The 256,168-nt window shown below is 47.5% G+C and overlaps 3 protein-coding genes across 8 annotated transcripts; 1 reads left to right on the top strand and 2 right to left on the bottom strand.

Moving 5' to 3' along the window:
* Positions 1 to 31,402: 31,402 nt before the first annotated feature.
* On the bottom strand, positions 31,403 to 47,831 carry DIRAS3 (DIRAS family GTPase 3). 3 transcript variants are annotated; one of them, XM_063939120.1, is made up of 2 exons: positions 47,611 to 47,831; positions 31,403 to 32,781 (listed from the first exon to the last, which is right to left on the bottom strand). In XM_063939120.1, the coding sequence occupies exon 2, from the start codon at positions 32,683 to 32,685 to the stop codon at positions 32,089 to 32,091; it is 597 nt and encodes a 198-aa protein (XP_063795190.1). In that variant the 5' UTR covers positions 32,686 to 32,781; positions 47,611 to 47,831; the 3' UTR covers positions 31,403 to 32,088. The 3 variants fall into 3 exon arrangements, with proteins under 3 accessions (XP_063795190.1, XP_063795191.1, XP_063795192.1); XM_063939121.1 differs by lacking the exon at positions 47,611 to 47,831 and adding an exon at positions 47,394 to 47,558; XM_063939122.1 differs by lacking the exon at positions 47,611 to 47,831 and adding an exon at positions 33,077 to 33,100.
* A 75,198-nt stretch (positions 47,832 to 123,029) lies between these two features.
* On the bottom strand, positions 123,030 to 204,104 carry WLS (Wnt ligand secretion mediator). Of its 3 annotated transcripts, none has more exons than XM_063939119.1 (12): positions 203,953 to 204,104; positions 163,105 to 163,377; positions 162,122 to 162,246; positions 161,636 to 161,797; positions 159,847 to 159,983; positions 159,356 to 159,524; positions 159,022 to 159,119; positions 155,319 to 155,382; positions 144,722 to 144,865; positions 137,657 to 137,740; positions 135,800 to 135,953; positions 123,030 to 123,594 (listed from the first exon to the last, which is right to left on the bottom strand). In XM_063939119.1, exons 1-12 carry the CDS (start codon positions 203,972 to 203,974, stop codon positions 123,485 to 123,487), a joined length of 1,542 nt encoding a protein of 513 aa, XP_063795189.1. In that variant the 5' UTR covers positions 203,975 to 204,104; the 3' UTR covers positions 123,030 to 123,484. The 3 variants fall into 3 exon arrangements, with proteins under 3 accessions (XP_063795189.1, XP_063795188.1, XP_063795187.1); XM_063939118.1 differs by lacking the exon at positions 203,953 to 204,104 and adding an exon at positions 203,735 to 203,887; XM_063939117.1 differs by lacking the exon at positions 203,953 to 204,104 and adding an exon at positions 185,046 to 185,265.
* Positions 203,715 to 255,886, top strand: LOC134957318 (methylcrotonoyl-CoA carboxylase beta chain, mitochondrial-like). 2 transcript variants are annotated; one of them, XM_063939116.1, is made up of 12 exons: positions 203,715 to 203,801; positions 224,916 to 225,112; positions 225,374 to 225,552; positions 225,632 to 225,712; positions 240,307 to 240,485; positions 242,863 to 243,055; positions 243,266 to 243,357; positions 244,778 to 244,934; positions 245,160 to 245,282; positions 246,443 to 246,585; positions 253,777 to 253,858; positions 255,535 to 255,886. In XM_063939116.1, the coding sequence occupies exons 2-12, from the start codon at positions 225,019 to 225,021 to the stop codon at positions 255,619 to 255,621; spliced, it is 1,410 nt and encodes a 469-aa protein (XP_063795186.1). In that variant the 5' UTR covers positions 203,715 to 203,801; positions 224,916 to 225,018; the 3' UTR covers positions 255,622 to 255,886. The 2 variants fall into 2 exon arrangements, with proteins under 2 accessions (XP_063795186.1, XP_063795185.1); XM_063939115.1 differs by lacking the exon at positions 203,715 to 203,801 and adding an exon at positions 221,408 to 221,861.
* Positions 255,887 to 256,168: the final 282 nt, after the last annotated feature.

The following is a 256,168-nucleotide window of genomic DNA, read 5'->3' as shown; positions in this document are numbered from 1 at the left end:
GAACCTTGCACAACGTTGAAATCATTCTCCACTGCGCTTGAGACAGGTGCATTCCACCTCCTATATCGTGCTCAGTTGTATAGGCTTGAATGGCCTTTTGCTGCTCCTCCAACCTCTGAAGCATATAGAGGGTTGAATTCCACCTCGTTACCACTTCTTGCTTCAGATGATGGCAGGGCAGGTTCAGGCGTTTTTGGTGGTGCTCCAGTCTTCTGTACGTGGTGCCTGTACGCCGAAAGTGTCCCGCAATTCTTCTGGCCACCGACAGCATCTCTTGCACGCCCTCTCGTTTTTTAAATAATTCTGCACCACCAAATTCAAGGTATGTGCAAAACATGGGACGTGCTGGAATTTGCCCATATTTAATGCACACACAATATTGCTGGCGTTGTCCGATGCCACAAATCCACAGGAGAGTCCAATTGGGGTAAGCCATTCTGCGATGATCTTCCTCAGTTGCCGTAAGAGGTTTTTAGCTGTGTGCGTATTCTGGAAAGCGGTGATACAAAGCGTAGCCTGCCTAGGAAAGAGTTGGCGTTTGCGAGATGCTGCTACTGGTGCCGCCGCTGCTGTTCTTGCGGCGGGAGTCCATACATCTACCCAGTGGGCTGTCACAGTCATATAGTCCTGAGCCTGCCCTGCTCCACTTGTCCACATGTCCGTGTTTAAGTGGACATTGGGCACAACTGCATTTTTTAGGACACTGGTGAGTCTTTTTCTGAGGTCTGTGTACATTTTCGGTATCGCCTGCCTAGAGAAATGGAACCTAGATGGTATTTGGTACCGGGGACACAGTACCTCCAACAAGTCTCTAGTTGCCTCTGCAGTAATGATGGATACCGGAACCACGTTTCTCACCGCCCAGGATGCCAAGGCCTCAGTTATCCGCTTTGCAGCAGGATGACTGCTGTGATATTTCATCTTCCTCGCAAAGGACTGTTGGACAGTCAATTGCTTGGTGGAAGTAGTAAAAGTGGTCTTATGAGTACGACTTCCCCTCTGGGATGACCATCGACTCCCAGCAGCAACAACAGCAGCGCCAGCAGCAGTAGGCGTTACACGCAAGGATGCATCGGAGGAATCCCAGGCAGGAGAGGACTCGTCAGAATTGCCAGTGGCAGTGACATGGCCTGCAGGACTATTGGCATTCCTGGGGAAGGAGGAAATTGACACTGAGGGAGTTGGTGGGGTGGTTTGCGTGAGCTTGGTTACAAGAGGAAGGGATTTACTGGTCAGTGGACTGCTTCCGCTGTCGCCCAAAGTTTTTGAACTTGTCACTGACTTATGATGAATGCGCTGCAGGTGACGTATAAGGGAGGATGTTCCGAGGTGGTTAACGTCCTTACCCCTACTTATTACAGCTTGACAAAGGCAACACACGGCTTGACAAATGTTGTCCGCATTTCTGTTGAAATACTTCCACACCGAAGAGCTGATTTTTTTGGTATTTTCACCAGGCATGTCAATGGCCCTATTCCTCCCATGGACAACAGGTGTCTCCCCGGGTGCTTGACTTAAACAAACCACCTCACCATCAGAATCCTCCTGGTCAATTTCCTCCCCAGCGCCAGCAACACCCATATCCTTCTCATCCTGGTGTACTTCAACACTGACATCTTCAATCTGACTATCAGGAACTGGACTGCGGGTGCTCCTTCCAGCACTTGCATGGGGCGTGCAAATGGTGGAAGGCGCATGCTCTTCACGTCCAGTGTTGGGAAGGTCAGGCATCGCAAACGACACAATTGGACTCTCCTTGTGGATTTGTAATTTCGAAGAACGCACAGTTCTTTGCTGTGCTTTTGCCAGCTTGAGTCTTTTCATTTTTCTAGCGAGAGGCTGAGTGCTTCCATCCTCATGTGAAGCTGAACCACTAGCCATGAACATAGGCCAGGGCCTCAGCCGTTCCTTGCCACTCCGTGTGGTAAATGGCATATTGGCAAGTTTACGCTTCTCCTCTGACAATTTTATTTTAGATTTTTGAGTCCTTTTTTTACTGATATTTGGTGTTTTGGATTTTACATGCTCTGTACTATGACATTGGGCATCGGCCTTGGCAGACGACGTTGCTGGCATTTCATCGTCTCGGCCATGACTAGTGGCAGCAGCTTCAGCACGAGGTGGAAGTCGATCTTGATCTTTCCCTATTTTTGGAACCTCAACATTTTTGTTCTCCATATTTTAATAGGCACAACTAAAAGGCACCTCAGGTAAACAATGGAGATGGATGGATACTAGTATACTTATGGATGGACGAGCGACTGCCGACACAGAGGTAGCTACAGCCGTGGACTACCGTACTGCGTCTGCTGCTAATATAGACTGGATGATAATGATATAAAAAATATATATATATATCACTACTGCAGCCGGACAGGTATATATTATATAATGACGGACCTGCTGGACACTGTCAGCAGCACTGCAGACTCCTAAAGTAAGCTACTAGTAGTATCAAGAAGATAGAAAAAAAAAAAAAACACCACAGGTAGGTGGTATACAATTATGGATGGACGAGCGACTGCCGACACAGAGGTAGCTACAGCCGTGGACTACCGTACTGCGTCTGCTGCTAATATAGACTGGATGATAATGATATAAAAAATATATATATATATCACTACTGCAGCCGGACAGGTATATATTATATAATGACGGACCTTCTGGACACTGTCAGCAGCACTGCAGACTCCTAAAGTAAGCTACTAGTAGTATCAAGAAGATAGAAAAAAAAAAACACCACAGGTAGGTGGTATACAATTATGGATGGACGAGCGACTGCCGACACAGAGGTAGCTACAGCCGTGGACTACCGTACTGCGTCTGCTGCTAATATAGACTGGATGATAATGATATAAAAAATATATATATATCACTACTGCAGCCGGACAGGTATATATTATATAATTAATGACGGACCTGCTGGACACTGTCAGCAGCACTGCAGACTCCTAAAGTAAGCTACTAGTAGTATCAAGAAGATAGAAAAAAAAAAAAAACACCACAGGTAGGTGGTATACAATTATGGATGGACGAGCGACTGCCGACACAGAGGTAGCTACAGCCGTGGACTACCGTACTGCGTCTGCTGCTAATATAGACTGGATGATAATGATATAAAAAATATATATATATCACTACTGCAGCCGGACAGGTATATATTATATAATTAATGACGGACCTGCTGGACACTGTCAGCAGAATGCGTTTATAGAATAAAAACACCACACGACGAGTGTTTAACTTTTTCAGGCAGACAATCACAATATACTGGTGGTCAGACAGTGGTCACTGGTCAGTCACACTGGCAGTGGCACTCTGGCAGCAAAAGTGTGCACTGTTAAATAATATGTACTCCTGCTACTGCTCCTCAGTCTCCCCCACAATTAAGCTGTGTGAGCACTGAGCACTCAGCACAGTCAGATATACATAGATGATGCAGCACACTGAGGCTGAGCACAGATATGGTATACTGTTACTGTGTCACTGTGTATCGTTTTTTTTCAGGCAGAGAACGGATTATATTAAATAATAATAAAACTGCACTGGTGGTCACTGGTCAGTCACTAGTAAACTCTGCACTCTCTGAGTACTCCTAAGCTCCAGTAAATCAAGTGTCTCACTCTCACTCTCTCTCTTCTAATCTAAATGGAGAGGACGCCAGCCACGTCCTCTCCCTATGAATCTCAATGCACGTGTGAAAATGGCGGCGACGCGCGGCTCCTTATATAGAATCCGAGTCTCGCGATAGAATACGAGCCTCGCGAGAATCCGACAGCGGGATGATGACGTTCGGGCGCGCTCGGGTTAGCCGAGCAAGGCGGGAAGATCCGAGTCTGCCTCGGATCCGTGTAAAAAGGCTGAAGTTCGGGGAGGTTCGGATTCCGAGGAACCAAACCCGCTCATCACTACTTACAAGTGCCACCAGGAAGACAGCAGGCTGCAGAGGACACTAGACAGCCATTAATAATACTCATGCAGCAAAAAAAAAAAACTTTTTTTTTGGGTGGAGGGGGGTTTGTGGGTGCTCGGAAACCCCCCCTGGGTGCGCCACTGAACATTTAGTAAATCATCTGCTTTTCAACGCGGAATGGCCACTTTTTGTGATTATCCCCATAGGGCAGAGGGTTCCCAAAGGTTGCAGGAAGTTATTAGCCAATAACGCGGCAGCACGCAGGTCTGTTATACAGACATGGGGCCTAATTCAGACCTGATCGCAGCAGAGAATTTGTTAGCAGTTGGCAAAACCATGTGCACTGCAGGAAGGGGGGGGGGGCAGATGTAATATGTGCAGAGAGAGTTAGATTTGGGTGGGGTGTGTTCACTTCAAACTGAAATCTAAATTGCAATGTAAAAATAAAGCAGCCCGTATTTACCCTGCACAGAAACAAAATAACCCACCCAAATCTAACTCTCTCTGCACATGTTACATCTGCCCCACCTGCAGTGCACATGGTTTTGCCCAGCGACTAACAAATTTGCTGCTGCGATCATCTTTGAATTACCCCCCATGGATCCTTCCTCATCCACTTTCTCTAACTCTTTCTACTGGGAAATTGCATAACCTCTTTCAGATGGATCGGTTTGATACTTGGGAGAGCTACAGTATATGATTAACATCCCAGTAGATTTTCAAAGGGGAATAATAGACTCCCTCAGACACAAGGCATGGTATGACACTAGGGCCGGCATGTAATGAAGTCCGAGTTCGGCGGCCGCGCGGGATGCCGGACGAACTCAGACAATTAGGGCAATCGTGTACAATGCTAAACCATGTCTTGTAAATGATTGCCCCTTTAAAAAAAATTCAGCGTTCAGCTGGCATCCCACGCGGCGCCGAGCGCAGACTTCATTACGTCCCACTTAAGTTGCTGTCGGACTTTCTGGGACACTACAGATTCTGAGTTCCTCTAATTCATGTAAGAGGGAATCTCATGACTATTGTCCGGACCATACGTTGGTTTCAATGTATGTTTGTGATACGCACACTGGGAATGCGGCAATTTATGTTTATTTGTACTGCTGTCTGCTGTAGTCCATTGTGAATGGAAGTTTGTTTTTATATATGCACTGTTCTACTTAAAATCATTATCATTGATGTGTATGATATATTTTATTAAAAAGGTTAATTTACCCATCACTACGGTGGCCAATCCAAGGAATCGGGATTGAAAAATGATGCACACCAAGACTCTGACTTCACGTCATGCTGCGCAGTGCGGGGGGAGCTCAGCAGGGGGAGCAGGGCAGCGTCTTAGCCTCCTGGCAGCTCAACACTGCCAATCCTGGGATTGAATCCCGGCCAATTTTTGGCCAAAATCCTGGGATCCCGCTGATCGCGGGATTGGCCACCATACCCATCACCCTACCCATCACCCAGTGCAACTTTCCACCCTTTAACGAAGGCTGCCATCTTCCTATGTAAACCTACTGTAAGTGCTTCGGCGGGAACCTAGACAGATTGCGCAAATTGAGGAACGCAGTGCTTCCAAAAAGAATTATAAACTGCGCCTTTGCTGTATTAAGTATTATATATGACCTCCAGGCTCCGCAGTACTCACATTGGGAGGGATTGCCCGCTGCAGGATCCCCAGGCTGATCACAATCAGGAGACACCAAATGTGTGGGTGTCTGGTAGTCACATCATTATCAAGGCTTCCGAGTCAGAGCCTTATCTGCTCTGCATTCCGCTCATCCCTCCCGCTATGTTCTTTCTACAGAACAGGTGTCCGGAGGAGATTACATTCTCTGTCACTGATTCAGTTACACATGGGCGCTGTGTCACAAATAAAGACAATATTTCTATTTGGGACATTTACATGGCTAATAGAATTCAGTGTGTTACATTGTATCTGAAGGACAGGTTGCTATGGTTACCTGCTTTATAAAGGCTCTTGTCCATGAAGATTTATGTCTGATGAAAACTTCATCTGAGCAGGGATTAACACCTTTCCTATAATAGAATATCAGCATTTTGTAGCGCTTACTAATATCAATTTAAAATTGCACCGGAAATCACAGCTGAAAGTGAGCATAAGAGAGGCTTAAATCACCACAGGTCTAATTTCATTGGCTTGCAGTCTTCTATGCATTGTACAGACTGGTGGGTCTACACAGGCAGTCAAGGCCGTACAGCAGCTTCATGAGAAACTATGTATTGCCCCTGGTGCTGCTGTTTTTACTCCTCTATCTCTCTGGGGCCTATTTATCATTGAATGTTTGGGGCTTAATCCCTGAAAACACCCGTGTTCCGGGGGTTAACCGCAAATATTTAGCATCCCCTGCAATCCCTCCATTCCCACTGGCAGCCGCAACCTCTTCGATTTTCCAATGTCAAATTCGGGAGATTGGCGCCACAGATTACACCTGAAGATGGCGGTAGCCTGCTGTAGCCAATGGGCTTACACATCACAGACTCAAAAGGTTCCCCCAGATGCCTCACTGACATTGGCGGACGCGCGTGTGCAGTCAGCAGGATCGCGCATAAGTCCCGCAGTACCACACTGAGCACATTGCAGGGACGGGTTCCTTTCTGTGCCTCTGTCCCTGCGAGTAACTCTAATACATTCACCCGGTATAATCACATATTGTAATGCAATTCTGAGCACTAATATCACACACAAATCACATTGCAAATATGATTATTAATAAATGGGCCCCTGTCTCTCTCTTTCCTCCTGACCTCCTCTTCTTCTCTTCAGCAACCCCCTTACTCTAACTCCCCCTTTTACTCCATCTCCCTCTTCCCTCTCATCTATGTCTCTTGTCTGCACATGACTTTATTGTATAAATGTTCCTTAGCATAACTTTTATTTATTTTCATCTTTCCTATTATACTCTTTGGGACTTACGCAATTTTTTCTCCTCTACAGGTAACCCCTGATGAAGTCCTATAGACAACATCTCTTTGTCAGAGATGAAACGCGTTGGTTGATATCCTGATCCAGTGTATGGTGGTTATGAGGAACTTGGGGGCTTATTTACAAAGCATTGAGTTGTAAAACCAGACGCTTCTGGTTCTGATTGTGTTTATGCCTAGAATTTTCCAACCTGGCACCCATTTACAGCAATGGGAGAGCGGGAGGTTGGGGGACAGGGCGAACGCAGTCTCCGGTGCTGTCTGCCTTGCTGTGCGGACAGCAGAGGTGCCGGGGTGAGGGTGAACTGCACAGAGATGAAGGCTGGTGGCAGCCCAGTAGCTGCCATAGTGCTGGGATTGCCCCCAGCGTGACATAGGCGCCCAGGGGGTCCCGATCTGTGGATTTCCCGGCACTTGGAGATGATGATGATGATGATGGCATTTGGAGACGATGGCCTTAAAGACACTGCACCCATATGCAGAGTGAATGGTGCCGACCTGGGAATATCTCAGGTCGACACCATGGTGTAAATGGGGTAAATCCCAGGTCTGACCCGGATTGGAACCATGTTACAAATCCCGTGTGAGATCTGGGATTTTGGTATACAAGTGGTAACTCTCCATTGAAGTCTGTGTTAGTGCTTTCTCCTTCTTAGCACTTTCTTTCAACTACTGTATACATTACTTGGGTAGCATATAATTTGCACACTTCCACTTAAACTGCCTGATTCTGGGTTGTCCGCAAAAGTGCATGCACGTCTGCGGCATTTGCACCTCTGCGGCTTTAATTATGGAAATGGCCTACAAGCCCCTTCCTGGTGTACATCTGTGTGGCTGAATTTTTAGCATCCGTGCATGCTGTAATACAGACTAGTGCGTCCATGTACTTCTTTCCTGAATAAAGAAGCGATGAAATTAGGATGAATTCACGTCAACCTGTCCCGGACAAGCCAGGATTTACCGTCTGCTACAGAGACCAGACAAATGATAGGATACCTATATACTGGACATATGCCAAGACAGCACAATCAGGCCCAAAAACACATTCGATAAAAATAAATACAGGTCTCTCTTCTTTCTTTTCTATTAGTCTTTTCTCTTTATTTACCAGTTTATTTGGTAGTTAAACAAATTTTAGAGACGGGAAAAGTTTTCAGCCTTTCAGTGGTTTGTGTTCCAGAACTATATTTGTCACTCTAGCAGTGACTCCAGGCACTATCCACATTTTATTAGTAAAAACCAATGTAATGCCTAGCAACTATCGATGGTTTGCCTCTGCTGGTCGACGGTTTTGCCATCGATGACAGAGGTCTGATGGTGACACGGCAAATGTTCCTCCCAACGCACAGCACTTAGCCTCGTCCCCATCTTTCAGTGCTTAGCCCGGTACCCTTCTCTGATTGTGAAATGGGTATTACGATATCTCCCTACGCACTCTTACAGCTACCAACAAAGGGTCCCAGCACCACACACACCTAACAATTTATAAGCAAACAATTTTGGATCAAACCCTATTGTGGCGCTCGTATTTAGGAAGTCCTCTATCCGTTACCCTATGGGTCAGAGTTCATCAACTTCACAGGGAGCAATCCATGTGGATATTCAGTCTCAATGGTCGATATGTAAAAAAAAAAAAAAGTATATATACAAATGTTCAGTTTTTATCTTCCACCCGGGACGTGAGAATTTAATCCATATAGGTTCACCCAGGTGCCAGCGATGAAATATTGCTTACATGTGTGCTTACATTCGTACACACTGGATCACACCTATAAAGGTTTCTTTTCCTCACACGGGAAACTTTTCAGCAGAAAATATCATATATCACCATACGTTCATATAATTTGATGCTCACATGAGTGCGTACTTCATATGGCGCAGTACTTTCACGTAGCGGTTTCTTTGTAGATTACTCTGTGTTCTCAATAATCCCAGTAGTTTGTTTAGGCTGGAAGGTGGGAGAACGGGGATGTCAGAGCTGAGTGATAATATCCGGCCTTCTCGGATTGGCTTGCCCCAGCTAGGGATGCCCAACGATAGTTTAAACCATCAATAGTTTTACGTCCAATGATTTTCCACCATCAATGTAAAGTACTGATGGCACCATCAATGGTTCTGTTTGTCAGCTAACTGACATGTTCCACCCCATTCTAGCCAACCTGATTTCTGGCTTCCAGCCATGAGATTGCTGTTGTACCACTGCACAAAGGTCCTAAATCAAGGGTGATTGCAAAACAATATTTTACTCTAATGGGCAAAACCATGTGCACTGCAGGTGGGGCAGAAGTAACATGTGCAGAGAGAGTTAGATTTGGGTTGTTTATATTGTTTCTGTGCAGGGTAAATACTGGCTGCTTTATTTTTACATTGCAACTTAGATTTCAGTTTGAACACACCCCACCCAAATCTAACTCTCTCTGCGCATGTTACATCTGCCCCCACCTGCAGTGCACATGGTTTTGCCCATTAGAGGAAGATGTTGTTTTGCAATCAACCTTGAATTAGTCCTAAAGCCTACTGTTTACTTAAAGGTCTCTAAAGTAAGTGCCACATCTTACAGCCTGTATTTTAGGTTTAAGCATAGATGCTTCAACATGGCCCCTTGTTAAACACTAAGCTATTTCTGAATCAGACGCAGGACATCCGTGTCTCCATCTGTTGCTGGTCACGTGTCCGGTGTACGGCTGTGCGTCTGACTATGCAAGGACTGAGAAGCCCACTTTGAGCACCTGCTACTGTAGGTGAAGAATCTCCGTTAGAGTTTGGGCTCCTATGCGAACAGTTGAATGTATGATTTGGCAACCGCTATAGTGAGGCTCCTGTGGCACACCCGTATCATGCGCCATAGGATGGACCATCAATGTGAGTCTAATTAGCTACCTCCCAGGAACACCCAGCACATATCTGATACCATGCATCTCCATCGAAACTGCAGCTAAGTGCACGGGGACGCTGGATGCATGTGCAGTGCAATTTAGGTGCATGCAAAATGAACAAAAAACGCTCAACTGCGTTTGACATCGGCAGAGCATCTGACTGAGAATGACTGCTCCTGACCTGACTGCTGCAGTTACCTGTGCTGAATTCATTGATGGGAAGGGTTTTGTTAAACATCAATCGATTATCTGCAACGGAGACAGCAGCTGTGCGAGAATGTGCACAAGCCGCAGGAGGCGTCTTGTGCAAAAAGACGCCCAGCTTCTATGATCTGCAGCATCGAATCAACTGTGTGAATATCGTCGGGCCATCGAACATCTGAGTAACCCACAGGAGACTGAGGATATCCAGCCAAACTAGTCTGGGAATGCAGCCACTGGCATTGGCACTTCCAGAATATGGAACTGACACCCCCATTTTCTGCAAAACACCCCCTCCCGCCCCCAAACGGCTGCAGACTGTCATTCACAACGTCACCAGATCTGCAGATGCGCTGTGCCTGGGGGGGCTAGCCAGATGCGTGTGTGTCGCGGTCAGCGACTGCATCTGAAGACACAGTTGCACTGACCCTGGCAACCACATCCAGACGGAGATTCTGCACCACCATAGGGCTGCAATCTTCAATGGCGCAACCGGTGGTGCGTCCAATGGTGTGCCATACTATATGTACAGTGACGGACTAACACCGCAGCCAGTGGACATCTCAGTGACGTCAGCATAAAGACGCAGTAAAAGCTGCATCCGCCTCTCAGTACCGACCTTACAGCTGTGCACCTTTACGTGGATGCTGGTGTTCCTATATAGCCTACTAACGGCAAGGAAAAACGTCCAATAAAGACAATGACTAATTATCTGCGTTGTAAAAGTGTAACATATAAAGAAAGTACACAACATAGTGTTACTAACAGTCACCACATTCACCAGTAATAGACAGTCCTGAGGATAAAAGTGTAACATATAAAGAAAGTACACAACATAGTGTTACTAACAGTCACCACATTCACCAGTAATAGACAGCCCTGAGGATAAAAGTGTAACATATAAAGGAAGTACACAACATATTGTTACTAACAGTCACCACATTCACCAGTAATAGACAGCCCTGAGGATAAAAGTGTAACATATAAAGAAAGTACACAACATATTGTTACTAACAGTCACCACATTCACCAGTAATAGACAGCCCTGAGGATAAAAGTGTAACATATAAAGAAAGCACACAACATAGTGTTACTAACAGTCACCACATTCACCAGTAATAGACAGTCCTGAGGATAAAAGTGTAACATATAAAGGAAGTACACAACATAGTGTTACTAACAGTCACCACATTCACCAGTAATAGACAGTCCTGAGGATAAAAGTGTAACATATAAAGGAAGTACACAACATAGTGTTACTAACAGTCACCACATTCACCAGTAATAGACAGCCCTGAGGATAAAAGTGTAACATATAAAGGAAGTACACAACATAGTGTTACTAACAGTCACCACATTCACCAGTAATAGACAGTCCTGAGGATAAAAGTGTAACATATAAAGAAAGTACACAACATAGTGTTACTAACAGTCACCACATTCACCAGTAAAAGACAGCCCTGAGGATAAAAGTGTAACATATAAAGGAAGTACACAACATATTGTTACTAACAGTCACCACATTCAACCAGTAATAGACAGCCCTGAGGATAAAAGTGTAACATATAAAGAAAGCACACAACATATTGTTACTAACAGTCACCACATTCACCAGTAATAGACAGCCCTGAGGATAAAAGTGTAACATATAAAGAAAGCACACAACATATTGTTACTAACAGTCACCACATTCACCAGTAATAGACAGCCCTGAGGATAAAAGTGTAACATATAAAGAAAGTACACAACATAGTGTTACTAACAGTCACCACATTCAACCAGTATTAGACAGCTCTGAGGATAAAAGTGTAACATATAAAGAAAGTACACAACATATTGGCCCTCATTCCAAGTTGTACGCTAAGCCGCCGCCTACTGGGAGTGAATCTTAGCTTCTTAAAATTGCGAACGAAAGATTCTCAAAATTGCGATTACACACCTCTTAGCAGTTTCAGAGTAGCTCGAGACTTACTCGGCATCTGCGATCAGTTCAGTGCTTGTCGTTACTGGTTTGACGTCACAAACACACCCAGCGTTCGCCCAGACACTCCTACGTTTCTCCAGCCACTTCCGCGTTTTTCCCAGAAACTGTAGCGTTTTTTCCCACACGCCCATAAAACGGCCTGATTCCGCCCAGAAATACCCACTTCCTGTCAATCACACTACGATCGCCTGAACGAAGAAAAAGCCGTGAGTAAAATACCTAACTGCATAGCAAATTTACTTGGCGCAGTTGCAGTGCGAACATTGCGCATGCGCACTAAGCGGAAAATCGCTGCGATGCGAAGAAATTTACCGAGCGAACAACTCGGAATGACCCCCATTGTTACTAACAGTCACCACATTCACCAGTAATAGACAGCCCTGAGAATAAAAGTGTAACATATAAAGAAAGTAGACAACATAGTGTTACTAACAGTCACCACATTCACCAGTAATAGACAGCCCTGAGAATAAAAGTGTAACATATAAAGAAAGTACACAACATATTGTTACTAACAGTCACCACATTCACCAGTAATAGACAGCCCTGAGGATAAAAGTGTAACATATAAAGAAAGTACACAACATATTGTTACTAACAGTCACCACATTCACCAGTAATAGACAGCCCTGAGGATAAAAGTGTAACATATAAAGAAAGTACACAACATATTGTTACTAACAGTCACCACATTCACCAGTAATAGACAGCCCTGAGGATAAAAGTGTAACATATAAAGAAAGTACACAACATATTGTTACTAACAGTCACCACATTCACCAGTAATAGACAGCCCTGAGAATAAAAGTGTAACATATAAAGAAAGTACACAACATATTGTTACTAACAGTCACCACATTCACCAGTAATAGACAGCCCTGAGGATAAAAGTGTAACATATAAAGAAAGTACACAACATATTGTTACTAACAGTCACCACATTCACCAGTAATAGACAGCCCTGAGGATAAAAGTGTAACATATAAAGGAAGTACACAACATAGTGTTACTAACAGTCACCACATTCACCAGTAATAGACAGTCCTGAGGATAAAAGTGTAACATATAAAGGAAGTACACAACATAGTGTTACTAACAGTCACCACATTCAACCAGTAATAGACAGTCCTGAGGATAAAAGTGTAACATATAAAGGAAGCACACAACATATTGTTACTAACAGTCACCACATTCACCAGTAATAGACAGCCCTGAGGATAAAAGTGTAACATATAAAGGAAGTACACAACATATTGTTACTAACAGTCACCACATTCACCAGTAATAGACAGCCCTGAGGATAAAAGTGTAACATATAAAGGAAGCACACAACATAGTGTTACTAACAGTCACCACATTCACCAGTAATAGACAGTCCTGAGGATAAAAGTGTAACATATAAAGGAAGCACACAACATATTTTTACTAACAGTCACCACATTCACCAGTAATAGACAGTCCTGAGGATAAAAGTGTAACATATAAAGGAAGTACACAACATAGTGTTACTAACAGTCACCACATTCAACCAGTAATAGACAGTCCTGAGGATAAAAGTGTAACATATAAAGGAAGCACACAACATATTGTTACTAACAGTCACCACATTCACCAGTAATGGACAGCCCTGAGGATAAAAGTGTAACATATAAAGGAAGCACACAACATATTGTTACTAACAGTCACCACATTCAACAGTAATAGACAGCCCTGAGGATAAAAGTGTAACATATAAAGAAAGTACACAACATATTGTTACTAACAGTCACCACATTCACCAGTAATGGACAGCCCTGAGGATAAAAGTGTAACATATAAAGGAAGTACACAACATATTGTTACTAACAGTCACCACATTCACCAGTAATGGACAGCCCTGAGGATAAAAGTGTAACATATAAAGGAAGTACACAACATATTGTTACTAACAGTCACCACATTCACCAGTAATAGACAGCCCTGAGGATAAAAGTGTAACATATAAAGAAAGTACACAACATATTGTTACTAACAGTCACCACATTCACCAGTAATGGACAGCCCTGAGGATAAAAGTGTAACATATAAAGGAAGTACACAACATATTGTTACTAACAGTCACCACATTCACCAGTAATGGACAGTCCTGAGGATAAAAGTGTAACATATAAAGAAAGTACACAACATATTGTTACTAACAGTCACCACATTCACCAGTAATAGACAGCCCTGAGGATAAAAGTGTAACATATAAAGGAAGTACACAACATATTGTTACTAACAGTCACCACATTCACCAGTAATGGACAGCCCTGAGGATAAAAGTGTAACATATAAAGAAAGCACACAACATAGTGCTACTAACAGTCACCACATTTACCAGTAATGGACAGCCCTGAGGATAAAAGTGTAACATATAAAGGAAGTACACAACATATTGTTACTAACAGTCACCACATTCACCAGTAATGGACAGCCCTGAGGATAAAAGTGTAACATATAAAGGAAGTACACAACATATTGTTACTAACAGTCACCACATTCACCAGTAATAGACAGCCCTGAGGATAAAAGTGTAACATACAAAGGAAGCACACAACATAGTGTTACGAACAGTCACCACATTTACCAGTAATGGACAGCCCTGAGGATAAAAGTGTAACATATAAAGGAAGCACACAACATATTGTTACTAACAGTTACCACATTCACCAGTAATAGACAGCCCTGAGGATAAAAGTGTAACATATAAAGAAAGCACACAACATAGTGTTACTAACAGTCACCACATTCACCAGTAATGGACAGTCCTGAGGATAGAAGTGTAACATATAAAGAAAGCACACAACATAGTGTTACTAACAGTCACCACATTCACCAGTAATAGACAGTCCTGAGGATAAAAGTGTAACATATAAAGAAAGCACACAACATAGTGTTACTAACAGTCACCACATTCAACCAGTAATAGACAGTCCTGAGGATAAAAGTGTAACATATAAAGAAAGTACACAACATAGTGTTACTAACAGTCACCACATTCACCAGTAATGGACAGTCCTGAGGATAAAAGTGTAACATATAAAGAAAGTACACAACATATTGTTACTAACAGTCACCACATTCACCAGTAATGGACAGCCCTGAGGATAAAAGTGTAACATATAAAGAAAGTACACAACATAGTGTTACTAACAGTCACCACATTCACCAGTAATAGACAGCCCTGAGGATAAAAGTGTAACATATAAAGAAAGTACACAACATATTGTTACTAACAGTCACCACATTCAACCAGTAATAGACAGCCCTGAGGATAAAAGTGTAACATATAAAGAAAGTACACAACATAGTGTTACTAACAGTCACCACATTCACCAGTAATAGACAGCCCTGAGGATAAAAGTGTAACATATAAAGGAAGCACACAACATATTGTTACTAACAGTCACCACATTCACCAGTAATAGACAGTCCTGAGGATAAAAGTGTAACATATAAAGAAAGCACACAACATAGTGTTACTAACAGTCACCACATTCACCAGTAATAGACAGCCCTGAGGATAAAAGTGTAACATATAAAGAAAGTACACAACATAGTGTTACTAACAATCACCACATTCACCAGTAATAGACAGCCCTGAGGATAAAAGTGTAACATATAAAGAAAGTACACAACATATTGTTACTAACAGTCACCACATTCACCAGTAATAGACAGCCCTGAGGATAAAAGTGTAACATATAAAGGAAGTACACAACATAGTGTTACTAACAGTCACCACATTCACCAGTAATAGACAGCCCTGAGGATAAAAGTGTAACATATAAAGAAAGCACACAACATATTGTTACTAACAGTCACCACATTCACCAGTAATAGACAGTCCTGAGGATAAAAGTGTAACATATAAAGGAAGTACACAACATAGTGTTACTAACAGTCACCACATTCACCAGTAATAGACAGTCCTGAGGATAAAAGTGTAACATATAAAGAAAGTACACAACATAGTGTTACTAACAGTCACCACATTCACCAGTAATAGACAGTCCTGAGGATAAAAGTGTAACATATAAAGGAAGCACACAACATAGTGTTACTAACAGTCACCACATTCACCAGTAATAGACAGCCCTGAGGATACAAGTGTAACATATAAAGAAAGTACACAACATAGTGTTACTAACAGTCACCACATTCAACCAGTAATAGACAGTCCTGAGGATAAAAGTGTAACATATAAAGAAAGTACACAACATATTGTTACTAGCAGTCACCACATTCACCAGTAATAGACAGCCCTGAGGATACAAGTGTAACATATAAAGAAAGCACACAACATAGTGTTACTAACAGTTACCACATTCACCAGTAATAGACAACCCTGAGGATAAAAGTGTAACATATAAAGGAAGCACACAACATAGTGTTGCTAACAGTCACCACATTCACCAGTAATGGACAGTCCTGAGGATAGAAGTGTAACATATAAAGAAAGCACACAACATAGTGTTACTAACAGTCACCACATTCACCAGTAATAGACAGTCCTGAGGATAAAAGTGTAACATATAAAGAAAGCACACAACATAGTGTTACTAACAGTCACCACATTCAACCAGTAATAGACAGTCCTGAGGATAAAAGTGTAACATATAAAGAAAGTACACAACATAGTGTTACTAACAGTCACCACATTCACCAGTAATGGACAGTCCTGAGGATAAAAGTGTAACATATAAAGAAAGTACACAACATATTGTTACTAACAGTCACCACATTCACCAGTAATGGACAGCCCTGAGGATAAAAGTGTAACATATAAAGAAAGTACACAACATAGTGTTACTAACAGTCACCACATTCACCAGTAATAGACAGCCCTGAGGATAAAAGTGTAACATATAAAGAAAGTACACAACATATTGTTACTAACAGTCACCACATTCAACCAGTAATAGACAGCCCTGAGGATAAAAGTGTAACATATAAAGAAAGTACACAACATAGTGTTACTAACAGTCACCACATTCACCAGTAATAGACAGCCCTGAGGATAAAAGTGTAACATATAAAGGAAGCACACAACATATTGTTACTAACAGTCACCACATTCACCAGTAATAGACAGTCCTGAGGATAAAAGTGTAACATATAAAGAAAGCACACAACATAGTGTTACTAACAGTCACCACATTCACCAGTAATAGACAGCCCTGAGGATAAAAGTGTAACATATAAAGAAAGTACACAACATAGTGTTACTAACAATCACCACATTCACCAGTAATAGACAGCCCTGAGGATAAAAGTGTAACATATAAAGAAAGTACACAACATATTGTTACTAACAGTCACCACATTCACCAGTAATAGACAGCCCTGAGGATAAAAGTGTAACATATAAAGGAAGTACACAACATAGTGTTACTAACAGTCACCACATTCACCAGTAATAGACAGCCCTGAGGATAAAAGTGTAACATATAAAGAAAGCACACAACATATTGTTACTAACAGTCACCACATTCACCAGTAATAGACAGTCCTGAGGATAAAAGTGTAACATATAAAGGAAGTACACAACATAGTGTTACTAACAGTCACCACATTCACCAGTAATAGACAGTCCTGAGGATAAAAGTGTAACATATAAAGAAAGTACACAACATAGTGTTACTAACAGTCACCACATTCACCAGTAATAGACAGTCCTGAGGATAAAAGTGTAACATATAAAGGAAGCACACAACATAGTGTTACTAACAGTCACCACATTCACCAGTAATAGACAGCCCTGAGGATACAAGTGTAACATATAAAGAAAGTACACAACATAGTGTTACTAACAGTCACCACATTCAACCAGTAATAGACAGTCCTGAGGATAAAAGTGTAACATATAAAGAAAGTACACAACATATTGTTACTAGCAGTCACCACATTCACCAGTAATAGACAGCCCTGAGGATACAAGTGTAACATATAAAGAAAGCACACAACATAGTGTTACTAACAGTTACCACATTCACCAGTAATAGACAACCCTGAGGATAAAAGTGTAACATATAAAGGAAGCACACAACATAGTGTTGCTAACAGTCACCACATTCACCAGTAATAGACAGTCCTGAGGATAAAAGTGTAACATATAAAGAAAGTACACAACATATTGTTACTAACAGTCACCACATTCAACCAGTAATAGACAGCCCTGAGGATAAAAGTGTAACATATAAAGAAAGTACACAACATAGTGTTACTAACAGTCACCACATTCACCAGTAATAGACAGCCCTGAGGATAAAAGTGTAACATATAAAGGAAGCACACAACATAGTGTTACTAACAGTCACCACATTCACCAGTAATGGACAGCCCTGAGGGTGTGAAGAGAACGATAACTGAACTATGCCGGAATTCTCACTGTCCATAGTTGCAGAGGCATAAGAGGATACATTAATATAATACTGTGTACCCTGCTCTATAACATATGTAAACATTGGGGTGTAGGTTCCTCTGCGTCACTCATGTGGCTGCATCTCTCTGTACTCCAGCAGCAGCAGAAGATGTTGGCGCTTTGTTACTAATGATAATAATTAGGATGTGATGCCTCCCATTCATGACTCAGCTACTGCTAAACGTATTACTCTAACACGACTATTACCTCCATCCACGCTCCGCCTGCACCCGTCCCTCCCCCCCCGGGGGTTACAGGCTCGTTTTGTCATTGGGAATTTCACATGTGTTCAGTAAGATAATTGCCTAGACCTGGGGAAGTGGTGACAAGGACATTGAGATATCACACACAAAGGTTGGAGGGGTCTGAGTCACTAGTGGTGGGAAGGGAATGCGTTCGTATCAGCGCGAGCTAAGGGGGTCTTTATAAGAGGGTACAATCGGTGAGTGACGGTGATTCAACAGTGTTATACAAGGCATGGCGTGGGAGCTGGGAAAGGCCAGTGAGAAGGACACTGATAATACATCTGATTAACTTTTACATGACGATCATCTGCTGTACAAAATAACATCTCTCCCCTCTTCACACTCGGAGTAAAAGTTTTAAGGTTAACCCAGATTTATCAAGCCTTGGAGAGTGATAAATTGCACGGTGATAAAGTTCCATCCAATCGGCTCCTAACTGTCATTTTTCAGATCCAGCCTGTAACATGACAGTTGGGAGCTGATTGGCTGGTGCGTTATCACCTTCCACTTTATCACTTCTCCAGGCTTAATACATCTGCCCCACTGAATGCCTGAAAACAATAACCATTCAGATATTTCTCAGCTCTATTTCTGCTGGTAGAGAACAGACTTGGAACAATTATAAAATCCAGCTGCATGCAAAGGTGTCACTACTGTCATGGCAGCTCCTGGGCGCGCTCCGGGTCCCGGCAGGCGGCAGCACAGGGGACCCTGTCCCACAGGGCCAAATGTACTGTGCTGTGCAAACTTAGTAGGGCTGCATGTAAAGCGTATCCAGGCAATGGTATTATATGGGCAAAGGTGCAGATAAAATGGCTGTGTATATCATTCAGACCGACGCGCCAGATTGGTATTCACCATTAAACTGATGATTTTTCCATTCAAACCCGTTCATAACATTGTTTTTTTTTTATTATTATTTTTATTTAATATAGTTTATAAGTTTTTTTTATATATATTGTGACAAGAACACTGGGATAGTGTTTGAGGGCAGGTATATTTGTCCCAGGTTCTTGTCTTACATGTTTTAGAAAATGTTAACTTCTAGGAAAAATGCTTTTTGTTTTGTCTGAACCTTTTCAGTTTGCTGTAAAAGCTGGGAAAAGGCTCTGAGAGAGAGATAAGGCGAGTTCTAGACATTGGGCCCAGTTCGGGTCTTTGGCCTCACAGAGGGCTAATCAGGGTTTCAGCTGTGTAAGAGTGATATAGTGCTTCTAACCTGATTAGTATGGGCAGACTGCCTGGGATGGCTGCAGGATCTGTGTGTGAGAGACACGCTTTCTGATGCAAGTAAGCTATACAGTATGTACTGAAGAACTCTGTGTTTTGTTTAGTGACAGTTAGGAACATCTTATGTTTAGTTAGTGCCGGACAGGCAAGGTATTTTTATTTTGGGGTTTGTTTTATTTTCTGTTTCAATAAAACTGTCCGGGGTCAGTTGTACCAGAAACTGGACTTGTGTTGTTCCTCAGCTGCTGCGGGCTGCCATATTCCCCAGGAAAAGGCACCTTGCACCCCTACAGTGTTACAACTTGGTGGAGAATGCGAGCAAGCCGTTCTGCGCATAAGTGAAAGCAGCAGCTTTGTGAGGCCTGCAGAAAACGGTGGTTTATGCAGATACAGCCCAGTGTGAAGTTACTGAGACTCACCCCTGAGGGTTTGATATATGTCCTGGGTGAAAGCAGCTGCAAAGCCGCCTGAAAAATCTGTTGACATGGAGGATCTGCTTAAAGCCTTGCTGCAAGCTACAGCGGCTCAGCAGGAGGCCAACCGACAGCAGCAGGTGGCAATGGAGGAAAATTGGAGACTACAGCAGGTGGCAATGGAGGAAAATAAGAGACAACAGCAGGCAGTTGTTGATGAACTTTACAGGCAACAGCGTCAGGATAGAGAGGCCTTAACAGAAGTGGTGCAGAGACTTGCAGCTCGGGTTGGAGATGTGGCCGTCAGTGCTCCAACCAGCTCTAGTTCTATACGAGCCAGTCACTTCCTGCAGAAAATGACAGAGGCTGATGATGTGGAGGCCTATCTGACCACGTTTGAAAGGACTGCCGAGCGTGAGAACTGGCCGAAAGCACAGTGGGCCAGTCTGCTGGCACCTTTCCTGTCAGGTGAGCCCCAAAAAGCTTACTTTGATTTAAGCCCTGCTGAGGCTCGGGACTATGATAAACTAAAGACTGAGATCCTGACCCGCCTGGGAGTCACGCTGTCAGTACGAGCACAACGGGTGCACCGTTGGCTGTACGCCATGGAGAAGCCTCCGCGCTCCCAGATGCACGACCTTATTCAGCTAACAAAAAAATGGCTGCAGCCAGAGACATTAACTGGTCCCCAGATGGTGGAAAGAGTCGTCATGGACCGCTACTTGAGATCTTTGCCCATGGTCCTGCGCAAGTGGGTGAGCCATGGAAACCCGGGTACTGCTGACCAATTAGTGGACATGGTAGAGAGGTATTTGGCAGCAGAGGAACTACTGATGACCACCCAGCAACCCATAGGTCCTCGACAGCGCCCTTCAGTAAAGACTGGTAAGACTGTTCCGTGGGAAAACGTTGCTGGGCGGTTAAGAGAACGCAAGGCTGGAGAGACTGTAAACACTGGCCCTGGAAACAGGCCAATGGGGCTAGAACGGTCTATGCTGCCCAAATGGGTTGATAATCGTGTGGTTAAATGTTTTAGGTGTGGTATGCCAGGTCATGTTATTGCCAATTGCCCAGTCACGCAAGAACCCATGCAATGTGATGCTGCCTTTGAATGTCGCAGAATGTCTTTCTTTGCTAGGTTAGCCTGTACTGTGGTACCTTCACCTGAGCTGGAAAAACAAATGTGTGATGTGTTCTTAGAAGGTAACCGGGTAGAGGCCTTGCTAGATTCAGGAAGTTTAGTTACCCTCGTGAAAGCTGGGTTAGTGAACCCCTTAAAGGTCCAGCAAATACCTATTGGGGTAACTTGCATACACGGGGATACCCAATATTATGCCACTGCTGAGGTGAATATAGAAACTTGTTGTGGGTCAGCAAGGGTTAAAGTGGGACTGGTCCCTACCTTGGTGCATGAGGCCATAATAGGGAGGGATTTTCCTCATTTTTGGAAACTGTGGGAATCACGGTTATCAACCGATGTGAGAAGTAAAAACCCAGTTGATAATACCGGTGATTTTATGGATGTACGTGGGTCTTCGGAACTTTCTGTCCCTTTGCCTTTTGCTAGTTTGGCTGGGGAAGTGACAGATGGGGAGTCCAGTGAGGACCCTCTTGCCGGGAACAGAGACATAGTAGTTAGAACTGAAAGCGTGCCTGACCTGGAGGTAAAGAAGGATCTGTTTGCGTCTGAACAGTTAAAGGATCCTACCTTAATAAAGGCTAGAGAGAATGTTAAGATTGTTAATGGGGAACCTGTGGTACCAGGTGACAGGGTTACGTATCCCCACATGGCCATCTGTAATGAGCTCTTGAACCACATTGTCAAAAGGGGTGAGGATGTGGTGGAACAGCTGGTAGTTCCCCAGCCTTATCGGAGAACGGTACTAGATTTAGCTCATAGTCACGTTACCGCAGGACATTTAGGGGCAGAAAAAACCACTGAAAGAGTTTTACAAAGGTTCTTTTGGCCAGGGGTTTATAAAGAAGTGTCTGAATATTGTTCTTCCTGTCCTGAATGCCAGTATCATGCCCCTAGACCCCATTTCAGGAGCCCACTAGTTCCCATGCCTATTATAGAGGTCCCGTTTGACAGAATAGCCATGGATCTCGTGGGGCCCTTGTTAAAGTCTGCTCGGGGCCATCAGTATATCCTGGTAATTATGGACTATGCCACTCGATATCCTGAGGCTGTCCCTTTACGCACTATCACAACCAAGGCGATAGCTAGGGAGCTGGTGCAGGTATTTAGTAGAGTGGGAATACCAAAAGAAATTTTGACTGACCAAGGTACTCCATTTATGTCAAGGATCATGAAAGAATTGTGCAAGTTATTTAAGGTCACTCACCTCAGGACGTCCATCTACCATCCCCAAACTGACGGGTTGGTGGAAAGGTTTAATAAAACATTAAAAAGTATGTTAAAAAAGGTTGTTGAGAGAGATGGGAAAAACTGGGATTGTTTGTTGCCCTACTTGTTAATGGCCATCAGAGAAGTCCCTCAGTCCTCTACGGGGTTTTCTCCATTTGATTTGTTGTATGGTAGACACCCCAGAGGGCTGTTGGATATTGCCAAAGAGACGTGGGAAGGACAGCCCACTCCTTATAGAAGCGTTATTGAGCATGTAACACAAATGCAGGATAGGATTGCAGCCGTGGTACCTGTTGTCAGAGAGCACATGGAACAGGCCCAAAGTGCTCAACAGAGGGTCTATAACCGGAGTGCCAAGATACGGGAATTTGCTCCTGGAGATAGAGTTCTTGTTTTGGTACCCACTGTGGAAAGCAAATTCCTAGCTAAATGGCAGGGTCCATTTGAGATTAGGGAAAAAGTGAATGAGGTTAATTACAAAGTATACCAGCCGGGAAAGAGAAAACCCGAACAGATCTACCATGTTAACTTAATCAAACCCTGGAAAGATAGGTTGTCTCTGTCAGCGGAGCCTTGCCCTTCGGTGTCTTCACCCCGGTTGCTTCCCGCAGTGAAGGTGTCAGAGACATTATCAGCTGATCAGAACAATCAGGTTAAAGAATTTCTCATCCAAAATAGGGAGGTATTTTCAGAGCTGCCTGGCCGAACGACCATAATAAAACATGACATTGTCACAGAACCAGGGGTCAGGGTTCATTTAAAGCCATATAGGATTCCTGAAGCTCAGCGAGAAGCTATTTCTAAGGAAGTTAAAACCATGTTAGAACTTGGAGTCATAGAGGAGTCTAACAGTGAGTGGTCCAGTCCCATAGTGCTCATCCCGAAGCCCGACGGTAGCATACGCTTCTGTAATGACTTTCGTAAGTTAAATGAGGTGTCCAAGTTTGACGCATACCCCATGCCCCGTGTGGATGAGCTTGTAGAAAGGCTGGGAACAGCCAGGTTTCTCACCACATTGGACCTGACCAAAGGTTACTGGCAAATACCTTTATCTGATAGCGCCAAAGAAAAAACAGCCTTTTCGGTTCCGGAGGGGCTGTACCAGTATAAGATGTTACCCTTTGGGTTGCATGGGGCTCCAGCAACCTTTCAACGGGCGATGGATAAAATTTTGAGGCCCCATAGAAAATATGCAGCTGCCTATTTGGATGATGTGGTAATTCACAGTACAGACTGGGGGTCCCATTTGGTTAAAGTACAAGCAGTACTGGACTCAATCAGAGAGGCAGGGTTAACTGCTAACCCAAAGAAGTGCTGCCTCGCAATGGAGGAGGTCAAATACTTGGGCTTCACCATAGGCAGAGGTCTGATTAGGCCCCAATTGAATAAAGTTGATGCTATTCAAAACTGGCCTCGTCCAGTGAATAAAAAACAGGTAAGGGCTTTTTTGGGAATTACTGGGTACTATAGACGGTTTATTCCTAATTTTGCGACCACAGCGGTGCCGTTGTCAGACCTTACCAAAGGGAAGCAGTCAAATGTGGTGAAATGGAACCCTGATGCAGAAAAGGCGTTCCAAGCATTAAAAGTGGCTTTGTGTTCACAACCGGTGTTGATAACACCAGATTTTTCAAAAGAATTTGTGGTACAGACAGATGCCTCAGAGGTAGGGATAGGTGCTGTGCTGTCCCAAACCAGAGATGGGGACGAACACCCTATCATTTATTTGAGTAGGAAACTCAATGAGCATGAAAAAAGGTATGCCATTGTGGAAAAGGAGGCTTTGGCCATTAAGTGGGCACTAGATACCTTGAGATATTACCTCTTGGGTAGACAATTCAGACTAGTGACAGACCATGCCCCTTTAAAATGGATGTATGTAAATAGAGGCAAGAATGCTCGTGTAACTAGATGGTTTCTAGCGTTGCAGGACTTTAAGTTTACTGTCGAACATAGACCGGGAACACAATTGGCCAACGCAGATGCATTGTCTCGCATCTTCTGTTTGGGGGCTACAAGTGTTCCGGCCCCTAGGTCGAAACAGGGGAGGGGGATATGTGACAAGAACACTGGGATAGTGTTTGAGGGCAGGTATATTTGTCCCAGGTTCTTGTCTTACATGTTTTAGAAAATGTTAACTTCTAGGAAAAATGCTTTTTGTTTTGTCTGAACCTTTTCAGTTTGCTGTAAAAGCTGGGAAAAGGCTCTGAGAGAGAGATAAGGCGAGTTCTAGACATTGGGCCCAGTTCGGGTCTTTGGCCTCACAGAGGGCTAATCAGGGTTTCAGCTGTGTAAGAGTGATATAGTGCTTCTAACCTGATTAGTATGGGCAGACTGCCTGGGATGGCTGCAGGATCTGTGTGTGAGAGACACGCTTTCTGATGCAAGTAAGCTATACAGTATGTACTGAAGAACTCTGTGTTTTGTTTAGTGACAGTTAGGAACATCTTATGTTTAGTTAGTGCCGGACAGGCAAGGTATTTTTATTTTGGGGTTTGTTTTATTTTCTGTTTCAATAAAACTGTCCGGGGTCAGTTGTACCAGAAACTGGACTTGTGTTGTTCCTCAGCTGCTGCGGGCTGCCATATTCCCCAGGAAAAGGCACCTTGCACCCCTACAGTGTTACAACTTATATTTAAATATTATATTATGCACATCTGCAGAACGGATCTCCTCGTCAAAACTTGGGTGACTCAGTAGAGCGGCGTGGCCACGTGTCATCTGACCATGCCAGTTAAGTGGTTTAAAGAGGTTAGTACTTAACCCTTCCTTGTTGGCCATTGATTGAGAATGAATCAGATCTTATGACAAGAATGACATTAGGACAGTTCATAGGTGGTCATTCCGAGTTGTTCGCTAATGCCGATTTTCGCTATGCTGCGATTTGTTGCTAAATGCGAATGGTACGCAGCGCGCATGCGCTTAGTTATTTAACTAAAAACGTAGCAGTTTTGCTGTTGTTCGTGCAGCGCTTTTCAGTCGCTCTGCTGATCGGTGAGTGATTGACAAGAAAGGGGCGTTTCTGGGTGATAACTGAGCGTTTTCCGTGAGTGTGCTAAAAAATGCAGGCGTGTCAAGGAAAAACGCGGGAGTGTCTGGAGAAATGGGGGAGTGGCTGGCCGAACGCAGGGCGTGTTTGTGACGTCAAACCAGGAACTAAACGGACTGAGCTGATCGCAATCTAGGAGTAGGTCTGGAGCTACTCAGAAACTGCATGAAAATATTTAGTAGCAGTTCTGCTAATCTTTCGACTCTATTCTGCTAAACTATAATACACACCCAGAGGGCGGCGGCCTAGCGTGTGCATTGCTGCTAAAAGCAGCTAGCGAGCTAACAACTCGGAATGAGGGCCATAGCTACTAACTTATACTATGGAGCCCAGACATATAGGGTTAGGACCCTTCCTGCCATGATGCATTTGCGCAGAGACAGAGGGAGAGAGAGAGAGAGAGAGAGAGAGAGAGAATCACTAGAAATATTTAACCCCTTCATTCCCAGCAAGTTTGCAGATTGATGGGGATTTTGCATGCTAGAAAAATGGGGGTTGGGCAAAAAACAGAACGGTCTGGACCCCGGAACGAAGGGTCAGACCAGCTCCCTGCAACAAACTGTGCCATTCTGGAGCTTGTAGTGCACATCCTGTCCCTGTCCATGGGGCTTACTTGCCTACCCTCCTGGAAATGACGGGAGGCTTCCGAAAATCGGGTGGCCCTGCCGGGCCCCCAGAAAGGTGGACAAGTGTCCCACTTTTTCTGGCAGCCCCCGCACTCCCCCTCGGCCGCCCACAGCAGAGAACAAGTGGGCGGTCCGAGGGAATACGATGATGCAATTCGCATCATCATAGCTCTGCCCCCCACTGTACAGTGCCTGTTTTCTCGGCACTGTCTAGCGGGGGCAGGGCTACGATGACGCAACTATGGTGCCACACCCCCGGACCATTCACTGTCCCCGTCGGCCATGCCACCGGACCGCCCACATTGCCGCCAGACACCCCCCCATTATCCTACCACGCTGCAGCCTCCCGGAGTATGGTGCAGCAAGGTAGGCAACTATGCCATGGGGTATCCCGTCCAGGGAGGTGTTGCTCAATATGTCTGCACGATGTCTGCATCTGCGAGTTCCCGGATAGTTTAACTGATGTTTTAAAGCAGAGGTTCTCAAACTCGGTCCTCGGGGGCACACACAGTGCATGTTTTGCAGGTAACCCAGCAGGTGCACAGGTGTATTAAATATTAATTACTCACTGACACATTTTAAAAGGTCCACAGGTGGAGCTAATTATTTCACTTGCGATTCTGTGAGGAGACCTGCAAAACATGCACTGTGTGTGCCCCCGAGGACCGAGTTTGAGAACCTCTGTTTTAAAGGGTCAATCATTTGAAAGGCAATACCGGGAATGTTGCATTTAAAATGATTGCCCCTTTAAAACATCGGGCAGACTCGCAAGACACTCACCGAGTGCAGGTTATTTCATTTACTCCAAAGTCATCAAAACTGATCCTTATAATTTAAGTCTCATATTTTTAGATATTTTGGGCAGTCCCAGCAATTGAGTTGCATGTGCCTTTTCAGGCAGTAAACTACAACTCCCATCATCCACTGCAACTTTGCAAGCATTAAAGCAGCGCCTCACTGTAGGGGCCTCATCAAGAGTTAGAACATACTTAGAAATATTTGAATATGCTGCGGAGGGGAGACGGAGGGGGCCAGTGCCAAGAGGCAGGGTGGACATATCACATAATTATGACCTTCTTCCTATACAAGTAGATAGATGGATGCTGGAGGGTGCTATACTCTTCCAGAAGGGAGTGGATATACCAAGCATTTGAGAGTGCCCCGAACCTTCTGTGAGAGTTGGCAGCTATGAGTTAGTAGCAAATCCAGTTAAAGGGTGCACCTATGTATGTACCTGGCCAAATATTGCTGCGATGCAGAGGGGTCTTTTTATGTAGTGAATTTACGGACTTCTGCTGTATGCTTCAGCACAGCACGGTTTTGCAAAGTGCAAAATTGCAACTTCTTGTTGGATTTACACTTACTGAATGAGGCCATACAAGGCGGAGTTACACATCTGTCTTTTTAGCCTAAAAACACAAATTGGTACTGTCATCAAAGAAGCATATTCTTGTGTCCATTTGCAGAGCTGATTGCATCTAACACTAGCATCTCACTACAGCTGGAAAAGAGGGTCCGGGTGGCAACGTAATCAGTGTACAGTAAGGTATTTGTTCACATCTCTGCGATCAGATGCAGCTGAGATCAGAGATGTACGAGTAATCACCTGTCAGAAGCCATATTACACCCAGGTAGAGCCCATTACATACATTGCGCCAGGTAGAGCCCCTTATACACATTGAGCCAGGTCGCCCCTTATACACATTGTGCCAGGTCTCCCCTTATACACATTGCGCCAGGTCTCCCCTTATACACATTGCACCAGGTAGAGCTCCTTACACACATTACGCCAGGTAGCCCATTACACACGTTATGCCAGGTACAGCCTCTTACACACATTGCGCCAGGTAGCCTATTACACACATTATGCCAGTTAGAGCTCCTTACACATGTTGTGCCAGGTCACCCCTTATACACATTGCACCAGGTAGAGGTCCTTATACACATTGCGCCAGGTAGAGCTCCTTATACACATTGCGCCAGGTAGAGGCTCTTATACACATTGAGCCAGGTCGCCCCTTCTACACGCTGCACCAGGTAGAGCTCCTTATACACACTGCGCCAAGTAGAGCCTCCTATACACATTGCGCCAGGTAGAGCCTCTTACACACATTATGCGGGTAAAGCCCCTTACACATGTTATGCCAGGTAGAGCCCCTTACACACGTTGCGCCAGGTAGCCCCTTATACACACTGCGCCAGGTAGAGCTGAGAGACAGAGACAGTGTGTGTATGTTTTTGTGTGTGTATGTTTTTATATGTGTGTGTGTGTGTCATCCACCCCACTGCCTGTGTCCCTGTCACTCACCAGCCGGCGCTGGCTCCTCCTGTCAAGTAGGTTTCCCCGCTCCATGCTCTTACCTCACTATACGCTGGGCAGACGTGAGTAGCAGAGGGGAGGGCGGCAGGGTGTGGGCAGCAGGGGGCAGCCAGGGGGGGCCATGGGGGCGCTGGCGGGATGGCTGCGGCCGCGCCCTCAGGGTGCAGCACGCTGGGTGCCCGCCCTGCCTTTCCGCACCTAATACCGCTACTGACTGGTGCACAAATACTCTGACCAAGATTTTCGCCAGTACTAGCTTAGCTAACCACTTCTGATTGGCTGATTGCAGATTTACCTATGGTGCTTTTACCTGTATTGTAAAATTCGGTTAGTGAATTTTCATCTTGAAGTTTTAGTTTCTTTAACTCGTACACAAAAATATAGATTGTAAGCTTGCAAGCAGGGCCTTCCTACCTCTGACTGTTTTGTTTATTACCTAGTTTTGTTGTATCATTGTGTCCAATTGTAAAGCGCAACGGAATTTGCTGCGCTATAGAAGAAACTTTTACTAAATAAATAAAAAAAAGAAGACTATACCTGCTGTTTTAGAAAAGCTTTGTTGTTGTTTATCAAGTAGTCTTTCTCCAAACCCTTCCACTACAATTGTTACTGAATATTTAGTGTCTGGACACTAGTCTTTTTCTTCCTGAGTATTGCAAGTACTGTATAAAGTATTCCATACGGTAAGAGAAACACAATCATAAACCGCAGGAGGTTAGTACTACAAAAACCCATCTGTAACATCATCAATCAATATGGCAAGTCTTCTCAGAGAATGGAATATTAATTACGTATTGATTACTTTGCCCTTAAAATAGATCAAGGCAGCCATTTTGTGGTCTGAACTAACATGCATGATAATATGACCTATCCATTCACTAGTAACCAGTAACCGTCCCTGACTGAGCCCACTAATTGGGGGCCTCCAATAGCCCTTATTTATAAAGCATAAAAGAAGGTTCAAGATTTAGGGGGGCATATACTAAGCAGTGATAAAAGTGGAGAAGTGAGCCAGTGGTGAAGTTGCCCCATCAACCAACCAGCAGCTCTGTATACTTTTATAGTATGCAAATTATAAATGTTACATCAATGCTGATTGGTTGCCATGGTCAACTTCTCCACTTTTATCACTGCTTTGTACATATCCCCCATAGGGTAAAACTCTTCTTTACTGCCTATGTACATGGCTCTGCAGGACAAGATGGCAGCCTTTGCAGCGGCCAATGGGAGTAGCTGAACAGACTGAGGACAGTCACTGCTTGAGCAGATATACAAAGTGAGGATATTGAATTGAGATAAAAGGTGACAGCTGCCATTTCCACCCAATAAAAGAACTTCATTTCAGGATCAGCTCAAACCTGCAGGGTATCCAGCCTTTCTATTCATTTTTACACTTTGACAGAAACACGTTTGAAATGTACATTATATCTTCAGAGACACAATTGTGTGACATGTAATATACTGTCTGTGTTGCCTCGACCCTATGAGAAAAACAAAAGGTACTGTATGTTATTCCCAGTGGGGCTGATTCTCAAATGGGAGTAACTGTGCCCCTGGGTAACACCATGCTGAGCTGCAGGTGGGGGAGATGTAAGATGTGCAGAGAGGTTAATATTTGGGAGGGGCGTGTCCAACTCAGATCTAAATTGCAGCGTAAAAATAAAGCTGTCCAGCATTTGTGGGCTACATGCAAAAACAGCCAGTATTTACTCTGCATGCAAAATAATAAATGTTCGGGCTTCCCTTGTATGGCAACATGGTTTGTTCCACGTGCAAAGTTACTTCTGTTTTTGCTTAACTCCCAATTCAAAATCAGCTCCAGTGTCTGTTATATTCTCCCCTGAAGATGAGAATCTCTTTACTGTCCAACGTTTAGTGCGGTTTCTTCCTATCTCTGACGCAGTGGGTGGAGTTTGAATATATATATATATATATATATATATATATATATTTATTTAGGGGTCTATGTACTAATTCTTAGAGATAGATAAAATGGAGAGAAATAACGTAGCAGCCAATTACCTCTTAACTGTCATATTACAGACAAAATGTCAGGGGCTGGCTGGTTGGTACTTTATCTCTCTCCAAGCCTTAATAAACAGACCACTTAGTACATAGACCCCATAGTCTTTAATAAATATCAGCGTATAAAGCTGAACCGAGCTTCTAGAAGGCACAAAATAGAATTTTTTTATTGTGCAGCTGTTTCATATTGAAAAATTGGGACATTTCCAGGGACAAATATCTAAAATGTTAGCCCGATAGTTGTCAAATGCATATGGGGCATATGTGCTAAGCTTTAGAGTGATAAAGTGGAGAGAGATGAAGTACCACTCAATCAGCTTCTAACTGCCATGTTACAGTCTTTGGGGTCTAAGGGGTCTATTTACTAAGCCTTGGAGAGAGAGAGATAAAACTGACGGACATAAAGAACCAGCCAACCAGCTCTTGTCATTTTTCAAACTCAGCCTGTAACATGACAGTTAGGAGCTGATTGGCTGATACTTTATCTCTCTCCACTTTACCACTATCCAAGGCTTTCTGATAAGTAAAATGGGAATGATGGGAGGGAGATACCCTGTGGGATTATTTCAGCATTTACATATGCACCTAGTTAACAATGACAATCTCAAATATAACATATCTCTTCTAACAACTGATAACCTTTACCACTTAGTTCGGAGCAGGATTTATCAAATTATGGTTTGAGAACAATATAGGGGCTACATCCCCAACTATAAGCCTGACAAAGGGACATCTCCTCCCACAAATGTCCACTCAATAAGCACAGGGAATATTCTTTATTTCCAGTAAAATCCGCTCTAACACAATGTACAGCTGAAATCGCTATACCAACCGTTGCCAGAATTTACAGGTATCGCACATAGAATGAGTGTCTGAAATATTTCATTATCCTCAATTTCATATTAAAAAGGATGACGTACAAAAACAGGGTCCACTTACATAGCACAAGAGGTTTCAAAAAGAAAAGAAATTAAAGCAGTACAAAGGAAAACCAAACACAAACATAAAAAAAGGTGACCACATATATACGTTTAAATTAAAGCAGCAATTCATTTCCTAAATTCCAAACGTCCCGGCACGCGAATGTTACACAACCCCTTAAGAGCTGTGCAATCTGCAGTCAAAGGCGTTCCAACAAAATTTCATATACAGGAATGGTCCAAAACCGGTCCCTTCCGTGTTGGCGCTAGCTTTGAGACGCACAAATGTTTTAAGTAAGATGACCAACTGCTAAATGACGTTGCACGGACATGCGTATACTGCAGCTTGTCTTCTAAACTTACAGGATGGCTGGATATGGTTGCTATAGTAACCATAATACCACGAAAACCTGGCGCTGTTTCCAGCAAAGTATTCTGACCTAAAAGTTAATGCCTTCTATTATAAATGTCTGAGAAAGTCTGGATTGCTTCATGCCGTAATGCCAGTCCGCTAGTCTGAGGTCATCCTACATTATAGAGCATTTTCCTTTCAGCTTTTCTTTCTTTTTCTGCTGCTTGGACTTTTTCCCGGCCACCTGGAGGCTAACAGTTCTCCTCTTCTCCAAATGTAAAAGCTCCTGGAACAGTTCCTGTACATTGTAGTTAAGTTTGGCAGATGTCTCCATGAATGAGCACTTCCACTTGTTGGCCAAACTATCTCCTTCGCTGGTCTGGACCTCCCTCATGGACTCATCACTCTTATTGCCTACCAGCATGATGGGAATGTTGTGTGTGTCTCCTTTAATCTGACAGATCTGCTCATGTATTGGATGAAGCTCCTCCATGGACTGTCTACTCGTCACTGAGTAGACCAAGATGAAAGCGTGGCCCTTGGAGATGGACAACCTTTGCATGGCAGGGAACTGGTGACTTCCAGTGGTGTCGGTGATCTGTAAGGTGCAAACGTTCTTATCACAGCTGATGACCTGTCTGTAGGTATCTTCTATAGTAGGGATATAGGTTTCCCTAAAAGTTCCCCGTACAAATCGAAGAACCAGGGAACTTTTCCCAACTCCTGCAGCACCGAACACCACCACCTGGTAATGATTGCTTTGCTCTGGCATATTGCTGTCGGGGAAGTGGACCCTTAAAAGGTTTAGAAGGCTTCCGTCTTGAAGGCAGGTATCAGCTGCAGTTACATACCGAGAGGATTCGGACACCTGTTGAGTACAGACATCAGTTAAAGCAATGCAGAGTGACCAAACTCTTACGCAAAGACTTAAAACAGAGATTATTAATAACATAACTGCAACATAATTATTTTTTGAGCACAGTCCTATGATACTTGTGTGCGTTCAGGAGCCTTACGCTGATGATAGTATGCTGCAAAGTAATGAGAAGTGCTGGGGCAGGGATTACCAGCTAACATGTTTTGGTCAGAGCTCAAGATGCTACCCTCATCAACATCTGCATCCTGGAAGGACATGTATAGATAAACGCGATCAGAGAACCTACCTTGCCTGTGCGCACTCTCTTCTCCCAACGCTTCCTGTGGTCTGGAGGAGGTTTAATTGCCACAGCTCTTACAGACAGCTCAGCCGGATGAAATAAAGAGCCCCCTCCCATTTCTCTGGTTTTTTTTTCCCTCTTCCATTATTGGTTTTGTATGACATCGGCAAGATCAGATTATTTCTGCCATCTAGTGGATATCTAAAACTTTCTCTGCTTATTCCTCTGCTTTAGTGAACTGGTTTTTGGAAGAAACCGTTTTACAGGTGTTTGTCTTTGACCCCTAACCACTGGGGAGCCCACAGGACCAGGCTTCCCCCCCCACTTCTAGTGTGTTATATTATTACGTACAAGGTTTTTACTTCTAACTGGAAAGATTAGGCCTGGTATTGTGGAAAGGCACATAGGTTTGGATCTACAGTGAGATTCTTGTCACTTCCAACATAATTTTTTCTATGGGTTTCTCCTTTTCTATATTGAAAATTGTATTATTTATGTGTGTAAAATATGAAAACGTTGGCATAGTGTTTACTAAATAATATCCAGGTAATTATTTTTACAGATGAAAGATTTGTAGCAGTATGTTTTTGTGGTGCGTGGGGAAGCTGGAGCACCTCACGCAAATACATGGGGGAGGGGCACATACAAACTCCACACATAGTGCCTTGGTCAGGAATTAAACTCTTGACACCAGGGTTGAGAAGCTGCAATGCTATCCACGATGGCAACTGAAAGTCACGGTCACACCGTGGTTAAGTAGGGATCCCTAGTTCCGAAGGCAGACGCTTTTTCCACGGATATATACATACAGTGTGTGTTGAACCATTATCCCGTTAACATACAGTATATATAAATGTATAGGCTACTTTTACATAGCATTAAGCAAGGTTTCTTCTGCCAACAAAATATGGCGAGCGATTTAGACAGACCCAGTAATAAAAGAGGATAATTTAAATAAAGGAAGACAAATCAAATATTATACTGTAAATGAGGTTGACCATTGTTATGACAAAACCGAATAAGACAGGTTTATAGGATGACCCTCCTATCTGGGCCGTTAAAGGGTCTTACAATCCTTTACAATTGGAAATGAAAATAGTATTGAACCAAAATTTGGTTGGTTAATATGAAGATTTTCCTTACTAGTTGTCTGAACCACTGCGGATGGTTCACTCTCTTCGAATCACCTACATCCCCCAATTAATATTATGATGACTTGCAGATAATGTTCATTTTTAATTTGCCTTATGGCTAAATAAAATAAATAGCTTGTACACACAGACAGTAAAAACAACAACGATTGTACAAATAAGCAAAACCTTGTACTTTTCTCCTGGCTTTAAATAGAAAGATCATGGTGTGTTCTCAAAGCTTCGCTGCGGCATGACAATACCTCTCTATAGTAACCCATTGTGAAGGAATTGTCCCAATTCATAGATCCTGAAAGGGGCAGATAGTCACCCTAAATGGGTCGTTTCTGGGCTGATAGGTACAGAGTTTGCGTGGATCCAGGGAAGGGATCACTTTATCATGATTTCATGTGTCCATATGTTGGGACTTGGGAGGTCTGTATAATGTACTATGAATTTAATAACCACATCAGTACAGCTTCATTCTTTGCTAGTTCCTGGCTCTAGGAAGACAGTGACTACAGGCACTGTGCTAGCTCCTGGCTCTAGGAAGATAGTGACTTCAGGCACTGTGCCAGCTCCTGGCTCTAGGAAGATCGTGACTACAGGCACTGTGCCAGCTCCTGGCTCTAGGAAGATCGTGACTACAGGCACTGTGCCAGCTCCTGGCTCTAGGAAGATCGTGACTACAGGCACTGTGCTAGCTCCTGGCTCTAGGAAGATAGTGACTACAGGCACTGTGCCAGCTCCTGGCTCTAGGAAGATAGTGACTACAGGCACTGTGCCAGTTCCTGGCTCTAGGAAGACAGTGACTACAGGCACTGTGCCAGTTCCTGGCTCTAGGAAGACAGTGACTACAGGCACTGTGCCAGCTCCTGGCTCTAGGAAGACAGTGACTACAGGCACTGTGCCAGTTCCTGGCTCTAGGAAGACAGTGACTACAGGCACTGTGCCAGTTCCTGGCTCTAGGAAGATAGTGACTACAGGCACTGTGCCAGCTCCTGGCTCTAGGAAGATAGTGACTACAGGCACTGTGCCAGCTCCTGGCTCTAGGAAGATAGTGACTACAGTGCGCTGGCTCTAGGAAGATAGTGACTACAGGCACTGTGCCAGCTCCTGGCTCTAGGAAGATAGTGACTACAGGCACTGTGCCAGCTCCTGGCTCTAGGAAGATAGTGACTACAGGCACTGTGCCAGCTCCTGGCTCTAGGAAGATAGTGACTACAGGCACTGTGCCAGCTCTTAGCTCTAGGAAGATAGTGACTACAGGCACTGTGCTAGCTCCTGGCTCTAGGAAGTTAGTGACTAGTTGAAGTTGGTGAACCTATTCGGGATGCCGGTGTCAGCATTCCAAATAGTGTCGGAATTCCGGCGTTGGTATTCTAACTGGCGGGATTTCGACAGCCGGAATCCTGAACGGATCCCCTGTGCTAGTTCCTGGCTGTGGGCAGTTGGTGATTACAGGCACTGTGCTAGTTCCTGGCTCTGGGCAGACGGTGATTACAGGCACTGTGCTAGTTCCTGGCTCTGGGCAGACGGTGATTACAGGCACTGTGCTAGTTCCTGACTATGGGCGGTAGGTGATTACAGGCACTGTGCTAGTCCTGGCTCTGAGCAGTCAGTGATTACAGTGCTAGTTCCTGGCTCTGGGCAGTGGGTGATTGTAGGCACTGTGCTAGTTCCTGGCTCTGGGCAGTTGGTGATTACAGGCACTGTGCTAGTTCCTGGCTCTGGGCAGTGGGTGATTACATGCACTGTGCTAGTTCCTGGCTCTGGGCAGTTGGTGATTACAGGCACTGTGCTAGTTCCTGGCTCTGGGCAGTGGGTGATTACATGCACTGTGCTAGTTCCTGGCTCTGGGCAGTGGGTGATTACAGGCACTGTGCTAGTTCCTGGCTCTGGGCAGTGGATGATTACAGGCACTGTGCTAGTTCCTGGCTCTGGGCAGTGAGTGATTACAGGCACTGTGCTAGTTCCTGGCTCTGGGCAGTCGGTGATTACAGGCACTGTGCTAGTTCCTGGCTCTGGGCAGTCGGTGATTACAGGCACTGTGCTAGTTCCTGGCTCTGGGCAGTCGGTGATTACAGGCACTGTGCTAGTTCCTGGCTCTGGGCAGTGGGTGACTACAGGCACTGTGCTAGTTCCTGGCTCTAGGAAGATAGTGACTACAGGCACTGTGCTAGCTCCTGGCTCTAGGAAGATAGTGACTACAGGCACTGTGCCAGCTCCTGGCTCTAGGAAGATAGTGACTACAGGCACTGTGCCAGCTCCTGGCTCTAGGAAGATAGTGACTACAGGCACTGTGCCAGCTCTTAGCTCTAGGAAGATAGTGACTACAGGCACTGTGCCAGCTCCTGGCTCTAGGAAGATAGTGACTACAGGCACTGTGCTAGCTCCTGGCTCTAGGAAGATAGTGACTACAGGCACTGTGCCAGCTCCTGGCTCTAGGAAGATAGTGACTACAGGCACTGTGCCAGCTCCTGGCTCTAGGAAGATAGTGACTACATGCACTGTGCCAGCTCCTGGCTCTAGGAAGATAGTGACTACATGCACTGTGCCAGCTCCTGGCTCTAGGAAGATAGTGACTACAGGCACTGTGCTAGCTCCTGGCTCTAGGAAGTTAGTGACTACTTGAAGTTAGTGAACCTATTCGGGATGCCGGTGTCAGCATTCCAAATAGTGTCGGAATTCCGGCGTTGGTATTCTGACTGGCGGGATTTCGACAGCCGGAATCCTGAACGGATCCCCTGTGCTAGTTCCTGGCTGTGGGCAGTGGGTGATTACAGGCACTGTGCTAGTTCCTAGCTGTGGGCAGTGGGTGATTACAGGCACTGTGCTAGTTCCTGGCTGTGGGCAGTGGGTGATTACAGGCACTGTGCTAGTTCCTGGCTCTGGGTGATTACAGGCACTGTGCTAGTTCCTGGCTCTGGGCAGTGGGTGATTACAGGCACTGTGCTAGTTCCTGGCTCTGGGCAGTGGGTGATTACAGGCACTGTGCTAGTTCCTGGCTCTGGGCAGTGGGTGATTACAGGCACTGTGCTAGTTCCTGGCTCTGGGCAGTGGGTGATTACAGGCACTGTGCTAGTTCCTGGCTCTGGGCAGTGGGTGATTACAGGCACTGTGCTAGTTCCTGGCTCTGGGCAGTGGGTGATTACAGGCACTGTGCTAGTTCCTGGCTCTGGGCAGTGGGTGATTACAGGCACTGTGCTAGTTCCTGGCTCTGGGCAGTGGGTGATTACAGGCACTGTGCTAGTTCCTGGCTCTGGGCAGTGGGTGATTACAGGCACTGTGCTAGTTCCTGGCTGTGGGCAGTGGGTGATTATAGACACTGTGCTAGTTCCTGGCTCTGGGCAGTCGGTGATTACAGACGCTGTGCTAGTTCCCGGCTCTGGGCAGGTGGTGATTACAGGTGCTGTGCTAGTTCCAGGATCTGAGCAGTTGGTGATTTCAGGCACTGTGCTAGTTCCCGGCTCTGGGCAGTCGGTGATTACAGGCACTGTGCTAGTTCCCGGCTCTGGGCAGGTGGTGATTACAGGTGCTGTGCTAGTTCCTGACTCTGGGCAGTGAGTGATTACAGGCACTGTGCTAGTTCCTGACTCTATGCAGACGGTGATTACAGGCACTGTGCTAGTTCCTGACTCTGGGCAGTCAGTGACTACAGGTACAGAATCAAAATAAAAAATGCTTGCCACTAGGATTCTCTTGTAGTGAACAGGTGAACTTGTTATATGTCAGCTGAAATCTCCAGCGGAGAAATTGACGAGTTAAGGTGGTTACACACTAGTAGATATATCTGCAGATCAATTGATCTGCAGATAAATCTATGGACGGATCGGGCAGTGTGTTGAGCATACACACTGCCCGATCCGTCGGGGACTGACTTCATGAACTGGGCGGGGGCGTGTACACACGCCCGCTCAGTTCAGCTGTCAATCACCGCCGGCCGGCGCAGCATGTGTACGGGCGGTCGGCCGACCGCCGTACACATACAGCGACGCGCCAATATATCGGTAGATATATTGGGCGTCGGCTGTGCAGCGGGGCCGACGCGATACGTCTGTGAACGACGGAGTTCACAGACGTATCGACCGTACACACTGGCCGACGGACCCGTGATATATCGGCCGTTCAAGAGAACGGCCGATATATTGGCCAGTGTGTACGGGCCTTTAGAAATTCATGTTAGAGACAACATAAATAAATATTGACAGATCCGCTTTTAAGCAGCAAATAACATTGAAAAGGAAGAAGACAAGTCAAATGCATTTCCCGCGAGGCCACGTCCCTTGTCCCCGCAAGGCCACGTCCCTTTGTTCGGAAACACAAAATTCCTGATCGAGACTTTCAATAGGTTGGGAGGTTGGGGGTATTTATTAAAGTGATTTTGCAGGTAATCCTTGCAATATGTAAGCATCCCCAGGATACAGTAACAGCCCCCCTACATCTCTATATTGTGAGATTTGCCAAACTTGGTAAATTGGCCGGCCTCGTTAGCTAATGCATCGCAATTTACAAGCTAAACACTCGCATATGCATGATGACTGCGCTGGGGCAATAGCACGCCTGGTTCCTGAACCAGCAATGAAAGTTATCGCATCCTTTTACACGTCGCAGGGAGGGGCTCGTATGGAAGCGTGTGATTCTTGTTACATACCGGTGATACATAATTTCTTATTGCTACAATAACTGTCAATAAGAAATAATTATCGTGACCAAGTCCTGATAATCTATAAATAGGTCTCTAAATATATTTAGAAACATATCTAAGCCGTAGAGAAAATAAATCTACGCACCAAATGGAAGAACAACAACAAAGGCAATATAATGCAGGACAGAGGCCCAACCAAATGAACAGCAACCAGGGTCGGATTAACAGTCGGAAGGTATAGCTGCAGCTCCAGGGGGTATGGGTCGTAGGGTTGACTCAACTTAGGTCGACAGTCATTAGGTCGACAGGTGAAAAGGTCGACATGAGTTTTGGGACTTTTTTGGGTGTCATTTTCTTCGTAAAAAGTGACGGGGAACCCAATTAGTGCACCGTGTCCGCTCACCATGATTTGGGCGAGGTTACCGTTCCCAATTGTAGTCCTCGTGGATCGTAAAGTATGAAAAAGTCCCCAATTTTTTTTAAATGTGTCTGTCGACCTAAGTTGTGTCGACCTAACGACCGTATACCCGCTCCAGGCCCCCCATGAAAATCGGACCGCAGCCCACAGGATCCATTGGAGACAGGATTTACTTACGTTTTACTCGGTGTGCATAATATTAAATTATATTAGATGATAGAAATTTCACTCCAACTTAACTCACAGTGACAACAAATTGCGCAGTGATAAAATGCCAACCAATCAGCTCCTGTCATGTTACAGGCTGCGTTTGAAAAATGACAGTTAGCAGCTGATTGGTTGGCACTTTATCACTGTGCAATTTATCACTCTCCAAATCGTGATAAATCTGGGCTATACATTTGTTAAGAGGGAAACAGGTGAAGGACGTACTTAACACCTCTCTGATTTCCGACAGAAATACGATTTTCTTTTAAATCCCCCGACTATTGCCGGTGACCCCTTTATCGCTGAAGACTGATCTAGTCACTCATAAATAATACAATCTCCATCTTTACTGACAAAGCAAGAGTCACTCGCGCCCATGGTTGTGCAAGGAATCTTTAGCAGAACTCACCGAGTGGCCGCTGGGAAACAACCCATCTCGCTGCACTACAGAAATTCTCACCCCTCCAAAGTCCAGCACCGGCATCCGCAGAGCTATTAGAACACAGTGAAAATGGCTCAGCGGCCATTTTCATGGAGTTCTGCGCACGCGCAGTAGAGTAATCTCAGGGAAAATGGCCATCGCGCCATTTTCCCGGAGATCTGCGCATGCGCAGTAGAGTCTGAGCCCTCTAGTGCTCAGACTCTACAGCGCTCCGGGCAGAGAGGAAGGGGCCCGAACGGAGGAGGCTGAACACGGGCCTCTACCTCTCTTAAAACGCCCCTGACTGTATGAGCACTTATACAGACACCAATCTGCATCTAATACCACTTTCACACCGCACAAATAACCCGGTATATCGACCCGGCATATTGCATATAGCAGTGTGCGATAACATCATCTTCAAACCGTCCACCTTTACCATTGTTGCTGACATTCTGGCTGCCTCCTACGGTGGGAGACAGCCAGGTCGGTTTAGCAGGGAGCGTGGCGCAGCACAGGGGCGCGTGATGGGGAGGAGCAGTGGGCGTGGTGCATCACAGGGAGGCATGATGGGGAGGAGCAAGCGGTGTGGCCATGAGTTTGCATCATTGTGGCCCCGCCCCCTCTACACTATGCCGAGATTACCTGCATAGTGGAGCAGGGCGCAGCGTCACAATGGCGCAAATTGCGTCATCAGCACCCCCGCTGCAAGGGCTCTATGAGCATTTTACCTAAGGGTGCGGGAATTTGGCTGTCGGCCGGGAGACTTGCAGACCTTTCCGGGTGGCCGGGAGCCAGTGGTGCAAGTAGGAAAAATGTGTTACGGGTACTGTGTGCGCGCGGCGAAGGCGTGAGCGCAAAAAAATGGGTGTGACCAAATTCCACATGGGGCGTGGCCAATGAAAATGGGGGCGTGATACACATATGGGGGGAGGGGCAGATACACGTATGACCCCAATAGTGCCAGATACACGTTGCCCCACAGTGCCAGATATACAAATGTCCCCAGAGTGCCAGATACACAAATGCCCCCATAGTGCCAGATATGCCCCCAGTGCCAGATATGCCCCCAGTGCCAGATATGCCCCCCAGTGCCAGGTACACAAGCCCCCCAGTGCCAGATATCCCAGGTGCCAGGTATACATGCCCCCCCCCCCAGTGCCAGATATCCCCCAGTGCCAGGTATACATGCCCCCCCCCCCAATGCCAGATATCCCCCAGTGCCAGGTATACATGCCCCCCCCCCCCCCGAGCCAGATATCCCCCAGTGTCAAGTATACATGCCCCCCCTCCCCCCTGCTTACCGCTGCCATCCTGTCTGTGTGAGGGAAGGAGAGCGCATTCTGCGGTGCGAGCTCTGATTGGCTCACGGATCGGCGCTGAATTAAACTGAGACACCCGCCGGAGACTGAGGGGAAGGAGAGGCGCAGGCTGCGCTCTCCTTCCCTCACATCAGCGGCGGGTGAGGAGCGGCGGCCCGTCGGTGTAGGTACGGTGTACCCACTGCTAAATTCTTACGGGTACGCCGTACCCACCTGTACCCACACACTTGCACCACTGCCGGGAGCACCACCCAGGCGCCTCCCTGACATTCAGGAAGAGTAAGCAAGTATGACCTTTAATGACTTCACACTAGATTTGCAGGCAGACATTGGTGCAGTGTGAAAGGCGATGATCTGGGAATTATCCGGGTCCAATGTGCAGTGAGAGGGGTATGAGAGGGGTATGAACAGATGTAACACGGGTGGAAAACATATTTATTAACCTGGCACAGACCCGGGATTTTGGTCTGAAAATGGTATAGGATTCTTCACTTTCCCAGCAAAGTCTAACTGTCCCCGTTATCAGTAAATACCATATTAATTAAAGGGGTAATATGAATGAACTGATGAGAGATTATATGAGAGGAGGATATTTCCACCGGGTCTGGGACTGAGGGTCGACAGCACAAAGGTCGACACACCTTAGGTCGACGCCAATTGGTGGACACACCTTAGGTCGACATGGACAACAGGTCGACAGGAACAAGGTCGACATGGAAAAAGGTCGACATGAGTTTTTAATGTTTTTTTGGTGTCGTTTTCTTCGTAGAGCGACCAGGAACCCCAATTAGTGCACCGCTTCGCTCGCCATGCTTCGGGCATGGTGCCTTCGCTCCACTACCGCTTCGCTCGGCACACTTTACCGTTCCAATCGTAGTCCACGTGGATCGTTAAGTATGAAAAGGTTCAAAAAAAGAAAAAAATCGTGAAAAACCCGTGTCGACCTTTTTCCATGTCGACCTTGTTCCTGTCGACCTTTTGTCCATGTCGACCTAAGGTGTGTCGACCAATTGGCATCGACCTAAGGTGTGTCGACCTGGAGTCCGGATACCATTTCCACCATATCTGCATGAAGCTGCAGTATGTGTGATGTAATACAATGTGCGAGCAGATGGCGCTGCGCTTATGGAACCAAATATTGGGGGTCATTCTGACCCGATTGCATGCTGCAGTTTATCGCAGCGGTGCGATCGGGTCAGAACTGTGCATGCTCCGCAGTGCGCCGGGGCATGCCAGACGGCCGAAGGCTGTCTGACTGCTACGATCGCCTCTGCCTGATTGACAGGCAGAGGCGGTCGCTGGGCAGGGGGACGGGGCCGGAACGGCGACATTTGGCTGCCGTTTCGTGGGCGCGGTCCGGCCAACGCAAGTGTGGCCGGACCGTTGGGGGGGCGGGGCACTGTGACTGCGTGACGTCATACGCAGTCGCTGCTGGCCGGGGAGCGAGGAGTAGCTCCCGGCCAGCACGCTAAAGCTGCGCTGATCGGGAGCTACTCTTGAAGTGCAAAGGCATAGCCGCTGTGTGATGCCTTTGCACTTCTGTGGGGGGGGGGGGGGGGGCGGACTGACATGCGGGCAGACTAGCCCTGTGCTAGGCGTCCCCCCGCATGTCAGTGTGAATGATCGTAGCTGTGCTAAATTTAGCACAGCTACGATCAACTCGGAATGACCCCCCATTGTGCGCAGGCAATGCTAGCATCCACATTTGGAAAATGGAAATACATAATTGCAGTAGGTTACAGTAGTTCAGAAGGGAGAAGATGAGGGTTTTTTATTTTTTTATTTTAAAGGATCACAGTTATTTTTCTTTGATTTAAATCAGAGTGTAAGCTCTTGGGCATATGAGAAACTATGAGCTGCTCAGAATGAGTCCTTGTGGTGCACAGAAGATTGAGCAAGTTCTTATTACACACTTAATGTGGGCAAGCCAATTGCGGGTGATGTCTATTGGAATGGCGGCACTTCGGGGCCACCAACGTTGACAATTTTACCTCGCATTCCACAGAGGTGCACAGGACAATCAGCGATGTCAGAGTACCCTGCGAACATTGCAAGGAAATGTGTATAATTGTGTCTGTTCCTATATCTCCCAGAAGTGGAGACATAAGAGTCACTTTCTGTAATTAACAGTAATTGAAGCTAGGTACACTCTGTGCAATTATCAGGCCGATCAGATAATTCTCTGCCGGTCGGTCCGATTATAGCACAGTATTTACACAGCACCCGGAACGACGGTCGTTTACAAACCAGCCGGACATCGGGAGTGTGACGCAGCGTTCATTGATCCTGATGGACTGATAACTTGCGTCATATGCAGCGTGTACACGATCGGCCCAACAAAGGGCATGTAAAAACATCACCTCAACAACATTCATCATTCAGGTAGGAGCGGTAACTGCGCTACGCGTGTACAGGACATCGGATGGCCATAGCATCGTTCCTCTTATCTGTCTGGTGTGTACCTCCTGCAGCTTACTTCTCCTGCCTGCTCTCCTCACAGTGGGTCTGTCGGCATTTAGAAGACGTACATTTGACATTGATGGGGCAGATGTACTAAGCTTTGGGGAGTGATAAAGTGGAGAGAGATAGGCTGACCATATTATCCCTTTTTCGTGGGACACTCATGAATTACACAGGCTCTGTGGCTGCTTAAAACCAGGTGAAATGCAGGCTTGTAGTCAGCTAGCCACAGAACCTGCGTAATTTATGAGTGTCCCAGGTAAAAGGGATAATATGGTCAGCCGGCTTACGGTCATTAGGTCGACAGGCATTGGGTCAACCACTATTGGTCGACATGCATTAGGCCGACGTGGTTACTAGGCCAACATGGAAAAAGGTCGACATGAGTTTTTAATGTTTTTTTGGTGTCGTTTTCTTCGTAGAGCGACCAGGAACCCCAATTAGTGCACCGCTTCGCTCGCCATGCTTCGGGCATGGTGCCTTCGCTCCACTACCGCTTCGCTCGGCACACTTTACCGTTCCAATCGTAGTCCACGTGGATCGTTAAGTATGAAAAGGTTCAAAAAAAGAAAAAAATCGTGAAAAACCCGTGTCGACCTTTTTCCATGTCGACCTTGTTCCTGTCGACCTTTTGTCCATGTCGACCTAAGGTGTGTCGACCAATTGGCATCGACCTAAGGTGTGTCGACCTGGAGTCCGGATACCATTTCCACCATATCTGCATGAAGCTGCAGTATGTGTGATGTAATACAATGTGCGAGCAGATGGCGCTGCGCTTATGGAACCAAATATTGGGGGTCATTCTGACCCGATTGCATGCTGCAGTTTATCGCAGCGGTGCGATCGGGTCAGAACTGTGCATGCTCCGCAGTGCGCCGGGGCATGCCAGACGGCCGAAGGCTGTCTGACTGCTACGATCGCCTCTGCCTGATTGACAGGCAGAGGCGGTCGCTGGGCAGGGGGACGGGGCCGGAACGGCAACATTTGGCTGCCGTTTCGTGGGCGCGGTCCGGCCAACGCAAGTGTGGCCGGACCGTTGGGGGGGCGGGGCACTGTGACTGCGTGACGTCATACGCAGTCGCTGCTGGCCGGGGAGCGAGGAGTAGCTCCCGGCCAGCACGCTAAAGCTGCGCTGATCGGGAGCTACTCTTGAAGTGCAAAGGCATAGCCGCTGTGTGATGCCTTTGCACTTCTGTGGGGGGGGGGGGGGGGGCGGACTGACATGCGGGCAGACTAGCCCTGTGCTAGGCGTCCCCCCGCATGTCAGTGTGAATGATCGTAGCTGTGCTAAATTTAGCACAGCTACGATCAACTCGGAATGACCCCCCATTGTGCGCAGGCAATGCTAGCATCCACATTTGGAAAATGGAAATACATAATTGCAGTAGGTTACAGTAGTTCAGAAGGGAGAAGATGAGGGTTTTTTATTTTTTTATTTTAAAGGATCACAGTTATTTTTCTTTGATTTAAATCAGAGTGTAAGCTCTTGGGCATATGAGAAACTATGAGCTGCTCAGAATGAGTCCTTGTGGTGCACAGAAGATTGAGCAAGTTCTTATTACACACTTAATGTGGGCAAGCCAATTGCGGGTGATGTCTATTGGAATGGCGGCACTTCGGGGCCACCAACGTTGACAATTTTACCTCGCATTCCACAGAGGTGCACAGGACAATCAGCGATGTCAGAGTACCCTGCGAACATTGCAAGGAAATGTGTATAATTGTGTCTGTTCCTATATCTCCCAGAAGTGGAGACATAAGAGTCACTTTCTGTAATTAACAGTAATTGAAGCTAGGTACACTCTGTGCAATTATCAGGCCGATCAGATAATTCTCTGCCGGTCGGTCCGATTATAGCACAGTATTTACACAGCACCCGGAACGACGGTCGTTTACAAACCAGCCGGACATCGGGAGTGTGACGCAGCGTTCATTGATCCTGATGGACTGATAACTTGCGTCATATGCAGCGTGTACACGATCGGCCCAACAAAGGGCATGTAAAAACATCACCTCAACAACATTCATCATTCAGGTAGGAGCGGTAACTGCGCTACGCGTGTACAGGACATTGGATGGCCATAGCATCGTTCCTCTTATCTGTCTGGTGTGTACCTCCTGCAGCTTACTTCTCCTGCCTGCTCTCCTCACAGTGGGTCTGTCGGCATTTAGAAGACGTACATTTGACATTGATGGGGCAGATGTACTAAGCTTTGGGGAGTGATAAAGTGGAGAGAGATAGGCTGACACTCATGAATTACACAGGCTCTGTGGCTGCTTAAAACCAGGTGAAATGCAGGCTTGTAGTCAGCTAGCCACAGAACCTGCGTAATTTATGAGTGTCCCAGGTAAAAGGGATAATATGGTCAGCCGGCTTACGGTCATTAGGTCGACAGGCATTGGGTCAACCACTATTGGTCGACATGCATTAGGCCGACGTGGTTACTAGGCCAACATGGAAAAAGGTTGACATGAGTTTTTCACTTTTTTTTTTTTTTACTTTTTCATACTTCACGATCCACATGGACTACGATTGGGAACGGTAATCTGTGCCGAACGCAGCGGTAGCGGAGCGAGGCACCATACCCGAAGCTTGCAAGCCATGCGAGGGGACATGGTGCAATAATTGGGGTTCCCCGTTAATTTATGCAGAAAACGACACCAAAAAAGTAAAAAAACTAATGTCAGCCTAGTACATGTTGACCTAATTACCTCGTCGACCTAGTGACCCATACCCGGTCAGCCTAAGAGAGATAAAGTACCAACCAAGCAGCTCCTACCTGTCACATCTGCCCCAGAGTTTTTTTTTTATGTTTTTTTAAACAGAGCATAATGTATCATAAGCAAATGAGACGCTGGCTCTAACATCACACCCACGCTGCGCCCTCCTATGTCACATCCAGCGGGAGAGCTGTAGGATAAAGCGCATGGGATGAGCATGACCCAAACTTTGGCAATATGGGGGAGAACGTCATTTGTTTTCTCTGTAAAGCACATACTCTGTTGCATAAGGATTTATGTAAAACATACATCACTCATCTGACTCCTGAGTATCTGAGGCTGAAGCTGTGTACACACCGTGAGATATTTACTTGCGATTCTGACTATATAGCCAAAATCGCACATAGCCAGTATCGCAAGCACAGTCATCTAGCCTCGCGATACCGACCTAGTCCCTATCGCATAATGAGAATCAGGTATAGCCCGAATCTCACCGTGTGTACACACCTTTAGTCCACTTGTGACTCTCCCTTTGACGCAGAACTACATGCTGAGACTGATAGTTCCACAGCAGCTGACGAGGAACTGGTTGCCTACTTGTATAGCAACCAATCGGCTTTTAAACAACATTTGTCAGACGCATTCTATAAAATTATATGTAGCAGCTGATTGGCTGCCATGGGCAACTTCTCCACTCTTTTCACTGCTTCATGAATAGACCCCTATGTACGAAGACTTGGAGAGAGAAAACGTGGACGGAGATAAACTACCAACCAACCAGCTCCTAACTGTCAATTTTCAAACACAGCCTGTAACATGGCAACTAGGAGCTGATTGGCTGGTACTTTATCTCTTTCCAAGGCTTAGTAAATAGACCCCATATAGTCCCACAACAGCTGCAGTGCAGGAAACCACATCCACTCTACACACATACAGCACAGTCAGGGTTATACACAGAGAAGTGTATGAGCAGTATTTGCAGTTACATTATAATACCTGAATGCATTACTAATAAATGCATGACTTCCAGCAGTGTGACATGATCCACCCTGGAGAGAGGACAGGGACTGTGTGTAGTGAGGAGACACCGCCTGCAGCTCACATCTGGGAAGATGCCTCTGTCTCAGGGACTGTCAGTGCCCGGCCCATGTGAATACCCCAGCCTGCAAAGCTGTCCACATCCCCATGTGCATTCAATGCGGTAGCAACTTACCTGGACAGGTCGGTGGGACTGGAAACTACAAACTGCAGGGTTGTAGCTCACCCTGCAAAATCCAAGGGCAGGGCCATTCCATTATGCATCTCTTGTAGAGGGGTCACCGGTGTAAGGAACCCAGCAGCATCACATAAACGCCCTTTAATTCCCTCTGCAGGTGAGCCAGTGCACCTGTTCCCCCTCAGCTCGCTATTGTTACAACAAGTGCCAATGTCACCGCACCTGAGAAACCCCAGCATTAGGTGGGTGTTAGGGACCGGACACCCCCCCACGGTTCATTCATGTTTTGCAGAAGTGGAACATCCCATTCATGCAGCTGCTGCAGAGGGAGAGTGGTTAACTCCTTGCGCGCTGGAGAGATCTTCAGCCCATGGCGAGGCGCTGGTTGCATGGAGCTTGCATCATTCAGGGGGTTAATGGTGTTCGTGTAAAACCTGGAGTCTGTTACAGAGGCTGCTTATTATTCATGTGTCATTACCAACGTGTTCATGGCAGGAGGGGGGCAGATTTGGGCACCTTATCTTTGGCTCAGGCCCCCTCACACCTGCACAAACCCTGCATTCATCTTTCCATGACCAATGTGCAACCCAAATGTGACCTTTGCCAGTAAAAGATCTGTGATGCTGCCACACAATACAGTCATCAGATGAATCAGATCAGTGATGAGTGAGAGGTCACTCATGCAGTAATTACAGAGGTCACTCTGCAGTAATTACAGGGGGGCTTTGCAGGCTGGCTGGGTGACTGGTCCCCTTCACTGCTCTGCCTTGTGGTTACATTGGCATCAGCTGTATGCATTTACTCGTGCGTAATGTCAGATGTTCTGTGTGTAACACACGTCTGCTGTGACGCAATCAACATGCAAGGTGCTTCTATATATAGCTGCATTGTATCAGCTTCTAATCTCTACTGTAGGAAACAATCGCGTGGTTGCTCAGTACATAAATACATAATAACTCAATTTCCAGCATGATAAGGCAGCACCGCACCGACAAAACTGGATATTTAATGTGATAAAATGTAATGTACAGAGACATTCACCAGGGAGGTGGAAAAATGGGGGATACTAAGAAAAAGGAAAAAAAAAGTTGAGAAAGAACAGCCTTGGAGAGAGATAAGTTGCATGGTGATAAAGTTCCAACCAATCAGCTCCTATGTGTCATTTTTCAAGCACAGCCTGTACAGTAGCGGATCTTGCCACGGGCAAGCAAGCAGGACTTTTGCCTGGGGCGCCGGCTTCCGGAGGGCGCCGGCACGTCTAGTTTCCCTTCGTGGAGGGGACCTTTGCTGAGCGGTGCGCGATGACATCATCGCGCACCGCACAGCATTGTGGCACAGACGCTAGGGGTCATAATTGACCTCTAGTGTCTATGCTGATCCGAGGAGAGGAGCGGCGCCGGCGGCTGTCTGCAGCAGTCTGGAATCAGGAGCGGGGATGGTAAGTATACATTTTTTTTTGTCTCTTCCAGCGGCTCTACAGGGGGCACAAATGGGGGCGTAACTGACCACGCCCCGTATGAAGCCATGCCCCTATCGTTTTGCCCAGGGCTCCACAAGGGCAAGAACCGGCCCTGAGCCTGTAACATGGCCGCTAGGAGCTGGTTGGTTGGTACTTTATCACCGTGATAATTATCACTCTCCAAGGCTTGATAAATCTGGGCCTATGTTTGTCTGCCTGTGAATGTATCCAGGCAATGTAGGCGTGGATGTGGGAAACCGAGGTGGTAACCATCGATGTTTCCAATTCAGTGAAATGGCTTTTCCATTCGATATTGGGTTTGCGATAGTTGCCACTATCACATGTTGGTTCCCAGCTATCTGATGATTCAGCCTGTCCATTCAGCTGCGGACACCCAGAAGTGGTGACCTCAGCACTGTTCCATGGTGAATGCACGAAATTCCGCAATCTATGCACTATATAACGATCGATGGCTGGGCGTGATTGTGGCGTTGCCACCACTGTTCGATGTCTATGAAGGACATGAAAGCTTGTTATTGTTCAATGGGCTATAATACAAATAAAGGCAACCCCAAGCCGCCTTTGTAACCTCATGCCTAGTATTCAGTGCAGAGCCACTTCAAGCAACTGATATTGTTACTAACCACAAGTCACGGAATGTAGTAATAAAATTCAGAATGATGTTTATTAAGGGAAAATACAATAGCCGGGGAGTGCAGGTAAGCTTGATAATGCAGATATACTGAAAAAAAACCAGGGAACTGGAAACTGCAGGCAAGGCAAATAAACTTGGCAATGCAGATAAACTTTGCAGTGTCGGTAAACTTGGCAAGGCAGATGTACTGGACAATGCAGAAAAATTTGGCGATGGCGATGCAGATACATTTCACCAGGCAGTCAAAATTGGCAAGGCAGATCACAGAAGCTCATAGGAACATAAGTCCAACATATAAAACAATTTCAGCAACATTGGTGAATGGCACAAACATTAATGAACCAGCACTTAATGCTGGCATCAGACAGGCTAAATAACAAGGTCTCGGGTGTGATCCATGCTGATGTTAAGTCATCAATTACCTTACACCTGTGCAGTCAGAAAGCATCACCTTGTGGTAAGGACCAGTACTGCAGCTCACATAACAAAATGTCTGGCAACCCCTAGTGGCATGGAATAAATACTACCAGGTACCATGACAGAACAGAGTCCTAAATGATATACATTACAGTTTCTGGTGAAACTGCTAAATGACTCTAGTGACCACTGTACAGCACAAACCCAGGAGTGTACTATATCATGCAAACCTTGTTCTTGTGACCCCTATTAACTCTAACTACCAAAATACAAACCACCTCAATCCCTCTGCCCCTTACCAGTTCAAGTAGTCATCTTTGTGACACCTACCGGTTCTGGAGTCCTACTCTGTCATGTGATCAAGAGGAATGTAATTTCAAGAACTGATCTATAGACAGTCCTCTCACAAAAATTTGTAGATTGCATTAGTGTCAGCCAGCACTGGCGGTTGGCTTTACACTAGTTAATGAAACCATCTCTGGTATAATCCCCAGACAACCCGAACATGTGCGGCATGTGGCTGTGAAACTGCAAATGTCACAACTGTCCCTATTTAGGCAAGACAGTCCTTATTTTAGGTGATTATTCCAAAGTCCTGATTTGGGCACATTGGGGTGGAATATCAATGAACATTGAAGAAGTGTGCTTAGGGGAGGGGTGAGTGAGTTGGCGTGGGCTACCACTTTGGAATCGACATGCACCCAAACTGGATGCAGCCATGTCCCAATTTAGATTTTCGTAATTTTCTGACATGTGAATTCTTTAAGAACACAAAGACATAACATTATTAAATGTCACAATGCTTAATGAATAAAAACTGCAGCAACTAACATCTTGACATCTTGAAATAAAGCAGAAACAGAAAAAAATGAGTATAGGATATACATACGGACAACATATCATTGACGTAATTATCCTTGTTAGTCTATAATAATATCTCTATCATCTCATTGCCACGCTCGGTGTAAGTTGGGGTTCCGACAACCGAGTTTTGACTGAAGGGACAGCTACCTGTGAGGAGAGTAAAGAGGTGGCTGAATGTAATTCCTCCTCATGGGGTGGAGACCAAACTTAGTGTTAACGTTGGCCGGAGGGCGTAAAGAAAAGGAGGACGTAGGAAGATAACTGTAGTTTTAATGAATAACAGGCTGTACACGAATATTGGAGAAATTGAAGAAACTGGAAGAATTAGAGTCTATGGTTAAATGACTTGAAGAGTGAAGCTGAAGAACTCTGGTAAAGAAGAACTGAATACTGTTTTATGATTAAAAGACGAGGCTGAAGAACTTGGACTTTGAAGAAATTAAGACGTGGTTTGTGATTGAAAGACGAGGCTGAAGAACTTGGACTTGGAAGAAATGAAGACTGTGGTTTGTGATTGAAAGACGAGGCTGAAGAACTTGGACTTGGAAGAAATGAAGACTGTGGTGTGTGATTGAAAGACGAGGCTGAAGAACTTGGACTTTGAAGAAATGAAGACTGTGGTTTGTGATTGAAAGACGAGGCTGAAGAACTTGGACTTTGAAGAAATGAGGACTGTGATTGTGATTGAAAGATGAGGCTGAAGAACTTGGACTTTGTAGAAATGAGGACTGTGATTGTGATTGAAAGACGAGGCTGAAGAACTTGGACTTTTAAGAAATGAGGACTGTGATTGTGATTGAAAGACGAGGCTGAAGAACTTGGGCTTGGAAGAAATGAAGACTGTGGTTTGTGATTGAAAGACGAGGCTGAAGAACTTGGACTTGGAAGAAATGAAGACATCTGCGAGAACCGCCGTTAGCACCTGGAGCTCCTCTACGACCTGAGACCCCGTGAGCGCTTCCACGAGTAGCAACGGACTAAGACAGAGGACTGCAGCAGCGTTTAGGTAACCGATAGATGAGAGCAACCTGGACCAAGGTAACTTGAAGTACTGGCACTGTCCCTCTGAGCCAGCCAACTTTTGTAAGGGGAGAACACTCAGGATTGACTGGACACAGAATGGGAACTTCATTGGTAATACTCTGGTCTCAAACATGGCTGCCCCCAGCACAGGAGACATACTCAACTGTTAGCACACAGCTTTAGCCAGCTTCTGTCTCTCACACACTATACTGTGTCACCACTAGAGGACCTTACTGCAGCTATCCCCGCTGCAGCCCCCGGCCCTCGGCAGCCGTACATCCGTCCGAGAGGACCCGCCGCCAGCAGCTCCCTGCCGCCGTAGCCGCGCCAACCAGCGGGACAGCAACCCCCGGGAGCACCCGCTGGAGGTAAGGCTCCGGAACATGACACTCTTAAAGTATCAATACCATGAAAAATAATAATGATAATATAAATAATAAGATTTTACTCACCGGTAAATCTATTTCTCGTAGTCCGTAGTGGATGCTGGGGACTCCGTAAGGACAATGGGCAGGAGACTGGGCACTCTAAAGAAAGATTTAGTACTACCTGGTGTGCACTGGCTCCTCCCTCTATGCCCCTCCTCCAGACCTCAGTTAAGGAAACTGTGCCCGGAAGAGCTGACATTACAAGGAAAGGATTTTGGAATCCAGGGTAAGACTCATACCAGCCACACCAATCACACCGTATAACTCGTGATAAACTAACCCAGTTAACAATATGAACAACAACAGAGCATGAAACAACAGATGCCAACATAACATAACCCTTTATTAAGCAATAACTATATACACGTATTGCAGAAAGTCCGCACTTGGGACGGGCGCCCAGCATCCACTACGGACTACGAGAAATAGATTTACCGGTGAGTAAAATCTTATTTTCTCTAACGTCCTAGTGGATGCTGGGGACTCCGTAAGGACCATGGGGATTATACCAAAGCTCCCAAACGGGCGGGAGAGTGCGGATGACTCTGCAGCACCGAATGGGCAAACACAAGGTCCTCCTCAGCCAGGGTATCAAACTTGTAGAACTTAGCAAATGTGTTTGAACCCGATCAAGTAGCTGCTTGGCAAAGCTGTAATGCCGCGACCCCTCGGGCTTCCGCCCAAGAAGAGCCCACTTTCCTTGTGGAATGGGCTTTCACTGATTTTGGATGCGGCAATCCAGCCGCAGAATGAGCCTGCTGAATCGTGCTACAGATCCAGCGAGCAATAGTTTGCTTTGAAGCAGGAGCACCCAGCTTGTTGGATGCATACAGGATAAACAGCGAGTCCGTTTTCCTGACTCCAGCCGTCCTGGCTACATAGATCTTCAAAGCCCTGACTACATCAAGCAACTTGGAATCCCCCAAGTCACGAGTAGCCGCAGGCACCACAATAGGTTGGTTCAAATGAAAAGATGAAACCACTTTCGGCAGAAATTGCGGACGAGTCCGTAATTCTGCCCTGCCCATATGGAAAACCAGATAGGGGCTTTTACAAGACAAAGCTGCCAATTCTGACACACGCCTAGCCGAAGCTAAGGCCAATAACATGACCACCTTCCACGTGAGATACTTTAGTTCCACGGTCTTAAGTGGCTCAAACCAGTGGGATTTCAGGAAACCCAACACCACATTGAGATCCCAAGGTGCCACTGGTGGCACAAAAGGGGGCTGAATATGCAGCACTCCCTTAACAAACGTCTGAACTTCAGGAAGAGAAGCCAGTTCCTTTTGAAAGAAAATGGATAGGGCCGAAATCTGGACCTTTATGGACCCCAACTTCAGGCCCATAGTCACTCCTGACTGTAGGAAGTGCAGGAACCGGCCCAGCTGGAATTCCTCTGTAAGGGCCTTCCTGGCCTCACACCAGGCAACATATTTTCGCCATATACGGTGATAGTGTTTTGCTGTCACGTCCTTCCTAGCCTTTATCAGCGTAGGAATAACATCATCCGGAATGCCTTTTTCCGCTAGGATCCTGCGTTCAACCGCCATGCCGTCAAACGCAGCAGCGGTAAGTCTTGGAATAGACAGGGCCCCTGTTGCAACAGGTCCTGTCTGAGAGGCAGAGGCCATGGGTCCTCTGTGAGCATTTCTTGCAGTTCCGGGTACCAAGTCCTTCTTGGCCAATCTGGAACAATGAGTATTGTTCTCACTCCTCTTTTTCTTACGATTCTCAGCACCTTGGGTATGAGAGGAAGAGGAGGAAACACATAGACCGACTGGAACACCCATGGTGTTACCAGGGCGTCCACAGCTATCGCCTGAGGGTCTCTTGACCTGGCGCAATACCTTTGTAGCTTTTTGTTGAGACGGGACGCCATCATGTCCACCTGTGGCAGTTCCCATCGATTTGTAATCTGAGTGAAGACTTCGTGATGAAGTCCCCACTCTCCCGGGTGGAGGTCGTGCCTGCTGAGGAAGTCTGCTTCCCAGTTGTCCACTCCCGGAATGAACACTGCTGACAGTGCTTGCACGTGATTCTCCGCCCAACGAAGAATCCTGGTGGCTTCTGCCATCGCCACTCTGCTTCTTGTGCCGCCCTGGCGGTTTACATGAGCCACTGCGGTGATGTTGTCTGACTGAATCAGCACCGGTTGGTTGCGAAGCAGAGGCTCCGCTTGACTCAGGGCGTTGTATATGGCCCTTAGTTCCAGGATATTTATGTGCAGACAAGCCTCCTGACTTGTCCACAACCCTTGGAAGTTTCTTCCCTGAGTGACTGCCCCCCATCCTCGGAGGCTCGCATCCGTGGTCACCAGGACCCAGTCCTGTATTCCGAACCTGCGGCCCTCGAGAAGGTGAGCACTCTGCAGCCACCACAGAAGAGACACCCTGGCCCTCGGGGACAGGGTGATCAGCCGATGCATCTGAAGATGCGATCCGGACCACTTGTCCAACAGATCCCGCTGAAAGATCCTCGCATGGAACCTGCCGAAGGGAATGGGCTTCGTATGATGCCACCATCTTTCCCAGGACTCACGTGCAGCGATGCACCGACACCTGTTTCGGTTTTAAGAGGTCTCTGACTAGAGTCACGAGCTCTTGAGCCTTCTCCGCCGGGAGAAACACCTTCTTCTGGTCCGTGTCCAGAATCATGCCCAGAAAAGGCAGACGCATAGCAGGAATCAGCTGCGACTTTGCAATATTCAGAATCCAGCCGTGCTGTTGCAACACCTCTTGAGAGTGTGCTACGCTGATTAGCAATTGCTCTCTGGACCTCGCCTTTATGAGGAGATTGTCCAAGTATGGGATAATTGTGACTCCTTGCTTTCGAAGGAGCACCATCATTTCTGCCATTACCTTGGTAAATATTCTCGGTGCCGTAGAGAGCCCAAACGGCAACGTCTGGAATTGGTAATGACAGTCCTGTACCACAAATCTGAGGTACTCCTGATGAGGTGGATAAATTGGGACATGCAAGTAAGCATCCTTGATGTCCAGAGACACCATAAAATCCCCCTCTACCAGGCTTGCAATGACCGCTCTGAGCGATTCCATTTTGAACTTGAATCTTTTCAGATAAATGTTCAGGGATTTTAAATTCAATATGGGTCTGACCGAACCGTCCGGTTTCGGTACCACAAACATTGTGGAATAGTATCCTCTTCCTTGTTGAAGGAGGAGAACCTTCACCACCACCTGCTGGAGATATAACTTGTGAATTGCCTCTAACACTACCTCCCTTTCTATGGGGGAAGCTGGCAGGGCCGATTTTAGGTAACGGCGAGGGGGCATCACTTCGAATTCCAGCTTGTATCCCTGAGACACAATCTGTATAGCCCAGGGATCCACCTGTGAGCGAACCCACTGGTGGCTGAAATTTCGGAGATGCGCCCCCACCGCTCCTGGCTCCACCTGTGGAGCCCCAGCGTCATGCGGTGGATTTAGTGGAAGCCGGGGAGGACTTCTGTTCCTGGGAACTAGCTGTATGGTGCAACTTCTTTCCTCTACCCCTGCCTCTGTCAAGAAAGGACGCACCTCTGACCTTCTTGCTTCTCTGTGATCGAAAGGACTGCATTTGGTAATACGGTGCTTTCTTAGGCTGTGAGGGAATATATGGCAAAAAGTTTGACTTCCCAGCCGTAGCTGTGGAAACTAGGTCCGAGAGACCGTCCCCAAGCAATTCCTCACCCTTGTAAGGTACCACCTCCATGTGCTTTTTGGAGTCAGCATCACCTGTCCATTGCCGAGTCCACAGGACCCTTCTGGCAGAAATTGACATTGCATTTATTCTAGAGCCCAGTAGGCAAATGTCCCTCTGGGCATCCCTCATATATAGGACAGTGTCTTTTATATGCCCCAGGGTCAGTAAAATGGTATCCTTGTCTAAGGTATTAATTTCCTCAGACAGATTATCTGTCCATGCTGCTACAGCACTACACATCCAGGCCGACGCAATTGCCGGCCTCAGTATAGTACCTGAGTGTGCATAAACAGACTTCAGGATACTTTCCTGCTTCCTATCTGCAGGATCCTTTAGGGCGGCCCTATCCTGTGACGGCAGGGCCACCTTTTTAGATAAGCGTGTCAGAGCCTTATCTACCCTAGGGGAGGATTCCCAGCGCATCCTGTCCGTTGGCGGGAAAGGGTACGCCATAAGTAACCTTTTGGAAATCAGCACTTTCTTATCGGGGGAATCCCACGCTTTTTCACATAATTCATTTAATTCATGTGAATGGGGAAAAGTCACCTCTTGCTTTTTCTCCCCATACATATACACCCTCTTGTCAGGGACAGGGTTTACCTCTGATATGTGCAATACATCCTTCATTGCTATAATCATGTAGCGGATGGCTTTAGCCATTTTAGGCTGCAATTTTGCATCATCGTCATCGACACTGGAGTCAGAATCCGTGTCGATATCTGTGTCAACCATTTTGGATAGTGGGCGCTTCTGAGACCCTGACGGCCTCTGCACTGTAGGATCAGGCATGGGCTGAGACCCTGACTGTCCCAAGGCATCAGCTTTATCCAACCTTTTATGTAAGGAGTTTACATTATCATTTAACACCTTCCACATATCCATCCAATCAGGTGTCGGCGCCGTCGGCGGAGACACGTCATTCATCTGTACTTGCTCTGCCTCCACATAGCCCTCTTCGTCAAACATGTCGACACACGCGTACCGACACACCACACACACAGGGGATGCTCTATATGAGGACAGGACCCCCACAAGGCCTTTTGGAGAGACAGAGAGAGAGTATGCCAGCACACACCCCAGCGCTATGACCCAGGAATCACACAGTAACTTAGTGTTTACCCAGTAGCTGCTGTATATATGATTAATGCGCTAAATTTATGTGCCCCCCCTCTCTTTTTACCCTTTCTACCGTGAGTCTGCAGGGGAGAGCCTGGGGAGCCTCCTCTCAGCGGAGCTGTGGAGAGAAAATGGCGCTGGTGAGTGCTGAGGAAGAAGGCCCCGCCCCCTCAGCGGCGGGCTTCTGTCCCGCGATTTTGTGTAAAATTAATGGCGGGGGCTCATGCATATAACAGTGTCCAACTGTATATATGCTGCTTTCGCCAGGAGGTATCTAATTGCTGCCCAGGGCGCCCCCCCCCTGCAGCCTACAGTGACCGGAGTGTGTGGGTTAGTGTGGGCGCAATGGCGCACAGCTGCAGTGCTGTGCGCTACCTCATATGAAAACAGGAGTCTTCTGCCGCCGATTTCGAAGTCTTCTTTCTTCAACCCGCCGGCTTCTGACTTCTGGCTCTGCGAGGGGGACGGCGGCGCGGCTCCGGGAACGGACGACAAGGTCAGGTCCTGTGTTCGATCCCTCTGGAGCTAATGGTGTCCAGTAGCCTAAGAAGCGCAACCTAGCCACAGTTAGTAGGTTTGCTTCTCTCCCCTCAGTCCCTCGTAGCAGAGAGTCTGTTGCCAGCAGAAGCTCTCTGAAAATAAAAAACCTAACTAAAATACTTTCTTATTAGCAAGCTCAGGAGAGCCCACTAAAAGCACCCAGCTCTGGCCGGGCACAGATTCTAACTGAGGTCTGGAGGAGGGGCATAGAGGGAGGAGCCAGTGCACACCAGGTAGTACTAAATCTTTCTTTAGAGTGCCCAGTCTCCTGCGGAGCCCGTCTATTCCCCATGGTCCTTACGGAGTCCCCAGCATCCACTAGGACGTTAGAGAAAAATACATTTACATCCCTTGCTTCAACATTCTCTGGCCACATGGACAGACGGCAATAGAATGGACAACTTATCACCTTCTCGCCACATGTCCTTTGGGTGACCTAAAGTAGGTTTTCCACTCCTAAAATATCTACTGAAGTCTGGGTTCCTTTAACTAGAATTTCTCCCTATGATAGAACATAACTTAAATTTGTGCAGCATGATGGTAAATGACGCAGGTATCATCACTCCAAAAATAGGATTTTGGTACTTACCAGGTAAATCCTTTTCTTTGAATCCATAGGGGGCACTGGAGTACTCTTGGGGATATGGACGGCTTCCGCAGGAAACAGGGCACTGAATATTTAAATTTAGAACTCCTCCATATCCCAGAGTACCTCAGTGTTTTTTACTGAGCCGAACAGGAGCTATAGAGAGGTTGACAATGGAGAATTACATATAACATAACGGACAACAATAAAGTTGACACATAACGTTACTGACAACTAAACAGTTGACACCATAACCGATAGAACTTGATAATTTGAACCAGTCGGTGAGAGTGTGTTACCATAAGATCCCCTGAACTTACCACAAACCAGGTAAAACTGCTCTGGGTGGGCGTCCAGTGCCCCCTATGGATTCAAAGAAAAGGATTTACCTGGTAAGTACCAAAATCCTATTTTCTTTTTCATCCACAAGGGGTCACTGGAGTACTCTTGGGACGTACCAAAGCTTCCCCCGTGGGCGGGAGAGCTGTTTGGCACCTGTAACACTAGGCGGCCAAAGCTAGATGCTGATGATGCAAACGTATGAAACTGTTAAAAGCGCACAAACGTGTGCACTGAAGACCATGTAGCCGCACGGCAAAGCTGCGTCGTAGAAGCTCCACGACCAGCTGCCCATGAAGTTCCCACAGAACGTGTGGAATGAGCTGTTACTGATGTAGGCGGCTGTAACCTAGCATGAAGGTAAGCCTGACGTATGGTCAGTTTTATCCATCCGTATAAGGTCTGCTTAGAAGCTGGCCAACCTATCTTGGCAGCATCATAGAGAACAAACAACGTATCCGTTTTACGAACTGTAGACGTTCGGAATACATAAACGCGTAAAGCGCGTACCACATCCAGAGTTCCAGAATGTGCTGTCAACACAGGAACTACTATTGGTTGATTGATGTGAAAAGATGACACTACCTTTGGTAAGAAAGCGGGATTCGGCTGAAGTTCCGCTCTGTCATCATGAAACCCCAAATACGGTGGCTTGCATGACAAGGCACCCAAAACTGAAACACGCCTTGCCGAAGCTAAGGCTAGGAGAAAAATTGTTTTACAAGTGAGAAACTTTATATCCACTTGCTGTAAGGGTTCAAAATATGAAGACTGTAAGAAATCTAAAACCAGATTCAAGTCCCATGGCGCAGTAGGTGGAATGAATGGAGGCTGTACTCTGAGGACACCTTGCAGAAAAGTGTGTACAGACGGCAATAGAGCCAATCTTCTTTGAAAGTAAATTGACAAAGCAGAGACCTGCACCTTTAGTGTAGATAAACGCAGTCCTCCATCTAACCCCGTCTGGAGAAATAACAAAAGACGGGATAACTTGAAAGATGATGTCGGAAACTTCCGAGCTTCACACCAACCTATATAGGCACGCCAAATTCTGTAATAATGAGCTGCCGTAACTGGCTTCCTAGCTCGTAACATGGTTGGTATAACAGATTCCGGAATGCCCTCTCTTCTTAAGAGGGCGGTCTCAACAGCCACCCTGTCAAACGCAGCCGCGCTAAATCAGGGTAAAGGAACGGACCCTGTTGTAACAAGTCCGGACGTAGTGGGAGCGGCCAAGGATCGTCTGCGAGTAGTCCGCGGAGATCCGAGAACCAAGCTCTCCGAGGCCAATGAGGCGCCACTAGTATGACTGTGACGGACTCTCTTTTGATCCGTTTTAGCAACCGAGGGAGCAGCGGAAACGGTGGAAGCAGATACACGAGGCTGTACGGCCACGCGATTGTGAGAGCATCCACCGCCACTGCCTTTGGATCTCTCGTTCTGGACACATACTGGGGCATTTGGTGATTGTGGCGAGATGCCATCAGGTCCACCTGAGGGTAACCCCCACCTCTCGACCAACATGTGAAACACTTCTGGATTTAATGCCCATTCTCCTGGATGAAAATCCCGACGGCTGAGATAATCCGCCTCCCAGTTGTCCACTCCCGGAATGAACACTGCCGACAATATCACCTGGTGGTATTCTGACCAATTGAGGATTCGAGCTACTTCCCGCATTGTCATGTGGCTTCTCGTTCCTCCTTGTTTGTTGATGTATGCGACTGCCGTCGCATTGTCTGACTGCACTTGGACAGTCTGAGAGCGAAGCATGTGTACTGCTTGTCGTAGTGCATTGTAAATTGCGCGGAGTTCCAGGACATTTATAGACAGCAATCTGTTGTGATCCGCCCAGAGACCCTGGAGCTGACAATTTTGAACTACAGCTCCCCAACCTCTGAAACTCGCGTCCGTCGTTAGAATTATCCAATTCCAGCCGCCGCCTGCGGTTAAATTGTGTACCTTGAGCCATCAGAGTAGAGACACCCTTGCCCTTGGCGACAACCTCACCCTGTGGTGAATCTGCAGATGCGAGGCCGACCACTGTGCGAGCACATCCATTTGAAATGGACGTTAGTGAAATCTTCCGAACTGAAGCGCTTCGAAAGCCGCCACCATTGTTCCTAATAGGCGAATACACAAATGTAACGAGACTGTGCGTGGCTTGAGCACTAATTGTACCAGATAGCGAATAATCTGTACTTTCTGTTGTGATAGGTAAATTCTTTGATTTACCGTATCGAGAATCATACCTAGGAATTGAAGTCGTTGAGACGGAATTAAATGTGATTTCTTGAAGTTGACAATCCAACCGTGGTGATTCAGTACATTGTACGTTAGCAGCGCCTGTTGGAGGAGCATCTGTTGAGACGGAGCTTTTATGAGCAGATCGTCTAAGTACGGAACGATTGTCACTCCCAGGGATCTGAGATGAGCTATCATCACAGACATCACTTTGGTGAATACCCGAGGCGCTGACGAGAGGCCAAACGGTAGAGGCTGAAACTGGTAATGGTTGTGGCGTATTGCAAAACGCAAGAATCTCCGATGAGGTGACCAAATAGGAATGTGTAAGTACGCATCCTTGAGATCTAGCGCAAGCATGCATTCTTGTGGCTCTAAATCTGCAATTACTGACCGCAGAGATTCCATCTTTAATCTGTAGTAAGTGACTTACTGATTGAGACTCTGACGGAGCCATCCGGCTTCGGTACCACAAACAGACTGGAATAATAACCCTGCCCTTGTTGGTGTACCAGGCCTGGAATTAAAACTGCTGAATCCAGCAGAGACTGAATGGCAATTTGCCGAACCGCCTTCTTGTTGTCAGACAGAGGCAGGTCTGTCTTGAAAAAGCGCAGTGGCGGGAGACAGCCTTCTTTTAACACTAAATTGCGGATACATCCATCAGTGGATGTCTGGAATCCCGGCAACTGTAACGTCTGAAGGCGCGCTCCCACTATTGGAAATCCGAGATGACCTGGGAGCCCGTCAAGCCACTGGCTTGTCGGTGACCTTAGCGCCCTGACGTTACAAGGCGTGGCTGTTTCTCTACCACAGCCTTGAAAGGACTGAAGTCTAAAGGATTTGAACGCCGGGCCAGAGTATTTCCGTCTCTGTATCAGTGGAGGCAATGGCAGGAAAATAGACTCCCCCCCCCCCCCCCCCTTCCCCGTGGCCTGAGAAATTCATTTGTCCAATTTAGGACCAAACAACTTCTGGCCACTGTATTCGGCAGCAGAAGCTGTACATAGATACTCAGCAGCTTCTCAGATTTGATTAGTGATAAGTATAACGTGATCGTCATGTAGAGCAGACTTGATTTCCGTTATCCATACAAATAGCGCCTTAGTGACCCAAATGCCCTTCTATCTTACGTCTGAAGGGTCTTTATAAGGTTTGACACAGACGAATCCACCAATGGCGGATTCTCCAATGTAGATGTCACTGTGTGGAAACGGGTAAGTAGACTTAAATCTGTGAGGTATAGAACCGGTTATTCGGTTCTTTCGTGTTTCTACTAACATCTTATTAAGATATTCCTAAATAAGAAGCCCATTGGAGATCTCTGTCGTTTAGGAAATACGACTTTATTATATGTCAGAGGCTCCTTAGTCTCTGTAAACCTCAGAGACTGACGCACTGGCCTGATGAGATTATCAATGTCTGGGCTGTCAAAAACCGCACTATCTGACTGCTGGTGTAATTTGCCCTCCTCACCCTTATTTAGCGCCGTGAGGTTTGGCATAGAATTGTTAGACTGCAACATAGCAGAAACGGGTAAATTATAAGACAAATTAAATTTATCCCTTGTACCCAAAGTGAAGTTGGACCTTTGCAAATGCTGAGACTCCTCCGTTAGATCTGGCGGTCTCACCCGAGACTCCGATCTTGCCGCTCGTGTCGAGCGGCGGCCAATTCTAATTGCAACCCAGCCATTACATTTGCTTAACATAGGATCTGGGAATGAAACCGGCTTCCGGAGTGGAAACCTACAAAACATACTGTACATGTGTCTAGACATTGCAGTAAAACTTCTTTTTAGTCTTTGCTGGTGCCTTACTCATTATGCAGACAGACAACACAATAGACAAAGACAGACACTTGCACGACTCAGTAAAATTGTTACTTAAGGTGTGTAGTGTAATATATATATATATATATATATTAGAGATGAGCGCCTGAAATTTTTCGGGTTTTGTGTTTTGGTTTTGGGTTCGGTTCCGCGGCCGTGTTTTGGGTTCGACCGCGTTTTGGCAAAACCTCACCGTATTTTTTTTGTCGGATTCGGGTGTGTTTTGGATTCGGGTGTTTTTTTTCAAAAAACCCTAAAAAACAGCTTAAATCATAGAATTTGGGGGTCATTTTGATCCCAAAGTATTATTAACCTCAAAAAACATAATTTCCACTCATTTTCAGTCTATTCTGAATACCTCACACCTCACAATATTATTTTTAGTCCTAAAATTTGCACCTAGGTCGCTGGATGACTAAGCTAAGCGACCCTAGTGGCCGACACAAACACCGTGCCCATCTAGGAGTGGCACTGCAGTGTCACGCAGGATGGCCCTTCCAAAAAACCCTCCCCAAACAGCACATGACGCAAAGAAAAAAAGAGGCGCAATGAGGTAGCTGTGTGAGTAAGATAAGCGACCCTAGTGGCCGACACAAACACCGTGCCCATCTAGGAGTGGCACTGCAGTGTCACGCAGGATGGCCCTTCCAAAAAACCCTCCCCAAACAGCACATGACGCAAAGAAAAAAAGAGGCGCAATGAGGTAGCTGTGTGAGTAAGATAAGCGACCCTAGTGGCCGACACAAACACCGGGCCCATCTAGGAGTGGCACTGCAGTGTCACGCAGGATGTCCCTTCCAAAAAACCCTCCCCAAACAGCACATGACGCAAAGAAAAAAAGAGGCGCAATGAGGTAGCTGACTGTGTGAGTAAGATAAGCGACCCTAGTGGCCGACACAAACACCGGGCCCATCTAGGAGTGGCACTGCAGTGTCACGCAGGATGTCCCTTCCAAAAAACCCTCCCCAAACAGCACATGACGCAAAGAAAAAAAGAGGCGCAATGAGGTAGCTGACTGTGTGAGTAAGATAAGCGACCCTAGTGGCCGACACAAACACCGGGCCCATCTAGGAGTGGCACTGCAGTGTCACGCAGGATGTCCCTTCCAAAAAACCCTCCCCAAACAGCACATGACGCAAAGAAAAAAGAGGCGCAATGAGGTAGCTGACTGTGTGAGTAAGATAAGCGACACTAGTGGCCGACACAAACACCGGGCCCATCTAGGAGTGGCACTGCAGTGTCACGCAGGATGTCCCTTCCAAAAAACCCTCCCCAAACAGCACATGACGCAAAGAAAAAAAGAGGCGCAATGAGGTAGCTGACTGTGTGAGTAAGATAAGCGACCCTAGTGGCCGACACAAACACCGGGCCCATCTAGGAGTGGCACTGCAGTGTCATGCAGGATGGCCCTTCCAAAAAACCCTCCCCAAACAGCACATGACGCAAAGAAAAAGAAAAGAAAAAAGAGGTGCAAGATGGAATTGTCCTTGGGCCCTCCCACCCACCCTTATGTTGTATAAACAGGACATGCACACTTTAACCAACCCATCATTTCAGTGACAGGGTCTGCCACACGACTGTGACTGATATGACGGGTTGGTTTGGACCCCCCCCAAAAAAGAAGCAATTAATCTCTCCTTGCACAAACTGGCTCTACAGAGGCAAGATGTCCACCTCATCATCATCCTCCGATATATCACCGTGTACATCCCCCTCCTCACAGATTATCAATTCGTCCCCACTGGAATCCACCATCTCAGCTCCCTGTGTACTTTGTGGAGGCAATTGCTGCTGGTCAATGTCTCCACGGAGGAATTGATTATAATTCATTTTAATGAACATCATCTTCTCCACATTTTCTGGATGTAACCTCGTACGCCGATTGCTGACAAGGTGAGCGGCGGCACTAAACACTCTTTCGGAGTACACACTTGTGGGAGGGCAACTTAGGTAGAATAAAGCCAGTTTGTGCAAGGGCCTCCAAATTTCCTCTTTTTCCTGCCAGTATAAGTACGGACTGTGTGACGTGCCTACTTGGATGCGGTCACTCATATAATCCTCCACCATTCTTTCAATGGTGAGAGAATCATATGCAGTGACAGTAGACGACATGTCCGTAATCGTTGTCAGGTCCTTCAGTCCGGACCAGATGTCAGCATCAGCAGTCGCTCCAGACTGCCCTGCATCACCGCCAGCGGGTGGGCTCGGAATTCTGAGCCTTTTCCTCGCACCCCCAGTTGCGGGAGAATGTGAAGGAGGAGATGTTGTTGACAGGTCGCGTTCCGCTTGACTTGACAATTTTCTCACCAGCAGGTCTTTCAACCCCAGCAGACTTGTGTCTGCCGGAAAGAGAGATCCAAGGTAGGCTTTAAATCTAGGATCGAGCACGGTGGCCAAAATGTAGTGCTCTGATTTCAACAGATTGACCACCCGTGAATCCTTGTTAAGCGAATTAAGGGCTCCATCCACAAGTCCCACATGCCTAGCGGAATCGCTCCGTGTTAGCTCCTCCTTCAATGTCTCCAGCTTCTTCTGCAAAAGCCTGATGAGGGGAATGACCTGACTCAGGCTGGCAGTGTCTGAACTGACTTCACGTGTGGCAAGTTCAAAGGGCATCAGAACCTTGCACAACGTTGAAATCATTCTCCACTGCGCTTGAGACAGGTGCATTCCACCTCCTATATCGTGCTCAATTGTATAGGCTTGAATGGCCTTTTGCTGCTCCTCCAACCTCTGAAGCATATAGAGGGTTGAATTCCACCTCGTTACCACTTCTTGCTTCAGATGATGGCAGGGCAGGTTCAGTAGTTTTTGGTGGTGCTCCAGTTTTCTGTACGTGGTGCCTGTACGCCGAAAGTGTCCCGCAATTCTTCTGGCCACCGACAGCATCTCTTGCACGCCCCTGTCGTTTTTTAAAAAATTCTGCACCACCAAATTCAAGGTATGTGCAAAACATGGGACGTGCTGGAATTTGCCCAGATTTAATGCACACACAATATTGCTGGCGTTGTCCGATGCCACAAATCCACAGGAGAGTCTAATTGGGGTAAGCCATTCCGCGATGATCTTCCTCAGTTGCCGTAAGAGGTTTTCAGCTGTGTGCGTATTCTGGAAACCGGTGATACAAAGCGTAGCCTGCCTAGGAAAGAGTTGGCGTTTGCGAGATGCTGCTACTGGTGCCGCCGCTGCTGTTCTTGCGGCGGGAGTCCATACATCTACCCAGTGGGCTGTCACAGTCATATAGTCCTGACCCTGCCCTGCTCCACTTGTCCACATGTCCGTGGTTAAGTGGACATTGGGTACAGCTGCATTTTTTAGGACACTGGTGACTCTTTTTCTGAGGTCTGTGTACATTTTCGGTATCGCCTGCCTAGAGAAATGGAACCTAGATGGTATTTGGTACCGGGGACACAGTACCTCCAACAAGTCTCTAGTTGGCTCTGCAGTAATGATGGATACCGGAACCACGTTTCTCACCACCCAGGATGTCAAGGCCTCAGTTATCCGCTTTGCAGTAGGATGACTGCTGTGATATTTCATCTTCCTCGCAAAGGACTGTTGGACAGTCAATTGCTTGGTGGAAGTAGTACAAGTGGTCTTACGACTTCCCCTCTGGGATGACCATCGACTCCCAGCAGCAACAACAGCAGCGCCAGCAGCAGTAGGCGTTACACGCAAGGATGCATCGGAGGAATCCCAGGCAGGAGAGGAATCATCAGAATTGCCAGTGACATGGCCTGCAGGACTATTGGCATTCCTGGGGAAGGAGGAAATTGACACTGAGGGAGTTGGTGGGGTGGTTTGCGTGAGCTTGGTTACAAGAGGAAGGGATTTACTGGTCAGTGGACTGCTTCCGCTGTCGGCCCAAGTTTTTGAACTTGTCACTGACTTATTATGAATGCGCTGCAGGTGACGTATAAGGGAGGATGTTCCGAGGTGGTTAACGTCCTTACCCCTACTTATTACAGCTTGACAAAGGGAACACACGGCTTGACACCTGTTGTCCGCATTTCTGGTGAAATACTTCCACACCGAAGAGCTGATTTTTTTTGTATTTTCACCAGGCATGTCAACGGCCATATTCCTCCCACGGACAACAGGTGTCTCCCCGGGTGCCTGACTTAAACAAATAACCTCACCATCAGAATCCTCCTGGTCAATTTCCTCCCCAGCGCCAGCAACACCCATATCCTCCTCATCCTGGTGTACTTCAACACTGACATCTTCAATCTGACTATCAGGAACTGGACTGCGGGTGCTCCTTCCATCACTTGCAGGGGGCGTGCAAATGGTGGAAGGCGCATGCTCTTCACGTCCAGTGTTGGGAAGGTCAGGCATCGCAACCGACACAATTGGAGTCGGACTCTCCTTGTGGATTTGGGATTTCGAAGAACGCACAGTTCTTTGCGGTGCTACTGCTTTTGCCAGCTTGAGTCTTTTCATTTTTCTAGCGAGAGGCTGAGTGCTTCCATCCTCATGTGAAGCTGAACCACTAGCCATGAACATAGGCCAGGGCCTCAGCCGTTCCTTGCCACTCCGTGTGGTAAATGGCATATTGGCAAGTTTACGCTTCTCCTCCGACAATTTTATTTTAGGTTTTGGAGTCCTTTTTTTACTGATATTTGGTGTTTTGGATTTGACATGCTCTGTACTATGACATTGGGCATCGGCCTTGGCAGACGACGTTGCTGGCATTTCATCGTCTCGGCCATGACTAGTGGCAGCAGCTTCAGCACGAGGTGGAAGTGGATCTTGATCTTTCCCTAATTTTGGAACCTCAACATTTTTGTTCTCCATATTTTAATAGGCACAACTAAAAGGCACCTCAGGTAAACAATGGAGATGGATGGATACTAGTATACAATTATGGATGGACTGCCGAGTGCCGACACAGAGGTAGCTACAGCCGTGGACTACTGTACTGTGTCTGCTGCTAATATAGACTGGTTAATAAAGAGATGTAGTATGTATGTATAAAGAAGAAAGAAAAAAAAACCACGGGTAGGTGGTATACAATTATGGAAGGACTGCCGAGTGCCGACACAGAGGTAGCTACAGCCGTGGACTACTGTACTGTGTCTGCTGCTAATATAAACTGGTTGATAAAGAGATGTAGTTTGTATGTATAAAGAAGAAAGAACAAAAAACCACGGGTAGGTGGTATACAATTATGGATGGACTGCCGAGTGCCGACACAGAGGTAGCTACAGCCGTGGACTACTGTACTGTGTCTGCTGCTAATATAGACTGGTTGATAAAGAGATGTAGTATGTATGTATAAAGAAGAAAGAAAAAAAAACCACGGGTAGGTGGTATACAATTATGGACGGACTGCCGAGTGCCGACACAGAGGTAGCTACAGCCGTGGACTACTGTACTGTGTCTGCTGCTAATATAGACTGGTTGATAAAGAGATGTAGTATGTATGTATAAAGAAGAAAGAAAAAAAAACCACGGGTAGGTGGTATACAATTATGGATGGACTGCCGAGTGCCGACACAGAGGTAGCTACAGCCGTGGACTACTGTACTGTGTCTGCTGCTAATATAGACTGGTTGATAAAGAGATGTAGTATGTATGTATAAAGAAGAAAGAAAAAAAAACCACGGGTAGGTGGTATACAATTATGGACGGACTGCCGAGTGCCGACACAGAGGTAGCTACAGCCGTGGACTACCGTACTGTACTGTGTCTGCTGCTAATATAGACTGGTTGATAATGAGATGTAGTATGTATGTATAAAGAAGAAAGAAAAAAAAACCACGGGTAGGTGGTATACAATTATGGATGGACTGCCGAGTGCCGACACAGAGGTAGCTACAGCTGTGGACTACTGTACTGTGTCTGCTGCTAATATAGACTGGTTGATAAAGAGATGTAGTATGTATGTATAAAGAAGAAAGAAAAAAAAAACCACGGGTAGGTGGTATACAATTATGGACGGACTGCCGAGTGCCGACACAGAGGTAGCTACAGCCGTGGACTACTGTACTGTGTCTGCTGCTAATATAGACTGGTTGATAATGAGATGTAGTATGTATGTATAAAGAAGAAAGAAAAAAAAACCACGGGTAGGTGGTATACAATTATGGATGGACTGCCGAGTGCCGACACAGAGGTAGCTACAGCCGTGAACTACCGTACTGTGTCTGCTGCGACTGGATGATAAATAATGATATAAAAAATATATATATATCACTACTGCAGCCGGACAGGTATATATTATATAATGACGGACCTGCTGGACACTGTCTGTCAGCAGAATGAGTTTTTTATAGAATAAAAAAAAAAACACCACACAAGTCACACGACGAGTGTTTAACTTTTTCAGGCAATCACAATATAGTATACTACTAACTATACTGGTGGTCAGTGTGGTCAGGTCACTGGTCAGTCACACTGGCAGTGGCACTCCTGCAGCAAAAGTGTGCACTGTTTAATTTTAATAATATGTACTCCTGGCTCCTGCTATAACCTATAACTGGCACTGCTCCCCAGTCTCCCCCACAATTATAAGCTGTGTGAGCACAGTCAGATATATACATAGATGATGCAGCACACTGGGCTGAGCAGTGCACACAGATATGGTATGTGACTGAGTCACTGTGTATCGTTTTTTTCAGGCAGAGAACGGATTATATTAAATAAAACTGCACTGTCTGGTGGTCACTGTGGTCAGTCACTACTAAACTCTGCACTCTCTACAGTACTCCTAAGCTCCAGTAAATCAAGTGTCTCTGTTTAAAATCAATCTCACTCTCTCTCTTCTAATCTAAATGGAGAGGACGCCAGCCACGTCCTCTCCCTATGAATCTCAATGCACGTGTGAAAATGGCGGCGACGCGCGGCTCCTTATATAGAATCCGAGTCTCGCGATAGAATCCGAGCCTCGCGAGAATCCGACAGCGTCATGATGACGTTCGGGCGCGCTCGGGTTAACCGAGCAAGGCGGGAAGATCCGAGTCGCTCGGACCCGTGAAAAAAAACATGAAGTTCGGGCGGGTTCGGATTCCGAGGAACCGAACCCGCTCATCTCTAATATATATAAGGCCGAAGTGCAGTTCACATGGCCAGCCTATATGAAACCTGAACCAAAAATTCCCACTAACACCCCTGCGCCTCCGGTGGAGTAGAGATGTAGGACAGGAACGTTCTGGAATTACAAACAGGAAGAAACAGGAAGCATGGTTAAAATGCCCCCCATGCCATGCTTACACTGATAATCACAGGACAGGTTACAATACATGCCTCCTGACTGCAGTTTAATATAGGCTCAATAGTCTATTAATACAACCTATGGTGCATATGGCAGCCTGTCATACAGCCTATTCTTCCCATATAAGTTTTTCTTGCAGCAGCGCTGTGATCAGACTTGTCCCCCCCCCCCCTTCCCTGTGCTCCCTGTAGCGCTGTGTCTCAGCGGGGAGCGTTGCCGGGGAGCTGACCTTGTCATTGCAGGGAGGCGGGGGACGCTTGTGAGGAGAGCGGCCGAGTGAACATTATGCAGACAGCGGAGTTCGGCTGGCTGGAGTTGCGCGTAGCGTCTTCCGGCGGCGCTAGTGTGAGCGCTGAGCTGCGGCGGTTCTCCCCCTCTTAGCGCTGGTACTTTGATGTACGTACAGCGCGGACGGAGCGGCTGGGCCGGCGGACGGAGCGGCTGGGACAGCGGCTGGGGCGGGCGGCAGCGGCTGGCGGGCTGTATCAGCGGCGGGTGCGGGCGGCGTTATAACACGGACCCCACACAGCGGGGCGGCAGCGTGCGCTGACCGCCCCGTTCCCCCGCTGCATACCTTGTCTCCTGGTAGGGAGGGCTGCGACGGGGCTTCTTTCTGTAAGCTCCGTCCAGCTCTTGCAGCAGTTCAGTGAGCTGCGTGTGGCTGTTAGGGTGCTCTTTGTGAGGACCAACACGCCATGCGCTGCTTCGTGCAGCGGCACTATCCCGGACCCATGTTTTTAGTAGAAACTGGGAAGGGATGTGTTTAAGTAGTAATAAAAAAGGTAAAAATTAAAAACAAAATAAAAAAATATTCAAAGAAAAGTGTGGATCCCCACACAAGCCTCTGTTAGTGCATGAGCACAGAAAAAACACTGAGGTACTCTGGGATATGGAGGGGTTGTGACAGGACGGTACCGTACGAAAGCACTTGCCGCTTTCGCGTCCCGTTGACTGCGCACAGATTGGAAGGTCAAGCCGCACGAGGCCTGACCACATAGGGGATTCCCGCTTACCGTCAGTAACCGCCTGTTACTGACTCCACCCACTGCGCTGTGGGCGGGTTCTCGCTGCCACCACCAAACTCCTAACCTGCCGTGGCGTTTGGAACCACGGTTCTGCTCTGTATGTGCCGACGCACTGCTTTACCACACCTGTGTGGTGTCGACGAATCCCCACTAGCCACTTGCTAGGCCTCTACCGGTAGCTGGCGGAAGGCGGAGCTTGGAGACGCTAGGTACTTCCCTGGACAGCCGGAGGACGGGGCTAGGTTTGGCCTAACCCTGTTGGTCACAAGATGAAGCAGTCTTCTTGAGGCAAAGATGTTTATTTGCTTAATAGTTCTAAAGAGAACCCTTCCCTATTGCTAGGGGCAACAGCATACAATCAGATGTTTCAGCAGAATAAAGATGGTACAACTACTCCTATGGGCCAACTGCCCTCCTTTTATCCCTCTCCAAGACCCCTTACCACAGGGGGTAAGCCCACCCTGTGGTGTACAACCAATCAATGTTTACCCATGAGCTGTGCATGCTCTGGTCTCATGCACACCTTTACATTGTTCCCTATGGACAGTGGGGAGTGGTCGGTCTCCTTTGACCCTCCTATCTTGGAGATTCAGGATACTCCCACGGTGCCGTTCAGTCTGGCTGGGGGGAAGTTTTTCCCTCCTAAACTGACTTCCAGAAACCTGCCCGGGACCCCTCTCACTGCCTGCAGCCTGGATTTGGGCTCCAGAGCTGGACAGCCTGGCTCCCCGGCCCAGGTTTCTTGGCACTACGGCTGATCTCCATGGAGCTCCAAGAAACCACTCAGCTTGTTTCATAGCTAAGCTGCTTCTCTTTCTCCCTGTACCTCTTGGAAATGTGAGGCTGGATGGGAAAACATTCCGTTTTTGGGGAAAAGGTCTGGGAGAATCCATCAGCCTGCACAGCTATGGATTCCCCCCTCCTGGGACACACAATCAAGTAAGTGCACTTTATCTTTAAATACATTACATTTAAATCACACTGTACATTTCCCTGTAAATATACACTGAGCCTGTGCCCTGCACAGACTCTACATACTCAGGCACTGCAGTACCTTACAACACACTGTAGGTCATTATTTAACTGCTGTGCCCAGCGCTCAGCGCTGGGCTTCCCTAGCCCTGCAGCCTGGCTGCTAGGGCTCTCTCTCAGTGCTGGAGGTATGGGGCTGGCTTCCCCCATCCTCCAGCCTGCCTTCCTGCCTCTGGGGTTCCAGGGAGCTGGCTCTCCCTGTCCCCCCAGTGTGGCACTAACCAGTGGCCTCGCCGCACGCAGCGGCGCATCCCCCTGTACCGAAGTCTGGCGGCCCGGGACACTTGTCCTGGCCGCCGTGACCCTGGCTTGTTTCAGCGCTGAGGCGCCGGGAGCGTAGCTCCCGGACCCCAGCGCTCACCATCCTGCTGGGCAGCCTAATTTCACCCACGCCGCTAGGGAGCCGGCTAGCCCGGTCCCCCATGAGCGGCGCCTGTCTGGTAGCCTCGCTGCAGCGTCCGGCGGGGAGCCGGGCTGCAGCGCACCCCCCTCGCCGGCTAGCAGCCCGGGACGTCCGTCCCGGCTGCTGCGGCTGGCCACCCGTGCTGGGCTGAGGCGCCGGGAGCAGAGCTCCCAGCCCCCATCGGCGGCTCTCACAGAGAGCACTGCAGCGGGAGCCGAGCTCCCAGCCGCAGCGCTCACCCTTCTCCCCGGCGCGCACACTCCAGTGCGCCCGGGGCTACACTGACCGCTGCCGGGAGCGGAGCTCCCGGACTCCGGCGGTCAGCGGCTGCCTTCTCTCCCCCGGCGCGCACACACTGCTGAGCGCGCCGGGGGCTGTCCTCCCTGCCGTGGTCTCCGGAGGGGTCCGGGACCACGGCACAGTTTAAAATACAGGATTTTAACATTTTTACACATTTTAGAAACACGGCGCCTAGCGCCCATTACTTTTTAAATATGGCGCCAAGCGCCCATTGTCCTGTAGAATGGCGCCGGGCACTAGGGGTTAACCCCTTCAGTGCCGCCGGCGGCCATTCTCCTCGTGGCTGGGGTCCCTCCGGCCACACTCCTCCCCCCCCATCCAAGCGGGTCAACCAGGGACCCATGTCCCAACGATTTGGGTCCTGGTCCCGCAGCCAGAGGGGGTGAAGGGGACGCTACCTGGGGGTTGTAGGCTCTGGCCGAGACAGTTCATCCATAGTGTAGTGGGCCTCTCTTCGTGGGTGCACAATGTTCAAATAGTCCACCTGAAGTCCAAGTTCAAGGCTCCACCACAAAAGTCTGTCCAATTCCCCCAAGGTAGGTTGCAGCCACCTAACAGGTAGGTGGTAAGTCACCACGGTGGGGGGCCGGTTACAAACAAGTGCCACCCACGGTGTCCCAACTGTGGCATACCCCACCTCCCACAATAGCAGTATACTGCTCAACCAGGCCACAGGGTGCTCCTGCCCATATGGCTCTTTCTGGCTCGGTACTGCTCCCAGTCCGTGCAGTGGCACAATAGTTCGTAACACACAGTCCTGGTCAAGAATGTGCGCCATCAGCACGGGAGCGGGTACCCGAGCCTCCTTCAATGACTGGAATGCCAACTCGCAAGCGGGTGCAAAGTCCACTGACTTGGGAATGCCCTTCCTAGCCATCTCTGTCAAGGGGTTCACTACAGGACTAAAGTCAATGACAACATGTCCGTCGGGCCTTACAGGTTCTAAGGTCAGTACCAATCTGGGTGATGTGGGTCGGGGACAGCCTCTGGTTGCCTCCACCCCCTCTGGGTTGGGCCTACCCCTGTCTCCTCCCACATGGTGCCCCAGGCACTGCACCTCCGTCATACCTATCTGGCAACTGTCTGCCCTAACTGTCAGACCTGCCCTCCAATCCTCCTCCGTCGACCTATGACTCGGGAAACCTACCGTCACCTAGGCCTACTCCTTCCTCCTCGTCCGCTACCTGTGCCACAGGGATGGCGGCCAGACCACCAGCCTCTGGATCCTGTGTGGCATCCACTACAGGGAGGCTGCGTGTCTTCCCCGATCTACTGCGCACAGGCAGGGGACCTGCTGTGTCCACAGCAACTTGCTGCAAGGGTTCTCCTATGGGCAGAGGCTCAGAGACAACACAACCGCTGGAGTGCCCCGGCTGCCAACGCATGGCACCAGCCTTACAGTTGGTCTGGGCGTCATCCGACATTCCAGACCAGGGTAAGCTCTGTGTCAGGCACTTCAGGGTACGGTCTATCTCCGGGTTACTGTCCAAAGGGGTTTCGCTGGCAACCGACACCGGTTGCACAGGAAAGTTCCCTGGGGGGACCAGTTGGACACATTCCCTATCTGGTCTATCCCCTCCCACTTTCCTGGCTACCCTGTACCTTAACCCTTCCCGCCAGGTCAAACTTCCTGCCCCAACCCTGTCAAGGCCGCTGCCAGAGTGGCGCCTCATGCCTTTCGGGGATGGGTCGGAGAGTTGAACCTCCCTAAACTCCTGCCTGTGGCCCTCAATCTCTCCTAAATTGGGACACTCTACAGGGGGATCTAGGTGGGGACTACTAGGGTCAGTCTGGTAGGGGTCAGTCATGGAAAAGTCAGTGTGGTTTCTCATACTCACCGCGGGAGTTGGCAAACCACTTGGGTCAGGAGCATCATTGGACACCCCCACAGGATCACACGAGCTGGAACCGACATCCTCTGCGTTGCTAGGGGACGTAGGCATACCAGAGGCAAAAGGCATGCGGGGTCGATGTACTGATCTAGCCGCTGTGATCTTTTCCTCTGGGCTGGTTGATGCTGTGGTTGGCTGTGCTGGCAGTTGTCTAGCAGCTGTAGTCTTTTTCTCTGGGCTGGGTTGTGCTGGAGTAGCTGATGTCAACGGTGGGTTTGGAACTTGACTCCGGGGAATGGCGCCAACAAACATAGTGACGATCCCACCACCCAGATCATTTCCTAGGACCACATCAGTTGGGAGACCATCCATGACGGCAACTTCTCGCAACTCTGGTCCAGCTCCCCAGTCCAGGTAGACTCTTGCCATGGGAACCGCTTTTTCTGTTCCTTCTGCCAGGGTGATCGTGGCAGTGCGACCCTGCAATACTGCAGCAGGATCTATAAGGTGGGGGCTCACCACAGTGATTGAGGCCCCAGAGTCTCTTAGGCCTTCTCCCTGCAGGGGTCCCACGTGGACTGGCTGCAGGTGCCTCCACATGTTGTGTAGGGGCTGTTTGGCCATGCAGGTGACCCTCTCCGCAGAGTGCACCTGTCTCTCGCCACACTCCATCGGACTGACTGGAGGGGGAACAGTCTCTGTAGGCTCATCTCCTCTCGTCAAACAAGCGAGCCGGGCTCCAGCACTCGGATTTGGGGCACGAGTCTGGGGTGCTTGGGATGCAGGACAGTTCATCCTCAGATGTCCGATTTTCCCACAGCCGTAGCACTTCTTCTCCAGTCGTGGCACCGATGATCTCTGATCAGTTGCAGGGACGCTGCGGTGCGGTTGCTGGCCAAGAGCACCCGGGTTGGAAGATGCTTGTCTTTGGGGTTGATGAGCTGAAGAGGGGGGTCCCCTTGGTGGTACAGTCTGTTGGAGCTGGCTGCTGGCGGGGCGCTCCTGCCCCCGTGGCCGAATTGCCACATATTTGTCGGCTAATTGGGCAGCCATTTTTAAGCTGGGTGGCTCCCGATCTAGCACCCACTCCTTCACTTCTTGGGCGCACCTGCGGTAGAACTGCTCCCTGCAGATCAGGTCGATCAGTGCGTCCCATGTAGTGGCTTCCGAATCCTTCACCCACTTCACCACGTACTGCCGCAGCTGGGTGGCGAAATGCTCATGGGTGCTGCTAGGATTCTTGGGCAAGTCTCTGAACTTCTTCCTGTAAGACTCTGGAGTGATGAAGAATCGCTGGAGGAGGGCCTTCGCGACTTCGTCGTAGTTCCCACAGTCCTCCGTCGCCACTCCTCGATAGGCCTCCAAGGCCTCTCCATGCAGAGTGGGCACAAGGTGTCTCACCCACTCCGACTTGGGTAGATCGTGTAGTTTGCAAGTCCTTTCAAAAACTTGTAAATGTCCATCAATATCCCCATCACTGTCTGCAAACTTGGCAAACTGAATGCGTCCCGATCTGTGTACAACAGCTGACAACGGCTCCCGGGGTACCACGGCCTGTGGTGCCCGCTCATCACGCCACATCTGGATGATGATCAAGCGCTCTTGCTCCGTTGCCCTTTCCCCCAATTCCGCTAGCCGATCTGCTAGGCTATCCGTACTGCCCCCGCTGGGACGTTGGGATCCTGGCCCTGCTAGGGATTGCTGGGAAACATTGCTGCTGTGAGAGAGGGCGGGGCTTGTGGTTCTCACCGGTTCTGTACGAAGGTCCACTGGTGGGCCGTCCTCTGCGATGCTGACGCCGTCAGTGCTTTTCACCTCCGCCCGATGAGACTCCTCCCAGCTCCTGAGCGCCGCCTGCATGACGCTCCTGGACGCGTTGGAAGGGATATCCACACCCTTCCCCTGGCATACGATCTCCAGATCCTCCTTGGACATTCCGCTGAATTCCGCCATCTTGTGCGTTCCCCTGCGCTGCAGTTACTCCTCTCCTGAGTAACTCGGCTTCTCCAATCAGGTGATGAAAAGCCGCCTGGGATTATCCCACCACTATGCCACCAATTTCTGTGACAGGACGGTACCGTACGAAAGCACTTGCCGCTTTCGCGTCCCGTTGACTGCGCACAGATTGGAAGGTCAAGCCGCACGAGGCCTGACCACATAGGGGATTCCCGCTTACCGTCAGTAACCGCCTGTTACTGACTCCACCCACTGCGCTGTGGGCGGGTTCTCGCTGCCACCACCAAACTCCTAACCTGCCGTGGCGTTTGGAACCACGGTTCTGCTCTGTATGTGCCGACGCACTGCTTTACCACACCTGTGTGGTGTCGACGAATCCCCACTAGCCACTTGCTAGGCCTCTACCGGTAACTGGCGGAAGGCGGAGCTTGGAGACGCTAGGTACTTCCCTGGACAGCCGGAGGACGGGGCTAGGTTTGGCCTAACCCTGTTGGTCACAAGATGAAGCAGTCTTCTTGAGGCAAAGATGTTTATTTGCTTAATAGTTCTAAAGAGAACCCTTCCCTATTGCTAGGGGCAACAGCATACAATCAGATGTTTCAGCAGAATAAAGATGGTACAACTACTCCTATGGGCCAACTGCCCTCCTTTTATCCCTCTCCAAGACCCCTTACCACAGGGGGTAAGCCCACCCTGTGGTGTACAACCAATCAATGTTTACCCATGAGCTGTGCATGCTCTGGTCTCATGCACACCTTTACATTGTTCCCTATGGACAGTGGGGAGTGGTCGGTCTCCTTTGACCCTCCTATCTTGGAGATTCAGGATACTCCCACGGTGCCGTTCAGTCTGGCTGGGGGGAAGTTTTTCCCTCCTAAACTGACTTCCAGAAACCTGCCCGGGACCCCTCTCACTGCCTGCAGCCTGGATTTGGGCTCCAGAGCTGGACAGCCTGGCTCCCCGGCCCAGGTTTCTTGGCACTACGGCTGATCTCCATGGAGCTCCAAGAAACCACTCAGCTTGTTTCATAGCTAAGCTGCTTCTCTTTCTCCCTGTACCTCTTGGAAATGTGAGGCTGGATGGGAAAACATTCCGTTTTTGGGGAAAAGGTCTGGGAGAATCCATCAGCCTGCACAGCTATGGATTCCCCCCTCCTGGGACACACAATCAAGTAAGTGCACTTTATCTTTAAATACATTACATTTAAATCACACTGTACATTTCCCTGTAAATATACACTGAGCCTGTGCCCTGCACAGACTCTACATACTCAGGCACTGCAGTGCCTTACAACATACTGTAGGTCATTATTTAACTGCTGTGCCCAGCGCTCAGCGCTGGGCTTCCCTAGCCCTGCAGCCTGGCTGCTAGGGCTCTCTCTCAGTGCTGGAGGTATGGGGCTGGCTTCCCCCATCCTCCAGCCTGCCTTCCTGCCTCTGGGGTTCCAGGGAGCTGGCTCTCCCTGTCCCCCCAGTGTGGCACTAACCAGTGGCCTCGCCGCACGCAGCGGCGCACCCCCCTGTACCGAAGTCCGGCGGCCCGGGACACTTGTCCTGGCCGCCGTGACCCTGGCTTGTTTCAGCGCTGAGGCGCCGGGAGCGTAGCTCCCGGACCCCAGCGCTCACCATCCTGCTGGGCAGCCTAATTTCACCCACACCGCTAGGGAGCCGGCTAGCCCGGTCCCCCATGAGCGGCGCCTGTCTGGTAGCCTCGCTGCAGCGTCCGGCGGGGAGCCGGGCTGCAGCGCACCCCCCTCGCCGGCTAGCAGCCCGGGACGTCCGTCCCGGCTGCTGCGGCTGGCCACCCGTGCTGGGCTGAGGCGCCGGGAGCAGAGCTCCCAGCGGCGGCTCTCACAGAGAGCACTGCAGCGGGAGCCGAGCTCCCAGCCGCAGCGCTCACCCTTCTCCCCGGCGCGCACACTCCAGTGCGCCCGGGGCTACACTGACCGCTGCCGGGAGCGGAGCTCCCGGACTCCGGCGGTCAGCGGCTGCCTTCTCTCCCCCGGCGCGCACACACTGCTGAGCGCGCCGGGGGCTGTCCTCCCTGCCGTGGTCTCCGGAGGGGTCCGGGACCACGGCACAGTTTAAAATACGGGATTTTAACATTTTTACACATTTTAGAAACACGGCGCCTAGCGCCCATTACTTTTTAAATATGGCGCCAAGCGCCCATTGTCCTGTAGAATGGCGCCGGGCACTAGGGGTTAACCCCTTCAGTGCCGCCGGCGGCCATTCTCCTCGTGGCTGGGGTCCCTCCGGCCACAGGGGTGGAGAGTTCTACATTTAAATATTCAGTGCCCTGTTTCCTGCGGACGCCGTCCATATCCCCAAGAGTACTCCAGTGACCCCTAGTGGATGAAAAAGAAAACCAAGTTGCTTTAAGGTTCTAGATCATAGGTTCTTAAACTCGGTACTCAGGACCCCAAACAATTCAAGTTTTCCAGGTCTCCTCACAGAATCACTTATGAAATAATTAGAACCACCTGTGGATCTTTTTAAATGTGTCAGAGAGTAACAAACACACCCTGTGCACCCGCTGGGTGACCTGCAAAATGTGAAATGTTTGGGGTCCCGAGTTTGAAAACCACTATTCTAGTTGACCATCTCTGTTTATCTGCTGGACCCATTGAACCTAACTGTGTGGGGCATACTAGATGTCCAACAGAGGTTGCCTATGCGGTATGGCAGGCATAGTGGTTAGCATGGCTTCCTCGCAGTACTGGGGAGGAAGCATGATTTTAATTCCTAAAAATAATAAAGTCACATTTTCCTTACCAGATGGGTAAATCTGGACCAAATGGTTCTCCCTATTCTCTCAGTTACCCACCTCAACCAACCCACGTCTCTCCCGTAATTTCACCATGCAGCTGCTAAATTTACCTTATCTATTTAATCCAGTCAACTTCACCACACTTCTCCCCAATCTTCCTCTCCCTCCAGCATCTTATATCTCCATCTCTCACCTTTATTTCCCCTCACTGCTTCCCTTCTCTCTTATCTGCAACAATGAGCTGTTCCGTGTCCTGCACTGACCTTACCTAACTGCACATGGAATAATATTCTTCTGCTCCTTGCTGTCTTCTCTCTTGCCCCACTCCTTCTCATGGCTGTCTCACCCCAATATCTGCTAACACTCTAACATTCCATCCATCTTGTCCCAATACCTCTCACCGTATCCACAGCTCTCTTCTGACCTCCAACTAATTTTCCTGTGTACTCTTTAATGTGAGATATGTCTGAAACAAACTCACATCCATCCTTGATATATTCATTTAAAAATCCCACATCCGCCTTCCCATTACAGAAACTTTGATTTATCTCCTATGAGACTGTATCCACTTCCGTTCTCTACTATGGAGACTCTCAATCAGCCACACTCCCAGACCTGGAGAAAGACAAGGTGATAGAGGAGCCATCCTACTTTTCCCATCATGCATCTTCCAAAATATAACCTAAGCATTCTCCCTAACCTTTTTATTTAAAGTCCAAACTATCATGTTGAGCAAGTCCACCAAGGTCCAGTTTCTCCACTCATGGATATCCCTACTGCCTAACTCACATATTCCCTGTGCTCACTATTATCTTTGGTATGATGACTTGATACTTTTGAGTGTTCAGGTGGTGAAGGCTATCCAATTACAAGTGCTTGGTAAGCCTATAACTGTATAGTATAATTATTATGGTGCATGATCTTTAGTTCAATTTAGGACTTTTATGTTTGGACTCTCCCACTTCTGCCGCATATTACCCAATTATGGAGTGATAAGTGACAATGGTTTAGAGGGCAGTCAGCTCTCCCATTACCGTGAAACCATTTTGCTGAACGAAGGAACTCTTTTCTTTCTAGAAAACACTCTTCTATTTTTTATCTCAGGGGAAGCTATATTTTAAAGAATATAATTAAACGTTATGTTTTAAGTATTTAATTTTTTCTATTTTGAGTGCGCCACAAAAGGGTTTTTTCTTCTCTCGTTATATATATGCTAACAGTAAGCAATTACTGAACCCTTGGTGCACCCCCAACAGTCATTATCAAGGACAGACAGGTGTCTTATTGAACATACGAATGTTGGCATTTGATTCTTATAGTGATTTGTGACTAGTGCGAAGAATCACCTCTTTTGGAATACATCCATACAGTGAATATCAACACTCTGATTGGTGGATAGCTCCAGCCATTCACTGTCTAGCTACAGGCTGGGAGGCAGGTAGAGAACGCTGCCTCACCGTTCTGAAAGTGTGACCACCACATGCCCTTGCATGGAGGCCCCTAGAATTGTGGAGCCCTGGGCAATTGCCCAGTGTGCCTATATATTACAATGGCCCTGAGTCCGTCTTATGGATGTGTTATGGTGTCATTGGTGTGTAGCTAAGTGTTTGCGTACACAGACCCTTCATCATTCACCTTGCACATTCATACACACGGGAAAGAGCTGTGTAGCAGCATTTGCATAACGCCACAGACGGGCAACCGCCAAAATACACAGCAGCGACCACGTCTGTGTCCACCTCTATCAAGCCCAGTTTCTCCAACTTCCTTAATACAGCCTCAGCCTACTCAAATCCTACCTATTCTCCTCACACTGATAGATCCTCACTACGGTCCTAAACCTCATCCTGAGTCACAGATGTATTTATGTTTGTTAAATGATTATGGGGTCTATTCGTGAAGCAGTGAAAAGTGTGGAGAAGCGAGCCTGGGGAGCAGTTGCCCATGGCAACCAAACAGCATTGAAGTAACATTTATAATTTGCATACTATACAATTGTATGGAGCAGCTGATTGGTTGCCATGGGCAACTTCTCCACAGGCTCACTTCTCCACTCTTTACACTGCTTCATGAATAGACCCCCAAGTATATAACTTTTTTCTATTAACATACATCAAAGGCTATGTATTACTGAGCTGACAAGTACATGAAACATCTGGTGTATTTATACATTATAAATATGTTGCCTACAAGATTTGGCCACTCCCCCTCATATACCCGACACTCTAGGCCACTCACAACCCCCCGGAAGACTCCTCTGCATTCTTGCTCCAACCAATAGACAACTTCTCAACAGTCAAAAGTCCTGATTGCATTGAGTGTCATAAGGATTATGTTGGCATGACCAAGCGAAACTTCAGGGACCGCATGGCCAACCATAGATCATCGATAAGAGCGGCCCTAGATTCTGGAGTGTCGGATAAACCAGTAGCAAGACACTGTTTTTAGGCTTCACATTCAATAGCCAGCATCAGATGTATGCTAATCGATCACATCCCGATTGACATCAGGGGTGGTGATCGGTTGAAGAAATTGAGAGAATGTGAAGCACGCTGGATTTACACACTCGATACTGTTCAGCCACGTGGACTTAATGAACATAATCCTTATAACACTCTGTTTTAATTACTAGAAACTTGGACGAGCTTTGCTCCTTCCCTGTTTAGTTTTTTCCCCTTTTTTGAATTTTCCTTTCCCCCTTTTTTAGAGCGACAGAGGTGACCATTAGTGTTATATGACTTCTTATATATGTTTGTTTGTCTATTGTTGTATTGATATCATGATCGGGTGTTATGTCACCTGGACCATTACCATATTCACTCTGATGCATTTTTTTACATCAACAATGTTCTAATATACTAAGCAATTTATTGAAGTTTTTTAATACATTGGTATAGATGTGTTGTTTACTTACAATACAATATATATTGCTGGTCTGAACGATTATATGTTAAGTGTGGCATTTGCTTTTATTTTAGCTTCGTTAGTAACTGAGCTATTATCATTTCCTGTAATTGCGTTCCACCACGAGTGGAACGCATAGTACTTCCGGTTACGTAATTTCCGCCTTCGGCGGTGCATTACTATCGTTGCTGGCGTGCGTTCCACAGCTCAATGGAACGCATGGTACTTCCTGTTCCCGCTATGAGAGCGGGCATCAATTAACATTTTACTGTTAAGTCACACCCTGTACAGTCAATTTAGCGTGCCACACTATACTTTATTGTTTAAGTTATGTTTGATTGGTTTGTCAGCATAGTCTATACAGTTTATGCCTTATTTGTGTTTTATGTCCCATGGTGCATTATTGCTGCACAGAGTATTCATGGGTAATGCTCCAGTGTTTAAATACCCTCATGTTATGGAACACAGTTCATTCTGCTTTTTGCTGAGCTGCTTCAAGGATGTTCTATTGCCTGTCCTGATGATGGTCCTTAGTGGACCGAAACGTTGACTTTGCACATATGCACTTTCTGCTATGTAGTTTTTTGTGAGTATTTTGCCTATCAATAAAGAACTTTTTATTCATCAATGGTGAGTGCGCAATTCAAATTTTTTTTATATTTGGACCTATAGTATTTCTATTGGAGCACCCCGCTGTTGGACCCTCTTTTGTAAGGAGTGCGGACATTACACTTCAGATATATAGTGTTTCACAGGATAATAGGATTTTGGTACTTACCACGTAAATCCTTTTCTTTGAATCCATACGGGGCACTGGAGTACTCTTGGGATATGGACGGCTTTAGCAGGAACAGGGCACTGAATATTTAAATTTAGAACTCTCCTCCCCTCCATATCCCAGAGTACCTCAGTGTTTTTTTCTGAGCTGAACAGGAGCTATAGAGAGGTTGACAATGGAGAATTACATATAACAAAACGGACAACAATAAAGTTGACACATAACGTTACTGACAACTAAACAGTTGACACTATATGGATTCAAAGAAAAGGATTTACCTGGTAAGTATCAAAATCCTATTTTCTTTTTCATCCACTAGGGGTCACTGGAGTACTCTTGGGACGTACCAAAGCTTCCCCCGTGGGCGGGAGAGCTGTTTGGCCCCTGTAACACTAGGCGGCCAAAGCTAGATGCTGATGCCGCAAACGTATCAAACTTGTAAAAGCGCACAAACGTGTGCACTGATGACCATGTAGCCGCACGGCAAAGCTGCGTCATAGAAGCCCCACGACCAGCTGCTCATGAAGTTCCCACAGAACGTGTGGAATGAGCTGTTACTGATGTAGGCGGCTGTAACCTAGCATGAAGGTAAGCCTGACGTATGGTCAGTTTAATCCATCTGGATAAGGTCTGCTTAGAAGCTGGCCAACCCATCTTGGCAGCATCATAGAGAACAAACAACGTATCCGTCTTACGAACTGTAGACGTTCAGGATACATAAACGTGCAATGCGCGTACCACAGCCAAAGTTCCAGAATTTCCTGTTAACACATGAACTACTATTGGTTGATTGATGTAAAAAGATGACACTACCTTTGGTAAAAAAGCTTGCATGACAAGGCACCCAAATCTGAAACACGCCTTGCCGAAGCTAAGGCTAGTAGAAAAATTGTTTTCCAAGTGAGAAACTTAATATCCACTTGTTGTAAGGGTTCAAAATATGAAGACTGTAAAAAATCTAAAACCAGATTCAAGTCCCATGGCGCTGTAGGTGGAATGAATGGAGGCTGTACTCGGAGGACACCTTGCAGAAAGGTGTGTACAGACGGCAATAGAGCCAATCGTCTTTGAAAGTAAATTGACAAAGCAGATACCTGCACCTTTAGTGTAGATAAATGCAGTCCTCCATCTAACCCCATCTGTAGAAATAACAAAAGACGGGATAACTTGAAAGATGATGTCGGAAACTTCAGAGCTTCACACCAACCTATATAGGCACGCCAAATTCTGTAATAATGAACTGCCGTAACTGGCTTCCTAGCACGTAACATGGTTGGTATAACCGATTCTGGAATGCCCTCTCTTCTTAAGAGGGCGGTTTCAACAGCCACCCCGTCAAACGCAGCCGCGCTGAATCGGGGTAAAGGAACGGACCCTGTTGTAACAGGTCCGGACGTAGTGGGAGCGGCCAAGGATCGTCTGCGAGTAGTCCGCGGAGATCCGAGAACCAAGCTCTCCGAGGCCAATTAAGCGCTACTAGTATGACTGTGGCGGACTCTCTTTTGATCCGTTTTAGCAACAGAGGGAGCAGCGGAAACGGTGGAAACAGATACACGAGGCTGTACGGCCACGTGATTGTGAGAGCATCCACCGCCACTGCCTTTGGTTCTTGCGTTCTGGACACATACTGGGTCGTTTGGTGATTGTGGCGAGATGCCATCAGGTCCACTTGAGGGTAACCCCACCTCTGGACCAACATGTGAAACACTTCTGGATTTAATGTCCATTCTCCTGGATGAAAATCCCGACGTCTGAGATAATCCGCCTCCCAGTTATCCACTCCCGGAATGAACACTGCCGACAATATCACTTGGTGATGCTCGGCCCAATTGAGGATTCAAGCTACTTCCCGCATTGCCATGCGGCTTCTCGTTCCTCCTTGTTTGTTGATGTACGCGACCGCCGTCGCGTTGTCTGACTGCACCTGGACAGTCTGAGACCGGAAAAAGGTACCAGTACGTGCAACCAGGCGCATCACAGGGGGAACTTCTTGGAGTCAAAAGCTTGCTGAACTCAAAGGTCCGTTCCCGCAGGGTTTGAATATTATCCCAAAACAAAAAAATATGAAAGGTGCATATAGTGAAGCACAGCTAAGAAATGTAAAATGTTCATATACTAGGAAAACATTTATTACAATACAATCACAACAAATTCTCAAGGTTCTCCCTGTGGTCCTGGAATGGCTATATCCATTCCAGGACCACAGGGAGAACCTTGATTGTACACCGGACGAGAAGGGGAGAAGGCGCTGCGGTTGCCGCGGGATATTTCCACCCAAACGCTCATGAGAACCTTCCTCCGGTAATTACTTAGATTGGACTCCCTGTATGGACAGATCCTTTGTGGTCACACATTGCCATTTGGGTTTATACACCCATTGCCTATACTTTCCATTGGGGATGTACATGTGACCATTGCCATTTGCTGCTATTGTGAATCTACCTCATGTTTTTATTCAGAGGCTGCTATTTTTTATAGAATTTGTTGTGATTGTATTGTAATAAATGTTTTCCTAGTATATGAACATTTTACATTTCTTAGCTGTGCTTCACTATATACACCTTTCATATTTTTTTGTTTTGGGATAATATTCAAACCCTGTGGGAACGGACCTTTGAGTTCAGCAAGCTTTTGACTCCAAGAAGTTCCCCCTGTGATGCGCCTGGTTGCACGTACTGGTACCTTTTTTCTTTTGCATTGATTCTATCTAATAGGGTGGAGGTTTTCTTTAGGGAGTTACCTCTGAGTCACCATTGTACGTAACTAAGCTGCTCTGCTAGTGCGCACCTGCCGGAGGATCTACACTCCTATTTCTCACGTAAGTCTGAGACCGGAGCATGTGCACTGCTTGTCGTAGCGCATTGTAAATTGGCCGGAGTTCCAGGACATTTATAGACAGCAATCTTTCATGATCCGCCCAGAGACCCTGGAGCTGACAATTTTGAACTACAGCTCCCCAACCTCTGAGACTCGCGTCCGTCGTTAGAATTATCCAATTCCAGGCGCCGAACCATTTCCCTGCGGTTAGATTGTGTACTTTGAGCCACCAGAGTAGAGATACTCTGGCCCGTGGCGACAACCTCACCCTGTGGTGAATCTGCAGATGCGAGCCTGACCACTGTGCGAGCACATCCAGTTGAAAAGGACGTGAGTGAAATCTTCCGAACTGAAGCGCTTCGAAAGCCGCCACTATTGTGCCTAAGAGGCGAATGTACAAATGTACCGAGACTGTGCGTTGCTTGAGCACAAATTGTACCAGATGACGAATAATCTGTACTTTCTGTTCTGGTAGGTAAATTCTTTGATTTACCGTATCGAGAATCATACCTAGGAATTGAAGTTATTGAGACGGAATTAGATGTGATTTCTTGAAGTTGACAATCCAACGGTGCTGAACTAGTACATTGTACGTTAGCAATGCATGTTGGAGGAGCATCTGATGAGACGGAGCTTTGATGAGCAGATCGTCAAAGTACGGAACTATTATCACTCCCAGGGATCTGAGATGAGCTATCATCACAGACATCACTTTGGTGAATACCCGAGGAGCTGACGAGAGGCCAAACGGTAGAGCCTGAAACTGGTAATGGTTCTGCCGGATTGCAAACCGCAAGAACCTCTGATGAGGTGGCCAAATCGGAATGTGTAAATACGCATCTTTGAGATCCAGCGCAATCATGAATTCCTGTGGCTCTAAACCTGCAATTACTGACCAAAGGTATTCCATCTTGAATCTGTAGTAAGTGACGTACTGATTGAGACCCTGTAGGTTCAATATCGGTCTGACCGAGCCATCCGGCTTTGGTAGCACAAAAACACTGGAATAATAACCCTGACCTTGTTGGTGAACAGGGACCGGAATCAAAACTGCTGAATCTAGCAGAGACTGAATCGCAATCTGCAGAACCGCCTTCTTGTCTTCCGACAGAGGCAGTCCTGTTGAAAAACATCACTGGTGGGAGACAGTCGTGCGGATCCACCCATCTGTGGATGTCTGGAACCACGCCGACTGGAACGTCTGAAGGCGTGCCCCCACAACTGAAAATCCGAGATGGGCTGGGAGCCCGTCATGCCACTGGCGTGTCGGCGACCTTAGCGTCCTGACGACTGGTGTTCCTCTACCACGTCTACCAGGCGTGGTTGTACCTCTACCACGGCCTCGAAAGGGCTGAGGTCTAAAGGATTTGAACGCTGGTCCAGAGTATTTCCTTCTAGGTATCATTGGAGGCAATGGTAGGAAGACAGACTTTCCCCCCGTGGCCTCAGAAATCCATTTGTCCAATGGAGGACAAAACAACTTCTCGCCAGCGAAGGGTAACGCTTCTATCCCTCTCTTGACCTCTGCCTGCCAAGAACGCAGCCAGAGTGCCCGTCGTGCTGTAACTAGTGACGATGAAATGCGAGAACTGACCTGACAGACGTCCGTAGAAGCTGTACATAGATAATCAGCAGCTTTACAAATTTGATCTGCGAGAAGGATAGGTGGTCGTCTTGTAAGGCGGACCTGAGTTCTGTTATCCATACAACCAGCGCCTTAGTTACCCAAATTCCAACCAAACCAGGTCTAAGCAGCACCCCTGCTGCTGTATACATGGACTTTAGCATAGCTTCTAGCTTACGCTCTGACGGATCTTGAAGCGTAGTAGCGGCTGGTACTGGAAGGGTTAATTTTTTTGAAAGTTTTGACACAGATGAATCTACCATTGGAGGATTCTCCCATGTAGATGTGACAGACTCTGGAAACGGGTAACTAGTCTTAAACCGGCGAGGTATAGAAAACCGTTTATCCGGATTCTTCTATTAGCATCTTATGAAGAGATTCCGAAAAAGGAAAAAACACACTTGACATCTCTGTAGTTTAGTAAATACTACCTCATCATTTGTTAGAGGTTCTTCTGTCTCCGTAAACTTCAGAGACTGACGCACCGCCCTGATGAGATTATCAATGCCCGGGCTGTCAAAATCCTCACTATCTGACTGCTGGTCCAACTCGCCTTCCTCACCCACATCTTGCGCAGTGAGGTCTGGCATAGAATAGTCAGAACACAACATAGCAGAAACTGGTAAATTATAAGACAAATGAAAATCATCCTTTTTTTCCCGAAGTGGACATGGACCTTGGCAAAGGCTGAGACCCTTCTAGTAACTCTGGCAGCCGCACACGAGATTCAGATCTTGCCGCCTCCCGCGAGCGGCGGCCAATTCTGATTGCAACTCAGCCATTACATCCGCTAATATTGCCCATTGCGGATCCGGGGATGAAACTGGAGTAGAAATCGTATTTGTAGCTGAATTTACAAAACATACTGTGCATGTGGTAGATCCATCTGGCAACACACTATTACAGACATTGCAGTGAAAGTGCTTTTTTGTTTTTGCTGGTGCCTTACTCATTATGCAGACAGACAACACAAACCGACAAATATAGACAGCTCGCACGACTCATTAAAATGGTTACTAAGTTGTGTCTATATATATATATATATATATATATATATGGCCGAAGTGCAGTGCACGTGGCTAGTACTATATGAAATCTGATCCAAAATTCCCACTAACACCCCTGCGCCTCCGGTGGAGTAGAGATGTAGGGCAGGATCTTCTGAAACTGAAAGAGAAACAGGATTGAACAGGAAGCATGGTTAAAATGGCCCCCATGCCATGCTTTCACTTATAATCACAGTTCAGGTTATAACACATGTCTAAAGTGTATAACCTGAAACTAACTTCGTTAAAAAAACATCCTGTTAATATAGGCTTAACAGCCTATGTAATTAGATCACAACCCATGCAGCCTTTCTATGGTAATACATACATCTCCCCCCCCCCCTTGCAGCTGCGCTGCTGTGAGGAGACTCGTTCCCCCCCCCCCCCCCCTGTGCTCCGTGTACCGTCTGCAGTGAACCGGAGATCTGGCACAGGGAGCCGGGGAGCGCGCTGTCTAGTGGCGGGACGCGGCAGTGCGGTCTCTAGCGGGGAGCGGGTGCCGAGAGCCGGATCTGTGCAGCCGGCGCTGTGTGTGGGCTCTGAGCGGCGGTTTGAGCGGCTCTGGTGGGCGCATTACACAAGGCAGCGGCGCGGACGGGAGTATGAGGGAGCAGAGTACTGGCGGCGGCTGTACTTACACAAAGCAGCGGCGGCGGGCGGCAGTTAACAGGAGCACTGGCGCGCAAAACAATGTTCCCCACACAGCGAGGCAGCAGCGTGAGCTGACCGCCCCGTCCCCCAACATACCTGGACGCCTGTGGTGAGGGGCTATGACGGGGCTTCTTCTGCAAGCTCCGTCCAGCCTTTCCTGCAGGTTGTCTGCACTTGGCTGTGAGGGTGCTCTGTAGTGAGGACCGACACGCCACAGCTGCTTGTAGCAGCTTCCACTATCCCGGACCCACGCCTTTTGGAAGGGGGGAAGGGATGTGGATAAAGTTTAGTAAAAATAAAAATTAAAAAGAAAATATTCAAATAAGTGTGGGTGCTCCACACAAGCCTTGTTGCTACTTCGAGCACAGAAAAAACACTGAGGTACTCTGGGATATGGAGGGGAGGAGAGTTCTAAATTTAAATATTTAGTGCCCTGTTCCTGCTAAAGCCGTCCATATCCCAAGAGTACTCCAGTGACCCCTAGTGGATGAAAAAGAAATACTGTTTGGTATTCTTCTCTGTGTATTTCAGTCACTTTATACCACTTAAATCCTCTGTTTGTGATCTGCATTGCAATCACACTCCACAGGTTTTTTTTGTCAGGTACTGTGTCTGGCTATATTGTACTGTTACGCCCTAGAGCTACATTCTCCAATAATGTCTGCATCACAGGGCGGGAGATCCGTGGCTGATCCTGCGTCATGCAGTGCTAACTCCACAGATTTATCTGAGGAAAATATTCCAGCTGAGGGTCCAGGTATTGGGGTTTTTGTACCCCTCGGTCAGCCTGCAGCACCGGTGGCACACCAAGACCCACCTTGGTCTGCTTTTTCTAATTTACTGACTATGCTAGTAACGAGACTTGCGCCCCCTGTGGGACCTCCTGTGCCTGTACAATCACATATTGTCCCTGTAGTAATCCACCATGGGTGGATTCTCTGTCGACTCAGTTACAGCAGTTAAATCAGTCTTTGGTTAAACAAAAGCCTGACCCTCGCCCCCCAGGACCTAGGTGTCATCTAAGCGGGCCATTTCTCCCTCACAATCCACGCATGTTTCGGATACTTCATCTGATGAAGATGGCGTATATACTGACCCATCAGTCACTGATGCAGATGCTTCTGATGGGGAATCTACAACACAGGTGGATGTTCCTGACCTCTTGGAGGCTATCAAACTGATTCTTCAGATCGATGATGAAACTGACCCTCCAGATGCGACCAAGAAACCTGATAAGTTCAAGCGTCAGAAGGTTACCAAATTAGTTTTGCCACATTCTGACCATTTAGTTGACATATGTCAGGGATCCTGGGAGTCTCCAGGAAAGAAATTCTCCCTGTCTAAAAAGATGCTAGCTCGTTATCCCTTCACTGCAGAGTTAAGTAAAAATTGGGAAACGCCGCCGCCGGTGGACTCACGTCACACGTCTGGTGGTGTCATCTACTCTGTCTGTCACTACCGTCACCTCTCTGAAGGAACCGATGGATAAGCACGTGGAGGGTTGCTTGAAGTCTATTTACACTCTTGCGAGTGCTGTACATAGACCTACTATAGCAGCTTCTTGGGCTGCAAAAGGTATTGAAGCCTGGGGTCAAGAAGTTGAAGCGGAGCTACCTTTTAATTTTTCTGATAATGCTAAACAGTGTCTTTCATATATTACCACAGCCTCTCATTACATTCAGGAGGCGGCCTCTGATGCCGGTGTCCTGGCAGCCAAAGCGTCTACTACGTCCATTCTGGCTCACCGGATTCTGTGGTTGCGGTCCTAGTCTGTGGATCTGGACTCTTAAAAGACCTCGGTGGTGATCCCTTTTAAGGGAAACAGCCTTTTTTGGGGAAGATCTGAACAAGATTGTTGCTGATTTAGCATCTGCTAAAACTGCATGTCTACCAAGTACTAATCCTTCGGCTCCGAAGTCTAAAAGTACCACCTTTCGTTCCTTTCGGCCTCCAAGTAAAGCAAAAGGGTCAGGCGTACCCAAAACAGGTTCGCACTTCCAAAACCTCGAAGCCCAAACCTAAACGTTCTTGGGCTGCCCGTCAGCCTGCTTCCAAACCAGACAAGCCTGCTGCATGACGGGGTGGGCCTCCCCCTGGGGGACCCCAGGGTGGGAGGCCGACTTCTGCGGTTCGCCCAGGTATGGTTACAGACCACTACAGACACCTGGGTGAGGGAAGTCGTCACTCACGTATACGCCATCTCTTTCAAGAAACGTCCCCCTCGCCAGTTTTGCTAAACAAATCTCCCTTTGGATCCATTGAAAGCAAAAACTCTGCATTTGGTGGAACAATCCCTCCTGGACACCGGATTGGTAGTGCCGGTGTCTCTGGCTCAGAGAGGCAGGGGGTACTATTCAACGTTGTCCCTAGTTCCAAAACCGAATGGTTCCTCCCGGCCCATTCTCAACCTCAAGTCTTTGAACAAATTAGTGAAGGTCTCCAAATTCTGTATGAAAACTCTTCGATCTATCGTTCTGGCCTTGGAGACCAAGGACTATATGGTATCCCTGGACATACAGGATGCTTACCTACATATACCTATTGCCATGTCGCATCAGCAATATCTGCGGTTTGCTATTGGTAACCTACATTATCAATTCCAGGCCTTGCCTTTTGGATGACCATGGCTCCGTGAATCTTCACCAAGGTCATGGCAGTCATGACTGCCCTTCTCCGCCATTAGGGTATCAGGATCCTGCTTGTTGATGACTTGTTGATCCTGGCAAACTCCCCAGAGGTTCTCCTCCGTCATCTGGAACTGACGGCTCAATTCCTGCAAGCCCACGGGTGGCTCATCAACTGGAAGAAATCTTCACTGGTCCCTGCTCAGAGAATGGTGCACCGGGGGGCATTATTGGACACACACAACCAACGGTTGTTCTTGTCTCCGGAGAAGGTCCTGAAACTTCAGGACAGGATAAGATGCTTCCTATCTCGCCCACGTATGTCGATACACTCAGCGATGCAAGTACTAGGCTTCATGGTGTCGGCTTTCGACAGGGTAGAGTACGCTCAATTTCATTCTCGCCCTCTGCAGCGGTTAATCCTTTCCAAGTGGTACGGCCTGCCTCACCGGATCAGGTCTCACATGATTTCCTTGACTCCGGAAGATCGTCTGTCTCTGGGCTGGTGGCTCCAGGACCAACGATTGAGCAGGGGTCGTCCCTTCTGGATCTCCAACTGGGTCCTCCTAATGACGGATGCCAGTCTGCGGGGTTGGGGCGCGGTGTTGGAGCAACACTCTCTTCAGGGTCGGTGGACCAGGGAGGAATCTCTCCTTCCGATAAACATTCTGGAGTTGCGAGCAGTGTTCAATGCTCTGAAACTGGCCCTGCCTCTAGTACAGAACAGGCCTGTTCAAGTACAGTCGGATTACTCTTAATAAATAAATAATAAATGTATGAAGCCTGAGACCTGGTGCTAAGGATGGAATTTACCGGCCCTCGCACGCTCTCCTTTTTCCCTCTCCGAGTACTAAGTGCACTGCTTTCTGCCAGCGAGTCCCATAACCAACAGCTATAAGCCTGGACCTCGGCTGCCCTTATATGCAGAGCTGGATTAAGGCTTTGGGCGCCCGGGGTACTTACCCCAGGGCCCCCCCTTAATCCGGCTCTGCTCATATGCCTCATGTATATTTCCCCCTTTTTGCTTCTCTCATGTTGTCCTTCATAGTTACTCCCTATATTTACCCCCACCTTTTTGTATGCATCCCAAAAGCCCTTCACCCCTTTTTTCCTGTCAACAGCGTGGCCAGCACTGTTAGTATAAAAGCTTCCCAGATTGTGGGTTCTCCCGAGAGCACTATGTAATTATATTATTCCCAAATTCACATTCCATTTTTATACTTATTATAATGGTGTCCTTAATTACTCGCGCCTTCTCCTTGGCAGCATGCCCAGGTGCTAGTGGCAGGAACACGTTGCTAGAATTGGGCGGGTCATAGACACTGTTGGGCACTGGGCAGCTACCCCTATTCCCAATGATTACATAAGATAAATTCATTAATACACTTTGGGCCTGATTCTGAGGTGAGAGTGGGGTTGGTCATCAACCATCAATGGTTACAAACCATTGATGGTTTAATGCCAGTATTAGTTTTGCCATCGATGCAGAAAAACCAATGGTTATCCACCATCGTAGGTAGAGGTTCACCCGATAGTCCTCCACCCCCTTCCCAGTTGATGCCGGGACACAGAGCCTAGCTCTTCACGCGATGGCCCTATGAAACCCCATCCCCAAGTTCTGATTGTCCCATTCAGTGAAAGAGCAGAGATAACCAATAGATGGGTGAAACCATCGATGGTCCTCCATTACATAGTTTGTTACCATCGATGGTAAGTGCACTGATGGCCATCCCTAGATGGGAGTAAAGCAAAAAAAAAGAGCAGGTAACTTTGTACCTTTGTAAATCCATGTCCCACTGCAGGTAGTTGCAGATGTATAATGTGCAGAGAAAGTTAGCTTTGGGAGGGGCATGTTCTAACTAGAGATGAGCGGGTTCGGTTTCTCTGAATCCGAACCCGCACGAACTTCATGTTTTTTTTCATGGGTCCGAGCGACTCGGATCTTCCCGCCTTGCTCGGCTAACCCGAGCGCGCCCGAACGTCATCATGACGCTGTCGGATTCTCGCGAGACTCGGATTCTATATAAGGAGCCGCGCGTCGCCGCCATTTTCACACGTGCATTGAGATTGATAGGGAGAGGACGTGGCTGGCGTCCTCTCCGTTATAGTAGAAAAGAGTAAAGACTGAGTGACTTAGTTATAATTGTGGGGAGGATTGGGGACGGGGAGCAGCTGTTAGGGAGTACAGTGATTTAGATTAGGAGAGAGAGAGAGATTGACCTGATTTACTGGAGCTTAGGAGTACTGTAGAAGAGAGTGCAGAGTTTACTAGTTACTGACCACAGTGACCACCAGACAGTGCAGTTTTATTTAATATATCCGTTCTCTGCCTGAAAAAAACGATACACACAGTGACTCAGTCACATACCATATCTGTGTGCACTGCTCAGCCCAGTGTGCTGCATCATCTATGTATATATTATATATCTGACTGTGCTCAGCTCACACAGCTTATAATTGTGGGGGAGACTGGGGAGCACTGCAGTGCCAGTTATAGGTTATAGCAGGAGCCAGGAGTACAAGACAGTCACATACCATATCTGTGTGCACTGCTCAGCCCAGTGTGCTGCATCATCTATGTATATATTATATATCTGACTGTGCTCAGCTCACACAGCTTATAATTGTGGGGGAGACTGGGGAGCACTGCAGTGCCAGTTATAGGTTATAGCAGGAGCCAGGAGTACATATTATATTAAAATTAAACAGTGCACACTTTTGCTGCAGGAGTGCCACTGCCAGTGTGACTGACCAGTGACCTGACCACACTGACCACCAGTATAGTTAGTAGTATACTATATTGTGATTGCCTGAAAAAGTTAAACACTCGTCGTGTGACTTCACTTGTGTGGTGTTTTTTTTTTTATTCTATAAAAAACTCATTCTGCTGACAGACAGTGTCCAGCAGGTCCGTCATTATATAATATATATACCTGTCCGGCTGCAGTAGTGATATATATATATTTTTTATATCATTATTTATCATCCAGTCGCAGCAGACACAGTACGGTAGTTCACGGCTGTAGCTACCTCTGTGTCGGCACTCGGCAGTCCGTCCCTAATTGTATACCACCTAACCGTGGTTTTTTTTTCTTTCTTCTTTATACATACATGCTACGACATCTCTTTATCAACCAGTCTATATTAGCAGCAGACACAGTACAGTACGGTAGTTCACGGCTGTGGCTACCTCTGTGTCGGCACTCGGCAGTCCGTCCATAATTGTATACCACCTAACCGTGGTTTTTTTTTCTTTCTTCTTTATACATACATACTACGACATCTCTTTATCAACCAGTCTAAATTAGCAGCAGACACAGTACAGTACGGTAGTTCACGGCTGTGGCTACCTCTGTGTCGGCACTCGGCAGTCCGTCCATAATTGTATACCACCTAACCGTGTTTTTTTTTTCTTTCTTCTTTATACGTACATACTACGACATCTCTTTATCAACCAGTCTATATTAGCAGCAGACACAGTACAGTACGGTAGTTCACGGCTGTGGCTACCTCTGTGTCGGCACTCGGCAGTCCGTCCATAATTGTATACCACCTAACCGTGGTTTTTTTTTTTCTTTCTTCTTTATACATACATACTACGACATCTCTTTATCAACCAGTCTATATTAGCAGCAGACACAGTACAGTACGGTAGTTCACGGCTGTGGCTACCTCTGTGTCGGCACTCGGCAGTCCGTCCATAATTGTATACCACCTAACCGTGGTTTTTTTTTCTTTCTTCTTTATACGTACATACTACGACATCTCTTTATCAACCAGTCTATATTAGCAGCAGACACAGTACAGTACGGTAGTTCACGGCTGTGGCTACCTCTGTGTCGGCACTCGGCAGTCCGTCCATAATTGTATACCACCTAACCGTGGTTTTTTTTTCTTTCTTCTTTATACATACATACTACGACATCTCTTTATCAACCAGTCTATATTAGCAGCAGACACAGTACAGTACGGTAGTTCACGGCTGTGGCTACCTCTGTGTCGGCACTCGGCAGTCCGTCCATAATTGTATACCACCTAACCGTGGTTTTTTTTTCTTTCTTCTTTATACGTACATACTACGACATCTCTTTATCAACCAGTCTATATTAGCAGCAGACACAGTACAGTACGGTAGTTCACGGCTGTGGCTACCTCTGTGTCGGCACTCGGCAGTCCGTCCATAATTGTATACCACCTAACCGTGGTTTTTTTTTCTTTCTTCTTTATACATACATACTACGAGATCTCTTTATCAACCAGTCTATATTAGCAGCAGACACAGTACAGTACGGTAGTTCACGGCTGTGGCTACCTCTGTGTCGGCACTCGGCAGTCCGTCCATAATTGTATACTAGTATCCATCCATCTCCATTGTTTACCTGAGGTGCCTTTTAGTTGTGCCTATTAAAATATGGAGAACAAAAATGTTGAGGTTCCAAAATTAGGGAAAGATCAAGATCCACTTCCACCTCGTGCTGAAGCTGCTGCCACTAGTCATGGCCGAGACGATGAAATGCCAGCAACGTCGTCTGCCAAGGCCGATGCCCAATGTCATAGTACAGAGCATGTCAAATCCAAAACACCAAATATCAGTAAAAAAAGGACTCCAAAACCTAAAATAAAATTGTCGGAGGAGAAGCGTAAACTTGCCAATATGCCATTTACCACACGGAGTGGCAAGGAACGGCTGAGGCCCTGGCCTATGTTCATGGCTAGTGGTTCAGCTTCACATGAGGATGGAAGCACTCAGCCTCTCGCTAGAAAACTGAAAAGACTCAAGCTGGCAAAAGCACCGCAAAGAACTGTGCGTTCTTCGAAATCCCAAATCCACAAGGAGAGTCCAATTGTGTCGGTTGCGATGCCTGACCTTCCCAACACTGGACGTGAAGAGCATGCGCCTTCCACCATTTGCACGCCCCCTGCAAGTGCTGGAAGGAGCACCCGCAGTCCAGTTCCTGATAGTCAGATTGAAGATGTCAGTGTTGAAGTACACCAGGATGAGGAGGATATGGGTGTTGCTGGCGCTGGGGAGGAAATTGACCAGGAGGATTCTGATGGTGAGGTGGTTTGTTTAAGTCAGGCACCCGGGGAGACACCTGTTGTCCGTGGGAGGAATATGGCCGTTGACATGCCTGGTGAAAATACCAAAAAAATCAGCTCTTCGGTGTGGAACTATTTCAACAGAAATGCGGACAACAGGTGTCAAGCCGTGTGTTCCCTTTGTCAAGCTGTAATAAGTAGGGGTAAGGACGTTAACCACCTCGGAACATCCTCCCTTATACGTCACCTGCAGCGCATTCATAATAAGTCAGTGACAAGTTCAAAAACTTTGGGTGACAGGAGGAAGCAGTCCACTGACCAGTAAATCCCTTCCTCTTGTAACCAAGCTCACGCAAACCACCCCACCAACTCCCTCAGTGTCAATTTCCTCCTTCCCCAGGAATGCCAATAGTCCTGCAGGCCATGTCACTGGCAATTCTGACGAGTCCTCTCCTGCCTGGGATTCCTCCGATGCATCCTTGCGTGTAACGCCTACTGCTGCTGGCGCTGCTGTTGTTGCTGCTGGGAGTCGATGGTCATCCCAGAGGGGAAGTCGTAAGCCCACTTGTACTACTTCCAGTAAGCAATTGACTGTTCAACAGTCCTTTGCGAGGAAGATGAAATATCACAGCAGTCATCCTGCTGCAAAGCGGATAACTGAGGCCTTGACAACTATGTTGGTGTTAGACGTGCGTCCGGTATCCGCCGTTAGTTCACAGGGAACTAGACAATTTATTGAGGCAGTGTGCCCCCGTTACCAAATACCATCTAGGTTCCACTTCTCTAGGCAGGCGATACCGAAAATGTACACGGACCTCAGAAAAAGACTCACCAGTGTCCTAAAAAATGCAGCTGGACCCAATGTCCACTTAACCACGGACATGTGGACAAGTGGAGCAGGGCAGGGTCAGGACTATATGACTGTGACAGCCCACTGGGTAGATGTATGGACTCCCGCCGCAAGAACAGCAGCGGCGGCACCAGTAGCAGCATCTCGCAAACGCCAACTCTTTCCTAGGCAGGCTACGCTTTGTATCACCGCTTTCCAGAATACGCACACAGCTGAAAACCTCTTACGGCAACTGAGGAAGATCATCGCGGAATGGCTTACCCCAATTGGACTCTCCTGTGGATTTGTGGCATCGGACAACGCCAGCAATATTGTGTGTGCATTAAATATGGGCAAATTCCAGCACGTCCCATGTTTTGCACATACCTTGAATTTGGTGGTGCAGAATTATTTAAAAAACGACAGGGGCGTGCAAGAGATGCTGTCGGTGGCCAGAAGAATTGCGGGACACTTTCGGCGTACAGGCACCACGTACAGAAGACTGGAGCACCACCAAAAACTACTGAACCTGCCCTGCCATCATCTGAAGCAAGAAGTGGTAACGAGGTGGAATTCAACCCTCTATATGCTTCAGAGGTTGGAGGAGCAGCAAAAGGCCATTCAAGCCTATACAATTGAGCACGATATAGGAGGTGGAATGCACCTGTCTCAAGCGCAGTGGAGAATGATTTCAACGTTGTGCAAGGTTCTGATGCCCTTTGAACTTGCCACACGTGAAGTCAGTTCAGACACTGCCAGCCTGAGTCAGGTCATTCCCCTCATCAGGCTTTTGCAGAAGAAGCTGGAGACATTGAAGGAGGAGCTAACACGGAGCGATTCCGCTAGGCATGTGGGACTTGTGGATGGAGCCCTTAATTCGCTTAACAAGGATTCACGGGTGGTCAATCTGTTGAAATCAGAGCACTACATTTTGGCCACCGTGCTCGATCCTAGATTTAAAGCCTACCTTGGATCTCTCTTTCCGGCAGACACAAGTCTGCTGGGGTTGAAAGACCTGCTGGTGAGAAAATTGTCAAGTCAAGCGGAACGCGACCTGTCAACATCTCCTCCTTCACATTCTCCCGCAACTGGGGGTGCGAGGAAAAGGCTCAGAATTCCGAGCCCACCCGCTGGCGGTGATGCAGGGCAGTCTGGAGCGACTGCTGATGCTGACATCTGGTCCGGACTGAAGGACCTGACAACGATTACGGATACGGACATGTCGTCTACTGGCACTGCATATGATTCTCTCCCCATTGAAAGAATGGTGGAGGATTATATGAGTGACCGCATCCAAGTGGGCACGTCACACAGTCCGTACTTATACTGGCAGGAAAAAGAGGCAATTTGGAGGCCCTTGCACAAACTGGCTTTATTCTACCTAAGTTGCCCTCCCACAAGTGTGTACTCCGAAAGAGTGTTTAGTGCCGCCGCTCACCTTGTCAGCAATCGGCGTACGAGGTTACATCCAGAAAATGTGGAGAAGATGATGTTCATTAAAATGAATTATAATCAATTCCTCCGCGGAGACATTGACCAGCAGCAATTGCCTCCACAAAGTACACAGGGAGCTGAGATGGTGGATTCCAGTGGGGACGAATTGATAATCTGTGAGGAGGGGGATGTACACGGTGATATATCGGAGGATGATGATGAGGTGGACATCTTGCCTCTGTAGAGCCAGTTTGTGCAAGGAGAGATTAATTGCTTCTTTTTTGGTGGGGGTCCAAACCATCCCGTCATTTCAGTCACAGTCGTGTGGCAGACCCTGTCACTGAAATGATGGGTTGGTTAAAGTGTGCATGTCCTGTTTATACAACATAAGGGTGGGTGGGAGGGCCCAAGGACAATTCCATCTTGCACCTCTTTTTTCTTTTATTTTTCTTTGCGTCATGTGCTGTTTGGGGAGGGTTTTTTGGAAGGGACATCCTGCGTGACACTGCAGTGCCACTCCTAAATGGGCCCGGTGTTTGTGTCGGCCACTAGGGTCGCTAATCTTACTCACACAGCTACCTCATTGCGCCTCTTTTTTTCTTTGCGTCATGTGCTGATTGGGGAGGGTTTTTTGGAAGGGACATCCTGCGTGACACTGCAGTGCCACTCCTAAATGGGCCCGGTGTTTGTGTCGGCCACTAGGGTCGCTAATCTTACTCACACAGCTACCTCATTGCGCCTCTTTTTTTCTTTGCGTCATGTGCTGATTGGGGAGGGTTTTTTGGAAGGGACATCCTGCGTGACACTGCAGTGCCACTCCTAAATGGGCCCGGTGTTTGTGTCGGCCACTAGGGTCGCTAATCTTACTCACACAGCTACCTCATTGCGCCTCTTTTTTTCTTTGCGTCATGTGCTGATTGGGGAGGGTTTTTTGGAAGGGACATCCTGCGTGACACTGCAGTGCCACTCCTAAATGGGCCCGGTGTTTGTGTCGGCCACTAGGGTCGCTAATCTTACTCACACAGCTATCTCATTGCGCCTCTTTTTTTCTTTGCGTCATGTGCTGATTGGGGAGGGTTTTTTGGAAGGGACATCCTGCGTGACACTGCAGTGCCACTCCTAAATGGGCCCGGTGTTTGTGTCGGCCACTAGGGTCGCTTATCTTACTCACACAGTCAGCTACCTCATTGCGCCTCTTTTTTTCTTTGCGTCATGTGCTGTTTGGGGAGGGTTTTTTGGAAGGGACATCCTGCGTGACACTGCAGTGCCACTCCTAAATGGGCCCGGTGTTTGTGTCGGCCACTAGGGTCGCTTATCTTACTCACACAGTCAGCTACCTCATTGCGCCTCTTTTTTTCTTTGCGTCATGTGCTGTTTGGGGAGGGTTTTTTGGAAGGGACATCCTGCGTGACACTGCAGTGCCACTCCTAAATGGGCCCGGTGTTTGTGTCGGCCACTATGGTCGCTTATCTTACTCACACAGTCAGCTACCTCATTGCGCCTCTTTTTTTCTTTGCGTCATGTGCTGTTTGGGGAGGGTTTTTTGGAAGGGACATCCTGCGTGACACTGCAGTGCCACTCCTAAATGGGCCCGGTGTTTGTGTCGGCCACTAGGGTCGCTTATCTTACTCACACAGTCAGCTACCTCATTGCGCCTCTTTTTTTCTTTGCGTCATGTGCTGTTTGGGGAGGGTTTTTTGGAAGGGACATCCTGCGTGACACTGCAGTGCCACTCCTAGATGGGCCAGGTGTTTGTGTCGGCCACTAGGGTCGCTTAGCTTAGTCATCCAGCGACCTCGGTGCAAATTTTAGGACTAAAAATAATATTGTGAGGTGTGAGGTATTCAGAATAGACTGAAAATGAGTGGAAATTATGGTTTTTGAGGTTAATAATAATATGGGATCAAAATGACCCCCAAATTCTATGATTTAAGCTGTTTTTTAGGGTTTTTTGAAAAAAACACCCGAATCCAAAACACACCCGAATCCGACAAAAAAAATTCGGTGAGGTTTTGCCAAAACGCGGTCGAACCCAAAACCAAAACACAAAACCCGAAAAATTTCAGGCGCTCATCTCTAGTTCTAACTCAGATCTAAATTGTTGTGTAAAAATAATTTGTAGGCTACATGCAAAAGCAGCCGGTATTTATACTTCATGCAAAAATATAAAATAAATATATTTGCACCCCATGGTTTGTTCCAGGTGCAAAGTTACTTGCTTTACTCCCATCTATTAAATTTGGGCGGTTCTTTTTCTTGCTTTACACCCTTTGAAATACAGTGCTGAGTTTACTCCTGTACACTTTGCAGATCTTACAGGATTACTGCTTGTTCTATTATTGTGCAGTAAACTGTTGCAGTATATCCTTCTCTGTTTAAGCATCAAACATGCAGGGAACACTGTAGGATACCTCATTTTACTGTGACCAATACATGTGGACTTAAAAAGATTAAATGGAATGTAACCAAACAAGATTTTTGAAAGACAGTATACTGCAACAACAAAGATTGAACTACAATGACCACTTAAGACTACATATCACCGGTCACTCCAGTGTATCCTCCCAAGTAATGCCCAGGCCCTATGGGAGGAGAGAGATAAAGTAGAGATGTTGCCTATAGCAACCAATCAATTTCTAGCTATTATTTATCACAGTCTATAATAGGAATAGGCAACCTGTCTCTCTCCACCTTCTGTGGAACTACATATCCCAACATGCCCAACTTGTGACAGGTGAGATAGCTCAGGAAACATGTTCATTGCACTCTCCGGCCAATCAGAAGGGGCACAACACATTTATTACGCAAGCAATCACTACACACTGCATAATGTGCCGCGGATTTCAGATGTGGGAAGCGGACAGAGACGCTGCCGATTGTAACATATTATACAGTAAATTCTTTTATAATGGGTATTACTATGACACATGATTTAAGCCAAGTCACTGCGTTTATTAATAGTGTTCATACTACAATGCAATGAAATCTTCTGCAGCTTCGGAGGATGTCTCATTTACACAGCGAGGTGGATGGCGCAGTCACAGTGTTTAAACCGGCTTTATTAAGATTCTTTCAAGCAAGAAGTTCTGAGATTGGCTGCTCCCCCTGTTGATTTGTAAGCAGATCAGGTTCCCTGCAAGCTGCAGAGATGGACGGCGATTTTGTGACAAAACATACAGAGAAACGCAGAGATCCTCATTCTGATAGCGAGAGCAGACAATATTCGTCCAGACGCCGACGATACCGACACGAGGAGTCCCCTTAAATATTATATTGCACTAAACACTTCTCACACGGATATATACTGACAAAACAAAGAATTTAAGCAAAGTGCATATATTATACTAGTTACGTAGATGAATATTTGTCTACACTACCATAGAATAGTTGTGGCAGCTACATTCCAGGATTTATTGTTACAGTATGATACAGCTATATTACTGGAAGGTTGTTGGGTCAACGGAGCGTTCTTGCCTGTCCCCCCCCCCCCCCCCACATCCTGTTAGACATGCAGTGACGCTGGTGTTTAATGCAACACCAGCAATATTAATATTTCTCAATCATTTCAAAATGTATATATTATGGGTGTGACATAAAATAGTTATAGAGTCCAGTCTTTGCAAATCTTATACAGTGGGTGCATTGAGCTTGATCTTAGCATTTACTTTTAGCTAATGCAGGCCACATAACTGCCCAAATTGCTGGCCAAATTGCATGTTGGAAATGTGTGCAGGTATGGATATTGCAGAGTTATACAGGCACACACTAGTGGACGACTTACACTATGGGGTCATTCCGAGTTGTTCGCTCGTTGCCGATTTTCGCAACGGAGCGATTAAGGCAAAAATGCGCATGCTACGCAGCGCGCATGCGCTAAGTATTTTAGCACAAAACTTAGTAGATGTACTCACGTCCGAACGAAGAATTTTCATAGTTGAAGTGATCGGAGTGTGATTGACAGGAAGTGGGTGTTTCTGGGCGGAAACTGACCGTTTTCTGGGAGTGTGCAGAAAAACGCAGGCGTGCAAGAATAAAACGCAGGAGTGTCTGGAGAAACGGGGGAGTGGCTGGCCGAACGCAGGGCGTGTTTGTGACGTCAAACCAGGAACGAAACGGGCTGAGCTGATCGCAGTGTAGGAGTAAGTCTCGAGCTACTCAGAAACTGCTAAGAATTATTTATTCGCAATTCTGCTAAGCTAAGATACACTCCCAGAGGGCGGCGGCCTAGCGAGTGCAATGCTGCTAAAAGCAGCTAGAGAGCGAACAACTCGGAATGAGGGCCTATGAGCGGCCCAGTTACTTAACCAGTGGTGTTAGCTTATTGAAAGAAAGCAGGTACAGCCGTACTCACTGTTACATGCACACTGTTGATGGAGTGGAGCTTGAGCGTATTAGGGTTTCATACAGCTCAGCAGCCGATGAGTGCATACAGCAAAGGGGTAGTGGTGCAGGGGATGCTGAAACAGCTTTATAGCAGATCTTGGGATAGGGCATGTAACCCACGCAGTAGCGCATTCCTTTTTCAACACTGCCTTGCATGGATTCTTGATGATTGGCATGCAGAAATTACTATAGCACAGTGCAGCCTGATCGTGCACTGTAAGAGCATTATAATGGAGTTGTCTCATCGGTATCCAGGTTCTAGGTCGACCACTAATGGTCGACACGTAAAAGTTTGACAGATAGAAACGGTCAACACATATGGTCTACCCAGCTTTTTTTGTTGATTTTGTCTTTTCATTTTATCATACTTTACCATCCACACGGACTACGATTGGGAATAGTAACCTGCGCTGAGCGCAGCGAGGCAGCTTGGGACGCGGTACGCTAATTCGAGTTCCTTTTACTCTTCTGAAGAAAACGACACCTAAAAAAATTACTGTCAACCTTTTTGGTGTCAATCATTTGTCATGTCAACCTTTTATACGGTCAACATTTCACATGTCGATCTAGTGCCCAGGTCTGCAAAAAAAATACTCTGATCCCCCTATATTCTTGCGGAATATACATGAGTCCTGCATGACCCCCCCCCCCCCCCCCTCCCATGATTTCCTGTTGAAAATACTGTGATCGACTAAAGTGGGGAGAACAGTGCAGCAAAATCACAACTGTACACAGCAAACACACAATCATTTGCGCTCATCTCTTGTAGTTCTGGATGCCCTCTGTCACCCATTTGTGACGGCTGCATACAGTATACTCCCGGAATTCTCTCATGTGGAGATAAAATAAATACCCTACTGCAATATTTAAATGTAAAACAAATTTATTAAAAAACAAAGACAAAAAAAAAAAAGTTGAAGAAAAACGTGTACACGGAAATAATAAAAGGACTCCCATGTATCTTCCCAGATGGATTACTGGTGCTGGTACCTCTGTAGCAGGGCTGTATTAACGCCTGTGGGGACATGTGTATAGCGTGTTCCCTAGCCCTGCATCTTACCTTGTGCCTGAAAGTGGGTCCCTCCCGCATGGTGCCATCTTACCAGTGATATTCTGGAAGATGCAGTGACAGAGTCTCTCTGCCTTCACTACATGGTGCCATCTTCCCGAGGATATCACCGGGAAGATGGCGCCGCTGAGGAGGAGGAGAAAGAACCCGTATACTTTGGGTTCAGGGTGTGGGGCTTGAGGCCCTCTGGACCCAGCATCCTGTGTGCCCCCTCACACCCTGCATTCATTATAAATAGGCCTATGCTATGTAGAGAAAATCTTTTACAGTCCAGGCTTTGCACCCACAAGAACAGGTGCTGTGAAGGAGCACGAGGGCTAAATAGCCCAAACCAGCTGAATACAGCCCCAAAGGACGGTGTAGAGCTCAGCCCTACGCATTTTGTCCAGCAGGGAGCAGAGGACTTCTGCATTTTTTAGCTATATTAAAAAGGTGTCCAGAACTGAAAAAAACTGCAGTATTACCAGCCAGGAGGGGCTCAGGGTTGCAAAAGAAAAAAAAAAAAAAAGTGAAGGGGGCACTCAATCCTATATCATCTCCAAGTCAGCGCAGTAACACAAATGTGTTAATGATTGTAAAAATCAGATCCCATTGTAACACTACAGACATCTACGTTTTCTTACCAACTGTGAAGATTAAGGGGGTTATTCAGATTAAAAAAAATTTTTTTTAGCAATTGGGCAAAACCATGTTGCACTGCAGATTTGGGCGAGTTATATTGTTTCTGTGCAGGGTAAATACTGGCTGCTTTATTTTTACACTGCAATTTAGATTTCAGTGTGAACACACCCCACCAAAATCTAACTCTCTCTGCACATGTTACATCTGCCCCACATGCAGTGCACATGGTTTTGCCCACTACAGAACAATTTTGTTGCTGTGATCAGGTCTGAATTAGGCCCATAGTCCTGTAATTGCATATTGTTACGGGCAGATGGTTTTGCCCAATTGCTTACTTTTTTGGCTTGTGTTACAAATATGCATAGGTACTGGGTAATAACATGATATACTATAAACCTAGAAAATAGTCAATAAATTCATTTCTTTTTCATACAGTGCCTTGCTAAAGTATTCACCCCCCTTTGCATTTTTCATCTTTTGTTGCCTCACATCCTGGAATTAAAATGGATTGTTTGAAGGTTTACATCATTTCATTCACAGAACATGGCTACAACTTTGAAGATGTTTTTTTTATTTTATTTTATTGTGAAGCAAACAACAAATAGGACAAAATAACAGAAAACTTCAGCGTGCATATCTATTCACCCCCCTAAAGTCAGTACTTTGTAGAGCCACCTTTTGCGGCAATTACAGCTGCAAGTCGCTTTGGATAAGTCTCTAGGAGCTTGCCACATCGTGCCACTGGGATTTTTGCCCATTCCTCAAGGCAAAACTGCTCCAGCTCCTTCATGTTGGAGGGTTTCCGCTAATGAACAGCAATCTTCAAGTCTGACCACAGATTCTCAATTTGATTGAGATCTGGGCTTTGACTAGGCCATTTCAACACATTTAAATGTTTCCCCTTAAACCACTGGAGTGTTGCTTTAGCAGTATGCTTCGGGTCATTATCCTGCTGGAAGGTGAATCTCTGTCCCAGTCTCAAATCACAGGCAGACTGAAACAGGTTTTGCTCAAGAATATCCCTGTATTTAGCACCATCCATCTTTCCCTCCACTCAAAACAGTTTCCCAGTCCCTGCTGCTGAATAACATCCCCACAGCATGATGCTGCCACCACCATGTTTCACTGTGGGGATGGTGTTCTTGGGATGATGGGATGTGTGGGGTTTACGCCAGATACAGAGTTTTCCTTGGTGGCCGAAAAGTTAAATTTTATACCCCTTTCACACCACGCAAATAACCCGTATCTACCCGGGTCAGTGTGCGGTGTGAAAGCGCCATGTCGGATTTCCCAGGTCGCCTGACCCGGTAATTCAAACCGGGTTATAAGTAGTGTTATTCCCGGGTTGAATACCGGGTCAGTGGCTGCATAAACGGATTCCCGGGTCGATGTGACCCGGGACCCGTTTACTAGATAGGGAGAGTCGTGCGGAGATTAGCTCATCTCCCAGCGCCGCCTCCACCTCTGGCTCCGCCCCCACTTCTATGGCAACCGACCCAGCATATTGCCGGGTCTAGAAGCCAGCGAAAGGGGTAGGGGAGTATCCAATGCCGGATCCCACCCGGGAAGGACACGTTTCCAATTCCCGGTTGGGAACCGGCCTTGGAGATGTGAAAGGGGTATTTGTCTCATCTGACCAGAGCACCTTCCTCCATACATTTGGGGAGTCGTCCACATGACTTTTGGCAAACTCAAAACGTGCTTTCTTATTTGCTCTTACATCCTAGAGGGGTCCACATTCGTACCATGGGGTATAGACGGGTCCACCAGAACCATTGGCACTTTAAGAGTTTGAGAGTGTGGGCTGGCTCCTCCCTCTATGCCCCGCCTACCAGACTCAGTTTAGAAAATGTGCCCGGAGGAGCTGGTCACAGCTAGGGGAGCTCTACAGAGCTTTTCTAGTAAAGTTTAACTTAGAGTTTTTTTATTTTACAGGGAGGCTGCTGGCTCAGCGGTACATGGTGCGGCGCTGAGAGGGGCGCCCTGGGCCAGCGCTTACCCTCTACACTGGTCACATAGCCTGTCGGGGTCCTCGGATCTCAGCCAGCACCAATTCCTCAGGCCAGCATAATCCATGAAGAGCGGGAAGACAGCGCTATTAAGGGGGCGGAGCTTCTCCTCAGAACGGACCCAGCAGCGTTTCAGCGCCATTTTCCTGCCTGCACAGCGCAGAGAGGAAGAACAGGTCCCTCCACAGCAACTGCAGCTATCTGTACACGGTACCAGGGGGTTGTAGAAGGGAGGGGAGGCTGTAATTAGACCGTGTCTCCTATTAAGGTGCACAGTCAGCGCTGACAAGGGGTCTCCCTTTGCTAAAAGCGCTGTGTGTAGGTTGGCTCCAATCTCTGTGTCTCTCTTGCCATTCTTGGGGGGGAAACTCTGCGTGTGTGTGTGTGTGTGTGGTGTTTTGTGGTCTCCTTTAGCTATGTCCGGGGACACTGTGTCATATGCTGCAGAGGATTTATTCTCCCAGGATGATCCCATTCCATGTAATCAGGATAGCACTGGTTTAGCACAGATACCAGCAAGGGAGCCTGAATGGTTTTCCTCTATCAGATTTCTGACAGGGTTGCAAGTAATATATCTACAACCCAGGTATTACAGAGCTCTATGGCGGTATGGCCGGTTTCTGGTACCTCAGGACGCCCCGTTATATATCCCCACAAACGTGCGCTTGTGCATGTCACACAAGACGCCACGGATACCGATTCTGACACCACAGACGGTGATGGGGATGTGTTGCGGGAGTCTGCCTCTCTTGCAAAGGGGGTGCAATTGTTGATAGAGGCTATGAGGGATGTGTTGAATGTTAATGATACCACACCTGACAAGGTCGAGGAGGCTTTTTTAGCCTCGCTAACCTTCCCTGCGTCAAAGGAATTGAATGCTAGATTTGAAAAGACATGGGTAAACCCTGAGAAAAAGATTCCAGGTCCCTAAAAGGGTCCAGGTGGCGTTTCCTTTCCCTGGGGAGGATAGGAAAAAATGGGAAAACCCGCCGATTGTTGACGCATCTGTGTCCAGACTCTCAAAGAAGGTGGTTTTACCTGTTCCGGGATCTACCGCCTTAAAGGAGCCGGCTGATAGAAAAATTGATAACACGCTTAAATCAATGTACACCGCTTCAGGGGCCATATTACATCCCACTATTAATACCGCATGGATTGCAAAGGCAATAGTAAAGTGGTCGGCTACCTTGCTTGAGGATTTGGATACTATGGATAGGGATGACGTTGCATTATATTTACGCAATATACATGATACAGCAGGTTTTATGGTAGAATCCATGAAAGACCCGAGTTCCATGGCTGCGGGAATATCTTCCATGTCTGTCTCAGCTCGTCTGGGACTGTGGCTGCGCCAGTGGTCGACCGACGCGGAATCCAGAAACAGTGTGGAGTCCCTACCCTATACAGGTCAGGCTCTCTTTGGGGAAGCTCTAAAAGCGTGGATAGCCACGACTACAGCGGGTAAGTCTCCGTTTCTTCCCTCAGCAGCATCTGCTCCAAAGAAATCCTTCTCTTCATCTGCAACGCAGTCCTTTCGGCCTAACAAGCCTAGAAGGACCAGAACGTCCAATACCTTCTTTAGGGGAGGTCGAGTTTAGTCCCAGAAACCTGCAGCTGCAGGTTCCCAGGAACAAAAGCCTGCTTCAGGTACGCCAACGTCCTCCGCATGAGGGTGGACCGTGCGGCCTGGAGGTGGGGCCAACGGGAGCGACACTCAGGCACTTCAGTCAGGTCTGAGTATCGTCCAGCCTGGATCCCTGGGTGATTGAAATTCCAGCCTAGATCCGTGGGATACAATATCTAAGTCTCCCTCCTCATCGCTTTTTCAAATCAGGCTTACCAACTCTGTTGGCAGACAGCACTGTCCTACAAGACGCTGTCCAAAAACTGGTGGAGGCACAGGTCATTGTGCCAGTACCACCTCACATGCAGAACAAAGGTTACTATTCAAACCTTTTCGTGGTACCGAAACCAGATGGTTCTGTCAGGCCCATTCTGAACCTAAAATCATTAAACCCCTAAAGGAGTTCAAGTTCAAAATGGAGTCTCTCAGGGCGGTGATATCAGGTCTGGAAGAGGGGGAATTCCTGGAATCACTGGATATCAAGGATGCGTACCTCCACATTCCGATCTGGCTGCCGCATCAGGCTCATCTCCGTTTCGCATTGCTGGACTGTCATTTCCAGTTCCAGGCCCTGCCATTCGGCCTCTCCACAGCACCAAGGGTGTTTACCAAGGTGATGGCAGAAATGATGGTTCTCCTCCGCAAACAGGGTGTGAACATCATTCCATATCCGGACGATCTGCTGATAAAGGCATCGTCCAAGGAGAAGCTGCTGCAGTCGATTGTTCTCACAACACGCCTCCTCAGGAGTCATGGTTGGATTCTGAACCTTCCAAAGTCACATTTGGAACCAACCCAGAGGTTGTCCTTTCTGGGAATGATCCTGGATACGTCACTGCAGAAGGTCTTTCTTCCGCAGGAAAAGGCGTTGGTGATACAAACTATGATCCGGGATGTCCTGAAGCCAGCCCGGGTGTTGGTTAATCAATGCATTCGCCTATTGGGAAAGATGGTGGCCTCTTACGAGGCTCTCCAGTACGAGAGGTTCCATGCTCGGGCCTTCCAACTGGATCTCCTGAACAAGTGGTCAGAATCTCATCTCCATATGCACCAGAGAATTTGTCTGTCGCCAAAGGCTAGGATTTCACTCCTCTGGTGGCACCAATTGCCTCACCTTCTGGAGGGCCGCAGGTTCGGGATTCAGTACTGGGTCCTTCTAACCACGCATGCAATCCTTCGGGGCTGGGGAGCAGTCACTCAGGGAGTAACCATCAACATTCAGGAACTAAGAACAGTCTACAACGGTCTTCTTCAGGCGGCCCCTCTTCTTAGAAATCGGGCCATTCAAGTGCAGTCGGACAACGTAACAACAGTGGCTTACATAAACCGACAAGGCGAAACGAAGAGCAGAGTGGCAATGTCAGAAGTGACAAGGATACTCCTCTGGACAGAAAAACACGAGTTGGTGCAGTCAGCCATTTTCATTTCGGAAGTAGACAACTGGGAGGCAGACTTCCTCAGCAGACACGGTCTGCATCCAGGGGAGTGGGGTCTCCATCCGGAGGTGTTCAAGGAAATAACACGTCTTTGGGGATTACCCCAAATAGACATGATGGCCTCTCGTCTCAACAAGAAGCTTCGGCGTTATTGTTCCAGGTCGAGGGACCCACAGGCAGTGGCAGTGGATGCCCTGGTGTCTCCATGGGTGTTCCAGTCAGTGTACGTGTTTCCACCACTCCCACTCATTTATTTATTTTATTTATTAACAGTTTCTTATATAGCGCAGCAAATTCCGTTGCGCTTTACAATTTGAAATAACAATAACAAACTGGGTGATAACAGTCAGAGGTAGGAAGGCCCTGCTCGCAAGCTTACAATCTATAGGGAAATAGGCATATGTACACAAGGAAAGGTGCTATCTATTGCATAGAATGAGAAGACATGTGAGGATATGTGTGGACTGTACAGAGTGGATGTAATTTGATAGGAAGGTTTATGAAAGTTATCCCAAGAATCCTAAAGCTCATAAGGAGAACAAGGGTTCAAGCGATCCTCATTGCCCCAGACTGGCCAAGAAGGGCTTGGTACGCAGACATTCTGAATCTACTGCAAGAAGATCCGAGGCATCTTCCTCTTCGGGAGGACCTGCTGTAGCATGGGCCGTTCACCTATCAAGACTTATCGCGGCTACGTTTGACGGCATGGAAGTTGAGCGCCTGATTCTTGCTCGGAAGGGCATTCCGAAGGTTATTCCTACCCTCATACAGGCTAGGAAAGGGGCAACGTCTAAACATTACCATCGTATTTGGAAGAAATATGTCTCTTGGTGTGCATCCAAGAAGTTTCCTACGGTGGAGTTTCAACTCGGACGTTTTCTCCTCTTCCTGCAAGCAGGTGTGGATATGGGCCTGAGGTTAGGATCTGTGAAGCTCCAGATTTCGGCCCTGTCCATATTCTTTCTGAAACAATTGGCTGCCCTCCCTGAGGTTCAGACTTTTTTGAAGGGAGTTCTGCACATCCAACCTCTCCTTTGTACCGCCTACGGCGCCTTGGGACCTTAACGTGGTGTTGCAGTTCCTCCAGTCGGATTGGTTTGAGCCTCTACAGGTCAAATTACTTACATGGAAGGCGGTCACGTTGTTGGCCTTAGCGTCTGCTAGACGTGTGTCCGAGTTGAGGGCTTTATCCTGTAAAAGCCCTTACTTGATCTTCCACGAAGATAGAGCTGAGCTCCGGACACGTCAGCAGTTACTTCCGAAGGTTGTGTCGGCATTTCATATCAATCAACCTATTGTGGTGCCAGTGGCTACTGACTCCTCAATTACATCAAAGTCCTTGGATGTTATAAGGGCTCTGAAGATATAAGTGAAGAGAACTTCTCGACACAGAAAATCGAACTCTCTGTTTGTCCTATATGTTCCCAAGAAAATTGGGTGCTTCTAAGCAGACTATTTCTCGCTGGATCAGGTTCACTATCCAGCACGCTTATTCTATGGCAGGACTGCCGTGTCCAAAATTTGTTAAGGCCCACTCTACTCGTAAGGTGGGGTCTTCCTGGGTGGCTGCCCGGGGTGTCTCGGTAGTGCAACTTTGCCGAGCTGCAACTTGGTCAAACAAGTTTGCAAAGTTCTACAAGTTCGATGCTTTGGCCTCTGATGATCTGAAGTTCAGTCAATCAGTTTTGCAGGAGCCTCCGCGCTCTCCCTCCCGTTCTGGGAGCTTTGGTACATCCCCATGGTACTAATGTGGACCCCAGCATCCTCTAGGACGTAAGAGAAAATAGGATTTTGGTTACCTATCGTTAAATCCTTTTCTCGTAGTCCGTAGAGGATGCTGGGCGCCCGCCCAGCGCTTCGTTTTCCTGCATACGTTATTTGGTTCAGTACAACTTCGTTTTAGTTGAGTACTGCATTGTTACCTGGTAAGTAATGTTTCAGCTGTTGCTGAGTTTTTCAAGCTGGTTAGCTTGATATGCCTTTTATGTGTGAGCTGGTATGAATCTCGCCACTATCTGTGTATAATCCTTCTCTCGAAGATGTCCGTCTCCTCGGGCACAGTTTCTAGACTGAGTCTGGTAGGAGGGGCATAGAGGGAGGAGCCAGCCTACACTCTCAAACTCTTAAAGTGCCAATGTCTCCTAGTGGACTAGTCTATACCCCATGGTACTAATGTGGACCCTAGCATCCTCTACGGACTACGAGAAAAGGATTTACCGGTAGGTAACCAAAATCCTATTTTTACCGCTAAGTAATGGCTTTTTTCTGGCCACTCTTCCATAAAACCCAGCTCTATGTAGTGCACGTATTATTGTGGTCGCATGTGCAGATACACCAGTCTCTGCTGTGGGACTCTGCAGCTCCTTCAGGGGTACCTTTGGTCTCTGTGCTGCCTCTCCGATGAATGCCCTCCTTGCCTGGTCTGAGTTTTGGTGGCCAGCCCTCTCTTGGCAGGTTTGTTGTGGTACCATGTTCTTTCCATTTGAAGATGATGGATTTGATGGTGCTTCGGGGAATCAAAGATTTGGATCTTTATTTATTTTTTTATAACCCAACCCTGACTTGTACTTCTCAACAACTTTGTCCCCAACTTGTTTGGAGAGCTCCTTGGTCTTCATCAGAATCGACTCTTTTGGCCATGTATACTCACATATACTAGAAACGATTTGCGGTTTACAATGCTTCGCCAAATAACATAAAAAGAATAAACATTACATAGTACATAGCATAACATACATACACACATAACATACATTGTTTATAAGACACTGTTTACAAGTACATAGCAGTTCATTTCACCAGACTTGTTATGCATAATTTAGTAAGTGGACAGCTAACGGACAGCTTTTTTGGTTCTGGTCAACTTGGCGAGAATGGACCTATAACGCCTGCCTGATGGAAGTGTTTCAAACAGGACGTGGCCAGGGTGCAGCTTGTCTGCTACGATTTTCCCTGCTCGCTTCTCGACTCTAGACAGGTAGAGGTCCTGAACAGAGGGGAGAACGGCTCCAACGATCTTTTCTGCGGTCCTCACCACCCTCTGTAGCCTCTGTCTGTCACACTCATTGGCAGCTCCATACCAGACTGTGATTGAAGAGCATAAAACAGACTCCACAATAGCTGTATAGAAGATAATCAGCTATTTCTGTGAAATATTGAATTTCCTGAGTTGCCTCAGAAAGAACAACCGCTGTTGCACCTTCTTGACAATGAAGCCTATGTTCGGCCCCCATTTAAGGTCATGGGAAATTGTGGACCCCAGGAATTCGAAGCAGTCAACCCACGACACCACGCTATCGGCTATTACAAGTGGGGTACATGGCAGCAGGTTTCTTTCTAAAATCTACCAGCATCTCGACCGTTTTAAGAGGATTTAGGTCAAGGTTGTTCCTGCCGCACCATTGTGTTAGCCGGTTCATCTCACCTCCATAAGCAGCCTCATCCCCGTCTTTGATTAAACCGATGATGGTGGTGTCATCTGCAAATTTTATAATTTTTACTGATTGCTCAGCCGAAGTACAGTCATTGGTGTATAGGGAGAAGAGCAGGGGGGGGGAGAACACATCCTTGAGGGGCCCTGTACTGATCGAACACACACTGGATGATATCTTCCCTGCTTTCACCACCTGGGTCCTCGCCGTCAGGAAATCCACAATCCAGGAGCATGTTGATACAGGAACCCCTAAGGAAAAAAGTTTGGACTGCAGGACACAGGGGACGATTGTAGTAAATGCTGAGCTAAAGTCAACAACTAAAACCCTCGCATAGGTGCCTGGTCGGTCCAAATGCTGTAAGACCTAATGCAACCCCAAGTTAACTGCATCCTCGACACTCCTATTCGCACGGTACGCAAACTGTAAAGGATCCAGGTGAGAGTTAGTCGCCTCTTTCAGATGATTCGGCACCGACCGCTCAAACACTTTCATGGCCACCGATGTTAATGCAATTGGCCTATAATCATTGAGTTCTTGGGAACCGGAACAATTATGGAGCGTTTAAAGCGGGCTCTCCAGTGAGGAATTGAAGATCGTGGTAAAAATAGGGGCAAGCTGAACAGCACAGATCCTCAGGGCAGATGGTGACATCATCCGGGCCAGACGCTTTCCTCTGTTTGACCCTTTTAAACATGTTTTCTACCTCTTCCCAAGCCCAGCTTCAAATGCCTGGGAGAGGGGAATCTTTACCCAGGTCAGTGATAGGACTAGTACTGGGGTCTTCCCTCTCGAATCTGCAATAAAAGTTGTTCAGCTCATCTGCCAGTTCCTGACGCATGACAGTAGGGTTAGGAGGTTTCTTATAGCAGGTCATAACTTGCATAATTCTCCAAACTGACGCAGGATCGTTAGCTGAAAGATTGATTGTTCACCAGCCTAATTTCACGAGTCAGGGAGTTCCTGGCCGGTTTACACCGGTCCTTATCCCTACTGCTGTAGGCCTGCTCCTTGGCCCAACGAAGCTACCTCAGCTGAGCACTGAACCACGGCTTGTTGTTGTTGTTAAAGGTGCGAGATGTTTTAATTGGCACACACAAGTCCTTGCAAAAACGGATGTAAGATGTCACTACATCAGTCAGTTCGTCTAAGTCTCAAAAGCAGAGGTTTCAAAGACCTTCCAATCCGTGCAGTCAAAACAGGCCTGAAGCTTCAGCTTAGCCTCGCTTGTCCAGCTTTTAACGGACCTGACCACATTCGTGGTGTGATGCCTCTTGCTTAGTGGTGTTGCAGCCTCTGGGGTCTTTCAGAAAAGGTGTGTTTATACTGACAGATCATGTGACACTTAGATTGCACACAGGTGGACTTCGTTTCACTAATTATGTGAGACTTCCGAAGGTAATTGGTTGCACCAGAATTTTTGAGGGGCTTCATAGCAAAGGGGGTGAATACATATACACATGCCAATTTTCAGACTTTTATTTATAAAAAATATTTTTTATGTAAACTTTTCTCATTTCACTTCACCAACTGAAACTATTTTGTGCAGATCCATCACATAAAATTCAGATTATAAAAAAAAATAAAAAAAATGAAGTAACAGTTGTAATGTAACAAAATAGGTAAAAAGCCAATGGGTGTGAATACTTTAGAAAGGCACTGTTTGTATTAAAGACATACTAATAGATTTTAATTTACAGAAAATTGTTCAGGTAACAATACCTTCATAGTTCCAGCAGATGGCAGCAAAATACAACAAATATTGCAGGAAGGTATTCAGTTTGGGTATGGGACACATGGTCGACACCAAAAAGGTCACCACCACTTAGGTCAACACACCTTATGTCGACACCTGAAATAGGTCGACAGGTAAAAAGGTCAACATGAACAAAGTCGACATGGAAAAACGACGACATAAGTTTTTTTATGGGGGGGTTTGTGTCGTTTTCTCCGTAATGTGACCGGGATTCCCAATTAGTGCACTGTGTCCCTTCGCATGGTGATCGAAGGCACAGGTACCGTTCCCAATTGTAGTCCACATGGATCGTAAAGTATGAAAAGGTAAAAAAATCAAAAATAAAAATTTGAAAAACGCATGTCGACATTTGTTGCATGTCGACCTTTGTCCATGTCGACCTATTTCAGCTGTCGACCTAAGGTGTGTCGACGAATTTGTGTCGACATGGAGTCCGGATACCTTCAGTTTATAGATCTACACTAAAAAAGGGTCTACAGTCAACAGGTCAACCACTAACAGCCGGCATGCATTAGATCGACAGAGTCAAAAGGTCGACAAGTTTTTTTTATTTGATTTTTCATTTTCTTCAACTTTTTCATACTTTACCATCCATGTGGACTACGTTTGGGAATAGTAACCTGTGCCGGGCGCAGTACCTTGCCCGAAGCATGGCGAGCGACAACCCCCCTCCTCCCCCCCACAAAAAAAATAATATTTTTTTGTCGACCATTTCCATGTCGTCCTTTTCTTCTGTGTATCTATTCCATGTCGACCTAAAGCGTGTCGACCTATTGACTGTAGACCTGTTTAGCATAGATCTAATAATCCACAACCGGAAACTTGGATATGAATGATAAAAAGAATGGAGTAGGTCTTCAGTTCAATCATTTTGGCCGGATTAGTTTGATGTCCCAGAAGGCACATAGGGGGTCATTCTGAGTTGTTCGCTCATTGACGATTTTCGCAACGGAGCGATTAAGGCAAAAAATAAGAATTTACTCACCGGTAATTCTATTTCTCGTAGTCCGTAGTGGATGCTGGGAACTCCGTAAGGACCATGGGGAATAGACAGGCTCCGCAGGAGACTGGGGGGCACTCTAAAGAAAGATTTAGGACTATCTGGTGTGCACTGGCTCCTCCCCCTATGACCCTCCTCCAAGCCTCAGTTAGGACACTGTGCCCGGAAGAGCTGACACAATAAGGAAGGATTTTGAATCCCGGGTAAGACTCATACCAGCCACACCAATCACACCGTATAACTCGTGATAGGAACCCCGGTTAACAGTATGATAACAAAAGGAGCCTCTGAACAGATGGCTCGCAATAACAACCCGATTTGTGTAACAATAACTATTTACAAGTATTGCAGACAATCCGCACTTGGGATGGGCGCCCAGCATCCACTACGGACTACGAGAAATAGAATTACCGGTGAGTAAATTCTTATTTTCTCTGACGTCCTAGTGGATGCTGGGAACTCCGTAAGGACCATGGGGATTATACCAAAGCTCCCAAACGGGCGGGAGAGTGCGGATGAGTCTGCAGCACCGAATGAGAGAACTCCAGGTCCTCCTCAGCCAGGGTATCAAATTTATAGAATTTTGCAAACGTGTTTGCCCCTGACCAAGTAGCAGCTCGGCAAAGTTGTAAAGCCGAGACCTCTCGGGCAGCCGCCCAAGATGAGCCCACCTTCCTTGTGGAATGGACTTTTACAGATTTAGGCTGCGGTAGTCCCACCGCAGAATGCGCCAGCTGAATAGTGCTACAAATCCAGCGCGCGATAGTCTGCTTAGAAGCAGGAGCACCCAGTTTGTTGGGTGCATACAGGATAAACAGCGAGTCAGTTTCCCTGACTCCAGCCGTCCTGGAAACATAAATTTTCAGGGCCCTGACTACGTCCAGTAACTTGGAATCCTCCAAGTTCCCAGCAGCCGCAGGCACCACAATAGGCTGGTTCAAGTGAAACGCTGATACCACCTTTGGGAGAAACTGAGGACGAGTCCTCAACTCTGCCCTATCCATATGGAAAATCAGATAAGGACTTTTACAAGACAAAGTCGCCAATTCTGATACTCGCCTGGCCGAAGCCAGGGCCAACAACATGACCACTTTCCACGTGAGATATTTTAAATCCACAGTCTTAAGTGGCTTGAACCAATGTGATTTCAGGAATTCCAAAACCACATTGAGATCCCAAGGTGCCACTGGGGGCACAAAAGGAGGCTGAATATGCAGAACTCCTTTGACAAAAGTCTGAACTTCAGGCAGAGAAGCCAGTTCTTTTTGGAAGAAAATCGACAGAGCCGAAATCTGGACCTTAATGGACCCCAATTTGAGGCCCAACGTCACTCCTGCTTGCAGGAAATGTAGGAATCGACCCAGCTGAAATTCCTCCGTCGGGGCCTTCTTGGCCTCACACCACGCAACATATTTTCGCCAAATGCGGTGATAATGTTTTGCGGTGACATCCTTCCTGGCTTTGATCAGGGTAGGGATGACTTCCTCCGGAATGCCCTTTTCCTTTAGGATCCGGTGTTCAACCGCCATGCCGTCAAACGTAGCCGCGGTAAGTCTTGGAACAGACAGGGTCCCTGCTGCAGCAGGTCTTGTCTGAGCGGCAGAGGCCAAGGGTCCTCTGCCAGCATCTCTTGAAGTTCCGGGTACCAAGCTCTTCTTGGCCAATCCGGAACCACGAGTATAGTTTTCACTCCTCGCTTTCTTATTATTCTCAGTACCTTGGGAATGAGAGGCAGAGGAGGAAACACATAAACCGACTGGTACACCCACGGTGTCACTAGAGCGTCCACAGCGATCGCCTGAGGGTCCCTTGACCTGGCGCAATATCTTTTCAACTTTTTGTTGAGGCGGGACGCCATCATGTCCACCTGTGGTCTTTCCCAACGGTCTACCAGCATTTGGAAGACTTCTGGATGAAGTCCCCATTCTCCCGGGTGGAGGTCGCCCATCGGAGAATCCTTGTGGCTTCTGCCATCGCCATCCTGCTTCTTGTGCCGCCCTATCTGTTTACATGGGCGACCGCCGTGATGTTGTCTGATTGGATCAGTACCGGCTGGTTCTGAAGCAGGGGCCTTGCTTGGCTTAGGGCATTGTAAATGGCCCTTAGCTCTAGAATATTTATGTGAAGCGAAATCTCCCGATTTGACCACAGTCCTTGGAAATTTCTTCCCTGTGTGACTGCACCCCAGCCCCGAAGGCTGGCATCCGTGGTCACCAGGACCCAGTCCTGTATTCCGAATCTGCGGCCCTCTAGTAGATGAGCCCTCTGCAGCCACCACAGCAGCGACACCCTGGTTCTTGCCGACAGGGTTATCCGCTGTTGCATCTGGAGATGGGACCCGGACCATTTGTCCAACAGGTCCCACTGGAACGTCCTTGCGTGGAACCTTCCGAATGGAATCGCCTCGTACGAACCTACCATTTTTCCCAGGACTCGTGTGCCTTGATGTACCGACACCTGTCCCGGTTTTAGGATGTCTCTGACTAGAGATGACAACTCCTCGGCTTTTTCCACTGGAAGAAACACTCTTTTCTGGTCTGTGTCCAGAATCATTCCCAGGAACAGAAGACGTGTCGTCGGGACCAGCTGTGACTTTGGAATATTGAGAATCCAGCCGTGCTGTTGTAGCACTTCCCGAGAAAGCGCTACCCCCACTACCAACTGTTCCTTGGACCTCGCCTTTATCAGGAGATCGTCCAAGTACGGGATAATTAAAACTCCCTTCTTGCGAAGGAGTATCATCATTTCGGCCATTACCTTGGTAAAGACCCTCGGTGCCGTGGACAAACCAAACGGCAGCGTCTGGAACTGATAGTGACAGTCCTGTACCACAAATCTGAGGTACTCCTGGTGAGGGGGGTAAATGGGGACATGGAGGTACACATCCTTGATGTCCAGGGAGACCATGTAATCCCCCTCGTCCAGGCTCGCAATAACCGCCCTGAGCGATTCCATCTTGAACTTGAACCTCTTGATATAAGTGTTCAAGGATTTTAGATTTAAGATGGGTCTCACCGAACCGTCCGGTTTCGGTACCACAAACATTGTGGAATAGTAACCCTTTCCTTGCTGAAGGAGGGGTACTTTGACAATCACTTGCTGTGAATACAGTTTTTGAATAGCCACCAACACCGCCTCCCTGGCGGAGGGAGTTGCCGGTAAGGCAGATTTTAGGAAACGGCGGGGGGGAGACGTCTCGAATTCCAGCTTGTACCCCTGAGATATTACTTGAAAAACCCAGGTATCCACTTGTGAGAGATCCCACTGAGCGCTGAAATTCCTGAGCCGGGCCCCCACCGTCCACGGGTCAGCCTGAGCAGCCCCAGCGTCATGCTGTGGACTTACCGGACGCGGGGGAGGACTTCTGCTCTTGGGAACTAGCTGTGTGTTGCAGCTTTTTTCCTCTACCTTTGCCTCTCGGCAGAAAGGATGAGCCTCGAGCCCTCTTGCTTTTCTGGGGCCGAAAGGACTGTACCTGATAATACGGTGCTTTCTTTTGCTGTGGGGCAGCCTGTGACAAAAAGGTCGATTTCCCAGCAGTAGCTGTGGACACGAGGTCCGAAAGACCATCCCCAAACAGTTCCACCCCTTTATAGGGCAAAACTTCCATGTGCCGCTTAGAGTCGGCATCGCCAGACCATTGCCGAGTCCATAACCCCCTTCTGGCGGCAATGGACATAGCGCTTATTCTTGATGCCAGCCGGCAAATATCCCTCTGTGCATCACGCATGTATAAGACTGCATCTTTTATATGGTCAATCGTCAGCAAAATATTGTCCCTATCCATGGTATCAATATTATCCGACAGGGAATCTGACCACGCAGCAGCAGCACTGCACATCCAAGCTGAGGCAATAGCAGGTCTCAATATAATGCCAGTGTGTGTGTAAATAGCTTTTAGGGTAGCTTCCTGCTTTCTATCAGCAGGTTCCTTCAGGGTGGCCGTATCTGGAGACGGTAGTGCCACCTTCTTTGATAAGCGTGTCAGTGCCTTATCTACCCTAGGGGGTGTTTTCCAACGTGACCTATCCTCTGGCGGAAAAGGGTACGCTGCTTAGAAATTATCAATTTCTTATCGGGGGAAGTCCAGGCTTCCTCACACACCTCATATCAATTTCTCAGATGCAGGAAAACTACTGGTAGTTTTTTTCTCACCAAACATAATACCCTTTTTTGTGGTACCTGGGGTATTATCAGAAATGTGTAAAACATTTTTCATTGCCTCAATCATGTAACGGGTGGACCTATTGGAGGGTACACTAGTCTCATCAGCGTCGACACTGGAGTCGGTATCCGTGTCGACGTCTGTATCTGTCACCTGAGGTAGCGGGCGTTTTAAAGCCCCTGATGACATTTGAGACGCTGGAACAGGCACAAGCTGTGTAGCCGGCTGTCCTATGTCGTCAAACCTTTTGTGCAAGGAGTTGACACTGTCACGTAATTCCTTCCATAAGTCCAACCACACAGGTGTCGACCCCGCAGGGGGTGACATCACATTTACAGGCATTTGCTCTGCCTCCACATCATTTTCCTCCTCATACATGTCGACACAGCAGTACCGACACACAGCAGACACACAGGGAATGCTCTTACAGAGGACAGGACCCCACAAAGCCCTTTGGGGAGACAGAGGGAGAGTATGCCAGCACACACCAGAGCGCTATATATCACAGGGTTATCACCTATAAAACGTGTTTTCCCCTTATAGCTGCATAATATATTTATACTGCGCCTAATTTGTGCCCCCCCTCTCTTTTTAACCCTTTTCTGTAGTGCAGGACTGCAGGGGAGAGCCAGGGAGCGATCCCTCCAGCAGAGCTGTGAGGGAAAATGGCGCCAGTGTGCTGAGGGAGATGGCTCCGCCCCTTTTTCTGCGGGCTTTCTCCCGCTATTGTAAAAGTTCTGGCAGGGGTTAATAAACACCTATATAGCCCCTGGGGCTATATATGATGCCAGTTCGCCAGCCAAGGTGTTAATATTGCTGCTCAGGGCGCCCCCCCCCCCCCCAGCGCCCTGCACCCATCAGTGACCGCAGTGTGTGGTGTGCATGAGGAGCAATGGCGCACAGCTGCAGTGCTGTGCGCTACCTTGGAGAAGACAGAAGTCTTCAGCCGCCGATTTTCCGGACCTTCTTGCTTCTGGCTCTGTAAGGGGGACGGCGGCGCGGCTCCGGGAACGGACGACGAGGTCGGGTCCTGTGTTCGATCCCTCTGGAGCTAATGGTGTCCAGTAGCCTAAGAAGCCCAAGCTACCACCACTTAGGTAGGTTCGCTTCTTCTCCCCTTAGTCCCTCGATGCAGTGAGCCTGTTGCCAGCAGGTCTCACTGAAAATAAAAAACCTAAATTATACTTTCTTCCTAGGAGCTCAGGAGAGCCCCTAGTGTGCATCCAGCTCGGCCGGGCACAGAAATCTAACTGAGGCTTGGAGGAGGGTCATAGGGGGAGGAGCCAGTGCACACCAGATAGTCCTAAATCTTTCTTTAGAGTGCCCCCCAGTCTCCTGCGGAGCCCGTCTATTCCCCATGGTCCTTACGGAGTTCCCAGCATCCACTAGGACGTCAAAGAAATGTGCATGCGCATGGTACGCAGTGCGCATGCGCTAAGTATTTTAGCACAAAACTTAGTAGATTTACTCACGTCCGAACGAAGAATTGTCATCGTTGAAGTGATCGGAGTGTGATTGACAGGAAGTGGGTGTTTCTGGGCGGAAACTGACCGTTTTCTGGGAGTGTGCGGAAAAACGCAGGCGTGTCAGGATAAAACACGGGAGTGTCTGGAGAAACGGGGGAGTGGCTGGCCGAACGCAGGGCGTGTTTGTGAGTCAAACCAGGAACGAAATGAGCTGAGCTTATCGCAGTGTAAGAGTAAGTCTGGAGCTACTCAGAAACTGCTAAGAATTATTTATTCGCAATTCTGCTAATCTTTCGTTCGCAATTCTGCTAAGCTAAGATACACTACCAGAGGGCGGTGGCCTAGCGTGTGCAATGCTGCTAAAATCTGCTAGCGAGCGAACAACTCGGAATGACCCCCATGGTCACATTGGCGGAAGGTAGGCGACAAATATCCTAGTGATGAAGATGGGGTAATTTTGTAAAATAGAAGTAAATGTTTGATAAAACACATTGACGAATGGGCGATTCTAATGAGTTCTTCCGAACAGCCCATTTTGTTTGTACTGCGCTACTATACATGTCCGCAGGTCCTCAATAACCACTTTTATGTCCGCCTGACCTTCACAAGACCACTGTTGCCTGACAGGAGGAGAGAAAATCTAGCCTGACCCAGATGACTCAGACGCCACACAGCCAACGCACGGAGGGGTTACAATAACCATTTCCTAATTAGGTGCTACAATTGTTGGCATGTGTCCTCCCCCTTCCCCAAATCTCCGGCTCACCCAGCAGGTCTGGAATTTGGTATCTGCAGTGTGGAACCATCCCAATAAATCTGCCATAACTTTGGGATTGTGCTCTATCTGCCACCTTGCCCTGATGAATGCAGACGGTTAGGAGACCCGCGGGTCAGAAATCCCGCAGATAACAGACCACATAATAAAATTGCCATTAGCGAGATAAAACAAAAACGACAAAATGCAAGATATACAAAAAAACAAAAAACAATTTTATTGCTTAACGGGTATTGCTTATGAACAAAAGGCAGTAAGAAGTCTTGTTCCCAGTGTAGTCGCTCCTTATAAAATAACAAAAATAAAAAACAGGACAATGTACAATGTAACACTGGGCTCTGATGGATAGACTGAGCAGCAATAGAGAGTAAAACAATATTATATCCACCAGTGTAACTAACCAAATCTTCCACCAACTTTACTATATAAATATACACATTATATGTGTGTAATTGTATGTGTGATATTATATATAAAACACATACATACACACAAACACGCTGTATAATCTACATTACAAGCAAAGTCTCTGCATCCTCCTATCAGAGAACTCCAGCTATAAATACGAGAATTGTTATGTAACCTTTTTATAGTGGGATATTGGAACTAGCGAGGTCTCCGGTGACGCGCAGCCGATGGAGCTGGAGGGTTATTCCTGCGCCGTTTTGCCCACCATCCGGTACAGTTCTGTCGGCCCATCTGCGTGTGTGATTGTCGTGGTTAACTGAAGCTCCTCTCCGCTGTTTATACTTGTTCCGCCTGTAATAAAGTCAGTGACCGTGATCAGTATTATAGCAATAACCCACTTGGACAGTGTCAGTGCACAGAAATACAGTTTATAGGCTCAGCACCGCTGTCACTCATATACCGGGGCTTACAGCAAAGCACAGGCTCTAATTGCATAGCGCTGTAGCTGTCATTACAGACCTCTGTTGCTACTTCTTTGGCGTTTTATGTTCCTTCTCCAAATGGCAGCATACGTATGAAGGTGGAGAATAACCCCATAGTGTAAGTGAGGACAGGAGAGAAGACACTCCTGAGGGTAAAGAGGGTGATGCCCCCTCGTCCTCTGGGTCTTTTTCCTTGCCCTTGTGCAGAGTGAGGCAGGGTTACAAAAGTTTTTCTTTAGTGGCTGGTGCTAATCCTCCGGGACAAATAGGGGATTAGTCAGCATCAAAAACCAAACGTCAGTCCGGTGCCCTCTTTAGGAGCCCGCTTGCCCTGGTGGGCACAGGAAACATGCACCTGGCCTAATGCCCTCCGTCAGGAACTTGCAACCTCAGGCGGGCACGGAGAGTTAACATGCAGGCTGGTGCCCCCAGTCAAAGATCTGTATCTTCTGGTAACGTGCCCACGCACATCAGAACACGAAGCGACATAGGCCATTTGCAGCAGATATGCCAGCATGCTCCAGGGTAAAATGGGTGGTTTCTGGCAGAAACTGTATTCTCTAATAGGCTGGGGTCTCCCTCTGCCTTTAAGAACAGGCATTATGGGTAGCTGATGTCGCAACACGCGATGCATGCTGGGAGCAGAAGTATCACAGGGTTTGGCGTTTCTAGGAAGTATCTTCCAATCGTGTATGAGGAACATGCATGGAGGTGAAACGTTCCCAGGAATGCAGGGCAGGGCAAGCAGCAGCGGTGGCCGTTTTTTTAAACTATTTTTCCTATTTGTTTCTTTTGTTTATTAGCAATAAATTTTGGTATCATGATATTTTTAGGTCAGACACAGTCCTAAAGAGGATTTGCAGCAGCTGAGACCAAAGAGGGCTAAATCAGTGATGAGTGTGGCCTCAGACAATTCAGAAGGTGATTCAAACGATTTAGCGCACCCAGTTGTGGCATTATCACACCATAGAGTCTGGGAGACAACAGCTAGAGGCAGAGGTGTCCGAGATATCTGATGAGAACTCAGCCATGGACGATGAGGAAGGGGTTTGTAATATAGATTTGCCAGAAGGGTTACTGAAAAGCTAATTTTTAAGGTGATGGAAATTCAAGAAGTGCCAGATGGGCAATCACTGCAGCAGCCATCGTTCCAGGGACCCAGGAGGAGAGGTCAATGTTTCCCTTTGAAGATTATAGCAGATAAATGGAAATCCCCTGATAAATGTTCCCTAGGCCAAAAGAGGTCCTTTAAGATGTACCCTTTTTCTGCTGGGGAAGTTTACTCCTTTATGGATGCGATGAACTGAAGGCTTGAAGGTGCTGTAAAGAAATAAATAAAAAAAATTGCACCTAGTCTCAGGGCCAGCATTGAGGCCTAGCATAGTCATATAATGAGTGTTGTGCACCTGGGAACACATAGGATGGAATAAGAAGGACTGAGCTCTTAAAATTTGTCCAAAGTATACTGCTGGTAACAAAATTTGTACGTGAGCATCTTTGGATCGAATTAAAATCACTTTTAAAGCCACGTCTTCTGCAGCGGTTATAAGGGCATTATGGTTACGACCTTGGGTGGCAGAGGTTTGCTCAAAGAATACACTGATAGGTATTCCCTCTCAAAGGGGAGTGCTATTTGGACAAAAGTTAGATGCCATTATCTCAAAATTGAGTGGGGTGGAAGTCTTAAATGGCAGAAGCAGATGATCTTGAAGGAGCAAATCTTCATATTAGGTTTACCAAGTTATCTGCAAATATCAGGTACTCCACCATGACTATCAACACAAGTGAAGACTTCGGTGAAGGGCCACAGATGCCTAATAAACAGTCCAAACCCAGGAATTTGGAAGGTAGCGGCTTGACTACTAAAAGGAGACTTCTGAAATGTCAAGGTGTTTCTAATAAGGTAATCATTACGCTTATTAAAAGCAAGAAAGGGATCAACATGTTTACCAGTTTGCGCCAGAGGTTCCATCTATGGGGGTAGATTTAGACTTCCTGCAGGATGGACTAAAGGACTAGCTGCTAATACACTAAAGGTTCAACTTTCTGCTCTTGTATCATTAAAACATAGACAACTGCCTGAGAATAAATATATAAATGATATTTATGCAAGCAAATAGGAAAGCAAGACCTTTTTATGGCTCACCCTTGGCTCCATGGGACTTGAATTTGGTGTTGGAGACATTGACAGAAGCACTTATTGAACAGTTGCAGGAGATTCCTCTACATTTATCTAGCAGCAATTACCTCAGCAGTAAGGATTTCAGAGGAGCCTTAGTGATCCTAAGAACCAAAATAAAAAAATCCTACCTAAGGTAGTATCACAATTTCATATTAATCAAGAGATTGTTCTACCTTCACTATGTCCTGAGCCAAAGAACATTAATAGAGAGAGATTTCATGGACTGGACTGCCATTCTATTACAATCTATTTGGAGAGGACTCCAAAGTTTGGAAAGACAATAGCAGTTATTCGTTTTAATCAGTGGCAATACAGTTGGTGAAGCCATTAGTAGCAAGATGGATAAATCTGGCATTAAAGAGGAATATACGCTGCACAAATGGAAGTGCCTCAAAGCATAAAATGCACATTCCAAAAGAGCCATGGTGACTTCAGGGGCAGAGAAGGAACCTGCGTTTTGTAAGGACCATTTTTGGTTCTCTAAAAACACCTTTTGCAAGTACTAAATTTCCAATCTTCAGCAGATGCAACTTTTGGAAGAAAGTGAAAAAAAGAAAAAAAAATTTATATTACATTTCAGTTTATATTATATAATGGGACCCTAAAGCGAAGGAGAGCTTTGTAAGTACTCCATAGTGTATGCTGCCATTGGGGAGGAGGAGAAGGAAACGGCAGGTTGATTGTCATTTGCTCCCAGACATTGCCAGATTTTCTTTCCAATCAGACAGATTGGACAGATAATCTTTAAGTGTGTAGGGCCCTTTAGGGGTGATTCTCTGCCAGGGTACCTTGTGGAACGCATCACCAGTGCTGTGTGGACTTATATGTACTTACTACTGCATGGACTAATCTGCTGTCACTGCTGTGTGGCCTCAGTGATAGTTCTGCTGTGTTGACCTGTTTATCTGGAACTTCTGCACGGAATTGCTGTGGACCTAAATCATCTGCTGGGACTTACTATCTGGACTGCTACCTGTATACTGTTTCTGGGCTATATTTACTTCTGTTTCCTGTGTATTATCTATTCCTGTGTGCCGTGAGAAATAAACCATCACTTTGGTTTCATCGGCTCTATGTCTGAGTGATTAGAAGAACCCCATATCCTCACACCATCCTTTGAGATATCTCCTTGCAAGCTACCTAGCTATCTCTTTACAGCAGGGACGTGCAGTCAGGGGAGGCACTGCCAGATTCCATTAATGATTAAAAATAGGATTTTGGTACTTACCAGGTAAATCCTTTTCTTTGAATCCATAGGGGGCACTGGAGTACTCTTGGGATATGGACGGCTTCCGCAGGAACAGGGCACTGAATATTTAAATTTAGAACTCTCCACCCCTCCATATCCCAGAGTACCTCAGTGTTTTTTACTGAGCCGAACAGGAGCGATAGAGAGGTTGACAATGGAGAATTACATATAACATAACGGACAACAATAAAGTTGACACATAACGTTACTGACAACTAAACAGTTGACACCATAACCGATAGAACTTGATAATTTGAACCAGTCGGTGAAAGTGTGTTACCATAAGATCCCCTGAGCTTACCACAAACCAGGTAAAACTGCTCTGGGTGGGCGTCCAGTGCCCCCTATGGATTCAAAGAAAAGGATTTACCTGGTAAGTACCAAAATCCTATTTTCTTTTTCATCCACTAGGGGCAGAGCCGGCCATAGGCATAGGCAAACTAGGCAATTGCCTAGGGCATTTGATATGCCTAGGGGCATCAGCAGCTTCTGCTGATTAAAATGATATGCGGCATGCCTATATTCTGTGTGTAGCATTTCATATGCAGATACAGCCACAGTCTCACACAGTATATAGGCATGCTGTATATCATTTTAATCGGCAGAAGCGGCTTGTGCATCCTAGCCACATAGCAATGCAAATAAGATGCATTTTCATAAAAAAAAGGTGTGCCCGATGTTATCATTGATTCAAGATTTATGAGGACACATCTGTATCCAAGCAGATGCAGAGGTCACAGTGTTAGTGGCAGTGTGAGTGCTGTGTGCATGTGAGTGGGTTGGTTGTGCAGTAGTGTTCAGAATATGTGCTAGGAGCATTATGTGTGTCATGTAAAAATGCATTAATAATGTGCAACATATGTGTAAAGGGCCACTATGTGTGCCATTATGTGTATAAGGGCATTAATAATGTGCAGCAAATGTGTAGGGGGCACTATGTGTGTCATGTGTATAGGGGCACTAATAATGTGCAGCAAATGTGTAGGGGGCACTGTGTGTGTCATTATGTGTATAAGGCATTAATAATGTGCGGCATATGTGTAAGGGACATTATGTGTTAAAGGGCATTAAAAAAGGTTCTCATAATGTGTAAGGCGCATTATGTTTATAAGGACATTAATAAGGTGTCTCATATGTGTAAGGGGCATTACTGTTTGGAATTGTGTATAAATGCATTACTAATTTGTGGCATTATGAGTATAAGGTGCTCTACTATGTGGCGTTGCATATATAAAGGGCACTACTGTGTCGTCTAATGTGAATAAAGAGCAATAGCGTGTGGTATAATGTGAATAAGGAGCAATTCAGTGTGATATAATGTGAATAAGGGGCTCTACTGTGAGGAGTAATGTTTATAAGGTAAAGTGATACTACTGTGGGATGTAATGTGAATTATGGACACTATCGCATGATCAAATGTGAATAAAGTTGCAGTACTGTGTGGCGTAATTGGAATTGGAGTTACTATTGTGTGGCCATGCCCCTTGCCAGCAAAAACACACCCCTTTTTGGGCTGTGCGCCAAATGTGCAAACTGTTCCTATTCAAAATATAGGGGGTACAAACACCAAAATAAGGACTGCTATAGGTGAGGGGTGATGGTGCTGGGAAAGAGGTGCAAAGTCAGAGGCGAAACCAGCGGTGGTGCAAGGGGGCAGCTGCCAAAATCTTGCCTAGGGCATCATATTGGTTAGGGCCGGCTCTGACTAGGGGTCACTGGAGTACTCTTGGGACGTACCAAAGTTTCCCTTGTGGGAGGGAGAGCTGTTTGGCACCTGTAACACTATGCGGCCAAAGCTAGATGCTGATGCCGCCAACGTATCAAACTTGTAACAGCGCACAAACGTGTGCACTGATGACCATGTAGCCGCACGGCAAAGCTGCGTCGTAGAAGCTCCACGACCAGCTGCCCATGAAGCTCCCACAGAACGTGTGGAATGAGCTTTTACTGATGTAGGCGGCTGTAACCTAGCCTGAAGATAAGCCTGACGTATAGTCAGTTTTATCCATCTGGATAAGGTCTGCTTAGAAGCTGGCCAACCCATCTTGGCGGCATCATAGAGAACAAACAATGTATCCGTTTTACGAACTGTAGACGTTCGGGATACATAAACGCGTAATGCGCGTACCACATCCAGAGTTCCAGAATGTCCTGTTAACACAGGAACTGCTATTGGTTGATTGATGTGAAAAGATGACACTACCTTTGGTAAGAAAGCGGGATTCGTACGAAGTTCCGCTCTGTCATCATGAAACACCAAATACGGTGGCTTGCATGACAAGGCACCCAAATCTGATACACGCCTTGCCGAAGCTAAGGCTAGGAGAAAAACTGTTTTCCAAGTGAGAAACTTGCAGATACCTGCACCTTTAGTGTAGATAAACGCAGTCCTCCATCTAACCCCGTCTGTAGAAATAACAAAAGACGGGATAACTTGAAAGATGATGTCGGAAACTTCCGAGCTTCACACCAACCTATATAGGCACGCCAAATTCTGTAATAATGAGCTGCCGTAACTGGCTTCCTAGCACGTAACATGGTTGGTATAACCGATTCTGGAATGCCCTCTCTTCTTAAGAGTGCGGTCTAAATAGCCACCCCGTCAAACGCAGCCGCGCTAAATCGGGGTAAAGGAACGGACCCTGTTGTAACAAGTCCGGACGTAGTGGGAGCGGCCAAGGATCGTCTGCGAGTAGTCCGCGGAGATCCGAGAACCAAGCTCTCCGAGGCCAATGAGGCGCCACAAGTATGACTGTGACAGACTCTCTTTTGATCCGTTTTAGCACCAGAGGGAGCAGCGGAAACGGTGGAAACAGATACACTAGGCTGTACGGCCAAGCGATTGTGAGAGCATCCACCGCCACTGCCTTTGGATCTCTCGTTCTGGACACATACTGGTGCGTTTGGTGATTGTGGAGAGACGCCATCAGGTCCACTTGAGGGTAACCCCACCTCTGGACCAACATGTGAAACACTTCTGGATTTAATGCCCATTCTCCTGGATGAAAATCCCGACGGTTGAGATAATCCGCCTCTCAGTTGTCCACTCCCGGAATGAACACTGCCGACATTATCACTTGGTGATATTCGGCCCAAATGAGGATTCGAGCTACTTCCCGCATTGCCATGCGGCTTCTCGTTCCTCCTTTATTTGTTAATGTACGCGACCGCCGTCGCGTTGTCTGACTGCACCTGGACAGTCTGAGACCGAAGCATGTGTACTGCTTGTCGCAGCGCATTGTAAATTGCCCGGAGTTCCAGGACATTTAGAGACAGCAATCTTTCGTGATCTGGCCAGAGACCCTGGAGCTGACAATTTTGAACCACAGCTCCCCAACCTCTGAGACTCGCGTCCGTCGTTAGAATTATCCAATTCCAGGCGCCGAACCGTTTCCCTGCGGTTAGATTGTGTACTTTGAGCCACCAGAGTAGAGAGACTCTGGCCCGTGGCGACAACCTCACCCTGTGGTGAATCTGCAGATGCGGGCCCGACCACTGTGCGAGCACATCCAGTTGAAAAGGACGTGAGTGAAATCTTCCGAACTGAAGCGCTTAGAAAGCCGCCACCATGGTGCCTAAGAGGCGAATGCACAAATGTACCGAGACTGTGCGTGGCTTGAGCACTAATTGTACCAGATGACGAATAATCTGTACATCCTGTTCTGGTAGGTAAATTCTTTGATTTACCGTATCGAGAATCATACCTAGGAATTGAAGTCGTTGAGACGGAATTAGATGTGATTTCTTGAAGTTGACAATCCAACCGTGCTGAACTAGTATATTGTACGTTAGCAACGCATGTTGGAGGAGCATCTGTTGAGACGGAACTTTGATGAGCAGATCATCCAAGTACGGAACTATCATCACTCCTAAGGATCTGAGATGAGCTATCATCACAGACATCACTCTGGTGAATACCCGAGGCGCTGACGAGGCCAAACGGTAGAGCCTGAAACTGGTAATGGTTCGGACGTATCGCAAAACGCAAGAACCTCTGATGAGGTGGGCAAATCGGAATGTGTAAGTACGCATCCTTGAGATCCAGCGCAATCATGAATTCCTGTGGCTCTAAATCTGCAATTACTGACCGCAGAGATTCCATCTTTAATCTGTAGTAAGTGACGTACTGATTGAGACCCTTTAAGTTCAATATTGGCCTGACGGAGCCATCTGGCTTCGGTACCACAAACAGACTGGAATAATAACCCTGACCTTGTTGGTGTACAAGGCCTGGAATTAAAACTGCTGAATCCAGCAGAGACTGAATGGCAATTTGCCGAACCGCCCTCTTGTCGTCCGACAAAGGCAGTCCTGACTTGAAAAAGCGCAGTGGCGGGAGACAGCTAATTGTACCAGATGACGAATAATCTGTACTTTCTTTTAACACTAAATTGCGGATCCATCCTTCAGTGGATGTCTGGAACCCCGGCAAAAGGAACGTCTGAAGGCGTGTTCCCACAATTGGAAATCCGAGATGGCCTGGGAGCCCGTCATGCCACTGGCTTGTCGGTGACCTTAGCGCCCTGACGACTGGTGTTGGTTTGTTGGAAACCACGTCCTCGGCCTTGTGTACTAGGCGTTGCTGTTCCTCTACCACGGCCTTGAAACGGCTGAAGTCTAAAGGATTTGAACGCCGTCCCCCCCTCCCCCTGTGCTCCGTGTAGCGCTGTGTCTCAGCGGGGAGCGGTTGCCGGGAAGCCTAACACCCCTGTATCTGACCTTGGTGTCATTGCAGGGAGGCGGGGGACGTTTATGAGGAGAGCGGCCGTGTGAACGGAGTTCGGCGGGCTGTAGCGGCTTCCGGCGGTGCTAGTGTGAGCGGCTGTGCTGCGGCGGTTCTCCCCCTCGTAGCGGCTGGAGCAAACTTTGAGGTCCGTACAGCGCGGACGGAGCGGGCGGCCTGTATTAGCGGTGGGTGCGGGCGGCGGTTATAACACGGACCCCACACAGCGGGGCGGCAGCGTGCGCTGACCGCCCCGTCCCCCCCAGCATACCTTGTCTCCTGTAGGGAGGGCTGCGACGGGGCTTCTTTCTGTAAGCTCCGTCCAGTTCTTGCAGCAGGCAGTGGGCTGCGTGTGGCTGTGAGGGTGCTCTTTGTGAGGACCGACACACCATGCGCTGCTCCGTGCAGCGGGCACTATCCCGGACCCATGTTTTTAGTAGAAACTGGGAAGGGATGTGCTGAAGTTGTAAAAATAAAATGAAAAATTAAAATAAAAAAAAATATTCAAAGTGTGAGAGCCCCACACAAGCCTTGTTAGTGCTGTGAGCACAGAAAAAACACTGAGGTACTCTGGGATATGGAGGGGTGGAGAGTTCTAAATTTAAATATTCAGTGCCCTGTTCCTGCGGAAGCCGTCCATATCCCCAAGAGTACTCCAGTGACCCCTAGTGGATGAAAAAGAAATAATACAAAGAAGACACTTGTGACACATTCTGTGTCGTAAGTATCTGCTTCATATTATTTAAAGCAATTTGCCTTTAACTGGACATTGGGAGGCACAGATAGTGGTGCCTCCCATAGTCAATGGGACAGGGGACAAAGCGGGGGGCGGGGCCATGCTGCGGGCTGTAAAAGTGTGTTGGAAATCAATGAAGAAGCGGTATCATTAGAAGTGTCGCTGTGACACAGGGACGTGCTTTCACCCATGACAGCACGCCCCCGTCAGTGAGGAGGGATGTGATTGGCAAGCGGCTCAGTCACTGGACCCGCTGTCAATCATCACTGGGTGGTTGCGGGGCGGGCATATGCAGCTTCGGCAGCAGTGCAGACGTTGGCGGTGCGGGCATAGTGGCGGTGGAGGTGCGGGCGTTAGCGGTAGGTCTGGATCAGAGTCCCTGCCTGGCTGCAATTCAGTATTTTTAGTTTGGCAATGGTGCCAATTTCAAAAATGGCGCTGAGGCGCCATTTTTGAAATTCAAGATTGCCGCCGCCAGCCAATCACGGCTCGCTGCGTCATCGCTCTGCCCCCTCTGGCTGACTTATAAGTCAGCGCGAGGGAGCGGCTGTCAGTCCAACGGCGGAGGAGGAGCAGAGAAGAGCTCCTGAAGCAAGAAGACACTGTGGAAGTCCTGGTTGGGTGGCGGCCATGCAAAAGAGCTTAACAGCTGCCGCCCACCAGGTGAAGCCAGAAGACGCCGTGGAAGTCCTGGGTAGGCGGTGGCCATGCAGAAGAGCTGCCCAAAGGCCATCGCCCACCTAGGTGAAGACAGAAGACACTGGGAAGCCCTGGGGAGGCGGCGGCCCCCCAGGTGAAGACATCAGAAGTACTGGGAAGGCGGCGACCATTGCAAAGAGCTGCCCAAAGGCCGCCGCCCCCAGGTGAAGACCCTGTACAATAAAAAAAATAATAAAAAAAAATAAAAAAAGTTTAAGTGTTGTGTGTTTATTTTAATATTTTCTTTACAGGAGGACTACAGGTGCCAGCAGGCACTTTATGTCCGGGCATGCTGGCACTTATGGTTCTCCAAGTAACGGCATGCTGGGACCTGTAGGCCCCCTGTAAAGAACAATGGCCCTCATTCCGGGTTGATCGCTCGCTAGCTGCTTTTAGCAGCATTGCACACGCTAAGCCGCCGCCCTCTGGGAGTGTATCTTAGCTTAGCAGAAGTGCGAACGAAAGGATCACAGAACGGGGTTAATTTTTTTGCAAGCAGACCTACTCCTTCCTTGCGATCACTTCAGTCTGTTTAGTTCCTGTTTTGACGTCACAAACACGCCCTGCGTTCGGCCAGCCACTCCCCCGTTTCCTCAGGCACGCCTGCGTTTTTACCCGACACTCCTGCGTTTTTTAGCACACTCCCAGAAACAGTCAGTTACCTCTCAGAAACGCCCACTTCCTGTCAATCACTCACCGATCAACAGAGCGACAGAAAAGTCGCTCGACCTTGTGTGAAACTGCATAGATTTTTGTGAAAGTACGTCGCGTGTGCGCACTGCGGCCCGTGCGCATGCGCAGAAATGCCGATTTATAGCCTGATCGCTGCGCTGCGAACAATGGCAGCTAGCGATCAACTCGGAATGACCCCCAATATTAGCATGGCATGAACCCCGCACCCACCGCCACCAGGGGTGCGGGGCATAGCACTGGCTGGTTGTTGCTCGGGAGGGGGGACCCCATTCAATTTTTCTGGGGTCCCCACTTTCCGAGTAATTTCAGCCCTGGGCTGACTGGTTTGGGGGGTGCTTAATGCTATGGCAGGGGGACCCCAAACAGAGTATCTCCCCTGCTATGGCATTACTCCCCCTGGCTGGTTCAGCCTGGTGCTGGTTTTTCTTAAATATGGGGTGCCCCATTTTTTTCTTTTATATTAAACTGGGGGGGAAGGTGCTAGTGATTCATCCAATGCCTCCCCAGCCACAACCTCACGTCCCTGCTTTACAGGCAATACAGCATGTCCTCCTACTACACAATTTCTGGGGGTGAAATACACAACCTTTTCTTCTCCCTCCACCCCCCCCCCCCACACCAAACACAATCCCCCTTGCCTTCCATCCTATTGGCTCCCTCTGCTCACGTCCATAAAAACCCTCCCTCAATCCAGCATCTCTCTTCCAACTTCCACACGGGCTTCACGCAACCACCTCTAGTCTCACTCATCCCACTGTAATCTAGAATTTGCTCTCTCTACCAAGGTCACGATGATCATCACTGTCAAATCTAAGAGTTACTCCACCTTGCTCATCCCTTTAACCTCTCAGTAGACTTGGACCACCATGGCCTACCTGCTCTTTCATTAGCTTCTGTGATATCAGTTCCAGGTTTACAAACTACCTTTCCTACAGCTTCTTCTGTCTCTTCCCCTTCCGACTCATCCTAACCTACTCTTGGGCGACCTGTCAGGGTCCCACGTGAATCCACTCTCCGATCCCTTCTGTTCCCTTTATTCTCTATCTTGGTGAACTTATTCGTTCCTTTGGCCTCCAATAATACCTCTAATACCAAAACATTACCTCTCCACTCTTAAGTCCACTCGTCTCAGTGTCTCCAGTTGTCTATCTCCCATCTAATCTTGGATGACCCAGCACGTTCTCAACTAAACAATGTCCTAATCTTCCCTCACTCTAAGAGGACCCCTTACCTCCACTCCCCTACCACTCTACTGACATCACTACCTCTCAGTTCCTGAAGTCCACTGCCCGGGTTCCTTAACTCCACCCTCTACTTCACACCACACATTCAGTCTCTTCAGTGAACAGGTGGTCCATGCATCTGAACATGTGGAGGAGATGAGACAACGAAGCCCTGTGAGAGCAGCTTCAGCAAGGTAGAGAAGCACTGACGAAACCCTTCTCACTTTTGGGCCCCCGTCATGACTGTAACCCTCTTTCAGTATCACCCTCAAGGAGTTAAGTATTTTTTCCACTCTTTTTATTCACCTTACTGAAATAAGCAGACTTTGCCAAGAGAGTGACATACAAGCAGATTGTGTGTTACAGCTATGCTGCAAGAACTGTTTAGGGCCAGCAGGAAAACAGCTCAAGCAAAACATATACAAGTCTCACTTTTTTAAACAGCTGCTGAAACACTACTTACGGTACATCACTTTAAGCAGCAGGATGAATGCTCTAAAATATTCTAGAGCTTTTATTCTATCTAGTTAAACAGCTGTACTGCAACATAGCCTTAGGTGAAGTCTCACCACCCGTTTGGTCGTCTCCGTAGTTCTTGTGTGATGGAGCGTAGAGGAACATAAGGGCAAAGACGTAAAGATTCCACATGCCGTAGACGCCAGTGAAGAACGCGCTGTTCAGTTCAATGGTGAAATCCCCCCACTTCCAGTTACCCTCAGACACCTGTCGGGGGACACACAGAGGTAAAAGGTCAGGCTCAGGTAAATCTCTAAACCTTAGAACAGTATAAAAACAATAAAAACATTTAGATTATTTTCTACACATTATCCACTGGCATGCTGTACCTGAGCCCCGAAGTACATATTGCCCGTGACTGTAGTTATCAGTGCTGGGGAACATATGCTATCACTATCTACGAGGAGAGGCTAATTAATGGGACTGGAGAGGAGGAAAAGTAGGATGGACAGTTCTAAAGTTCCCATAATGGTGGAATAGGTTTTTAACAGCGAGTTTGTAAACATATCCCTGAAGGCTATATTTAGTGCAACATCCTTAGTGAAGGTTCCAATAGCTAGGACACGGCTGGCCGGAGATCCTCCCGATCTGTTCCAATGGAAAATTCTTGTAAATGACACAATGAATCAGGGTCGCTACATGTATAATAGCAGAAAAGCCCCGTCACAGTTCCCATCTGTAGGTTTGGGCGGTGCTTGGTTACACCATTGCCTAGAGATAGAGTGTACTTAGGTGAACCGGGGTGGGGAAGTGGGGGCTCCCGCACTTCGTGTGTGTTACTACGTACAGTGTTCCTTACAGATTACTTGCATAGATGCAGGTGCTGGAGTAATGTAGTCGTTTACGGTTTTATAGATTGCTAGCATGCATTAAATATAGACACACGTTATTTAAGTTGCGCAACCTGTTTTACAGCGCTACTTTGATGAATCACGGTTTTATTTTTTTTTACTTTCGTGCAAACCTTGCAAAAAAAAAAAAATAATAATATACCAACATCTGATTCAAATAAGAATAAAATACACACACACACAAAAAAAAACAAGACAAAAACCAACCCACAATATTCCCCAAGGAAAAGCAACAGGCCTGCAAAGGACCTGTTGCAATCCAACACTACAGAATTCCATTATTGCACACACCTTTTTAAAAAAAAGAAAAAAAAACTGTTAACACTTTTCAGAAAGATATGGCAGTATCGAAAAGCGTTAAACATGCGCAAGGTGGCCAACAGCGCAATCACGTATCAGGACCCCAAGAGACCATTTGACGGAGCAGTGGTCGGATAAACACAATGTTATATACCCATATTGGCAAGTTTCTTATTATTATATATATGGATGCGATATGACAGCTTTTAGCTTTAGTGTGAGTGCAATTTACTAAAATAGCGGGGTTTTTTTATTATATTTTATGAGAAACAGTATGGCAGTACTTGCTTTATTCTTTCTCTAATCATGCGCAGGAATCCTTGTGGATCCATGGAATAATCAAAAGACCATATGATCGGCTTTTGACCCAAGTAAAATAACGTAAGAACACACATTTTAGCTGTCTATTCCATCCTGTTACTTAGCAGCTATCGTCAGAAGAAAAGTTGTTTTTTCATTAGTTATTGAACATAGTACACGATAATAAACTATTTATTTGATATAATGTGTAATAATGGGTTTCTGAGTACTATCAACGATGGCCACAAGGTGGGAACACAGCGCAGAGTGAAATTCACAATATAAGAACGTCATCAATACAGGTATGTTAATGTTTTTTCCACCTAGCGGCAGCATTGAAGTGTGCACGTATTCTCAATCGCTGTTATTTAGGTTATACATACAGGTGTAAATGTTACCTAACACACACACACACACTTTAAGCTTTTCAATTTGCGGACTGAATAAAACGGTTCTCACCTGTGTTGTGATGAAAAATACGGTCGTGAGGGCAGCGCAGGCCAGCGTAATGATCATCAGAAACTTAAACCGGAATATCAGACCCTGCAGAATAAGAGAAATGAGCACAGTCCCTACACCCAACCCACCTATTATCACAGAGTTGTGTTACGTTCACATACACCAGGACACCCAGCCTAGATCCCTCTCCTGGAATATGCAATGCAGATACTAATAGGAGAGTGTGTGCAGAAGATCTGAAGACCACCGGGCTACGTCCTGCAGCTTCCACCAGCCTATGGCCTGAAAGCGGCCCGTTTCCTGAGCCCTGGCACACAATGCTCTTACAGTGGAGGACAACTAATAGAAAACAGCGAAGAAAAAGGGGCTAGTGTCGGTAAGTGTTTATTACGTAGACTTAACGCCCATTTATTATTGTCAAATTTAAAGACTTATCCAAACTAAAGATTTTGTAAATTTCTTCAATTTACAGAACATAGGGGGACATGTACTACGCAGTGATAAAAGTGGAGAAGTGAGCCAGTGGAGAAGTTGCCCATGGCAACCAATCAGCATTGATGTAACACTTATAATTTGCATACTATAAAAGTATACAGAGCAGCTGATTGGTTACCATGGGCAACTTCTCCAATCAGCTGCTCTGTATACTTTTATAGTATGCAAATTATAAGTGTTACATCAATGCTGATTGGTTGCCATGGGCAACTTCTCCACTTTTATCACTGCGTAGTACATGTACTACAAATCCCCATAATCTGTGATTCAAAGGTAGTTACATACACGCTGGCGTCCCAGGAAAACTATGAAAGTTATTGCTTACTTTTTAGTACATAGCAATTGCATGGTTTTGCTTGGTAGAAACTTATTCTGTATCTGAGCATATGTGCAGTCCAAGGAAGCAAAAATGCACAGGAGAGCGAACTAGAATTAAACCAGATATGGTGGAACTACATGTCCCAGCATGCCATATCAATGGTGATTTTTGTATGTGAGACAAAATAAGAATTTACTTACCGATAATTCTATTTCTCATAGTCCGTAGTGGATGCTGGGGACTCCGAAAGGACCATGGGGAATAGCGGCTCCGCAGGAGACTGGGCACAAAAGTAAAAAGCTTTAGGACTACCTGGTGTGCACTGGCTCCTCCCCCTATGACCCTCCTCCAAGCCTCAGTTAGGATACTGTGCCCGGACGAGCGTACACAATAAGTAAGGATTTTGAATCCCGGGTAAGACTCATACCAGCCACACCAATCACACCGTACAACTTGTGATCTGAACCCAGTTAACAGCATGATAACAGAAGGAGCCTCTGAAAAGATGGCTCACAACAACAATAACCCGATTTTTGTAACAATAACTATGTACAAGTAATGCAGACAATCCGCACTTGGGATGGGTGCCCAGCATCCACTACGGACTATGAGAAATAGAATTATCGGTAAGTAAATTCTTATTTTCTCTAACGTCCTAGTGGATGCTGGGGACTCCGAAAGGACCATGGGGATTATACCAAAGCTCCCAAACGGACGGGAGAGTGCGGATGACTCTGCAGCACCGAATGAGAGAACTCCAGGTCCTCCTCAGCCAGGGTATCAAATTTGTAGAATTTAGCAAACGTGTTTGCCCCTGACCAAGTAGCTGCTCGGCAAAGTTGTAAAGCCGAGACCCCTCGGGCAGCCGCCCAAGATGAGCCCACTTTCCGTGTGGAATGGGCTTTTACAGATTTTGGCTGTGGCAGGCCTGCCACAGAATGTGCAAGCTGAATTGTACTACAAATCCAACGAGCAATCGTCTGCTTAGAAGCAGGAGCACCCAGCTTGTTGGGTGCATACAGGATAAACAGCGAATCAGATTTTCTGACTCCAGCCGTCCTGGAAACATATATTTTCAGGGCCCTGACTACGTCCAGCAACTTGGAATCCTCCAAGTCCCTAGTAGCCGCAGGCACCACAATAGGCTGGTTTAAGTGAAATGCTGAAACCACCTTAGGGAGAAATTGAGGACGAGTCCTCAATTCTGCCCTGTCCGTATGAAAAATTAGGTAAGGGCTTTTATAGGATAAAGCCGCCAATTCTGAGACACGCCTGGCTGAAGCCAGGGCTAACAGCATTACCACTTTCCATGTGAGATATTTTAAGTCCACAGTGGTGAGTGGTTCAAACCAATGTGATTTTAGGAATCCCAAAACTACATTGAGATCCCAAGGTGCCACTGGAGGCACAAAAGGAGGCTGTATATGCAGTACTCCCTTGACAAACGTCTGAACTTCAGGAACAGAAGCCAGTTCTTTTTGGAAGAATATTGACAGGGTCGAAATTTGAACCTTAATGGACCCTAATTTGAGGCCCATAGACAGTCCTGTTTGCAGGAAATGTAGGAATCGACCCAGTTGAAATTCCTCTGTAGGGGCCTTCCTGGCCTCGCACCACGCAACATATTTACGCCAAATACGGTGATAATGTTGTACGGTTACATCCTTCCTGGCTTTGATCAGGGTAGGGATGACTTCATCCGGAATGCCTTTTTCCTTCAGGATCCGGCGTTCAACCGCCATGCCGTCAAACGCAGCCGCGGTAAGTCTTGGAACAGACATGGTCCCTGCTGGAGCAGGTCCTTTCTTAGAGGTAGAGGCCACGGGTCTTCCGTGAGCATCTCTTGAATTTTCGGGTACCAAGTCCTTCTTGGCCAATCCGGAGCCACGAGTATAGTCTTTACTCCTCTCCTTCTTATGATTCTCAGTACTTTTGGTATGAGAGGAAGAGGAGGGAACACATACACTGACTAGTACACCCACGGTGTTACCAGAGCGTCCACAGCTATTGCCTGAGGGTCCCTTGACCTGGCGCAATCTCTGTCCAGTTTTTTGTTGAGGCGGGACGCCATCATGTCCACCTTTGGTTTTTCCCAACGGTTCACAATCATGTGGAAGACTTCTGGGTGAAGTCCCCACTCCCCCGGGTGAAGATCGTGTCTGCTGAGGAAGTCTGCTTCCCAGTTGTCCACTCCCGGAATGAACACTGCTGACAGTGCTATCACATGATTTTCCGCCCAGCGAAGAATCCTTGCCACTTCCATCATTGCCCTCCTGCTTCTTGTGCCGCCCTGTCTGTTTACGTGGGCGACTGCCGTGATGTTGTCCGACTGGATCAACACCGGCTGACCCTGAAGCAGAGGTCTTGCCTGACTTAGGGCATTGTAAATGGCCCTTAGTTCCAGGATATTTATCTGAAGTGACGTTTCCATGCTTGACCACAAGCCCTGGAAATTTCTTCCCTGTGTGACTGCTCCCCAGCCTCTCAGGCTGGCATCCGTGGTCACCAGGACCCAATCCTGAATGCCGAATCTGCGGCCCTCTAGGAGATGAGCACTCTGTAACCACCACAGGAGACAGGGTTATCCGCTGATGCATTTGAAGATGCGATCCGGACCATTTGTCCAGCAGATCCCACTGAAAAGTTCTTGCGTGGAATCTGCCGAATGGAATCGCTTCGTAAGAAGCCACCATCTTTCCCAGGACCCTTGTGCATTGATGTACTGACACTTGGCCTGGTCTTAGGAGGTTCCTGACTAGGTCGGATAACTCCCTGGCTTTCTCTTCCGGGAGAAACACCTTTTTCTGTACTGTGTCCAGAATCATCCCTAGGAACAGCAGACGTGTCGTCGGAATCAGCTGCGATTTTGGAATATTCAGAATCCATCCGTGCTGTCGTAGTACTACTTGAGATAGTGCTACTCCGACCTCTAACTGTTCTCTGGACCTTGCCCTTATCAGGAGATCGTCCAAGTAAGGGATAATTAAGACGCCTTTTCTTCGAAGAAGAATCATCATTTCGGCAATTACCTTGGTAAAGACCCGGGGTGCCGTGGACAATCCAAACGGCAGTGTCTGAAACTGATAGTGACAGTTCTGTACCACAAACCTGAGGTACCCTTGGTGAGAAGGGCAAATTGGGACATGGAGGTAAGCATCTTTGATGTCCAGCGACACCATATAGTCCCCTTCTTCCAGGTTCGCTATCACTGCTCTGAGTGACTCCATCTTGAACTTGAACCTTTTTATGTAAGTGTTCAAGGATTTCAGATTTAAAATGGGTCTCACCGAGCCGTCCGGCTTCGGTACCACAAACAGCGTGGAATAATACCCCTTTCCCTGTTGTAGGAGGGGTACCTTGATTATCACCTGCTGGGAATACAGCTTGTGAATGGCTTCCAATATCGCCTCCCTGTCGGGGGGAGACGTTGGTAAAGCAGACTTCAGGAACCGGCGAGGGGGAGACGTCTCTAATTCCAATTTGTACCCCTGAGATACTACCTGCAGGATCCAGGGGTCCACTTGCGAGTAAGCCCACTGCGCGCTGAAATTCTTGAGACGGGCCCCCACCGTGCCTGAGTCCGCTTGTAAGGCCCCAGCGTCATTCCTGAGGACTTGGCAGAAGCGGGATGAGGGCTTCTGTTCGTGGGAAGAGGCTGTCTGCTGCAGTCTTTTTCCCCTTCCTCTGCCCCGGGGCAGATATGAGTGGCCTTTTGCCCGCTTGCCCTTATGGGGACGAAAGGACTGAGCCTGAAAAGACGGTATCTTTTTCTGCTGCGAGGTGACTTGGGGTAAAAAGGTGGATTTCCCAGCCGTTGCCGTGGCCACCAGGTCCGATAGACCGACCCCAAATAACTCCTCCCCTTTATACGGCAATACTTCCATATGCCGTTTGGAATCCGCATCCCCTGACCACTGTCGTGTCCATAATCCTCTTCTGGCAGAAATGGACATCGCACTTACTCTTGATGCCAGAGTGCAAATATCCCTCTGTGCATCTCGCATATATAGAAATGCATCCTTTAAATGCTCTATAGTCAATAATATATTGTCCCTGTCCAGGGTATCAATATTTTCAGTCAGGGAATCCGACCAAGCCACCCCAGCACTGCACATCCAGGCTGAGGCGATTGCTGGTCGCAGTATAATACCAGTATGTGTGTATATACTTTTAAGGATATTTTCCAGCTTTCTATCAGCTGGCTCCTTGAGGGCGGCCGTATCCGGAGACGGTAACGCCACTTGTTTTGATAAGCGTGTGAGCGCCTTATCTACCCTAGGGGGTGTTTCCCAACGCGCCCTAACCTCTGGCGGGAAAGGGTATAATGCCAATAACTTTTTAGAAATTAGCAGTTTTTTATCGGGGGAAACCCACGCTTCATCACACACCTCATTTAATTCATCTGATTCGGGAAAAACTACGGGTAGTTTTTTCACACCCCCCATAATACCCTTTTTTGTGGTACTTGTAGTATCAGAAATGTTCAAAACCTCGTTCATTGCCGTGATCATGTAACGTGTGGCCCTACTGGAAAATATGTTTGTTTCCTCACCGTCGACACTGGAGTCAGTGTCCGTGTCTGTATCGACCTGAGGTAACGGGCGCTTTAGAGCCCCTGACGGTGTTTGAGACGCCTGTACAGGTATTAACTGATTTGCCGGCTGTCTCATGTCGTCAACAGTCTTTTGTAAAGTGCTGACACTATCACGTAATTCTTTCCATAAGACCATCCAGTCAGGTGTCGACTCCCTAGGGGGTGACATCACTAACACAGGCAATTGCTCCGCCTCCACACCATTTTCCTCCTCATACATGTCGACACAACCTACCGACACACAGCACACACACAGGGAATGCTCTAATAGAGGACAGGACCCCACTAGCCCTTTGGGGAGACAGAGGGAGAGTTTGCCAGCACACACCAGAGCGCTATATATATACAGGGATAACCTTATATAAGTGTTTTTCCCTAATATAGCTGCTGTATATATTTATATGCCAATTTAGTGCCCCCCCTCTCTTGTTTTACCCTGTTTCTGTAGTGCAGGACTGCAGGGGAGAGTCAGGGAGCCTTCCTCCAACGGAGCTGTGAGGAAAAAATGGCGCCAGTGTGCTGAGGAGATAGGCTCCGCCCCCTTATCGGCGGCCTTTCTCCCGCTTTTTTATGTAAAAATTGGCAGGAGTTAAATGCATCCATATAGCCCAGGAGCTATATGCGATATATTTTTTGCCAAAAAAGGTGTTTTTATTGCGTCTCAGGGCGCCCCCCCCCAGCGCCCTGCACCCTCAGTGACCGGAGTGTGAAGTGTGCTGAGAGCAATGGCGCACAGCTGCAGTGCTGTGCGCTACCTTATTGAAGACAAGACGTCTTCTGCCGCCGATTTTCCGGACCTCTTCATTCTTCTGGCTCTGTAAGGGGGCCGGCGGCGCGGCTCTGGGACCCATCCATGGCTGGGCCTGTGATCGTCCCTCTGGAGCTAATGTCCAGTAGCCTAAGAAGCCCAATCCACTCTGCACGCATGTGAGTTCGCTTCTTCTCCCCTTAGTCCCTCGGTGCAGTGAGCCTGTTGCCAGCAGGTCTCACTGAAAATAAAAAACCTACTTTAAAACTTTTACACTAAGCAGCTCAGGAGAGCCCCTTAGCCTGCACCCGTCTCGTTCGGGCACAAAAATCTAACTGAGGCTTGGAGGAGGGTCATAGGGGGAGGAGCCAGTGCACACCAGGTAGTCCTAAAGCTTTTTACTTTTGTGCCCAGTCTCCTGCGGAGCCGCTATTCCCCATGGTCCTTTCGGAGTCCCCAGCATCCACTAGGACGTTAGAGAAAGGTACGTTTGCAGACCCTCCAACATGACCCGCCCCACTAGGTACAAAATGCTCTGTTCCTGGACTTCCCTCTTAATTTATGATTTCCATCACCTGTGTTGAACTAGTTACATGATAAGAAAGCTGTTTCTTCACAGGTGATGGCAATAATAAGTTAAGAGGGAATTCCAGAAACAGAGCATTTTGTACCTAGTGGGGCGGGTCATGTTGGAGGGTATGCGTTTGTTTAAGCTTTCACAGTATTCCTATATCCGATGTAAATCCATAAACATTTTTTATCCCCCTCCCCCTTCCATGGGATGGCCACACCCTCATATGCTAATATATGGGCTCTACCATGAATCACTGCCCACCGGGGGGGCTCATCATGCTCTAGTCTGACACATCGATAGAGGTTTTGCAAATGCTGATCTGAGGGTTCACTCACCTCATAGTGCAGCCTGCGGGCTTTGCTCATTGCGGGTAAGGTGGACCGTTTCCCGCTGATGTTCCTGAAGACTTGATACACCATAAAGCACAGGAATAAAAAGTACAGGCAGGCGCAGATCCCGGCTACAATAATGAAAGCCATCTGAGAACGTCCATTAAGGGAAGAGTTTTGGTGAGGTATTGTACACACAGATGTCTGAGCCCATCACAATAATTGCAAACCGCACTGCTCCGGGGCATAACTTTCATGTTTGGAGTTTTTAAGTGACCACAGAAGACTTCTCTGAGCTACATCTGGAAACGCTTGTACATGAAAAGCAGGAGAACAATTCCTAAACTGGACAAACACAGACTGAAAAGTTCCAAATTTGAGATTACACCATTCTAACCAGGGCTGCAAACAAAGGGTATTAAATAGCGCAGTCTTAAAATATTTACCCCCCCCCGGGGTCGCACCAAACAGCCCCTCTCTCTGTGCACCCGGTCCCATAAAGCTCTGCTAGCGTAGAAGACTTTCTTCGAAACGCAATACGACTAGGAAGCACCAGGACACTGCACGGATTGTGACACGAGCATTTGTGTGTGACTGAGTCTTTGCGTCTGTATATGAATTGCTACGATGAAGCAGCCGTGGTTTTTTTGTCAGGGCAAGTTCCGCTGTGTTTCGTATACAGTCACACAGAGATATACAATTGTTGCATATCAAATGAAACCAGCAGAGTTTCCTGGTGCGTCCTGGACGCATTGCGTTGCAACTAAGACGCATTTTTCTGCAAATATAACGACCACCGCTAACAGAGTTGAACAGGACCCGGGGCACACTCCCACTAGTCCTATCGCGCTGCTTAGCGTATTGAGGCTAGGTGTTCGGAGGACGCATCTGCAGACGTGAGATTTGCAAAGATGCAGAATTCGTAATCCAGAAAGCTAGGAGTGCAAATACACTTTTTTGGCACGCCCTGGCAAATTCATCACGATTCTGCACAAGGCACACCTATATTGACTGGCTAAATGCTGATACTTGCCCTCATGACCCTAAAATCAGGTGTTGCATTTTTAGGCATGTTTGATTCTAATACAAAAAGGGGGGAGTGGGGATATGTGGATACTTGGAAAAGCAGGATACTAGAATGATAGCAGCACAGAGTATTTCAGCTCAGTCAATTTCTACAAGGGAATTTCTGGTGGGAACAGAGGATACCTTTTGGAATAAATAACCTGAGGAACTCAATCTCTGTAAGCAAACCAAGTGTTCTGTAGAGGAGGCCTGAGCCACCTGTGGATGTCCAGGTATTGCGATACTACAAGCCCCAGCATGCTTTGCCAGATAACTTATCATCATTAACTGGTTGGTTAGGCTGGGACTTGTAGTTTCACAATACAGAGAGCCACAGGTTGTCCATTCCAGTTGAGGAAGGTGCATCAGTCCAGCCACTGCAGAGCAGAACTGACCTGAGGGAGCCTGTCATGATGCAATACGAATTACAGCATCATGAACATATACTCAGTCAGTCATTAGGGCTCATTTACTAACATGGGGCTGTCCGATGCTGACTGAGAACTACAGCAGTGAGCGGAGCATATCTAGTGGTCACACGCATTCACACTCAAGCAGAATTATGGGATCCTGCACCTTAGGCCTGCTTGCACCAGGATAGAGGCGTTGCGTTGTAGTGTAAATGGAGTACAGTAGGGGCACGTTCTCACACTTGCCAACACATGCAGACCGGGAACAAAGACTCCATGGTGCCAGAGAAAGCCATATTATTTGTGGGTGGCCATCAGTAGGCGCTGACAGCGAGGGTCGGCGGACACGAGCACTGGATCACCGGGCAGCAATTTAGATGGCAAAGAAGAAAAAAAAAAAGAAAAGTCTCTTTCTGCAATACCCAGAAGTTCTCGAGGACTTGACATTAAATCAGTGTTTCTGCATGTGACCAGTATAAATTATTAACTTCATTAATCACACTTGTATGAATGGATCTCGACCTGTCACTTCTGCTCTGCTGGTGTGAAGAGACGGCTCAGGGGAGGGCACGGAACACTCACAACCTAATGGTTTTGTTAACCATTGAGAAACCAACGCTATAATAAATATATTATATATATATATATATATATATATATATATATATATATATATATATATATATATATATATATATATATATATATAATAGAGGGGAACGGCGGCACTCAGAGTCTTTCACATCCAGATTAATCAAAGCAAAAAGTGCATTTATTGACCAATAAATGCACTTTTTGCTTTGATTAATCTGGATGTGAAAGACTCTGAGTGCCGCCGTTCCCCTCTATTCTGCATATTGGGGCTACCACACCCCTAGGAGGGCACCGGAGCGATACCCCTACGGGGACAACAGAGTGCCGGGCTGTTTCCATGGAATGAAAATATATATATAACCTGCACAATGACCCGGCACTCCTGCGGTCCCCTCCGCCTACAAACAGCTGCTCCTGGTGCCCTCCTCAGGGAGAGAATCCTCCTTCATACAGGCAATGCAATGAGGCGGCACTCCGGAGACTTTTCAAAAAGCTTTAATGCGGTGTTCTACGTTTCGGGGACACAGCCCCTTCGTCAGGATAATTATATGTGACAAAAAACAGTGTTTAAATACCTGAGTGGGAATACTCACGCCCGCCGCCTCCAGCCGCGTCGCCCGGTTTCCGGCCGCGTCCTCCCGGTCCCGCTCCCAAAGGGCTCAATGAAGCCCTTAATTTAAGATGTTTTTTATGAGCAGTTTGCCAGGCAGATAAGGGTGATGCAATAATTATACGCACTGGTAATAACCAATTTTTCCATTGAAAATAATGTGGCAGCTAGGCGGATTGATTTTTTATTTTTATAGTTATTTTTACTATGTCACTTTTTGTTCACTAACAGAATATTTTATTTTTAAATTTAATATACAGCCCACGGCCTGTTGCATTAATATAATATACCACATTGATATCGTTCTGATTACCACAAGATGTATATATGTATAGTTTTTAATATGGATCAGATCGTCTTATTTATTCACCTGTTTTGTTTTGTTTGATGTATAATGCAACGGCTGTTATGAGGCAGATTAATTGTTTTGATTATTTTTTGTTTATATGTTGCTATGGTTTCTCTCTTCCTAGCCACAACGCGTCAGCTGGACGGGCCGGCATGATGTCATTTCCGGTGGGACCGGGAGGACGCGGCCGGAAACCGGGCGACGCGGCTGGCGTGAGTATTCCCACTCAGGTATTTTAAACACTGTTTTTTGTCACATATAATTATCCTGACGAAGGGGCTGTGTCCCCGAAACGTAGAACACCGCATTAAAGCTTTTTGAAAAGTCTCCGGAGTGCCGCCTCATTGCATTGCCTATATATATATTATATATATATATATATATATATATATATATATATAATATATATTATATATATATATATATATATATATATATATATATAAAATATATATATATATATATATATATATATATATATATATATATATATATATATATATATATATATATATATATATATATATATATATATATATATATATATATATATATATATATATATATATATATATATATATATATATATATATATATAAAAATATTAAAAACACGGCGTCACTCCGGGTCTTGTTAAATGGAAAAAAATCTCAAAGTGTATATGAAAAACCAATCACATTATCATGATAATGTGATTGGTTTTTCATATACACTTTGAGATTTTTTTTTTCCATTTAACAAGACCCGGAGTGACGCCGTGTTTTTCTTACTACTGAATTCATCTTTCTGCGGAGGGCACCCGGGCAATTAATCCATTTAGGACTAAGAGTGCCGGGCACTACAGCACACTAAATAATAAGAATTTACTTACCGATAATTCTATTTCTCGGAGTCCGTAGTGGATGCTGGGGTTCCTGAAAGGACCATGGGGAATAGCGGCTCCGCAGGAGACAGGGCACAAAAAGTAAAGCTTTAGGATCAGGTGGTGTGCACTGGCTCCTCCCCCTATGACCCTCCTCCAAGCCTCAGTTAGGTACTGTGCCCGGACGAGCGTACACAATAAGGAAGGATTTATGAATCCCGGGTAAGACTCATACCAGCCACACCAATCACACTGTACAACCTGTGATCTGAACCCAGTTAACAGTATGATAACAGCGGAGCCTCTGAAAAGATGGCTCACAACAATAATAACCCGATTTTTGTAACTATGTACAAGTAATGCAGATAATCCGCACTTGGGATGGGCGCCCAGCATCCACTACGGACTCCGAGAAATAGAATTATCGGTAAGTAAATTCTTATTTTCTCTATCGTCCTAGTGGATGCTGGGGTTCCTGAAAGGACCATGGGGATTATACCAAAGCTCCCAAACGGGCGGGAGAGTGCGGATGACTCTGCAGCACCGAATGAGAGAACTCCAGGTCCTCCTTAGCCAGGGTATCAAATTTGTAGGATTTTACAAACGTGTTTGCCCCTGACTAAATAGCCGCTCGGCAAAGTTGTAAAGCCGAGACCCCTCGGGCAGCCGCCCAAGATGAGCCCACCTTCCTTGTGGAATGGGCATTTACATATTTTTGGCTGTGGCAGGCCTGCCACAGAATGTGCAAGCTGAATTGTATTACACATCCAACTAGCAAAAGTCTGCTTAAAAGCAAGAGCACCCAGTTTGTTGGGTGCATACAGGATAACAGCAAGTCAGTTTTCCTGACTCCAGCCGTCCTGGAACCTATATTTTCAGGGCCCTGACCACATCTAGCAACTTGGAGTCCTCCAAGTCCCTAGTAGGCGCAAGACACCACAATAAGCTGGTTCAGGTGAAACACTGACACCACCTTAGGGAGAGAACTGGGGACGAGTCCGCAGCTCTGCCCTGTCCGAATGGACAAACAGATATGGGCTTTTTTTGAGAAAAAAACCCACCAATTTGACACTCGCCTGGTCCAGGCCAGGTCCAAGAGCATGTTCACTTTTCATGTGAGATGCTTCAAATCCACAGATTTGACTGGTTTTAAACCAATGTGTTTTGAGGAATCCCAGAACTACGTTGAGATCCCACAGTGCCACTGGAGGCACAAAAGGGGGTTGTATATGCAATACTCCCTTGACAAACTTCTGGACTTCAGGAACTGAAGCCAATTCTTTCTGGAAGAAAAATCGACAGGGCCGAAATTTGAACCTTAATGGACCCCAATTTGAGGCCCATAGACACTCCTGTTTGCAAGAAATGCAGGAATCGACCGAGTTGAAATTTCTTCGTGGGGCCTTCCTGGCCTCACACCACGCAACATATTTTCGCCACATGTGGTGATAATGTTGTGCGGTCACCTCCTTTCTGGCTTTGACCAGGGTAGGAATGACCTCTTCCTGAATGCCTTTTCCCTTAGGATCCGGCGTTCCACCGCCATGCCGTCAAACGCAGCTGCGGTAAGTCTTGGAACAGACATGGTACTTGCTGAAACAAGTCCCTTCTTAGCGGCAGAGGCCATAAGTCCTCTGTGAGCATCTCTTGAAGTTCCGGGTACCAAGTCCTTCTTGGCCAATCCGGAGCCATGAGTATAGTTCTTACTCCTCTACGTCTTATAATTCTCAGTACCTTAGGTATGAAAAGCAGAGGATGGAACACATACACCGACTGGTACACCCACGGTGTTACCAGAACGTCCACAGCTATTGCCTGAGGGTCTCTTAACCTGGCGCAATACCTGTCCCGTTTTTTGTTCAGACGGGACGCCATCATGTCCACCTTTGGTAATTCCCAACGGTTTACAATTATGTGGAAAACTTCCCCATGAAGTTCCCACTCTGCCGGGTGGAGGTCGTGCCTACTGAGGAAGTCTGCTTCCCAGTTTCCATTCCCGGAATGAAACACTGCTGACAGTGCTATCACATGATTTTCCGCCCAGCGAAAAGTCCTTGCAGTTTTTGCCACTGCCCTCCTGCTTCTTGTGCCGCCCTGTCTATTTACGTGGGCGACTGCCGTGATGTTTTATCCCACTGGATCAATACCGGCTGACCTTGAAGCAGAGGTCTTGCTAAGCTTAGAGCATTATAAATTTACCCTTAGCTATATTTATGTGGAGAAAAATCTCCAGACTTGATCACACTCCCTGGAAATTTTTTCCTTGTGTGACTGCTCCCCAGCCTCTCGGGCTGGCCTCCGTGGTCACCAACATCCAAAACTGAATGCCGAATCTGCGGCCCTCTAGAAGATGAGCACTCTGTAACCACCACAGGAGAGACACCCTTGTCCTTGGATATAGGGTTATCCGCTGATGCATCTGAAGATGCGATCCGGACCATTTGTCCAGCAGATCCCACTGAAAAGTTCTTGCATGAAATCTGCCGACTGGAATTGCTTCGAAGGAAGTCACCATTTTTTTACCATGGCCCTTGTGCAATGATGCACTGATTTTAGGAGGTTCCTGACTAGCTCGGATAACTCCCTGGCTTTCTCTTCCGGGAGAAACACCTTTTTCTGGACTGTGTCCAGAATCATCCCTAGGCACAGCAGACGTGTCGTCGGGATCAGCTGCGATTTTGGAATATTTAGAATCCACCCGTGCTGTTGTAGCAGTATCCGAGATAGTGCTACTCCGACCTCCAACTGTTCCCTGGACTATGCCCTTATCAGGAGATCGTCCAAGTAAGGGATAATTAAGACGCCTTTTCTTCGAAGAAGAACCATCATTTCGGCCATTACCTTGGTAAAGACCCGGGGTGCCGTAGACAATCCAAACGGCAGCGTCTGAAACTGATAGTGACAGTTCTGTACCACGAACCTGAGGTACCCTTAGTGATAAGGGCAAATTTGGGACATGGAGGTAAGCATCCCTGATGTCTCGGGACACCAGATAGTCCCCTTCTTCCCGGTTCGTTATCACTGCTCTGAGTGACTCCATCTTGATTTGAACCTTTGTAAGTGTTCAAATTTTTTTAGATTTAGAATAGGTCTCACCTAGCCTTCTGGCTTCAGTACCACAATATAGTGTGGAATAATACCCCTTTTCTTGTTGTAGGAGGGGTAATTTAATTATCACCTGCTGGGAATACAGCTCGTGAATTTTTTCCCATACTGCCTCCTTGTCGGGGGGAGACCTTGGTAAAGCAGACTTCAGGAGCCTGCGCAGGGGAAACGTCTCGACATTCCAAACTGTACCCCTGGGATACTACTTGTAGGATCCAGGGGTCCTGTACGGTCTCAGCGTCATGCTGAGAGCTTGTCAGAAGCGGTGGAACGCTTCTGTTCCTGGGAATGGGCTGCCTGCTGCAGTCTTCTTCCCTTTCCTCTATCCCTGGGCAGATATGACTCTTATAGGGACGAAAGGACTGAAGCTGAAAAGACGGTGTCTTTTTCTGCAGAGATGTGACTTAGGGTAAAAACGGTGGATTTTCCAGCAGTTGCCGTGGCCACCAGGTCCGATGGACCGACCCCAAATAACTCCTCTTCCTTTATACGGCAATACACCTTTGTGCCGTTTGGAATCTGCATCACCTGACCACTGTCGTGTCCATAAACATCTTCTGGCAGATATGGACATCGCACTTACTCTTGATGCCAGAGTGCAAATATCCCTCTGTGCATCTCGCATATATAGAAATACATCCTTTAAATGCTCTATAGTCAATAAAATACTGTCCCTGTCAAGGGTATCAATATTTTTAGTCAGGGAATCCGACCAAGCCACCCCAGCTCTGCACATCCAGGCTGAGGCGATCGCTGGTCGCAGTATAACACCAGTATGTGTGTATATACTTTTTATGATATTTTTCCAGCCTCCTGTCAGCTGGCTCCTTGAGGACGGCCCTATCTATAGACGGTACCGCCACTTGTTCTGATAAGCGTGTGAGCGCCTTATCCACCCTAAGGGGTGTTTCCCAACGCACCCTAACTTCTGGCGGGAAAGGGTATACCGCCCATATTTTCTATCGGGGGGAACCCACGGATCATCACACACTTCATTTAATTTATCTGATTCAGGAAAAACTACGGTAGTTTTTTCACATCCCACATAATACCCTCTTTTGTGGTACTTGTAGTATCAGAAATATGTAACACCTCCTTCATTGCCCTTAACGTGTGGCCCTAATTAGGAATACGTTTGTTTATTCACCGTCGACACTGGATTCAGTGTCCCTGTCTGTGTCTGTGTCGACCGACTAAAGTAAACGGGTGTTTTAAAACCCCTGACGGTGTTTTTGAGACGTCTGGACCGGTACTAATTGTTTGTCGGCCGTCTCATGTCGTCAACCGACCTTGGCGCGTGTTGACATTATCACGTAATTCCTAAATAAGCCATCCATTCCGGTGTCGACTCCCTAGAGAGTGACATCACCATTACAGGCAATTGCTCCGCCTCCTCACCAACATCGTCCTCATACATGTCGACACACACGTACCGACACACAGCACACACACAGGGAATGCTCTGATAGAGGACAGGACCTACTAGCCCTTTGGAGAGACAGAGGGAGAGTTTGCCAGCACACACCAAAAACGCTATAATTATATAGGGACAACCTTATATAAGTGTTTTCCCTTATAGCATCTTTTTTATATATTTCTAACGCCAAATTAGTGCCCCCCCCTCTCTGTTTTAACCCTGTTTCTGTAGTGCAGTGCAGGGGAGAGCCTGGGAGCCTTCCCTCCAGCCTTTCTGTGAGGGAAAATGGCGCTGTGTGCTGAGGAGATAGGCCCCGCCCCTTTTTCGGCGGCCTCGTCTCCCGCTCTTAACGGATTCTGGCAGGGGTTAAATATCTCCATATAGCCCCCGGAGGCTATATGTGAGGTATTTTTAGCCAAAAAAGGTTTTCATTTGCCTCCCAGGGCGCCCCCCTCCCAGCGCCCTGCACCCTCAGTGACTGCCGTGTGAAGTGTGCTGAGAGGAAAATGGCGCACAGCTGCAGTGCTGTGCGCTACCTTAAGAAGACTGAGGAGTCTTCATGCCGCCGATTCTGGACCTCTTCTTACTTCAGCATCTGCAAGGGGGCCGGCGGCAAGGCTCCGGTGACCATCCAGGCTGTACCTGTGATCGTCCCTCTGGAGCTAATGTCCAGTAGCCAAGAAGCCAATCCATCCTGCACGCAGGTGAGTTCACTTCTTCTCCCCTAAGTCCCTCGTTGCAGTGATCCTGTTGCCAGCAGGACTCACTGTAAAATAAAAAACCTAAGCTAAACTTTTCTAAGCAGCTCTTTAGGAGAGCCACCTAGATTGCACCCTTCTCGGCCGGGCACAAAAATCTAACTGAGGCTTGGAGGAGGGTCATAGGGGGAGGAGCCAGTGCACACCACCTGATCCTAAAGCTTTACTTTTTGTGCCCTGTCTCCTGCGGAGCCGCTATTCCCCATGGTCCTTTCAGGAACCCCAGCATCCACTAGGACGATAGAGAAATATATATATATATATATATATATATATATATATATATATATATATATATATATATATATAAAAAACGCGAGATTTAGGGTAAGAACTCATAGTTATTAAATCTCTTTCTGCGAGGTACACTGGGCTCCACAAGGATTAACATCGGGGTGTAGAGTAGGTTCTTGATCAGAGGCACCAACAGGCTCAAAGCTTTGACTGTTCCCAAGATGCACAGCGCCCCCTCCTCTATAACCCCGCCTCCGTGCACAGGAGCTTAGTTTGTAAGTTGGTGCCTTGCAGTAAGCAGGCAATATATATATATACACACACACACACACACACACACACACACACACACACACACACACACACACACGCACACACGCAGTATATACAATTTAGGTGCTCGCACTAGTGTTTTTGATGCTATTAGCAGCCAGATGCTTGCAAAACTAAGCATTTCTCATAAAAAAAATAAAAAGACTATGTTTAACATATGCTAAATTATTATTTTGTTTTAAAGTAAATAAAACATTTTGAAAAGCTTATATAGGCTCTGTCTTAGGGGTAAAATTACTAAAACAGAGAATTGATGATGTTGCCCATAGCAACCAATGAGATGCGCTCTATCATTTTCTAAAAGGCAATAGAGAAATGATAGCCAGCATTTGATTGGTTGCTATTTGCAACATCACCAATTCTCTGTGTTTTAGAAGCTTTAGCAACGTTACCCCTTAGATAGTAAGCTCATATGAGCAGGGAGTGGTCTTTCCCCTTTGTTTAGGTCCCGTTCCCCTCAATGTACGGCGCTGATTAAAGCGTCAGTACATTCTTCACAAGAAGATCATCAGAAACGTAATAATACTCATATGAAAAAAATTATGTTTGTAACGAATGATCAATAATAAATGTTTTTATTTCTATAGCGATCTTTCTCTAATAGGACTCAAGGCGCCCTCACTAGAGGGGGCTGGTCCGAGTTTGGGCCAGGTGAAAAATAATAATATTAATCTTCCAAAACGTGAAGGGCGTGAAAAAGGTATGTGTGGTACCTTGCGCTGGTGTGAAGGGAACCATAGACGCTGCAATATTGCAGAAGGCTGACCAGGTCGTTGGCAGTCCGAGCCAATACCAAACTTACATCACCCATTGCTCGTTGGAGACGTCGCCCCAAGACAGGCGGCACAAGACCAATAAAAGGATACAGCAATGTCGGCCCCTACATCAGTGGTCCAGATGCTGTAGAACGGGTTCTTTAGTTGTACCCCTCTATGGAGGAAAAGAGAATCAGAACAAGAGGTGAGCAAGCCAAATTACAATGAGTATAGAAATAAAATAGACCTGTATTTAAAAAGGATTTAGGGGGACATTTACCAAGCAGTGATAAGAGTAGAGAAGTGAGCAAGTGGAGAAGTTGCCCATGGCAACCAATCAGCACTGAAGTAACATCTATAATATGATACAGAGCTGCTGATTGGTCGATGGGGAAATGTCTCCACTGGCTCACTTCTCCGCTCTCATCACTGCTTAGTAAATGTCCCCCTAGGTGGCTACTTCTGCAGGCAAAAGACTTCTGAATATTACAGTGGACCTGCAACCTGCAGGCATCCGTTAGCGTGGTATTATCTAGTCTCCCTCCCCGGGTTGGGAGGTCCACCTAAACTCCACCAGAAGAATGGCATTATCTAGGGTGTAACGGTGTGAGTCACTTCCTGTCTGTGTCTGAGTGAGTGATACATGAAGCATGGAATCCCAGACTTTGGCAATAGAATAGGACCGGCAGTTCCATCAGGCCAGCCTCTTTTTATCTCAGTGTCTGAGATTTCCCAATGGCCATATGCTTAGGATTTATCCCATGATACAAGTCCGGCCACAACTTCTGGGAGACTTGTGTGTTGAAAAATATAACACATGGGGAAAAAAAAACCTAAAACATCTGCTTTATGTGACGGACCAGTTTTCTTCCCTGCAGCTGGAGCGTGTCCTCCTGTTCTAGATAATCCATTTATTAGTAACACAATGGGGTAAATTTACTGAGGTGGGAGATTTTTAGAACTGGTGATGTTGCCCATGGCAACCAATCAGATTCTACTTAACATCCATCTAGCTGCTTCTAGCAAATAATAGATCTAATCTGATTGGTTGCTATGGGCAACATCACCAGTTCTAAAAATCTCCCACCTTAGTAAATTTACCCCAATGTCTTCTTAACGTCTTAGAACCTTTCATACTTAAAAAGGATTTTCTCATGTCAATTCTGATCCTTCCCCTTGTAGGCTGTATATGTTTTGTTCCTGAAATATCTCATGGGATAAGTATCGAGAGAGAGAGAGAGAGAGAGAGAGAGAGAGAGAGAGAGAGAGAGAGAGAGAGAGAGAGAGAGAGAGAACGGGATGTATTAACATACATTGCCGATGCTAATCACATATGTACTTACATATGGGATTAACATCGCAATGCGGTGACGGAGGCCCCCCGCGATACCTGTGAGGTGGTGTGCGGGGGTCTCCGTCACCTCCCGGGGCTCTCCCTCTCCTTGCTACACGGCATGCAGGCAGTTCTGGGCGCCTCCTCCCTGCAGCCGGAAGGACCTCCAGCTGTGATGCTAGGGGGAGGAGGAGTTTAGCTTCCGGGAACAGGGCTGTCGTAATGGAGGTATGCCGGGGAAGGGGGGTCGGCGGGGGTGTCAAAGGCCGTCGGTAAGAAGCCCATAGGCTTCTATAGGGTAGCACCATTTTTTGATGGCGATACCCTCAGGGGCGAAAAAAAGTGGCAGCTGGGGGTCAGTATATATGTAAAAGTGGTAAAACTCCCGAAAACGGGGGGGGGGGGGGGTTTACTGCATTTTTCCTTTAGTACATCCCGCCCAGAGAGAGCGAGAGCCATGTTAAAGGCTGTGTTCGAAAACTGACAGTTAGGAGCTGATTGGCTGGTACTTTATCTCCATCAACTTTATCTCTCTCCAGTGCTTAGACCCTTAAACTGCTCTCCCCAATGTTTGATAAATCTCCCCTCAGGGGTTATGTTGATACCTTCCTGGAGATATCCTGCACGGTGACTTCTAATATCTCCCTATTTCTGGGGTAGTTACCTCTTCCTAATATAACCAATGGGTTCCACCTTCATATCATCCGATGCTGCAACTCTGAAGTTCCTTTCTTTTGTCCTAATAAATGTATATGTATTGGTGCTGGCATTTAAAGCACCCAGGCTCACCTCGGCTATGGCATCCAGCTCCCTACTTCCTCCATCACATCGCGTATTGCATCCATCCCACCAAGCAGATGACTGGGAGGTGGAGCTGCTGAGCCAGGCTTCGGATCTACCAACTAGGCTGGCCCAGCAGACAATCTGGCATTTGGCAGAAAGACCATGGGGGTCATTCCGAGTTGTTCGCTCGTTATTTTTTTTTCGCAACGGAGCGATTAGTCGCGAATGCGCAATGTCCGCAGTGCGACTGCGCCAAGTAAATTTGCTATGCAGTTTTTTTCTTCGTTCTGGTGATCGTAGTGTGATTGACAGGAAGTGGGTGTTTCTGGGCGGAAACTGGCCGTTTTATGGGTGTGTGCGAAAAAACGCTACCGTTTCTGGGAAAAACGCGGGAGTGGCTGAAGAAACGGAGGAGTGTCTGGGCGAACGCTGGGTGTGTTTGTGACGTCAAACCAGGAACGACAAGCACTGAACTGATCGCAGATGCCGAGTAAGTCTGGAGCTACTCAGAATCTGCTAAGAGGTGTGTGGTCGCAATTTTGAGAATCTTTCGTTCGCAATTTTAAGAAGCTAAGATTCACTCCCAGTAGGCGGCGGCTTAGCGTGTGTAAAGCTGCTAAAAGCAGCTTGCGAGCGAACAACTCGGAATGAGGGCCCATATACCTAGTCCTGCACTGCCGTCTTATTCTCTAGTAAAATCATTCTCTATTCCATCCAAAACAGTGGTTCCCAAACGCAGTCCTCAGGACCCTCAACAGGTCATGTTTTCCAGACCACCCAGCAGGAGCAAAGGTGTACTCATTACTCACTGACACAATTTAAAAGATCCACAGGTGGAGCTCATTATCTCACTTGCGATTCTGTAAGGAGACCTGGAAAACATGCACTGTGTGGGGTCCTGAGGACCGAGTTTGAAAACCACTGATCTAGAGTCTGAGTCAAACCTGAGGATTTTTATATATATTAAATTTCTTTACCGTTTGGCACAAAATACTGAGGAGAAAATCGGCAATCGCTATATCTGTAGTTGAGGTAAATTAGGCCAAACTTATATATTCCTAGTCATCCCTAATAAACTACTGAATAAGGTAGGACCCGCCCCGCTAGTGCCCCCGATTGTCACCATGGTTTGGAGGGAAGCGGGAGGGGTGTAGTTACACAACGCACTATCCAGCGGCAACCACCATTCCTTTTTCAATAGTTTACACGTTTGAGTATTACCTGTAACATATCCACTGATCTGCCCTGATCAGCAAAGCAAATTACATTTGCTGGATAACACCTCCCGGCAGCAAGCTCCGGAGAACCTGGATTTTTGTTGTTGTTTTATTGTAAAGCAATTCACTTAGTATTCCTGTAACGGATGTTAGATCAGTAGGTGTGTAGTTATTATATGCTTCTGTACTGCCCTTCTGTATAGTGAAGCTACATTTTCCATTCTCCAATAACCTGGGATTACACTAAAATCAACAGCGACAGGTTAGACAACCTGCAAAACCTACTCCGTGCAGTTATTTTACATACTCCTAGGTGCACAGTATGCGGACTCACATGTGTAAAACTACGGTAACAGGGTGGGCAGTTCTCATCTCTGCCTGTGCTGCTGATGGTGGTACTACTACTACTAGGAGTACAGAAGTGGTATCTAGGTTTCAATAACTCACCAAAGCAACACACCAGATTTGCAATAACAATTACCTCTCACACATGTCAAATACAAAGAGGCAACTGGAGCCAAAGGCGATTGGGACAACTTGCTTCCAATAGACTGATAAGTGATTCCGTTCAGACTGGTCCTGTAGACAAACCATAGTATGGTTATTACACCAACATCAGATACAAATGTTCAAGATACACCGACCCACATTCACCATGATACCAAGTGGTGGCATCAATACTATTCAGTACAACAATGACCCACATTCACCATAATACCAAGCGGTGACATCAGTACTATTCAGTATAACACTGACCCACATTCACCATGAATCCAAAGGGTGGCGTTGGTAACATGCACCAGCAAACTACTTACCATCATGTGTTCACCACAGAAGATTATCCAGAATGACAGCAACATCACATAGAAAATGCCTTGCCGGATATCACTGAACAGCAACATCCAAGTCCAGTTAAAGCCGATTGAGAACCATTCAACGGGAATGTTAATGAAGGTCATCGAGATGCCCAAGGCAAAGATAACTCTACGAGGAGAAATACCGGTTAATCCTCCATAGCTGCCACCTCAGTCCAGTAATTTCCAGATGCAGTTTGGTGCTCAGTAGATTCTATTTAACAACCCAAGTAGTACATGTTCTAGGTAGACATCTGAGGGCAATTATCAGATTATTTAATATGGCCAGAATGCCATTTATTTGCATTTAAATATTCCCGTTAACTATATATTAACTTCTGGAGCTCAGAAAAGTGTGGAGTGAGAATTGCATCCAGTATACAATATAACTTGTACTGCGCAGAAGCCAATTCTCCAATGTCAGGGAAAGACAACGCCATGAATGTTCTTACTTCTCCAGCAGAATCGGGGAACGTGTCATCATGGTGATTCTCCTCCAGTACCAGATCATGATAATCAGGATGCTGGGCGTCAGGAAGGTCTTCATAGCAAACCACACTTTTGTAAAGCCTCCATTTTGGAAGATGGCCTGTATGTGGGGGAAGGGTGAACATAAACAAATGAAAGCTTTCCCCTGTTGAAAGTGGCGTAGCAGCGGTTCTATGTACTGATCACAATCGACGAGGACGCAGCCTATGGATTTACACAGATCACTCAACAACTTTTGCGTTTATGCAGTATGATGGGTGGAAAACTCCCATACGTTTATAGTGGAATATTCCACCAAGCATGTGATCTCATACTGGCAAGATACCAGATTTTGGTTTGGGGGTGACAAAGCTGGGTTTTGCATTTTTACTATGTTTAAAACTTTAGATGCACATGAGCCGTCCGTCCCTCCCAAGGCGGGGCTCTGAAGATGTGGTCTATGGCTCACTCTTGGCTAGTGCCAACTCATCCCATCAACCCACAGGAAATTTAGTATTAAGGCAGTAACACTGTACAAACATTGTACTAGAGGTCACCGCCAAGTCATCTGCTGAGAGACAGTGGATAATACAATCTACACAGTTGGCAGCGTTACACAGTGATTCAGGACACTTTGGTTACGGGATTACCTGCTCACTGAGAATGGATGTTTATGGGGAACGAGTCGGCGTTTGGAATGAAATCGCTCTAGCAGGAGACCCTGACGAGCCGTGACAGGCGAGGGACGGGCATGGTTTGTTCCTATAATACGTTTACCAAAATCTGCATGAAGGGGTCTCCCAACAGCAATCAATAGCTTTTTAGCTGGTCTGGGCTTTCGGCAATCTCACTGGACAGCTTTCATAACGCTAGGTGGTCTCTTGACTGTAGCCAGATTTCTTTCGGTACATTTCAAGTGAGGACTGATAATTATATCTTTTTACTTTTAATTTCTTCTTCACAAGAATCAAAAGGACAGTCCACAGTCAGAACTTTCAGCAGTTCCACTGTGCGGACACGAAGCAGGGACGCCAGGTCTACTCTTCCCGTTGCGGACCAGCAACGCTGGCTAGCGAATATTTCCTTGGAAAACATTGGCGGGAGGAGGTTTTCATGGCCGCCATAAAGCGGGATCGAAAACCAGGCCCATCGCTGCTTAATAATAAATAGTGCCCGAATTCTACATCTGCTCACTAAGGCAAATACCCAGCTCATAAACATATTTGGCAATAAAGAACATTCTCATATGTATAATTATAAGGACAGCTTAAACTAAAACGTAAGCGAACACTCAAATACATACAGCATCTAAAATACTTACATAAAATTACTAAGATAATCAGTCTGCCTTGCCGAATATGAAGAAATATTTCCCAAATACACTCCAGACTATAAGTAAACCCACTGTATAAGTAGACGAATCACCAGTGTGAAATAATAGAGCCGATTTGTGTTCTTGAATAAGCGAGCCCCAGGCCGGAGTAAATAATACATTATTTCATGGGTAAATAGACCTCTCCGCTAGTTTTTTTGTTTACACTGCCTACGGCGCTCAAATTATCTTGACAAAATGCTTTTTGGAACCACTTGCCTGGATTTACCAAGCTGTAACTTTGCTACACAGCATCACTCCGACAGGAGAGCTCCACTTTATTCAAGGAGAATCCTGCAGAAATACGGATTCCAAACAGGTGATTTCTCACTAGAACGAGCCGTTAGAAAGCCGATAGCAGGATTCATTTCTAAACGGAAGCATACTGTACAATTTCTTACCACCAGATGCAAGTCGTTTATCTCTCCAATCCCCACATTTATCTTCTTCCCATCATGAACTGGAAGTTTGATGTTCAGCAGGTAATATTTATGCACCACGCTCCCCAGCTCGATCAGAGGGATAACGTCGCATTCGTAGGAACGGCCTTGGTTTTCTGGAGTCTGGAAAATTAAGAAAAACAAAAAGTGTTAAACACAATCAAGTTACAGAAATGGGGTCAGTAAGGTATCTTTACTAATGTAGGTGGTGTACGGAACATGTAGCAGAAGGGCAACTAAATCATTTTCCTATTATCGCAACAAATAAATCACATGCTTAAAGAAACACTTAAAGAAAAAGAAAAATGTATTGCAAATAAAAAAGTTGCAATAATAAATCTAGCTCAAGACAGACCGCTCTAGACAGAAGACGTCACGCTTACTGGATTGGTTGCAGGTCACGGCTACCGCATCACTAGGCCTGGGAGAGGGACCACACGGACTCACCTTCGGCAACTGGAATGTGCACTGAAGCTTCCTCTGCTCTATGGAATGAGCCATTTCAGTCCACGGTTCATGCAACTCATCTCGGTACGCCATTGCGACATCAACCGTCACCACTGCGTTTTCCCCTGAAATGCAGAAAGGCTTAACTTTAAGTTAAAATATAAATATTGGAGACTTATGCACAGAACGGTATTAAAGAGCGGTTCCACTGGTCGGGACATAGCACTGTACAGTAGGGGCTAATGAAGAATCCAACGTGGCATGGAACTGGGCTACTGGTCACTCTGGATGACCCTCAAACTCTGTCCGTGTATAGAAAACATTCTTCTAGGAGCCGCGTAAGCAGCTGAGGAATTATAGCTCCCCAATATCTGGAGAGCATCAGTCTACTATGCATTAAGCACTTGCACCATTGCCTAGAAAACAATACAGGATGCCATAATTAGATACCACAGTTGTTACATTTCTACCATTACGGAGAGAAGAGGAAATTGTTTATTTTATTCAGTAAAATGTAAACTCAGTAAGGGGTGCCGTCTTTTTGGGATCCCAGGGAGGGGGAAAAAAGGAATTCCAAGGCAGAATAGGCCCAGCACATGTGGAGGCTGACGCGTTTCACCGCAGAGTATCATCATACACATGAATTGGGATCAAACTCTCCTTTTCGCCTTACAATTTAATGTGGATTTACAAAAGACTCTACACAGCTTACAATCAGGTGTTGCCTCTCTTGCTAAACGCATCTCATCTTCTGTCCTTTATACTGTACTCTTTAGCAAAACAATTGTTATACAGCTGTATCCATAAGAAAACTAAAATGTTATATCCAAGGGCAACGCTATACAGAAGATATAAAGGCTTTGATGAAAAATAAAGGAAAAGTGGAAGAGAGTCACGTAGTCAGCACAGGCTGTAGTAGGGCATCAATGTTTAGTGAATATCTTCTTTTATAGCAAGAGACAAGGCCTAAAGGAGTTTCTTACCAATGTAATTATTCAGCTGGAAGGTGATGTCCAGCTGTAAAATGATGAGCATGAATTGGAACCAGGGATTCATCTCTTGCCCTTGGTAGGGAATGTGCACCGAAAACACAATGTCATTGGCTTCAATGCGTCTGCCGGGTGCCTCCTCAAAGCCACGGATACTGTCACAGCTATCTTTCCCCCACGGAACCATCCACTTGGAAGAGCGATAGTTTTTCTGTGTATCCACGCATTTCACCGCCAGGAAGTTGATTGAAGAAGTTGGTTTTGGCGCTGGATGTGACCAGAAAAAGGTGTAATTTAAAAATCCGACAATACAAGCACACGAAAAAAAATAATATTTATGATACAATTAGTAATTGGGTGTAGAGATTAACATTATTATCCTTTAACATAAATAAGCAAAACTATTGCTCAACTCTCTCCAATGTTTATTCATCGCAACAATCCCCAATCCAGTGGAGTTTTCCTACAAGGCACCGCGCAGTAATTTACTGATTCAGAGACTGATGTAAAGCCGATGTTCCACGGAACGGAGCGATTAAATCGCCAGACTGTGCATGTGCTGCGATCACACTGCGCATGCGTCCAAGTGCCGCTGCAATCCGCACGCTATGAGGACTTTCAGACCCAGCACATCCCCCAAAGTCTGAAAGGGGTATTACAGATATCAGCAGTTGCGAGGCCGAGAAAAATCGCACTTACATGTTCATCCATCTCTGAATCAGGTCGTAGTCTAACCAATCATTTTACTGTATCTCCATGTTGGCCTGAGTGAGGCTTAAAGCAAACTGCTTTCATTGTAAGGTTATAATGTATAGAATCGGACAACGTTATCAAGACCGTTCCACGGGCAACCTTACAGAGCACTTGGCTAATGACCCAGTCTGGAAGAAACATCAGGTACAGAAACGGATGACAACCTACAGAGGTTACTCAGGATAACTGTGAAATTGCTGTTACTAAAGCCAGTGGTGCTGGGTCCAATATTCAGCCCCTAGCTTCAGCACGGGCAAATAACACACCGACAACCCCCCTTTTTTCTTAAACGCTGGCAGTCAGCGCCCCCTAACACTAGCAGCATTGTGCCTCACCTGTATACTGATTGCTTCCTCCCATTCCTGCCTCTAAGATTTTGCATGTGCTGATCCCTGCCTCTGGAATTCTCTACCTCTCCCCCCAGACTCTCCATCTCTGTATAAAACTTCAAATGTGCTCTCAAGACCCACTGCTTCACCAAACCCAGCCTAATCTCATTCTAAACCTCTGTTCCACGCTCTCTATGTACCCCATCTGTGTCACCCCTGTCTGTCTACCCCTCCCCTTTAGAATGTAAGCTCTCACGAGCAGGGCCCTCTTCCCTCATGTGCTTATCCTTTTCTTACTGAGACTATCATCTACTCCATAGTCACTATAGCCCTCAGTTTCGGCCACCCTGATGCTTATTTCAGTGTCCAGTCCCCTGATGCAGCAATGTTTATATACCATGTACTTGTCCTGCATTGTCTTGTACTGTAAGTTGCTGTTTTCTTGTTTTGCTCATATGTTTATGTACTTTGTTAGGCGCTGCGGAACCCTTGTGGCGCCATATAGAAGAAGAAGGAAAAGGAGGAGAAAGAGGAAAAGGAACAGGAGGAAGAGGAAGAGGAAAAGGAGGAGGAGGAGGAAAAGGAACAGGAGGAAAAGGATCAGGAGGAAGAGGAAAAAGGAGGAGGAAGAGGAAAAAGGAGGAGGAAGAGGAAAAAGGAGGAGGAAGAGGAAAAGGAGGAGGAAGAGGAAAAGGAGGAGGAAGAGGATAAGGAGGAGGAAGAGGATAAGGAGGAGGTAGAGGAAAAGGAGGAGGTAGAGGAGGATGATATTAAAAGAAAACAACAACAACAACAACAACAACAACAGATTTACAGACATCTCGGAATTAGGCCCTTTATTAACATAGCTGTAACAGCCATAGATCTCAGGGTGTGAAAACTTTTACATATATATTAGTAACGGTTATTAGGAACTCTCTTCTATCAGATAAACTGTGTTTTCTGCACAGCGGTCCTTTAATATGGCTCAAACCTAGGATGGTATTTTTGGCTGTGCACATGACACTTTCTGCTACTAAATGACAGGGACAGAACAAACTACTTTTCACAGCTCCTACTGTGTTGACGAACGTGCTAGAAGGTGTTTGTGGGCTGATGGAGGAGAAGGTCTCCTGGGAATGGGATGAGTGGAGTGGAAATGCTCCGCACTGACACTAATAACCTAGGTTTGGAGGTTGTGAAGCTGCTAAGACTGGAATCCTGTCAGGTTCTTCCCACACTATATAAGTGTATAGGTTTCATCAGAGGAGGAACGCGTAGAGGCATGAAGTCACCGGTGTCTCCTCAGCCAATCACAGGCTGGCGTCACACAGACCTCTTGGAGCTCTGGATTTTTTCCAGCCAGAAAATACAATATTTATATCACACGTACAGATGATGGAACTGCCGATTGTGTAATATCAGGAAACGTTTTCTTTACAATAATGACACTGTCACATAAAAACGTCAAGATGCGTCCAGCTCAGGAAAAGTATTATACGCACCAGGTATAGCACACTAAGAGGAGGTATATCACACTGGGAGGCCGGCAGTATACGCACCAGGTATATCACACTAGGAGGCCGGCAGTATACGCACCAGGTATATCACACTAGGAGGCCGGCAGTATACGCACCAGGTATATCACACTAGGAGGCCGGCAGTATACGCGCCAGGTATATCACACTAGGAGGCCGGCAGTATACGCACCAGGTATATCACACCACGTTGCCGGCAGTATACGCACCTGGTATATCATACCAGGAGGCGGTATATCACACCAGGAGGCCGGCAGTATACGCACCAGCTATATCACACTAGGAGGCCGGCAGTATACGCGCCAGTTATATCACACTAGGAGGCCGGCAGTATATGCGCCAGGTATATCACACTAGGAGGCCGGCAGTATATGCGCCAGGTATATCACACCAGGAGGCCGGCAGTCTGTGCGCCAGGTATATCACACTAGGAGGCCGGCAGTATACGCACCAGCTATATCACACTAGGAGGCCGGCAGTATACGCGCCAGGTATATCACACTAGGAGGCCGGCAGTATACGCACCAGCTATATCACACTAGGAGGCCGGCAGTCTGTGCGCCAGGTATATCACACCAGGAGGCCGGAAGTATACGCACCAGGTATATCACACTAGGAGGCCGGAAGTATACGCACCAGGTATATCACACTAGGAGGCCGGAAGTATACGCACCAGGTATATCACACTAGGAGGCCGGAAGTATACGCGCCAGGTATATCACACAAGGAGGCCGGCAGTATACGCACCAGGTACATCACACTAGGAGGCCGGCAGTATACGCGCCAGGTATATCACACTAGGAGACCGGCAGTATACGCGCCAGGTATATCACACCAGGAGGCCGGCAGTATACGTGCTAGGTATATCACACTAGGAGGCCGGCAGTATACGCGCCAGGTATATCACACCAGGAGGCCGGCAGTATACGTGCTAGGTATATCACACTAGGAGGTCAGGCAGTGCATGCACCGGGTATATCACACCAGGAGGCCGGCAGTATACGTGCTAGGTATATCACACTAGGAGGCCGGCAGTCTGTGCGCCAGGTATATCACACCAGGAGGCCGGCAGTATACGCGCCAGGTATATCACACCAGGAGTAGAGATGAGCGGGTTCGGTTCCTCGGAATCCGAACCCGCCCGAACTTCATGTTTTTTTACACGGGTCCGAGCGACTCGGATCTTCCCGCCTTGCTCGGTTAACCCGAGCGCACCCGAACGTCATCATCACGCTGTCGGATTCTCGCGAGACTCGGATTCTATATAAGGAGCCGCGCGTCGCCGCCATTTTTCACACGTGCATTGAGATTCATAGGGAGAGGACGTGGCTGGCGTCCTCTCCGTTTATAGAGATTCGAGAAGAGAGTGAGACAGAGAGAGACACAGTAGTAATTTGGGGAGCATTAGGAGGAGTACTACTACTACTACTAGTACTTGCTGAAGTGATAGAGAGAGATAGTGTGACTGTATTATCTGACTTGTGGGGGAGACACTGACAGTGGGGAGCAGTTAGAGTCTGAGAGCAGGACTCAGGAGTACATATAACGTACAGTGCACACTTTTGCTGCCAGAGTGCCAGCCACACTGCCATTGTTTGTGACCACACTGACCACCAGTATAATATATATTGTGATTGTCTGCTTAGGACTCAGGAGTACTACTTGCAAGTTGCTGATAGTGTGACCAGTGACCTGACCACCAGTTTAATAATCACCACCAGTTTATGAGTTTAATATATATATATATCGACACAGCCGTACCGACACACCGCACACACACAGGGAATGCTCTGACTGAGGACAGGACCCCACACAGCCCTTTGGGGAGACAGAGAGAGAGTATGCCAGCACACACCAGAGCGCTATATAATGTAGGGATAAACACTATCACTGAGTGAATTTTCCCCAATAGCTGCTTGTATAAACAATATTGCGCCTAAATTTAGTGCCCCCCCTCTCTTTTTAACCCTTTGAGCCTGAAAACTACAGGGGAGAGCCTGGGGAGCTGTCTTCCAGCTACACTGTGAAGAGAAAATGGCGCCAGTGTGCCGAGGGAGATAGCTCCGCCCCTTTTTCGCAGACTTTTCTCCCGCTTTTTTATGGATTCTGGCAGGGGTAATTATCACATATATAGCCTCTGGGGCTATATATTGTGATTATTTTGCCAGCCAAGGTGTTTGTTTGTGACCACACTGACCACCAGTATAATATATATTGTGATTGTCTGCTTAGGACTCAGGAGTACTACTTGCAAGTTGCTGATAGTGTGACCAGTGACCTGACCACCAGTTTAATAATCACCACCAGTTTATGAGTTTAATATATATATATATATATATATATATATATATATATATATATATATATATATATATATATATATATATATATATATATATATATATATATATATATGTATTATTGTATATAATATAGTATACCACCTAGCACCTACCCGTGTTTTTTTTTCTTTTTCTTTCTTCTTTATACATACTACTATAGTAGCTTACTGTAGCAGTCTGCGGTGCTGCTGAGCTGACAGTGTCCAGCAGGTCCGTCATCAGTCATTACATAATAAATATATAATATATACCTGTCCGGCTGCAGTACTAGTGATATTATATATACATATATATTGATTTCATCTCATTATCATCCAGTCTATATTATCAGCAGACACAGTACGTTAGTCCACGGCTGTAGCTACCTCTGTGTCGGCACTTGGCAGTCCATCCATAATTGTATACCACCTACCCGTGGTTGTTTTTTTTTTTTTCTTCTTTATACATACTACTATAGTAGCTTACTGTAGCAGTCTGCGGTGCTGCTGAGCTGACAGTGTCCAGCAGGTCCGTCATCAGTCATTACATAATAAATATATAATATATACCTGTCCGGCTGCAGTACTAGTGATATTATATATACATATATATTGATTTCATCTCATTATCATCCAGTCTATATTAGCAGCAGACACAGTACGGTAGTCCACGGCTGTAGCTACCTCTGTGTCGGCACTCGGCAGTCCATCCATAAGTATACTAGCATCCATCCATCTCCATTGTTTACCTGAGGTGCCTTTTAGTTGTGCCTATTAAAATATGGAGAACAAAAATGTTGAGGTTCCAAAAATAGGGAAAAATCAAGATCCACTTCCACCTCGTGCTGAAGCTGCTGCCACTAGTCATGGCCGAGACGATGAAATGCCATCAACGTCGTCTGCCAAGGCCGATGCCCAATGTCATAGTACAGAGCATGTAAAATCCAAAACACCAAATATCAGTAAAAAAAGGACTCAAAAATCTAAAATAAAATCGTCGGAGGAGAAGCGTAAACTTGCCAATATGCCATTTACCACACGGAGTGGCAAGGAACGGCTGAGGCCCTGGCCTATGTTCATGGCTAGTGGTTCAGCTTCACATGAGGATGGAAGCACTCAGCCTCTCGCTAGAAAAATGAAAAGACTTAAGCTGGCAAAAGCACAGCAAAGAACTGTGCGTTCTTCGAAATCACAAATCCACAAGGAGAGTCCAATTGTGTCGGTTGCGATGCCTGACCTTCCCAACACTGGACGTGAAGAGCATGCGCCTTCCACCATTTGCACGCCCCCTGCAAGTGCTGGAAGGAGCACCCGCAGTCCAGTTCCTGATAGTCAGATTGAAGATGTCAGTGTTGAAGTACACCAGGATGAGGAGGATATGGGTGTTGCTGGCGCTGGGGAGGAAATTGACCAGGAGGATTCTGATGGTGAGGTGGTTTGTTTAAGTCAGGCACCCGGGGAAACACCTGTTGTCCGTGGGAGGAATATGGCCATTGACATGCCTGGTGAAAATACCAAAAAAATCAGCTCTTCAGTGGAAGTATTTCAACAGAAATGCGGACAACATTTGTCAAGCCGTGTGTTGCCTTTGTCAAGCTGTAATAAGTAGGGGTAAGGACGTTAACCACCTCGGAACATCCTCCCTTATACGTCACCTGCAGCGCATTCATAATAAGTCAGTGACAAGTTCAAAAACTTTGGGTGACAGCGGAAGCAGTCCACTGACCAGTAAATCCCTTCCTCTTGTAACCAAGCTCACGCAAACCACCCCACCAACTCCCTCAGTGTCAATTTCCTCCTTACCCAGGAATGCCAATAGTCCTGCAGGCCATGTCACTGGCAAGTCTGACGAGTCCTCTCCTGCCTGGGATTCCTCCGATGCATCCTTGAGTGTAATGCCTACTGCTGCTGGCGCTGCTAGTCGATCGTCATCCAGAGGGAAGTCGGAAGACCACTTGTACTACTTCCAGTAAGCAATTGACTGTCCAACAGTCCTTTGCGAGGAAGATGAAATATCACAGCAGTCATCCTGCTGCAAAGCGGATAACTGAGGCCTTGACAACTATGTTGGTGTTAGACGTGCGCCCGGTATCCGCCGTTAGTTCAACAGGGAACTAGACCAATTTATTGAGGCAGGTGTGCCCCCGTTACCAAATACCATCTAGGTTCCACTTCTCTAGGCTAGGCGATACCGAGAATGTACACGGACGTCAGAAAAAGGACTCACCAGTGTCCTAAAAATGCAGTTGTACCCAATGTCCACTTAACCACGGACATGTGGACAAGTGGAGCAGGGCAGGGTCAGGACTATATGACTGTGACAGCCCACTGGGTAGATGTATGGACTCCCGCCGCAAGAACAGCAGCGGCTCCGGCACCAGTAGCTAGCATCTCGCAAACCGCCAACTCTTCCTAGGCAGGCTACGCTTTGTATCACCGCTTTCCAGAATACGCACACAGCTGAAAACCTCTTACGGCAACTGAGGAAGATCATCGCGGATTGGCTTACCCCAATTGGACTCTCCTGTGGATTTGTGGCATCGGACAACGCCAGCAATAATGTGTGTGCATTAAATATGGGCAAATTCCAGCACGTCCCATGTTTTGCACATACCTTGAATTTGGTGGGTGCAGAATTTTTAAAAAACGACAGGGGTGTGCAAGAGAAGCTGTCGTGGCCAGAAGAATTGCGGGACACTTTCGGCGTACAGGCACCACGTACAGAAGACTGGAGCACCACCAAAAGACAACTGAACCTGCCCTGCATCATCTGAAGCAAGAAGTGGTAACGAGGTGGAATTCAACCCTCTATATGCTTCAGAGGTTGGAGGAGCAGCAAAAGGCCATTCAAGCCTATACAATTCAGCACGATATAGGAGGTGGAATGCACCTGTCTTCAAGCGCAGTGGAGAATGATTTTCAACATTGTGCAAGGTTTCTGATCCCTTTGAACTTGCCACACGTGAAGTCAGTTCAGACACTGCCAGCCTGAGTCAGGTCATTCCCTCATCAGGCTTTTGCAGAAGAAGCTGGAGACATTGAAGGAGGAGCTAACACAGAGCGATTCCGCTAGGCATGTGGGACTTGTGGATGGAGCCCTTATTCGCTTAACAAGGGATTCACGGTGTGGTCAATCTGTTGAAATCAGAGCACTACATTTTGGCCACCATGCTCGATCCTAGATTTAAAGCCTACTTGGATCTCTCTTTCCGGCAGACACAAGTCTGCTGGGGTTCAAAGACCTGCTGGTGAGAAAATTGTCAAGTCAAGCGGAACGCGACCTGTCAACATCTCCTCCTTCACATTCTCCCGCAACCTGAGGGTGCGAGGAAAAGGCTCAGAATCCCGAGCCCACCCGCTGGCGGTGATGCAGGGCAGTCTGGAGCGACTGCTGATGCTGACATCTGGTCCGGACTGAAGGACCTGACAACGATTACGGACATGTCGTCTACTGTCACTGCATATGATTCTCTCACCATTGAAAGAATGGTGGAGGATTATATGAGTGACCGCATCCAAGTAGGCACGTCACACAGTCCGTACTTATACTGGCAGGAAAAAGAGGCTATTTGGAGGCCCTTGCACAAACTGGCTTTATTTCTACCTAAGGTTGCCCTCCCACAAGTGTGTACTCCGAAAGAGTGTTTAGTGCCGGCCGCTCACCTTGTCAGCAATCGGCGTACGAGGTTACATCCAGAAAATGTGGAGAAGATGATGTTCATTAAAATGAATTATAATCAATTCCTCCGTGGAGACATTGATCCAGCAGCAATTGCCTCCACAAAGTACACAGGGAGCTGAGATGGTGGATTCCAGTGGGGTCGAATTGATAATCTGTGAGGAGGGGGATGTACACGGTGATATATCGGAGGATGATGATGAGGTGGACATCTTGCCTCTGTAGAGCCAGTTTGTGCAAGGAGAGATTAATTGCTTCTTTTTAGGTGGGGGTCCAAACCAACCCGTCATTTCAGTCACAGTCGTGTGGCAGACCCTGTCACTGAAATGATGGGTTGGTTAAAGTGTGCATGTCCTGTTTATACAACATAAGGGTGGGTGGGAGGGCCCAAGGACAATTCCATCTTGCACCTCTTTTTTCTTTCATTTTTTCTTTGCGTCATGTGCTGTTTGGGGAGTGTTTTTTTGGAAGGGCCATCATGCTGTGACACTGCAGTGCCACTCCTAGATGGGCCCGGTGTTTGTGTCGGCCACTAGGGTCGCTTATCTTACTCACACAGCTACCTCATTGCGCCTCTTTTTTTCTTTGCGTCATGTGCTGTTTGGGGAGGGTTTTTGGAAGGGACATCATGCGTGACACTGCAGTGCCACTCCTAGATGGGCCAGGTGTTTGTGTCGGCCACTAGGGTCGCTTAGCTTAGTCATCCAGCGACCTCGGTGCAAATTTAGGACTAAAATAATTATTGTGAGGTGTGAGTATTCAGAATAGACTGAAAATGAGTGGAAATTATGGTTTTTGAGGTTAATAATACTTTGGGATCAAAATGACCCCCAAATTCTATGATTTTAAGCTGTTTTTTAGCGTTTTTTGAAAAAAACACCCGAATCCAAAACACACCCGAATCCGACAAAAAAATTTCGGTGAGGTTTGCCAAACGCGGTCGAACCCAAAACCAAAACACAAAACCCGAAAAATTTCAAGTGCACATCTCTAACCAGGAGGCCCGGCAGTATACGCGCCAGGTATATCACACTAGGAGGCCGGCAGTATACGCGCCAGGTATATCACACTAAGAGGCCGGCAGTATACGCGCCAGGTATATCACACTAAGAGGCCGGCAGTATACGCGCCAGGTATATCACACTAGGAGGCCGGCAGTATACGCGCCAGGTATATCACACTAGGAGGACCGGCAGTATACGCGCCAGGTATATCACACCAGGAGGCCGGCAGTATACGTGCTAGGTATATCACACTAGGAGGCCGGCAGTATACGTGCTAGGTATATCACACTAGGAGGCCGGCAGTATACGCGCCAGGTATATCACACCAGGAGGCCGGCAGTATACGTGCTAGGTATATCACACTAGGAGGTCAGGCAGTGCATGCACCGGGTATATCACACCAGGAGGCCGGCAGTATACGTGCTAGGTATATCACACTAGGAGGCCGGCAGTCTGTGCGCCAGGTATATCACACCAGGAGGCCGGCAGTATACGCGCCAGGTATATCACACCAGGAGGCCGGCAGTCTGTGCGCCAGGTATATCACACCAGGAGGCCGGCAGTATAAGCGCCAGGTATATCACACCAGGAGGCCGGCAGTATACGCGCCAGGTATATCACACCAGGAGGCCGGCAGTATACGCGCCAGGTATATCACACCAGGAGGCCGGCAGTATACGCGCCAGGTATATCACACCAGGAGGCCGGCAGTATACGCGCCAGGTATATCACACCAGGAGGCCGGCAGTCTGTGCGCCAGGTATATCACACTAGGAGGGCCGGCAGTCTGTGCGCCAGGTATATCACACCAGGAGGCCGGCAGTATAAGCGCCAGGTATATCACACCAGGAGGCCGGCAGTATACGCGCCAGGTATATCACTCCAGGGAGGCCGGCAGTATACGCGCCAGGTATATCACACCAGGAGGCCGGCAGTATAAGCGCCAGGTATATCACACCAGGAGGCCGGCAGTATACGCGCCAGGTATATCACACCAGGAGGCCGGCAGTATACGCGCCAGGTATATCACACCAGGAGGCTGGCAGTATAAGCGCCAGGTATATCACACTCGGATGCGGGCGGACACTATTATCAGTGAATGCTGAGGTTACACTATACAATATAGCGCTTTAATGAAGTATCAGGACACAAAACAATCTGTCTCCGGAATGACAGTGTTAGTCATAAATAATATGTTTCATTTACCATTGTAAAAGACAATTAAAACACAGACGCAGAGACATATAAAAGTACTAATAAAAGTTCAATTAAATACAAACATCCGTTGTATTAAAAAAAAAAATCAAAGGGAACCGGTCGTAGTGCAACGGCCAACTGTGAAGATCATAAAACAGATTAAAAAAAACCAATAACTAAAATTAATAGATGGATCAGCCAGACTAACAGTAACCGTAATCAGCGGGAGGGATCACAATGCTCTCAGCCAATCAGTAGCACGTATTCTGTGCCACAGGTTCACGCACCTGCAAGTGATAGGTGCATACAGTATGTGCCTTTGCTGTGCTCTGCATAAGACGCATTTGTGTGAATATGCCCCTTACCGTACGCAGCCACCACCCCCCTCCCTCCCCACATTACTCCTGAGCCGCTGGCCATCTATACAGGATAATCCCCAGATGTCAGAGTACAGGGCTGGATGTCACAATCTACATACGGCGAGATGGACAGGAATTTAATGCTCACATAGAGAGACTCTGGCACACTCCAATATTAGTATAGTGCTGCCAGATAGTCTTGAAGGTTTGGTCAGAGCATTACAGCCTCACAGTCCTGACCGAGTCACTGTGTGGAGTTTGTATGTTCTCCTTGTGTTTTATGGGGTTTTCTCCAGGTTATCGTTACCGTCTACAAACCAGAAACACAACGATGGGTTCATTTTTTTGGGCAGAAGCAAATTAACCTTAGTTATGTAGCAGTGTCCCCATGCGATGGGGAATATAAATTGTAAACTCCATGGTCGGGGACTGATGTAAACGACATTCTCTGCAGCATATGTGTGCGCTATATAATTAATAATAAATAAAGGTATGGATAGGTCAATGTTTACAGGAGTCTTCCTTTACCGTCCAGGACAGTTTAGATCACACAATAGCCGCGATGCTTTTAATTGGCGAGTGACCTGGACCTGAACCAAAAACAAGTATATTCACAGTCCCAGCCGCTGTCTGTCTCCACGGATTAGTTCCTGGACGTCGGAGCGCAGATATGGTATCAGCTCCCCCCGTCCAATGAGTGCAATCTGCCGTTATGCCTCAATTACCCCCTTCTGTGTGCAAGCCTCTCTACCCAGCACACACTGTACAAAGCGGGGATGCTTCATTACACTAACTAGCGCTATCACACAAAAACACAACACTCCGCTCAATGAGAGGTGTGTGTGTGGGTAAGTGGGCAAAACCATGTGCACTGCAGATGGGGCAGATGTAACATGTGCAGAGAGAGTTAGATGTGGGTGGTGGTATTTTTGTTCTGTGCAGGGTAAATACTGTCTGCTTTATTTTTACACTGCAATTTAGATTTCAGTTTGAACACACCCCACCCAAATCTAAAGGGGGTTACACACAGAGATCTGTGCTTAATTTCTAAGCAATCTGATTAGATTGCTTAGAAATCAAGCACAGATCTCTCCATGTGTATACTTTTAGCTATCGCCGGTTCTAGATTCTAGTCAGGGTTGCTCACTTCACCGACGTGTGAAAACGAGCGCCCCCCTCCGCTCAGCACATCTCGCGCTGAGCGGTCTGTGCTATATCACTCAGCACACATCTCTACCATGTGTACCCTCCTTAACTCTCTCTGCACATGTTACATCGGCCACACCTGCAGTGCAGCACGGATTTGCCCAATTGCTAACTTTTTTGTTTTGCTAAAAACCTCTGTGTATCCCCCCCCCCCCACCCCCCCCCCCCCCCCCCAAGTCCGATATCCTAAACAACAGGACCTGCGTAAATCATAAGTGCCCCACATCAGAGGGATATTATAGCAAGCCTAACCATATACATTCGTGTTCACACTCTAAGAGGCCTATTTACTAAGCCCCAGCAATGCAATCCTGCAAAAAAAACAAAAAACTTTTGCACATTATTGAGCACAGGGGCTAATTAACAAGGGGGTAATACAGCAGACATTGGACATTTCTGCTCCGTTCCACCCACTATAGCTTTCTATGGGGACTGCGTAAAAGGCCCATTTACCAAGCTCCCCCTCCACCTTTCCTAAATAGTCTCTAGGATCCCACAGTTTGTCTAATAGAGGTATGAATACATTTAGATCTTAAAATACTCATACTGCAAACATGTCTACGCCGTGTATCGTATCACCCAAATCGCCACTAATACCCCTGTGCTGAGGCCCAGAGAGCGAAGGTGGCAAGTTACAAATCCGGAGACTTTTTATCTTATTGGGGGTACGAGATGATACAGATTGTACTAACAACTGTCCAATGTAATTTATCACTACGTATACATTATTTCTATCACACGTTACTTTACATAGCGAGTGTTATTTAGGCACGCAGACGGAGCTTTCACAGTTTACTTCTCTTCCATGAATTTACTGTAGACTCTCTTCCTATCTGTGGGCGTCTGCTCATCCCGGTCAGCGCTCACTGTCTGCCACGCAAACGCCAAAAATGGCATTTTCAGTTTTGGGTGCAGCCTTCCCGAAATAGTGTTTGCTCTTATTTTGCTTTCAGAACAAGTGAAATAATTGGCACACGGCAACTGCTAATAAACTACAACTCATTCTGTGACATTTACGGGGAATAGAACATAACAATACATCAAATTCACATCCCCCTTCCCCCTCTCCATGTTAAACAGAAACAGTAAGTAAAGCCCTATCTGACGTCATTATAGACCAAAGGGCATATTACACAGCTGAATACAATACTGTGCCATGCTAGGAGGATGGGGCTTCCTAAGCAGAGCAGGCAGAGAGGGACTGACAATCTTACAATCATATTATTAATTATTATCATCCTTTATTTATATGGTGCCGCATGGGATCCGCAGCGCCCAATTACAGAGTAAACAAATAAGCAAAACATGAAGACGGTGACTTATAATTCAATACAATATAGGACAAGTACAGGGTATATACAGATGGAGCCATCTTCATTTTGGCCTTTAATAGATTAACTGAGACTGGGCAGTCAGACTTAATCCCTTGATGTATTGTTCTCTCTGTATTGTATTGCAGCTGGGAACAATAGATTAAGGGTTTATGCTAATAAGCCATGATGTGCCCTAGACGCAGCAGAGAAGCCAAGATAAATGAGGCTCCATCTGTACACATGGCTGCGTCAGTAAAGAGCACTGAAGTAAGTATCAGGGTGGCAGAAAACGGAGTGATTTGTTGCCATCAAAGGAAGTATTGAAAAGAAGATAGGTTACGTAAAGGGGGTACACACGGATTAAGCACGGATCTGTCATGTGTATGCACCCCAGCGATAGCGATGCGGCTATCGCCGGTGCTAGATTGAGACTGCCTGCAAACTCAATCTAGCGGGTCGCTCACTTCAGCGATGTGTGAAGCGAGCGGCTCCCCCCCGTTGTCGTCCCCTCCCCCCTCGCTCAGCACATCACGCTGTGCTGAGCGGGGAGAGAGATGTGTGCTGAGCGGTCTGTATTAAGATCGCTCAACACGCATCTCTCCCGTCAGTACTGGCCTTAAGATTTGCAATGAAAGGCGTTTGAGGGATGAGGGCCCTGCTCGTGAAAGCTTACATTCTAAAGGGGAGCGGAACACTGGCAGGGGGTGACACAGAATGAGAGGGGGGGGGGGGGGGGGGGGGGGGGGAGAAATACAACTGTCTCTAAAGGATAGGGGAACTACAGGGAACACTTGGAGACCTTTGTGAAAAATAGTGGACAGGAAAACAGCATCATAAATACCAGTCATAGATGTAGTTTCTGTAGGGCAGTCTACAAAATGAAAAAATACATAAACTAAAAGAAGTTGTGGATGTGTTGCTATAAGCAACAACAATTTTCATAGATGTCCCGCAAAGCATTATCCCACCATACTTCATATATGAAAATTATACAGCAATGTTGGGGTTTAGCCATCCTGCAAAGCTGTAGTACTACCTGCTGAACATATTTACTAACACTTCCATCCCCCCAAGATAGTACATGTAGGATGCACACTGACAAAAACCATTTACCAGCGGCCCCAGCTACATGAAGAGCACATTAGTAACATATGACACTAGATGGAAGGACAGCTTTACGCCGGAGAATTCTTTAACTCATTAAATGGTTTTAGAAGTCTCATTACGTTTCTGCTTGGTGGGGTACGGCTTGTGCAGAGCTTACGTCAGGGCTGGGAACTGCTCCCGGAGAGGTGCTTGTTTTAACTTGTTCAATGGCTTACTAAGCCCAGGAAACAGGCCATCTATCCCTACAAAGGAGTCTGCTATTACTTCAAAGAGATCTCCCGGAAAGTAGAATGCAATGAAAACGCATGACCACCCTTCACCAGGCTTCTCAGAGGCAAAAGTGCTGCATGGGGTATATGCGGTGCAGCACGCCCCAACCTGCAGGAGGATAGCAAAGGAAAGGGGGGGGCGGCAACTGTAGGAATGCTGTTTACTATAATCATTCGGGAAGTCAGTTGGATCAGTTTCTATAGCGTCCTAATCGCAACTGGTAAATAAATGTGGAAGAGATTATAGAAATCACAGTTTAAAGTATAGGTTAGATAAAACATATCATGTGTAGATTCATTCCAATACCTATTGTCTGATAGCAAAGCAGGCAGGGCAGGTTTTCAGGATCACAAGCAACTCTGCTCAGCAGAGGAGCAATCCAAAACACTACTGTACTTGAACCAGCGGGTGTAGCACGTTAGGCTGACATTTATAATGTGGCGTGCAATTCCGGCGCAGGCGTCTGAGGAGCGGTGTTCTAATAATTCTACTGTCCCTAAACGCCCCCACAGCCTAACCTTCCTGGTGGCACCTAACCTGACATTCTGAGAATGTCACCATGTCACCAGACCCCGAACCAGCAGAGGTCACATGTAAGTTCCAGCACTTCACTTTCTTCTACAAAGGAAAAATGCCATTCTCATCACTTAAACCAGCTGTATATAAATATATATATATGGGCTGCATATGTTTTAACCCCCCACCACCACTACCACAATTTTGCAGTTTACTAAATTTGCTTGGCACCAAGGAAACTGGCAAAAGTTTTTAAATATTTCCAAAACTTGCTACCTGAAATCGCAGCCTCCAAGGATGGGCAACTTTTGTGACCCTTCCTGTTGGTTGCGGGTAACTCAGGGGTGAGCAGAGTCATTTAGCATTCGTCAGTCAGCAGGGTGTATAAGGAGCCATGGACCACACGCATAAGCGGGCACCGACAGGCAAAGGTTAGGCACCGGCAGGCACATGCACTGGTTTCAAGGCTCCTAACAATTAACCAAGGCTGGAGATAAAAATCTATTTATGAACATTACTTATATAGCGCCAGTATAGTCTGTTGTGCTTTACAATTGGGAACACAGTATCAGAACAAGACTTTGTAATAACAGACAGAGAGGTAAGAGGGCCCTGCTCGCAGGATTCAGGACCCACAGATCAGGTACTACATTGCCTGAGTTGCACCAAGAAACCTTTAAGTGAGCCCTTTAAGCGAGATTTACAACTTTTACTTTATGGTTTATTTTTACAAGTGTTTTCTTACTGTAAATGGTCTCTTATTTTTAGGTTGTTGATTCAGTGTTGCTATGTAGGTTTTATTGGTTCAGGAACGTTTTTACTTTTACATGTATTATTATACATAATATAAGGTTATTTATTGGCAAACATTCATTATGAGAATGAAGAGATTAACACTTTCTACCTGCATTATAACTGTATTCTTACAGTGAAGGACTGAACACCCCTGAGTGACTTTATACAGGGACACCGTATTCTAAATAAAATAGTACTTTACTATTGGATGGTCTATTATTTGATATCTCATCAGATTATCACAGATGACTAATTTACATGAGAGATCAGATAATACAGAGATCATCCAATAGTAAAAGTAATATCTTATTCAATATAATTCAAACGAGTAGTGGATCTCCTATTTTAGAACATTGTTTATTAGAATGACCCTAAAATTAGAGTCCTCAATTATTTAGGGTTCACACATTTTTTAGGGGGTACATCATACACCTATACTATTATTTTTGGGGTCTACCTAATCCAGCACTGGAGATAAACAAATCGAGTTTTGGTTGCTGTCCCATACTCTTCTTCATACCTGGGACAGTGAATGGGCTTACTGTCGACACCAAGATGACGACGACCGCCCTTTACCTGCTTTGGCAGACTGTGCAAATGATTTTCCTATCTTAAAGATTAAGGATTTTTCTAGGAGTCTGGTACGACATTGCTGAAGAGCACAGAACTATTTATAGCCAGGGCAATAACCATATAAATAGCATTTCCCAATCCTTTTGTACATTCTCCATCATCATATAAATGGAGTTTGATTCTGAATTCTCATTCTAAACAATTGTCTGGAATCGGCGTGCCAAATTGCTCTCTGCTGCCATTGGAGCGTGCCAATATGATATAGGCTGGGACCAGCGGATGTACAAGGAGGATTAGGAAGAATAAGACATTTCACAAGCTCCGATTCACTTGTAGGAAATGCAGACACAATTGTTCATGAAGCCGCTCACGACACTCTTCCAATCTGGACAATTCTGGGACTTCAACAACTGAAAACACCCAAACACTAGATAATGAGGTTACAATCACCAGAGGAGCAGGCACCGCAATGGTTACAGTGCCAGACAATTCTACAGGACCATCCTGAGATGGTCTCTCTCACCCAGCAGCGTTACGCAGTATGTGGTCATGTGACGGACGTCCTACACCGCCGCGTAATACTTTGTGAAACATACAAATAAGGGGGCAGGACCCCGACTGTAAAATCTGCAGTTAAGCCGGGTACACATTAGACAACATTTTAAACGAATTTGCTAATAACGACCATTCGTTATGACAAACTAAAATCGTCCGGTGTGTACCCAGAGTTGACCGCAGCAGCAAATTTGTTAGCAGTTGGGCAAAACCATGTGCACTGCAGGTGGGGCAGATATAATATGTGCAGAGAGAGTTAGATTTGGGTAGTTTATATTGTTTCTGTGCAGGGTAAATACTGGCTGCTTTATTTTTACACTGCAAATTAGATTTCAGTTTGAACACACCCCACCCAAATCTAACTCTCTCTGCACATGTTACATCTGCCCCCCCCTGCACTGCACATGGGGGGTAATTCTGAGTTGATCGTAGCAGGAACTTTGTTAGCAGTTGGGCAAAACCATGGGCACTGCAGGGGAGGCATATTTAACATGTGCAGAGAGAGAGAGAGATTTGGGTGTGGTGAGTTCAATCTGCAATCTAATTTGCAGTATAAAAATAAAGCAGCCAGTATTTACCCTGCACAGAAACAAAATAACCCACCCAAATCTAATTCTCTCTGCAAATGTTATATCTGCACATGGTTTTGCCCAACTGCTAACAAATGTGCTGCTGCGATCAACTCTGAATTACCCCCTATGGCTGCAGGTTGTTTAGCAGAAGTGGAAAATGCTTTAATCGGCGTCAGTAACAAAGCACTGGACACCGCTATACCACCGGATCCCAGATTTGTTAATCTCCATGCGTTAAAATAAAGCACAATTTATTCTCTCTTCTCAATGTCACATTCGGAGTCTCCACAGTCACATCACACAGAGGATAAAACTCTCCTCTCAGCTATTTCTGCCACAGAAACTGTCTGATATAATCATGCGTAACACAAATCTAAAATATCATAAAATCAATTCCTGTGGACCTCGGAGACCAGACGCTGCAATCAGGAATGACACTGTAATAAAACGGGGAGACAAAGTGACATTTCATCCGCTGACACAAAACGTCCAATTTACCAATTCCTCACTTGCAGACCGAAACGGTTTTATCCCGAACGTCAGATCAATCGCATCCACCCAGTGTGATATAATTTGTATTGCTGAACGGTCAAGTGTTGCGATCTCCAATTGTATTTTACGTTGAAAAATAGGCAGGAGCAAAAAAATAAACTCTAAAACAACCAGCGGGGACACAAATCGATTCTGCAACCAAGACAATATAATCATTTTACACACAGTTCAGAAGCAGCTGAGGAATCTCCTTATAATAGCTTATTGTACAGATAGGTGCGTGCTGCATTTAATTAGGGCGATCGCCCTGTGAATGAACAGTTAGAAGAATTCTCTTGTGTAAGAGGATGGTGTATGTAGGAGGTTCAACGTAAAAACAACTATTTTGAGACATCATGACTAAATCTACCTTAAAATGACATTTTGTGGTAAAGACTGAAGTCATAGAATTTTACAACCAAAAACAGGAGAGGGGCAGAAGTGACAGGAGATCCAACGCACAGAAGCGGCCAATCAAAACACAAGTCCTGTGAGTGAACAATGCAACAATAAACCTAAAATGAGACACTTGTTGTGATTGGCTGAGACGTTTTAAAGCTTCTCTTAATACATTTAAACTGAAAATGTTCCATCACTGGCGTGCTCATACAAATGTGATGTTTGCCTGCATGTATCAAATAGCAAAAACAAACACAACAAACACTTTTACATTATTTATTTTCTGTTGTGGAGTGGCGCCCGTGGGGATGACTTACACTATTTCCTGATATAACACAATAAACCAGCTAAACACAGAGAATAGGTTTCCTGTCTAGAGTAATGTAATTGCCACTAGTCTCTTTGGAAAGAATTCCGCGTAGCCACCGAGGGGCAATATCTACCTTAGTAATAAAGGATGGTAATTAGGAAGTAATAACACTCTCATACATAGGAGACCAAAAATAAATAAATAAATAAATAAATATAGTAACAGGTTTGGATTTTTTTTTTCACCCTTTAAAGTAATAATGAGTTTAATTCAGTTTTCTGTCTCATGAAGCAGACTGTGGTTACTACAGAGTGAATGTGATGGTGCCGTCTCAAACTTACAGATGTGCCCTCATTGCAGCATATAGGGTGAGGCGGCGCATGGTGCAACTTAGACGCAGCAGCCATTCTTGTGTCTCTATGGCACCAACAGACTGGTATTTTTTTTACTGCATTGCATTTTGCACTTTTACGCACGGCTATTGTTATACAAGCTCGTCACGTAAGTTCTGGGGGTGCACACTTTGCGCATTAGCAGTGCAAGAGAGGCATATTTATCATTAAAGGCGCATATCTGTGCGATAAAGACACATGGGATGCCAAACGGGCTATTACTGTAGGTGAGATTTGAAGATAGCTGTACGTGGGCACATAAAAAGCTAGGGGCATGCGGGCACATGGGAAGCTAGGGGCACGCGGGCAGCTAGGGGCATGTGGGAACACAGGAAGCTAGGGGCATGTGGGAACACAGGAAGCTAGGGGCACGCGGGTACACAGGAAGCTAGGGGCACGCGGGCACACAGGAAGCTAGGGGCACGCGGGCACACAGGAAGCTAGGGGCATGCGGGCACCTGCGCAGCTAGGGGCATGCGGGCACAGTGGAAGCTAGGGGCATGCGGGCACAGTGGAAGCTAGGGGCATGCGGGCACAGTGGAAGCTAGGGGCATGCGGTCACAGAGGAAGCTAGGGATACGTGGGCACAGAGGAAGCTAGGGATACGTGGGCACAGAGGAAGCTAGGGATACGTGGGCACAGAGGAAGCTAGGGATACGTGGGCACAGAGGAAGCTAGGGATACGTGGGCACAGAGGAAGCTAGGGATACGTGGGCACAGAGGAAGCTAGGGATACGTGGGCACAGAGGAAGCTAGGGGTACACGGGCACATGGCAAGTTAGGGGCACATGGGAAGCTATGGGCACGCGGGCACACAGGAAGCTAGGGGCACGTGGGCACACAGGAAGCTAGGGGCACCTGGGCAGCTAGGGGCATGCGGGCACCTGGGCAGCTAGGGGCATGCAGGCACAGAGGAAGCTAGGGGCATGCGGGCACAGAGGAAGCTAGGGGCATGCGGGCACAGAGGAAGCTAGGGATACGTGGGCACACAGGAAGCTAGGGATACGTGGGCACACAGGAAGCTAGGGATACGTGGGCACACGGGAAGCTAGGGATACGTGGGCACACGGGAAGCTAGGGGCACACGGGCACACGGGAAGCTAGGGGCACGCGGGCACACGGGAAGCTAGGGGCACGCGGGCACACGGGAAGCTAGGGGCACGCGGGCACACGGGAAGCTAGGGGCACACGGGCACAGAGGAAGCTAGGGATACGTGGGCACATAGGAAGCTAGGGGCATGCGGGCACAGAGGAAGCTAGGGATACGTGGGCACAGAGGAAGCTAGGAGCAGGCGGGCACATAGGAAGCTAGGAGCAGGCGGGCACATAGGAAGCTAGGGATACGTGGGCACATAGGAAGCTAGGGGCATGCGGGCACAGAGGAAGCTAGGGGCATGCAGGCACAGAGGAAGCTAGGGATACGTGGGCACAGAGGAAGCTAGGAGCAGGCGGGCACATAGGAAGCTAGGGGAATGTGGGCACATAGGAAGCTAGGGATACGTGGGCACATAGGAAGCTAAGGGAATGCGGGCACATGGGAAGCTAGGGGCATGTGGGCACATGGGAAGCTAGGGGCATGTGGGCACATGGGAAGCTAGGGGCATGTGGGCACATGGGAAGCTAGGGGCATGTGGGCACATGGGAAGCTAGGGGCATGCGGGCACATAGGAAGCTAGGGATACCTGGGCACATAGGAAGGTAGGTGAATGTGGGCACATAATACAGCTGAACAGAATGTGGGCACACCGCGGGGTAACAGAGACACAGGCTGCAAGGATCTGCTGCACAATGAGGACAATATGAGATCATTGTTATTTATATCAGAGTATCCAGTAAGACACAAGGAGACAAAAGTTACAACAAAGTAAAAAGTTGTGTATATAGTAACAGCCTGAGCAGAGGCTCACCGCGGGGGGGTATATAAAACCCCAAAAGGAGTATAAATAAGAAAGAGCACCCCCGCCTCCCCCACAAGGGTTGGCCAGGGACCGACACGGAGACTGGGACCTCTCCGATTCCCCCCTAGCCTCGGTGTAAACTCTCCTGATTGCCCCACATAGGGGCTTTATCCGGGGTAACTTCCAGAAGTAAGTTATGCAAAGTATGCGGTTACTGCCCCGGGACCCGCGGGGGGGCTGCAGGGGGGTCTCCGGGCCCCTCCCCACAATCCCACAGCCGGATAATCAGAGCGGGACTGGGGGGGCTCCGGGAGGGAAAAGTTTTGGAGCGGGCACTCACCGATCAGCCCCCCCACCAGGAATGCCAGCACCTGGAAGATGAGGAGGGTGACCCCGAACAGGCAGAGCTTCCTGGTGCTCATGTTCTCTATGATGGCCCCGGCCATGGCTGCTGCTCTCTGGGCGCTGAGTGTCCGGGCTCGGGCTCTGCTGCTCTGCTGCCTCCAGATCTCTCTGCCGGAGCTGCCGCAGCCTGGGCGTCACGTGATGGGGCTCTCCCTGCACCTCCCCTAAATGCTAAATGCTGCTGCAGTGCCACTCACTCGCCGGATCACTGACCAGCCACCACAGTGACCAGCGCACACTACACTACACACACTGCACCACACACAGTGACCAGCAGCATACACTGCACCACACACAGTGACCAACACACACTGCACTACACACAGTGACCAGCAGCATACACTACACACGGTGACCAGCGCACACTGCATTACACACACTGCACTACACACAGTGACCAGCTCACACTGCACCACACACAGTGACCAGCGCACACTGCACTACACACAGTGACCAGCAGTACACACTACACTACACACAGTGACCAGCGCACACTACACTACACACAGTGACCAGCAGCATGCACTGCACCACACACAGTGACCAGCGCACACTGCATTACACACAGTGACCAGCGCACACTGCATTACACACACACTGCACTACACACAGTGACCAGCGGCATACACTACACACGGTGACCAGCGCACACTGCATTACACACAGTGCACTACACACAGTGACCAGCTCACACTGCACCACACACAGTGACCAGCGCAAACTGCACTACACACAGTGACCAGCAGCATACACTGCACTACACACAGTGACCAGCAGCATACACTGCACTACACACAGTGACCAGCAGCATACACTGCACCACACACAGTGACCAGCGCAAACTGCACTACACACAGTGACCAGCAGCATGCACTGCACCACACACAGTGACCAGCAGCACACACTGCACTACACACAGTGACCAGCGCACACTACACTACACACAGTGACCAGCACACACTGCACTACACACAGTGACCAGCGCACACTGCACTACACACAGTGACCAGCTCATACTACACTACACACAGTGACTAGCGCATACTGCACTACACAGTGACCAGCAGCATACACTGCACTACACGCAGTGACCAGCGCACACTGCACTACACACTGACCAGCAGCATACACTGCACCACACACAGTGACCAGCACACACTGCACTACACACAGTGACCAGCAGCATGCACTACACACAGTGACCAGCGCACACTGCATTACACACACTGCACTACACACAGTGACCAGCTCACACTGCACCACACACAGTGACCAGCACACACTGCACTACACACAGTGACCAGCAGCACACACTGCACTACACACAGTGACCAGCGCACACTACACTACACACAGTGACCAGCAGCATGCACTGCACCACACACAGTGACCAGCGCACACTGCATTACACACAGTGACCAGCGCACACTGCATTACACACACTGCACTACACACAGTGACCAGCGGCTATACACTACACACGGTGACCAGCGCACACTGCATTACACACAGTGACCAGCTCACTGCACCACACACAGTGACCAGCGCAAACTGCACTACACACAGTGACCAGCAGCATACACTGCACCACACACAGTGACCACCAGCATTCACTGCACTACACACAGTGACCAGCAGCATACACTGCACTACACACAGTGACCAGCAGCATACACTGCACCACACACAGTGACCAGCGCAAACTGCACTACACACAGTGACCAGCAGCATGCACTGCACCACACAGTGACCAGCAGCACACACTGCACTACACACAGTGACCAGCGCACACTACACTACACACAGTGACCAGCACACACTGCACTACACACAGTGACCAGCGCACACTGCACTACACACAGTGACCAGCTCATACTACACTACACACAGTGACTAGCGCACACTGCACTACACACAGTGACCAGCAGCATACACTGCACTACACGCAGTGACCAGCGCACACTGCACTACACACTGACCAGCAGCATACACTGCACCACACACAGTGACCAGCACACACTGCACTACACACAGTGACCAGCAGCATGCACTACACACAGTGACCAGCGCACACTGCATTACACACACTGCACTACACACAGTGACCAGCTCACACTGCACCACACACAGTGACCAGCGCAAACTGCAATACACACAGTGACCAGCAGCATGCACTGCACCACACACAGTGACCAGCAGCATATACTGCACTACACACAGTGACCAGCAGCACACACTGCACTACACACAGTGACCAGCGCACACTACACTACACACAGTGACCAGCACACACTGCACTACACACAGTGACCAGTGCACACTGCACTACACACAGTGACCAGCAGCATGCACTGCACCACACACAGTGACCAGCAGCACACACTGCACTACACACAGTGACCAGCGCACACTACACACAGTGACCAGCACACACTGCACTACACACAGTGACCAGCGCACACTGCACTACACACAGTGACCAGCTCATACTACACTACACACAGTGACTAGCACACACTGCACTACACACAGTGACCAGAAGCATACACTGCACTACACGCAGTGACCAGCGCACACTGCACTACACACTGACCAGCAGCATACACTGCACCACACACAGTGACCAGCACACACTGCACTACACACAGTGACCAGCAGCATGCACTACACACAGTGACCAGCGCACACTGCATTACACACACTGCACTACACACAGTGACCAGCTCACACTGCACCACACACAGTGACCAGCGCACACTGCACTACACACAGTGACCAGCAGCACACACTGCACTACACACAGTGACCAGCGCACACTACACTACACACAGTGACCAGCAGCATGCACTGCACCACACACAGTGACCAGCGCAAACTGCACTACACACAGTGACCAGCAGCATACACTGCACCACACACAGTGACCAGCAGCATTCACTGCACTACACACAGTGACCAGCAGCATACACTGCACTACACACAGTGACCAGCAGCATACACTGCACCACACACAGTGACCAGCGCAAACTGCACTACACACAGTGACCAGCAGCATGCACTGCACCACACAGTGACCAGCAGCACACACTGCACTACACACAGTGACCAGCGCACACTACACTACACACAGTGACCAGCACACACTGCACTACACACAGTGACCAGCGCACACTGCACTACACACAGTGACCAGCTCATACTACACTACACACAGTGACTAGCGCACACTGCACTACACACAGTGACCAGCAGCATACACTGCACTACACGCAGTGACCAGCGCACACTGCACTACACACTGACCAGCAGCATACACTGCACCACACACAGTGACCAGCACACACTGCACTACACACAGTGACCAGCAGCATGCACTACACACAGTGACCAGCGCACACTGCATTACACACACTGCACTACACACAGTGACCAGCTCACACTGCACCACACACAGTGACCAGCGCAAACTGCAATACACACAGTGACCAGCAGCATGCACTGCACCACACACAGTGACCAGCAGCATATACTGCACTACACACAGTGACCAGCAGCACACACTGCACTACACACAGTGACCAGCGCACACTACACTACACACAGTGACCAGCACACACTGCACTACACACAGTGACCAGTGCACACTGCACTACACACAGTGACCAGCAGCATGCACTGCACCACACACAGTGACCAGCAGCACACACTGCACTACACACAGTGACCAGCGCACACTACACACAGTGACCAGCACACACTGCACTACACACAGTGACCAGCGCACACTGCACTACACACAGTGACCAGCTCATACTACACTACACACAGTGACTAGCACACACTGCACTACACACAGTGACCAGAAGCATACACTGCACTACACGCAGTGACCAGCGCACACTGCACTACACACTGACCAGCAGCATACACTGCACCACACACAGTGACCAGCACACACTGCACTACACACAGTGACCAGCAGCATGCACTACACACAGTGACCAGCGCACACTGCATTACACACACTGCACTACACACAGTGACCAGCTCACACTGCACCACACACAGTGACCAGCGCACACTGCACTACACACAGTGACCAGCAGCACACACTGCACTACACACAGTGACCAGCGCACACTACACTACACACAGTGACCAGCAGCATGCACTGCACCACACACAGTGACCAGCGCACACTGCATTACACACAGTGACCAGCGCACACTGCATTACACACACTGCACTACACACAGTGACCAGCGGCTATACACTACACACGGTGACCAGCGCACACTGCATTACACACAGTGCACTACACACAGTGACCAGCTCACTGCACCACACACAGTGACCAGCGCAAACTGCACTACACACAGTGACCAGCAGCATACACTGCACCACACACAGTGACCAGCAGCATACACTGCACTACACACAGTGACCAGCAGCATACACTGCACTACACACAGTGACCAGCAGCATACACTGCACCACACACTGTGACCAGCGCAAACTGCACTACACACAGTGACCAGCAGCATGCACTGCACCACACACAGTGACCAGCAGCACACACTGCACTACACACAGTGACCAGCGCACACTACACTACACACAGTGACCAGCACACACTGCACTACACACAGTGACCAGCGCACACTGCACTACACACAGTGACCAGCTCATACTACACTACACACAGTGACTAGCGCACACTGCACTACACACAGTGACCAGCAGCATACACTGCACTACACGCAGTGACCAGCGCACACTGCACTACACACTGACCAGCAGCATACACTGCACACACAGTGACCAGCACACACTGCACTACACACAGTGACCAGCAGCATGCACTACACACAGTGACCAGCGCACACTGCATTACACACACTGCACTACACAGTGACCAGCTCACACTGCACCACACACAGTGACCAGCGCAAACTGCACTACACACAGTGACCAGCAGCATGCACTGCACCACACACAGTGACCAGCAGCATATACTGCACTACACACAGTGACCAGCAGCACACACTGCACTACACACAGTGACCAGCGCACACTACACTACACACAGTGACCAGCACACACTGCACTACACACAGTGACCAGTGCACACTGCACTACACACAGTGACCAGCTCACACTACACTACACACAGTGACCAGCGCACACTGCACTACACACAGTGACCAGCAGCATACACTGCACTACACACAGTGACCAGCGCACACTGCATTACACACAGTGACCAGCGCACACTGCATTACACACAGTGACCAGCAAACACTGCACTACACACTGACCAGCAGCATACACTGCACTACACACAGTGACCAGCTCACACTGCACCACACACAGTGACCAGCACACACTGCACTACACACAGTGACCAGCAGCATATACTACACACGGTGACCAGCGCACACTGCATTACACACACTGCACTACACACAGTGACCAGCTCACACTGCACCACACACAGTGACCAGCACACACTGCACTACACACAGTGACCAGCAGCACACACTGCACTACACACAGTGACCAGCGCACACTACACCACACACAGTGACCAGCGCACACTGCCTTACACACAGTGACCAGCGCACAACTGCATTACACACACATTGCACTACACACAGTGACCAGCAGCATACACTGCACCACACACAGTGACCAGCAGCATACACTACACACGGTGACCAGCGCACACTGCATTACACACACTGCACTACACACAGTGACCAGCTCACACTGCACTACACACAGCGACCAGCAGCATACACTACACACAGTGACCAGCGCACACTGCATTACACACACTGCACTACACACAGTGACCAGCTCACACTGCACCACACACAGTGACCAGCGCAAACTGCACTACACACAGTGACCAGCAGCATACACTGTGACCAGCAGCATACACTGCACTACACACAGTGACCAGCGCAAACTGCACTACACACAGTGACCAGCGCACACTACACACAGTGACCAGCACACACTGCACTACACACAGTGACCAGCGCACACTACACACAGTGACCAGCACACACTGCACTACACACAGTGACCAGCGCACACTGCACTACACACAGTGACCAGCTCACACTACACTACACACAGTGACCAGCGCACACTGCACTACACACAGTGACCAGCAGCATACACTGCACTACACACAGTGACCAGCGCACACTGCATTACACACAGTGACCAGCGCACACTGCACTACACACTGACCAGCAGCATACACTGCACTACACACAGTGACCAGCATACACTGCACTACACAGTGACCAGCTCACACTGCACTGCACAGTGACCAGTGCACACTGCACTACACAGTGACCAGCACACACTGCATTACACACAGCGACCAGCGCACACCACTACACAGTGACCAGCGCACACTGCACTACACACAGTGACCAGCACACACTGCACTATCACACAGTGACCAGCGCATACTACACTACATACAGTGACCAGCGCACACTACACACAGTGACCAGCACACACTACACTACACACAGTGACCAGCGCACACAGCCTGCACCACCACACAATGACCAGCGCACATTGCACTACACAGTGAACAGCGCACACTGCACTACAGTGACTAGCGCACACTGTACTACCACACAGTAAACAGTACACACTGCAGTACACAAAGTGACCAGCAGCATACACTGCACTACACACAGTGATCAGCAGCATACACTGCACTATACACAGTGTCCAGCGCACTACACAGTGACCAACACTCACTGCACTACCACACAGCGACCAGCGCACTACACACAGTTACCAGCTCATGCTGCACTACACACAGTGACCAACGCACACTGCACTACACAGTGACCAGCGCACACTGCATTATAACACAGTGACCAGCAACATACAATGTAGTACACACTCAGTGACTAGCGCACATTACACAACACACAGTGACCAGCGCACACTGCACTACCACACTGTGACCAGCGCACACTGCACTACCACATCGTGACCAACGCACACTGCACTACACACAGTGACCAGCGCACACTACACTATACACAGTGACCAGCACACACTGCACTACTACACACAGTGACCAGCACACACAGCTTGCACCACCACACAATGACCAGCGCACATTACATTACACACAGTGACCAGCGCACACTGCACTATCACACAGTGACCAACGCACACTGCACTACACACAGTGACCAGCGCACACTGCATTACCACACAGTGACCAATACACACTACACTACACAGTGACTAGTGCACACTACACTACACACAGTGACCAGCACACACTGCACTACTACACACAGTGACCAGCGCACACAGCCTGCACCACCATACAATGACCAGCACACACTGCACTACACACAGTCACCAGCGCACATTACACTACACACAGTGATCAGCACACACTGCACTACACACAGTGACCAGCGCACACTGCACTACCACACATTGACCAACACGCACTACACAGTGACCAGCGCACACTGCTCTACCACACAGTGACCAATGCACACTGCACTACAGTGACCAGTGCACACTACACTACACACAGTGACCAGCACACACTGCATTACACACAGTGACCAGCGCACACTGCACTACACAGTGACCAGCGCACACTGCACTACACACAGTGACCAGCACACACTGCACTATCACACAGTGACCAGCGCATACTACACTACACACAGTGACCAGCGCACACTACACACAGTGACCAGCACACACTACACTACACACAGTGACCAGCGCACACAGCCTGCACCACCACATAATGACCAGCGCACATTGCACTACACAGTGAACAGCGCACACTGCACTACAGTGACTAGCGCACACTGTACTACCACACAGTGAACAGTACACACTGCAGTACACAAAGTGACCAGCAGCATACACTGCACTACACACAGTGATCAGCAGCATACACTGCACTATACACAGTGTCCAGCGCACTGCACAGTGACCAACACTCACTGCACTACCACACAGCGACCAGCGCACTACACACAGTTACCAGCTCATGCTGCACTACACACAGTGACCAACGCACACTGCACTACACAGTGACCAGCGCACACTGCATTATAACACAGTGACCAGCAACATACAATGTAGTACACACTCAGTGACCAGCGCACATTACACAACACACAGTGACCAGCGCACACTGCACTACCACACTGTGACCAGCGCACACTGCACTACCACATCGTGACCAACGCACACTGCACTACACACAGTGACCAGCGCACACTACACTATACACAGTGACCAGCACACACTGCACTACTACACACAGTGACCAGCACACACAGCTTGCACCACCACACAATGACCAGCGCACATTACATTACACACAGTGACCAGCGCACACTGCACTACACACAGTGACCAGCGCACACTGCATTACCACACAGTGACCAATACACACTACACTACACAGTGACTAGTGCACACTACACTACACACAGTGACCAGCACACACTGCACTACTACACAGAGTGACCAGCGCACACAGCCTGCACCACCATACAATGACCAGCACACACTGCACTACACACAGTCACCAGCGCACATTACACTACACACAGTGACCAGCGCACACTGCACTACCACACATTGACCAACACGCACTACACAGTGACCAGCGCACACTGCTCTACCACACAGTGACCAATGCACACTGCACTACAGTGACCAGTGCACACTACACTACACACAGTGACCAGCACACACTGCACTACTACACACAGTGACCAGCGCACACAGCCTGCACCACCATACAATGACCAGCACACACTGCATTACACAGTAACCAGCGCACATTACACTAAACACAGTGACCAGTGCACACTGCACTACCACACAGTGACCAACGCACACTGCACTACACGCAGTGACCAGCACATACTGCACTACACACAGTGACCAGCACACAGTGACCAGCAGCATACACTGCACCACACACAGTGACCAGCGCAAATTGCACTACACACAGTGACCAGCGCACACTATACTACACACAGTGACCAGCAGCACACACTGCACTACACACAGTGACCCGCGCACACTACACTACACACAGTGACCAGCACACACTGCACTACACACAGTGACCAGCACACACTGCACTACACACAGTGACCAGCGCACACTACACTACACTACACACAGTGACCAGCACACACTGCATTACACACAGTGACCAGCAGCATACACTGCACTACACGCAGTGACCAGCACACACTGCATTACACAGTGACCAGCGCACACTGCACTACACACAGTGACCAGCAGCATACACTGCACTACACACAGTGACCATCTCACACAGCACTACACACCGGGACCAGCTCACACTGCACTACACACAGTGACCAGCACACACTACATTACACACAGCGACCAGCGCACACTGCACTACACAGTGACCAGCGCACACTGCATTACACACAGTGACCAGCACACACTGCACTACCACACAGTGACCAGCGCACACTACACTACACAGTGACAAGCACACTCTACACTACACACAGTGACCAGCGTACACAGCCTGCACCACCACACAATGACCAGTGCACACTGCACTACACACAGTGAACAGCGCACACTGCACTACAGTGACTAGCGCACACTGTACTGCCACAGTGACCAGTGCACACTGCACTACACACAGTGACCAGCAGCATACACTGCACTACACACAGTGACCAGCAGCATACACTGCACTACACACAGTGACCAGTGCACACTGCACTACACACAGTGACCAGCGCACTACACACAGTGACCAACACTCACTGCACTACCACACAGTGACCAGCGCACTACACACAGTTACCAGCGCATGCTTCACTACACACAGTGACCAACGCACACTGCACTACCACACAGTGACCAGCGCACACTGCACTACACAGTGACCAGCGCACACTGCACTATCAGACAGTGACCCGCAACATACACTGTACTACACACAGTGACCAGCGCACACTGCACTACACAAAGTGACCAGTGCACATTACACGACACACAGTGACCAGCGCACACTGCACTACCACACAGCGACCAGCACAAACTGCACTACCACACAGTGACCAACGCACACTGTACTACACACAGTGACCAGCGCACACTACACTACACACAGTGACTAGCACACACTGCACTACTACACACAGTGACCAGCACACACAGCCTGCATCACCACACAATGACCAGCGCACACTGCACTACACACAGTGACCAGCGTACATTACACTACACACAGTGACCAGCGCACACTGCACTATCACACAGTGACCAACGCACACTGCACTACACACAGTGACCAGCGCACACAGCCTGCACCACCATACAATGACCAGCACACACTGCACTACACACAGTCACCAGCGCACATTACACTACACACAGTGACCAGCGCACACTGCCCTACCACACAGTGACCAGCACACACTGCACTACTACACACAGTGACTAGCGCACACAGCTTGCACCACCACACAATGACCAGCACACACTGCACTACACACAGTGACCAGCGCACACTGCACTACCACACATTGACCAACGCACACTGCACTACACACAGTGACCAGCGCACACTGCACTTCCACACAGTGACCAATGCACACTGCACTACACAGTAACCAGTGCACACTAAACTACACACAGTTACCAGCACACACTGCACTACTACACACAGTGACCAGCGCACACAGCCTGCACCACCATACAATGACCAGCACACACTGCATTACACACAGTAACCAGCGCACATTACACTACACACAGTGACCAGCGCGCACTGCACTACCACACAGTGACCAATGCACACTGCACTACACACAGTGACCAGCACACAGTACACTACACACAGTAACAAGCACACACTGCTCTACACACAATGACCAGCCAGCGCACTCTGCACTACACACAGTGACCAGCACACACTAAACTAATACATATTGACAGCACACACTGCACTACACACAGTGACCAGCACACACTAAACTACTACACAGTGACAAGACACTGTGCACTAATCGTAGTGACCAGTAGCATAAGTGACCAGCACACACTGCAATATGACACAGTGACCAGCACATACTGCTCTATACATAGTGACTAGCAGCTTACGGTGACCAGCACACTGTGCTCTACAGATAGTGACCAGCATTATACACTGAACTACACACAGTGCCACACTGCACTATCATAGTGACCAGCAACACACAGTGACCAGCACACTCTCCTCTACATATAGTGACTAGTGGCATACAGTGTACTACACACAGTGACCAGCACACACTGCACTATACATAGTGACTATCTGCTTACAGTGAGCAGAACACTACACTACTACACAATGACCAGCACACACTACTCACCATCAGCATACACTGCATTACTCAGTGACCAGAACACATACAATGCATTACTCAGTGACCAGCACAAACTCTACACTACACAGAGACAAGCACACGCTGGAATACACACAGTGACTAGCAGCACTCTGTGACCAGCACACACTACACTACACACAGTGACCAGCAGCACACTCTGAACTACACACAATGACCAGCACACACTGCATTACACACAGTGAAAAGCACACACTGCACTACAGAGTTACTATGTTACTATGCACTAGCAGCTTACACTGCATTACTCAGTGACCGGCACACATACAATCCATTACTCAGTATCCAGCACAAACGCTGCACTATACAGAGACCAGCACACACTGGACTATTACACAGTGACCAGCACACACTGCACTATTACACAGTCACCAGCACACACTGCACTATTACACAGTCACCAGCACACACTGCACTATTACACAGTGACCAGCACACACTGAACTATTACACAGTGACCAGCACACACTGCACTATTACACAGTGACCAGCACACACTGCACTATTACACAGTCACCAGCACACACTGCACTATTACACAATCACCAGCACACACTGCACTATTACACAGTCACCAGCACACACTGCACTATTACACAGTCACCAGCACACACTGCACTATTACACAGTGACCAGCACACACTGCACTATTACACAGTCACCAGCACACACTGCACTATTACACAGTCACCAGCACACACTGCACTATTACACAGCGACCAGCACACACTGCACTATTACACAGTCACCAGCACACACTGCACTATTACACAGTGACCAGCACACACTGCACTATTACACAGTGACCAGCACACACTGCACTATTACACAGTCACCAGCACACACTGCACTATTACACAGTGACCAGCACACACTGCACTATTACACAGTCACCAGCACACACTGCACTATTACACAATGACCAGCACACACTGCACTATTACACAGTCACCAGCACACACTGCACTATTACACAGTGACCAGCACACACTGCACTATTACACAGTCACCAGCACACACTGCACTATTACACAGTCACCAGCACACACTGCACTATTACACAGTGACCAGCACACACTGCACTATTACACAGTCACCAGCACACACTGCACTATTACACAGTCACCAGCACACACTGCACTATTACACAGTCACCAGCACACACTGGACTATTACACAGTGACCAGCACACACTGCACTATTACACAGTCACCAGCACACACTGCACTATTACACAGTCACCAGCACACACTGCACTATTACACAGTGACCAGCACACACTGCACTATTACACAGTGACCAGCACACACTGCACTATTACACAGTGACCAGCACACACTGCACTATTACACAGTCACCAGCACACACTGCACTATTACACAGTGACCAGCACACTCTGCTCTACACAAAGGGGGTAATTGAGACCTGATTGCTGCTGTGCGTTTTCGCACAGCGGGCAATCAGGTCTGAACTGCGCATGCGTATTCACCGCAATGCGCAGGCGCGACGGGCAGCGATGGGATGGTGTGAAAAATCCCAGCGCACCAGCGAACGCAAGGAGATTGACAGGAAGAGGGCGTTTTTGGGTGGCAACTGAAGAGTGCCCGGAAAAACGCAGACGGGACCCGACATTTTGTGGGAGGAATTGTGACATCAGCTCCGGCCCCGATCATCGCAACGGCTGAGTAAGTCCTGGGCTGTGCAGACACTACACAAACTGCTGTTTGTGCTGCTCTCCTGCATGTGCAATCGCACCCCTGCACAGCAAATTCCCCCTCCCCTGTAGGCGGCGACTACCTGATCGCAGGGATGGAAAAAACACACCCTAGCGATCAGGTCTGAATTACCCCCAAAGTTACCAGCAGCACACACTCTACACTACACATACTGACCAGCAGCAATCACTGCAATACTCAGTGACCAGCACACCCTCACCACCAGAGGCAGAACTCTGGGAGGCAATGGAGTCAGCTGCCGCCGGGCTCCTGCTCTGAAGGGGGGCACCTCTCCTCCTGTTCCGTGTGTTCAGTGACATTAATCAATGATGTTAATTGACAGCAGCCGGTGTCTCTTCCGTAGCCGACTTCCACACTAGTCACTGCACCTTACAAATCACACCCTCTTTATTATAGATACACTGGAAGCAGACACCTTACTGATGAAGCTATTTGCTCCTATAAAGGAAGCATGAGAATTCTAACTATATGAAGTTATTTCTCTGACAATTACACGTAACTTCATATAGTTAGAAATAATTCTGATACTTCCTATGCAAGAGCAGATATCTCCATCAGTAAGGTGCATGCATACCTCCCAACTGTCCCGATTTTCGCGGGACAGTCACGTTTTTTGGGGACTGTCCCGCTGTCCCACCCGCGGGCCGCAGTGTCCCGCGGTGGGGGGGGGCAGTTGGGAGGCTCTGTCACCCGCTGCCCTGCTTAGCAGAGCTGCGGTGAATAGACGCTGTACGCATGCGCACAGCGTCTATTCAGTGCAGACGGAGGGATAGGGAGCATGCCAGCGGCTCACAGAGCGCTGGGCATGCCCCCTCAGTGACGAAAACGGGGGCGTGACTCGCGATCGCGGGTCCTCCCGCGAAACCACGCCCCATTTTTGTAGGTCACGCCCCCTTTTCGGGAGCGCGCGCGGCTTCGCCGCGCGAGTGTCCCGCTTCCAAGGAGAAGAAAGTTGGGAGGTATGGTGCATGCGTCCAGTGTTATAGGTTGTGGGTACTAATCCTGAATATGACACTTGCAAATTAATTTCAGAGAAATAATCAGCATTGTGAGTGACTGAGCAGATCTATGTAGTGTGTGGCTGGACCCCTACATAGATCTGCCTAGTTGCAACGGTTTTGTATTGGCTTCATAAAGGTGGTCATTCCGAGTTGTTCGCTCGTTGCCGATTTTTGCTATGATGAGATTTGTTTGTAAATGCGCATGGTACGCAGAGCGCATGCGCTACGTTATTTAACACAAAACTTAGTAGATTTGCTGGTGTTTGAGCGACGCTTTTCAGTCACACTGCTGATCGGTGAATGATTGACAGGAAAGGGGCGTTTCTGGGTGGTAACTGAGCATTTTCCGGGAGTGTGCTAAAAAACGCAGGCGTGTCAGGGAAAAACACAGGAGTGTCTGGAGAAACGGGGGAGTGGCTGGCCGAACGCAGGGCGTGCTTGTGACGTCAAACCAGGAACTAAATGGACCGAGCTGATCGCAATCTAGGAGTAGGTCTGGAGCTACTCAGAAACTGCAGGGAATTATTTAGTAGCAGTTCTGCTAATCTTTCGTTCGCTATTCTGCTAAGCTAAGATACACTCCCAGAGGGAGGCGGCCTAGCTTGTGCAATGCTGCTAAAAGCAGATAGCGAGCGAACAACTCGGAATGAGGGCCATAGTTAGAATTAGAGATGAGTGGGTTTGGTTTTACTCGGTGTTACTCGGATCTCAAAATGGCATCTTATTGGCTTACGGATGATATATCGGGGGGGCACCAATTTTTTTCTTGCCTCCGGGCAACTGGGATAAACTTATGCCACTACTTACCACTACACAGTGACCAGCACTCAGTGATTACTCTACACTACACATAGTGACCAGCAGCACACAGGGCACTATACACAGTGACCAGCACACACTACCATACACATAGTGACCAGCAGCACACAGTGCACTATACACAGTGACCAGCACACACTACCATACACGTAGTGACCAGCAGCATAGAGTGCACTACACATAGTAATTATACATACCTCCCAACTTTTAATCTTTCGAAAAGGGGCGTGGCCTAATAAAAGGCGGAGGGCCCGCAATCGCGAGCCACGCCCCGTTTTCGTCACTGAGGGGGCATGCCCAGCGCTCTGTGAGCCGCTGGCATGCCCCCTCTCCCTCTGAATCCAGTGAATAGACCGTATAATTCACCGCTGCTCTGCTAAGCAGGGCAGCAAGAGACAGAACCTCCCAACTGCCCCCCCCCCACCCCCACCGCGGGACACTGCGGCCTGTGGGTGGGACAGCGGGACAGTCCCAAAAAAAGGGACTGTCCCGCGAAAATCGGGACAGTTGGGAGGTATGATTATAGACAGGTGCCCAGTGTTTTACCTCTGTGCATTTGCCCAAACGAGGATGGGGTTGCGGGGTGGCTAACAGTAGGGGCCGCGTTGGTGTCAGTGATTGCATCTAAAGGCAAAGATGCACTGACACCTCAGACAGGTGGAATGTCTGGTGTTGCACAGACATATTGCTGGTACACACCGGCCGACGGACCAGCAATATATCGGGCGTTCAATGAAATGGTCGATAGATTGCTCGGTGTGTGTACCCAGCATTAGGCTACGAGAGGGGACGGTTAGGTAACCTTTTGAATTGCTGACCTTTTGTACCTATTGACCTAATGCGTGTCGACCATCTGTCAGCCTATTGACTGTTGGTCTTTAAATCCACTCCTGACCGTTGATTCCCAACTAGCTTTTTTCAGATTAAAAATATGAGGGGAGCCAGCAACTGTGGCAACCCACTGGTGGGAGCGCGGGGCAGGAATGTGTGCTGGCCCAGTGGGAACTGTCCCTTGCCCCGCTGACCCAATCCACCCTTCACGCCCCAGTCCAACACCGAGTGAAGTATTCAATTAGATGAGAGGTTTGCAGTGCAGTTAATGGCTCTGGGATTCACGCCTGGTGCAATTCAATTAATCAGCATTTTCATGTTGCCGGGTCCATAGTAATCCTGCGGGTGCTGAAGAAAGATGGACTAGCTCTGGCCGGGCATAGTAGTCAGAAGACAGCTAGCCTCCATCACAGCAGCTGCACTGTGACGGTGTACGGTTCTCCGGTGACACCCTTTATACAGTAGGCCTGAGTGGCGGAGTGGGAGATAATTGGGGGCCGACATGGCTGCAGGGATGGGAGACGGAAAAGAGGGATAATGATGTCACTGCGCTTTGCCCCACAGTGGGACTTCTCCGGACACCACCCCTCCGGGATTAGGAACCATATGCACTCATGAAAAGCGCCACTGATTTCTGGACTGTCTGGAGGAATCACTTGACAGATGGCGACCCTGCGTCTCTCGTCCAGAAGAATCTGTGCGATACCAGTAAGTGACGGGTGCGGATTATTAGATCTACACCAAAAAGGTCGACAGTCAATAGGTCTACCGCTAATGGTAGACGTGCATGAGGTCGCCAGGGTCAAACGGTCGACATGGAATAGGTAGACAGTAGAAAAGGTCGCCATGGAAACGGTCTACTCAAAAAAAGATAGACACCAGTTTTTTTGTTTTTTGGGGTGTTTTGGCACTTTATTGCCACAAATAAGCCCCATTACTGTACAGCGTCCCCTCACATGGCTCTCCAACTTCAGGGAGGTGATTAGTCCCAATCGTAGTCCACATGGATGGTAAAGTATGAAAAAGCTAAAAAAAATGAAAAAGAATTAAAAAAATGTGTGTCGACCATTGTCATGTTGACTTTTTGACCCTGTCTACCTTTTTACATGTCAACATTTTGACCCTGTTGACAGTTTGACCCTGTCGACTTAATGCATGTCGCCCATTAGTGATCTACCTATTGACTGTAGACCTTTTTAGTGTAGATCTATATATCGGATACCATAAGTAACATGGGGCAGATGTATTAAGCCCCCGAGAGAGATAACGTACCAAACAATCAGCTCCTGACTGTCATGTTACAGGCTGTGTTTGAAAAATGACAGGAGCTGGTTGGTTGGTACTTTATCTCTCTCCACTTTATCACTCTCCGAGGCTTAGTACATAGACCCCATACTATAATACTAATAATGTTGGTAGGGGACAGTACAGGCCAGGAATGGGCAAATGTTGGTTCAGCAGTGGTGAGGTTTCCCAGCATTGCACATTACTTGTCCCCCTTTCACACTGCAAAAATAACCCGGTATCGACCTGGTACATTGCTGTGTCGACACGGGTCGGTGTGCAGTGTAAAAGGGGCCATGGGCGAATTGCCGCGTCGCCTGACCCGGTGATTCAACCCGGGAATAAAGCAGTGTTATTCCCGGGTAAAATACCGGGTCAGGTGCAGTGTGAATGGGTTACCGTTCACTACATTGGCGCGGAGATAATGACAGGCAGAGGCGTTCGCTGTGCGGGAGGGGGGGGGCGGCGGCATTAAGCCGGCATTTAGAGGGCGCAGTCCGGCCAACGCAGGCGTGGCCGGTCTGTGCCGGGGGCGGCCCACGGCAGCCACTGCGACCCGGGCAGCAACGAGTAGCTCCCGGCCAGTGCGCAGGAGCTGCACTGACCGGGAGCTACTCCTGAGGTACAAAAGCATCGCCACTGTGCAATGCTTTTGTACTTCTGCGGGGCGGTAGGGCCTGACATGCGGGGCGTCCCCCCCCCCCCCCCCCCCGCATGTCTGTGTGCCTGATCATAGCCCTGCAAAATTTTGCAGGGCTACGATCAGGTCTGAATTAGGCCCTATATTGTCTTCAACTGTAAGTCTCTATTTTCTGTTTTGATTATTCATTTATGTAATTGGGCGCTGCGGATCCCTTGTGGCGCCATATAAATAAAGGATGATAATAATAGTAAAATGTAGTACATAATGTATTAAAACGATGCAATTAAAGGTATGCAAATAAATGTTATTGTACTCCCCTTCTGTTAGGTCAGGGGTTCTCAAACTGTGTGCCATTGCACCCTGGGGTGCCGCAAGCTTCTTGCAGGGGTGCCTTGGATTGGTGGTCAAGGACCAAATCTAATTATTTCTGGTCAATGTAATAGGCAAAACCAGTGCTGGTGGCTGTCAGTCATAACATATGTGGACAAACAGAAGCAAATCCTGTCCCTCACCACACAACTGACCCTAAGGATGACATATACAATACATACAAGTTACTTCATTTAATATTTCTTTCTAAGTTTCTCAATAAGAAACTTTTGGCCTAGGGGTTCTGTGAAAAAAAATCTGATACTCGTCTAGGGCGCGGTGATTCGGAAGAGTTTGTGAACCACTGTGTTAGGTAATACCAATAATAAAATGGTGGAAATGATGTGGGCAGGTGTGGATATTGCAGAGGTATATAGACACACACCAGCGAATGACTCAAACTATGAGCAGCCCAGTTACTTAACCAGTGGGGTTGGCTTATGGATAGCAGGTACAGCCGTACTCACTGTTACATGTACACTGGTGCTGGAGCGTAGCTTGACCGGAGTGGGGTTTCATACAGCTCAGCAGCCGGTGAGTGTATAATGCAAACAGGTAGGTGCGCAGGGATGCTGGAACAGATTGTGGATTGCAGGTAATCACAGGTCTTCCTGGAGCTCAGTAGGAGACCTCTGTCTCCCATAGAGACCCACTTAACAGTGCACATGCTCAGTAGAGATCTCACCGGCAATCTTAGGGCAGGGCATGACGCCTCCCTGGAGAACAGGCGTGATCCAGTGACAGTCACTGCACTGGATAAAGTAGCCGTCCACGGCATATAACTCCAGCCCGTACTTCTCATTGCTCTTCCCAGTTCCAGAAGGCCAGAAGCAATGACGTCACACCACCCGCCGGCCACAACCCGGCATTCTGGGAGGAGCGCTGTGACTAGAGGAGAGAGGAGCCACACACCTTGGCGTCCTCCAGCAACCTGCAGTGTATTGGAGTTGTAGTCCACAACTTGTGGAGTGGACGGACCCGTTGTTAAACTCCCCCCCCCCCCCCCCCAAAAAAAAAAAACCCCAAAGAAAATACAAACAAAAAAGTTTTACGTTTATCCATGCTTGGCCACAGGTGACTTAATTAGTACCTCATATGTGCTGAGCCATGAATATACCTAAAACCTGGACTGCTGGGGTGCCTTGAGGATGTTTGAGTACCTCTGCCCTAGAGGGTGGGAGTTAGGGTGCAATTGTTTTGCAGGCCCCACTTCCGTAAGGATTCCAGCCCTGTGCTGACCATCTGGACCCAACACCGAGTGCTTCCCCCTGCTATGGGGCCCCCGGGCCCCGGCTCCTAAAGCCTTGTGATGGTTAGACAAATGTTGTGGGGGATCCCACACTCTTTGTCCCTCTTTTTTCCTATACCAGCCCTGGCTTCAAGGCCTACGTTTGGGCATCAATTTTAACCCCATGCTACTTTTTTTTTTTTGCATTTTTAATAGACAGGCATGCGCAGTAGGGATCTGGGGCCTCATTCAGACCAAATCGCACACTAGGTTTTTCGCTGTGCTGCGATCAGGTCAGAACTGCGCATGCATATGTAGCGCAATGCGCAGGCGCATCGCACGGGTACAAAGCGGATCATTGCTGAGCGACGGATTTAATGAAGAATCCATTCGCACAGCCGATTGCAAGGAGATTGTCAGGAAGAGGGCGTTTGTGGGTGTCAACGGACCGTTTTCTGGGAGTGGTTGGAAAAACGCTGGCGTGTCCAAGCGTTTGCAGGGCGGGTGTCTGACGTCAATTCCAGCCACGGACAGGCTGAAGTGATGGCAGCGGCTGAGTAAGTTCTGGGCTACTCCGAAACTGCACAAAACTTTTTTGTACCGCTCGGCTGCACGTGCGTTCGCTCACTTGCAAAGCAAAAATACACTCCCATGTAGGCGGCGACTATCTGATCGCAGCGCTGCAAAAAGTAGCTAGCGAGCGATCAGGTCTGAATTAGGCCCCTGGAACAGTGGGCTCTAGGCCCCTATGTAGCTGCACAGGCTATTTGTCTTGTTAGCCCAGTGGTTCTCAAACCAGGTCACCTGGCAGGTGCACAGGTGCACTCATTACTCACTGACACATTTGTAAAAGAGCCACAGGTGGAGCTAATTATTTCACTTGCGATTCTGTGAGGAGACCCGGAAAACATGCACTGTGGGGTCCTGAAGACCTGAGTTTGATAACCTAGGTGTTAACGTAATGCAGAGGTTCCTCAAGGCACCCCAACAGTCCAGGATTTCGGTATAGGCATGGCTCAGCACAGATGGTTAAATCAAATTGACTTAGGTGCTAATTAAGTCACCTGTGGACAAGCATGGATACATGTAAAACCTGGACCGTTGGGTGCCTTGAGGACCGCGTTTGGGAACCTCTGATGTAATGACTTGGAGTAATATCTAATTTCTCTTAGAAAAAGCTGCTTAAATGTATCCCAGGTACAACATCCCGTGAGGCTACTGTGCATGCTTAGGAAAATTGCAACTCTTCTGTGGTGAGTCCCAAGTACTACCCCTACTGGGACTTGTAGTTCCCTAACTGTTACCCGATACATCACCTGGTAGGGAGTGTAAAGATTTGAATCTGCGGGGCCAGAGCCTGCCTGCGGTGTAACCACGGTGGCGGCAGAGATATTCAGCGCTGGATCTCACCGCTCTGTTATTGTTGCAAGGTTGACTCAAGATACAAAAGGGCAGAACTGATGGATGTTTTCTTAGCGATCTAGAATACTGCGATGAGATCATGTCTGAGGCACAAAGCACATTGCTACGCAATACAGAGCTGGGGCCTCTTGTGAAGGTGCCTATGTCAGGAACACAGCGGAGACCCAAACTCCATAAAGGTTATTTTGCTGCAAATGACCTCTCAGTGAAACGTCTGCGATGCTCCCCTAGGGGATCTGTATGTGATACCCACAATCAAAATCCCGACATGGACAATATCCCGACATTTAAAATACCGACAAGGTCAAAATACACCCATGTGAAATGTCGACAGGTCAAAATGCCGACATGAGTTTTTCATTGATTTTTTTTGTAGGTCGACATGGACACCATATAAGTGTACCGCTTCCGCTCGCCCTCCAGGTCCACTGGGATGGTAAAGTATGAACAAGTCGGTCTCACTGAAAAAATCATGAAAAAATCATGTCGGCATTTTGACCTGTCGACATTTTACATGTCAGTATTTTCACCTTATCTGTATTTTAAATGTCGGGATTTTGATCGTCTGGATTTTGATTGTCGGTAAATTGACTGCATCCCTCTCCTAGGATGCTGCAACACTCTTCGTCTTTTTAGCCACCCCCCTCATACCTTCAGTCAGCGACTAGGACACCCCTCTTATTTCTGCTACGGATTTGATCTCTGGCTCTGTACGAACAAAATCGCGAGGTGCGACTCAGACTCATGCGCAGAAGTAAAACCATTGGGCGTTTGCATGAATATTGGCAGAGCTTGCAACTCTGAATCAGGCCCTAAGGGACGATTCAATGATCCGCGATGTAAAGTCGCCCAGCGCGGCTGTGGATATCACGGATAATTAGGGGAGTGATACAGCTCATTTTGCCGCTCACCCGTACGGAAGGGCGAGGGAAAATGAGTAATGCAATGACTGTAGGGTTCTGGGTAAAAGGACCTCTGACATCATCAAGGGGAGGAGCAAGGCCAGAACATGGTACCCGAAATGGACCCTCGTTCGCTCGCAACGCTTCAGGCCGTTCTAGCAGTCCATTGCCATCATTGCTCACAATTGAATTGCCCCCTGAGGGTCACGTGTGAAGGGCAAAAACAATATGTCCACAATACGTCTGTATGTGATCTGCTTCTCCTCCAAGTGCGTTCCAAGACTTTGCAGTCCCCACAGCAGCCGCCTCCGCTTCTATTTCTGGGTGCCACCTGCATTTTTTCATACTTTGGAGGGTGCACGGACAGTTTCCAGTGGTATAGAGTGTGGAGTGCAACAAATTCTAGATCGGCCCAGATTTATCAAGCCTTGGAGAGTGATAAACTGCACGGTGGTGGCACATTGTTCTTGAAGAGTACTGTAATAAAGTCTATGTACTGGTGAGACCCACGGCGGCACGTCTTCCTATGATGGTGGACGGGCGAACATAGCGCATTTTGGCAGGCCGTGTTGGCTGTCTCGCTGTGATGTCAGCCCACCTACGTGCTGTCACTGTACGGGGTCCTGGAGGGCAGACAGTGCACCGCGCTCTCCTCCAGCATTCTACGGTCCACTATAAAAGGAGTGAGGGGGTGATTCAGAACTGATCGTAGATGTGCTAAATTTAGCACATCTATGATCAGCTTCCCTCACATGCGGTGGGACGCCCAGCACAGGGCTAGTTCGCCCCGCATGTCAGTCCCTGCCCCGTCGCACAAGTACAAAAGCATCTCAGCTTTTGTACTTGAAGAATAGCTCCTTGGCATTGCAGCTCCTGCGCACTGGCAGGGAGCTACCCATCGCTGTGAGGGTCACAGCAGCTGCGTGTGATGTCACACAGCCGCCGCGGCCCACTCCCCAACGGTCCGGGCACGCCTGCATTGCCCGGACTGCGCCCCCTAAACTGCGGCCAAACGCTTCCGGACCGCCCCCTCCTGCCCAGCGACCGCCTCTGCCTGTCAATCAGGCAAGGCGATCGTAGGGCTGAAACAGCCGTCAGCTGTCTGGCATGCGCCGGCGCACTGCAGCGCCGACGCATGCGCAGTTCAGACCTGAACGCTGCAGCAGCGATCAGGTCTGAATTATCCCCCCAGTCTGTAGGCCTGACATAGACAGCTTGATAAAGAAGAAAGGTTTGAGTTGCAGGGCTGAGTGATGATAAATAAATTAAAGGGACTGGCCTGTTATATTGTTCTATGAGGATCAGGAGTTCCAAATGGCAGCCCTGCTCTTTGTCCAGTTAAAAGGTTTCCCCATAGTCCTAGAATACCAGTCCCATCTCATGTGCATCTAAGCACGTCACACATGGGACCTTGGTGCCGGATAGTCTGCGTGATCACATCTAGTATACTGTTGATAAGTTATGGCTGATACGCAGTACAACCAATCCCGGGAACTGCTGGAGGAACAGCTGCTAAATGTTGCTTTGTACCAGCCATCCAACCAATGAGATTTGCATCCCTGTCCTGTACACGTTGTGATGGTCATTACGACCCGTTCGCACGCTGCTGGTTGTCGCAGCGGTGCGAACGGGTCAGGTCTGCATCTGCGCGGCAGCCTCAATGCGCACGCGCGTCATTGCTCAGCGACGGGCGTCGTCGGGCAATGACGAGTAGACTGAAGAAAGCAATCGCGAAGAAGATTGACAGCAGGAAGGCGTTCCGGGGCGGCAACTCACCGTTTCCTGGGAGTGGTGAGTCCAACGCAGGCGTTTGGAAGGCGGATGTCTGACATCAATTCCGAGACCTGCATCGCTGGATCCGTCGCACAGGGTAATTAGGTCTGACCCGGGTCTAGTTCTACACAAAACTTTTTTTTTTGCATAGCAGCGCTGCACAACCGTTCGCAGCCTTGCTATGCAAAAAAGTCCTCCTCCATAGGCGGCGTCGAGTTGATCGCACGGGCGGCAAAAAGTTGCTACGTGCGATCAACTCGGAACGACCCCCTGTATCCTTGTGTATTGCATTCAGCCCTTCAATTTTAAGAATTCCTAATGAGTTTGCTTATTGTACAATAATATGTGCTTATTAAAGGCAGTAGCCCTGTATTTTCTGGTTTGCTAGGACAATGGGGGGTAATTCAGAGTAATCATAGCAGCAAATTTGTTAGCAGATGGGCAAAACCATGTGCACTGCAGGTGGGGCAGATGTAACATGTGCAGAGAGAGTTAGATGTGGGTGGGTTAGATTGTTTCTGTGCAGGGTAAATACTGGCTGCTTTATTTTTACATTGCAATTTAGATTTCAGTTTGAACACACCCCACCCAAATCTAACTCTCTCTGCACATGTTATATCTCCCCTCCCCCCCTGCAGTGCACATGGTTTTGACCATCTGCTAACAAATTTTCTGCTACGATCAGGTCTGAATTAGGCCCAATGTCCAATCGTGAAGGCTATCCATTGTCTGTCCATGCTAGGTCTTGTGGGAGGGCATTTCATAATTTTAAAGCTATTACTGTACAGAACCATACTTACAGGTGAAGAACCCTGTTTACAGATGAAGAACCCTACTTACAGGTGAAGACACCTATTTACAGGTGAATAACCCTAGTTACAGGTGAAGACCCCTATTTACAGGTTTATAACCCTACTTACAGGTGAAGACCCGTATTGACAGATGAAGAACCCTACTTACAGGTGAAGAACCCAATTTAAAGGCAAAGAACCCTATTTACAGGTGAAGACCCCTATTTACAGGTGAAGAACCCTATTTACAGATGAAGAACCCTACTTACAGGTGAAGAACCCTATTTACAGGTGAAGAACCCTACTTACAGGTGAAGAATCCTATATACAGGTGAAGACCCCTATATACAGGCAAAGACCCCTATTTACAGGTGAAGAACACTATTTACAGGTGAAGACCCCTATTGACAGGTGAAGACCCCTATTGACAGGTGAAAACCCCTATTGACAGGTGAAAACCCCTATTGTCAGGTGAAGAACCCTACTTACAGGTGAAGAACCCTACTTAAAGGCAAAGACCCCTACTTACAGGTGAAGAACCCTATTTACAGGTGAAGACCCCTATTGACAGGTGAAAACCCCTATTGTCAGGTGAAGACCCCTACTTACAGGTGAAGACCCCTATTGACAGGTTAAGACCCCTATTTACAGGTGATGCCCCTATTTACAGGTGAAGACCCCTATTTACAGATGAAGAACCCTACTTACAGGTGAAAAACCGTACTTACAGGTAAAGAACCCTACATACAGGAGAAGAATTCTATATACAGGCGAAGACCCTATATACAGGCAAAGACCCCTACTTACAGGTGACGAACCCTATTTACAGGTGAAGACCCCTATTGACAGGTGAAAACCCCTATTGACAGGTGAAGACCCCTATTGACAGGTGAAGACCCTATTAACAGATGAAGAACCCTACTTACAGGTGAAGAACCCTACTTACAGGTGAAGACCCCTATTTACAGGTGAAGAACCCTACTTACAGGTGAAGACACCTATTGACAGGTGAAGAACCCTATCTATAGGTGAAGAACCCTATTTACAGGCGAAGAACCCTACTTACATGTGAAGACCCCTAGTGGCATGTGAAGACCCCTATTTACAGATGAAGAACCCTACTTACAGGTGAAGACCTCTATTGACAGGTGAAGAACCCTATTTACAGGTAAAAAATCATACTTACAGGTGAAGACCCCTATTTACAGATCAAGAAACCTACTTACAGGTGAAGACCCCTATTGATAGGTGAAGACCCCTATTTACAGGTGAAGACCCCTATTTACAGGTGAAGACCCCTATTGACAGGTGAAGACCCCTATTTACAGATGAAGAATCCTATTTACAGGTGAAGAATCCTACTTACAGGTGAAGAACCCTACTTACAGGTGAAGAGCCCTACTTACAGGTGAAGACCCCTATTTACAGATGAAGAACCCGACTTACAGGTGAAGACCCTTGTTGACAGGTGAAGACTCCTTTGTACAGGCGAAGTCCTGTCTGCTTCTATCTGCAAGAGGGGGGCCTTGTGTTCTCTCTGATATCCTTATACTAAACAGGTTATCAAAGAATGCTCTGTGTGGGCCATGTGTATGGTCCATAAATATATTTATTTAGAGTGATCAGCGTGAATAAACTCGTACGCACTTAGTGATTCTGCTCAGACAATGGCCATTTATAAAACTAAAAGATATATTTTAATCAGGATTTTCGGGAAGGATGCAAGCTCAGTAAGTGACCTGTTTGCATTGCTGACTGAAACGCCTAATGTCTGTTAACATTCCAGGCCTGACTTTGTGGATGATGAGAGAATTCCACTAAGTTGGACCCCGTCCAGGACTTCAAGAGCACACAGTGTGTACACTCCTTGCCAACCATTTTCCATCTAGCAAAATGACTCTTTTGTTAAATTAGGAACACCAGCGTTAACCCCCTGCTGCATTACACAGGAGAAGACAGGCTTTTGCAATCACACAGAGCAGCAAGCGATACCGTATTTTGGCTAATGAGTGAGTTGGCAGAGCAGAGCTTGTGGTGGCAACGGCCTCGGGTAGCAACCACACCAATTAAACTGGGCATCCCAGCGATAGCTGCGCCTTGATCCCAACTCGTTTTAATGAAGTCATGAATATTCCCAGTCAATGAGCTCGACAGGAATAATTGCCGGCTTTCTGCGGATTGCACAGAGCCACAAAGCAGTCTTAGGGAAAATGTAACTGCTGAGGTGGTAATTTTCCATTGCACTTCCCGCTACCTGGCCTTATACATGCCGCTGTTTCTACGTCAATGCAACAATTTGGTCTGTTTCCATTAAGAGTTGTCTTCAACACATTGGGCCTGATTCGGAGTCAGTAGCAGGAGCGGCCTCATATTTTGCCGCAGGCGATTTCTGAAAAACATGGAGATAAACTTGCAGCATCTTGAGATGGTGTATTTACTCGTATGTCTTTAGACGCAGCTTCCCAGTGGCAAGCGCAGTTACTGTGACTGGGTATGGCCTCCTGCGTGAGCGACTGGCGTCCTTGGACGCAGTTGCTTTCAGCGACACGCCCATGGCACGGCCACTCATGTTACCACCCAGGTACACCCACTAAAATCCACAGACCCTTCATCTAATTCTGTTCTGCATCTGTGAGTGGTAACAATCGGGGCTCATTCGCAGTGCGACTCAGACGCGTGCGCAGACTTACAACATCGCCCAACTGTGTACCCCATTGACGCTACGTCCACCTCTCAATCATGCCCATTATTTGTTGGAATAATAATATACTGGATCAATTTTATGAATTAAGGGCTTTCTAAATTAGTTTTTGCTCGGCTAGTGATGTCTCATTTCTGATATTATTTACTCTCAGGGCCTTTTTCATATAATTCTCTATTTTATACTTGCCAGGGGCACGAACCTACTATTGCTCGTTCTGTCTGTTTATAGTATATATAAAGGACAGAAATTCTACCCAGGGTCATCTTAACGTGTAGGCACACTGGGCAGCTGCCAAGGGCCCCCCGATTCTAATGGATTTCCGGGGGGTAGCGGTGTCTCGTGCCTCCGGAGCTTCTTGGGAGGCAGGTGGAGAATGCTGAATTGCTGCAGGTGGCTCATTGCCTTTCTGAAGTCGAGAAGGATCGAGGAGACACTGATAAGTGTGTGCACAGCAGATTGTACAAGACACGTTTGCAGAACATGCTCAGTAGTTTAAACAACTTGAAATGACTTGTAGATGATCTAGAGGCTCGGAATAGACTGAACAGAAAACGACACCAGAGATGTTACATGCGGAAGCCAATGAAGTCATTCTTATATAGCTATTCCCTGGTCTCTGCTAGGTGATACTTAGGGCTCAGGAGACGCCCAGGGCAGGGAGAGCACTGCCACAAGGCAGCTTATAGAGTGCTAGAGCTCTGGGGGCACTATTGAGGCCATGGGGTAAAATGAGATACATCTCTGGCTTGACCATCCAGGTGGTTCCTTTTAAAGTCACTTTAAACTAATGTCTACTATCCTGGTAGCACAGAGGGTTGTTGGACATTGCCGTAGGAGCACTGGAGACCCACCTCTGTATGGTTGTTATAGTCCTGGCCACCCTGTGTGTGGGGGACCCTGGGTGCTGGCCTCCATCACCACACCATTAATCCAGACCACACTTGTGGGACTGGCATGGGCACCAATTAGACACCCATTTTCAGCTCCCTCTGCACCTCCCCTGCTACATCACTGACCAGGCCTGACCCTCCTAAATGCAGACAGCTGGGAGGTGACTGAGTATAGGAGCACAGCTTTCTCCCTCATTGTGAGCTCTGCGTTCTCTGTAAGACCGTAGTGAATTTGTTTTATAGCGAAGAATAAGAACGGAGCAGCATTGACCTTGGTATTCATTAATAAATGTTATAGCTCAATCAATCTTGGGAAATGTTTAATGGCCTTACTGTCTCTGGCACAGTGCCTTCATTTCTCATTCACGCAATGATGTTCTGAATGTAGGGGAAACATTGCCGTCTCCTGCTCTTCATGAGGCATTGGGCTATAGAGGGGTACAGGCACTCTTCAAATATAGCAGTAACAGGGGTGGAACTACCATTGGTGCTGAAGGTGCACTGCACCGGGGCCCCCAAGGACAAAGGGGCACACTGCTGATCAGACGAGCAATGAATTATCCCTGTGCTCAGAATGCCGGTGCATGAGATACTGGCGCCGAATCCCGTCACACGGCGAACACCGATGCCAGAATCCCGAACGTCGGGATACCAATTGTCAACAGAACCGACCGAGTAAGTACTTCGACAGGGGGGGTTAGGTTTTAACAACCCCCCATGGAACTTATGGTTAGGGTGTGTGTGTGTGTGTGGGGGGGGTTAGGTTTAGGGTGCGGGGAGGGGGGTTTAGGGTCAGGCACCACCAGGGGAGGGTTAGTGTTAGGCTGCAAGGGTGAGACAGTTAAGTTTAGGGTGCGCCGGGGGGGGGTAGGTTTAGGCACCACCCCAGGGGTTCAGGGCTAGGCTGTGGGGATGTGTGTGTGTGTGTGTGTGTGGGGGGGGGTTAGGGTATGATTAGACTCCTTACAACCCCATGTCGGGATTTCGACTGGCGAGATGCCGATGTTGGTCTCCAGACTGTCGACGTCCCGACAGCCGGGAATTTTGCACTTGTTTAGTTGTATTTCTGTTTGCACCCCAGGTAGCTCTGGGCACTCATTCCTGGCGCTATTCAATAGCGCGTTTAATTGAACCCCCCTTCCCCCTTAGTGTTACTTCCTAGCCTTTGGCTGAGATTTTTGTTATTCTCTTTTATATGGTGCCAACATGTTACTCAGCAGTTTATAGATATTTTTTTTTAGATCAATCATATCAGACTAGGTTTAATTACACAAGAAGCTAATTAACGTACCACGTTGGTCAATAAGAGTGTGAATAGATACTTCTGCATCCATGGGGTTCAGAGATACCTCATGGTGGCCAGGGAATGCATGTGTGTCTACTATCCGGAATATCAGAGAGAGTCTAGACATTTGGAGTGTTCCCCCTGACTCCCTGGAGAGTAGCCCATTTTATTGGAAGACTTTTTAGGGGCTTATGCTTGAGCACCAGAAGTGCTAAGCAGTCCAGTACTTTTCCAAGTACCGGCGCCCTTATCACGGGAAACTGGTCGCAACACTGAGGCACACAGTTCAGATAGCTCCATGAGTAATCTACAGCCCAGTGGGAGCCTGGTGGCGTTGCCTTTGGATGTGAGTCTACTTGGTAAAGATTCACCTCCAAAGGCAACGCCACCAAGTTCCCAGGCTTTACCAAGTAGACTCTTCTGGAACAAAGACCTGGAGCTGTAAAGGCCGACTGCCATGGGTGGATTGTCCTATGGTGGTCATTCCGAGTTGATCGCTCGCTAGCAGTTTTTAGCAGCCGTACAAACGCTATGCCGCCTCCCACTGGGAGTGTATCTTAGCTTAGTAGAAGTGCGAACGAAAGGATCGCAGAGCAGCTACAAAGTTTTTTTGTGCAGTTTTAGAGTAGCTCAAAACCTACTCAGTGCTTGCGATGACTTCAGACTGTTCAGTTCCTGTTTTGACGTCACAAACACGCCCTGCGTTCGCCCAGCCATGCCGGCGTTTTTCCTGGCACGCCTGCATTTTTTCGAACACTCCCTGAAAACGGTCAGTTAACACCCAGAAACGCCCACTTCATGTCACTCACTCTGCGGCCAGCAGTGCGACTGAAAAGCTTCGCTAGACCTTGTGTGAAACTACATCGTTATTTGTAATAGTACGTCGCGCATGCACATTGCGCCGCATACGCATGCGCAGAAGTGACTTTTTTTGCCTCATCGCTGCACAGCGAACGAATGCAGCTAGCGATCAACTCGGAATGACCCCCTATATGCACTGCAGGTAGGGCAGATGTAACATGTGCAGAGAGAGTTAGATTTGGGTGGGTTATTTTGTTTCTGTGCATGGTAAATACTGTCTGCTTTATTTTTACACTGCAATTTAGATTTCAGTTTGAACACCCCACCCAAATCTAACTCTCTCTGCACATGTTACATCTGCCCCCCGCACTGCACATGGGTGGTCATTCCGAGTTGTTCGCTCGCTAGCTGCTTTTAGCAGCATTGCAAACGGGTTGATTCTATATCGGAGTGGGAGAAGGGACCTTCTGACGTACCTAGGGGAGGAGACACGGCCGCACAGGGTACCCGAAAAGTACCCTCGCGGGCTCGCTTCGCTCGCCACGCTTCGGGCTCGGTGGCTCGCTCCGCTCCGCTCGCCACCTGATTACTAAAGGTAATAGTTGGTGGCGTGGATAGTAAAGCAAGTGTCCAACTGGCCTAGCTCCTCCCCCTTGTGTCGTGACTCCTCCCCCTGACAGAAAAGGCCCCTTAGCCCACTTGGATCTAGCTTCAACCATTGCAAACGCTAGGCCGCCGCCCTCTGGGAGTGTATCTTAGCTTAGCAGAATAGCGAACGAAAGATTAGCAGAACTGCTACTAAATATTTTCTTGCAGTTTCTGAGTAGCTCCAGACCTACTCCTAGATTGCGATCAGCTCGGTCCGTTTAGTTCCTGGTTTGACATCACAAACACGCCCTGCGTTCGGTCAGCCACTCCCCCGTTTCTCCAGACACTCCTGCGTTTTTACCTGGCACGCCTGCGTTTTTTAGCACACTCCCGGAAAATGCTCAGTTACCACCCAGAAATGCCCCTTTCCTGTCAATCACTCACCGATCAGCAGTGCGACTGAAAAGCGCCGCACAAACAACAGCAAAACTGCTAAGTTTTTAGTTAAATAACTAAGCGCATGCGCGCTGCGTACCATGTGCATGCGCATTTAGCAACAAATCACAGCATGGCGAAAATCGGCAACGAGCGAACAACTCGGAATGACCACCATGGTTTTGCCCAACTGCTAACAAATTTGCTGCTGCGATCAACTCTGAATTAGGCCCAATGTTCTGTTCAAATGTTAAACACTCCATCCAGTTTCTTATTCTGTTGCGCTTTACAATTGGAACTTTCTCTCCCCTTCCTCTTTGTCTCGGTGACCTCACACATCCAATAATCCGCTGTACAGGATTTATTGACACTTGTGTATCCTTTTGCTTTTTTTTTTTGTTCCGCTCACTAAAGCATCACACACACAGCTATTTATGTACATGGAGCTCAGAGACATCTATACACATAGAGACTGTCTGGTGGTGGGGAGGTGGGTAATGTGTGTTACAGAAGGGTGGGGGGCGAATACCAAGTAAGTGCAATTGACTCTGGTGGAATGTAGCAGCGCAAGTAATGATGATAAGATCTGACAAGAGCTTTCATGTGCTGCAGCAATATCCCCACCACCCGCTGTGAGGCTGAGAGAAGGAGCTTTCTCTAAAATTCACAGCACTCACCCTGATTAATCCCCAGACTTCCTGCTGTGACTGAATACATTGAGATAGGTATTCTGGCCTTTTAGTTTTAATGTGAGATAGATTCTGATTTTCTTCCAACCCCCTAAAGGGAAGTGAAACAGATAGCAAGTAACTAGCAGAAACTTTTTGAAGAGGTGGAAGGAAGTAGGGCACAGGGCCGGTCACCCGCCTAAACTGCCCCTATTACCACCCCCCACCCGTGGCAGGACGCCTTTCAGGCTGGCATAAAGAGGGCATGGAAAGGGTGGTTTTATGGAGAAAGAGTTTTTATTAAAAATCCAGTTATGTTGTGGAAGTCAGGAGACGGATGAGCAGCTGAGAGGTAAAGGACAGTGACGGTAACCCTGAGACCTCCTGCAGACACTGGTGCAGTGTGGATTGCATGTGCCCTAGGGCAACTCATTTAGAAGTCTAAAGGCCAGTACTCACGGCCCGATGCTGGAGAGATGTGTGCTGAGCGAACCGCTCAGCACACATCTATCCCGGCGCTCAGCACAGCGCGTTCTGTGCTGAGCGTGCGGGGGGAGACGGGGGGGCCGCTCACTTCACCCAGCGGGTGAAGTGAGCGACCCGCTAGATTGGCCTGCGTGCAGGCCAATCTAGCAGCAGCGATAGCGATGCGCGGGGCTGCGCATCGCTATCGCTGTTAGGGCTACACACGGAGCGATCTTGCTGAAAATCTAAGCAATCTAGTCAGATTGCTTAGATTATCGCTCCGTGTGTACCCCCTTAATTCAGATCTGATCGCAGCAGCAAATTTGTTACTTTTACCATCGCTGAGGGAGAACCAGATGGTTTCCCGTCATCGATGATAAAGAGCTATCAAATATTATTATTATTTTTTTTCTCTAGGATGTCAGGGACACAGAGCATAGCTCCGCCCTGGACACCCATGAGTCCACGCCCCCGGTCTCTGATTGGCCTACGTCTAGCTCAATACTAAAGTAATGGGGACCATCAATGGGCAAAACCCTCGATGGTTCCTTTACAGATGGTTGCCCACCATCGAGGTTATCCACCAATGGTACCATCGATGGATAACCCACTGATGGCCATCCCTAGGCCCTAGCTAATGGGCAAAACCATGTGCACTGCAGGTGGGGCAGATGTAACATGTGCAGAGAGAGTTAGATTTGGATGGGTTATATTGTTTCTGTGCAGGATAAATACTGGCTGCTTTATTTTTACACTGCAATTTCAGTTTGAACACACCCCACCCAAATCTAACTCTCTCTTCACATGTTACATCTGCCCCACCTATAGTGCAGCATGGTTTTGCCCATTAACTAACAAATTTGCTGCTGTGATCAGGTCTGAATTACATACCTCCCAACTTTTGAAAAGTCCACAGCGGGACCTTGGCGCGCGACACCCGAATAGGGGAAGTGGCCTATACAAAGGGGGCGTGGTCTCATGGCTGTAAACTGCTGGCATGCCCCCTCTCCCTCTGTAACCTGTGAATAAACGCTGTGCGCATGCAGAGCAGCAGTGACAGGAGCCTCCAAACTGCTACCCCCCCCCCCCCCCCCCCCACCATGGGACACTGCGGCCCACGGGTGAGACAGTGGGACAGTCCGAAAAAAAACGGGACTGTCCTGCGAAAATCGGGACAGTTGGGAGGTATGGAATTAGGCCCTTAGTTCCAGGCACCAAAAACTAGAATGTACAGTATAGTGAATTCGGCAGGGAAAATGTGCTGGGGATTATCTGCACAGGGCTGACATATGGCGCGCCCGGCAAAGGTATATTAAATAAAGCAGGAGCATTGCCCTGAAATTACAGGGTACTAATTACATGGGCCCAGGGCTGATGGAGGTGCCCCAGTGGGGACCCAGGTCACCACGGGATCCGGTCTGAAGATCGACAGTGTCTAGGTCGACAATGTTTAGGTCGACCACTATAGGTCGACAGTCACTAGGTCGACATGGATGGAAGGTCGACAGGGTTTCTAGGTCGACAAGTGCTAGGTCGACAGGTCTAAAGGTCGACATGAGTTTTTCACTTTTTTTTTTTTTCCGGATTTTTTCATACTTAACGATCCACGTGGACTACGATTGGAACGGTAAAGTGTGCCGAGCGAATCGGTAGCGGAGCGAAGGCACCATGCCCAAAGAATGGCGAGCGAAGCGAGCCATGCGAGGGGACGCGGTGCACTAATTTCGGATCCCGGTCACTTTACGAAGAAAACGACACAAAAAATAAATAAAATCCTCATGTCGACCTTTAGACCTGTCGACCTAGCACATGTCGACCTAGAAACCCTGTCGACCTTCCATCCATGTCGACCTAGTGACTGTCGACCTATAGTGGTCGACCTAAACATTGTCGACCTAGATACTGTCGATAAAACGAACCACACCCGGTCACCACACCCTTTGTCTGACTGCAGCAGCAGTTGCAGCTTTTCTCCACAGCCCAGCACAGGCTGCTGCGTGCTGTGCTGCAGTGAGGCCAAGGAGGCACTTAAAATACAAAATTTTCTCTAAGGGTGCATGACCACGCCTCCTGTGATTAGGCCACACCCCCTGGAAAGTACCTGGGCCCAGCCAGGCTCTGTACTGCCCTGTCTGCAGGCCGGTGTATGACTCCTGCTGGGCATGTGCCTGTTTATTGAAATATGCTAATTTGTACTACACGTGCTTGCAAAATATGCGCACACCTCTGTCCGTATGCAGAAGTGCGGCCTTCTTATCATTAAAGAGGCGGAATGGGGGGAAGGGGTACGGAGAATCATATGCGCCTGTCACTTGCGGGGTCCTGAGGGCTGGTGTAAATGCGCTGATGTGATAACGCTAGCCACTTCTGATTGGCTGGTTGCGGATTGCCCTCTGTAGTGAACAGGATCTGACGTCGTTTTTCTGGTCTCCATTGATGGCAGGAAACCATTGACAGAAAAGCCATTGATGACTTGAACCATTTTGGGCGGCACAAGCGTGGACGGGTGACAGCTGTGGGCCAATAGGAGAAGTGGGCAGGCCTAAGGGATGGCAGACAAGAGGGTGGGGCTAAATTACATTTGACGAGGGGAACAAACCATTACAGCATTGCCATCAGAACTTCACCGCACCGCTCTGAGGTCTTGGGTTCTGTTACCATCATGGCCCTATCTTTGTGCAGTTTGTATGTTCCCCTGAGTGTGTGGGTGCAGTGTGTGTGGAACCACACTGCACACACTGCTCCCATGTTTAATTACTTACCTATACGGTGTCTTGTGTCATTGCTGCAGCTGTGGCAAAAATCAACAGGAAAATGGCTGCCGAGCATGTGCAGTAGTGACTAGTCATCAGAACCAGGCGGTGCCATGTTTCCGGAGACCTGTGTATGCGCAGTAGACTCTGGCATAATGTCATAGTCTGCTACACCATAGAGAGGATGGGAGTCTGCACATGGGTCCCCTTCTCTGATAAACCTCCCCTGATTGGTAGGTTAATTGGTTCCCAACAAAAATTAACCCTAGTGTGTGTGTGTGTTTGTGTGTGTAGGTAATATAATGCCCCCATAGTGATGAAAACAGGGGCGTGGCTCGTGATAGTGGCATTCCTGTGTAGCCACGCCCCTTTTATAGAGGACACACAATTTTTATGGGAACGTGCAGCTACGCCGCGCAGCAAAGTACAGAGTGCCTGCCTAATGATGTTGGGAGGTATGCATTTGTGTAAATAGACGCCTCATTGCAGCTCTGTGGACTCTGCATCGGATCATCAGTGAGAACATCGGTCATATGAGGTGACGATGTGACAGGGATGACACGCCCCCTCTTATAGAACGCTCTTCATCGCTGCCCCACCCCCACTGGCTGCAGACTGGCAATCAAGCTGCGGCTTAGCAGACACTGCGAGCAACCCTGTAGACACAGATTTGCACTAGGGATGGACAACGGGAAGCCCACCATCAAATGATGGCAGGGCTTCCACCATCGAATCTTTCGATACGATGATAACTAACCATCACATTGAAAGTATTAAATAAAAAAACATGTGCAAAAAACCCTGTTTGTGCATGTGCAAAACATCTGCAGAGTTGCTGGCTGGGCACGGGACTGGGGGCGGGACCCGGTGTAAACATCGGAACACCATCAAATGTTTACCATTCGATCACGGCAAACATTGGAATGGTAAAAGGCAGCACTAACATCAAATAAAAAACATTGATGGTTTCAAACCATCGCATTCCAGCGCCGCTGCCCTAATTTACACATGTGCAGATAGCCTAACATCGGAGATGCACGTAAATAATAGGGCCCTTAGATTGTAAGCTCCTCTGGACAGGGGCTGATGTGAATGACTGAAATGTTCTGTGTAAAGCGCTGCGGAATATGTGTGCGCTGTATAAATGTTACATATTATTTTAAAAAGAATTGTATTGGATTGTTGAAAGTATTAACATTTATAAAGCCCCAACATTTTCAGCAATCCATTCCGGAAGATGAGTTCCAATCTGTGTGACCAGATTGGATCTAGAGGGGGTCACTATCTGACACAACCTCATACATGACACTTGTGAGGAGGAGAGTAGATTCCTATTCCCTCTTTTATTTTTTCCCTTACTGACTGGAGGAAAAACAGACCTGGATTCCCTGTCAGTAAATTTACTGACTGCTGGAACATTTCTACTTCCCTTCCCTTCAGTAACTGTTGCTTCCTCCATGTGAAACATTGTCGCCAGTGAGAGAGCTGCCCGGCGCCATCTAGCGGCGGGATCGGGAATTACAAGAAGGAATTCCTCTCTCTGGTGTCGAATCTGTTACTCCGAATCTGAACCCACACATCACAGGCGAATGTGCTGCTGCGGACAGGTGACTGTGTGTCTGCCCTTCATTGTGGCTGGCTGGGACTTTGCATAGGATTGCATTGCACTGCAGGCTGATGGCAGCCCTGGGCATGCACAGGCACCTCCAACATGCACTTGGCAGGTGCCAGCTTCCCCTCTGCAGATCACCCTGCTCCCAGCTCAGCACCAAGGCTGCAGGGCACAGGAAGGGTACACAGTGCTTCCCTGTGATCAGAAGGGATATCCTGCCCCTGTATAGGCATGTGTATGAGGCCAACACAAGGAACAGTGACAGCTGCAAGCACAGGTAAGCAAGTTACTGCTTGGACCTTTGTCAATCACAGTCTTCGTTCTAGCTGATAAAGTGCAGGTGTGCAGTAACAGTGTGTTGCATTTATTCCTGTAACCCCAGCCTGTTCTGGTATCCGGATAATAGATCGACAGTGGTTGACTGTCAATAAGTCGACATGCGTGAGGTTGACAGGTTCACAAGGTCGACTGCACAAACACTTTCCTTGAGTTGAATACAGTCATCAGTAAGATCGATACTAGAGTGCCAGTTGGCCACCCCTTATGTGATCTGCAAGCTTGTTTTATAGGGTTGCTACCTAGCCACAGGTAGGTGGCCACCTTCCTAAACCAGTGCAGGCCATCCATATACCCTACATGTGAGCGCACTTGCGTGCCTGCTGACCCTGGCTGCTGCGTCCTGGGTCATGTGCGCTCAGATGCTGCAAGTGGAAATCCTGGCCTATTTGTAGTTGCACCAAGAAAGAGGCACAGTTTTTCCCTGAAGATTTCCTGCTTCAAGTGGATGATTCTAATACAAAGTGGGACAACCATGAAGTCCTTCAACATAATATTTTGTTGAACATTTACTCATTCGAACTTAATAATGGACGTTCTTCTGGTTCTTGGAGTGGTCTTTGTGGTGCTTTCACTTATATTATTGGAAATTCTTCATGATGCTCTTCTTTCTTTCTGCTTGTTGTTTGCTGACATTTTGTGATCTCGCTGTACCCTCTTTACTCCTCTGATTTGTACTATAAAAACATTCAATAAAAATATTTAAAAAAGAAAAGAAAGAGGCCCAGTTACTGTCCTCTCTTTGATACGGTGTAGCATTCAGAGGGGGAGATTCAATTGTTTGAAAAGTCAGTTGGGAGTTTGTTTTTTCCTATCTCATAGACAGACGCCCAACCGACTTTTCACACATTTGAATCTCCCCCCAAGTGTCTCTCATCGCAGTTACAGCAAATGCGACAAAACAAAGGGGCGCAACTTGTTCAGCATTTCCAACCACACTAACCGGCCCTAGGGCGATCCTGGAGTGCCTGATTCTGTCCAGATGAGTGATTCCCAAACGTTTCACCATCGAGGAACCCGTAAAACTATTTCCACTTGAGAACTGACTTGATATTTGGAAATGGTGACAGTAAGACGAGAGCCGCCTATTAGTCATTTTATTTGAAGAATTGTATGAAAAATTCCTTCAAGGCCGACACATATGGGGCGTAATTCAGTAAGGATTGCATGCTTGGGACCGCTCATCGCTAGACAAGACCACCCAGCATGCTGACCACCGCCTCCCCCCTGTTGAACAAGCAGAAATTGCTAACGCATCGCAATTTCTGCTTGTTAGCGGAAACTAAGGATGGCTTCTGCCGGCGCAGCTTAGCTGGTCCCTTAGGAGACCCGCCGCCATGTTGTAGATCGCGGTGGCTGCGTGTGATGTCACACAGCTGCCGTGAACACTCCCCCATTTTGCTGCCTTCGCCCCCAGTTCGCACTGCCACCCCCGCAACGCTCCGTCTCCTCCCTGGAAACGGAGCATTGCCTGCCCCGCGACCGCCTCTTCCTGATTGACTGGCAGAGGCGATCGCATTTTCTGCGCCCCCTCCCCCCCCCCCCCGCAGAAAATGCAGACGCATGCACAGGACGAGCGCTTCGCATGCACCCGCATCTATATCTCAATATTTGTGGTTGGTTCGCTCACTGCGATCCAACCTGATTTAGGCCCATAATGAGGTGTCCATGTTTGTGTGATGTGTAGAATCGCGTTGCAGCGTTGTGTACAGAAGTGCAAGTAGTTGGTGTACACTCAGCACAGTTTGCACTATTATTACAAATATAATATTAGCCCTTAGCATCTATTATCTTCTTCTGTCCTTTTTTAAACGTTTTTTTAATCAGAGTTGCAAATGAGGTTAGCAGTGTAACCAGACTGTGGTTGTCATAGCAACTGTGCTGCTTTAGTGTTTATATACAACATTTTGCCTATAAGGCCTTATACCTGCTGGCGTTGTTACTTATGTAGTGTTGTTAATGCTAATACAAGTGTGTCCAAGGACGTTACTGTAGTGGGTGCACGTGGTGCCAGTGCTAAGGGGTCCGCTCCCCCTGCGCACACCTCCCTTCAGCATCAGTGCTGGGAGAGACGATCCCTAGCATCCCACTAATGTGACCTGAGGTCAGGTCAGGTCAGCTCGCGGCTCCTCCGTGCGTCTCTCTCCACTGATGCTGACCGGTTATTCTTGTATTTGGCTCATTCTCTGTTATGTTGTTGGTCTGTTTACTAACATATAATTGCCTTATTTTCTAATGAAGGTTTTTACTGTATTCTATATTGTGCCGGCATTTTATTATTTTTATTTTCATGGTGACAAAATATCACCAGTACATTACAGTCAGAGCTTTATACAGATCCATTATTCCTGAACCTAGCGAAACTCACAATCTAATTTCCCCACCAGTCACACAGACACGGTGTATAATCAGCCAATTAATTACCAGCTGAAGAAAATCCATGCAGACACAGGGGGACATATAAACTCCACACCTATATGACCCTAGTCATGATAAATCCTATAGCTCCTGCGGTGGGTGCTTCCCCTCTGCCCTCCATGGCTGGTTCTCGCGTTTCGTGTCTGGTGTCACTTTCCATTGCTGGTGCTTGCCCTCTGTGGCTGGTGCTCGCCCTCTGCCCTCATGCCTGGTGCTCGCTCTCTGTGATTGGTCTTGTCCCTCTGCTGCTGGTGCTCACCCTCTGCGGCTACCCTCCATGGCTGGTGCAAGCGCACATTCTGACACCCTGCATCTGTCTCAGCCCATGCAGTTCCTCTTTCCTGCCTGGGGTGTTGCTCTCTGCTTTGGTGATTCTATCTCACTCTGGTCTGTATCTCAGTGCTGTCCAGATGTGAAGAACCCATTTAACTAGGAAATTAAGCCTGCATTTAATAAACCAATAAACCTTTATAGACTACACACCTGTCCTTGAGTAATGTGTACCTCTCACCTGTTGCTGATATGAAACGGTAATGTCTGTGTACATAATAATTCCAATAATGTAAATGTTTTCTAGGTACACGGACTTGCTGGAAAAGGTAAAATTAGGAGGTGGCGAGAATGCGATCCTACGGCACACCCAGAGGAACAGAAAGCTTCTGGTGCGAGAGAGGCTGAAAATGCTTCTGGATGATGAAGACTTTCTAGAACTGGCTCCGTTTGCCGGCCTCAGTCTGCCGTACGGCGATGTTCCCTCCGCTGGCTGCCTGGCTGGTAAGAGTGTACCAATAGACATGTTCTTGTAGGACCGCTGTGGTAGGAGACCCTTCCTGTGTTGTATATGGTGAGGCCTACTTATTGTCCAGGGAGGTTTGTTCCCTTTTCTTGTAGCACTTGGATCTCCTGTGTAGAGATGTTGTTTCCAGTGCACAGACCTCTGACCATTAGACACGTTTGGAGATGAGTTGTTATGTAAGATGGGCCAGGCATGACATATCCATGAGCCACGTATGTGTGTTTCTGTATCCCGCGCAGGCATCGGAAGGATCTGTGGCGTATGGTGCATGGTCATCGCTAATGATGCCACGGTGAAAGGTGGAACCGCTTACCCCATATCCGTAAAGAAGCAGCTGAGAGCCCAGGAGATCGCTATTCATAATCGGCTGCCCACCGTCTACCTGGTGGACAGTGGCGGCGCCTTCCTCCCTCTGCAGGTACCGCAACCAGCGCTGCAGCACACGGCTACAGTACCTATCTACCGAGGATATATATATTATACTATGTCTTCTGTAGGCCGAGCTGTTTCCGGACAAGGAACATGGCGGGAGGACATTCTACAATGAAGCCATAATGTCGGCGATGAAAATCCCTCAGGTAAAGCAGCACACAGGACACTGGGATTAAATAGAGACCGGGCTTCTTATATAGTATATATCTGTTATTGTCCATAATACATTATACCTCTGTGCAGGCTCTCAAGATGGTGCATTTGCCATCTCTTTGCCCTTATTGCATCCACCACTGGCCACCATGATTCTTCACATTTCCCATGCATGTAGGCTACACCCCCATGACATCATACTCTGGCTGCCATGATGTCACACCTCTTGAACGTAGGCCACAGCTCCATGACATCATACTGTGGCCACCATGATGTCACACACCCCTTGCACGTAGGCCACACCCCCATGACATCATACTGTGGCCACCATGATGTCACACAGCCCTTGCACATAGGCCAAACCCCCCCCCCCCCCCAATGATGTCATACTGTGGCCACCATGATGTCACACACCCCTGTGACATCACACTGTGGCCACCATGTCACACACCCTTTGCACGTAGGCCCCACCCCTGTGACATCACACTTGGATCACCATGATGTCACACACCTCTTGCATGTAGGCCACACCCCCGTGACATCACACTCGGACCACCATGATGTCACACATCCCATGCACGTAGGCCACACAGGGTACTTTATTGTGAGAGGATTATGATACCTCCGAGACATAGACCACAGAGCTCTGGGAGGAGAGCAGACACTTAATGGTGCACAGACGTGATGCACTCCACTATATACAGAAATGTCCTGCCCTGGTGCCCTCCTGGGTACAAATATACCAAAATATATCCTGTGTAAATCACCGAACCTTCACCAATTCGGCAGCCTGTGCCCCGTGTTCGATGTTTCAGTCAGTTTCTTGATAAAAGTCATCACTGACTAAAATGTTAAACGAGGGGCACAGGCTGGTATTCTTTTGCTGAAGGTCCTGTGAGTGGGCCTTTACACAGGATATTATTATTATTCTCCTTTATTTATATTGCGCCTCAAGGGATCCGCAGCGCGCAATTACAGTGTACATAAATGAAAAATCAAAACGGGACAATAGTGACTTACAGTTGGAGACATATACAGGGTAAATAACACTGACATAAGTATCAGAGTGGCAGAAAACCATGGAATTAGGTGCCGTCGAGGATGTTTAAGTAAGAGAAGAATAAGCACGAGGGTTGAGGGCCCTGCTCGTGAGAGCTTACATTCTAAAGGGGAGGGGCACACGGGGGTGACACAGATGGGGTAGACTGAGTGTGGGACAGAGGGTTAGGATGAGAGACGGCTGGGTTTGGTGAAGAAGTGGGTCTTGAGAGCCCGTTTGAAGTTTTGTGGAGAGTCAGAGGGGGAGAGGTAGAGAATTCCAGAGAAAAGGAGCAGCACATGAGAAATCTTGGAGGTAGGAGTGGGAGGAAGTAATCAGTCGGCAGGAGTGGCGGCGTGAATTAGCAGAGCGAAGAGGACGGTGGGAGTGTAAAGGGAGATAAGGTCAGAGATGCAGATGGGAGAGGAGTAAGTGAGTGTGAGAAGCCTGAATTGGATTCTGAAAGGGAAGGGGAGCCAGTGAAGGTCTTGTAGGAGAGGGGAGGTAGGAGAGGAGGATGAGATGGGCAGCAGCATTGAGGATAGATTGGAGTGGCGAGAGGTATTTGTCAGGAATGCCAGTCAGGAGGAGATTACAGTAGTCCAGTCTGGAAATGATCAGTGAGTGGATAATGGTCTTGGTGGCATCCTGGGTGAGAAATGGTCTAATCCTGGAAATATTTTTGAGATTAAAGTAGCAGGTTTGTAAGAGGTACTGAATGTGTGGTTTGAAGGAGAGGGAGGTGTTAAGTTCGTTTAACTTTCAGGGAAATGCAGTACCTTGTTACACTATGGTTCGGGCCGCTGCAGCCGCTAAATGCAAACAGAAACCCTGTGATGTGTATGCACGTTGCGTATACACGCAGACACGCTATGCGCACTGTACAGCGACACGTGTGGCTGAATACACCTCTTTACTCGAACAAGAATGGAATGTGACACCAGTAGTATATGTTATGTTGTGGACCAGCGCAGCAACAATATATTTCCTCAAAAAGATATACACAGAAAATACAACAATATCACAGAGAAGAGCTACAACCAATAGTACATACGTTTGTTCGCCAGCGCCTCCCGGATCCGGTCCTCAGTCAGTCTTGGCAAAATGACCTTCAGAGAATAGACTGAGGCCGGCCAGGAGGTCTTTCTTTTATACAATGGTCCAAAACACAATACAAAGGGAACTGTAAGCTTTTCTTCCATAGGTCAGGCGGCAGGTCATTTACAGTACGTGAAGGGTCATAGGTTGATTTGAATAGGTGGGCGATGCTTGGTCCAGGTGTACTTGCAGAGGTCAGCCACTGGGTTCCCGCCGAATATCACAAGAACAGTAATTACAGCAAGTTATGAATATTGTATTCCTGCACATATCTATGCGCAGGAGCCGGCTTTAATCTGCAAACTGCGATCGGAATGTAGCCCTTCAATTACTGTACATCTGGATACCAAACACTATGTCCTAACCCTGTTCTGTCCCCTCATATCCTGTAAAGCTGGATATCTCTGTTGTTCTATTTCCTAAGTAAATCTCACTTGCTGGTGTGGTGTGTGTAGACTATGTGTAAATTTTGCACTATGTGGATAAAACATTGAATATGTCTTTGTGGCTCTTCTATGCGAATGTGTATGCTACCGTATTTACTCATACCACGTGCTAATAGGCAGGGCTTCATGATCCAATGTACGCAGCGTGTGGGTATGCGCACGCACGGCGAGTATGCACCCGCAACAGAGTAGTCAAGGATTACTCCAAGACAGCGTACTTGAGGGCTAGTGGAGATAGTAGTGCCATCAATGGATAATGAGATTTTGGTAAGTGAGGTTATGCTGGAGGGTGGAAAGATGATCAGCTCAGTCTTAGACATGTTGAGTTTAAGAAAGCGCTGGGACATCCAGGAAGAGATAGCAGAGAGACAGTTAGAGGTAGAAGTGAGGAGATCAGGGGAGGAGAGATAGATTTGAGTGTCATCAGCATACAGATGATATTGGAAGTTAAAAGGGCTAATGAGTTCACCTAAAGAGGACGTATAGAGAGAGAAGAGAAGAGGACCAAGAACAGAATCTTGGGGGACACCTACAGTTAGTGGAAGTGGGGGGGAGGTGGCATCATGAGAGGAGACAGAGAAGGAACGACCATAGAGGTAGGAGGACAGCCAAGAGAGGGCAGTATCACGCAGACCAAGATAGTGAAGGATTTGCAGAAGGAGCGGGAGGTCCACAGTGTAAAAAGCAGCAGAGAAGTCAAGGAGAATAAGCAAAGAGTAGTGGCCTTTAGATTTTGCTGCATGGAGGTCATTGCAGACTTTTGTGAGGGCAGTTTCAGTGGAGTGGAGAAAACGGAAAACAGACCGGAATGGGTCAAGCACTTAGTTGGAGGAAAGAAAGGCAGTAAGGCGGTTGTAGACAATATGCTCAAGGAGTTTGGAGGCAAAAGGGAGAGAAATGGGTCGGTAGTTGGAGAGGGTGTTTGGATCAAGGGTAGGTTTTTTTAAGAATAGGGGAGACAAGAGCATGCTTGAAAGTAGAGTGGACAGTGCCTGATGAGAGGTAGAGATCGAGAAGGTGGGCAAGATGGGAACAGGAAGAAGGAGAGAGGTAGTGGAGGAGGCGGGAGGGCATAGGTTCAAGTGGGGAGGTGGTGCTGGGAGGAATGGATGAGGGCCATGACTTCCTCACCAGATACATGGGAGAAAGATGTCGGCGAGAGGGAAGGGGAGGGGTGGCAAGGGATGGGTGTTGACTGGTTGCTGGTCTGGTGGGATGGGATGTCCTGACGTATAGAGTAAATGGGGGTCATTCCGAGTTGATTGCTCGCTAGCAGTTTTTAGCAGCCATGCAAACGCATTGCCGCCGCCGCCCACTGGGGAGTGTATTTTCGATTTGCAGAAGTGCAAACGCTTGTCCAGCAGAGCGCCTGCAAAATAATTTTGTGCAAAACAAGACCAGCCCTGTAGTTACTCTTCGTGTGCGTTGATTCTAACGTTGGAGGGTTGGCTTTTGACGTCACACACACGCCCAGCGTTCGCCCAGCCACTCCTGAGTTTTCCCTGGCACGCCTGCGTTTTTCCAAACACTCCCTGAAAACGGTCGGTTGACACCCAGAAACGCCCACTTCATGTCAATAATCCTGTGTTGTGCCGTGCGACTGACAGATTCGCTAGAACCTGTGCAAAACCAGGTCCAGATTGATTGTCCATCCCTCTGTTCATTTTGTGTGGTGCTGATCTGTTCTATCTTCTGCTGCATGCTCCTGCAATGTCCGACCACCGAAAAATGTGATGAGACAAGTTGATCGTAGTATCGACCCATCGAGATCATTGCATCAGTTTGTTGAACAACCGCTGTCTTGATCTGCTCGATGTTCTGCTCCATGTTGTCCAAACGACTATCAATCCTTTGGCTTTCTTCAGCTCTACGTTGCTTCATGTTCTTTAAAGCCTCCAGGATAAGATTGAGCTGTGAATATTTAATCATTTATATTTTAGTTTTGATCAACAAATTGCAGTTGAACACAATTGCACACTACTAAATTCATAACAAATTTAGATTCAAACCTTCTTACGGAGATTCCTGTGTCCGATATTCAAGGACTGCTGCAACACTGCCGGATGTTTCCATATCCGGAATTTGCTCTTCGCTTGGAACAAGATTCTGGTCTTCGACTGGATGGTGCCTCTGGGATGAGGTTTCTTCTTGCAGTGGCTGTAGGTGCTTCTGGGATGAGGTTTCTTCTTGCAGTGGCTGTGGGTGCCTCTGGGATGAGTTTTTTTTCTTGCATTGGCTATGGGTGCTTCTGGGATGAGGTTTCTTCTTGCAGTGGCTATAGCTGCCTCTGGAATGAGGTTTCTTCTTGCAGTGGCTATGGTTGCCTCTGGGATGAGGTTTCTTCTTGCAGTGGCTGTGGGTGCCTCTGGGATGAGGTTTCTTCTTGCATTGGCTGTGCTTGCACTATTGTCTCAATCGGTGAGATTGGCTGCTGCCTCTGTGTCTCTAAAATGTTAAGAAAAATAGAAAAACAAAATTCAAATAAAATGCCCCCAGTGCCAGCTACAGTTATTCCCCCCGTGCCAGATACATAAATTATCCCCAGTGCCAGATATGCCCCCAGTGCCAGATATGCCCCCAGTGCCAGCTACAGTTATGCCCCCAGTGCCAGCTACAGTTATGCCCCCAGTGTCAGATACACAGGACCTAATGGCCATGTCGACCTAGTGCCAATGTCAACCTTCAGTGGTCGACCTAAATTGGGTCGACCGAACGACCGTAACCCGTACCCACAGTGCCAGTGTGCTGCCCACCGCGCTGCTAGCGTAAGGGGAGGATAGCACAGAGTACGCCTCTCCGGCGGGGGTGCTGGTGTTTATCGTCAGTTAGCAGACTGTTCGTGATCCAATCATAGCCTGCGTTCCGTTAGCTGCCGGTCCGTGAGCTCTGATTGGCTGACGGACCCACGCAGAAATGAAGATAGACATTGAGGGGCAGGAAAGGCGCACGCTACGCTATCCTCCCCTCACAGCAGCAGCGCTGTGAGCAGCACATGGGGGGGGGAGTGAGAGAGAGATGTGTGTATTTGGGCAGATCTGTGAGTCTATGACTCTGACTCCACTCGGCGGTGTGACTCCACCCGATGTTAGAAAATTAGTCGCATATCTAGGATAATATATAGGAGATTGCTTACCTGGATCCTCGGCACTTCCTCCAGTTGTTGTATGTTCAAATCCTCCAAATGAAACTCTTCTCTTTGCCTTTTTTTCCTGAATCAGTAATATTGATTCAAATAAAATAGTTATTATTTAGCAATTTCATGTTTAAAAAAATAAAATAAAAACAATAATAAATATTACTCACCTGTCGAGATTTTGATTTCTTCTTTGGTGTTGTTTCCGTTTGTGGCTTTCGATGTTTCATTGGTGTCGAATCCTTTCCTCCTTTTGAAATAAAAATGTATGGATGTAGGGGGCGTGGCCTGGATGGGAGCGGCAGCAGCTTTCCGTAGCTCTGTGTTTTAGGGGCACTTTGGAGAGCTTTCCACTGCTCCTGACTATGCTGTCTTGCCACCTTACCATCTAATAGCCCCCTTGGCCGACGCTGAGCTGCCTTGGAGGGCGGTGGGCGCTCCCAGAATCCGCCACCATGTGACCGCGTTCTGAGGCCTACTCCGGATGTCAGACCACGGCCTCGATTTTGGAAGTCGCGTACACGCTCCGCCGGACCGCTACACACAAGTGTGGAGTGGGGGACAGCAGTCTTCCCTGTCTAGGGAAGTGAATGACGCTGACACCTTGCAGTCTGCTAGGAGTTTGCCAGAGGTACTGTGCTGCGGCGCCATCTTCTCTGCCTACTATACATAACTGTGAAGGAAAAAACAATGGTTCCCTAATGCACACTGAGTGAATAATATTCCTACATAATAGTCAGATAATACGGAGATCTTGGTTGCGTATATCTGCAGATATAGGGTTAAGCCCCCAGGCCGATCGACAAGGCCTCTCCGTCACTGGGGGTCCCTAATATTAGGTATGGGTCCGGGGTGCAGGACCCCATAATGTCGGCACAGGTCGGCTACCCCAGGTCAGCACACAGGTGAGAGTTAATAGGGTTAATAAGAAGCACAGAAGTGCTATATGAGTGGTGTGATTAAAATAATACAAAAATATATACAAAGTGATAGGGAAACTCATAAGTGTTAATAAAGTGTTAGGGTGTGCCGACCTGAAGCAGCCCAGCGATACCGACACAGGGGCCACCACACCCCACACCCACCCCATAAATAATTCCAAATATGTCTGGGTTGAATTCCCAGTGTAAGGCCACATGGTAATGGCTCCTACAGCATCTGAGAGCCAGCTTACCTGGGGATACCCCTGACTTCCCCCTATGGCAGTCTAGAGTCAGCAATCCCTCCTAATGCTGACCCGTTCATGCCTCTCAATACAATGCAAAAAATGTACTATACATAACTGTGCTGCACTCTCCACAGTCTATCTTGCTATTTAGACCCCCAGCCCATTCTCTGGATTTTCTGTTCTCTGTACCCTGGGTTCTGAGGGACATGTATACTGCTGATTAACAACATAACCGGGTCTCCAGCCTCTCACGTTTACTGCATTGCTGTTTTCTAAATGGATATGACTGCTTCTATATAATTGATCTACTCCACTATTTATCCCCTCTTGCACGCTTATATTGACGCTCACAGCTGCATGTTTTCTGTCACCGTCTCCTCTTTATTGAGCTCTCATCTGCAAGTTTAATTGTGCCTGCCCTCACGGGATTTTATCCTTATCCATTGTTGGGGATAATAATGGAAAAATTCATAACGCCTGCTACACCGGCGAGGCCTGCACAGGGCAAGCCGGGGAAGAAGGGGGACCATTCTACTGCCTCTGATGCTTCCAACTCGGAACAGGGAGATTCCGCTTCCTCTCACCCTCCTCATGCTTGTACTTCTCTGAGTTATGAAGATGTGGTCAGGGCCATTACCGCTACTATGATTCCTATAATGGATAAACAGGCTGCGAAATTTGCGGCGGCTCACATAGATTCCACTGATATCCAAGTGGTGGAGAATTAAAATAAAATAGAGGAGCACGATAAGGTGATATGTGACCTACAACAACAGCTGCAGGATGAACGGAAACACAGTCTCCGCCTCATTAAAATAGTTGATGATTTGGAGAACCGATCAAGGCAAAACAACCTGCATATCGTGAGCCTCCCTGAATCCGTCAAGGGCCTGGATCTTTACAAATTCTTGTCTACTGATCTCCTACAAATGCTGGATCTATGTGATATCTTGAAAGATTTTGCGGTTGAATGGGCACATCGTCTTGGACCTGTTCGAGACACTAGACGCCCACGTGTCGTCATCGTCAGATGCCTGAATTTTGCTCATAAGTCATTGATTTGGACTGCAGTTCGCAAGCTGAAATCCTTGGAATGGCAAGACAATCGTCTGCTTATTTTTCAGGATTATTCGGCGGAGGTCTCGACAGCACGGAAGGATATGTCACATATTTGCTCCAGATTGGTTCAGTCGCACCGCATGGTATATCCTTGAGGCAAGGTCTGTCTCAAGGCACTGCCAAGAATGATGGAGAGAGAGGAAGAGAGAAATTAAAGAGAGAGGGAGAGAGAGATGCACATAAGCCTTACAATCTGGGAACAAACACTATGGGAAGAACACACCCCTAGCACCCTTAGAGGTGAGGCAGCAGCACTGAGTATTCCAGCAGACAGCATAACTCTGGAATGCCTGCAACAATTTACAACAAACTTGGTACACATATGACTTACACTCTGGGAACAAACACATTGTGGCTCAGACACCCCTAGCACCCCTAGGGGTGGGACAGCAGCCAAGAGTATGTCAGCAGACCTGTGGAAAGCTTGGAGAAATTTACACCAAACTTGCTACACATATGACTTACACTCTGGGAACAAACACTGTAGGGGTAACACACCACTAGCACCCCTAGGGGTGGCCCAGCAGCACAGACTATTTCAGGACAGGCATGATATGTCAGTGATGAGTTACAAAATGTTCTCTTGTTTTGAAGTTAAGAAAATAAAATGCCACAAAGAAAACAGCTACAAGCGGTAGAATAAAAAACAATTCCACAAGGAATAAAATGTTAGCGGCAGCCTGTGTGTTTAATCTTTACATTGATTTTTGTAAACAAACATTAAAATGACGAGCAACGCCGCGTGCTACAGCTACTGTCCAATATAAACAATTTATAACCATAAAGTAAACATTAATAACTGAATTTACAAAAAATACAACGTTTAATGCAATCGCCACAATAACTGTTGTTGTTTTTTTTAAACAAACTAAGAAACAACCAATCAATCAATTATCAAAGACATGTCAAAATCAACAAGAGTATCCCCCCTCCCTCCCCCCCCCCAAAAAAAAAAAAATTGGGACAGTTAAGATTCACAAACAGTACATAAAGCAGTAACTAGATAAATAAAAATTGTTAAATAATCGCATCCCTGCTAAGGTAAAATACACTCCCCCATAGGCGTGGACTGGTTGATCGCAGCAGCAGCAAAAGGTTGCTGGCTGCGATCAACTCGGAATGACTACCAGGGTGCTAATAAACGTTTAGTAGTAGTAGTAACAGCACAGAGGGGATATATATATATATATATATATATATATATATATATATATATATATATATATTATTTGGACTCTTATTTTAGCAAGTGTTAGTAGTTTTGCGGGCGCCTATTACACATATATGGGACTATACGTACCACACGAATACTGCTGTGTGAAGTTATTATAACATTATGGGGAGCGTGTTGGGGTCTATGTGTGAGAGGGAACGGAGGTTGTCCGGGGGTGTTGTGGAGAGGTCTGTAGAAGGACAAGCAGCAGTTGAAAAAGAGAAAAATAGAGGACAGTTTATCTGGGATGAGAGTGTAATAGAAAGACAGAGTACAGTTAGCTCAGTGCTCTCCTCCTCTGCGTCGTAAGAACACTCCTGCCGGTCACGCAGGGCCGGTTCCGGGGCTTCTGGCGCCCCGGGTGGCATTAGGGGCGTGGTCAGTTACGCCCCCTGTACTGTTGTAGGGTGTGCGGTGTGCGATGACGTCATTGTGCACCGCACAGCAAAGGTCCTCTCCACGAAGGTAAACTAGACGCTAAGCGTGTAGTTCCCTTCGTGGAGAGGACCTTTGCTGTGCGGTGCGCGATGACGTCAACGCGCACCGCACATCATTACAGTGAAGGTCCTCTCCAGGAAGGGAAACGAGATGCTACGCGGGCAGCCCACGAAGGGAAACTAGATGCATAGCGTCTAGTTTCCCTTCACAGTGGACAGTGGGCCGCGGCAGTGGGGGGCACCACAGCAGCAGCGGATCTTGCCATGGTGCGGCGCCCTCCGGAAGACGGCGCCCCGGGCAAAAGTCCTGCTAGCCCGTGGCAAGATCCGCTACTGCGGTCACGTCTCCAGAAAAGCTCTGATATGGTAATCAGAATGCAAGTGTATCAGTTCTGTGAGTGCCCTAATTAAGGAATACTTTTTTCTCTTTCTATTAATACTATATGGTAATCAGAATCTCCAGAAGCCAATCCCAAGACGCTAACAGACAGTATAAAGCCAGCTAGCAATCTCCAGAAAATGGCGCCTAAGCAAGGGCGGGTCAGAGCTTTTATTCTGTGTAAAAGAGCGGGAACATAGCTCCTCCTTCACTATAGGATTCATGTAGTTTTATTGGATGGTTTAGTGGCACCACTATACGTCAGGCCATACTGAACTCTTGATTTGTCTTATGTAGAAGTATATTTTATTGGTTGGATTTTGGCGCACAGGGACACGTATTGTTTTGATTGGTGTCATCCGTGCAATGTGCATAACGTCATTAAAGTGCAGTTTTGAAGTCTATGGGTAAAAAAACAGAAACCGGAATGGATACCGGAACACTGGACTAGAACGGCTTCCTTCAGCAAACTCTGCCATTCTGGAGCTTGCAGTGCTTATCCACGTCCATCACCGTCTGGGGGGTGATCTGTATAGGGGGTTGTGTGACAGCTGTCACAAGCGAGGTCGGGAGGGAGAGAGCCTCACTATAAGATCCGGACTGTTCCGGTTATCACACCATCCCCGGACCATACGGGCAGGCTGTAATCTCTCCATCCAGGCCTCGCTTGTGACAGCAACACCTCCCCTGGAAGGAACACCCCATGGACCTGGACACGCACTACAAGCTCCAGAATGGCTGAGTTGTTTGCAGGGTGCTGGTCCTGTCCAGCCTTTCGGTTTTTAACCATGAGCCCTGTCGCTGCAGGAAGCTGTCATTCTAAGAGCGGGGAGCAATGCCAGGGCATTGTGGTACTTGTAGTGCCATGGTGAAAAATAGATTCCGAGAGGCACTGGGGTGTATATCTATGCGTCTAAATGTAGACAGGCAGCGGGGTGACTAGGGGGGATGGTGGCGGCGTCTAGGTTTAGAGGGTCTCAGGGTGGCTAGGAAGGGGGCAGCGTTGCAGATGTGCAGCAGGGGTGAAGGTGGGTGCCGGGGGTGCCAGCAGACATGGGTGGGGGCATGAAGGGGGTTACTGTACTAACAGAGCAGGGGGCAGTGCCAGGGTGTTGTGGTACTTGTAGTGGCACTATTACCAGTAGGGTCGGCCAGACGTCAAGCCGCTATTAACGGCCATTGTGGAAGATATTAGATACAGTATCTAAACGGAGGAAAGGTCTGTTGACAGTCGACATATTAGCTGTCGACCTATTTGCTGTAGATCTATTGGCGGTCGACCTATCACCGAGTTGACCTATGAGCGGGGCGACCTAGTAATGGTCGACCAAGTCCAGGTCGACCTTTGTGCAGTCGATCTATTAAAGGTTGATCTATCAGCAGTTCGAGCTATTTGCGGGTCGAACTAACGCTGTTGTCGATCACTGTACTGTCGATCTTCATTAATGTCTATGTAAATGATGTCGACTAGTATGTTATGTCTAACTAATATATTCGACTACTTAACTCTCGATCAGTTGTTACAGTCGAACAAATATGTTTCGATCTACGGTTACAATCGATGTACATACAGTCAATCAACTGCAGTTGTCGATCTACCGTGGTTGAACACAGCATTGTCGACCTAATGCATGCCGATTTGTAGAAGGGAACTTTTTTATATAAAGGGAAGTAGCAACACATCAATTAACTTTATTGCATTAAAAAATAATTAATAAATACATTTAAAACATTTTTTTTTTTTTTTTTAAATGCGCGCCCAGTTGGGTATCGAACCATGGGTGCACGGGCACGGGTGGACACTGTATTCATTAGGCCACAGCCAACCGTGGTTAGAGTAAGCACCCCTGGTGTATATGTGATGTGTTTTGTCAGATTTACGTTAAAAAATATGTTGGATTGAACCCGCCAAGTGTGGCGACACAGCAATGGAGACCATCTGGAAGTCATATTAATGAGATACGGACCCAGTGGCACAGTGCATTACATATTTCTCGCTGTTTGATAGCAACTAAACCTCAGATTCTTTCCAAGAAAAATGCCGTTTATGCTAATAAAATCTAGGATTTAGTACACAATGTAACGACAAAATAAATAGCGTGAACAGGGCAGCAGCGTGGCATTGTATTTAGTAGAAAGGGATTTTTTTTTATAAAGGGAAGTGTTTAATGGTTCTTTATTGTCACAATAAATGTCAGCCAATCAGCAGGCGGCGCTAGGAAGGGTCCGTTGGCTATTTGAGGCATGTGCTGTACAGTTTAGGAAAAACTACATCTGGTGGACAGAAAGTAGAATGCACGTTACAATTATAACGTGACGTTACATATGTAACGCAACTTATAATGGGAGTTATAATGCAAAGAGCCGGCGCGAGTTGCATGGCGCCCGCTATGCAGCAACTATATATATATATATATATATATATATATATATATATATAAACAATAGGCAAGAACCCACAGCACTCGTACATCCGCGGTGCCAGTGGTATTGTGACCGCACTATTTAAATAAAAAAATCATACAAATTCAGCACTCACCTAATATTAACACTTCAAACTGTAATTCATCTGAATTCAGGGTATGTTAGTTCCAAAATATTGCAATAGTTTGTTAAGCTGACCAGCCCCTTCACAGCCACTCCCATTTGGTTTGTCCCTACACTGACTTACACAAATCTGAGCAATGCTTACAGGCATCTTTTGGATTTTAAATACACAGCATGCTTATATCATGTGTTTAGGCCCTGTCCCACTTTTTTTTTTTTTTTAAAGAGACAGGAACCATACCCAAGCATATCAGTGAAAACACCTGGGGAATTTCTTAACATTTAATTTACATATGGACAATAGGGGTGCAAGAAATTCCCCAGGTGTTTTCACTGATATGCTTGGGTGTGATTCTTGCAGTATCTTGGAACTAACATTCCCTGAATTCAGATTAATTACAGTTTGAAGTGTTAATATTAGGTGAGTGCTGAATTTGTATGATGTTTTATATATATATATATATATATATTATATATATATATATATATATATATATATATATATAGGAAAAAATAGAGCAGAAAAACGCTCATAGTTGCAGTAATTATATTCCAATTTTATACTTTAACAGCATGGTGATAGTAACTCTCATATAGGGGGATATGTACTAAGCCTGAAAAGTGATAAATATCACTGTGATAAAGTACCAGCCAATTGGATCCTAACTGGCATGTCACAGGCTGTGTTTGAAAAATGACAGGAGCTGATTGGCTGGTACTTTATCACAGTGATATTTATCACTTTACAAGCTTAGTACATCTGGCCCTCAGAGTGCATACTTTTAGAATAATTGAAACAGGCCTAACTGATATTGGGCCTAATTCAGACCTGATCGCTCGCTGGGGTTTTTTTTTTGCAGTCCTGCGTTCGCATAGTCTCCGCCCATAGGGGAGTGTATTTTCGCTTTGCAAGTGTGCGAACGCATGTGTAGCCGAGCTGTACAAACATATCTTGTGCAGTCTCTGCGCAGCCCAGGACTTACTCAGCCGCTGCCATCACTTCAGCCTGTCCGGGACCGGTATTGAAGTCAGGAACCCGCCCTGCAAACGCTTGGACACGCCTGCGTTTTTCCAGACACTCCGAGAAAATGGTCAGTTGCCACCCACATACGCCCTCTTCCTGTCAATCTCCTTGCGAACGCCTGTGCGAATGGGTTCTTCGCACAAACCCATCGCTGAGCGGCGATCAGCCTTGTACCCGTGCGACGCGCCTGGGCATTGCGGTGCATGCGCAGTTTAGACCCGATTGCCCACTGTATGAAAACGCAGCCTAGCGATTAGGTCTGAATTAGGCCCCATTGTTCCAAATAAATTGTGGTCATCAAGGCAGAGCCAGCTATGTAAATCACAATTTGCAGCAGGTGTACAATAAGTCCCAGCACAAAATAACATAGGCCCTCATTCCGAGTCGTTCGCTCGGTAAATTTCATCGCATCGCAGCGATTTTCCGCTTAGTGCGCATGCGCAATGTCCGCACTGCGACTGCGCCAAGTAATTTTGCTATGAAGTTAGTATTTTTACTCACGGCTTTTTCATCGCTCAGGCGATCATAGTGTGATTGACAGGAAATGGGTGTTTCTGGGCGGAAACAGGCCGTTTTATGGGCGTGTGGGAAAAAAGGCTACCGTTTCCGGAAAAAACGCGGGAGTGGCTGGAGAAACGGGGGAGTGTCTGGGCGAACGCTGGGTGTGTTTGTGACGTCAAACCAGGAACGACAAGCACTGAACTGATCGCAGATGCCGAGTAAGTCTGAAGCTACTCTGAAACTGCTAAGAAGTTTGTAATCGCAATATTGCGAATCTTTCGTTTGCAATATTAAGAAGCTAAGATTCACTCCCAGTAGGCGGCGGCTTAGCGTGAGCAACTCTGCTAAAATCGCCTTGCGAGCGAACAACTCGGAATGAGGGCCATAGTGAAGTATTTTTGGCATCACTGAGCTGTGTGCGTGCTGTGATGATTGTATATTAATGTAAGGCTCCGTTATAGTCATACCTTGTCTGTTGTGCAGGTGGCTGTGGTGTGCGGCTCGTGTACTGCTGGGGGAGCTTACATTCCCACAATGGCTGAGGAGACCATCATTGTAGACCGGATCGGGACTATATTTTTGGCTGGACCTCCGCTAGTTAAAGCGGCCACGGGAGAGGACGTCTCGGCAGAGGATCTCGGGGGAGCCAGGCTGCACTCCAGGTAAGAAAGTCTTACACTCCTGTCATAGTACCTTAGTGTTCCTTAGGTGTATTGTGTTAGGCTCTGATCGGTGTCGGTGGGCCCATTGCTTTCTCTGTGGTGATTGGGGTGCCCTCAGGCAGTAGAATCGTGGCTCCGTGAGCCGTCTGGTCAGACATGCGTAGCCAAAGAGTGCAAAGCTTGCTGGGAGTGTGGTGAGGCGATATGGTAAGTCAGGAACACCTCCTGCTATCAGGTCTGGGATTGGTCTGTGGTGATGACCAATATGTTGCTGTTTCCCACCTAAACACCCACTCTAAGGGGGCTGGCACAGAGATTGGCGCAATTGGACCCCATATTGCAGACTCCGTTTCTGTTGATTTGGTAATGCCACGCTTGCAGCCATATTCGTGGTTGTGGTTATCTTACGGTGTGCGCTGCGGCATATGCGCCTGTCATACACCGGGCTTACGTCGCAGGCACCTACCCCCGCGTACGTATGTGCAACAAGCACATGTGATGTCAGCCAGCAGTAGTTCTTGATAAATATGCAGCAACTTCCCGTCTCATACACAAAAAAGGAAGATTTGCAAAAGTTTATGTCACAACTGGATAATATATTGTCCCAGCTAGGAAGAAGCAAACAATGCTGCTGATTCTGTGTCGTACAGATTCGTGTCCACAGCAGTGTAATCTGTGCGCCTGCATGCAGGTGGCCGGGCCGCCCACTTTTTTCCAGTCGTAGCTGCAACAGTCATTAATAGTATCCGGACTGGCACCAATCCCATATCAGGTCAGTCTGTCCGCATGTACAGGCTGTGTCCGTGTATGAGGGCGTGGTCCGACTTGTGTGCAGTCGTCAATTTCTTTCTATGACGCAATCGCTGCTGGCAGATGTCTTCGGGATCCATCCACATTTCCATCATCCCCTGGGTGTTATTCCTCAGACGTATGTACCTCTTTGCCCAGGTCTGCGGGGAAGGTGTGTCACAGCTTGGAGAGGGATAAAGTACCGGCCGGTCATGCTACAGGCTGTGTTTGAAAAGTGACAGGAACCGATTGGTTGATACTTTGGGGTCTATTTACGAAGCCTTGGATGGAGATAAAATCACTCGATATAAAGAGGGTCATTCCGAGTTAATCGCTCGTGCGATCAACTTGACGCCGCCTATGGGGGAGTGTATTTTAGCCCTGCTATACAAAAAAAGTTTCAAGTAAAACAAGATCAGGGCTGCAGTTACTTACCCTGTGCGACGGATCCAGCGATGAAGGTCCCGGTACCGACGTCGGACATCTGCCCTCCAAACGCCTTGATACGCCTGTGTTGTGCTCACCACGCCTGGAAAACGGTGAGTATCCACCCCCCAGAACGCCTCCCGCCTGTCCGTCTTCTTGCGATTGCCGCTGCGATCACATTTCTCGCTGGCGGCGTTGTTGACCCGGTGACTATGCGCGTGCCCAATGCTTCCGCCCCGCATGTGCATTTCCGACCCGTTCGCACCGCAGCGAAGAACCACTGTGTGCGAACGGGTCGGAATGACCCCCAAAGCACCAGCCAATCGGCTCCTAACTCATTTTTCAAACACAGCCTGTAGCATGGCAGTTAGGAGCTGATTGGCTGGTACTTTATCTCCATCCAAGGCTTCGTAAATAGACCCCTTTATCTCTATCCACTTTATTGCTCTCTAAGGCTTACTACATTTGCCCTTGTATCTGTTCCCAGTCACACAAACACGCATGGCCCTAGGGCTATGACCACCCCCAACCCGCCTACAGTATATTGGCGTCACACAAATCTACATAAGCCAATATTCCTGTCTGGGCATAAACCTACTCCATAAAATAATATTAATTAATAATATTCAGATGCTCATTACACTGAAAGTATTGTGACATTGTAGGCATGCAGACAGCGTCATACTGTATCTCACACTGCTGTATACAGTATAATCAGTAGGTGGCGCTGTGTGTAAGGCTTTGGTTCAGTCTGGATAAATGAATACGGAGCTCCCACTAGTTATTGTATCTTATTCATTTATTTATTTACGTATTTATTAACAGTGCAGCAAATTCCGTTAATTTCCGTTAATGAGCAAACAAAACTGGGCAATAACAAACATTCATAGGGGTCTATTCATGAAGCAGTGAAAAGAGTGAAGAAGTGAGCCAGTGGAGAAGTTGCCCATGGCAACCAATCAGCATTGAGGTAACATTTATCGTTTGCATACTATACAGTTGTACGGAGCAGCTGATTGGTTGCCATGGGCAACTTCTCCACGGGCTCACTTCTTCACTCTTTTCACTGCTTCATGAATAGACCCCATAGAGGCAGGAAAGCTCTGCTTGCAAGCTTACACTCTATAGTGTCTTGTACATTGTGTCTCCCATTCCCATACAGGGTCAGCGGATGTGTGGATCATTTTGCGCCTACAGAATCTGATGCGTACAGCTGCGCACGAATGATCATTTCAACCTTAAACTTTGACTCTCAGCCCGATGAGCGCGCAGAATACGAGGATCCCATTTATGATACCCGGGAGTTAGCGGGTCTAGCGCCACGCGATTATAGCTGCACCCTGGATGTGAAACTGGTAAGTAAGTCGTCACGTCCTAATGAGAGCACACTGGTGTGTATTTAGGGGGATCTACATTTCATTCACAGACTTCAACCTCTCATTTCATATGACGCTATTACTAGTAATGTCATGGACTTGATGCGTGTATGTGGCAGGTCACGTATGTACTAATAACCTTTGCATGGATCTGTAGTGTCTCGGTCATGTGCTGATTGCTCTCCGCAGGTTCTCAGCCGCCTGGTAGATGGTAGTAAGTTCCTGGAATTCAAAGCCGACTATGGAACCACTCTGGTGGCTGGATTCTCATCAATCGAAGGGTATGTTCCAAATATTACTTGTACTCACACTGTGATTCCCTGTATGTGGGCTCCCTCCTAGGCTGACAGCACAGGTGTAGCGCACACACATACAGGGGCATTGTACTGGAAATCACATTGAGTCTTTAATAATAAAGTAGATGGTGAATCTGATGATCTTACTTTTAATTAAAGCTGCCCCTAGAGAACATGCGTCGCTAAGGTGCCGAAGCTCCTGGTAGCTGCAGTACGCAGCAGTGTTTTCTGGGATTCTGAAATACAGATTCAACAAATCTATCTCAAATACAAATTTACATATAAACCAATAAAGGCTGTGAGCTGGGACAGCCAATCACAAGCTGCGGGTTCTTTAATGACCTGATGAATATTGATAACGAGCTGCGCTACTTTTAGGCAACAAATAAATTATTTGGGATCTGGTTAATCAATACAAGTTTATAGAAGATAACAGTAGAAAATGCAGGAATGGAAGCCAGGGTCGGAGAGATAGAAACATGGGAATACACTTGTTCGATTTGATAGACAATTAATAAATTAATGGGAATAACTCGCTGAGTAAGCCACTAACCAGCGGGGAAACGCGTTTCCATCTGTACATGCAGAGCGACTACCACTTGTCAGAGTCTGCACTCAGTCCATACACATTACAGGACGAGGGGGAATAATGTTCTTTTTAAAATGAATATTCTGTATTGATACACATCTGTCACTTTCCGTTTTAAAAGCCGATTAGAAAATATGCTTTATTACTGCAGACTGGGAAGGCCAATCCCGGGCCTTTTTTCAATCCCAAGTATCGGAATTGAAAAATGGTCAATCCCGGGATTAGGTTGAAAATTTTAAAATGAAAATCTTCAGAGATTTCCTCCCTCCCCCGGACCATCCCAGCCCACCTGTTTTTTTGGATTTTGCTAGTCCGCGCATTTATTGTACTTTGGGTCTGTCTACGCGACTCCTCCCAGAAGAGTAAGTGCGAAATGCGTCTCACATTGCATGGAAAAAACCCACAATTAGACAAAAGACCAATCAGCCTTTTTTTTGCGCTTGCCCCACCTAAAGAATATTGTTTGCATCCCAGCTCTAAACGAGCCCATAATTGTGCAGAGTACTTCCACTTATTTAGGCTGTGGAGTTTTCTGTATTGAATGGGTGGGGATGGTGATTTATGATGCCAGAGCTTGTGTGCCTAATGTTATAAGATTGGTCCTGCCTGGGTTGTGGATCCAGATGTGTTCCTATTCTCCCGGATGCAAATATAGTGAACAGAACTGCCATCATTTGTTCAGGTGTTCCACCCCTGGGACATGTATTGTGTGTTCAGGACCTCACTCATGATCGTGACTGGTCAGTTTGGCTGATTGATGCTATTACTATGTGCTCTGCAGAACAGATAGCAATGAAGCTCTGTATCTCCTCTCAGTCACTTGGTTGGCATACTGGCTAGCAACGGAGCGCTGACCCATGATGCCTCGCTGAAAGGAAGCCATTTTGTGCAGCTCTGTAATCAGCGCAGTGTCCCTCTCCTGTTTCTTCAGAACACGACGGCTCAGGAAGCCCTCCCACCGAGTGTCTCCAAGGTAACGGCGCTTTATGTCACAGCCAAGAAATATAGTTTGTCTTTGGGTGGTTGTTTGCACTTTTATTACAGCAAAGCAATGCATTAACACAATCATTGTTTAGTAAATATAAGGGGCAACTTCGGTAAACCAGAGAAGTAAAATATTGGATAGCAGTCTCATAGGTAACCTAGTTAGAATCTCTGCTCTGGTACAGTAATCTGATTGTGTTGCATTGTTTTTCAGGCCGAGCAGATCACAAATAGATTGAAGGCTCAGGCTGCGATGATTGCTGCCGTAGCTTGCGCCACAGTCCCCAAGATTACGCTTGTCGTTGGTGGCTGCCACGGAGGAGAGAGTTTCGCCATGGTATGACTTTTGTCGGAAGAACAATGTTTCTAGGACATAGTGACGTCACCAGAGCCGACCATAGGCATAGGCATAGGCAAATGCCTAGCGGCACAAGCAGGTTCTGCTGATTAAAATGATATGCAGCATGCCTATATACTGTGTGTGACTGCGGCTCTATCTGCATAAGAAATGTAGTACTAATGTGCGGCATATGTGTAAGGGACATTATGTGTATAAGGGCATTAATAATGTGCGGCATATGTGTAAGGGACATTATGTGTATAAGGGCATTAATAATGTGTGTCATATGTGTAAGGGGCATTACTGTGTGGTATTATGTGTATAAAGGCATTATGTGTACTACTTTGTGGCATAACGTATAGAAAGGGCACTACTGTGTGATCTAGTGTGAATAAAGAGCAATATGGTGTGGTGTAATGTGAATAAGGGGCAATTCAGTGTAGTGTAATGTGAATAAAGGGCACTACTGTGAGGAGTAACGTGGTACTACTGTGTAATGTAACGTGAGTAAGAGACACTATCGCATGATATAATGTGAATAAAGTTGCAGTACTGTGTGGCATAATTTCAACTGGGGGTATTATTGTGTGGCCATGCCCCTTCCCGTTTTGGGCTGCGCACCGAATGTGCACACTGTTCCTATTTAAAATTTAGGGGGTAGAAGCACCAACATGAGGACTGCTATGGGTGAGGGGTGATGGTGCTGGGAAAGGGGTGCAAGGTCAGAGGCGGAACCAGCGGCGGTGCTAGGGGGCACCAGCCAAAATCTTGCCTAGGGCATCACATTGGTGAGGGCCTGCTCTGGACATCACTGGGGCACTTTGTAAGGAACATCATGACTGGGGAGTTAATATCCTGATTTTTATGACTTTTGTGATACTGGCTTTACCCGTCAAGAAGGTATCCCGTCATGTCTCCGTGGTATAGCATTGTCCTTAGTGGTTGATCTTAAAAGGGTGATGTAGCCTGGAGAACGTATAATTAATCTGGGTTGCAAAACAGAAAGCTCATTGGGCAAACGTGGCCTCCTATCTTTTATTAATCACTGCATTGTGTCTATGGTTTTTATGTTTGCGGCATCTTGCCGTTCATTTTGTATTATACGCCAGACAGATATTCATGTATCGGTTAAGGTTTGTGTCTTTCCAAACTTGTAGTGCGGGAGATCATTTGAGCCAAACTTCTTGTTCCTTTGGCCAAATGCGAGAACAGGTCTAGTGGACGCGGACAATTTGTCGTGGAGTGGTCAAGCGGGAGATGATTGGACAGATGAGACCGAATTCAGGACTCTTATAGACAGGTATCAGAATTGCTAGATATTATTATATACTAGTATTTTGGACCCCTCCTTTGCTAGAACATTTGGCCGCCATATAGCCCCATCACTAAATTGAGCAGCTTCATTTGAAAGATGAGGAGACACTGCCTCCAGATTTACATGTGTACATATATTTATTGATAGGATAAAAAAAATGGCGCCCTCTAGGGGTATTATTGTCAGGTCTCTGGGTTTGTCTGTTCCCGGCGGGGGTGCTAGTGGGTCAGTGTTGGTGCGATGTACAAAGCAGGGAAGCAGATATGAAAGTCCGGCGCATAAGCGCTGATGTTTATTACACAGGGATCACAGAGTAGATGGTATGGCAGTGAATGACAAACTGAAACCAGGCAATAAAGTAACAGTGATTGGTAATTGAATCCAAAACAACTGAAGAGTCTCTTGCAACAGAAATATATAATGACTTGATGCTGAATGTAAATGAAATAAACAGAACTCCGGTAAGACTTGAAAAACACACAGTTTCTGTATAACAAAGTCCTTATGGCCTCACTAGGCCCAAGCAGGAGACATTCTCTATGCAATGAGATGGTATACTTGCAGAGAAGCACAGATGGTATGCAATCAGCAGTGCACAGGTAATAATGAATTAATCACCTGAGGAGAGTCTCTACTGCTTGATGAGCTGGTAACTGGCTGTGGATGAAGTCTGAAGAAAACAGGAGAGTTGAAGTGAGATGAGATGACAGGAGGTAACCACAGGGAATCGCTGGGAACAGGAACGCAGGAGTCCGGAGAACAAGGCACACCGTATGTGACTCGTTGTCTGAGGCAATGTGAGTGAGCCACGGACTGGGAGTTATACCCATGGCTCTGCAGTGATTGGTCACTGAACTCTGGGTGGAGACACAGTGCTGGATTGCACACCTGGATCAGCTGAGTGCAGGAGTCATGGCAACGACCTCACAGGCAGGACGCCGGCACGCAGCAGAATGCACACAGGACCGGACTCAGGGGTACTCAGCAATGCGGAAGATGACGCTTGCGGTCCATACACACCTGCAGCCGTAACTGGGGCCATGACCTCCGGAGGCCTGCACACAAGCGCGCTGGTAGGTGAGACGAAGCAGAGCGCCGATTCCTAACAGTACCCCCTCCTTTATGGGTGGGCACCGAACACACACGAGGCTTGGCAGGGAAGAGTCTGTGGAAGGCTTGAACCAACCGTGGAGCATGGACATCCGTGACGTTGACCCAACTCCTCTCTTCAGGACCATATCCAGACCAGTCAATCAGGTATTGCAAATGACCATAACGATGTCGAGAGTCTAAGATCTTTTCCACCTCGTATTCCATGCCCCGATGAGTTTGTACCTTTGGAGCTGCTGGAAGCGTTCTCTGGAAACGATTGAGAATTAGTGGTCTGAGGAGAGAAATATGGAATGAGTTGGGAACTTTCAAAAAAGCAGGCAGTTTTAACTTATAAGCCACTGGATTAATAACACTTTCCACCGGGAATGGCCCAATAAACCGTGGAGCAAATTTCATTGATGGAACTCTGAGACGGAGATTTTGGGTAGATAACCAGACTTTGTCGCCCGGTTTTAAACTAGGAACTGCTCGTCTCTTTCTATCAGCAAACATTTTATACCGTTGAGAAACTTGTTTAAGAGATAAATGAATCTTCTTCCAAATTTGAGCGAACCGCTGAAGAGCAGAAGCAGCCGCAGGCACATCTACGACGGGTAACTCTTGGAAATCAGGCACTCTAGGATGCTGTCCATAAACTGCGAAAAAAGGAGTTGTATCTGTAGAAGTATGATAACGAAAATTATGAGCAAACTCTGCCCAGGGCAATAATTCTACCCAGTCATCCTGTGAAGAAGAGATATACAGTCTCAAATAGGTCTCAAGCTCTTGATTTACCCTCTCTGTCTGCCCATTTGTTTGAGGGTGATAGGCCGTAGAGAATTTCAGTTTTACTTGTAGCGCCGAACACAGGGCCCTCCAGAACTTGGCCACAAACTGTACACCTCGGTCAGATATAATTTCTGTTGGAAGTCCATGTAACCTAAATATTTCGTGACAAAACAACTGTGCCAATTTTGGAGCAGAGGGTAGCCCCATGAGTGGAATGAAGTGCGCCATTTTTGAAAACCTATCGACTACTACCCAGATAGTGTCATACCCTTTGGATGGAGGGAGATCTGAAATAAAATCCATCGATAAGTGAGACCAAGGGCGCCTGGGAATGGAATTGGGTAACAATTGGCCTGCGGGAGCCTGACGAGAAACTTTATGCTGAGCACATTTGGGACATGAAGCTATAAATTCCTGAATATCTATTTTCATTCGTGGCCACCAATACGTTTGGGACAGGAACTTAAAAGTCTTGAGAACCCCTGGGTGACCATTAAATTTGGACGTATGAGCCCAGGACAGGAGATTTGAACGAAGCTCTGGAGAGACAAACATCTTGCCTGGAGGTGGAACTTGCGACACCCCTGTAGTTGCGAAAACCACAGGATTTAATACTGGTCGAGCAGCCTGTTTTGAAGATTCCTCATTTGAGCTCATAGAGCGAGACAAAGCATCTGCTTTAACGTTTTGTGAGCCAGGCCTAAACATTAACTTAAAGTCAAAACGGGAAAAGAATAGGGCCCACCTTGCTTGCCGAGGATTCAGGCACTGCGCAGCTTTCAGGTAAAGAAGGTTCTTGTGATCCGTGTAGATGGTAATAGGGAATCTCGTGCCCTCCAGCAGATACCTCCATTCTTCAAGGGCCAATTTGATTGCCAACAGCTCCTGGTCACCGATGGTATAGTTAATTTCAGCGGGTGAGAACCTACGAGAGAAAAACCCACAGCGGTGAGTCTTACCATCAACGCCCACCTGGGACAGGACTGCGCCCACGCCAACTGTTGAGGCATCTACTTCCAAGATGAAGGCCTTGTTGACATCCGGCTGTTGTAACACAGGAGCTGAAATAAAAGCTTGTTTTATTTTATGAAAAGCAGACAGTGCAGCGTCAGACCATTGGGAAGGATTCCCCCCTTTCCGGGTAAGGCAGGTGATTGGAGCAATTAACGTGGAGAAGCCTTTAATAAACTTTCTGTAGTAATTAGCAAAGCCTATGAAACGTTGAACTGACTTGAGTGTTGTTGGAAGAGCCCAGCTCTCTATAGCTTCCAGTTTAGCTGGGTCCATTTGAAGGTCTGTTCCGGAAATAATGTATCCCAAGAAAGATATTGAAGAAGCTTCAAATGTGCATTTGGACAGCTTGCCATACAGATGATTCTGTCGAAGACGTCGAAGAACCTCTTTTACTTGTTGGCGATGAGAAACCAAATCACGAGAGAATATCAAGATGTCATCGAGGTATACTACCACACATTTATACAGAAGATCTCTAAATACTTCGTTGACAGTTCTGAAACACGGCCGGGGCGTTACTCAAGCCGAAGGGCATCACTAGGTATTCATAGTGGCCGTCACGAGTATTGAAGGCGGTTTTCCACTCATCACCACTTCGAATCCTGATAAGATTATAAGCCCCGCGAAGATCCAGTTTCGTGAAGATGGACGCACCTTTAACTCTGTCGAACAACTCTGTGATGAGAGGTAACGGGTAGCTATTTTTAATCGTGATGTCATTTAAACCCCGATAATCGATACAGGGACGAAGTCCTCCATCTTTCTTCTTGACGAAGAAGAATCCAGCACCAGCTGGGGAAGAGGATGGACAGATGAACCCTTTCTGTAAATTTTCTTTAATGTATACACTCATTGCTTGGGTCTCTGGAACTGAAAGAGGGTATGTACGCCCTCTAGGCGGCTTGCTTCCTCGAACCAAATCAATGGGACAATCCCACTCTCGATGGGGAGGCAAGACATCTGCTGCTTTCTCACTGAAGACGTCAGTGAATTCCTGATAGGCCTCCGGAAGACCAGACTGAGACTTTACACTTGAAGACTTGATTGGAAGTACTTGAGCCAGACATGACTGATGACAAGAGGAACTCCATGCTGTTAACTGTAATGTAGACCAGTCGAATTGCGGATTGTGTAATTGAAGCCAAGGCATACCCAGTACGATCTCATAGCCAGCTTTAGGTATAACCAGGAACTCAATAAGCTCGGAATGCAGGAAGCCTACTCCCAGAACCACTGGCTTGGTTTGCTGAATGATGGAACCTTCAGGAATACGGCTTCCGTCCACGGCAGTGAGATATACTGGACGACACAGTTTAGACACTGGGAGATGAAGTCTATCCACTGCAGCTTGTGTGATAAAATTCCCAGCAGCACCACAATCCACTAAGGCGGACAGAGACTGGAGTCCATCTGGCATTTCCAAAGTGACAGGTAATGTAAGGTCTTGAAAAGAAGGAGCTTTATTCAAGGTCCCTAACTTGACTCCTCCTCTACAAGTTAGGACCTGGCGTTTCCCGACCGAGCAGGACAGGAACCAATCAGATGACCAGCAGCAGCACAATAGAGACACAGTCTTTCCTTTAATCTTCTGGACCGCTCCTCAGGTGTTAAACGAAACTTGTTTACCTGCATGGGTTCATCAGCAATAATAGGTAGAGACTGTACAGGAGGCATAGCTCGGTGCTTGCGAAGATCACCTCGAGAGCGTTCACAGGCTCGCTCGCGTAAACGTAGATCCAACTTGACGCATAGAGAAATTAGAGCTTCCAGTTGCTCTGGTAAGTCTCGGGTAGTCAACTCATCCTTTATGCGGTCAGAGAGACCATGCCAGAAGGCGGCAACCAATGCCTGGTTGTTCCACTTTACCTCTGATGCCAATATCTGGAACTGGATAACGTACTGACCCACAGTACGTGTTCCCTGGCGGATCTGAAGGAGGTCTGAAGAAGCAGAGGTCGTTCGCCCAGGTTCGTCAAAGATGCGTCGGAATGTGGCAACAAACTCTGTATAGTTGTTCAACAAAGCATCTGCTCGCTCCCACAGCGGAGAGACCCAGTTCAGGGCAGAGCTGGCTAAAAGAGAAACAATATAAGCAACCTTTGTTTTAGGTGTTGGAAAGTTCTGTGGTTGCAATTCAAAATGAACCTCGCATTGATTAAAAAATCCACGACACATCTTAGCATTACCATCAAATTTACTTGGAGTAGGTAGATGGATGCGAGACATTGGAACAGGAGCAACTGGAGAACTAGAAACTGTGGAACTAGGAACAGAAGCAGAAACTGATGAGGACACTGAAGAAACTGAAGTTGGAAATGTCTGTTGCAGAGTATCTAAGCGAGAAGACATTTCTTGCAGAAATTGTATAATCTGCTGCTGCGCAGCCTCTTGACCATCTAGTCGTGACACTAAGCCTTGGAGTGTCCCTGACCCCACACTCTGACCACCGTCCGGGTCCATGGGCCTCAGACAAACTATCAGGTCTCTGGGTTTGTCTGTCCCCGGCGGGGGCGCTAGTGGGTCAGTGTTGGTGCGATGTACAAAGCAGGGAAGCAGATATGAAAGTCCGGCGCATAAGCGCTGATGTTTATTACACAGGGATCACAGAGTAGATGGTATAGCAGTGAATGGCAAACTGAAACCAGGCAATAAAATAACAGTGATAGGTAATTGAATCCAAAACAACTGAAGAGTCTCTTGCAACAGAAATATAAAGTGACTTGATGCTGAATGTGAATGAAATAAACAGAACTCCGGTAAGACTTGAAAAACACACAGTTTCTGTATAACAAAGTCCTTATGGCCTCACTAGGCCCAAGCAGGAGACAGTCTCTATGCAATGAGATGGTATACTTGCAGAGAAGCACAGATGGTATGCAATCAGCAGTGCACAGGTAGTAATGAATGAATCACCTGAGGAGAGTCTCTACTGCTTGATGAGCTGGTAACTGGCTGTGGGTGAAGTCTGAAGAAAACAGGAGAGTTGAAGTGAGATGAGATGACAGGAGGTAACCACAGGGAATCGCTGGGAACAGGAACACAGGAGTCCGGAGAACAAGGCACACCGTATGCAGAGCCGGCCCTAGGTATAGGCAAACAAGGCAATTGCCTAGGGCATCTGGTATGCCTAGGGGCATCAGCAGCTTCTGCTGATTAAAATGATATGCGGCATGTCTATATTCTGTGTGTAGCATTTCGTATGCAGATACAGCCACAGTCGCACACAGTATATAGGCATGCCACATATCATTTTAATCAGCAGAAGCTGCTTGTGTATCCTAGCCACATAGCAATGCAAATAAGATGCATTTTCATTAAAAAATAGGCACCCGACGTTAGCAGAGCTGCCAGTTGACTCACGCTGGGAACTATATGTGTCATTATGTGTATAAGGGCATTAATAATGAGTAACATATGTGTAGGGGGCACTATGTGTGTCATTATGTGTATAAGGGCACTAATAATGTGCGGCATATGTATAAGGCCAAATGTGCACACTGTTCTTATTTAAATTACAGGGGGTAGGTAAACAAAAAAAAGGACTGCTATGGGTGGGCGGTGATGGTGATGGGAAAGGGATGCAGGATCAGAGGCGGAACTAGCGGTGGTGCTAGGGGGCACCAGCCAAAATCTTGCCTAGGGCATCATATTGGTTAGGGCCGGCTATGACCGTATGTGACTCGTTGTCTGAGGCAATGTGAGTGAGCCACGGACTGGGAGTTATACCCATGGCTCTGCAGTGATTGGTCACTGAACTCTGGGTGGAGACACAGTGCTGGATTGCACACCTGGATCAGCTGAGTGCAGGAGTCATGGAAACAACCTCACAGGCAGGACGCCGGCACGCAGCAGAATGCACACAGGACCGGACTCAGGGGTACTCAGCAATGCGGAAGATGACGCTTGCGGTCCATACACACCTGCAGCCGTAACTGGGGCCATGACCTCCGGAGGCCTGCACACCAGCGCGCTGGTAGGTGAGACGAAGCAGAGCGCCGATTCCTGACAATTATTTTAGGAAAGACAACAGTGGCTAATTACGCACACCTAAGTAGGTGGATTCGTACCTGGGAATAGAGCAAAACAGCTTATGGCTGCGCTGTGTATTGAGGCTAGACGTAGGAGAACGCATCTGTATGGTGAAAAAATAATGCATACAGATTTCCGCCTTAGAAAGCCTGAAGAAGGGATTTCGGGAGTGTATATTCTTTATGGTACACAATTTGATAATTAGCTATGTGCCACAATATAGCAAACGTCTGGTAACTGTGTCTTTCTTAGACTGAAAGAGGAAAGTTCAGCTTTCTACTCGTCAGCCAGGCTCTGGGATGATGGAGTGATTTTACCCGAGGACACAAGACATGTGAGTAACCAGGCTTGGAGACCTATGTACAGAGAGCCTGATGCCTGCACGCAATAGAGGCGGCCATTTTGTGGGCTGAATCAGCGGTCATGAGAATACATTCCATTGTGATGTCATATAACTGGATTCTAGTGTTTCTACTGGTTGTATGCTCTGTAATGTCGCTGGTTCCCAGTTTATTGATTGGGTGTATTCTGAGTGATGTCACTGTCTCTTAGCGTATATATTGGTTGTATGATGTGTGAGGTCACTGGTTCCCAGTGTATATATTGGTTGTATGCTCTGATATCACTGGTTCATGATGTATTGATTAGGTGTATTCTGAGTTATGTCACTTGCTCCTAGTGTATATATATTGATTGTATGCTTTGTGATGTCACTGGTTCCCAGTATATTGATGGGGTATATTCTGAGTGATGTCACTGGTTCCCAGTGTATGTATTTGGTGTATTGAGTGATGTCACTGGCTCCTAGTGTATATATTAGTTGTATGATCTGTAATGTTATTGGTTCCCAGTCTATTGATTGGGTGTACTCTGAGTGACGTCACTGGCTCTTAGCATATATATTGGTTGCATGCTCTTATATCTCTGGTTCATGGTGTATTGATTGGGTGTAGTCTGAGTTATGTCACTGGCTCTTAGTGTATATATTGGTTGTATGCACTCACACTGTGATGTCACTGGTTTCCAGTGTATTGATTGGGTGTATTCTAAATGTGATGTCACTGGCTCCTAGTGTATATATTGGTTGTATGCTCCGTGATGTCACTGGCTCTTAGTGTATATATTGGTTGTATGCCCTGTGATGTCACTGGCTCTTAGTGTATATATTGGTTGTATGCTCTGTGATGTCACTGGCTCCTAGTGTATATATTGGTTGTATGCTCCGTGATGTCACTGGCTTAGTGTATATATTGGTTGTATGCCTTGTGATGTCACTGGCTCTTAGTGTATATATTGGTTGTATGCTCTGTGATGTCACTGGCTCCTAGTGTATATTGGTTGTATGCTCTGTGATGTCACCGGCACTTAGTGTATATATTTGTTGTATGCACTGTGATGTCACTGGCTCTTAGTGTATATATTGGTTGTATGCCCTGTGATGTCACTGGCTCTTAGTTTATATATTGGTTGTATGCTCTGTGATGTCACTGGCTCCTAGTGTATATTGGTTGTATGCACTGTGATGTCACTGTCTCTTAGTGTATATATTGGTTGTATGCTCTGTGATGATACTGGCTCCTAGTGTATATTGGTTGTATGCTCTGTGATGTCACCGGCTCTTAGTGTATATATTTGTTGTATGAACTGTGATGTCATTGGTTCCCAGTGTATTCTTAGTGATGTCACTGGCTCAGTGTATATATTGGTTGTATGCCCTGTGACGTCACCGGCTCTTAGTGTAGTGATAGGCTGCAGTCTCATACATATAGGTTTAGCACAGCAGACGGCTGCATCCACTGTATATTGGGAAAAAGTGTAACCACAGAAATATGTAGCAGAATAACCCTTCAGTTGTATGAATTGTACAAGACAAATCGAAGTGAACTAAGGTCCTTGCATTATGCAGATGGTGGTCCTAGCGAATAAATTACCAAATTAAACAATATGTGCCTTTTTTTAATTTTACAAATATTGATTAAAATATTTCATTCTGCTTTTTCTCTTTGTCAGGTGCTGGGTAAGTGCTTGAGAATTATCGGCCAGCGGAAGTACGAGAGACCCGCGGCCCGCCACAGTTCTCCCACGCTGAGGATGTGACCAGTATACTGTAGATCGGAGAATATTTAAGTATATATTATACTGAGTTACCAGCACTTTTCTCAGGAAGAATAATATGGTGCTACCGAGGCAATCAGCGGATCTGTGTATGTATTATAGAAAGTATCTTTTGTACATTTGTGCCTTTTACATGAAGAGCAAAGCACCGCCGCCACCTCTATGAGTGGGTTCTGTAAGATTAACAAAAGCTTTCATTGTATTGTAAGATATTTTAATAAATAAATATAAGCGTATTGGTTATGAACACTTGCATGTATATTTGACCTTTGCTAAATATAGCGTGTCGGTAAAGCCTATAGAGTTTGTAAAGTCTGTATACCATCAGGGCCATCTTACCGTACAGGCACACTGGGCAGCTGCCCAAGGGCCCCACGATTTTAGAGGCCTTTGAGCAGGGGGTGGGCGGGCTGGTGCCTCCAGAGCTTCTTTTGGGAGAAAGGTAGCGAATGCTGTCTGGCCGCTCTTGATTGTGAATTACATGCCATCAGAGTAGCCAGGCAGCATTGTCTCCTTGCCTCCTAGCCTG

The sequence above is a fragment of the Pseudophryne corroboree genome, chromosome 9 (genome assembly GCF_028390025.1).
Source record: "Pseudophryne corroboree isolate aPseCor3 chromosome 9, aPseCor3.hap2, whole genome shotgun sequence".
Classification (NCBI taxonomy): domain Eukaryota; kingdom Metazoa; phylum Chordata; class Amphibia; order Anura; family Myobatrachidae; genus Pseudophryne; species Pseudophryne corroboree.
The sequence above is the reverse complement of the archived record's forward strand: the minus strand, read 5'-3'. Positions and strand labels throughout refer to the sequence as shown.

Bases quoted from the DNA above. Each gene is read 5' to 3' on its own strand.
- WLS (XM_063939117.1), bottom strand. From the start codon at position 185,151: ATGGCCGGGGCCATCATAGAGAACATGAGCACCAGGAAGCTCTGCCTG. The intron at 163,378-185,045 runs GTGAGTGCCCGC...GGTCACATCCAG, and splicing joins CCTGGTGGGGGGGCTGATCG to CGCCAAAACCAACTTCTTCA. The intron at 161,798-162,121 runs GTGAGTCCGTGT...TTAATTTTCCAG, and splicing joins GCACATTCCAGTTGCCGAAG to ACTCCAGAAAACCAAGGCCG.
- LOC134957318 (XM_063939115.1), top strand. From the start codon at position 221,650: ATGGCAGCCCTGGGCATGCACAGGCACCTCCAACATGCACTTGGCAGG. The intron at 225,113-225,373 runs GTAAGAGTGTAC...TATCCCGCGCAG, and splicing joins CTCCGCTGGCTGCCTGGCTG to GCATCGGAAGGATCTGTGGC. The intron at 253,859-255,534 runs GTGAGTAACCAG...TCTCTTTGTCAG, and splicing joins TACCCGAGGACACAAGACAT to GTGCTGGGTAAGTGCTTGAG.
- DIRAS3 (XM_063939120.1), bottom strand. From the start codon at position 32,685: ATGCCAGAGCAAAGCAATCATTACCAGGTGGTGGTGTTCGGTGCTGCA.